Consider the following 288,358-nt stretch of genomic DNA (forward strand, 5'->3'; position numbering starts at 1 on the left):
TAGAACAATTTATAGTTCTTGGGGTCTATGTCCAGTAATGGATTGCTGGGTCAAATGGAATTTCTATTTCTAGATCCTTTAGAAATTGCCACACTGTCTTCCACAATGGTTGAACTAATTTACACTCCCACCAACAGTGTAAAAGTGTTCCTGTTTCTCCACATCCTCTCCAGCATCTGTTGTCTCCAGATTTTTTAATGATCACCATTCTAACTGACGTGAGATGATATCTCAGTGTGGTTTTGATTTGCATTTCTCTAATGGCCAGTGATGATGAGCATGTTTTCATATGTTTGTTGGCCTCATATATGTCTTCTTTTGTAGAATATCTGTTCATATCCTTCACCCACTTTTGAATGGGGTTGTTTTTTTCCTGTATATCTGTTTTAGTTCCTTGTAGATTCTGGATATTAGCCCTTTGTCAGATGGGTAGATTGCAAAAATTTTTTCCCATTCTATTGGTTGCCAGTTCACTCTAATGATGGTTTATTTTGCTGTATAGAAGCTCTGGAGTTTAATTAGATCCCATTCGTCTATATTGGCTTTTATTGCCATTGCTTTTGGTGTTTTAGTCATGAAGTCCTTGCCTATGCCTATGTCTTGGATGGTTTTGCCTACATTTTCTTCTAGTGTTTTTATGGTGTTAGGTTTTATGTTTGAATCTTTGATCCATCTGGAGTTAATTTTAGTGGAAGGTGTCAGGTAGGGGTCCAGTTTCTGCTTTCTGCACATGGCTAGCCAGTTTTCCCGACACCATTTATTAAACATGGAGTCCTTTCCCCATTGCTTGTTTCTGCCAGGTTTGTCAAAGATCAGATGGTTGTAGATGTGTGGTGTTTCTTCTGGGGTCTCTGTTCTATTCCATTGGTCTATGTCTCTGTTTTGGTACCAGTACCATGCTGTTTTGATTACTGTAGCCTTGTAGTATAGTTTGAAGTCTGGCAGTGTAATGCCTCTAGCTTTGTTCTTTTTGCTTAGGATTGTCTTGGCTATGCAAGGTCTTTTGTGATTCCTGAAGTTTAAAGTGGTTTTGTCCAGTTCTGTGAAGAAGGTCATTGGTAGCCTTATGGTGATAGCGTTTAATCTATAGATTACTTTGGGCAGTATGGCCATTTTCACAATATTGATTCTACCTAACCATGAGCATGGAATGTTTTTCCATCTGTTTCTGCCCTCTCTTATTTTGTTGAGCAGTGGTTTGTAGTTCTCCTTGAAGAGGTCCTTTACATCCTTTGTTAGTTGTATTCCTAGTATTTTATTCTCTTTGTAGTAATTGTGAATGGGAGTTCTCTCTTGATTTGGCTCTCTGTTTGTCTGTTATTGCTCTATAGGAATGCTTGTGATTTCTGCACATTGCTTTTGTATCCTGAGACTTTGCTGAAGTTGCTTATCAGTTTGAGAAGATTTTGGGCTGAGACAATGGGGTCTTCTAGATACACAATCATGTCATCTGCAAATAGAGACAGTTTGACTTTCTCCTTTCCTAATTGAATACACTTTATTTCTTTTTCTTGCCTGATTACTCTGGCTAGAACTTCCAATACTATGTTGAATAGGAGTGGTGAGAGAGGGCATTCTTGTCTAGTGCCTGATTTCAAAGGGAATTCTTCCAGCTTTTGCCCATTCAGTATGATATTGGCTGTAGGTTTGTCATATATAGGTTTTATCATTTTATGGTATGTTCCATCAATACCTAATTTATTGAGAGTTTTTAGCATGAAGGGCTGTTGAATTTTGTCAAAGGCCTTCTCTGCATCTATTGATATAATCGTGGTTTTTGTCTTTGGTTCCGTTTATGTGATGGATTATATTTATGGATTTGCATATGTTGAACCAGCCTTGCATCCCTGGGATGAAGCCTACTTGGTCATGGTGAATAAGCTTCTTAATGTGCTGTTGCAGTCTATTTGCCGGTATTTTATTGAAGCTTTTTGTGTCGATGTTCATCATGGATATTGGCCTGAAGTTTTCTTTTTTAGTTGTCTCTGTCTGGTTTTGGTATCAGGATGATGTTGGTCTCATAAAATGAGTCAGGGAGGATTCCCTCCTTTTGTATTGTTGATACACTTTCAGAAGCAATGGAACTAGCTCTTTGTACGTCTGGTAAAATTCGGCTGTGAACCCATCTGGACCTGGACTTTTTTTGGTTGGTAGGCTATTGATTGCTGCCTCTACTTCAGCCCTTGTTTTTGGTCTATTCAGGTGTTGTTCTTAAATAATTTTGTTATACTCAAGAATTTTGATATATTGAACTTTTAGTTTATTTCAACCTTACATATTTTGTGGTATCTTCCTGATTTCCGCTTTAGCTTATGAATTATTTAAAATTGACTTTTTAGCTTTTGAATGTTATATTTTTGCAAACTTTTTGTTTGGAATTGTAATCCCACTGAATTGTGGGCAGTGAACATGGACTCTATGATAGTTTTTTTTTTTTTGAGAAAGATTATTGAGATTTTGATTGTGGTCTAATAAATGTATAGTGAGTATTTTATATCATTCCTGTTTCTTTTTATTAATGTTATTTGTTTCTCTGAGTTCCCATCAATAACTTTTTCTTTGAATTATATTTTGTCCAATGCAACTGGCTTTTATTTACTATTTGTGCAATATAATTCATTTCAGTCTTTATTCTCATTAGCTCTATATTATTTAATTTTAGTTTCATTACTTGTCACTTTAAAGTTGTATTTAAGCAATGTAATCTAATAATTTTCTAGTAACTAAGAGATTTATAATATGTATGATTTGGCAAAATATTAACATTCTCTATATTTCACATTTCCCTGAACAAGATGAAAAGATTTGTCTTAGTATTAGTGAATTTACACCTGGAGATGAGGTCAGAAATGATCTTGTTTCCTTTATAAAAGAGGATAATGTGATGGAAAGAGAGAAAACAACAGGAAAAAGAGGAAAGAAAATTCTAGAGAGTACCAACATCCTGAACTGGACTTCCCGTTAGGAGGGGGAAATGGAGTACTGTGTCCACTGATTACCATGATTACTAGATTACTATGCATATTGGTGGGAAGTAAATTCATGTGATAGGCATTCAGTTAGGGAACTCTCTGTTCAATATTCCTGTGAGACATTGTAATTACATATCTCTACACAAGGAATGTAAACATTTATTACTGGAATCAAAAGACTAAATATATGTGTTGAAGACACTTTAAAGGGATAACTGTATAAAACAAGAGAAAAGTTTGGTGTCTCTAAAATAGTCTTTCGGAACAAGAGACTCCTGGTCCCTAAACTGATGGCAAAGGAATGAAAATACTTGGTAAGGATAATGGCAGAGGCTTTTTATTAAGTGTGGCTCTGGATCTCCTTAATCAAAGAAATCTTAATGGATTCAGATGAGTCAGAATCCTTTGGGATCCTGAACACATTAAAGAGAGAGTCTGAAAATATGCCACTTTACATCCTCCATTTCATTTTGCAAATACTGCTTAGAAAGCAAAAATAGCATCTGAGTTACTTTCTGTTTTCAATGCAGTAATCTGAAAGAATCATCTACTTTCCAGGAAAATGAGATGCCGCTTCCCCATTTCCCCTTAGTTTCCTAGGAAAACGAAGAGAAAGGCAGAAATCAGGAAAAATAGGCAGGTAATTTTAGCCTTGTATGGTCTTCTTTAAAAAAAAAACATTGGAGAGGGAGTGGTAGGAAAGGAGTATGTATGCAGCAAGATGAATAGCTGAGAAAATGTATCTCCATTGGAGGAAAAAATTTCAGTGATAGCGCCAGGGTCTATAATTTACCATGTCCAGATTTTCTACACTCTGATCTCTGTCACTGGTTCTTCTCTATTTTGTGTTTCTCCACAGACTGTGATATATCTACTGTGTCTGAAACTTTAGACTCTAATTTATTTGTTTTTAAATTTTCTTAGAGGCCTATTTGTGCTGTCATTTATACTTAAGGAGTGCTGGCAAATTAGCGATGCAAGTACTGAATGTCTTCATGGAATAAGGTGTGTTCAGGATTCACATTCTGCTATAGCTTGAGTCTGCTAATATAGCTATCTAGAGATGTTAAGAGGAATATGTGCCTTTATCTTTGGTTACATGAGGATGTGTTAGACTAGTAAATATTATTATTTATTTTTTCCAGAAACAATAGTCAACTTTGTGCAAGTTGACATATAGAAGGAAAAAATGAGAGAGTCTTGCTAGTATTTATTTCCTACTATGAAATCTATTTTAAGATTTTTTCCTCCAAGACAATTCTATAAAATGTATACATTAGGGACTCTTCTTCAATCCTCAATTGAATGGATCACACACAAAGACCAATGGATGACACACACAAAATAGAAATGTAATATATTTTAACTTTCACAGAGATTTTGGTTTAGTAACAAATAACAAACTTTTACAAAAATAAAGAAAATAATTTAAATCACACTCACAATTAGTGCATCTAGCCAATTCAAGATTCCACAACTGTACTTCTGTACCACAACTTAGGTATAGAGGTTTAATGTTCTCCTCTGGGAGAGAAGACATAAACAAAGTAAAGTGTAAATAAAGATTTGCTCTGAGTTCAAAATAGTATAGGATATTTTCTTGATCATATGTGTGTTTTCAAACATTTTATTGTCTTACCCATTGTCAAAATTTTATGCAGCAGTTATAATTTATGAAAAGTTGTCAGTGAAATTTGTATTCATTTATTTTCTAAATTAAAGTTCAGGATAATTACTATTTTTTTAAATTAGCCAATCAGTAAGGATGATTTAATGAATGTAGCCATTTTAAATTCACAAAAAAAAAAAACTCCCAAAACTCCAATTTAAACAAAAGAAAAACATCAAACAAATTACCATAGAGAAGCATTCTTCAAAATACCTAGCCAGCACTCATCAAAACTGTTAAGGATATAAAAACAGATATGAAGTTAATACTCCCAATATATAAAGACATTTTAATAATTGTGAGGAAGAAAAAAATTTTATAGAAAAATGGGCAGATGGCATGAAGAGACTTATATGCATCTGTAGACACACAGAATGTTAAAATATTTAAATATATGAACGATGTTCAACTTCACTCGTAAGATAACTGAAATACTGGACAAAATTCAAAAGCTTGACAGTGTATTTTGCTAGGGAAAGGTTGGTGAAACTCTCAGGAAATAGTCCATCTCAGATGTTGTTGGTGAGAGTAAACGATACAACTGCTATAGAGAGAAATTTGGCAAAGCTTAAAATTCTACATATGTATTTATCCTTTGACTCACCAATCTACATTTTGGGAATTAACTCTGAACATACACACCTCCAACCATACAAACATACTTTGTCTCAATGTTATTCATTAAAAATTATTTGTAATTACAAAATTTTAAATGTTCAAATACAGAGAAATGATTAAATTAGGTGTGGTGCACACAACTAAATAGATACTGTTCAGCTGTGACAAAAATGAAAACGACATCTATAAACTGATTGAATTTATTTACAAAAGTATTGTGATATATTTTATAATATGTAATATATTAGAAAAGTAAAGTATTTTTCCATTGTGTAAGAAGGGTGAAGGAATAAGAAAACCTACATGAATTTGCTTCTTTTTGTTAGAGAAGAACACAGGATGGATAACTAGAATCCTGTGAAATTGATGAGTTATGGTGTCAGGCTAGAGGAAAAGGAGTGAGATGGGGGATAGCATAACACTTCTCTGAGTATGCAATTTTTTTATTAGTTTGGAAGCACATTCATATTCTAATCATTCAAAATTAAATAAAGATAAAAAGAATTTTAAAATGAACTACAAACAGAATGAAAAGAACCCAACTATTATTGTAAATTAATAACAACCACAATGAACCAGTAAAGAAAATAACTAATTTAAATAACTACTAGACAATAAAACTTTGACTAATTAGGGAAATATTAGGGAAACAATTTGACTCAAGTTAGGGAAATTAAACTAAAATTCTGTACCTATATCTTATCTCTGTCCACTAAACGACCTAAAAGTGATGATAATCTAGTAGCAGTAAGTATGCCTAGCTCCTGGAATTTTGGTTTATAAATACCATTTCCCACTATAAGGGACTAGAGCTCCTTGGAAAAATGGCTCATTCTATTGCCTGGGGCAGAAAAGGTCCAAGATGAGCTTAGAATTTATTGTTATGCCAAAAAATAAGTAGTGTTAAAAAAAAAACTGAAGGGGACACAGGAGAAAAATTACCGAGATACCCAGTGACCAGTTTTCGTTCACTTTGAATATCAAATGAAATTCTAACTTTTTGAATAAAATAGGAGGTTATTAGATACATAGATTAGATAAGTATCTCTTATAGAAGAAAGGAGATCGATAAATATACAGGGAGTAACAGAGTTGGAGAATTATTATTTTCCAATTAGCATTTTAAACATTTCAAGAATTGTGAATCATTATTAAATCTAGGGAAGCAAAATTTGATCGAGATTAGGATATCTGCATAATTTCAGTGTCTACCCATAGAATGCCTCTTAGTTGCAAAGCAAAAAGTAGTAGCTATTCAGCAAAGAAACTAGAGAAAATTCTGACCTTGTGATCAAAATTAACATTACCAATAAAGGGTATGCAGATGCCATGTTCCTCCAAATGGGATATCCTCCAAAGATCAGAATACCTTTTACATAGTATACCTAGAGGTGGGAATATATAACTTGAATCTGATGATGAAGAGACATCAGGCAAAACCAAACAGGAATATCCTATAAAATAATTACCCAGTATCTTTTAAGCTGGTAATGTTATGAAATACAAAGAAAGGCAAAGGCCTTCCAGATTACAGGAGATTAAAAAAACAGGACTAAATGCAACATGCAGTCCTAAACTAGATACTGTCCTATAGGGAAAAGTGCCATAAAATAAATTATTGTGATAAATAATAAAATTAGAATATAAACTGTAAATTAAATCATTTTAACAATCTTAATTTTTCTGAATTTGCAACATTACTGTTGCTATAAAAATACTCTTATTTGTAGCTTTCTTTGCTCTCTTCCTTATGTTATAGGTTTATGTATTTATCTACATACACAGAAAATCACAGTAAAAAAGGTGTAAATTTTCATTTTAGTTGTCATACATATTTTTAAAACATAAAATGAAAAAATATTTTAAAAAGTTTTACCCACATATTTACTATATATCTTTTATTTTTGAAGTTTAAAGTTTACTTCTAGTTTTTTTTCTTTTCTTTTCTTTCTTTCTTTTTCTTTTTTTTTTTTTTTTGAGACTGACTCTCACTCTGTCATCCAGGCTGAAGTGCAGTGGTGTGATCTCAGTTCACTGCAACCTCTGCCTCCCAGGTTCAAGCAATTCTCATGCTTCAACCTCCCAAGTAGCTGGAATTACAGATGAGTGCCACCACACCTGGCTAATTTTTGTATTTTTAGCAGAGACAGGGTTTCACCATGTTGGCTAGGCTGATCTCAAACTCCTAACCTCAGGTGATCTGCCTGCCTTGGCCTCCCAAAGTGCTGGGATTACAATTCTGAGCCACTGTGCCTGGCCTCTAGTTTCATTTTCCTTCAGCCTGAAGAAGAACTTTCTTTAGCAGTGTTTTAGAGCAGGACTACTGGCAACCAGTTCCCTTAGTTTTCCTTAATCTAAATGTATACAGACACACACACACACACACACACACACACACACACACACACACACACGTACTTCATTACTGCAAAATGTTTTGCTGAATGAAGAATTCTGGGTAGTTTTAAAGATGTTTCACACATGATCTACTAGCCTCCACAGTTGTCCCACTGATATTCCATTTTCTTTTATATATATTGAATTAAGATTTTTTTCTGTAGCTTTTATTTTCAGTTGTTTAATTTATGATATACCTGGACATAGTTTTCATGGAGTTTATTTTATTTTGATTTGATGAATTTCTCAAATCACTTTATATCTTTCACCAAACTTGGAAAGATTTCAATTTTCTTAAAAAAAGGGTTGTTTTTTTTTTTTGTTTATTCTGTTGATAGTTTGCTGTGCAGAAGCACTTTAGTTTAATTAGATTTTATTTGTCAATTTTTGCTGTTGTTTCCATTGCTTTTGGTGTCCTTGTCATTAAATCTTTTCCCATTCCTATATTCTGAATGATATTGCCCACTTTGATTTCTAGTTTCTATGATACAGGCAGGAGGCTGACAGGGGCACATCCTTGGTGAAACCCTACCTTCAGGCTGAAAAGCCTGAAACCCACAGCCCAAAGTGAGACTTCTATTTTGCTTGCCCACTGTCTCCTGATTGGTTCTTTCTGAATAATGTCTTTTTGCTAGTCGAATGTTGCCTTTTCCAAAACTACCTATTGCCAGCCTTGCTCCCCCATCCTGTGCCTATAAAGACCCCAGGCTCAGTCAGTAGAGGAGAGAGAAGCAGCTTAACTGAAGAGAGGCACCTTGACTTTAGAGAGACGGCTGTACTTTGGATGGAAAGGGTAACTTGACTTCAGAGAGATGGCTTGACTTCAGGGAAGAGCTGGCAGGACTTCGGGGGAAGACTACCTGCCCATGCTGTCCCCTCTTCAGCTTCCCTCTCTACTGAGGGCCATTTCCATTGCTAAATAAAATTCTCTGCCTTCATCATCCTTCAAGTGTCCACACGACCTCATTCTTCTTGGATGTCAGACAAGAGCTTGGACCCACTAGCTATGGGTACCCAAAAAAGGATGCCACTCTGGCCCTTTGCCCTTGCTGGTAGAAAATAGCTTCCTCACACAATGAGTCTAGGAGCCAAGTGACATGTTCTCTGGGGCTTCAGGGTCACAGGCACCTCTACTGGGGCACTGCCACAGGCCCTGCATAAAGCTTCCTTCTTCTGGCAGCAAGCTGGATTCCTTACTCACTTGCTCATGTGCTTTCTCCTGTAAGGGGTTGAGTATGGAGTGCCAAGTAAACAGGGCACCATTTTACAAGTCTGATGAAGAGTCTGAGGAAAATCCTGCATCATTTACACTTTTGGGTTTTTACATTTAAGTCTTCAATCCATCTTGAGTTTTTTTTTTGTATATGGTATAAGGAAGGGGTCTAGTTTCAATCTTCTACATGTGGCAAGCAAATTATCCCAGCACCATTAATTGAATGGGGTATCCTTTCCCCATTGATTGTTTTGTCAGGTTTGTTGTAGATCAGATAGTTGTAGGTGTGTGGTCTAATTTCTGGGTTCTCTATTCTGTTCCATTGGTCTATGTGTCTGCTATTGTACCAGTATCATGCTGTTTTGGTTACTATAGCCAAGAAGTATAGTTTGAAGTCAGATAGCATGATACCTCCAGCTATGTTCCTTTTGCTTAGAATTGCAGTGTCTTGGCCATATGAGTTTTTAAATAATTTTATTTCTAGTTCTGTGAAGAATGTCAATGGTAGTTTAATGGGAATACCATTGAATGTATAAATTACTTTGGGTAGTAAGGCCATTTTAATGATATTAATTCTTCATATCCATGAGCATGAAATGTTTTTCCATTTGTATGTGCATCTCTGCTTTCTTTGAGCAATGGTTTATAGTTCTCCTTGTAAAGATCTTTTGCCTTCCTAGTTAGCTGTGTTTCTAGGTATTTTATTCTTTTTGTGGCAATTGTGAACAGGTGTTCATTCATGATACGGTCCTCGGCTTGCCTGTTGTTGGTATATAGGAATGCTAGCCATTTTTGCACATTGATTTTATATCCTGAGACTTTGCTGAAGGTTGCTTATCAGCTTAGGAAGCTTTGGAGCTGAGATGATGGGGTTTTCTGATACAAAATAATCTCATCTGCAAACAAAGATAGTTTGACTTTCTCTCTTCCTATTTAAATACGTTTTATTTCCTTCTCTTGCCTGATTGTCTTGGCCAGAACTTCCAATACTATATTGAATAGACATGATAAGGGAGGGCATCCTCATCTTGTGCCAATTTTCAAGTGGAATGCTTCCAGCTTTTGCCAATTCAGTATGATGTTGGCTATACATTTGGCTCTCAATATTTTGAGGTATGTTTCATTAACACGTAGTTTACTGAGAGTTTTTATTGTGAAGGAACGTTGAAATCCTTTTCTGCATCTTTTTTTTTGGGGGGGGTTCACTCCTCTTTTTTTACAATTTTTTTTTTATACTTTAAGTTCTAGGGTACATGTACAGAATGTGCAGGTTTGTTACATAGGTATATACGTGCCATGATGGTTTGTTGCACCCATCAACCCGTCATCTATATTAGGTATTTCTCTTACTGTTATCCCTCCCCTAGCCTCCCACCCCCCAAACAGGCCCCAGTGTATGCTATTCCCCTCCTTGTATCCATGCTTTCTCATTGTTCAGCTCCCATTTATGAGTGAGAACATGTGATGTTTGGTTTTCTGTTCCTGTGTTAGTTTGCTGAGAATGATGGTTTCCAGCTTCATCCATGTCCCTGCAAAGGACATGAACTCATTCTTTTTTATGGCTACCATAGTATTCCATGGTGTATATGTGCCACATTTTCTTTATCCAGTCTATCATTGATGGGCATTTGGGTTGGCTCCAAGTCTTTGTTATTGTGAACAGTGTCATAATAAACATACATGTACATGCATCTTTACAGTAGAATGATTTATAATCCTTTGGGTATATACCCAGTAATAGGATTGCTGGGTCAAAGCCTACTTTTTGATAGGTTTGTTTATTTTTTTTCTTTTAAATTTGTTTAAGTTCTTTGTAGATTTTGGATATTAGCCCTTTGTCAGATGGATAGATTGCAAAGATTTTCTACCATTCTGTAGGTTTACTCTCATGATAGTCTCTTTTGCTGTGCAAAAGCTCTTTAGTTTAATTAGATCCCATTTCTCTATTTTTGCTTTTGTTGCCATTGCTTTTGCTGTTTTAGTGATGAAGTCTTTGTCCATGCCTATGTACTGAATGGTATTGCCTAGTTTTATTCTAGGGTTTTTATGGTTTTAGGTTTTACATTTAAGTCTTTAATCTATCTTGAGTTAATTTTGGTATAAGGTGTAAGGAAGGGTTCCAGCTTCAGCTTTCTGCATATGGCAAGCGAGTTTTCCCGACACCATTTATTAAAGAGGGAATCCTTTTCCCATTGCTTGTTGTTGTCAGGTTTGTCAAAGATCAAATGGTTGTAGATGTGTGGTGTTATTTCTGAGGGCTCTGTTCTGTTCCATTGGTCTATATATCTGTTTTGGTACCAGTACTATACTTTTTTTGTTACAAGGCAAAGTTGTGAGAGAAAAGAGAGAAAAAAAATTAGAAATTTCAGCCATGTACTCTTTAGACAGCAGTCACTCCTTTTCTTCGTTCATCCAGACAAAGACACAGGTTTTACATTGAAATTTTATATACCTGTGACTCCACCTCTGCTATCGTATCCTCATTCATCTCTGCAACAGGGTTTGCTTTGCAGCAGGGCTGGAAGCCACTCCCCGCCATCAAAGAAAAAAAGGAAAAAAAAATTCACCCCATCGTCCACACTTTTCCTGGCCTCAGGGCTAGAAAATTATTTACGTCAATGCTTTTTGCTGTCAGCATTCAGTGCATAGTTTCATAACCTGAGCTACTAGGTCTTTCTTGGGCAAAGGCTTAGAAATAAATAGAGAAAACAAAACAAAATGAAAGCAAAACAAACAACTTAGGAAATATGCTGGTGCTAGTCATTCTTCAAGTTTTAAATTCACCCTTTACCTTTCGGTTGTCGTTTACCTTTTCAGAGTCCTCCGGTAGTTGACCTGTTTATTCATTTCAGAATTTATAGTTGTGAACAGGCTCTTGTTATCTTATTCCACTTTGACTGGTACTGCAAATTCCCATTCTTGTTGTTGGAAAAATTCCTTAAGTATTAAATGGTAAATCGACATAGTGAATGCAAGTAAATACTTAAATAGTCCATAAAGAGTTATTATATATACATAGATCTAAGTATAGAGACAGATATATAGAGAATGTTAATATATAACAAGATGTTAATAATTCATAAATCTGTGTAAAATATATAAAGTTATGTTTTATTACATCTTTTCATTAAATTTTCAATTATTTTAAGAAACACTTTTTTTAAAAGAAAAAAGAAAAATAACTGAAACATCTTCAATTCAACACTAATTATTTACATAAAGTTGTCTAATGCACTGCATTTGCCAATACTGGTTTGAAAGATCTTGGCATCTTCATTATGACATGTACTTTCCTGGGCAACTTGGAATGACAGATTTAACACAATAAATCTTCATTTTATAAAAGAATCTGTTTCTGGTGCAATTATTAAAATTTATTTTGCACAATAAACTTAGAAGCCACTGTTCTGCTGTAAATTAATATGATGAGATGCTAAAAATTGATGGAAATACTTGAGGGCACCTTTGTTATGTATGTGTCAAGTGTTTTGAAATTATTTTATTTTCATTGTATTCACTTGTATAAAAACCATATAAAAATAAGCAAAAAAGAGATGAACACAATGACTGTTCTCTGTTGTAGTGGAACTATAATATCCTGCTGAATCATTAAAATGTCACCACATCTTATTATTTAAATACATTCATCACTTATTCCAGGTGATTTGGATTAGATAATGCTGAGAACTACATTATTTTTTGTAGCATTAGCTCATAAAAACACCTCTTTCAATGTCAGTGGTATAAAACTTGCAAGATGTTTTGTCTGTCTATCATGTTTTTTCCTTTCCTCAAAATAAGCAACACTGTAATATTACAGTATCTATAGAGTTTTGTGGCAAAATTTCACTCTAGAAAGTATTAAGTAGTTTGTTTTACTCTAAAATATAAATGTTTATGTATTATCCTAGTTTTTATGTTCAAATGACTTTGGATGGAAGTATTTAGTGATTTATACCTTAATTTAGTATCACTAATTGACAGTTGAAAAACATTTGGTTCATGGATACAGTATTAGTCTGTTTTCGTGCTGCTAATAAACACATACTTGAGACTAGGTAATTTATACAGAAAAAGAGTTTAATGGACTTACATTTCCACATGGCTGGGGAGGCCTCACAAGTATGGCAGAAGGCAAGGAGGAACAAGTCACATTTTACATGATGGCAGCAGGCAAATAAATAGAACTTGTGCAGGGAAACTTTTATTTTCTTCTTTGCTTATTAAATGGAATGCCTTTAACAACACTCAATTCACATCTTGAATGCTTTGTTGCTTAGAAATTTCTTCTGCCAGATATTGTAAATTATCTCCCTCAAGTTCAAAGTTCCAAAAATTTCTAGGAAAGGGCCAAAATGCCACCAGTCTCTTTGCTAAAACATAACAAGAGTCACTTTTATTCCAGATAACAAGTTCCATCTGAGACCATCCCAGACCGGACCTTATTGCTCATGTCACTATCAGCATTTTTGTCAAAGCCATTCAACAAGTCTCTAGGAAGTTCCAAACTTTCCCACATTTGTCTATCTTCTTCTGAGCCCTCCAAACTGTTCCAACCTCTGCCTGTTACCCAGTTCCAAAGTCGCTTCCACATTTTTGTGTATCTTTTTAGCACCCACTCTTGATACCAATTTACTGTATTAGTCTGTTTTCATGCTGTTAATAAAGATACACCAAGACTGGATAATTTATACAGAAAAAGGGTTTAATGGATTTACAGTTCCTTATGGTTGGGGAGGCCTCACAGTCATGGTGGAAGGCAAGGAGGAGCAAGTCACCCCTTACATGGATGGCAGCAGATAAAGAGAGCTTGTGCAGGAAAACTCCCTTTTTTTTTTTTTTTTAAACCATCAGATCTCATGAAACATATTCATCATTATGAGAACAGCTTGGGAAAGACCAACCCCATGATTCAGTTATCTCCTACCAGGTTCCTCCCATAACTTGTGGAAGTTACACTTCAAGATGAGATTTGGGTGGGGATATAGCCAAACCATGTCAGATACTATATGTGCATCAGTTCATTGTTTATCTTGCCTTCGTGGAATACAGATTTAATGAAAGAAACATAATAATGATTGACAGATAAATGTGGTTGATTTCAAATGGTGATAAATAGTGTTTTAGATAGTATAAGTTTTAGAAGACCAAATAATGGGAATATTTCAGGGAGAGAAAACTCTCAAAAATGTAAGAAGAGGAACTACTTAGTATTCTTGAGAAATTAACAGAAGGTCAGTGAGGTTGGAGATTGGTGAATGAAGGGGAGAGTGGCAAGACCTCACTGTAAATAAATCTATCATTTACTCCAGGTGTTAACTGGAATATCATGTGGGACTGGGAAAATCATGTGGGATGCTGAAAGTCATAATAAACCATTGATGATTTATTCTAAATGCTAAGTAAGACATTAAAGTTTTTGTTTTAAGTGTGAGATTTGCAAGAAGACATACATATTTTGCTGATTGCCAAGTGGATAATGCATTGGGTACAAGAAGTATTGAAAGTAGAGAAACAAATTGTGAAATATTTGCTACATTTAAGAAGAGGTCATAATAACTTGGACCAAGCTCGAGGCTATGATGATGAATAGATGTGGATGCATGGAGACATGTTTTTGATATAGATTCAGCAAGAAATTTTAATATATTTGATTTTTATGTTTTGAGAGAAAAAGAGACATTCTAAAGATTATGGCTTGAATAGTTTGGGTAATTATGCAGTTTATTTTAATGGTGAAGAATGGCGGGGTGGGGGGCAGATATTTGTGAATAATTTAACTAGGAATTTGATTTTGGTCGTGTTAAGTCTGAGATTGCCTAAGCAGTGTCAAATAGAGATGGCAAGTAGAGTGGTGGAATATACTTCCTAGCCTGAACTTCAGAAGACAAGGCTGAATTAAAGACATTAGAAATCACTAACAAGAAGAAGATAAAAGCATGAGACAGTATGAGGAGAAAAAGAGGAGAGACATAGGATCTAGTTCTAATTAAAAGCTCCATTTAGTGGTTGTGTAGAAAAAGAGTCAATAAAAAAAAAGGTGACAGTGAGGTAGAAAAAAAATCATGAGACAGTGTTGTTACAACAGCTGAGAAAGATAAATGTTTCAAGTAGAAAGAGGTAATCAACTGTCATGAATATTGCAGAAAAGTGTAGTAATATTAGTAAAACGTCCATTTTCCTATGGTAATGTAGAGGTTCTTTGAGATAAGTGACATTAACTTTACATAAGCTTTGGTGAAGTGGGGGCAGTGCCAGATGGCAGTAGATTGAAGAGTAAAATGTACAGGAGGAAGAAGAGAAAATGTACATAAGACAGATGGGTCTTTTGAGGTTTAGCTAGAAAGTAAGTGGGTGGTAGCTGGAATATTTTATACATATATTTTTAAGATTAAATGGAAAAGAATACAGTCTTACATTAATGCAAACAACTTAGTAAAGAAGGAGAACCTAATAATGTAAATGAAAATAATAACAGAAGGGAAATAGTTCCTGAAAAGACAGAAAAAAAATGATATCCAGAGCAAAAATGGAGGAGGTTTAGCTCTTAAAAAGAGGACTCATTCTTCAGTCTAAGATGGGGATGAAAGATGAAAATTATGATAGCTTTTTTTGTTTGCTATTAATGAGATGAGGGATATACTTTGAATGGTTTTTAATTCCTCAGTAGCACACAAAATAAGATAACTAGCTGAGAGAGATAAATCAAGGTAGAGAGACAAAGACAGAGAAACAGGAGACAGAGGTAAAGGTAGAGGTAGAGATGAGAGAGAGATAAAGTATTACACAGGTTTAAGGCAGAGTTTCCGAGTTTGCTATCAACTGATATTTGGACATCAGTGGGATTAATGTGAAAGAGCCCAGAAAGGAAGAAACTTAATACATGTTTAAGAAATAGTATTGCAGAACGATTAATCTGGCAAAGTTATAAGAAATAAATTGAAGAGAATGGAAGAAAAATAAAACAAGAAATTAAATTACTAAAATAATTTAGAACACGTGGGGCCATGGACTGAAATCAGGGGGATAATTTGGGTAATAGAAGGTTGAGATAGATTTGAAAGGTCTTAGTGTGAAGATATGGTAGTATGCTGGTGCCATTGAAAGAATTTTAAAAGTGTAATGTAAGTTTTGTAGGGAGAAGATGAGTTAAATTTTGAATATGTTTTATTTGAGGACTAATAGTGAAACTTGAGAGTGGTCACATAGGGAGATGAAAGAGTGAAAGACTTCTCACTGAAAATAATATGGAAGGTATAAAATACTCTCAAGTCTCCTCCATCTCAAAATAATACCAATAGCAATGAAAACTAAACATACCTGTACCTGCATTCTACTCAAGGTAACAAATAATTTCTTTGTTTTTTTCTTTCTTAATTCATTTATTTAATATTTCTTGATTTCCTTATATGTTCATTATATGTTCAAAATCCTATGATCTGCTTTTGTGAATGGTAAGAAAAAGGGTGGAGGATAGTGAGAAGGTATGACCCCTGCTCACTGTCACATAGCATATAGGTATCAGTATGGAGATAGATTAAACAAATGGTTACATAATTAGATAATTACATTTATAATAAGAGATAATGAACAGAAGTTTATAATAATATGAGAGGGCATAATGGGGGTACCTTTGTACTGTGAATATTTGGAAGAAACAAAGTTAGAACAAAAAAGGTGAGAAGGAATTGGCTAGGTTAAGAGACAGCAGAGAGTTCTGTGCAGAGACAACAGTATGACACAGTCAAATAAGAAAGAGGTTGATGTTCTTTAGATGGAGAAAACAAGGAGAAAGGTCATGAGGTCTGTGAAAGAAGAAATAAGGGGCTCAAATCGATACTTTTTTTAACTTCATATTTACATTTACAATGGCATAATGCATATCTCCATTTAGATTTTTTATTGGTATCTGAAGTACTCAGTGCATCCAGGTGAATTAATTAATTTCCCTTTTTTTCTGTGATACATTGATTAAAGGCATTAAAATCTGTTGGCCATTCACACACACTCTAAACCCTGTTTATCTTTAATTTCTTCTCCTTTATCCTTCACACTCAATGGCTCACAAAGGAGGATGAGTCTACTAATGAAATTGTTTTTTCCTGTTAAATTTGTCTTTTATCAGAGAAAAGTAAATGTATCCTTTAGTTAAGTTTCTGTAACTTTTCATTTCCTATCTTCTAAGCATCTGTACTTCTAACCTCTATCACCCAATTATCCATTGGGCTATGAGCCATATTTCATCTTGATACTCTAAGTACCTAGCACATAGCGTATATCTATTAGTACCTACCAAATGATGAATAAATATATATATTGCATGAATGAAGTATAGAATGAGAATTGTAGGAATATTATCAATAGAAAACAAAGATTTGAAGACAAAGCAGAATGTAAAATTTTTGGATAAGAGGTTCCCTAAATAATTACATATTAAAATTGCTCAGGGGAGCTGTTAAAGTAATTAAAAAAAATCAGTTCTCAGCAGTTACGAAAACAAACCCAAATGATAACACACCCAAATTTTGTCACAAGGAATTTTGATTTAGCTGGTCTTTGAGGCATGGGAACAATAAATTATTATTATTTTCTTTATTGAAACTCTAATCACTTCTTAGCTCAATAACTCTTTCTTGGTTTTATTTGTCCCATCCCAAACTCATCTCTCCTAATTGATAGATGGGATAGGACAAATAAAACCAATAGTTATTGACTCAGGATAAAAACACTCCCTGAGTGAATTTAATATGTAATTCTTTTAGGGAACCACTTACCTAACAATTTTACATTCTGCTTTTCCTTCAAATCTTTCTGTCTTCTATTGATAATATTCCTGCAATTCTCATTCTACACTTCTTCCATTCATGCAGTATACATATTTATTTATCATTTCCAATCTTGTCATAAGTAATTCTGATTTAACTGGCCTTGGTAAGGCATAGGAACAGTTATATTAAAAAATATCCTCAAGTGGGTATGTTTTACAGTCTTTGGTAAGAATCATTAGATAGATGATTTTGGGATGGGACAAATAAAACCAAAAGAGTTATTGAGCTAAGAAGTGATTAGAGTTTCAATGAAGAACAAGTAACTTTTTGATATACCTAAAACACCTTATACTCTGGCCAACATACAGTTCTACCCAGAGAGCAACAATAATTTATATATTTAAGAAATCTGTCGACATTTATGTTTAAAAAGTCATCATTGAACTTTAAAGCAGCAATTTTACTTGTGCAGAGAGAAACAGATTACAGGGAAGTGGTAAAACAAGTGAGTCCTGGGAGAGTGAAGGGTTAATAAAGTATGTTTAAGAAGTTTAAGTAATTGGAGAGAAACTGGTTGTTAGCATGAAGAAGCAATCATCAAAAGATTTAAAATTTTTTTTTCTTGTAGTACAGATCTAATATATTTGAAAATACAGTGAGAACTCTTAAAGAAAAAGATGCGTAACTTAGGATCAAGTATCTCAGAGGAAGTGGCAGAGTATAGTATTTAGGGCAGATGTACAAGTTAATCTTGGGAAATAGAAGAGAATTTGTCCTTTTTTCTCTTAGGGAAGTGGACAAAGGAGTGACTCAGAATTTAAAAAGAGAGAAGTATATTTTGTGTAACAATTATGAAAATTTTGCTAAATAATTGCATTATTCAGGGTTATTCAGAGGAACGCAACCAATGGGAGCTATATCTACACACACACACATACACACACACGTATATGTGTGTGTATGTGTGTGTGTGTGTATGTTTATGAGGAAATTTACTATGGAAACCTATTCACAAAATTATGGAGGCAAAGATGTCCCACAATATGCTGTCTTCAAGCTAGAGAACTAAGAGAGTCGGTGATATAATTTAGACTGAGGCCAAAAGCCTGAGAACCCAGTGGGTAAAAGGACTGGTAGTATAAGTCCCTGATACCAAAGGCCCCAGAACCTGGAGTCCTGATACTCTCTTATACAGGAAAAGATGGATGCATTAGCTCAAGAAGAGAGAAAGAGAATTTGCCCTTTCTTCACCTTTTGTTCTATTCTGGCCAAGTTGTCACAGATTAGATGATGCCCATCCAGAATTGTGATAGTGGATGGATCTTCTTTACTCAGTCTACTGACTCAAATTGTAATGTCTTACAGAAATACCCTTGCAGACACACTCAGAACTAATGTTTTCATCAACTATCTGGATATTCCTCAGCACAATCAAGTTGACACATAAACTTAGCCACCACACACTCTTAAACTTAAGGAGTCCTTTCTGGAATGTAACTCTGCATACTTGAGATTTTAATGAATGTTATAATCTTCTGGTACTGGGCTGAAGAATAACTTATTATGAAAAAGTATGATGACATTCTACAACAAAAATTACCTAACTTTATTCGGATAATTTTAAAAAGGCTTTGCCTTCTATGTTATGAGCAACATTTACACTCAAAACTGTTTAAAATTTCTGTAACTTGGGATGATTTATTTTTCTCAGCTAAGAATGTTTAAATTTCTTTCTTTTAGAGCTGTGAAAGTGAGATAAGCTTAGGGGCTGGGCTCCAAGATAGGAGTGTGTTGAAAACAAATGAATAGAATCTGAGATGATTTTGTAACTACTGAGAGTACATAGGTGTCATGAGTGTGTTGTTTAAAATGTAGAGTTATAACAGATATTACCTCTCCTTGATCTTCTTGATCCTCAGACCACTAAGTTTAGCTGATTGTCTTAGTTTTGGTGTTTTTATAAAGGAATACCTGAGGCTGGGTAATTTACAAAGAAAAGAGGTTAACTTGCCTCATGGTTCTGCAGGCTGCACAAGAAGCATGGTGTCAGCATCTGCTTCTGGTGAGGTCCTCAGGGTGCTTCTACTCATGGCAGAAGGGGAAAGAAAGCCAGCATATGCAGAGATTACATGGTCAGAAAGGAAGTAGGAGAGAGGACAGAGAGATATTGAGCTCTTTATAACTTTAGTTTCCAAGGAAACTGATAGGACAACTCACTCACTCTTAAGGGAGGGCATTAATCTAATATTTATGATGGATCTGACCTCATGACCAAACACCTCCAGTTAGGCCCTGCCTCAAACACTGTGGATCAAATTTTGGTATGAAGTTTGGAGGGTCAAACATCCATTCTACAGCACTAATTAAAGACTTAGAGTCAGGCCTTGGGATGCTCTTGCCATAAGATTATTTCTCCTTGGATGACTTTACTGGCTTTTACCAATTTCGTGGAATCAATATTGGTTGCCATTCAAATGCTGCATTGACTGGGTAGAGCAGCCGCTTGTTTAAGAATGTAAAGTTGGATCTGAAAGGTTGATATGGAGAAAATAATGGGAGTCCCTAGAAAAACTGAAAGTAATAAAAGAGGGAGTGAATTTGCATCATTTTGGTAAATAATGGTACAATTTAGTGGAGTTGATTGCTAATTATCACAAATAGAACCAAGAATAAGTCTTTCAATTTTGGCATAGCTACCTGGTAATAATGTGCTTAGATAACATTTCTTTTATTTATTTATTTATTTGAAAGGTGAATTTTATGGTGGGTAAATTATACCTCCATAAAGCTTTTATTAGTTTTTTATATATATATATTATTGTGTTTTAAGTTTGGGGGTGCATGTGAAGAATGTGCAAGATTGTTGCATAGGTACATACATGGCAATGTGGTTTGCTGCCTTCCTCCCCATCACCTATATCTGGCATTTCTCCCCATGTTATCCCTCCCCACCTCCCCACTCCACCACTGTCCTTCCCCTATTTCTCCCCCACAGACCCCAGTGTGTGATGCTCCCCTCCCTGTGTCCATGTGTTCTCAATGTTCACCACCCGCCTATGAGTGAGAACATGTGTGTTTGATTTTCTGTTCTTATGTCAGTTTGCTGAGAATGATGGAGTCCAGTTTCATCCATGTCCCTACAAAGGACACGAACTCATCATTTTTTATATGTGCCACATTTTCCCTGTCCAGTCTATCATCGATGGGCATTTGGGTTGGTTCCAAGTCTTTGCTATTTTAAACAGTAATGCAATGAACATTTGTGTGCATGTGTCCTTATAATAGAACGATTTATGATCCTTTGGATATAAACCCAGTAATGGGATGGCTGGGTCAAATGGTATTTCAATTTCTAGGTCCTTGAGGAATCACCACACTGTCTTCCACAATGGTTGAACTAACTAATACTCCCACCAACAGTGTAAAAGTGTTCCTATTTCTCTACTTCCTCTCCAGCGTCTGTTGTCTCCAGATTTTTAAATTATTGCCATTCTAACTGGTGTGAGATGGTATCTCAATGTAGTTTTGATTTGCATTTCTCTAATGACCAGTGATGATGAGCATTTTTTCATATGTTTGTTAGTCTTATATATGTCTTCTTTTGAAAAGTGTCTGTTCATATCCTTCACCCACTTTTGAATGGACTTGTTTTTTTCTTGTAAATCTGTTTCAGTTCTTTATACATTCTCGATATTAGCCCTTTGTCAGATGGGTAGATTGCAAAAATTTTTTACGATTCTATTGGTTGCTGATTCACTCTAATGATTGTTTCTTTTGCTATGCAGAAGCTCTGGAGTTTAATTAGGTCCCATTTATCTATTCTGGCTTTTGTTGCCAATGCTTTTGATGTTTTAGTCATGAAGTCCTTGCCTATGCCTATGTCCTGAATGGTTTTCCTAGGTCTTCTTCTAGGGTTTTTATGGTGTTAGGTCTTATGTTTAAGTCTTTAATCCATCTGGAGTTAATTTTAGTGTAAGGTGTCAGGAAGGGGTCCAGTTTCTGCTTTCTGCACATGGCTAGCCAGTTTTCCTAACACTATTTATTAAACAGGGAATCCTTTCCCCATTGCTTGTTTTTGTGAGGTTTGCCAGAGATCAGATGGTTGTAGATGTGTGTCGTTGCCTCCGAGGCCTCTGATCTGTTCCATTGGTCTGTATCTCTGTTTTGGTACCAGTACCATGCTGTTTTGATTACTGTAGCCTTGTAGTATAGTTTGAAGTCAGGTAGTTTGATGCCTCCCGCTTTGTTCTTTTTGCTTAGAATTGGCTTGGCTATGAGGGCTCTCTTTTGGTTCCATATGAAGTTTAAGGTGGTTTTTTCCAGTTCTGAGAAGAAGGTCATTTGTAGCTTGATGGGGATAGCATTGAATCTGTAAATTACTTTGGGCATTATGGCCATTTTCATGATACTGATTCTTCCTAAACATGAGCATGGAATGTTTCTCCATCTGTTTTTGTCCTCTCTTTTTTCATTGAGCAGTGGTTTGTAGTTATCCTTGAAGAGGTCCTTTATATTCTTCGTTAGTTGTATTCCTAGGTATTTTATTCTCTTTGTAGCAATTGTGAATGGCAGTTCATTCTTGATTTGTCTCTCTTTAAGCCTGTTATTGGTGTATAGGAATGCTTGTGATTTTTGCACATTGATTTTATATCCTGAGACTTTGTTGGAGTTGCTTATCAGTTTCAGGAGATTTTGGGCTGAGACGATGGGGTCTTCTAGATATACAATCATGTCGTCTGCAAATAGAGACAATTTGACTTCCTCCTTTCCTAAAGGAATACCCTTTATTTATTTTTCTTGCCTGATTGCTCTGGCTGGAACTTCCAATACTATATTGAATAGGAGTGGTGAGAGAGGGCATCCTTGTCTAGTGCTAGATTTCAAAGGGAATGCTTCCAGTTTTTGCCCATTCAGTATGATATTGGCTGTGGGTTTGTCATAAATAGCTTTTATTATTTTGAGATAAATTCCATCAATACTTAGTTTATTGAGAGTTTTTAGCATAAAGGGCTGTTGAATTTTGTCAAAGGCCTTCCCTGCGTCTATTTAGATAATCATGTGGTTTTTGTCTTCGGTTTTGTTTATGTGGTGAATTACGTTTATAGACTTACATATGTTGAACCAGCCTTGCATCCCCAGGATGAAGACTACTTTATCTTGATGGTAAGCTTTTGATGTGCCGTTGCAATCAGTTTGCCAATATTTTATTGAAGATTTTTGCATGAATGTTCATCATGGATATTAGCCTCAAGTTATCTTCTCTTGTTGAGTTTCTTCAGGGTTTTAGTATCATTTTAGTTGGTCTCCTAAAATGATTTGGGAAGGATTCCCTCTTTTTGGATTGTTTTGAATAGTTTCAGAAGGAATGGTACCAGCTCCTCTTTGTATGTCTGGTAGAATTCCAGATGTGAACCCATCTGGACCTGGGCTTTTTTTGGTTGGTAGGCTATTAATTGCTGCTTCAACTTCAGCCTTTGTTATTGGTCTATTCAGGGTTTCGACTTCTTCCTGGTTTAGGCTTGGGAGGATGCAAGTGTCCAGGAATTTATCCATTTCTTCCAGGTTTACTGGTTTATGTGCATAGAGTTGTTTGTAGTAATGTCTGATGGTGGTTTGTATTTCTATGGAATCTGTAGTGATATCCCCTTTATCGTTTTTTATTGCATGTATTTGATTCTTCTCTCTTTTCTATTAATCTGGCTAGTGGTCTATTTTGTTGATCTTTTCAAAAAACCATCTCCTGGATTTACTGATTTTTTAAAGGATTTTTTTGTGTCTCTTTCTCCTTCAGTTCTGCTCAGATCTTAGTTATTTCTTGTCCTCTGCTTGGTTTTCAGTTTTTTTTTATCTTGCTCCTCTAGCTCTTTCAATTTTGATGATGGGGTGTCGATTTTAGATCTTTCCTTGCTTCTCATGTGGGCATTTATTGCTATATATTTTCATCTAGACACTGCTTTATTATATATGCCCCAGAGATTCTGGTATGTTGTGTCTTCATTCTCGTTGGTTTTGAAGAACATCTTTATTTCTGCCTTCATTTCATTGTTTATCCAGTCAACATTCAAGAGCCAGTTGTTCAGTTTCCATTAACTTGTGCAGTTCTGAGTTTCTGAATTCTGAGTTCTGTCTTGAATGCACTGTGGTCTGAGAGACTGGAATGTTTCTCAGAACACAAAATAACTGTTTGTTATGATTTGTGTTCTTTTGCATTTGCTGAGGAGTGATTTACTTCCAATTATGTGGTCAATTTTAGAGTAGGTGTGATGTGGTGCTGAGAAGAATGTATATTCTGTAGATTTGGGGTGGAGATTTCTGTAAATGTGTTAGGTTTGTTTGGTCCAGGTCTGAGTTCAAGTCCTGGATATCCTTGTTAATTTTCTGTCTCGTTGTTCTGTCTAATATTGACAGTGGAGTGTTAAAGTCTACCACTCTATGAGGAATCCTATGACAAGATCTGTCCCTATATGCCTTGTAGTGCTATTTAGTATGTTGAAAGGTGACCTCAGATACTGCTAATACAGGCCTTTGGCTGGGATTTTCTTTTTTTAAGTTTCAGGCATAGAGGGAACATAAAGTTACCCTTTGAAGCTGGGTTTTTGGTAAAGTATGATAGAATATCCCATACCAATTCTGCTGTAGTATGTCGATCAACCATTTTTCTCTTGTCATATGTACCAGACACCAATATGTACCAGTGAAATGACTGGGAAAACACAATTGATATGTTCTATGTAGCCTTTGAGTGGAAGTGTAATATAATAGTTAATGACATATACTTTGGAACAAAATCACTTAGCTTTAAATTTTGTCTCTGTCACATACCAGCTGAATGATCTTGGCAACATTATTTTATTACTTTGGGTATCAATTTTCTCATTTTAAAATGAAGATGATACTATATCTACCATACAGGGTTGTTGGTGAAATTAATACATGTAAATATTCATGTTCAGTGTATTACGGTGCTAAGCCCTGTCTGTGGGACAGCAAGCACAAAGGAATGTTTTACTGTCGTGCTGATGAGAGAATAGGGGGCAAGAATAAGCTTTTAGGTTTTAAACAGTGCTTCCTTGAATCATAACTCTAGAAATTTTTGCAACAGCTCCTGCATATCATCCTTTTTGTTCTTAATCATTTATGCTTTGATATAAGTTACATTTAATTTCCAGCCTGTATCTCAGGTTTTTTTTTTTATTATCTCAGTCTGTTGCCACTGGCACCAGAATTTGCCTTTCACTTCTGTGATTCTTTTAATTCCTGGTATGGTCTGAATATTAGTGCCTCTCCATCCCCAATTTGTACACCAAAACCTAATCCTAAGTATGATAGGATCCTCAGTGTGTATTGGAAGGCAGGGCATTTGGGCAGTGGTCAGTCATTAAGTCAGTTCCTTCATGAATAGGATTAGTGCCTTTATAAAAGAGACCCAAAAGAGCTATTTAGCCTTTCCACCATGTGAGAACACAGTAAGAGGCACCTAATACAAGGGCCCTCACCAGACCCCAGATCTGCTGGTGCCATGATCTGGACTTCCAAGCTTCTACAACTGTGAAAAATAAATATTTGTTTATAAGCTACCAAGTTTCTGGTATTTTTGTTATAGCATCCTAAACAGACTAAGACAATTCCTCATCAAGTACTTTTATTGGATTTGCCTCATATCTTCTAAATTGTCCTCACTTAGCAATATATCCACTTCAGATGCCTGGGAGACCTGGTACTTAGCTGACCCAATAGGCAGAACATTAATGAAAACAGATGAGGATCAAAGATTATTTCCACTTTGAGGCCAAGTGTCCTGATGAGAACTGGAATTCCTTATTCCCTTTCTAAATAAGAACATAGGGTTCTGGTAAAGAGGGTTGTTGGTTTAATGAACTTTTACTGCAGTACCTTTGGCTCCACTAGTGCATACACTCCACTAGCAGGGATGTAGTCTCATGTCACTCACTAGTAAGTAGGCAGGCATAGTCATAGTCTTGATATGCAGGCAACATAGTGATTAAGCAGTCAGTCTCCATAATCAGATGGCTTAGATGCTAATACTGGCTCTTTCACAGCCATGCTCAGTGACCTCAGATAGGGTATCTGAGCAATCAAATTATATCCTCATTTTCTAATATAAAAGGGAGGATAATTATATTTTCCACTGAAGGTATTCTGAGGATAAAATGAATTCATGCATGGGAAATAGGGCTTTACATATGGGTTACTCACTGTTACTATTAAAGAGATACTTGATATTCTTAGTATAATTAACTTGTTAGCCCTGCTCTGTGTTTAGGGTGTATGTTGGAAGGGTCATGGCAACCCACAGGATTTGTGTGCAGTGAACACATCACCACCTTAGGTGCTGAAGGAAATGGTGGGATGGTGGCACCAATGCTAGTGAATCCTTGAAGAAAAACAATGGGTACCCAGTTGACCTTTATGGCAAGGCTGCAGCAGGAGGCAGCACCTGCCATGCCTATCTCAATAAACACCTGCTTTCATTTTACTACAGATGTGTGACAGTTCCAAAGTTTGGCTGTAAAAATTATCTTGAATCCTTAATGCATGATATAGAGGCAATCTTGACTGTCTACCAATGGAAGTCAAAACATGGATTTGTTGAGAATAGTTGACATCTGGAACCAAATCTTCATAGCCCCTGGAAAAGTGTGACACTCCTCATGGTGGGGTTGACACCCTAGGATACCCATACACAGAGTGGCCTGTTTCACTGTCACCACTTAGCATAGAAATATGCTCAGCCCCTATCCCTTCTGCCAGGAGGTTATGAACACTTTCACTCCCTGACATTCTGTAACCATTAAAATGTTTTCGAAGATGGTATGACAATATGAGAAATTTATGTTATAGACTGAGTGAGAGAAAGTATGAAGTTTTCTAAAACAGTATTATTTATTCTTTTTTACTCCACTCTGGAAACATAAAATCACCTTTCTTGTATGTGCCTATTTTCATCACTATACAGATAAGTACATTTTAAGTCACATATTGCTTTTTAAAAAATGATTTGTTTGCAATTGCATTTAAAATTAGAAATGAATTCCTAAAGGCAGATATAAAGTCTCACTTATTTTTCTGCCACAATTCCTAATACAATGCCTAACATGTAGCGGTTATCCACTGAAAGTTTACCGAGTGAATAAATAAATGAGCAAAAATGTTTGCCATCAAGATGTGGAAGTAACCCGAGTGTCCATCAACAAAAGAATGGATAAAGTAATGTAGTATATATACACAGTGGAATACTATTCAGCCACAGGAAAGAAGAAAATCTTGTCATTTTCATCAACATTAATAAACCTGGAAAACATTACGTTAAGTGAAAAATATTAGTCACAGACAAATGCTACACCATCTCACTCATGTGTGGAATCTAAGAGTTGATCTCATAGAACTAGAGAGTAGAATGGTGGTTACCAGAGGCTGGGGTGGTTATCAGGAAGGGGAGAGTCTGGAGAAGTTGCAATGGATACATAATTACAGTAAATAGGAGGATTGAATTTTGAGAGATCTATTGTACAGCAAGGTGGTAATAGTTAATGATAGCATATTCTCAAAAAATATAAAAATAGGAAATGTTAAGTGCTCTTATCATAAAAATGGTAACTATGTGAGACAATGCATTTGTTTATTAGCTAGATTTAACCATTCTCTAATGTATATACACATACTCCAAAACATGATGCACACAATAAAAATATACAATATTATCTGTCAAATTAAATTTAAAAAATAAAGTGCAATTTTATTTTTATGTATTTTGAATATCATTCTTAGAAAAGTGGAAATAACCTCTTCGTTTTTTTGTCCTAAGTCTTGGTGGTCAGTTTGTTTTTATAAACCCATATAAATTACACTAAATAACATCTTTCTTTCCGTGGAGAAATGGTATTACTGTTCAGACTCATGGGCCTCATTGTCATTACATCACCAATCTGCACACATTTAACTCCTAAAGCCTAACTTGGAAATTGATGTTTCCGTTCCCGAGTCATTTCTGTTGCCTGTCTATCACACTCTTGATGAGGCTGTATTACCTCAGACACTGTTATCTGATGCAGTCTCCCCAGAGTTTTGTAGAAAAAGGCTATTACTTTCCCATCCTAGGATCAAATGTCTCTTTATATGCAGCCTTGAAAATCACTGCCTGTCTGGGTACTGTATTACATTGTGTGTGCAATTCTAATTTGTCCCCGGTTTTCAGCCATTTGTCTCCTTCGGTAATATTGATTTCTAGAGCAATTCTGCTCTTTGATTTCAGACTATTTTCCTGAGGTCTATTCTTGTTTGTTCTCTTCAGCATTTATGGAGAACTTTAGAAGTTAGCATTCACATTCTTCTTATATACACTCACTTTAGGATAAGTCTCACATCTCTGAAATATTAATAGCTCTTTTCATTTCACAGATAGATGTGAACCAGTCACAGAAATGTAAAACAAACCTCTCTAAGATGAATGAATTTTCTGTGCAAACTAAATTAGGAAAATGCACCAGGGAAGCTGGGGTGGAGATGATGATTACAAAAATCTCTTTGGCTTCTTTAGATGCCCTTGGACAAGTCAACTGACTTTATAAAATCTCACTTGCAAATTCATATAGAAGGTAAAGAAAATGCTTCCTAAAATTCTTATCCACCACCTATATTATATACTTGTTATAAAGATCAATTGAAATATTGGCTATAAATGTTTTACAAAGACTTCACAAAGGTGAGCTTAGTTTAGGATAAAGAAGCAGTGATCATGTTCAATATAATTTAAGTTAAATGTTAAGAAGAGTTAACAATGAAATAAATGAAATGATCACTAATGCTGACTGCTGGTTGAAGTTTTTTGTTTGTTGTTTATAGTTTTCCAGTTGTGCCTGTATCTGAATCACCTGCATGTTCACTAAAAGGGGATGAGATTCACTGAGGTTGCTCTTAGATGTGTCCTGCCTCCTAAAAATTAAATACATCTATGAGGATTTAAAAATACTCAATCAGGCCAGGCTTGATGGCTCACACCTGTAATCCCAGCACTTTGGCAGTCCAAGGTGGGTGGATCACTTGATGTCAGGAGTTCAAGACCAGCCTGGCCAACATGGTGAAACCCCATCTCTACAAAAATGCAAAAAATAGCCAGACATGTTAGTGGTTGCCTGTAGTCCCAGCTACTTGGGTGGCTGAGGTGAGAGAACTGCTTGAACCTGGGAGGCGGAGGTTGCAGTGAGCTGAGATTGCGCCATTACACTCCAGCCTAGGCAACAAAGTGAGACTCTGTCTCAAAAAAATTAATGAATTAACTAAAAAAAATAAAAGTACTCAATCAGATAGACCTGGTTTGAATCTCAGATCCACTGTTTAGTAGCTACATGCGATTGGAAGAGTCATTTAATTTCCATTGTCAGTTTCCTCAACTGTAACATGAGCACAGTGTGTTATCATCTGGGTGAAGATTGAAGGAGAATGCAGGCCAACCCATGAAAACAATGTCTGGCACATATTTAGTCTCGATAAATATGTGCTATTACAATTATCCTTTTAGATACATTTGACTATGAGCATTCCTTGACTTATCCATCTATATCACTGGAAAAGTATCTGCTTATTCCTTTCTTTCTTCATGTGCCAGGTATGTATGTTAGATGCTGGTGGTATAGAGAGGAATCAAATTGAATCTGTGCACCCACTAGCTAGGACTTGAACTTGTTGATTGGCATCCCTCACTGACTGACACTGCATCTGGTGCATAGGTTTTAATCAGTAGTTTTTTTTTTTTAATTAAATGACTTAATGTCTCATAGTTCTTGCAGCTGAGCAGTGGAGATGATTATGTAAACAATTTTGCGAAGTGCACTGCAATAAGTGCTATATCTTATGTGTCTTTTTCTCAATTTAAGTTTATTTCTTTATGGTATTCTGTTATTGTTCATCTAAATTTTATTTTATTCCTTTTTAATTTTCCCTATTATGGCATCATTGTTATTGGTTCTTAGGCTTTTCCAGCATTTGCAGTGGCTCCTTATTTTGTAGCATGTAAAAATTTCATTAACTTGGTGTTTATTTCCTCTGTCTGATGTTGAATTAAAATAATTTCATACAACAGTTACTAACACCCACCTTCATTTTACAACTGCCCTTCCTGGCCTGTTGGACACTACATTTTATTATTTGCTTTGATCTCTGGCCTTTGAGCAAGTTTGAATTTTCACGATTATAATTTTGTCACAGGCAATTTTTAAAGCATATTTTCCAGGAACATTTTTAGGGAGAAATTTATAAGACCTACCACTGTGTGTGTGTGTGTGTGTGTGTGTGTGTGTGTGTGTGTGTGTATGTGTATGTATATATATATGAGTATGTAGATGTATATGCATATGTAAGTGTATGTGTGTGTGTGCCTGTGTGTGTGAGAGAAAGAGGGTCATGTAAATCTGAATTGCATTGAATGTTATAGGTTTAATACTAATTATGTGATAAAATTATCTCAAGGTAAACTTTTCAAAAACAGAATATACATTAGATTATGAATGAGAATGTTAGGCCTTATGTAAAATAATAGTAGCTAATTTTTTTAATACTACAGATTGTCAGGTATTGTTTAGGTGACTTTATAAATTAAATAAACATTTTTATGAGTTAATTTGAGAATTTTCTTTCACTTACAGATAAAGAATTTGGGGTACAAATCAGTTAAAGAGGTTATACAATGTCACAGAGCTGGTGGACACATGGCAGAGCTGGGATTCCCATTCCCATATATGGTGTGCTGGGCTCATTTTCTTCTCTTCTGGAATTTTTAGTTTTTGTAATTTTGGCTATCCAGAGTTCACCCTTTCTGTTCCTGTTAAGAGCAGCATGATTTAGTTTTGGGCACCACCTGGACCCATCGATGAAAGACTCAGTGGATCTATCCACCAAGCTTCCTGACCTCTCTTTACAAAGAGATTTGTGTGTGACCCAAGAGAAATCACACTCTTTCTTTCAAAATCATTTATCTAGATTGGAGAAACAAGACTAAAAATGATTGGAGTTGATTCACCATGAGGGCAACACCTGAAGAGACTCTTCACTAGTTCCTGCTTTTTAAGTCTCTAGAGCATCTTTGAGTTTTGAACTTCCAAAGTATGGTTTTTATCATTTTCTTCAGTTCTGTGAGGTTCTGGAGTAAGCCCGTGGATTATGACCATATGGGTTATGCACTGTCCAACTGCAGAGGGTACAAGCCTCAGGCAAAGGTAGCCTTGTCCCTCACATCCTATCAGCATACTCATTTTAGGTTAAATTAGTTGCAGTCAGTATCTGCTGCTTGCAATTAGTGAACCCTAATTAATCTTCCAGGATACAGTGGTTTTTATAGACTAAAGTATATATTAGAGCCTTGCAGAATTGGTCTTTAGGAAGGTAATAAAGGTTAAATGCGGTCATGAGGGTGGGGCTCCAATCCAATAGGACTCCTGTCCTTATAAGAAGAGGAAGAGACACCAGAAATCTCTCTCTTTCTCTGTATTTTGTACACACTCAGAGGAAAGGCCATATGAGGACACAGCAAGAAGGTGGTTATATACAAGTCCGGAAAAGAGGCTTCAACAGAAACCCACCCTGACCAAGCACTTTGAACTGGACTTCATAATTGTAAGAAAACAAATTTCCTCTGTTTAAACCACCTAGTCTATGATATTTGTTATGGTAGTCCCAGAAACCCATGAATGTTGGCATGCCACCACAAAGTGTGGTACTACTGTAATGTCTAAAAATATGGAGTGAATTTGGAACTAGGTGATGGGTACAGGCTGAAAAAGCCTATGGTGTTCTGAAGGGACTGTTGGTAGAAATATAAATGCTAAGGGTGATTCTAGTGGGGTCTCAGATGCAAGTGAAGAACATGTTATTAGAAGCTGAAGGAAAGACATTCTTTTCATAAAGTGGCAAAGAACTTGGATGAACTTTTTAAAAAATATATATATTTTATTGCGTTTTAGGTTTTGGGGTGCATGTGAAGAATGTGCAAGATTGTTGCATAGGTACATACATGGCAATGTGGTTTGCTGCCTTCCTCCTCATCACCTATATCTGGCATTTCTCCCCATGTTATCCCTCCCCAACTCCCCACCCCACACTGTCCCTCCCCTATTTCCCCCCTACAGACCCCAGTGTGTGATGCTCCCCTCCCTGTGTCCATGTGTTCTTATGGTTCAACATCCGCCTATGAGTGAGAACATGTGGTGTTTGATTTTCTGTTCTTGTGTCAGTTTGCTGAGAATGATGGTTTCCAGGTTCATCCATGTCCCTACAAAGGACATGAATTCATCATTTTTTATGGCTGCATAGTATTCCATGGTGTATACATGCCACATTTTCCCTGTCCAGTCTATCATCGATGGGCATTGGGTTGGTTCCAAGCCTTCGCTATTTTAAAAGTGCTGCAATGAACATTCATGTGCATGTGTCCTTATAACAGAATGATTTATAATCCTTTGGATATAAACCCGGTAATGGGATTGCTGGGTCAAATGGTATTTCAATTTCTAGGTCCTTGAGAAATCACCACACTGTCTTCCACAATGGTTGAACTAATTTACGCTCCCACCAACAGTGTAAAAGTGTTCCTATTTCTCCACATCCCCTCCAGTATCTGTTGTCTCCAGATTTTTAAATTATTGCCATTCTAACTGGTGTGAGATAGTATCTCAATGTGGTTTTGATTTGCATTTCTCTAATGACGAGTGATGATGAGCATTTTTTCATACGTTTGTTGGCCTCATATATGTCTTCTTTTGAAAAGTGTCTGTTCATATCCTTTGCCCACTTTTGAATGGGCTTGTTTTTTTCTTGTAAATCTGTTTTAGTTTTTTGTGGATTCTGGATATTAGCCCTTTGTCAGGTGGGTAGATTGCAAAAAAATTTTTCCCATTCTGTTGGTTGCCAATTCATTCTAATGATTGTTTCTTTTCCTGTGGAGAAGCTCTGGAGTTTAATTGGGTCCCATTTGTCTATTTTGGCTTTTGTTGCCACCAATGCTTTTGGTGTTTTAGTCATGAAGTCCTTGCCTATGCCTATGTCCTGAATGGTTTTGCCTAGATTTTCTTCTAGGGTTTTTATGGTGTTAGGTCTTATGTTTAAGTCTTTAATCCATCTGGAGTTAATTTTAGTGTAAGGTGTCAGGAAGGGGTCCAGTTTCTGCTTTCTGTACATGGCTAGCCAGTTTTCCCAATACCATTTATTAAATAGGGAATCCTTTCCCCATTGCTTGTTTTTGTGAGGTTTGTCAGAGATCAGATGGTTGTAGATGTGTAGCGTTGCTACCCAGGCCTCTGTTCTGCTCCATTGGTCTACATTTCTGTTTTGGTACCAGTACGATGCTGTTTTGATTACTGTAGGCTTGTAGTATAGTTTGAAGTCAGGTAGTGTGATGCCTCCAGCTTTGTTCTTTTTGCTTAGAATTGACTTGGCTATACGGGCTCTCTTTTGGTTCCATATGAATTTTAAGGTGTTTTTTTCCAGTTCTGTGAGGAAGGTCATTGGTGGCTTGATGGGGATAGCGTTGAATCTGTAAATTACTTTGGGCAGTATGGCCATTTTCACGATATTGATTCTTCCTAACCATGAGCATGGAATGTTTCTCCATCTGTTTGTGTCCTCTCTTATTTCGTTGAGCAGTGATTTGTAGTTCTCCTTGAAGAGGTCCTTTACGTTCCCTGTTAGTTGTATTCCTAGGTATTTTATTCTCTTTGTAGCAATTGTGAATGGCAGTTCATTCTTGATTTGTCTCTCTTTAAGTCTGTTATTGGTGTATGGGAATGCTTGTGATTTTTGCACATTGATTTTGTATCTTGAGACTTTGCTGAAGTTGCTTATCAGTTTCAGGAGATTTTGGGCTGAGACGATGGGGTCTTGTAGATATACAATCATGTCGTCTGCAAATAGAGACAGTTTGACTTCCTTCTTTCCTAAACGAATACCCTTTATTTATTTTTCTTGCCTGATTGCTCTGACTAGAACTTCCAGTACTATATTGAATAGGAGTGGTGAGAGAGGGCATCCTTGTCTAGTGCTGGATTTCAAAGAGAATGCTTTTAGTTTTTGCCTATTCAGTATGATATTGGCTGTGGGTTTGTCATAAATAACTTTTATTATTTTGAGATATGTTCCATTAATGCCTAGTTTATTGAGAGTTTTTAGCATAAAGTGTTGTTGAATTTTGTCAAAGGCCTTCTCTGCATCTATTGAGATAATCATGTGGTTTTTGTTTTTCGTTCTGTTTATATGGTGAATTACGTTTATAGACTTGCGTATGTTGAACCAGCCTTGCATCCCCAGGATGAAGCGTACTTGATCGTGATGGTAAACTTTCGATGTGCTGTTGCAATCGGTTTGCCATTATTTTACTGAAGATTTTTGCATTTGTGTTTATCATGGAGATTGGCCTGAAGTTTTCTTTTTTTGTTGAGTCTCTGCCGGGTTTTGGTTTCAGGATGTTGGTCTCATAAAATGATTTGGGAAAGATTCCCTCTTTTTTTTTTTTTTTTAATTTATTTTTTATTGCATTTTAGGTTTTGGGGTACATGTGAAAAACATGCAACGTTGTTGCATAGGTGCATTCATGGCAGTGTGATTTGCTGCCTCCCTCCCCCTCACCCATATCTGGCATTTCTCCCCATGCTATCCCTCCCCAACTCCCCACCCCCTCTGTCCCCCCTCTCCCCCAACAGACCCCCGTGTATAGTGTTCCCCTCACTGTGTCCATGTGTTCTCCTTGTTCAACACCCTCCTATGAGTGAGAACATGTGGTGTTTGGTTTTGTGTTCTTATGTCAGTTTGCTGAGAATGATGGTTTCCAGGTTCATCCATGTCCCTACAAAGGACGCGAACTCCTCATTTTTAATGGCTGCATAATATTCCATGGTGTATATGTGCCACATTTTTCCTGTCCAGTCTATCATCGATGGGCATTTGGGTTGGTTCCAGGTCTTTGCTATTGTAAACTGTGCTGCAATGAACATTTGTGTGCATGTGTCCTTATAGTAGAACGATTTATAATCCTTTGGATATATGCCCAGTAATGGGATTGCTGGGTCAAATGGAATTTCTATTTCTAGGTCCTTGAGGAATCGCCACACTGTTTTCCACAGTGGTTGAACTAATTTACACTCCCACCAACAGTGTAAAAGTGTTCCTATTTCTCCACATCCTCTCCAGCATCTATTTTCTCCAGATTTTTTAATGATCGCCATTCTAACTGGCGTGAGATGGTATCTCAATGTAGTTTTGATTTGCATTTCTCTAATGACCAGTGATGATGAGCATTTTTTCATATGTTTGTTGGCCTCTTGTATGTCTTCTTTTGTAAAGTATCTGTTCATATCCTTCGCCCATTTTTGAATGGGCTTGTTTGTTTTTTTCTTGTAAATCCCTCTTTTTGGATTGTTTGGAATAGTTTCAGAAGGAGTGTTACCAGCTTCTCTTTGTATGTCTGGTAGAATTTGGCTGTGAACCCATTTGGACCTGGGTTTTTTCGGTTGGTAGGTTCTTAATTGCTGCCTCAACTTCAGCCCTTGTTATTGGTCTATTCAGGGTTTCGACTTCTTACTGGTGCAGGCTTGGGAGGATGCAAGTGTCCAGGAATTTATCCATTTCTTCCAGGTTTACTGGTTTATGTGCATAGAGTTGTTGTAGTAACGTCTGATGGTGGTTTGTATATCTGTGGAATCTGTGGTGATATATCCCCTTTATTGCATGTATTTGATTCTTCTCTCTTTTCTTTTTTATTAATCTGGCTAGTGGTCTATTTTGTTGATCTTTTCAAAAAACCAGCTCCTGGGGTGGGGAGGGGGGTTCGCTAAAAAGAATAAAAACAAAAACAAAAACGAACTTCTGGATTTAATGATTTTTTCAAGAGTTTTTTGTGTCTCTATCTCCTTTAGTTCTGTTCTGATCTTAGTTATTTCTTGTCTTCTGCTTGGTTTTCAGTGTTTTTGGTCTTGCTCCTCTAGCTCTTTCAATTTGGATGATAGGGTGTTGATTTTAGATCTTTCCTTGCTTTTCATGTGGGCATTTATTGCTATATATTTTCCTCTAGACACTGCTTTAAATGTGTCCCAGAGATTCTTGTGTGTTGTGTCTTCATTCTCGTTGGTTTTGAAGAAGATCTTTATTTCTGCCTTCATTTCATTGTTTATCTAGTCAACATTCAAGAGCCAGTTGTTCAGTTTCCGTGAAGCTGTGCGGTTCTGAGTTATTCTGAATTCTGAGTTCTAATTTGATTGCACTGTGGTCTGAGAGATTGTTTGTTATGATTTGTGTTCTTTTGCATTTGCTGAGGAGTGATTTACTTCCAATTATGTGGTCAATTTTAGAGTAGGTGTAATGTGGTACTGAGAAGAATGTATATTCTGTGGATTTGGGGTGGAGAGTTCTGTAAATGTCTATTAGGTTTGCTTGGTCCAGGTCTGAGTTCAAGTCCTGGATATCCTTGTTAATTTTCTGTCTTGTTGTTCTGTCTAATATTGACAGTGGAGTGTTAAAATCTCCCTTTATTATTTTGTGGGACTCTAGGTCTCTTTGTAAGTCATTAAGAACTTTCTTTATGTATCTGTGCTCCTGTATTGGGTGCGTATATATTTAGTATCGTTAGCTCTTCTTGTTTCATTGATCCTTTTACTATTATGTAATGTCCTTCTTTGTCTCTTTTGATCTTTGTTGGTTTAAAGTCTATTTTATCAGAGACTAGGATTGCAGCTCCTACCTTTTTTTTTTTTTTTTTTTGCTCTCCATTTGCTTGGTAAATCTTCCTCCATCCCTTTATTTTGATCCTTTGTGTATCCTTGCATGTGAGATGAGTTTACTGGATACAGCACACTGATGGATTTTGGCTTTTTATCCAATTTGCCAGTCTGTGTCTTTTGATTGGGGCATTTAGCCCGTGTACATTTAGGGGGTTAGTATTGTTATGTGGAATTTGATCCTGCCATTTTGATGCTAGCTGGCTGTTTTGCCCATTAGTTGATGCAGTTTCTTCATTGTATTGATGCTCCTTACCATTTGGTATGTTTTTGGAGTGGCTGGTATTTGTTGTTCCTTTCTATGTTTAGTGCTTCTTTCAGGAGCTCTTGTAAGGCCGGTCTGGTGGTGATGAAATCTCTGAGTAATTTCTTGTTCATAAAGGATTTTATTTCTCCTTCACTTATGAAGCTTAGTTTGGTTGGATATGAAATTCTAGGTTGAAAGTTCTTTTCTTTAAGGATGTTGAATATTGGCCTCCACTCTCTTCTAGCTTATAGGGTTTCTGCTGAGAGATTTGCTGTGAGTCTGATGGGCTTCCCTTTGTGGGTAACTCGGCCTTTCTCTCTGGCTGGCCTTAGCATTTTCTCCTTCATTTCAACCCTGGTGAATCTGACGATTATGTGCCTTGGGGTTGCTCTTCTCTTTAGTGCTTTAGAGTAAAATGCAAAAGGAGAGAGATAAATTCAAAAAATTTTTGGCTGGGTGTGGTGGCTGACTCATATAACCTCAGGACTTTGGGAGGCCAAGCAAGAAGATCGTTTGGGTTCAGGAGTTTGAGATCAGCCCTATCTCTACAAAAAAAATAGAAAAAAAAAATATATCCAGGCCTGGTGGTAGAATGTACCTGTGGTCCTAGCTACTTGTGAGGCTAAGACAGGAGGATCACTTGAGCCCAGGAGGTTGAGACTGCAGTGAGCTGAGCCACTGCACTCTAGCCTGGGTGACAAAGCAAGATCCTATCTCAATGAAGGAAGGAAGCAAGAAAAGGAAGGAAGGAGGGAGGGAGGGAAGGAGAAAAAAGAGAAAGAAAGAGGAAAAGAAAGATGTTAAGCTTTATTTTTCAAGAAAAGGGAATCCCTGGAGGTTATTGGAGCTACCACTTTCACTACACACTGGGAGGGCAAGCCTATTTCTTTCTTGGTTTCACAGGGTGGACCCCCCTACTTGGTTTTAGCAGGCCAAGACATATCTGCCCAGTTTGGAAACATAATACATGTGTGGTTTAAAAGTTTATAGATAGAAACTGTAATTTTGCCTCAGGATGAATGATACCTAAAGTCTCACCCATACCTGATTTAGATAATATTTAGATGAGACTTTGAACTTGGAATTGATGCATGAGTTTATTAAGACTTTTGGGACTGTTGGTATGAGGTGAATGTCTTTTGCATGTGGGAAGGACCTGAATTAGGGTAGGAAGCAGAGAAGTATGCTGTGGAGTGAGTTGTACCTTGTCCCCATTCATATATTAAAGCCTGAACCCTCAATGTGACTGTATTTGGAGGTAAGGCCTTTAAGAAGGTAATTAAGATGAAATGAGGTAATGAGAGTAGCACCCTAATCCTATAGGACTGGTATCTTTTATTATTATTATTATTATTATACTTTAAGTTCTGGGATACATGTGCAAAACATGCAGGTTTGTTACATAGGTATACACATGCTATGGTGGTTTGCTACACACATCACCCCATCATCTACATTAGGTATTTCTTCTAATACTATCCTTCCCCTAGCCCCTCACCCCCTGACAGGACCTGGTGTGTGATGTTCCCCTACCTGTGTCCATGTGTTCTTATTGTTCAATTCCCACTTATGAGTGAGAACATGTGGTGTTTGGTTTTCTGTTCCTGTGTTAGTTTGCTGAGAATGATGGTTTCCAGCTTCATCCATGTCCCTGAGAAGGACATGAACTCATCCTTTTGGATGGCTACATAGCATTCCATGGTGTAGATGTGCCACATTTTCTTTATCCAGTCTATCATTGTTGGGCATTTGAGTTAGTTCCAAGTTTTTGCTATTGTGAACAATGCTGCAATAAACATACATGTGTGTGTGTCTTTATAGTAGAATGATTTTAAATCCTTTGGGTGTATACCCAGTAATGGGATTGCTGGGTCAAATGGTATTTCTCATTCTAGATCCTTGAGGAATCACCACACTGTCTGCCACAGTGGTTGAATTAATTTACACTCCCACCAACAGTGTAAAAGAATTTCTGTTTCTCCACATCCTCTCCAGCATCTGTTGCTTCCAACTTTTTAATGATCACCATTCTAACTGGCATGAGATGGTATCTTATTGTGGTTTCAATTTGCATTTCTCTAATGACCAATGATGATAGCTTTATTTCATATGTTTGTTGGCCACATAAATATCTTCTTTTGAGAAGTGTCTCTTCATATCCTTCACTTACTTTTTGATGGGGTTGTTTTCTTCTTGTAAATTTGTTTAAGTTCTTTGTAGATTCTGGTTATTAGTCCTTTGTCAGATGGATAGATTGCAAAACTTTTCTCCCATTCTGTAGGTTACCTGTTCACTCTGATAATAGTTTATTTTGCTGTGAAGAAGATCTTTAGTTTAATTGGATCCCGTTTGTCGATTTTGGCATTTGTTGCCATTGCTTTTGATGTTTTAGTCGTGAAGACTTTGCCCATGCCTATGTCCTGAATGGTATTACCTAAGTTTTCTTCTAAGGTTTTTATGGTTTTAGGTCTTACATTGAATTCTTTAATCCATCTTGAGTTAATTTTTGTATAAGGTGTAAGGAAGGGGTCCAGTTTCAGAGTTCTGCATATGGCTTGCAGTTTTTCCAACACCATTTATTAAATAGGGATTCCTTTCTTCATTGCTTGTTTTTGTGAAGTTTGTCAAAGAACAGATAGTTGTAGATTTGTGGCATTAATTTCTAAAGCCTCTGTTCTCTCCATTGGTCTGTGTATCTGTTTTGGTACCAGTACCATGCTGTTTTGGTTACTGTAACCTTGTAGTTTAGTTTGAAGTCAGGTAGCGTGATGCCTCCAGTTTTGTTCTTTTTGCTTATGATTGTCTTGGCTATATGGGCTCTTTTTTGGTTCCATATGAAATTTAAAGTAGTTTTTTTCTAATTCTGTGAAGAAAGTCAATGGTAGCTTGATGGGGATAGCATTGAATCTATAAATTACATTGTGCAGTATGGACATTTTCACAATATTATTTCTACCCATGCATATGGAATGTTTTTTCATTTGTTTGTGTCTTCTCTTATTTCCTTGAGCAGTGGTTTGTAGTTCTCCTTGAAGAGGTTCTTCACATTCCTTGTAAGTTGTTTTCCTAGATATTTTATTCTCTTTGTAGCAATTGTAAATGGGATTTCACTCATGATTTGGCTCCTGTGTGTCTTACTGGTGTATAGGAATGTTTGTGATTTTTGCACATTGATTTTGTATCCTAAGACTTTGCTGAAGTTGCTTATCAGCTTAAGGAGATTTTAGGCTGAGATGATGGGGTTTTCTAAGTATACAATCATGTTGTCTTCAAACAGAGACAATTTGACTTCCTCTTTTCCTACTTGAATACCCTTTATTTCTTCTTCTTGTCTGATTGCCCTGGCCATAACTTCCAATACTCTGTTGAATTGGAGTGGTGAGAGAGGGCATCCTTGTCCTGTGCCGCTTTTCAAAGGAAATGCTTTCAGCTTTTCCCCATTCAGTATGATATTGGCTGTGGGTTTGTCATAAATAGTTCTTATTATTTTGAGATACGTTTTATCAATACCTAGTTTATTAAGAGTTTTTAGCATGAAGTGTTGTTGAATTTTATTGAAGGCCTTTTCTGCATCTATCGAGATAATTATGTGGTTTTTGTCATTGGTTCTGTTTATGTGATGGATTAGGTTATGTTTATTGATTAGCCTATTTTGAACTAGCCTTGAATCCCAGGGATGAAGCTGACTTGATCATAGTGGACAAACTTTTTGATGTGCTGCTGGATTTGGTTTGCCTGTGTTTTACTGATAATTTTCTCATTTATGCTCATTAAGGATATTGGTGTCTTTTCAAAAAGAGAAAAAAGAGACTCTCTCTCTCTCTGGCCACATACACACAGAGGAAAGGCCATATGAGAACACAGCAAGAAGGTGGCTATGTACCAGTCAGGACAGGCTTCACAATAAACCAGCCTTGATGTTACCTGAAACTTGAACTTGTAGTCTCCATAACTATGAGAAAATAAATTTCTTTTGTTCAAGTCACCCATTCTATGGTATTTATTAGTTACTACCATTAGTTTATTGTTATGGCAGCCCTAGAAAACTAATACAGTTGTCTTGAACTCTTTCAGGGTTTGAAGGTATATAGCTGTGTCTCCTGTTCTGTCTGTACAGAAGCCAATATCTAAAATATAAGGCCATTTTAGTTATCCCTCCCAGAGTTCATTATTGTGTGTTAAGCAGTATGCAAAGCAATGAGGAGTCAATGGTGAAAACATAGACCCAATTCTTGCCCTCATAGAGGTGAGTTAATATATATTAAATTAATTTTATGCTCAGCTGCTTTACTTCTTTAAAATTTATGCTAAATTGTTAATTCATCAGAGGTCTTCTCTGACCACCTACCCAAAGAAACAATCCTCTAAGTATGAGCTCTCCCAATCCTGTTTTGGTTTCTTTCTTCTGTAACATTTATCACTTGACATGTTATATATTCATTTTCTAATCTGCTCATCCTGTGTTTCCCAACAAGAATGTAATCTTGAGTCCATGGTCCTGGTTTTTTCGCCGCTGCCTCTCTTTCAGTTAATGCCAGACTTCTGAAGATATTTGACATATTTTTATTAATTTGCATGAATTAGAGCATAAATAATAAAAAGTACATAGCAAAGTAAAACTGAATTAATGTCAACTCAAAATTTCTTTTGAAATTCACACAGTGCTTTCCCACTGTGTGAATTGCTTCTTTCTTCCTTAGTATGTTTCTTTTCAGCACCACTTTTTTCCTCTGCTTTTTAACTCTGTCCTTACCACTGGCTCTCTTTTTTTCTGTCTTCAAACCTGCCTCTTCTGCTCACTTTCCCACTCTTTTATCTTCATTTTTAGTTACCATCTTCATAACGTATCGTAAGGTACATTTTATAGTATATATTCAGTACTTAAGTGGTATATGTATTCTTGTTACTTACAAAGTGGATGAAGTTATTTAGTTTAAATTATATCTAAAAATAAATGTGTAGGTAAAGTTATAGTTGATCTACATCATAATCAAATTGACTTGTGAACAATGAATTTAAAAAATAATGTTTCTCAGTCCTATCACAACTCCAGTACTTCATTCTGAAGCCACAATATTCCCACAAATATGGATATCTTTTTAAAATTAGATTCAGTTATCAACATAAAAATTGCTTAATGCCATAATTTTAAATATCTGAAAACGTATTTCTGGCTCTTCTTAGGAAGTCATATATGGAAGAGGTCCCTCTTGATGGCTTATTATCAGCTCCCCTGTGTACTCTAGAGATTTTTCTTCTTTCCCCTCATTGTTCCCTTTCAGATTCCCTTTATCTGGCTGCATTTGCCCCTTTGCATCTCATGGTTGACCCTTTGATGTATGTGACAGCATAACACTGATCTATACAAAAAAATATTTTTTATAGAATATATTAGGTCTACTTAAATAAAGCTACTAATATTACCAGTAATATTATAGGGATATTATTTTAATTATGATTGATCCCCTTTAGGTTTACTAAATTATTTGGTTGGGATTTAATTTTATTTGATTTAGGATACAGTCAATTGTGTCGTTTAAAAATAATATTTACTTAGGGTTTAATATACAACAGTCACTGTGCTAGGGCCATAGTGAGAAATACACAAGGCAGACAAATTTTATGATAAAAAATATTTATTTCAGAACCGTCCTACCTATTTAATATTCTGTAGCCTGAATGTCACAATCTCCACTACCAACTATTTTTCCTCTGCAAAACTGTTTTGCAGTAAGTGCATTGGTCATAATCACTCACATTAATTAACATGATGCAGTCACATGATCATAGCTCACTGTGGTCTCGAACTTATGGGTTCAAGTGATCCTCCTGCCTCAGACTCTCAAGTAGCTGGGAATACAGGCAATCTCAGCAATCCCTCCAAGGATACTATATTGTATTTCACGTATTATTTTTTTTAGGTAGAGGCAGCTCTAATGGCTTCCATTTGGCCTTTCCACCATAATCGCCCTCACTTTACCATTCATAGAGCCAATGTGGGGGTTGTGCCATCTGTTAAGTATGTCTATGCCAATTATGCATTCTGGCACTGGGGAAATGACCACAGGATGAGTACCAGGACTCACTGGACCCACTGTACATCAGATGTAAATTAAAACTCCATTACTTACTTGAACTCCACAAATTTCTTAAATTTCTCATCATTTTCTTTTCCTCAATGCACAGTTACCCTGGTAGAAGGCTGGAGGTCTCCTTGGGGAAAGATAGGAGAAAGATTAACAACATAAGTTGTTGGTAGTGAAGTGGGATTCTTTCTTAAGGGGACCCGGCCTCCCCTTCACTTAATGGGATCTGGGTTTGTAGACTTGCCCATGTCTGGAAATTGATTCTCTGTTTTTATAATTCGAATTGGTCTTTTCTCCATTCTTCATAGTTTGGGTCACTTAATAAATGGGCTAGAGTAACATACTCATATGAGGACAGTGATTGAGGGGCTTTGATTCTCTGTTTTTATAATTCAAATTAGTCTTCTGTCCATTCAACTTTGAATTTTTCTGCTTATATAAATTAAGTAGGAATGCAGTAGACTTCCTATCAATTTCACTTCTAGGAACACCATGATTAATGAGCCAGTGCCAGAATTCTACATGAGTCAGATTATTCTGATTGCCACTTTGCCTCTGCTGTCTGTTATGGTAGCTCTGCCCACTTTGCCTTTGATGGTTGAGTGCTTCCACTTGGCCCCTGCTACCTCAGGATCCAGTTATTCCCATTGTATTTAAATTTTGTAGTTGAGTGACTATGGTTTCCATTGTTAGATCTGATATACAGAGAAGAATAATTACAGGGTTTTTCAAAGAGGCAGGTGCTGCTTTCACAAATATATTTCACAAAGCATTGGTCAAGGATATCTTTTCTGGACCCTCCTAGCTGAGGATGAGTAGATCTAAAGTGTCTAATCCACTCCATCATCCCAATCTTCCAAAGCCTTTGGATCCTTTCCTCTACATTAAACCAAAGAAGATCAGACATTTCCAACTCTCTCACAGTGGGTCATATTTTAATCTATATTTCAGAAAACCAAGGAAATAAACTACTAGAACTTTCTTTAACTGCCCTAGCTGCAACATTAAATGCAGAATCCCTACTTAGTGGGCCCAAATCAGTAAATTCAGCCTGATCCAACTCTATGTTCCTTCTACCATTATCCCACACTCTTAATAGCAATTTCCATGCCAGTTCTCCAGATTTCTGCTTGTATAAATTAGAAAACTTAAGCAATTATTTTCTACTGTAGCACACCTCCTCATGGGTCACACTATGAACCTCACCTCTAGAGGCCCACCAGGACTTTAGTTATAGGTCTAGAAGCAAACAGGGTGTTGGGGGTGGCTCCTGAGGAGAATCAACATTTTCTTGCCTGGCAACTGCCTCAGGGAAGGCCATCATTGTTGCCTCAGGCAGCACAGGGTTTATCTCCTCAGTCAAAAATGGAAAGGCAGATGGCAGTGTGGGTCCTGGAGGGGATGTTGCCACTACTGGGGGTGAGGAAGCTGTTTCTTCTGGCTAAAAATGTTCATCACGTTTACAAGCTCAGTGTCTCCAGCTTCATCAGGGTCCTCCCAGAAATCCCCATTCCAAGTTACAGGGTCCCATTGCTTTCCAGTCAATGCCCTCACTTTAACAGTAGACACCTGGCAAAGCTGTGCATGCACCTTTTGTTGCAGGTCAGCCACTCACATCATAAGGGCTTCTGTGTGTTTTTCCACAGTTTCAGCTCTTTTCCTACAGAAGCTAAGACTCTTACTCAGGGTAATCTTAACAGATTTGAGGCTCTGTATCTGCTTCTGAAGCCAGGAGTTAGAATCCCTGAATTCATAATTTTCTTTCATCACTTTGTCCAATGAACTTAGGAGCAACCAACCAACTTCATTATGGTTCTTGTTTCTCCACATATAGTCAAAGATATTGTTATGTACAGAGTCACTAAACTCCTTTCCTCTCATGAGTGGCGCATCAGCAGTGTCAGATGTGTTTATTTTGCATAACTCTCTAAACAGTTCATGTATTTTTCATCAGTATCTCCATAATATTCTATCAGTATTCTCTGTAATACTAGAAGTAAAATCCTTAGAATTTTGGGTCTAATCATCTTAAGCAGCCAACTCCAGAAACCCCAAAACCAATGAAAGAACTCCATCCTTAATATTCTGTTCCTTTAGAACCACTCTTGGTACCAAAATCTGTATTAGTCAGAGTTCTCTAGAGGAACAGAACTAATAGAAGATATATATATATGTGTGTGTGTGTGTGTGTGTATACACACACATATATATATTACTTTATAAACTATGATTTTATTAAGTTTATATATAAACTCATACATATATTTATATAATTATATATAATATTTATATATTATTATATATTATAAATATATATAATATATATTATATATTATATATAATTATGTATAAATATATATAAACTTATATACATATATATATATATATATATGTATGAGTTTATAAAGTAGTATTAACTCACACAATCACAGGGTCCCACAATAAGCCATCTGCAAGTTGAGGGGCAAGAAAGGCAGTCCAAATTCCAAACTGAGGAATCTGGAGTCCAATGTTCGAGGGCAGGAAGCATCCAGCACAAGAGGAAGATGTAGGCTGGAACGCTAGATCAGTCTACTCTTTTCATGTTTTTCTGCCTGCTTTATATTCTGGCCATTCTGGCAGCTGATTAGATTGTATCCATCCAGATTAAGAGTGGGTCTGACTTTTCCAGCCCATTGACTCAAATGTTAATCTCCTTTGGCAGTACCCTCACAGACACACCCAGGATAAATAGTTTGCATCCTTCAATCCAGTCAAGTTGACACTCAGTATTTATCATCACACCTACTCTACTTTGGTGGATTCCTTATTGTTTAGTAAAACATGTGGATCTAGCATATTTTAAGCCTTAAGTATGGGATTATCCATCACTCCAAAGAATTCTTATTTCTTTTAGTAGGAAAGGATATTTGAAAAACTGAATCTACACATTAGAGATATTCATTCCTGTTAGATTATTACCATTTCCAGGCATCTTCAGTGAACCTAGGAAGGAAATTTGAATGTTTATTTTTCAAAGATAAAATACTAATGAATAAATATTAATAGTTTTCATTAAAATGTAGAATACAGAGTTCTTAATGTCTTAGTTCATTCATATTGCTATAACAAAATACTTAAGGGATTGGGAAATTTACAACAGATTTCATTGCTTATCAGTTCTGGAGTTTGGAAAGTCCAAGATCAAGGGGCCAGCAGATTAATTGTCTGGTAAGAACCCATTCCTTTTCTTCATAGATGGGTTCTTCTTGCTATGTCTTCTCAAAGTGGAAGAGCTAGTCCTTTAAGAGATGATAGGTCATGAGAATGATGGAAGAATCAGTTTCTGGGACAGCCTCCTGTTTTCTATTTCAAAGATGGCATCTTCTTGCTCTGTCTTCAAGTGGTGGTTGGGGCAAAAACTAAAAAGTTCCCTCAAGCCTCTTTTATAAGGGCATACATTTTATTCATGAGGGCTGCCCTCATGAATTGATCACCTCCCAAAGGCGACACCTCTTAGTACTGTCACATTGGGGATTCAATTTCAACATGTACATTTTGTGGGGACAGACATTCAGACCATACTTTCTTCTAATTTACATATGTCTCTTCTTTCTCCCACAATAATAATCCTGACAACCACTCTGTGAATGATAAAACCTGAAAATTACACACTTAATTACTTATTCCCATATAATATATGTGTATCCCCTAAAGATAATCATTAGAACATATGTTAGGGTTTGCCCTTTCTTGTTTTAATATTAGCATATATATACATATACCTCCATGTATGTATCTTAGTTACATATATAATGTGTATATTTGCATACACATGTGTGTATATTTGCATACACATGTGTGTATATTTACTTTTTTCTCTCCTTAGCTAAATATTATATCCGTAGGCTTTCCCTAGGTTTTCTACTTAATTTGCTCTTTATCTAGTTGTTTTGTTTAAAGAAAGATTGCATATTGATTTCAATGGTTATCTTTATGGTAGTGCCTTTATAATATTGGTGGTTTTCTCTTTATGGTTATATCTTTTGGTTCACTTTGATGATTAATATTAAATGTATCTAGTAGTTTCTTTTTTCCCACCTTTTGTCTCTCCTCCTGATCATAGTATCATTTGGTACGTGGTCATTTAATTTTTGGCTTTTTCTTTTAGTTGCTCTGTCTTTTTTTACTGAAAGATTCAGGTAGATCAAAGAAATATATAGCTTCTGTCTCTGTCTTTCTAGTTAGTACACTAATATAAAACTTACTTTTCTATTTCTATTGAAGTACATTATTGGGAATTTACCATAGGAGGAAAAGAGCTCAAATTTATTATTTAACTTTCTCTCTTACAATATTCCCAACACAAAGGAAAGTAATTTTTAAATATGTTATATTCAAAATAGAAAGTAAAGTAGTTTGTAGATTCTAAGTGTTCAAAAAGTGAATGTTCATCAGATTCAAACCTTAACATTACAAATTGCCAGGTAATTACTATTCTTCTAAATGTTAAAATGCTGTGAAAAGTTTTACACATTTGGTATTTGTCAAATGTAGTCCAGGTTACTTTGCCTTTGTTCATTTATTTTAAAAAGTTAATTTCATAATTAACAAAAAGCAATTACAAAGTACTCATAAGTACTCATTTCTAGAAGTCAAAAGAGTTATAGATGTACTCAATAATAACTGTGAACTCTGTATGCCTTTTATGATTTATAAAATTTTACAGTGGATAAAAAACAATGGATAGCTCCACTTTGATGCATTCAGTTACTGTGGATCAGGCTGAGGGGTCTCTGAGGAAGAAGTTATAAAACAAAGGAATTCACACTGATTGCAATGGGGGTACAGCTTGTGTATTTTCTCAACCAAGAAGTATAGTTTTTGCTCTGGGTAGCCCCCTCTCTGGATCCTTAAATTTTAGAATCATGATCTGTGCTGTGGAAGAGATTCATCCCAATGTCTCCCATGCTTCTGTTGAATTCTGGAATAGCATTTGTGCTCTGGCCTGAGTTACAGGTATTTATTTATTTATTTTTTAGCATGGAGATTTATTTAAGGCTACAAACTTTAAAAATTGGTCCCATTAAACAATGACTACAAGGCAGAAGTTTATCAAACGACATGAATCAAACACTTGCACATTTCAAAATAATACAGTTTACATTCATATCAAAATCTGAGATTAAGAAACTATTAGCTGGTTTCTAACTGCTTTCAATACTGATTTGATGTTTGAATAATTTTACTGTATAGACATTAAATATTTTCATTAAATATTAAACATTAAATATTTTCCTGACTATCCAGACAGAGAAAGCAGGAACAGGCAAAGAAGCAACAGTCCAGTTAATAGACTTGCGACTTCTATGCCATCCGTAACAAGGGGAGGGATTTCAGTAAGGGTTTCAAAAACACCTGGAAGGTGGTTTCTAAAAATTCACCTTTATGTAACATAAGCCGTTTTTTTCTACAAAAGGTATCTGATTCCTACAAAGGGGAAAGAAACCTAGAAAACAAAACTGGGATGATATCCTGTTGTGTGATGGAAGGGCATTATACCATTACACTAATTTAATAACTTTTAGTGGATACTATGTAGCAATAAAGAAATTGTTATTTTACTTTGCCCTATCAGTCCCTGCCACACAGAAGAGCTCTTCCTGAGAAACTAAAAATTTCAAACCTGGCTATCCTCAAAGGACACTGGAAGCCTAGTTTAGGTACTCAAGATGAAGCCTTCCTGCTAACAGGAAGCGATTCTCCATGATCTTTTAGGCTTACTGCACAATAGTCTAAGCACCAGTCAAATTGGCTATTTCAGGAAACCTCAATGTCACCTGCTCATATATTTTCAGCTAATCATTCACTGTTTTCTAAATTAATATTTAAAAACAACTTGCTGGCTGGGCACGGTGGCTCACGCCTGCTATCCCAGCATTTTGGGAAGCTGGAGTAGGCAGATCACCTGAGGTCAGGTGTTCGAGACCAGTCTGGCCAACATGGCGAAAGCCCGTCTCTACTAAAAATACAAAAATTAGTTGTTACAATTATTTGCAATAATTTACAATTACAATTATTTACTTCTAGCAGTGTGATTACATTGTTAGAAAAACTAAAAGGGGGAAAGCTGATTTCTGGTAGCAAATACACAATATAGATTTTCTTTCTAAAATGAGAGATTATTCTCCTCAAATTTTTTAGATCTACATAAATGGCAGGTAACAGGGAGTAAAAGATATCTGTGACTATAAAGAATATGTATATTTGTGTAGTTTTACTCTACCATGTATGCTGTTTGAAGGCTGTCTTGTGCTGTGTGTATGATGCACTGATTAGAGGAAATATCATGCAGTAAAGGTTTGTCTCTACCTCTGTCTCTGCCTTTGCCTCTGTATTGCAAATTTGGGAAGGAGATAAACCCATTTTGGAAGATATTTTCTGTAACATGTTATTGTTTGCACTGAAAATTTAGTTCCCACCTCTTCCCCAAATGGTACCAAAGAACCATTTTAGTTGATGAAGATCAAATGTAAGATTATTTACACCTTGAATATGAGTTCTGTAATCATTCATTTCTGAACAGAGTTTTGTGCTCTGGTTTGCCAGTGAAAAGGAGCTAGATTCTTTAGGACTGACTATTCCTGAGACTAAATCAGAATGGAGAGGGGTTAAAGCGCTGGGGTTTGGGTCTTTTCTGAGCTTAACAGTCAACAGAAAAGCAAAGGCTTTCTGCCTCATTCCTGCTGGCCCGGTGGATGGAGAAATATCCCAGATCCTGCACTCTGTACCTTTTGGTGCTAATTTATCTTTCATAAAGGCTGATATAATGACATTACCACCTACTTACAATGCAGTGATAATGAAAGCTATGTTTCTGGGGAAAACACACTTGCAGCTAGAAGTTCAGCAGAGGCAGAGAAAGGCAGTGCCAGCTTGGTGCAAGCTAGCAAACTGATAAAAAGCACTCAGACCTCAGTGACGTGCTCCTGGGTGTGCACTTGAGTAATTATTTCTCATCTTCTCTTACAACATTGCCATGCCCAGCCCCACAGTGCCCAGTTTCAGCTGATAGCCACAGCTTATTGCTCCAGATACAGTGGCTTTCATTTTTTTACTTCATCATGCCAAGCTCCCTTCCTGCATCAGGGTCTTCTCTGGCTCTCTTCTCTGCCTGGAATGCTTTGCCCCAGATCTGCTGTCAGATCTTCCCCTAGATGACTCATCTGGCCAGTCAATTTTTGCAGAAGTTTTTGTTTTCTCTCCAACTCTAATGTAGCTCTATTCACTCCCTAGCACACCACCTTACAGCATTTTATTTATATAATCTCATGTGATATTGCTTATTTATAGGTTTAATTATTTTGTAAACTGAGCCCTTGTATTAGTTATTCTCACACTGCCATAAAGATACTACCTGAGACTGGGTAATTTATAAAGCAAAGAGGTTTAAGTGACTCACAGTACCACATGGCTGGGGATGCCTCAGGAAACTTACTTACAATCATGATGGAATGTGAAGAGGCAGCAAGGAATATCTTACATGGTGGCAGAAGAGAGAGCAGTAAGAAGTATCATACTTGAAAAACCATCAGAACTTGTGATAACTCACTATCACAAGAACAGCATGGGGGCAATGGCCCACATGATCCAATCACCTTCTACTAGGTCCCTCCCATTGACACGTGGGGATTATAATTTGAAATGAGATTTGGATAGGGACACACAGCCAAACCATATCAGGCCTCTCCCTAACACACAAACTTTAGAACATATGCTTTATTAAAGAAAAGTCTTCATCTATTTTGTGTATTGTATCTCCAATGCCTAAATAAGTAAACACTCAGTAAATATTTTTTGAATAATCATTCATATGTCCTGCCTTTTTGTGAAGATAAATCTCTAGTCTGGGATAAAGTGTTTTAAAATCAAGCATTTGATTTTTCTTGAATATAGCTGTTATAGCAAGTACTAAATGGCTATCCAAAATGTGAATGCACTTCTGCAAAAGCTGAAAATTCTGATAAAGGCCTAAAGAGGCCGGGTGCCGTGGTTCACGCCTGTAATCCCAGCACTTTGGGAGGCTGAGGTTGTTAGATCATGAGGTCAGGAGTTCCAGACCAGCCTCACCAAGATGGTGAAACCCCATCTCTACTAAAAATACAAACATTAGCTGGGCGTGGTAGCACACACCTGTAATCTCAGCTACTCAGGAGGCTGAAGCAGGAGAATTGCTTGAACCCAGGAAGTGGAGGTTGCAGTGAGGTAAGATTGTACCATTGCACTCCAGCCTGGGAGACAGAGTGAGACTCCGTCTCAAAAAAAAAAAAAAAAAAAAAAAGGCCTAAAGTGTCATTAACGGTCTATGGAAGAATCCATGAATCCATACTGACAATGGTGGTTCACCCTTAAATGAATCATCAATTGGCTCAAATAACTTTGATAACATAGGTTCCACTTCCTCCATCACAAGCTAAAAGAGTATAACTGATTTAGTGTTGTTAGCAGATTTTTGCTGTTAAGTCAGATAATTTTAAGTATTGATATTACATATATATATATACACACACATATGTATAATATGCACACACATAGATATTTATGTCCTTTTATGTGTTTCAAAGTAAAAGGGAAAAGAGTAACACATTTACAGTTTGGTAAATACAAATTAAAAGACTTACTTGCCTTTATGTAGCTTTCAGTTTAGTAGAACCCTAGGGACATCTTGTTGTCTTTCTCAATGTAATTTATCCTATTTTGTGACTTTCTAGAATTAATTTTCACATTATTGGCTAAATTGGTAGAAGTGTCTAATGTCCCCTCATCATCTGTAAAGAATTTTATTATGTTGATATAAATGTTTGTCTGAATTTTGAATCAGCATAATTGAGTGATTGGTTGGGGCCATTTGGAAGAGCTATCCAACTAGCAGGTTTCACCAGAGTGACTGATACAGGCCACATTTGTACTCAGCCTTACAAAAAATGGGATATCTCAAGGCTCCTTTTCTGAGAGGCTCTATACAGAAGTCTTCATTTTGCAGCCATGCCCACTGCAGTTAGTGCTGGAATCCATGGTCAGGTTTGGCGACTAGAAGAAGGTGACTTAGTATCTATTGGAACTCTTGTTTGCTGAGATGAGCTCCTACATTCCTTTCTCTCCATTTGAGGGTGGTAACTATTGCATGAAAATGTGGGAGATGCCTTCCACTAGAGATTCACTCTCTCTTCCTTCTGAGCCAATGGTTTGGAGGACATGACATTTGCTTAAGAAAAATGAGGTCTTTTGCTTAAAAGTGTGTTTTGTCTCTTGCCATTTGAAACCTATGAAAGTTTTTTTTTTTTTTTTTTTTTTTTTTTTTAAGACTAGATACAAATGTGCTACTAGATCTGTGGCCTGGTCATAACTGTTACATATAATTACACCCTACATTTTCTTGCTTTTCATCTAAGTTATCTATGTGGATAACCCAATTAAATATTTTTTGTGAACAAAACAGACTATATAATAGGTTGGCCTTTAATTTTGGAATATATAAACTTTACCTTTTACATAGTAATTTTTTTTCATCTAAACATTTAGTGATTTCAATTATAGCAAACTATTTGTAAAGAATTGTGATCTGGCCATTAACACAGTACCTAAATTCTAAAGTTTACAGGCCATGAGATTTTTCAGCGTCTTATTAAAGATCATGATTTTTGAAGTCAGAAACTTTGTTTCCAGTTTTGGCAAGATATGCACTAGGTGTATGAATTTAGGCAAAATACTCAAACTAATCTTTTCTGCTTTTGCTTTTAGATGTTGATGATAGCTACATAAGTTTGTTAGCAGAGGAAAGTGGAAAAAATTATGCAAAGCTTCTCTCACAGAGCAATAAATAGAAGATATTTATATTAGAGATTTTAAATTAGGTTGAGTTACTGGATAGGAGATCTCTTGAAGTCAAAAAAATAATGAATGATGATTGTTTTTATGTTGTTGTTGAGTAAAATAACTTATTTAGATAGTAGTACGAATTTGCATTCTGACACAGAGAGAAACTAGAAGACCTCTAAGGATTTCCAGCTATACGTATTTGATCTATTTATGGAGAGATTATGTCTGTCTGTCTGTATAGATCTATATTATTTACCTATCTTATGGATTAGGTATCTTATAGATATATTGATTATATAGTCTTAGATATATTATATATTTAGTCTTATATATTTAATATATTTAGTCTTATATATTTAATATATAGTCTTAGATATATTTATTATATAGTCTTATCTAACTATCTTATAGATATATTTATTATATCGTCTTAAAGATTATATATTATATAATAAATATAAATCTTACAGATTAATAGGAAGACACACACAGACACATATATATACATACACACACACACACACATATCTACCTAACATGTTCTTATCTAGACAGGGCAATTAGAACCTTTGGATTTTCTCTGCATTTCGTCATTGAGAAATATAATAAACCATTGTCAGTCTAAGTAGAGTACTCCATTTGCCTTTGGGGGTTAGGATCAGGTAAGTTCCTGTGTCAAGAAATGTGCCTGGACTAACGGACTTTTATCATTTATACTCAGTACAGTACATTGATCCCATTAATGTGAGAAAAAATTATGATTTTTCTGGTTTATTATATTCCAGCAGAGAAGGGATGGAAAGGGAATAGAAAGCCTGAGGCACAGATTGATTAGGCCTATGGATAGGGAAAGTGAATTTCACTATGGAAGTGAAACTCAGTGAGAGCGCGTTTTGGAGTGGAATGACCTAGAAAGGCAGAGTTGTTGCTGATACAGGGTCACACAAACACTGTTTGCTTATTTCAAAAGTTAAGACTTGTGTTTTCTCTGAGGGTAATTTCTCACTCTCTTCTCAGATGTCAGTTCAGTCTGATTTGAAGTCTAAAGAAGTTATTAAGAGAACAAAGGAGGCTGATTTGTTTATACTTGATGACAGCTGACTCTCCGTGCCTAAAACAGTGCCAAACACTTGGTAGGCATTCAGTAAATATTTGTTGAACAAATTTATAAATAATTTATATTCTTAGAGCATGGTTTTATTGTCCTCCTGAGAGGCACATTTAACTTGAAAGTTTGCAAGATTTCTAAAAGTGTCATTTTTGGGCATGGGAAGGATAATTTAGGTGAAAAGATTCACCTAGCTTAAAACAAGTAATTTATTTTAGAGTAAGACGACCTCTGAAAAATATGTCATTAAGTAAACCTGTTGCTACTTTGGAAATTTACAAAAAAATGTCAGATTTAAGAAAAACCTTTAATCAAGAATGACTTATTTAAAACAGCCTGTATTCTTTGTGGCATTCAATATGGAACCAAATCTGACACCTTTTCTTGCCTCTATGATAAGATAGTATGCACATCACAAACCACAATTGAGTGAAAAAGCCACCTTTAAAACTGAGATAAATAAAAAAACATGGTACCCTGTGTACTTCTGATCTCCCAAATAAATTAGTTTTGATACTTTTCTATAAATTAATTACTGATCGACTTCATAAAAATCCACCAGTATTCCTGATTTGTATAGTGCCTATAGAATAAACTTTCCAAATATAATACATATCTGAAGAAAACAATTTTCTGCCATAAATTGACTAACTGTAAGATAACCTTTGTAATATGAATTTTTCTTTAATTTTATTTTTTTTCAATTTGGAGATCAACTTCTAAAGCCTGTATTCCCTTGCAAAACCTTTTTTCCAAAATCTTTTTACTTTCTAAATAATTTTATCTCTTTAATACTTCCCTCACAAGTATAAAGCAAATATAATAAGTATTATAATACAAATATATTAAAATGTTTTCTGAGAATTATGTATTATAGGCTGATATGGTTTGGCTGTGTCCCCACCCAAATCTCATCTTGAACTGTAGCTCCCATAATTCCTATGTTTTTGTGGGAGGGACCCAGTGGAAGATAATCAAATCATTGGGGCAGTTTCCCCCATACTGTTCTCATGGCCTTCTGCCATGATTATGAGGCCTCCACAGCTACTTGGAACTGTGAGTCCATTAAACCACTTTTTCTTTGTAAATTATACAGTCTTGAGTATGTCTTTAACAGCAGCATGAAAACGGAAGAATACATAGGCCAACATAGATATTAATGTGTCCTAGAGAAAACAGTTAGATGGTTCATTCTAATGTAGGACTTTAATGTGGTTTGGTTGTAGTATTCTTCTATACAAGTGGTAAATTAATAGTAAATATAGTAAAAGCAAGAGAGAATTTATAATTTTGAAAAACTTTATTAAAGAACATAAAATCACAGTAATTAGAGAGATATACTGGTATCATTTTGCTGTTGTTGTTTATTTGTTTGTTTTGAGAGATTCACTCTTGTTGCCCAGGCTGGAGTGCAATGGTGTGATCTCACCTCACTGCAATCTCTGCCTCCCAAGTTCAAGCAATTCTTCTGCCTCAGCCTCCCAAGTAGCTGGGATTACAGCTGTTTGCCACCACGTCTAATTTTTCTTTCTTTTTTTTTTTTTTTTTGTATTTTCAGTAGAGATGATGGGGTTTTGCCATGTTGGTCAGGCTGGTATCAAACTCCTGACCTCAAGTGATCCACCCACCTTGGCATCCCAAAGTGCTGGGATTATAGATGGGAGCCACTGCACCTGGCCTAATCATTGTTGAATTCACTCGAGTACAGAGATTTTCACTCTCTCCCAAAACTATTATGCAGTTCTAATAAAAATTCCAACTAGATGATTTCAGAACTAAATAATTTTGGACAAGCATATTCTAATAATATTCTAAAATTTATGTGGAAGAATAATGAATAACAAATAGGCAAATCAATTTGAAAAAAGAAAAGCCAAGTAAGAACTTACCCAACCATATTTTAAAAATCTACTTAAAATTTATGATTATAACATAGATGGAACTGATTTAGGAATAGGAAAATAGAACATTAGAGCAGAATAGTGATATCAGAAAGAAAACTACATAAATATAGAAAATTGGTGGTAAAACCAGTAAAAGAAAAAATAAACTAGGATTGAGAAGATGGCTCAAATATGAACAAATTCAAAGCAAGATACTTAGCTTATACCATATGTAAAAACTGCAAATTAAAAAGCAAAAATATAAGGCTAATAGAACAAAATTTATGAGAATATCTTTGTTACTTAAAAGTGGGTAGATTTTTTTTAAAAGGTCCAAAAACATAGATCATATGTCAAAAAATTGATTGATTTGTTTTATTATTAAGATAAAAGCTCTGAGGTCAATGAAGGATTACATGAACAAAATTAATAGGTAATAGATGACTGTTAAGGAAAAGATATTTGCATTTTTTTAAAGCACAAAAGAGATTTATATATTTACTATACAGTGAAATATTTCAAAACCAAGGAATGTACAGCAGGGTACCCAGTTAAAAAAGTGGCTCAAAGATAAGAAAGTTTTAATAGGCAATTCATAGATGAGGAAACTCACATATAGAACAAGTATATATAGAGATGCTAACACTCAGAAGCAAATATGAAAAATTCAAATCGAAAGGAAATAACGTGTATTCATCTGAATCATAAAAATTGAAAAAATAATAATAATTGATAATAAGTTTTGGGGTAAAAATTCTCATGTCAAAATTGTGCCACTATGAGCTGGTACAAGTCTAATGTTTTTCAAAAATTGACTTTTTAAAAATAAATATTGCAGTATTTAACAGCATTAAGAATGTATATCTTCAATGTCACTATAGGTAGCACTCCTGGATATATAAACCAATTAGTTCACAAACAGATTGTAAGAAACATAAACAAGAACAATTAATCTGGTTACGTTCCGGGTAGTAGAGAGCTAGAAGCAAACTACGTATATTTATTTGAGGGAAGGATAAGTAAAATGCAGCCACTGGATACCATAGCAGCTACAGTCAACACATAGACACTCTAAATGTGTACACAGTAACATGACTAGATCTCTAGTGCAGAGTGTGAGAAGAAACAGAATGCGATTTATAGCATAATACCATTTAAAACAAAACAGTGCACTTAAATGATAAAGACATATGCATATTTAAGTAATTACCAAGCTACCAGATGGGTTCTTATAGCTATAGAGGGAAGCAGGAATAAGGATTTGCAAACAGGGTGGGAAGCTGAAATAAAATAAAACACTAGAAGGGCTGTATGGACTGATGATAACATATTGTGAAATAAGGAGTATGATTATCACACCCGTCATCTCTGAATGCTACCCCTTTCCCTAGCTTTGACTCATACTGAGCATCAACTGTGTGTTAACTCAATTAGTTTAATGTGTTAATCACAGAATTGCACTTTCTTTCAATCTCTCTCTCTTTGCTTTCTCTCACCATGGAGAAAAAATAATTTTAAGTGTTGTCTTAAAAAAATATTGTATAGTCTCTCTTTTTCTACTCTCAAGAAATAATCAAGAAAGAGAATTTCCTATCACATGCCTGAGTTCTTGCAATTCAATTGAAGTGATATAAGAAGTCCCAGTTGAAGGAACCTCTGAAGTTTGCCCAATAGAGACACTAATTCTATCCCTGACTGGAATAATTTTATTGTTCATTTCCAATCCTGTGTTGAAGAGTGAGCCATTATATTGACCTCCTTTGACATTTATCTATGAGTATTATTATCTTTACATGACTTTAGGATGACAAAATCGGTATGGTTTTGTTTTGTTGATAACAAACCACGTTCTTTTGGGCATGGATCTACTGACTTCTACCCCTTCACAGTAAAAATGCAAGTCCTCCAACTCTGCCAACCATTAAAGATCCATATGAGCTTTTTGGAGTTCTTTGCTTATAAATTTGTTTAAGTTTCTTACATACTCTGGATATTATACCATTGTTGAATGCATAGTTTGCAAGTATTTTCTCCCATTCTGTAGGTTGTCTGTTTACTGATAGTTTCTTTAGCTGTGCAGAAGCTCCTTAGTTGGTAAGGTCTCATTTGTCAACTTTTGCTTTTGTTGCAGTTGCTGTTGGCATCTTCATTGTGAAATGTTTTCTAGGTCTTGTGTCCATAATTGTATTTCTTAGGTTTTCTTTCAGAGTTTTTATAATTTTAGGTTTTACATTTAAGTCATTAATCAATCTGGAGTTGATTTTTGTATAAGTATAAGGAAGGCATCCAATTTTACTCTTCTGCATATTGCTAGCCATTTATCTCATCACTATTTATTGAGTAGGGAGTCCTTTTCCTATTGTTTGTTATTGTTGGCTTTGTGAAAGAGCAAATGGTTGTAAGTGTGTGGCTTTATTTGGGGGTTCTCTAACCTGTTCTGTTGGTTTATGTCTCTGTTTTTGTACCTGTTCCATGCTGTTTTGGTTACTGTAGCCTGATAGTATAGTTTGAAATCAGTTAATGTCTCCAGCTTTGGTATTTTTGCTTAGGATTGGCTTGGCTATTAAGGCTTTTTAAAGAGTTTCTGTAATATGACAGAAGTATGAGGGAAATAAGAAAAAATCTTAACTAACAATAATTTTGGGGAGATTACACCTTAAATAAGAGAGTATTTTCAAATTTTGCTTTCTTTGGTAAGTCAATATTTAGGGAATATGTTCATATCATCTAGTCTCCATAAGTGGAGTCCTAGAAGACTCCATTCAGTTTCTTTTAATATTAGTTTCTGATTTTTACTGCTTGTGTAAGATTATACTATAATGATAATATCTCTGAACTTATGTCAACTTGCTTGTAAATAGTATCCTTTATGTCAGTAAGTTTTTTTAAAGAGCATAAAATTCTTTATCCTGAGCCTTGATTTTCTTTAAAACAACTACTATTTGGAAGTGAGATGTTTACTGATAAACTAGAAAAAATATTTGTATTATGCAAGAATAATGTATTAACATTGATAAATCATACTGCAGCATGTAAGCATTCAGAGCCAATACTTGCACATTTTCAAATATATATTGACACATGATTTTCAACAAAAACATGCAGAGAAATATTTACAATTAGGAAAACCTGCTCTTGAATTATATGCCAGTTAATTGTCATACTAATTATTCATGTAAGATGAGTAACACTAGGAAAGCTGCTTTGCTTCCTTGATATCAATGGGATATTTTCATATAATGAGCTTTCTAACAAGAAATTTATTGGTTGTTTTTAACTGACATGGTGAACCTTTACTTCTTTGGAATCGAAGTGTGTTGAATAAAGCCACTTTGTCTATATCATTTTTACTGGGTAATCTGTTAATAGGGTTGGAATTCCCAGAACTTGAGATTAGTTTCACTGTAATCTGTTCTGACAGAGGTCTAGGAATCACTTGTTAAAATGTAGATACCCCTAGTATTAACTAGTAAATATCGGTTATCTATTGCCATCATAGCAGTGGCCATTGTATTAACTGCATTCATCTGGCTGGGCTCTTCAGGAGACCATGTTGGGAAATAATTATCTATGGATTTCATGTTTATGCATGTCTTCCCAGTAAAGTCACTGACTGCCCTTTGTTCTGGACCATCTTTTCAAGTATTTTTGCATTGAAAACTTTCTTGGAAGATAGAAATGGTGTCTCTTTCCAGAGCAAAATAATGCTTTCTGCCCAGTATAATAAATTAATGTGTTCCACCAAAGCAAAGTTTAGGTAGGTTTGCTTGCAGCCCATTATAATAGACTTTTTCCTAAGCTTGAGATTCCTCAACAAAAACCCACTGTATGCAGCATCCATCTAGATTTCTACACATCATTTCCATGTGACTTGAGTGCCAAAAGGAATGAATGTAACCAGTAAACTCATGCTTCTTGCTGTGTTGTGAGTAATGAAGGCTTTTGTCTCTGAACAAGTGTTTCATATTTTCTACCAGCATCCATGAAACTGAAGCAGGGTAAGTCATTAGCTTACAAATATGATTCTAACACAAACCATTCAGCATTCTTGATAGTCCACAAAGGAGATAACACTACGTTGGGAAAGTGAAAAAAGGGATAGATCTAGAATGTGGGTTGTCTATGGAGAATAAGTACAGATGTGTCATTCTGGGTGCAGAAATATGTAGGAAGTGAGGGTTATTGGAATCTCAAGGAAAAATGTTTGTAGAAGAGAGGGTAATTTCAGAAAGGAATGAAGCTAGTTTGTAAGAGACAATGATCCATTTTACTTTCGAAAATTAACAGTCTAATGTCTTTTAATTCTTTAGCATGAGGAAGAGGTAGAGCTTATGTTCAGGCTCAATGACCCTAGAATATGAAAAGCGAAAGTCTGTTGTCAATTTGTGTCCCTGAGAGATGAAATAATCTGTTGTCAATTTGTGTCCCTGAGAGATGAAATAAATTGTTCTAAAATGAGAAAACACTCTTTTAAATAAAAGGAATATTGCAATCAAGCAAAACTGTCAAAGAAAATAATAAAGTATGCTTCTGTGCTGTAGTAACACATATTCGAATAAACAGTCATAAAAATACTCAGGTCTTCTAACTGTCCCCATTCCCCTTCTGCTTTCAGTCCATTTTCTATATAGCAGCTAGAGTGATTCCTCTATAATCCAAGCCAGATCCTATCAGTCTACTGCTCAAAATTCTTCCTGTGCTCTCCTCCAGTTTTCAGAAATAAACCCAAATTTACTCTCTATGACGTATAAAGCTCACCATGACTTGGTTGCCTGCTATTTCTCTGACTTCATCAGTGATCACTCTTCCACTCATTTTCTCCTCTCCAGCACTCTGGCCACCTTGCTATTCATCATACATGCCAAGATTTCCCTCATTTTTTAGTCTTGCACTTGCCCTGCCTGGGCCACTTCCACACTAGAGATCCTTCTGGCTTGCTTACTCATATCTTTCAGGGTTTTTTGTTGTTGTTAAATTGTGCTTTTTAAGAAAGACTTCCTGACCCCCATCTATAAAATGCACTTATTCCCCAACTGTCACTCTCTATTCTATTTTTTATTATTTTAAAAATTATACTTAATGTCACATGACAATATATGCACACATGTACACATAACATGTAAATGCACACACATGTACACAGCCGCTTCTAGGTTAATCTGCCATATATATGAACATCTAAAAATTTCCTTGTTTTGTGCATTTGATCAGCTGACATTCATCAAAAAGCATTTGATGATTATGTCCTCATTTATAGTTTTATGAAAATAAGTTTATCATTTCAAAAGGCATCTGATATTTGATAAACAGAGTGACCATAAAGTTTACTAGTCAAAGGATCCTAGAGAATAGCACCTTGTGAATGAAAGGTATAGTTGATAATTTCATTAGGTTACTGGCAATCTTAGATTCTCCTAGGCAAACCAGGAGGCATAGTTACCCTATTGATAAGTGATGTTGGTTGGGAATTTAGGCAAGAAGCTTCTTCGTGTGCCACGATTGCCCCACTCCACCAATGCTTTATGCTTCCCTTTATGCTTCAAGCCTCTCCTCCTCCTTCACTTCCTTTCTGAGGCCTTCGAGGATGTCATTATGCCCTTAAGGCTCAGAGGAGACGGTTACCATTTTCTTTTTCTCAGACTTTTTACAAATCTAAATTAAGTTGATGACCCCCCATGACCTACCAGTGCCTAACTCCCATTAAACACTCAATAAATCTAAATTGTATGAATTAATTAGTGACTTGAGGCTAAATCCTTACATAAATGGGCAGATCCATCTGTGAATGGAGCTTGGGTTGGATATCAGACCACAAAAACCACTAACAGGTTGATGGACAGAGTCAACAGTCTGTTGATGCAGTTCTCGGTCCTGACCCTATTATCTGAAATGGAAATTCTGACATTTATATCTGAGAGAGTGATGCTCTACACAATATTCCAAGGGAACACTCATTTTTTTTTCTAGATTGCTCCCCACCCCCCCTTTTTTTTTTTTTTGCCAACTTCACTTTCTAAAGGCAAGAGGCCAACTTGCCCGTCTTTCTAGCAGCCAATTGAGCTGCCTGCTTTACCCTCTTCTGGAGCCTGGTATTTAACCACTACTAGAAACCCTCTGGTCAGGACTCTAGGACATCTTTTAATACCAACTTTTTCTCTCAGGAAGTCTTCACAGTTCATTAACTGATATCAATTCTAGCATAATCTTCCTGTATGTTTTTCTTAAATCTGCAACATTTCAGCTTTTGGGAATTGGAAATTTATCACATAAGTTTATGTTGTTATTGTTTTTTTTCCTCATTTTTTCTTAATAAGAAAAATTATGGAAGAGTTATCTTTTGCTGGTAAAAAGAAAATCTCTCAGAAAATAAATCAGTAAACGGTAGTGTGTTATTATTATTTTTTGGTGCTTAATAAACATGGCAGGTTATTTTATTTCCAAGCATAGTAAAGGAGCCATGAGAATTACAAACCATGGTCTTATTATCTGTCTATCTTAGAACATAACTCCATGTTGATCTTGGCATTTAATAAACACAAAGAGATGAGATGTCTAATATGGTAATCACTAACTTAGGTGGCTAGTTCTAACTGAGATGTGTTATGTGTTAAATATACACTGATTCTAAGACACAATGTATAATGTAAAATATGAATACTTTTTATATTGATTACATATTAAAATAATGTTTTAAATATAATATGTTAAATAAAATACTTTATTTGAGATGCGGTCTGGCTGTGTTGCCCATGCTGGTCTTGAACTCTTGGCCTCAAGTGATCCTCCCTTTTCACCCTCCCAGTAGCTGGGATTACAGGGGTGTACCACTGCAAATGGCTAAAATACATTTTTAAAATATCACTTATTTTTATGCATTTAATGTGGCCAGTAGAGAAATTTACAATTACATATGCAATTCACATTCTATTTCTCTTGGAAAGCACTGACTTAGAGGATTGAAAACAATAAGCAATTAATAAAAATAGCTATGCTAAACATCTAACTCTTTCTGCCGAATGATTATTGTACCCATTGATGTCCCTCTTTTTGAAGGAGTATGAAGAGAGTATGCCTTTGTGTCATGCTCACTGTCTTGAGTTCTAATGGTACATTGATAATTTAGGCTTCTGTTTGTTGTCTTTGGCAAGTGGCTTAACCTCATGAGCTCTAATTTTCTCATTTGTAAATTCTTGCAGTATCAATAACCACCAGTAAGGGGGATTTTCAAAGTATTTGATTCATAGTAAATATTATAAATATTTTGTCTTGTTTCCTGTTATAGGAAGCTGTATTATTTTACTCTTCAATTATGTTTTGCATGTTTAAATATTTGACTAGACATTTTGGCTGAAAGGAAACTTGTCTAATATCTTTAAAAGGAGAAATATCTGATTAATTTCATCACCTGGTAGAAAAAGACTCTGAAAGGTAGATAGTCTGTAGAGAAGAAGGTAAAGAAAGTGGAGTGAGTATGCAAGAAACATACCAAAGCACATATGCCCAAATCTGTACTGTATGTGTCAAAGTAGTCTCTCTGTTTTTATTTTCATGTTTAGTATCAACCTGTGTAAGTATATTTTATGCAAATTTCCTTCAAGTACCAATTTTCAGATAATTTTGTTAAGTTGATGCATTCTCCTTTTCAAATTCTTCTATAAACACCATATATACTCGGGACCCACTTGCCCTGGATTCATGTTTAAATGTTTAATTAAGAGAAAATTTTATCTAACACCTTTTCTAAACACTCTGTGGTTTGCTTAGAGGTAATTACTATTCCTGGGAAGCCCCTTTGTTTAAAAGCCCTTTCACCTCACTTGGAACCAGGGATCTTTAATTCATTCTGGCCTGGCCTGCAAGCCTATAAGGCGCCCTTGCTTCTCAATTAAAGACATGCATTTATTTCTTCTGAAAATTTCTTGAAGGTCTTGGCCTATATATTAAGAGTAAACACATACGTCCAGGACTATCAAGCCCTGCCAAAGAACACACACAGTGTCTTAAAGGCAGACAGGCAAACTCTCAAATGTATCTCAGCTCAAGTGCCATTTCTGGTCTTCAACTGTGGGGTATCCATAGGCCTTAAATAGACTCTCTACCTTAGGCTCGCATATGGCTGAAAACATCCAAGATTTAACAAGGAAGAAGGGAAAATCAATACTCGTTTTTATCTCATTTTTCCCCCTTTTTTTTTCCCCAAATAAGTCTCGAGTCACCTCCATTGCAATCTCATTTCTTTCTTCACTTTATCCTCTTATGACCTCTTTTTAACATTTGTACTCTAGACTAAATCTCTAATATAGTCCTCAATTTGCTCATTGTTTGTTGCTTTTAAAACATTTCTTTTGAGACTGTTTTTAAAGTCAGTTGTCTTTCATATTAAGTAGTCATTTATTATCAATCTTGAAATGTACATCAGTAGTTCCCACACTTGAGCCTGCATCAGAATTACCTGGAGGTTTGTCAAAACACAGAGTTTCTGATTTAGTAGGTCTGGGGTGGGATGTGAGCATTTGCATTTCTAACAAGTTCCCAGGTGATGCTGAAGCTCTTTTAGAACTCCTGACTTAAGCTATGCTGTTTGAGGCCATCATCATGACAACTAGTTTGATGTAATATAACTATCATCATTGATTTCTATTTAGGTTTTAGGCAATTGCATTGAAAGCAAGATCCCCAGCTTTGGAAGTTTGAAGGCTTGAGGAGTCTGGGAGTATAGTGCTGAGTCAGTGCTCCATTTGGTCTATACGCAATGGAGTGAGGACTAGTGGATTTGATGGGGATTATTTTTTTTAAAAGCTCTGAAGTGAGAAATAGTTGGGTACTGCAAAAGATTATTCTTCTATCTTTTTTTTCCAGGTGCCTGCTGTGTGCATGTTAATTAAATTTGAGTATCTATAATACACTGCTTAGAACAGCAGGGATTTGTCATATTTGGACCAAAACAGAACAAGTTTTTAAAAGTCTAGATAGCCTGTCTTTTTTGCCATCCTTTTATTTAACTTAAAGAAAAGAAGTAGGATAAATACTAGGCTGTGTCATTTTTCACAAATTCAGCTCTTAAAGAACACCATTCCTCTCTGGTTAAAAGCCTGTGGACTCAGTACCATGGCCCTCATGATCTTATTTCTCCATTCTCTCTCTTATTTTCTCCTCTCTGCTAAATTTATATTTCTATTATGACTCAGTTTTTAGTTACTTAGTGTTTTACTATTACTTCAGCAGAAACATGAAGGAGGCTTTTGAATTAGGCCTTCCAGCCTCTAAATTGTTATATCCCATAAAGGACATTAGTGCCCATAAACCACAAATTAACCAATGAAAACTGAACTGCTTGTTGCATTTATAATACAGAAGGAAATATATGAAAATATATGAAAAATCATGGAGGAATATATTTTCCTAATATGTTCTGAAATTGTGTGTTGTAGGATGTTTTTCTTTTCTTTTTAAATAATTTAATTTGGAATGGATTCTACTAGATGATAGCTTGATTAATTTTACTGACTGGGGGCAGTAGGGTAAAATGAATTCTAGTCGTTTATTTCTGAAAATCAGTGTCTTCCAGTATGTTAGGAACTCAGTGCATTATGGTAAAAAGGATGTGCTAACTAAAGCCATGTTTGATTAGTGTTTGGTTTCCTTGTCAGTTGTTTTGGTGAATCCAAGTTAGCATTATCTTTCTGAATGGATATAGGGCTTATCTATACACTTCCAATTTAGAAGGTCAAAATGGTCTCAGTCAATGAGTATATGCTTCACCTTGCCAGTTTGCTTAGTTTCATCCATCTTTGGAAGGAGCTGCCTAAATTCCAAGTACTCAAATTATCCTTTCATTTTTAAATGACTCATGTTTTCAAGGTTTAAAAGATGACAGCACAACCACCATTTGTCCCAAACTGTGATAATTAAATATAGCAACTTATGTACTCAGATGACTAGGGCAGAGAGAAAAAGAGGGAGACAGTGAAATGAAATTAGAAATGTTAGGAATTTTATCCATTACTCATATCTTTTTTAAACCCTTGTTCTTATTACTCTATTAGTTCTATTAGTTCTTTATGTGGCTATTTTTTGAAGACAAAGAATAACGAAGGTTGAACCCAGCATCTTGCTATTAAGGAAAAGTGAGTTCTTTTCCTTTTATCATAAATTAAATTAGGCCACATAAATAGTTGTATTTCCCTTGTTTACCTATTTTTTGTTCATCTTACATATATAGCAAGTCTAGGGCTACAAATCAAATACGTCATAAAATTGTCTTGATTACCAACTATTTTAATGTTTACAATTATGGCTGTCACATGGAAGTTCAGCTTGAAATTATTTATTACTATTTTGAGACTGAGTCTCACTCTGTCACAGAGGCTGGAGCACAGTGGAGCAATCATCTTGGCTCACTGCAACCTCTATCTCCCGGGTTCAAGCAATTCTTCTGCCTCAGCTTCCTGACTAGCTGGTATTACATGTACGTGCCACCACACCCAGCTAACTTTTGTATTTTTAGTAGAGATGGAGTTTCACTATGTCGGTCAGGCTGGTCTCAAACTCCTGACCTTGTGATCTGCCCACCTCGGCCTCTCAAAGTGCTGGGATTACAGGTGTGAGCCACCATGCCTGGCCAAAATTATTTTTTACTCCAAACTGCCACCATTCTACTGCTGTGTGGTCAGGGTTTGGGGTCTATATAAAGAGTACCATAGTTATTATCTCCTTCCTTAGGCTGGGCATAGGTACTATAAGTTTGTTTTCATGGTTAGTTATAATGTATACTCTTCTAAGGTAATGATAAGCATAGAAGTACAAATTTGCTTCAAACAAACAAACAAAATGCCTATTTTAAAGTGAAAACTGTACAAAGAATGTATATTTTAGGTCCACAAGAAAACTAAAAGGTTTTAACCAATCACAAGACAATGATTTTATGCCTTTATTAAAGAAAATGGAAGGTGAAATGGAACTTTGCTTTTTTCTACAATATCCATTAACTGCTCTTTTTTAAAAGAAATCCCAAAATTTATAAATTCATAGTAATAAATTGATTTGAGATAGAAATATACACATAAAATTTTTACTGCTGAAAAATCTAAAGACTCCACCAAAAACTATTAGAACTGGTAAACAAATTCAGTAAAACTGCAGGATACAAAATCAGCATACAAAAATCAGTAGCATTTTTATGTGCCACCAGCCAACAATCCAAAAGGGAATTAAGAAAGTAACTCCATTTACAAAGTTAAAAAATATATGCCTAGCAATGAACTAAACCAAAGGAGGGAAAGTTATTTACCATGAAAACTATAAAGTTGATACCAGAAATTGAAGCAGACAAAAAAAAAAAAAAAGGGAAAAATATCCCATGTTTGTGGAAGAATCAACATTGGTAAAATGTTTACATTACCCAAAGCAATCTACAGATTCAATGCAATCCCTACCAAATATCAGTGACATTTTTCACACACTTAGAAAAAAAAGTCCTAAAATTTAAGTGGAACTACAAGACTCAGAATATCCAGAGCCATTCTTAGCAAAAGGAACAAAACTGGAGTAATCACATTACCTGACTTCCAATTATAATACAAACTGTAGTAACTAAAATATCATTGTACTGGCATATAAAATAAATAGACCAATGGAACAGAACAGAAAACCCAAAAACAAATCCATATATCTGTAGTGAACTCATTTTCAACAAAGGTGCCAATAACACATATTAAGGAAAGGATAGTCTCTTCAATAAATAGTTCTGGAAAAATTGTATATCCATACATAGAAGAAAGAAACTAGATCCGTATCTCTTACCATGTACAAAAATCAAATTCAAATTGATTAGAGACTTACATCTAAAATCTCATACTGTGAAACTACCAAAAGAACACATTGATAAACATTAGTTTATCAAATTAGTTGGACATTAGTTTGGGCAAAGATTTCTTGAGTAATTCTCCGCAAACACAGGCAACCACAGCAAAAATGGACAAATGGAATCATATCAAGTGAAAAAGCTTTCACACAGCAAAGGAAACAATCAACAAAGTGAAGAGGCAACCCACAAAATGGGAGACAATATTTGAAAGCTAGCAATCTGGTAAGAAATTAGTAACCAGAATATATAAGGGATTCAAACAACTTTATAGGAAAAAGTCTAATCATCTGATTTTAAAAAGGGCAAATATTTGAATAGATATTTCTAAAAATAAGGCATACAAATGGCAAACAGATGTGTTAAAAGGTGCACAACATCTATGATGTTCAGAGAAATGCAAATCAAAACTACAAAGAGATATTATCTCACCCTGGTAAAAATGACTTTTATCTAAAAGACAGTTGAAAATGAATGCTAGTAGGGAGATAGAGAAAAGGGAACCCTCCTACATTGTTGGAGGGAATGAGAATTATTACAACCACTAAGGAGAACAGGATGGAGGTTGCTCAAAAAACTAAAAATAGAGCTATCATATGATCCCACAATCCCACGGCTGGGAATATACCCAAAGGAAGGAAATCAGTATATTGCAAGGATCTCTGCATTCCCATGTTTATTGAAGCACTATTCACAATAGTCAAGATTTGGAAAAAACTTAGGTGTTGTCAACAGACAAATGCATAAAGAAAATGTGGTACATATACAAAATCGAGAACTAATTAGCCATACAAAAAGAATGAGATCCTGTCATTTGCTTCAACATGGATGGAACTGGAGGACATTATGTTAAATGAGATAAGCCAGGTACAGGAAAACAAACTTAGCATGTTCTTACTTATTTGTGGGAGCTAAAACTAAAAACAATTGAACTCATGGAGACAGAGAGTAGAGTGATGGTTACCAGAAGGCTGGAAAGGTAGTGGATTGCAGGGGCAATGGGGATCATTAATGAGTACAGAAATATTGTTAGATAAAAAAATATGATCTATTATTTGATAGCACAACAGGGTGACTACAATCATCATTAATTTGTTGTACATTTAAAAATAACTAGGAGTATAATTGGAATGTTTGTAACATTCAACAAAGAATGAAAAATGCATGAGGTGATGAATAGCCCATTTACCTTGATGTGATTACTATATATTTTCTACCTGTATAAAAATATCTTCTGTACCCAATAAATAAATATATATATTATGTACCCATAAAATTAAAAATAGTTATTTTTAAAATGAAATTATATATAGTTTTATCTGCAAACTAAGAACAGTTATGAGATTTTTGTTTTACTGTGGTTTTCATCATTATTCTTTAAAATACCTTGTCCCTCCTTCTAGTGATATTTCAACTTTAGATTGAATGAGTTGTTATAAGTAGAGGTCTAATTCAATTAACTAAAAATATTGTAGTCTAGCCTATTGTATTAACCACATAAAATGTGTGAGCAAAAGAAAATGTACACTATTTGAAATATAATACATTTCTGGGAGGCTAAATTGGGGCTGAAATGGTCATTCTGCCACATTATTATTCCTGGAAAAGAATACTCTCCCTCAAAAAGATGAATATTTGCCATCCAAGGGACATATATCACCACAGTAGAAGAGAAAATCTTTAATTATCTTTACCAAGGACACTGCTAGATTCGCTCTTTCCTGGTGTTCTGATATACTTATCAAGCAACCTTAAGATTTTATTTTAATCTCCATGTAGCTGTTCCACAGGGAAAAAATAATCTAACTATTAAATGTAGATTAGACATTCAGTCTACTTGGAAGTATTTTTTTATATAAATGAATAAATTTTGATTTCGGTTTTTTGCATTAGCCCCTTGAGATTGGTTAGCTTGAATCTATGACTGATTAATTCTCAGTGCATTGATAAAATAGAATTTCTCATCACTCAAAACTGACAATGAGATATTGGAAATAGTGACAAAACTGAGGTGCTTTTTTAGACAGAGCTTCCCAGATATTAGAAGACTGAATTCAATTTGTAAATCAACGAGGTGGCAAATAATGTGTAGTATTAAAAAAAATACTTGGGAAGCAAAATCACCACTTTAATGTAATTGATGGGGAAATGCATATGTGTATGATACTCTGTAATGGTGGGAGTAAAAGTTAACAAATCAATAAAACAGCCCTATCTTTTGTCAATGCAATGCTGTCCAACCCTTCTTGCAGGTGGGTAGGTGTCATATTCTGTTAGGGATGCTATAATAAAATAGCATAAACTGAGTAGCTCATAAAGAAACAGACATCAGTTGTGGAGGCTGTGAAGTACAAGATCAAAGCACTAACAGATCCAAGTGAGTTCCTACTTCCTGGTTCACAGAACAGTGCCTTCTTGCTGTGTCCTCATATGGAGGAGGAGGCAAACAATCTCCCTCGGGCACCTTTTTGAAGGGCATAAATTCCATTCATGAGTTTGAAGCCCTCATGATCTAATTATTTTCCAAACCCCCCACCTCACTGAAAATGACAATTGATAAAAGAGAGATTAGAATTGAAACAACCAGGCAAGATTAAAATGATGAGGGAAAGACACTGTAATCCAGTGAACTGGGAAGTACTCATGATATTCATACTCTAGATTTTCTCATTACCCTTAAGTAGAAACTATAACCTTCCAGTCTGTTCAGTTTAGTCCAGTTTTGTCCTGACTACTTGGGGCATCAGATATGTAATAATTAATTTTATATCTCAAATTAACTGGGCCACAGAATAGCCATGCATTTGGTCAGAGATTATTCTTAGTGTGTCTCTGAGTTGTTTCTGGATGATATTAATATTTGATGAGGTAGACAGTACAAAGCAGATTGTCCTTTCTAATATGAGTTGGCTTAATACTAGTCAATGGGAAACACAAGTAGAACCAAAAGTCTGAGTAAGGAGGAACTTCTGCCTGACTGCTTGAGTAGGAACATTGGTCTTCCTAGCTTTCAGACTATGACTGGAGCAACACATTGGCTTTCCTGGGTCTCCAGTTTGCCAACTGCAGATAATGAGATGTCTCAGCCTCCAAAATCATGTGAGCCAATTTCTTATAATAAATCAGTAAATCTCTTTTTCTGTATAGATGGATTGATTAATATAGATATAAATATAGATCATTAGATATAGATACAGATTTTCTGAATCTTTTCTTGGTTCTGTTTCTTGGGAGAACTCTAATGCAGTTTTTGATACTAAGAAGTGGGGTGCTGCTGTAAAAATTGCCTAAACATAGGAGGTGGCTTTAGAACTAGGTGATGGATAGAGGATGAAAAAGTTTTGAGGTACATAGAAATAGGGATGTTAAGAGTAATTTTGGTGAGTCTCAGATGAAAATGAAGAACATATTACTGAAAACTGGAGAAAAGGAAATCCTTATACAGTGGCAAATTACTTGGCTGAACTGTGCTCTAGTGTTTTGTAGATAGTAGAACTTGTGAGTAATAAGACTGGATATTTAGCTGAGGAAATTTCTAAGCAATGTTATTGAAGAAGCAGCTTGGATCCTCCTGTTTATATTAAAATGTGAAAGGAGAAAGTAAAATTTAAGGATTTGTTAAAAAGAAAAAAGAAACCAGAACTTGAGATTTGGATAATTTATAACTTATTCATATTCAAAATAATTAGAAAACAGTGTTCTAAAGAGAACACCACAGGTGTGGCTAGACTATTAATTGAAAGAGTTAATAGGATTATGAAAGTAGAAACACTGTCAGTTCAAACTGAAGAGGATTAAGATGGGACAAAAGGAACATTGTCACACTTCTTGAATATGACAGGACAAGACAATAGAGATATTTGGCTGCAAATGTATGCTCTTCTTAAAGAAGACAGAAAAATGACCCTGAATGAGATTCAGATTATCAGGGCCACTGGCTAAGTTTCAGCAGCCAGATGGCCTCAACCTGGGATGATTTTGCCACTTCCATGGAGCTGGATGACAGGACATTGAGCCAAAGAGGATGATTCTTGAGCCTTAAGATCTATAATGGCAATTGCTTTGCTAAAATTTGGATTCATTGGGACCCATCACCCTTTCTTTATTTCAATTTATCCCTTTTGGAATGAAAATGTCTACCTTATGTCTGCTCCATCATTGTATTTTGGAAGCCAGACATAAGTTGTCTGGTTTCACAGGTTCACAACATGAGAGGAGTTTTGCCTTAGGATGAATCATTCCTTGAGTCTTATCCATTTTTGATTTAGATGATGTTTTGATTAGACTTTGCACTTTAGACTTTAGAGTTCATGCTAATATTATTAGACTTTATAGTTCAAGTTATTAGACTTTATAGTTCATGCAAATATTAGACTTTAGAGTTCAAGGTAATATTATTAGAACTAATGGATGGAATGAATGCATTTTGCATGTGATAAGGACATGGATTTTGGAAGGCCAGGGATAGAGTGCTATATGTTGTAGCCCTAACCCCAAACATGATGGTATTTAGGATGAAGGCTTTGAAAAATAATTGCATATATAAAGAGACAACAGAGAGCTTGCTGTGTCTCTCTCTGCCATGTGAGAAACCAGCAAGATAGCAGCTATCAGTAAGCTAAGAAGAGAGCCCTCACCAGAATCCAAACATGCTGACATCTTGATCTTGGTCTTCCTGATTCCAGATCTGTGAGAAATTTAATTTGTTGTTTAATCTACCTAGTCTAGGGTATTTTGTATGGCAGCCCAAGTTGACTTAAGAAAAAGAGACATTGTCAGAGACTGGACATACAATACTGAAATCAGAAGAGAGGACTGAGTGAAAGAGTTTATTCAAAAGAAATTAGGGAGGAATGAGAATCATAATCACGTATCAATGCTCATCTAGTCAGAAAACGGACATGAGAGATGCGCAGGTGGGGGAGTAAAATATGGTTCAAGGGAAAGTTTGAAGTCAGGAATAAGCTTAAGATGTGCTTGAAAATAGTAACTTCAAAAGTTAGCTAAAAGGGAGAATTTTTGAAGGAAGACATAAAGGTTCAAAGTCCATTTTGGGCCATAGGGTGATGAATCATGTTTTAAGATGATGCATGCATTTCTGAGACACTATGCATTGTCTGGTTTGGTGACTGTAGAGATAAATTTACACTGTTCTTTCCATATTCTTTTCTACACTACTTCTTGAAAGTAATACAGTAGGACAATTGAAGTCCTTTCAAATCTCAAGGTACTCTGATCCTATTGCACATTTTATGCATGACTGAGAGGAAGGACATAGTCTGTATTTATAAAAAGATATTAACTGGCAGTAAGAACTATCAAAGCTATGACCTTGAATTTGTTGGCAACACTATTTAGTATAGTGATTATCAAATTGGGTCTACAAACTCTTCAGGAGTATACAATGTGATCTATGATGCCACTGTCAGAAAAAAAAATTGGCATATCTACTTATGTTCTTATATTTTGGGAAATATTTTAAAATATGCATAACACAGCAAGTATATGCTATGAAGCCATTATATATTTATAAAGGTGTATTTAAACATTTACAAATTCAATTGTGCAACATAGGATTTTAAAGATCATTGCTTTAGTCACCCGTATTATTCAGTGGGTGAAAGATGACTGGTAGGGATATTAGATGGTATTCCTGAGAAGTTGAAGATCAGCTGAAGGAATTTAAATATGGAAATTATAAAGTCAGATTGTTTTTCAGAGAGTTCATTCTGAAGATTCACTGGAAGACAGGTTTGGGGTGACACCAAAAAGCAGAATAAGCAGTTAAGACCTTCTCTTCAGATAGTGAGGATTTGATCTAGAAGGAATGATAATGTAGACTGAGAGGAAAGGACTGAACAGATAAATAATGATCAGGTAAAATAAGCATGCTTCACAGTTTTTAATGTAAATGACCATTTAAACATTAATTGCAATAGACAATAAAACTAGGGAAGTTTTGTGCATAATATATGATCAGTATAGTTGTAACCATGTTGAGTTTGAGATACTCAATGCCCTTTTTAGGTGAAAATAAACAGAAAAGCGCTGGAATATGAGGCTCAGAGGAGAGGTGTGGATAGACATATTGATTTGAGAATCAGAACAGGTTTAAGCGGAAGTGCTATGAAAGCATAAAGAGTAACAGTATAAGATAACACATGCAGGACCAAGCATCCCCAAAAATATTCAGAATATTCATGTGCCAGGAAAACAAATACAAAACACTTTACTTTATTTGATAAAAACTTTCTAATGTGATTTTTCAAGGGAATTGGTAAAGTGAAATGGTGATTCATAGATACTGATATCAAATGGTGGTATTTTTCAATTTTTTGAAAGCATTTGCTATTCAAGATGGTATCATGAGGTGTGAAAAAAACTTTCATTCTGAAGAAATGGTGGAGTGGTAATTTTTTTCTATATTACAAAAAATAATGACCTTAGAATAAATGTTGGAATTAAAATAGCTAAATACATGTGAATTTACATATTTCATTTTGCAAAATATTGGTCAAAATTTGTTCAGATTAATTAAAAATAACTATCTAAATAAATATTTCACTTTATCATACCCTCAGGAAAATAGGTATGAAAAAAGTAGAAAATTTATATCTCAGATAATAAAAACAGGCCATTCTTTTACTTTTTTGAGCCTTTTATATATTGTTTATTAATGTTATAATATCAACTTTTATTTTAGATCCAAGGGGTATACATACAGATTTGTTAGCTAGATGTACTGCATGATGCTGAAGTTTAGGGTATGACTGATCCTGTCACTGCAGTATTGAGTATAGTACTCAATGATAAGTTTCTCAACCCTTACATCCTTCTCTCTCACCCACCCCTCTAGTAGGCCCCTGTTTTTATTGTTGTCACCTTTATGTCCACCAGTACCCATTATTTAGCACCTTCCTATAAGTGAGTATGTATAGTATTTGTTTTTCTGTTCTCCTGTTAATTTACTTAGTATAATGACCTCCAGATGCATCCATATTGTTGCAAAAGACATGATTTTATTCTTTTTTAGGTCTATGTAGTATTTAACAATGCATATGTATAACATTTTCTTTATATAATCCATCATTGATGTGTACCTAGGTGAATTCCATGTCTTTGCTATTGTGAATAGTGCTTTGAAGAATGTATGTGTGCATGTGTGTTTTTGGCAGAAAGACTTATGTCTTTTGGATATATACCCAGTAAGGGGGTTGCTGGGTCAAATGATAGTTTGGTTTTAAGCTTTTTGAAAAATCTTGAAACCTCTGTCTACAGTGGCTCAATTAATTTACATTTCCATCAATAGTATATAAGTGGTTCATTTTCTCCAGAGGCCCGCCAGCATTGTTTTTTGACTTAATAACAAGCCATTCTGATGGGTGTGAGATAGTATCTCATTGTAGTTTTGATTTGTTGTTCTCTGACGATTAGTGATTCTGAACACTTTTTTCATGTTTGTTGGTCATGTGCATATCTTCTTTTGAGAAGCATCTATTCATGACTTTCCCATTTTTAATGAGGCTATTTGTTTTTTGCTTATTGAAATGTTTAAGTTCCTTCCAGATTCTAGACCTTAGACCTTTCTTAAGTGAACAGTTTGTGAATATTTTCTTTAATTCTGTAGCTTGTATGTTTATTGATAGTTTCTTTTGCTGTGCAGAAGCTCTTTAATTAGGTCTATTGTCAATTTTTTGTTTTCATTGCAATTGCTTTTGAGAACTTAGCTATACATTCTTACCCAAGGCCACTGTACAGAATGGTGTTTCCTAGGTTTTCTTCTAGGATTCTTATAGTTTGAGGTCTTATATTTTAATCTCTAATAATTCATCTTGAGCTAATTTTATATATAGAAATAGGTAAGATTCTGGTTTCATTATTCTGCACATGGCTAGCCAGCTATTCTAGCACCACTTATTAAATAAAAAATTATTTCCCTGTTGCATAATTTTGTCAACTTTGTTGAAGATCAGATGGCTTTAGGCATGTGGCCTTTTCTTTTCCATTGCCTATGTGTCTGCTTTTGTACCAGGGACCATGATGTTTTTGTTACTATAGCTGTATTCATCCATTTTCACACTACTTGATAAAGTCATACTGGAAAGAAGAAGAGGTTTAATGGACTTACAGTTCCATGTGGCTGAGGAGGCCTAACAATCATGGCAGAAGGCAAGGAGAGGCAAGTCCTGTCTTACATGGATAATGGCATTAGAGAGCTTGTACAGGGAAACTCCTGTTTTTAAACCATCAGATCTAATAATGAGACTTATTCAATGTCACAAGAACAGCACAAGAAAGACTTGCCCCCATAATTCAGTCACCTCCCACTGGGTTCCTCTCATGACATGGGAAATGTGGGAGTTATAATTCAAGATGAGATTTGGGTGTGGACACAGTCAAACCATACCATTCTGCCCATGGCTTCTCCCCAAACTCACGTCCTCACATTTCAAAACCAATCATGGCTTTCCAACAGTCCTCCCCAAAGTCTTAACTCATTTCAGCATTAACTGAGAAGTCCACAGTCTAATGTCTCATTTAAGACAAGGCAAGTCCCTTCTTGTTATGAGCCTGTAAAATCAAAAGCAAGTTATTTACTTCCTAGATACAATGAAGGTACAGACATTGGGTAAATGCAGCCATTCCAAATGGGAGAAATTTGCAAAAACAAAGGGACTGGCAGGCCCCATGCATGTCTGAAATCCAGCAGGGGAGTCAAATCTTAAAGCTCCAAAATGATCTCCTTTGATTCCATGCCTTGGATCCAGGTAATGCTGATGCAAGAGGTGGATTTCTATGGTCTTGGGCAGCTTAAACCCTGGTACAGCCTCCTTTTTGGCAGCTTTCACCAGCTGGCATTGAGTGTCTGTCTGTGGTTTTTCCAAGCACACAGTGCAAGCTGTCTGTGAATCTGAAGTTCAGATTCTGGGGTCTGGAGGGTGGTGGTCCTCTTCACACATCTACACTAAGTGATGCCCAGTAGGGACTCTGTGTGGGGGCTCCAACCCCGCATTTCCCTTCTGCAGTGCCCTAGCAAAGGTTCTCCATAAGGGCCCTGCCTTTGCAGCAAACATCTGTCTGGACATCCAGGTGTTTCCATTTTGAAATCTAGGTGGAGGTTACCAAATCTCAATTGTTGATTTCTGTGCATCCATAGGCTCAATGCAACATGGAACCTGCCAAGTCTTGAAGCTGACACCCTCTGAAGCCATGACCCAAACTGCACCTTGACCCTTTTTAGTCATGGCTGGAGCTGCTAGGACACAGGGCACCAAGTCCATAGACTGCACATAGCATGAGGACCCTGAGTCTGGACCATGAAATCATTTTTTTCCTCTCAGGCATGGGAGAGACTGCCCTGAAAACCTCTGCCATGCCCTGGAGATATATTCCCCATTGTCTTGGGGATTAACATTCAGCTCGTCATTACTTATGCAAATTTCTGCAGCCAGCTTGAATTTTTCTCAGGAAATAGGATTTTCTTTTCTATCATATTATCTAGCTGCAAAGATTCCAAATTTTTATGCTCTGCTTCTCTTGTAAAACTATATACCTTTAATAGCACCAATGTCATCTCTTGTGTGCTTTGCTGCTTAGAAATTTATTTTACCAGATAACCTAAACCATGTCTCTCAAGTTCAAAGTTCCACAAATTTCTAGGCAGGGGCAAAATGCCACCAGTCTCTGCTAAAACATAAAAGAGTCACCTTTGCTCCAGTTCCCAACAAGTTTCTCATTCCCATCTGAGACCACCTCAGCCTGTGCTTTATTGTTCATATTGCTATCAGCATTTTGAGCCAGGCTATTCAACAAGTCCCTAGGGAGTTCCAAACTTTCCCACATTTTCCTGTCTTTTTCTAAGCCCTCCAAACTGTTCCAACCTCTGCCTGTTACCCAGTTTTGAAGTTGTGTCTATGTTTTTGAGTATCTTTTCAGCAATGCCCCACTCCTGGTACCAATTTACTGTACTGGTCTATTTTCATGCTGCTGATAAAGACATACCCAAGAATGGGAAGAATAATAGGTTTGATGGACTTACAGTTCCACATTGGTGGGGAGGCCCCACAATGATGGCAGAAGGCAACCAGGAAAAAGTCACATCTTACATGGATAGTGGACAGGCAAAGAGAAGGCTCATGCAGGGAAACTCCCATTTTTAAAGCCATCAAGATCTCATGGGACTCATTCACTATCATGAAAACAACACAGAAAATACATGCACTCATAATTCAATCACCTCCTACTAGGTTCCTCCCACGACATGTGGGAATGGTGAGAGTTATAATTCAAGATGAGACTTGGGTGTGGACACAGCCAAACCGTATCAGTAGCCTCATAGTATAGTTTTTGAAGTTGGATAATGTGATGCCTCTGGCTTTGTTCTTTTTCCTTAGGATTTCTTTGGCTATTCAGCCTTATTATTTTTTTGTTCTATATGAATTTTAGAATAATTTTGTCTAGTTCTGTGAAAATGACACTGATAATGTAATAGAAGAGTGTTAAATATGTGGATTGTTTTGGACAGTGTGGCTTTTTTAATGATGTTCACTCTTCCAATCCAGGAACATGGTATGCTTTTCCATTTGTTTGTGTTGATATTTCTGACTTCCTTCAGCAGTGTTTTGTAGTTATACTTATAGAGAACTTTCACTTTCTTGGTTAGATGTATTTTTAGGTATTTTTTGTTTGTTTGCATTTTGAGGTTACTGTAAATGTTATTGAATTCTTGATCTGGCTCTCAGCTTGAATGTGATTGGTGTAGAAATGCTACTAACTTTTGTACATAATTTTGTATTCTGAAAGTTTATTGAAGTCATTTTTCAGTTCCAGAAGCCTTTTGACCAAGCTTTTGGGATTTTCTATTTGTTGAATTATATCATCAATGAAGAGAGTTTGACTTTTTTGGTTCCTATTTGGATCTATTTAAATTCTTTCTCTTGATTGTTCTGGCAAAGATTCCATTATTATATTGAATAGGAGGTGAAAGTGGAGATATTTGTCTTATTTCAGTTCTCAAGGAGAATGCTTCTAGTTTTTCTCCATTCTGTATGATTTTGGCTATGTGTTTGTCATAGATTGTTCCTATTATTTTTAGGTATGTTTCTTTGATGCCTAGTTTCTGCAGAATACTCCACCCATCAAATACAGAATATACATTTTCACATATACAGATAGAACATACTCTAAGATTGATCGCATGCTTGACCTTTAAGCCAGGCTTAATAAATTTAAAAAAAAATCAAAGTAATACCAACCAACCTTTCAGTGGAAAAAAACAGCAATCAATATCAAGAGTATCTCTCAAAACCACAAATTACCTGGAAATTAAACAACTTGCTCATGAATGACTTTTAGGTAAACAATGAAATTAAAGTATAAATTTAAAAATAATTTGAAATAAATGTAAACAGAAATTCAACATACCAAAATCTCTGGGGTGCAGCAAAAGCAGTTTTAAGGTGAAATTTTAGAGTGGTAAATGCCTATCTCTAAAAGTTAGAAAGATCTCAAATTAAAGATACAACATCACACCTATAGGAGCTAGAAAAACAAATAATGAAGTAACTCTAAAGCTAGCAGAATGAAAGAAATAACTGAAATCAGAGAAATGCTGAATGAAATTGAGACACAAAAGTTTATAAAAATACCAACAAAACCAAAAATTGTTTAATTGAAAGAATAAGATTGAAAGACTGACTAGATTAATAAAAAAGAGTGAAGATCAAAATAAGCACAGTCAGAAATAAAAAGAGTGACATTATAACTGATCCCATAGAAATACAAAAGATCCTCAGAGACTATTATGAACACTTCTGTTTGCATACAAACTAGACAATCCAGAGGAAACTGATAAATTTCTGAAAACACACAACCTCCAAAGATTGAATCAGGAAGAAATTTAAACCCTGAATAGACCAATATCAAGTTCCTAAATTGAGTCAGTAATAATAATAAAAAAAAAATCAACCAGTAAAAGCCTCAGACTCAGTGAATTCACAGCAGAATGCTAGCAGATATACAAAGAACAGTTGGTACGAATCCTGCTGAAATTTTCCAAAAAATCGAGGAGGAAGGAATCCTCCCTAACACATTCCAAAACCTGATAAAGACACAATGAAACAACAAAAACACAGGCCAATTGCTATGATGAACCTAGAGACAAAACATACTCATCCAAATACTAGGAAATTGAATCCTCAATGTATCACAATGTTAATCCACTGTGATCAAGTAGGCTTCATTCCTAGACTGTGAGGCTCATTCAACATGTGCAAACCAGTAAATGTGATTCACAACATAAATAGAATTAAAAACAGTAACCACATGATAATCTCAATCGATATGGAAAAAGCTTTTCATAAAATCCAACATTCTATCATTACAGAAACCCTTATGAATAATCCTTTTTTCACTTTAAATTTTCTTCCTTCATATTTCATACTAGTGTACTGCTATTTTAATTAAATTCAATACCCAATTCATAGGTAATATGCTCAGAAAGACTCATGTGACTTCCCATCCTACAGGGTTTTTTTAACCTAATTTATTATATTTCATTATAATCATTATTCTCTTTCATTGTAGATTGCATTTATTTATTTAATAGAACATAGTTGTTGTATTTTTTCTTATTGACTCTCAGGTATATTGAGTTAATTATGTTACAAAGAGTTATTAGTTCTTGATACACCATCATTATTTTCCCATTTGCATTCTTCTCTCCCATCCATAGGTAACATTTTCATGTATCTATTATTTTTTATTGTTATATGTAGATGTATATATACTATATAGATATGTGGTATCGATATATGTTGTGTGTGTATATCTACTTATATATATTCATATATATGCTATATATAAGTATATATATCCATATATGGTATACATATGCATATACACACTATATAGTATATAGACCTATATATCTTATCCACATATATTCATATATATACCATATAGTATATATATCTATATATATATCCACAGATAGTATATCTCTATGAATATATATATATATAATATACTATATATACACTACATAGTCTATATATCTATATATCCATAGATAGTCTATCTCTATGGATATATATATAAAATAAACATTGATATATATATCCATAGATACCGATCTTATGTATATATCTATATAGTATATATAGACATCTAGGTTGTACTGCATATTTTAATCTGTTGCTTTTAAGAACTTCATAGCATCCCCTGCTGTGCTTTCTCTACATTTTACATCAACTTGGAGTTAACACAATACTTCTGCATTATATATTCTTGAATATATTCACATAGTGTCATAATTACACAGTTTTCAGCTGTTGAATTAGTGGGTCCTGGAATAGATGTGATTTTAATGTAAATAACTATCTGGTTATTCCCAAGAGTAACAACAGAAACAGGAGAGCTCTTCTATCATCATATCTGTAACAATACTTGGCAACATCTAGCATTTTAACTTTGCAAACATTTGAGTGTAAACGGATACTCATCTTAGTTTTACATTTCTAATTATTAATAAATTTGGAGATCCCTTCAGAAACTGGTTGGACATTTGAAGCACCTTGTATAATTTGCCTGATTATAGTTTTTGTTAATTTATCATGAAATTCTGTTTCTCTTTCAGATTTGCAAGCATTTGGATATACTTTAGATATTTTATTTCTATCACTTTCAGATACTACAGGCATCTTTTTTCAGTCTGTCAGTGATCTGTTAACTTTTCTCATAGTGTCCTTAATTGAAGGGCATATCCAAGTACTAGTAAATTCCCTTGCCCCAGTGTTATATTTTGAACTTTGTATCTTTAGCACATAGGACAGCTAAGTTGTTTACTGTTGTTTTCCCATGATTTTAGTAAAAAATTATTTTTCTGTTGAATGATAATGAAAGCTACTTTTGGGGAAATTTTTATGTTTTATTCTACTTGTAAACACTATTTATAAAGGACCCTCTTTTTTGGGTTAGAGCAGTTGCAATTTCTCAAGGCCGCATTTCCGTTTTGTAACGTCTCTTATGAGAGTGTCTCCACTGAATAGAGGCACTTCATTAGATAATGTTAGAGATAGCTTAATACATTTTGCTAGCTACAGGAAAGCAATCACACTCCAGGCTCTGAATTTCATCCCTTAGTGAATCAAGATCAAGTTTCCTATGGAAAGATAGGTGAGCTTTTGTTGTTTAAGGAAAGTTAAAGTACAGGATCAAAGATGAATTATATTGTTATGTCTGCAAAGCCATTTAGAGTTGTGCTGACATGTTTTGCTTACAGATGAATTCACCAAGAGAGATGAAGAATGTTTCAGGTGCTACTAGCAAGTGAATATAGAAATAATGACTAGGCCTGTGTAGATCCACCATTAATAGGAGAATAATTGAGTCCTTGTGAAATTTTGTGGTCAAAGGAAAGAAAAGATGTAAGATATAAGAACTGGACATACACAAGTCTTCTACTGTTAGTTTAATCACAGCATGATTCACAACAGCAAAGACATGGAATAAACCCAGATGCCCATCAATGTTAAGACATCTTTTATTTTAGTTTGTGAACTCCATGCCTAAGGGCACCAGATTTGTTCTACTGTATATGTGAATACCTCTGCTTTTCTTTTGCCTCTGTCTTCCTGCCTTGGGCCCTTGTCCTTGTACAATCTTAACAGAGAAAAAAAAAAAAAAGAAATTCACTGCACTTACTGAGTAGGCACGTCTTCCCGTCTGCTAAAGGTATTGTGCCATAATGCATAGGATTGAAGTATATTTTGCAAAATGCTGAATTGCAGAATTCCATTATGAATAGGAAAACATTTCCTACATTTTATGTTATGCTTTATTTTCTAGGATAAAACTCAGAATTTTCAAATAACTTGATTATAAAGATCATATATGCTCTTACGCTGGAGCTGCAGGAGCTGTATATTTAATGTTTGTATTATATATGATTTTTCTCTATGTTAATCAATGAATTCTAATTGCCTGGAATTTTGTGAGTCATGGACAGTTTTCGACAGCAAAGTGCTTTAATAAAGGGGACAAAGAATAGCAATAGTATTCTACCAAAGGCATAGAAATGCACAGCTGCAGTCTCTATCTTCCAGACACTTTCTATCCCAGACACACACAAATAGAGCTTTTATTCAGTAGCCAGTTGTTCAGTTTCCATGAAGTTGTGCAGTTCTGAGTTAGTTTCTTAATTCTGAGTTCTAATTTGATTGCCCTGTGGTCTGAGAGACTGTTATGATTTCCATTCTTTTGCATTTGCTGAGGATTTACTTCCAATTATATGGTCAGTTTTAGAGTAGGTACAGTGCGGTGCTGAGAAAATGTATATTCTGTGGATTTTGGGTGGAGATTTCTGCAGATGTCTATTAGGTCCACTTGGTCCAGATCTGAGTTCAAGTCCTGGATATCCTTGTTAATTTCCTGTCTCATTGGTCTGTCTAATATTGACAGTAGAGTGTTAAAGCCTCCCGCTATTACTGTGTGGGAGTCTAAGTCTCTTTGTAGGTCGTTAAGAACTTGCTTTATGTACCTAGGTGCTCTTGTATTGGGTGCATATATATTTATTCTTGATGCATTGATCCTTTTACCATTATGTAATGCCCTTACTTGTCTTATCTTTTTGTTGGTTTAAAGTCCATTTTATCAGGGACTAAGATTGCAACTCCTGCTTTTTTTGCTCTCCATTTGCTTAATAAATCTTCTTTCATCCTTTTATTTTTAGCCTATGTGTGTCCTTGCACATGAGATGGGTTTGCTGAATACAGCACACTGATGGGTCTTAACTTTTTATCCAATTTGCCAGTCTGTGTCTTTTGATTGGGGCATTTAGCCTGTGTACATTTAGGGGGTTAATACTGTTATGTGTGAATTTGATCCTGCCATTTTGATGCTAGCTGGGTGTTTTGCCTGTTAGTTGACGCATTTTCTTCATTGTGTCGAATGTCAACCAGATAAACAATGAAATGAAGGCAGAAATAAAGATGTTCTTTGAAACCAATGAGAATGAAGACACAACATACCATAATCTCTGGTACACATTTAAAGCAGTGTCTAGAGGGAAATTTATAGCAATAAATGCCCACATGAGAAGCAAGGAAAGATCTAAAATCGACACCCTATTGTCAAAATTGAAACAGCTAGAGGAGCAAGATCAGAAAACTCAAAAGCTAGCAGAAAACAAGAAATAACTAAGATCAGAGCAGAAATGAAGGATATAGAGACATTAAAAACCCTTCAAAAAATCGATAAATCCAGGAGCTGGTTTTTTGAAAAGATCAACAAAATAGACCACTAGCCAGATTAATAAAAAAGAAAAGGGAGAAGAATCAAATAGATGCAATAAAAAACAATAAAGTGGATATCACCACTGGTTCCACAGAAATACAAACTACAATCAGAGATTACTGCAAACAACTCTATGCACATAAACCAGTAAACCTGGAAGAAATGGATAAATTCCTTTACACTTGCACCCTCCCAAGCCTAAACCAGGAAGAAGTTGAAACCTTGAACAGACCAATAACAAGGTCTGAAGTTGAGGCAGCAATTAATAGCTTACCAACCAACCAAAAGACGTGTAGGTCCAGACTGGTTCACAGCCAAATTCTACCAGACATACAAAGAAGAGCTGGTTCCATTCCTTCTGAAACTATACCAAACAATACAAAAACAGGGAATCCTCTCTGACTCATTTTATGAGACCAACATCATCCTGATACCAAAACAAGGCAGAGACTCAAATAAAATAGAAAACTTCAGGCCAATATTCATGATGAACATAGATGCAAAAATATTCAATAAAATACTGGCAAACCAACTGCAACAGCACATCAAAAAGCTTATCCATCATGATCAAGTAGGCTTCATCCTGGGGATGCAAGGCTGGTTCAACATACGCAAGTCTATAAACGTAATCCACCACATAAACAGAACCAAAGACAAAAACAACATGATTATCTCAATAGATGCAGAGAAGGCCTTTGACAAAATTCAGCAGCCCTTTATGCTAAAAACTCTCAATAAACTAGGTATGGAAGGAACATATCTCAAAATCATAAAAGCTATTTATAAGAAACCCACAGCCAATATCATACTGAATGGGCAAAAACTGGAAGCATTCCCTTTGAAATTCAGCACTAGACAAGGATGCCCTCTCTCACCACTCCTATTCAATATAGTATTGGAAGTTCTAGCCAGAGCAATCAGGCAAGAAAAAAAAAAATAAAGGATATTCAGTTAGGAAAGGAGGAAGTCAAATTATCTCTATTTGCAGATGACATGATTGTTTATTTAGAAGACCCCATCGTCTCAGCCCAAAATCTCCTGAAACTGATAAGTAACTTCAGCAAAGTATCAAGATATAAAATCAATATGCAAAAATCACAAGCATTTCTATACACCAATAACAAACTAACAGAGAGCCAAATCATGAGCAAACACACATCCACAATTGCTACAAAGATAATAAAATACCTAGGAATACAATTAACAAAGGTTGTGAAGGACCTCTTAAAGGAGAACTACAAACCTGCTCAAGGAAATAAGAGAGGACACAAACAGATGGAGAAATATTCCATGCTCATGGTTAGGTAGAATCAATATTGTGAAAATGGCCATACTGCTCAAAGTAATGTATAGATTCAACGCTATCCCCATCAATCTACCAATGACCTTCTTCACAGAACTGGAAAAAGCCACCTTAAACTTCATATGGAACCAAAAGAGAGCCCACATAGCCAAGACAATCCTAAGCAAAAAGAACAAAGCTGGAGGCATCACATTACCTGATTTCAAACTATACTACAAGGCTACAGTAATCAAAATGGTACTGGTAACAAAACAGACATAGACCAGTGGAACAGAACAGAGGCCTCGGAGGCAATGCCACACATCTACAACCATCTGATCTTTGACAAACCTTACAAAAATAAGCAATGGGGAAAGGATTCCCTGTTTAATAAATGGTGCTGGGAAAACTGGCTACCCATGTGCAGAAAGCAGAAACTGGATCCCTTCGTGACACCTTACACTAAAATTAATTCCAGGTGGATTAAAGACTTAAATATAAGACCTAACACCATAAAAACCCTAGAAGAAGACCTAGGCAAAACCATTCAGGACATAGGAATAGGCAAGAACATCATGACTAAAACACCAAAAGCATTGGCAACAAAAGACAAAATAGACAAATGGGACCTAATTAAACTCCAGAGCTTCTGTACAGCAAAAGAAACAACCATTAGAGTGAACCAGCAACCAGTTAGAATGGCGATCATTAAAAAAATCTGGAGACAACAGATGCTGGAGAGGATGTGGAGAAATATGAACACTTTGACACTGTTGGTGGGAGTCTAAATTAGTTCAACCATTGTGGAAGACAGTATGGCGCTTCTTCCAGGATCTAGAAATAGAAGTTCCATTTGACCCAGCAATCCCATTCCTGGGTATATATCCAAAGGATTATAAATCATTCTATTATAAAGACACATGCACATGTGTATTCATTGTGGCACTGTTTAACAAAGACCTGGAACCAACCCAAATACCCATCAATGGTAGACTGGACAAGGAAAATGTGGCACATATACACCATGGAATGCTGTGCAGTCATAAAAAAAGGATGAGTTCATGTCCTTTGTAGGGACATGGATGAACCTGGAAACCATCATTCTCAGCAAACTGACACAAGAACAGAAAATCAAACACCGCATGTTCTCACTCATAGGTGGGTATTGAACAATGAGCACATAGGGAGGGGAGCATTACACACTGGGGTCTGTTGGGGTAGGCAAAGGAAGGACAGCAGGGGGCGGGTGGGGAGGTCAGGGAGGGATAACATGGGGAGAAATGCCAGATGTAGGTGACAGGGGGATGGAGGCAGCAAACCATATTGCCGTGTATGTACCTATGCAATAATCCTGCATGATCTCCACATTTACCCAGAACCTAAAGTATAATTAAAAAAAAAAGAGCTTTTATTTTTATTGTATAGATTCTTCTGATTAACACCTGTATTAGCAAATTGTGTAGGCTAGCCACAATGTTTTATAAGATTATTTAAATTATACTTAATATTAAAATATGTCTGTAGAGTGATGCTATAAATCAATTAGGTTGCAGTTAATATTTTTGATCCTCAAAGGAAGCTATATTTAAAAACAGCACTTCCACTAAGAATTTATGTTCTAGAAAAACATTTACTTTTCAGTCCACAATTGGGGTAATGTTACCTGACTTTATTTCATTAATTTTGGCATAGAAATTATTAAGAAAGAACATATAAATACATACAAAGAGAAAAATAATGACAAATAATGAAAAGATGTAGCAATCTAAAACAATTTTCGAGAGTTGGGTACCTCCTAAGCTCGGAGATCCTTCTGCCTCCCCCTCCCAAGTGGTTGGGACTACAGCACCTGCTACCATGCTCAGCTAATTTTTAAGTTTTTTGTAGGGATGGAGTCTTGCTATGTTGCCCAGTCTGGTCACAAATTCCTGGATTCAAGTGATTTTCCCCTGCTTTGGCCTCTCTAAGTGCTAGGATTACAGGCATAAGCCACAGCACCTGGCCTTTTTCTTTTCTTTTTTCTTTTTCTTTCTTTCTTTTGTTTAACATAAACAATTTATGGTTTTCCTTTTAGAAAAAACAAACATCTTTATGGGACCTATAGTACTTCAGAACTATTCCAGCTATCCAAGAACCTGGTTGAATTTAAATCAAACGTTTAAAAATTAAAAATAATACTCTCATAACTTGAAAAAATAAAGAACTGTATAACTCTACTTTTATTACTACTTTAATTCATTCAACACATAAAAACTGGGCACTTACTACATGCTAAAGCATTGTTGATATCCTTTATGATAAGGGAGATACTGGTATACTGGTTTTGTATAGTTAAATAAATTTATTTACTACTAGAATAATAATTCTCTGCTTAGAAAAATTTTTAATCCAAAGATTATAATATATATGTCTATAGATCATTTATCTTACCTGGAGAAAATGCTTAATCATGAAAATTGCAATAAATAATAATGGGTTTAAAACAGAAACCATATCAGTCACCACATGTTGACTGACACTTTTCAGCTCTAGATCTTCAGACTTGTGAGAAAATTTCTGTGATGTTCACACTTATCTAGGGAGTTTTAACTATCATTCAGAGAGAGTTATAGAGAAATAATTTATGAATTAGATAGAATAATAGGTAAGATTAGCTGAAGTCTCTGGCATTTTTTCAGGCATTTTCTATTTGCAACTCAGGTATATGGTTACTCCCAGCAATTCCACTTTTTGGTATATGCCCATGAGAATTGAAACACAAAAACTTCCATGCAAATGTTCATATCAGCATTATTTATAATAGGCAAAAAAGTATAAATAAGCCAAATATACATAATTAATGAAAAGATAAACAAAATATGGTATATTCATGTAATTTACCATAAAAAGGAATAAAGCACTGATACTTCATACAACTTAGATAAACCTTGAAAACGTTAAGCTATATGAAAGAGGCCAGACCAAAAAATAAATAAAGCCATATATTTTTTGATTCTATTTATATGAAATGTCCAGAGCAGACAAATCCATACAGACAGAAAGCAAATTAGTGTTTGCCACGGGCAAGGAAGGAAATAATGGGAAGTAACTGCTAATGGATTTAGGATTTTTTGGGAGGCTGATGAAAATATTCTGGAATTTGAAAGTGATGATGATTGTACCACTTTGTGGATATTAGTAAAACCACTGATTTGTATATTTTAAGGGTAAACTTTATGGCATGTAAATTGTATCTCAATAAAGTAATAAAGAATATGGCAAAAAAAGAAAGGTAAATGGTTTCTACAAAGATTCAAATTAATAGAATTTTTTCTAAATGTGGTAAAATTTATAATTTACTATGCATGTATATACATTTCTGTTTAAACTTTTTTGTGATTATAAAAATTGTTCTCTCTATAAAATTTCTGAAAAACTTATCAGCATGTTCAAAGAAAAAACACCTAGTCTCTCACTATTATTCAAACCCTGGATCCTGTTTGGCATATTTACTTTGTGGCCATTTTCTCTATTTGTAAACATAGTTGAGGTAATTTTGTTTATATGTATTTTAATTATTTTTATTTGATTTTGTATCATTTTACTCAGTATCAAATCACCTCTGTTATTAAAACTTATTAACTAGTGGTTTTTCATCTTACTGGCCATGAAATAAATGATCCTGGCTTATCATGGGACTTTATTTCCTTCCACTCTGTTCTCACTCACTTCACATCAGCCAGCCACTTGTTCTTCCTTAACCATGCCAAGAACACCTCTTTCCTTTGGGGTCTTTGTCTTTGCCATCCCCTCTGGCCACAGTGCCCTTTTCCTTAGTGTATATAAATGGCTTGCTTTGTCTCTTAATTCAAGTGTCTTTTCTAATAACACCTCATAAGAAAGCCTATCCTTTAGGAAGCTGTATCTAAATAAAGGTTCTTATTTCATCACTCTGTATCTTTCTAGTCTACTTGTTTTTCTTCATATTACCTGTGATAAGTATTTCTTTTCCTATAATCCTTTTTCCCTGATTTTAGACACACACACACACACACCCAAAAGACTCTTGTAGAGTCTTGCTTTATTCACTACTCAAGAGAACCAAGACCAATGTCTGATGCATAGTACATAATCAATAAATAATCATTGAATAAATAAGTTTATTGGCTTCAAGTATTCAATTTCATAGATATGTCTTATTTTATTTAACTGTATGGTTGGGCAATGCTCCATTAAATAGTAAAATACTTAGCATATTTAAAATAAGTCTTTCAGACTATACCACAGGGCTACAGTAACCAACACAGGATGATGGTATGGGTACAAAAACAGACATATAGACCAATGGAAAAGAATAGAGAACCCAGAAATAAGGCCTAACACTATCAGATCATATACAAAAATCTGTTCTTCCATGAACCTGACTAAAACAAGCAATGGGGAAAGGATTTCCTATTCAATAAATGATGCTGGGATAACTGGCTAGCCATATGCAAAAGATTGAAACTGGACCCCTTCCTTACATCATATATAAAGAATAACTTAAAATGGATTAATGACTTAAATGTAAAACCTAAAACTATAAAAACCCTGGAAGACAACCTAGGCATTATCATTCTTGACGTAGGAACAGGCAAAAAAATTCATGACAAAGACACCAAAAGCAATTGGAACAAAAGAAAACATTGATAAATGGAATCTAATTAAACTCAAGAGCTTCTGCAGAGCAAAGGAGACTATCAACAGAGTAAACAGACAACCTGAAGAATGGAAGAAAATTTTGCAAACTATGAATCCCCTAAAGGTTTAATATCCACCATCTATAAGGAACTAAAACAAATTTACAAGAAAAAACAACCCCATTATAACATGGGCAAAATAAAATATGGTACATACACACTATGGAAAACTATGCAGACATAAACAAACAAGATTCTATCCTTTGCAGAGACATGGATGTAGCTGGAGGCCATTATCCTTAGCAAACTAATGCAGAAACAGAAAACCAAACGCTGCATGTTCTCACTTGTAAGTAGGAGCTAAATGATGAGAGCACATCAACACATAGAGGGAATAACCCATAGAGAGCTTATCAGAAGATGGAGGAGGGAGAGGATCAGGAGTAATAACTAATAGATACTAGGCTTCATACGTGGGTAATGAATTAATCTGTACAACAAACTGCCATGACACAAGTTTACCCATGTAACAAACCTGCATATGTTCCTGTGAACTTAAAGTTTAAAAAAGTGGGCAATGGACAAGAACATATGTTTTTCAAAAGAGATGCATGCAGCCAACAAGCACATAAGAAAAGCTCAACTTGCTGTTCATGCAGCCATGGCTTGGCAGCCTGAACCAATACAGTCAGCCTCTCTCTTCGGCCTTTGAAGTATGGGTCAGATGCTTTTGTTCCTTAACTCTATGAGAACTATGTCGTACTCTTTTAGTGGTCATCTTGCAGCCTCTGTCTCTGGGCATAATGTTGAAAGGAAGCACTCCTCATATTCCCCATAGAGAACACCAAAAATTATTCTTAAATTCCCTTTCATTCTTGAAGTATGGTCTATGGAGCTGTAGTATGGCCTGAGAAATTGTTGATATTATATAATCTCAGGTCTCACTTCAGACCTAATGCATTTTAACAATATCCCCAAGTGATTTCTACACAAATTAAAGTTTAAGAGCACTGTTTTTTTCACCTCTACTATTTTATAACTTTAATATGGAAGATGGATTAATATTGGCTGAAATGCATTTTGTAATCTCAGAATATCCTGCGTAAGTAGTCCAGCACTTGGAAAGGGATTTTGGTCTTTGAGACCTCAGCTATCACTGAGACAGAATTAGAAAACCACTCAATATATACATTATTTGAATACTTATGAAAATGCAAAATTTAAGAAAATAAGTAGAAAAATTTTATGATACTAGTCAAAGCAGTTATTGTGAATATTTCTACTTTTGTCTATGCCAAATTACATGTTTGATATTTACTTAGAAATAACAATGTAATAAGAATGTGCAATGTTAGTATATTCATAAAGCAGAAATGATGTCTTTTATTTTTAATACTTATTATTCATGAACATATGTACTTATAAAATCAAACTACCAAGGAATTTAGTTAAAAACCTATAATTCCCTTTCATTCCTCTACTCACCATCTCATAACTAATCCCCTGTTAATCAGTTTTGCTTTATTATTTGGTAAGTACTGTTGAAGACTTTTTTTCTATATATTTACATATTAGAAAATGTTTAACATAAATTGGTATGTGATAGAAATCTGTATTGCAACATGATTTTTATAGCCTATAATGCCACAGTGATCCTTGTGTGTTTAGATCTAAATCATCTTTTTAATTACCAAACTGTGTCCTAATTATGCATATGCCAAACCTTAAGCCACTCCCCTACTGGTGTGTATTTAGACTGTTTTCAAGTTTCACTGTTCTAACATAGCTGCTGTGAACCAAGCATCAGTTCTACTCCGGCATCACTTCTCATTTTATCAGTGCACTGGAGTTCCTTTAAATTTTCTTTCTTAGAGAGTATTTGGTCTATACCTCTCTTTAAAGTACAGATTTCTCACTCATGCTCTACACTGTTGAAGATCCACAAGACTCACTGTGAGTCAACAGTCTTGCTCAAGAAATTTGGCAAGACTTTCCTACAAAATCTCATTCTCTGGCTGCTCACTGCCCACAGCCTAATTCTTGGATATTTTTCTTTCCATTTTTAGATTACCATGTCTACTTTTGGTCTCATGAGTTTAAACTGCCTTCTCTTCCTTTTTGGAAACAGATTCCAACTGAGCCCCTGGCACTGCCCACCCACCTAGGTTCAGCACTCTCTCCAGCTTTGGGTGTGAAAATTCTCAGACCAGCTCCCAAAAGTTTTACCCAGCATTAAGCATATAAATGCAAATTAAAACCATGATGTGACAATTTTTTTGTGACTTAAAAAGAAAGAGAAAAATTACAAAACACAGTGTTGATGAAGATGTGAGGAAGTCAGTACTCCCTTTTACTGCTTCTAGTAGAATTTATATCACAAGCTTTAAAACTGTGCTTCCCTACTGACCCAGCCATTAAACGTCACGAAAAAGTGTTCTGAGAATATATTCATGAAACTTGCAAATCTTTATCTTTAGTGACTTCAGATCCAGAATGGTTTATAATTGTAATACATTTGAAGCAACCGTTTATCCTAAAAAGGAGTAGTAAAATGTGTTTCATATTGAAGATGGTGGGTGGTAAAATCATTAAAAATAATTATGTGAAAAATTAACTCTTAACATACAAACTTTTCCTTATATTGTTAAATGAGCCAAAGCAAGTTATAAGTTATGAGAGACTACTCTTTAAGATGCTGTATACCAATATTCTGTCTAGTTTTCTAAATTAAACCTTACAATAGGTAAAATAATGTCTCACAAGCAGACAGAATAGTCAGGATACCACATGCTGGCAGCCTAATGACAATGCCCTTGATGTCGGTAAGTTTTAGTAGCCTGACAAAATATAATGTGATTTGTTTTATATTTTGATTAAAATCATTGTTTACTTAGAGTAATTTCTTTTGAGCATGAAACCTCTAGTCTTTTGCTAATTTGAATTGAAATCATTTTTGTAAGAATTAGTGAGAAATGCTAATGTCAGTCTTTCTGCCATATTTGACACATTAGAGTTATCTTCTTGTTTAAATCTCTCTATGTATTGAGAGATTAATACATAATCTTTATAGCCTGGCTTTCTCCCTCCCTGACAGTACTATTCTCTGGTTTGCTTTCTTCTTGTTTCTCCATTATTATAAATATTCCCCAAAATTCTACTTTGAGCTATGCCCTCATTTCTCATTTCGAATGGCAATAGAAATTCATTCATTCACTCATTCATAAATACATTTTTTCAACACATACTTATTATGTTCCCCACACTGGGATAAATGATGTAATACAATTTCAGTAGGTCAGACTTACTTAAATTAAACAAGACATTTAAAGTTTAGTGAGGTTGGTATATAAATAATAATAGCCAACATTATTATGTGTTTTTAATGAGTAAGGTACTGGTATATTACATTAAATTCTCACAAAACCAAATGAAGTGGACATTAATTTCATTTAGAATTTAGAGAAGAGTCTTATCATCATAGGTATGTTTTCTATGTTGTATTTATACGAGCAGGTGAGACTTTTTTCGATAGTTCGGCTCTCTTCACCTGCCTAGTAGGGGAGAACTAAGCAGTGAGTAGTGATTACCTGGGAATCCCTTTATAATCACCTGGGGGAGCTTTTGAAACTTTCAATTCCCAGTTCACATTTTAAAACAACTAAATCAGAAACTCCTGGGAAGGCAGCGAGGCATCAATGTTATTTAAAACTCCCAGGATAATTTCAGTGTACTGAAGTTGAAAATCACTGCTTAAACTTTGTCTGCATATCAGGATTATCCAAAGGGCTTCAAAACCTGATGCTAGACATTCCTAACAATTTTGATGTACTTATCGTGAGGTCGAGACCAGGCATTAATATTTTTGAAAATCCATAGATAAATTTTAGATAGATAGGATTAAGAATATCTGTAATGGGACCCCCATTTACTTAGTTATAATTATTAGATATGTTAAATTATCTTAAATGGTTATTTAGCCCTACCTTAAACCTTTTTCCCTCAAAGAAAATAGATTGTCTTTTAGAGTTTATGTAGTCTTTTTGCAAAGAAGTTGATTCTATAATCATAGTTGGCCTTATTCCATTTGTTAAAAACAATACCCTTAACAAGGAATTGCTCACTCATTTATTTGTTTTAGTTTTAAAATATTGTTTTTCCTTGCCAAATTGTTTAATATTAAACCCAGACAAAATAATTCAACTAATTAAATAATTCAATGGGTGTTTATTTACTAATAATTAAGCAAAATACCATACTATGGTATTTTCTGCCAACTTAATACAATACATGAAAATAAAATAATCATTGAAGTAGTCATTCTGAATATCACATTAAGCAAAGTTAATTCTAAAATGTGTAGTTTAACATCAACTTAGATAGAATTGGTGAGAAAGCACACCAATATCACACTACTATACTGTGAAATAATTGAATCTATTTAAATTTTTATATTTTAATATTATACTTGTCTAACCATATATTGTCCAATATATTTTTAAAAATCTGTAATCCATTCTTGTAGTTTTAATTAAAACAGAGCTTTGTGGATCCATGGACAAGATGGCTGAATAGACACAACTGTGGTGCACAACACCCAGCAAGAGAGACATGGAAACTGAGAGATCTCCTAGCTCCAACCAGGGTACCAGGTGCATTTCAACGGGTCTGGTTGGACAGTGAGCAAAGCCTAGACAGAGAAGACCGAGGCATGGAGAAGTGCTGCTTTACCCAAAAAGTGCATCTGACTCAGGTGAATCAGAGGCTCCCCCTCTGGCACCCTGGTCCAGATACAGCATCTCAACAATACACAGAACAGGGGATCTTTGCTAGTCAAGCTCCAGGAATTACAAGCACAGAGTTGAATAATAATGCAGTGTGGTGTCCCGGATTGTTGCAGAGATCTAAGCAAATGCATAAACCCATAAGCCAGCTGAGAGAGCCTGCGGACAGAGCTATCACCTCTTCCCTGTGCCCAGAAAGAGAGGGAGCTGAAAGCGGGGAGACAGACAGTGCAGCTGGGTGGGTCCCTACCCTCTCCCACAAACCCCAGAGGGCTGAAGCACTCATTCTAGCAGGTTACGCAGCCAGTGCCTCAGTCTCGGCTGAACCCTGAATGATCCAGCTCCATGGAGGAAAGGTGCAACCCACCATTAAAGAGGCTGGACTAGGCTTCATGTTTTAACAAAAAACAGGAAGCCTATGTAGCAATGGGACAGTGTTCTTGCCCAGCCAGCAGCACCTCCAGGTCAGCAAAAGAGGTGGAACTACCCTCCCAGTGTAAATGAAAAAGACACAGGAAGCCTACCTAGCAACCTGAAGGAGTCCCTGGAAATCCAGTAGCACCTCGACAGGCAGACAAGTGACCTCATCAAGCAGCTCCCTAAGATCAGAGCTAAATAAATCCATGAAGATGGGAAAAAAACAGAGCAAGAAAGATGAAGCCATCAAAGACCAGAACACCTCTTCTCCTTCAAGGGATCACAGCTTCTCATCAACATGAGAACACAACAGGATGGAGAAAGAATGTGATGAATTGACAGATACAGGCTTCAGAAGGTGGATAATAACAAATTTTTCTAAGCTAAAGGAACACGTTCTAACCCAATGCAAAGAAACTAAAAACCTTGACAAAAGGTTAGACGAAATGCTAACTAGAATAACCAGCTTAGAGAAGAACATGAATGACGATGAAGCTGAAAAACACAGCACAAGAACTACATGAAGCAAACACAAGTTTAATAGCTGAATTGATCAAGCAGAAGAAAGGATATCAGAGATTGACCATCAACTCAATGAAATAAAGAGAAAGAAAGACAGGAGAAAAAAGAGAAAGGAAATGAACAAAGCCTCCAAGAAAGATGGGATTATGTGAAAAGACCTAATCTATGCTTGATTGGTGTACCTGAATATGATGGGGAGAATGAATTCAACCTGGAAAACACTCTTCAGGATACTATCCAGGAGAAGTTCCCCAGCCTAGCAAGGCAGTCCAACAGTCAAATCCAAGAAATACAGAGAACTCCACAAAGATATTCCTGAAGAAGAGCAACTCCAAGGCACATAACCGTCAGATTCACCAGGGTTGAAATGAAGGAAAAAATGCTAAGGGCAGCCAGAGAGAAAGATCAGGTCACCCACAAAGGAAAGACCATCAGACTCACAGCAGATCTCTCAGCAGAAACCCTACAAACCAGAAGAGAGTGGGGGCCAATATTCAACATCCTTAAAGAAAAGAACTTTAAACTGAGAATCTCATATTCAGCCAAACTAAGCTTCATAAGTGAAGGAGAAATAAAATCCTTTATAGACAAGCAATTACTGAGAGATTTCACCACCACCAGACCTGCTTTACAAGAGCTCATGAAAGAAACACTAAACACGGAAAGGAACAAGTAGCAGCCACTGCAAAGGCACGCCAAATGGCAAAGACCAAAAATGCAATGAAGAAACTGAGTCAACTAATGGGCAAGAAAACCAGCCAGTAACAAAATGGCAGGATCAAATTCATGAATAACAATATTTACATTCAATGTAAATGGCCTAAAAGCCCCAATCAAAAGACACAGACTGACAAACTGGATAAAAAGTCAAGACCCTTCGGTGTGCTGTATTCAGGAAACCCATCTCACGTACAAAGACACACATAGACTCAAAATAAAGGATAGAAGAAGATTTACCAAGCAAAAAGAGAACAAAAAAAAGCAGAGTTTACTCTCCTAGTCTCTGATAAAACAGACTTCAAACCAACAAAGATCAAAAGAGACAAAGAAAGGCATTACATGTTAAAAGGATCAACCCAACAAGAGCTAACTATCCTAAATATTTACGCACCCAACACAGGAGCACCCAGATACATTAAGCAAGTTCTTAATGACCGAAAACGAGATCTCCCACACAATAACAGTGGGAGACTTCAACACTCCACTGTCAATATTAGACAGATCAACGAGACAGAAAATTAACAAGGACATCCAGGACTTGAATGCAGAGCTGGACCAAGTGGACCTAATAGACATCTACAGAACTCTCCACCCCAAATCCACAGAATATACATTCTTCTCAGCACCACATTGCACTTACTCTAAAATTGACCACATAATTGGAAGCAAATCACTCCTCAGCAAATGCAAAAGAACAGAAATCATAACAAATAGTCTGTTAGACCACAGCACAATCAGATTAGAACTCAGGATTAAGAAACTCACTGAAATCGACAGAACTACTTGGAAACTGAACAACTTGCTTCTGAGTATCAACTGGATAAACAATGAAATTAAGGCAGAAATAAAGATGTTCTTCAAAACCAACCAGAATGAAGACACAACTTACCAGAATCTCTGGGACACATTTAATGCAGTGTCAAGAGGGAAATTTATAGCAATAAATGCCCACTTGAGAAACAAGGAAAAATCCAAAATCGACACCCTATCATCAAAATTGAAAGAGCTAGAGGAGCAAGATCAAAAAACCTCAAAAGCTAGCAGAAGACAAGAAATAACTAAGATCAGAGCAGAACTGAAGGAGATAGAGATACAAAAAAACCTTCAAAAAATCAACAAATCCAGGAGCTGGTTTTTTGAAAAGATCAACAAAATAGCCAGACTAATAGAAAAGAGAGAAGAATCGAAGAGATGCAATAAAAAAACGATAAACTGATTCCATAGAAATATAAACTACCATCAGAGATTACTGCAAACAGCTCTATGCACATAAACCAGTAAACCTGGAAGAAATGGATAAATTCCTGGACACTTAAACTCTCCCAAGACTCAACCAGGAAGAAGTTGAAACCCTGAATAGACCAATAAAAAAGGGCTAAAGTTGAGGCAGCAATCAATAGCCTATCAACCAAAAAAAGTCCAGGTCCAGATGGGTTCACAGCCGAAATTTTACCAGACGTACAAAGAGGAGCTGGTTCCATTCCTTCTGAAATGTATCAAACAGTACAAAAGGAGAGAATCCTCCCTGACTCATTTTATGAGACCAACATCATCCTGATACCAAAACCAGGCAGAGACTCAACTAAAAAAGAAAACTTCAGGCCAATACTCAAAAACCTTCAATAAAATACTGGCAAACTAAATGCAACAGCACATCAAAAAGCTTATTCATCACAATCAAGTAGGCTTCATCCCCAGGATGCAAGGCTGCTTCAACATACCCAAGTCCATAAAGGTAATTATCACATAAACAGTACCAAAGACAAAAACCACATGATTATCTCAATTGATGCAGAGAAGGCCTTTGACAAAATTCAACAGCGCTTCATGCTAAAAACTCTCAATAAACTAGGTATCAATGGAATGTATCATAAAATAATAAAAGGTATTTATGACAAATATACAGCCAATATTATACTGAACAAGCAAAGCTGGAAGCATTCCCTTTGAAATGAGGCACTAGACAAGGATGCCCTCTCTCACCACTCAGATTCAATGTCATATTGGAAGTTCTAGCCAGAGCAATTAGGCAAGAAAAAATAAATAAATAAAGGGCATTCAATTAGGAAAGGAGGAAGTCAAACTGTCTCTATTTGCAGATGACATGATTGTATATTTAGAAGACCCCCATTGTCTCAGCTCAAGCTCTCCTGAAACTGATAAGCAACTTCAGCAAAGCCTCAGGATACAAAATCAATGTGAGAAAATCACAAGCATTCCTATACACCAATAACAGACTTAAAGAGAACCAAGTCAAGAACAAACTGCCATTCACAGTTGCTACAAAGAGAATAAAATACCTAGGAATACAACTAACAAAGGATGTAAAGGACTTCTTTAAGGAGAACTACAAACCACTGCTCAAAGAAACAAGATAGGACACAAACAGATGGAAAAACATTCCATGCTCATGGTTAGGAAGAATCAATATTGTGAAAATGGCCATACTGCCCAAAGTAATTTATAGATTCAATGCTATCTCCATCAAGCTACCAATGACCTTCACAGAACTGGAAAAACCATTTCAGACTTCATATGGAACCACAAGACAGCCCCCAGAGCCAAGACAATCCTAAGGAAAAAGAACAATGCCAGAGGCATCACACTGCCAGACTTCAAACCATACTACAAGGCTACAGTAATAAAAACAGCATGGTATTGGTACCAAAACAGACATAGACAAGTGGAACCAAATAGAGGCCTCAGAAGCAACACTACACATCTATAATCATCTGATCTTTGACAAACCTGACAAAAACAAGCAATGGGGAAAGGACTCCATGTTTAATAAATGGTGTTGGGACAACTGGCTAGCCGTGTGCAGAAAGCAGAAACTGGACCCATTCCTGTCACCTTACACTAAAATTAACTCCAGATGGATTCAAGATTAAACATAAAACCTAACACCATAAAAAGTCTAGAAGAAAAGAAGGCAAAACCATCCAGGACATAAGCATAGGTAAGGACTTAATGACTAAAACACCAAAAGCAATGGTAACAAAAGCCAAGATAGACAAATGGGATCTTATTAAACTTCAGAGCTTGTGTACCACAAAAGAAACAATCATTAGAGCAAACCAGCAACCAACAGAATGGGAAAAAATTTTTGCAATCTACCCATCTGACAAAGGGCTAATATCCAGAATCTACACAGAACTAAAATAAATTTACAAGAAACAAACAAACCCATTCAAAAAGTGGGTGAAGGATATGAACAGATACTTTTCAAAAGAAGACATCTATGAGGCCAAGAAACATATGAAAAAATGCTCATCATCACTGGTCATTAGAGGAATGCAAATCAAAACCACATTGATGTATCATCTCACATCAGTTAGAATGGTGATCATTAAACAATCTAGAGACAACAAATGCTGGAGAGGATGTAGAGAAAAAGGAACACTCTTACACAGCTGATGGGAGTGTAAATTAGTGCAACCATTGTGGAAGACAGTGTGGCAATTTCTCTAGAATCTAGAAATAGAAATTCCATTTGACCCAGCAATCCCATTACTGGGTATATACCCAACAGACTATAAATTGTTCTGTTATAAAGACACATGCACGAGTATGTTCACTGTAGCCCTGTGTACAATAGCAGAGACCTGGAACCAACCTAAATGCCCATCAATGAGACTGGACAAAGAAATGTGGCACATATACACCATAGAATACTATGCAGCCTTAAAAAATGATGAGTTTGTGTCCTTTGTAGGGACTTCGATGAGTCTGGAAACCATCATTCTCAGTAAACTGACACAAGAACAGAAAACCAAACACTGCATGCTCTCACTTATAGGCGGGTGTTTAACAATGAGAACACATGGACTCAGGGAAAGGAGCATCACACACTGGGGGCAGTTGGCAGGGGTCTAGGGGAGGGACAGTGGGGGGTGGGGAGGGACAGTGGGTGGTGGGGAAGGACAGCAGGGTGTGGGGAGGGTGAGGAGGGATAACATGGGGAGAAATGCCAGATATAAATGACGGGGGAATAGAAGCAGCAAACCATCTGGTTATGTATGCACCTGTGCAACAACCCTGCATGACCTGCACATGTACCCCAGAACCTAAAGTAAAAAAATAAAAAATAAACCAGAGCTTTGCTCTAACTGAAAAATGATTTTAATAAGGTTTATATTATAATGCATATTTATATAAAACTTACCATATATAACATAATACATATAATATTATAATATAATGCAAATTAGGCATGACAACTTGTGGCCACATATTTGCAGCATTCTTTAAGAAGAATTGTTGGTGCTATTTGTAAACATACCCTTAATATAATTATTTATCATACTTCTACTATCAAAACTCTAATCCAGTTCTCCATAGTCTTTCACTTGGACTATGTGATACCATACTATCTAGTTTCTCTACTTAATTGGCTTTCCTTATCATCTATCCACTCCACAGTAGCTAAAGCAATATTTTAGGAATACAAATCAGGTGATATACCTTTCTTGTTTACAACTCTCCAATGGTTTCTTTCAGAATTAGAGAGGCTGGGAACAGTGGCTCACACCTGTAATCCCAGCATTTTTGGAGGCTGAGGCAGGTGGATCACCTGAGGTCAGGAGTTCCAGACCAGCCTGGCTAACATGATGAAACCCCATCTCTACTAAAAATACAAAATTAACCAGGTGTGGTGTTGCCTGCCTGTAATCCCAGCTACTCAGGAGGCTGAGGCAGAAGAATCGCTTGAACCTGAGATGTGGAAGTTGCAGTGAGCCAAGATAGAGCCACTGCACTCCAGTCTGGACAACAAAGTGAGATTCCATCTCAAAAAAAAAAAAGAAAAAAAAATTAAATTTTTATCACAATTAAAATAGAAGTTTCTACCTCTCTTTCCTCTCCCCATGTCATTATGTCCTAGTGGCATTAATATTTTATCTTTGTTCTTTTAATATTCCAGAGCATTTGCAACAGCTCTAGCAGCCTCTACTTGGAATGTTCTTCCTGTAGATCTTTGTGGGTTCCCTTTAGTACCATGAGGAGCTAAATGATCAAAGATTACTCTCATAAACCATAGCGCTTACCAGTACAAGGTTGACATATAGCATAGAAGGAAAAAGCAAGCAAATAAACCATAATTCAACATTGTTTCCAGGATGGCCAGTGGAAATCATAGACGTGTGATTCATTTGTTACACGAGATAGATTCGAATACCTGAATGGCTATATGACTGTTAGGGAAATTGAATTTGTAGTTACAACTTCCTGAAAAATAAATTTCCAGACTCAGATGACTCCACTATAAATTCTACCAAACATTTAATGGATAAATCACACCAAATCTACACAATCTCTGCCAAAAAAATAGAAGAGATTACACTTCTTAACTCATGTTATAAAGTCAGGATTATCCTTATACCAAAATTATACAGATAATAGAAAAGAAAATACAGACCTGTTTCCATCATGAATATAGATGCAAAAATTCTTAACAATATGTTAGCAAATAATGCCCATGAACATATTAAAACATACTAAAACACTAGTATACCATGACCAAGTGGGAGATCCCAGGAAAGAGAAGGTGAGCAAGAGGCCTTTGTGACCATTTGGCTGAGAATTGTGGGTGAAACCCCAGTATGGGAGAAGGACAGAGGGTTTACCTCTGTATCCACCTTTCAACCGACCTATTATACAATTAGGCCATGAAAGAGCACCTTGTCTCTCCCAAGTGCTGGATCTAACTGGAGGAGAGGCTGAGTGACTGAAAAGGAAAGGCACTAGAAAATACTTCAGGCATTTTACCAGGAGGCTGCCATTCTATATACCAAGCCAGGTAATGTTTGGCAAACTGGCAGCAGTGGCCACTGTGGACATTTATGTCTTCGGCTGAAGATTGAAGCACTTGGTTTGGAGTATGGGAAGGGTCCCTATCAGGAGAACTTAGAGGCAAATGTGGAATGTGCTCCAGCTTCCAGGCACTGGAATTAGGCTTTCTCCCTCATGGGACTGGAGCAGGAGGAGATTTTGCTGGAGCCACAGTTTTGCCTGGGTGGCAAGATTTGCAGACAGCAGTAGCTTTCTACCCAGGGACCAGTCTGTGTGTGACATTGCAGGGTACCTCATCTTGCTGTCTTAGAGAAGAGAGTGAACTCTGCTGATTCTGAGGTATGGGAGGGAGGCTGATCCCAATCCTGCTTAACTGGATTGAAAGCTTGGGCCACCCCTCCCTTCCTGTGCAGATAATTTGGTGCATCAGTGATTTCTCAGCTCCTTTCCTGGGCATATCTCTGAGCATTTGGTGACTGCCCCTTGGACTCCCACTGAAGCTGGTGCTTACACCAGCCATTAGGGGACCTGTGTGTCATCTTGTCCAGTCCAGCTCTGCCCAGCTTCATTCCCCAACTCTGGAGCTAAGTGCTAAACCCAGGTCATCGTACATTCCATAGCCCAGGCCATTGCCTGAGGCACTGGAGAATTTCTGGTAAACAGAGATCAAGCAGAAGGCCTACTGTTACTTCCACAGCTAGCTTTTGCCTGCTAGCACCACCTACTGGCCTAGAGGTAGGCCTGAACAACCCAGTACACAATCTGCTACCACAAGTGTATGACACTTGGGAAAAATATCCAGTTCTTGAAAATCCTGCCACCTCAGCTTCACAGGAGGCTGTGAGATGACTCACATGCACAGACTGCTCACATGCACAGTGCACCACTGCTGGGAATACTCTGAACCCCTCTGACTGAGCAACCCAAAGCTTCTGGAAGAACTGGCAAAACCCAAGCTATCTGAAATAACAAGAAGAAATTGTTGTTGATTTTTAACCTGTAAATTCTCTTAGAATTTTGTTTCCCTGAAATGAGTTATTTGCTTTGTGATGTTTGTTAGTTACTGTATCGATTATGTTTGAGAAAATGAAGGACAATGTGAAATGCTGAGATGTGACTTACAACTTTGGCTCTGCTGAGCTGCAACTTGTAACTCTGGCTCTGCTGAACTATTCTGGTAAAAGCAGGAACTCTGTGAAAGGGACTAACCACATAGCTTGACTATTGGAGAGAGATGACAGCGAATAATAGGCTTCTCGTTGCAGGGAGCCTATAAATGGACGTGCAATGGAGAGGCTTATTACCTCGATTTCTTTTTCAGGAAAGGCATATTGATTAGGACCCTGGAAAGGGAATGCAACCCTTATGGAGAGCCTATAAATGGACACATGAGGGGCGTCTGTCTCTGTGGTTGAGCTAAGGATGGAAAAGTCTTCTCCCACTGCTCCTCCAGGCCTGCATGGAGGCCCCTCCCTCTTGCAGTTTTTGTGGTCAGGCTGGTTGTCCTGTGTCAGATCCTGTTCCCCCTGTAGCTGCTGTGAGCCCAATATGTTCTTTCTGATGATCATAAGTTTATGTTTAACCTATACTCTTGCTAAGGTGTATGATTTCTATGCTGACAAATCGAAAGTTATCTTTACATTCTTCTGCTTTTATAATACCACGTTGTGATTTTTGTGCACCAGTTTTTGCAGATGTATTCTTTTTGTGTAATTATCACTGAAACTTTGCGTAACCTCCCACTCCCCAATTGAAAGAGCACAATGAAAAACTGTCAGACATTCATGGAGCAGCATTATGTGTTGTCTCCCCTGGGCCCAGCTTTAAGGAAAACTTTTTCCTTATCTCTCTTTCTTTTTCACCGACCACTCGATCACTTTGAGAGATCTTAAACCCACGTTGATATATTGAGAGCTGGTCTCGCCAATACACCACTTCTACAACCAGCATTTGAGCCACCACAATAAGGCTATCTGTAACCAAGGAATTCTTACAGAGCTTCACCACTGAAAACATACAGAAGCAAAGCCAAATAATCCTACTCAACATACTTTATAGTCACATCCTCAAGGAAAACAAAGTCCTATCTCAATGAAAATAAACTCAGAGAGTGGATGGAAGAAAGATACTGAAGCTGGGATGAAGGGAGAGAAAGTTGGGAACGCAGCATGGCTATAATGCACCAGGATTCATTTTTAACCACAATAGTTCCAGGGCAATGAGTGAGTTGAACTGGCAAGGAGCAACTCATTCTCGCTGTGATCTCTGAAACCCCACCAGGAGAGGACCCCTCAACACTTGAGATGACAAGGAGAGTTGCTTAAAGAAGTGGCAGAGTGAGCGCGGAGGGGAGGCAGCAAGTCAGCTGATACGGAGCCCAGAGGGTTTGGTGCCAGAGCACCTGTAGTGGAGCAAGGCCAGGGACAGCCATCCCTCTAGGCTCAACTTTCTCCCATAAGATACTTTAGCACAGAGGGCGCTGTTCCACTTGATCTTTGCAGGATAGTCTTGCACATTAGACGGTGCTGGTCAGACCTGAGCAACCCTTGGTTTGCTGGCCTCTCCCAGGGGCCCAGCCTGACCACAGTTGCTTACAGGGCAGTCTTGGGTACCCCAGGGGCCCACGCCATAGCTTCTATGCCTGATAACTGGAGAGCTCCAGTAAGGTGATCCCTATGGCCACTCACCAGCCTGCATGGTCTCTCCCCATACCGCAGCATCCATGTTGATGGGCCTGGCATGTGTCTGCATGGGTGGACTTTGCTTTACTTGCACCACCAGCAAATGGGAGTGCAGTCTGTTCCCTCTCTCCCTGCTTGCCACCTTTGCAGAGCAAGCCTTGGCGAGCACAGAGCCAGCCAGCCCCATCCCTCCAGTACCCCAACCTTGCACTTACACTGTGTAGAGAATAGTGGATCCTCTCATACCCTGAACAATCACTCCTGCTTGTGAGGCAAACCAGATCCACTAGTGCATCAAAAAGTTTGTCCACCACAGTCAAGTAAGCTTTATCCCTGGGATGCAAAGTTAGTTCAACATACACAAATCATTAAATGTAATTCACCACATAAACAGGACTAAAGACAAAAACAACATCATTATCTCAATAGACTCAGAAAGATCTTTCAACAAATTTCAACATCCCTTCATCTTAAAAACCCTGAATAAAATTGGTACTGAAAGAACATACCTCAAAATAATAAGATGCATGAAAGAAAAGCACACAGCCAACATCATACTAAATGGGCAAAAACTGGAAACATTCCCTTTGAAAACCAGTACAAGAGAAGGATGCCTTCTCTCACCACTCCTATTCAACAGAGTATTGGAATTTCTGGCCAGGATAGTCAGGCAAGAAAAAGAAATAAAGGTCATCCAAATAAAGAGGAAGTCAAACTATCCCTTTCTGCACATGACATGATTCTATATCTAGAAAATCCCATAGTCTTAGCCCAAAAGATTCTTTAGCTGATAACTTCAGCAAAATCCGAGGATACTAAATCAATGTGAATAAAATTACTAGCATTCCTATATACCAACAACAGTCAAGGGGAGAGCCAAATGCGGAACATACTTCTATTCACAACTGCCATTAAAGGAATAAAATACCTAGGAATATACTAACTAGGGAAGTGAAAGAGTCCTATAAGGAGACCTACAAAACACTGCCCAAAGAAATCCAAGACAGCACAATGAAATGTTAAAATATTTCACGCTTATGGGATAGGAAGAATCAATATAATTAAAATGTCATACTGCTTAAAACAGCTTATAGATTCAAAGTTATTCCTATTAATCCACTCTGAGATTCTTCACAGAACTAGAGAAAAAAATACTATTTTGAAATTCATATGGAACCAAAAAAGAGCCCGAATAGTCAGAGAAATCCTAAGCAAAAAGAACATAGCTCGAGGCATTATGCTACCAGACTTAAAACTATACTACAGATCTAGAGTGACCAAAACACCATGGCACTGGTACAAAAACAGACACATAGATCAGTTGAATAGAATAGAGAATCCAGACATAAGGCTGTATACCAACAAGTATCTCATCTTCATGGAATCTGACAAAAGCAATGGGGAAAGAATTCCTTATTCAATAAATGGTGCAGGGATAAGTGGCTAGCCACATGCAGAAGATTGAAGCTGATTCATTTTGTATACCACATAAAAAAATTAACTCAAGATAGATTAAAGACTTGAATGTAAAACTCAAACTTTAAAAACCCTGGAGGGCAACTTAAGCAAAAACGTTCTGGACATACAAACAAACAAAAAATGTATGACAAAAACACCAAAAGCAATTACATAAAAAGCAAAAATTGACAAATGGGATCTAATTAACCTCAAGAGCTTCTGCACAGCCAACTATCAACAGAGTAATCAGGCAGTTTATAAAATGGGGAAAAAATTTTGCAAACTATGCATCTGGCAATGGTCTAACATCCAGCATATATAAGGAACTTAAGCAAATTCATTTTAAAAAAACATTAAAAATTGGGCAGAGGACATAAACACTTCCTAAGAAGACATATACGACCAATAATCATATGAAAAAAAATCAACGTCACTGATCATCAGAGAAACGCAAAGAAAAACCACAATGAGATACCATCTCAAACCAGTCAGAGTGGCTATTACTAAAAAGTCAAAAAATAACAGATGCTGGTAAGGTTGTGGAGGAAAAGATATGCTTATACGCTGTCCGTGGGTGTGTCTATTCATTCAACCATTGTGGAAGATAGTGTGGCAATTCCTCAAAGACCTACATATAGAAATACCATTTGACCCAGCAATTTCATTACTGTGTTCATACCCAAAGGAATATAAATATACAAATTTTTCTGTTATAAAGACACTTGTTGGCCAGGTGAGGTGGCACACGCCTGTAATCCCACCATTTTGGGAGGCTGAGGTGGGTGAATCACTTAAGGTGAGGAGTTTGAGATCAGCCTGGTCAACATGCCAAAACCCTGTTGGTAGTAAAAATAAAAAATAAAAAATAAATAGCTGAACATTGTGGCACATGCCTGTAATCCCAGCTACTTGGGAAGGTGAGGCAGGAGAATTGCTTGAACCCAGAAGATGGAGGTTGAAGTGAGCCAAGATAGTGCCAGTGCATTTTAGCCTGGGCAACAGAGCAAAACTCCATTTACAAAAAGAAAAAAAAAAAAGACACATGAATGTGTATGTTCATTGCTGCACTATTCAGAAAAGCAAAGACATAGAATAGAATTAATCTAAATGTCCATCAGTGATAGAATGGATAAAGAAAATGTAGTAAATATGCATCATGGAATACTATGCAGCTATAAAAAAGAATGAGATGATTAAGTCCTTTGCAGGGACACGGATAAAGCTGGAGACTATTACCTTCTAACAAACGAATGAAGGAACAGAAAACCAAATACTGTATGCTCTCATTTATACATGGAAACTAAATAATAAGAACCCATGGACATACAGAGGGAAACACCACACACTGGGGCTTATAAGAGGGTGGAGGGAGATGATCAGAAAAAATAAATAATGGGCACTAGGCTTAATACCTGGGTGATTAAATAATCTGTACAACAAACCCCCATGAAACAAGTTTATGTAACAAACCTGCACATGTACCTCTGAACTTAAACGAAAAGTTAAAAGTAATGTTTTCAAAAAGTATACTCAAGAATAAGAAGCGACAATAACTCCAGATGAAAAGAAACCAACATAACAATTCCAGAAGTATTTTTAAAAAATAAGACAAACAACAGTTTTATGAAACTCCCAAAGGATCACATTAACTTTCCAGCAATGGGTCCTTACCAAAATGGAGTTATTGGAATGCCAGATATAAAATTCAAAATATTGATTTTAAAGAAGCTCAATTAGAATAAAGAGCAATCTGAAAATGGTTACAAATAAATAAGAAAATCAATCTGGAACATGAATGACAAATTTAACAGATAAACAGATTTTTAAAACATCAAAAAGAACTTCTGAAAATGAAAATCGATTGAAGAAATTATAAAAACTAGATAAGTCTTCAGCAACAGACTAATTTAAAGAGAGCAAAATAAATCTCAGAACCTGAAGAAATGTCTTTGGGAATTAATCCAGTATGACAAAAAAAAAAATTTTTAATTAAAAATGATGAAAAATCATTATAAAATATTGCGAAACATATAAATCAAGCAAAAAGTTTGGAAAACATTTAGGAAAATAATTTGAGTAAAAATTCCTTAGTCTAGCAGAGATTTAAGTATCCAGATACAAAAGTCTCAATAAATTACAGAAAAATATATTGCAGGTAAAACCTCATCATGAAATACAGTCATCAGACTTTCTAAGGCCAATGCAAAGGAAAACATATTAAAACCAGGAGGAGAAAAGCATCTGTCACCTATAAAGGGAACCTATATAGACTAACAGCAAACTTCTTGGCAGAAGCATTACAAGCCAGTAAAAATTGGGTTTGTAATTTCAAAGTACCTAAAGAAAAAAAAAAAGTCAATCCTAATTTTTGTATCCTACTAGAATAAGTTTTATAAATGAAGAAATAAAGTATTTCCCTGACAAGGGACTTTATCACCACTAGACCAGACCTCCAAGCAATTTCAGTAAAGTTGTAACATGGAAACAAAAGGTTGATACTCACCATCATAAAATCATACAAAACTGTAAATCTCACAGTATAAGAAACAATTTTACAAATGAAGAAGAGAAAGAAATCAAATATCAGTATGATGTAATTCAAGCAAACTACAAAGATAAAGAAAGAAAAAAAAACAATCTACACAGCAACTAGACAACAATTAACATCATGACAGGAACAAAAAACTCAAATTAATCTTGAACATACATGAATTAAATGCTCCACTTAGAAACAGATTGCATGTTCTCACTCATAGGTGGGTGTTGAACAATGAGAACACATGGACACAGGGAGGGGAGCATCACACACTGGGGTCTGTTGGGGGGAAATAGGGGAGGAACAGCGGGGGGTGGGGAGTTGGGGAGAGATAGCATGGGGAGAAATGCCAGATATAAGTGAAGGGGAGGAAGGCAGCAAATCACACTGCCACGTATGCACCTATGCAACAATCTTGCATGTTCTTCACATGTACCCCAAAACCTAAAATGCAATAAAAAAAAAAAATGCAAAAAAAAAAAAAAAAAAGAAATAGATTGGTGTGGTAGATTAAAAATACGAACCAACTAGATGTTATTTATAAAAAGAACTTCAACATACTGGTAAGACAGTTGTAGTCCAAAGGCAAATGGGTGGAAAAGGATATTTTATGAAAATGGAAAAAAGAAAGCAAGCAGGAGTAGCTACCATTATATCAAATAAAACATACTTTAAATCAACAACAGTAAAAAAAAAAAAAAAAAAGACAGAGTCAGTGTATCATTGTAAAGGGACCAATATACAAGAAGATATGAAAATTCCAAATATATATGCACCCAACACTGGAGCAGTCAGATTCACGAAACAAATATTAGCAGACCTAAAAAAGAGACAGACAACAATATAATAATAGTGGTGGACTGCAACACCCCATTGACAGCACTACACAGATCATTGAGACAGAAAATCAAGAAAGAAACAGTAGACTTAAATCAAACCATAGACCAAATAAACCTATTTTATAGAACATTTTGCCCAAGAACTGCAGAATACACATTCTTCTCATTAGTACATGAAATACTCTCCAAGATGGGCAATATGTTATACTATAAAACAAGTCTCAATTAATGTAAAAAATGTATAAATCATGCCAAACATTTTGTCAGACCACAGGGCAATAAAACTAAAATTTAAAGACAAACACTTGAAATTATACAAATATAAAAAAAAATTAAACAACATACTCCTGAACAATATTTGGGTCAACAACAAAATTAAGATATATTTTGAAAATGTTATTGAAATAAATAAAAAGGGAAACACAACATACAAATAACTCTGAGATAAAGCAAAGCAGTGCAAGAGGTAATTTTACAGTATTAAATGCCTAGATCAAAATATCACAGATTAGCAACCAAACATCTCATTCACCTCAAGTAAGAAGAAAAACAAGAACAAACCCAAAGCTAACAAAAGAAAGGAGAACCCAAAGCTAACAAAGATCAGAGAAGAACTAAATGAAATTCAAAATGAAAAAATTATACAAAGGGTCAACAAAACAAAAAGTTTGTTCTTTTCATTCTTCGAAAAGATACAAAAAATTTGATAGAACACTAGCTATGTTAACCAAGATAAGAAAGATCCAAGCATACATAATCAAAAATTCAAAAAGAAACATTGCAACTGACATGACAGAAATACAAAAAATTATCAGGCTACTCTGGACAACTGTATGTATATGAACAGGAGGAAATGAATAAATTCCTGGAAACACACAACCTCCCAAGATTGAACCAGCAAGAACTAGAAATTCTGAACAGACCAGTAACAAGTAGTGAGAATGAATCAATAATATCTCCCCAGTACCCTTAGAAAAAGTTCAGGACCAAATGAATTCATAGTCAAACTCTACCTAATGTACAAGAAAGAACTAGTATCAATCCTCCTAAAATGCTTTGAAAAAATCAAGGCAGAAGCTTTCTAACTCACCTTACAAAGCCAGTATTACCCTGATATCAAAGCCAGACAAGAGCACAAAGGAAAAAGAAAACTGAAGATCAATATTTCTAATAAACATAGATGTAAAATCCTCAACAAAACATGAGGAAACCAAATCCAATAGCAAATCACAAAGATAATGCACTGTGATCAAGTGGGTTTTATTCTAGGGGAGGAAGGATGGCTAAAATACACAAATCAATAAATGTGATTTATCACATAAACAATGGAAAACGTCTTATCCTCTCAATATATAAAGAAAAAACATTTGCTAAATGTTAGAATCCCTTCATGATGAAAACCTTCAACAAACTAGGCATCAAAGGCACATTCCTTAAAATAATTAAAGCCATCTATGGCCAGGTGTGATGGCTCACACATGTAATCCCAGCACTTTGAGAGGAAGGAGAATTGCTTGAGCCAAGGAGTTTTAAACCAGCCTTAAACCAGCCTTAGTGAGACCTCATCTCTAGAGAAAATACAAAAATTATCTGAGTGTGGTGGCACACACCTATACTCCCATCTACTCAGGAGGCTGGGTAGGAGAATCACTTGAGCCTTGGAAGTCAAGGCTGCAGTGAGCCATGATTGCACCACTGCATTCCAGCCTGGGAAACAAAATGAGACCCTGTCTAAAAAAACTTAAAAGTGATTTATGGCAAATCCATAGTAAATATTATACAGAACAAGGAAAAACTGAAAGCACTTTTCCTAAGATCTTGAACAAGACAAAGATACCCACTTTCACTATTCGTATTTGACATAGCACTAGAAGTCCTAGCCAGAGCAATCAAGAATGAGAAAGAAATAAAATGCATCTGAATTTGAAAAAAAGTTAGTAAAATTATTTCTGTTTGCTGATGATATGTTCTTACATCTACAAAACCTTAAAGGTGCCTCCAAATGATTCCTAGATTTTATAAAGCAATTTAGTAAAGTTATAAGATACAAAATAAATGTACAAAAATTAGTCGCATTTCTAAAAACCAATAATGGTCAGACTAAGAACCAAATCAGGTAGTCAATCCTATTTACGATTTTTTTTTTAAATTCCTAGAAATATGTTTAACCAAAGAAGTAAAACATTTCTACAAGGAAAATAACAAAAGATATCATAGATGACAGAAACAAATGGAAAAGCATTTCATGTTCATGGACTGAAAGAAGCAACATCATTAAAATGATCAAACTGCCCAAAGAAATCTACAGAATCATTGAAATTTCTATGAAAATACCAAAGTAATTTTTCATAGAATTAGAAAAAAAATCTAAAATTCAAATTTATATGAAACTAAGAAAATAGGCCAAATAGCCAAAGCAATTCTAAGCCGAAACAACTACTACAAAAAAAAAACTGTAGGCATTATAATACCTGAATCCAAATTAGGCTACAAGGCTATAGTAACGAAAGTATCATGGTACTAGTACAAAAACAGATACATAGATTAATGGAACAGAATAGAGAATGAATAAAGCCACATAATTATAGCCAACTGATCTTTGACAAAGTTGACAAAAACATAAACTGGGGAAAGAACTCCCTCTTCAGGATATGGTGCTTGGAAAACTGGATTGCCATATATAAAAGAATAAAGCTGTACCCTCTCTCTCACCATAAACAAAGCCTTAAATGTAAGACTAAAAACTATAAAAATCCTAGAAAATAGTGTAGGAAAAACTCTTTTGGACATTGGCTTGGGGATATAATTCATGACAAAGATCTCAAAAGGCAAATGTAACAAAAATAACAATAGACAAATGGGACTTAATTAAACTAAAAAGCTTCTTCACAGCAAAAGAAATAATAGTGAAAAAAAAAGACATACAGAATATAAGAAAATACTTTCAAAATATGCATCCAATGAGATAAATTGCCAGAATCTACAAGGAATTCAAACAACTCAACAAGAAAAGAAACAACCCCATTAAAAAGTAGGCAAAGGACATGAACAGACATTTTGAAAAAAAAAAAAAAAAAAAAAAAAGACATAAAAATATCCAAGAAGCATATTAAAAAATGCTCAATATCACTAATCATTAGAGAAATGCAAATTAAAACCACAATGAGATACCATCTTATACAAGTCAGAATGGGTGTTATTAAAAAGCCAAAAAATATGCAGAGAAAAGGAAATGCTTATACAATTTTTGGTGAGAATGTAAATTTGTACAACCTCTATGTAAAACATTATAAAGATTTCTCTGAAAACTGAAAATAGTACTACTATTTCATCCAGCAATCCCACTACTGGGTATCTACTGAAGGAAAATAAATCATTATATTAAAAAGATACCTGCACTCATATGTTTATGACAGCAGTGCTCACAATAGCAGAGATATGGCATCAAGTGTCCATCAGTGCATGACTGAATAAAGAAAATGAGGTATATATAAATAGAGCTTACCATGAATGGAGCTTGCAGAAATGGGAACTGCTCTCGGTGAGTCAATGAGTGAGTGGCAAATGAATGTGAAGGCCTAGGACTTTAATGTACACTACTGTAGAATTTATAAACACTATACACTTAGGCTACACTAAATTTACAAAATAAAATATTAATATTGAATTAATTTTAGCTTTCTCTTAACTTTTTTACTTTATAAACCTCATTTTTTAACTTTTTGACTCTTTGTAATAACTCAGTAATTCATAACTCTTTGTAGTAATACTTCAACTTTGTACAGCTATACAAAAATATTCTTATGTCCTTATTATATAACCTTTTTTTCTATTTTTACATTTTTTCTTTATTTTTCTTTTTTTTTACTTTTTAAATGTCTTTGTTAAAAGCTAAGACGCAAACACAACCATTATCCTAGACCTATATAGGTTAAGGATCAATATCACTGCCTTCCACCTCCACATCTTGTCTCACAAGAAGGTCTTTGACCTGCCTGGAGCAGTCATCTCCTATGATAACAATACCTTCTTCTGGAATACCTCCTGAAGTACCTGCCTGAAGCTTTTTGAAAGTTTACCTTTTTGTCCAAAATGACAAAAAGTATAGTAAATACATAAACCAATAACATGGTAATTTAGTATCATTATCAAGTATTATGTATGTTACATAATTGTATTGCTATACTTTTATACAACTGGTAGCTCAGAAGGTTTGTTTACACCAGCATTCCACAAACATGTGAGAGTAATTCATTATTATGATGTTAGGAAGGCTATAATGTACCTAAGTAATAGTAATGTTTTAGCTCTGTTATGTTATAACTTATAGAATGATTTTCAGAGATGTGGCTCATTATTGACCAAAAGATTGCTAAGTTGCATATGACTGTATCAGTGTTGAACAAACTCAATACAATCTAAAATTCCTCCAAAAAATGAAAGTTATATACTTTAAAAATTCCTGATATCCATAAATTAAAAATTATAAAATACAGATGAAAAATTTAAGTAGGCCTAAATAAATAGACATATATTTATGAATTAGAAGAGTCAACATAGTAAAGATATTATCCCTAAATTGATGTATAATTTTAATGAAATGTTATCAAAATTTCAATAGCTATGTTTTTCAGATATAGACAAGCTAATTCTAAAATTTACATGAAAGACAGAGGAAGTAGAATAGCTAAATGTAATATTGAAAAAGAAGACTAAAGTTGAAGGAATTGTATTTCCCAATTTTAAGATTATATAACAACAGTAACTAAGTTGGTGTGGTGTTGGAGGAGAGACAGACATGTAAATCAATGGAGCAGAATAGAAAAGATAAAAATAGACTCAAAATGATAGCAGAAGGAATTCATGAAGAAAAAGTAGCCTTTTCAATACATTATTTGAAACAAGTGTACCTTTATAGGCAAAAAATATGAATCTAACCTGAACTTCACATCACACATAAATTTACTTAAATTGGATAATAGATAAAAATCTTGCAGATTGAACTATAAATATTTTTGAGAAAAATCTTTGTTAAGGTTTTAGTGTTCTTATAACACCAAAAAGGTGATCCAGTAAAAAAAAAAAAAAAAAAAAAAAAAGATAAAAGGATAAATTGAAACTTCATCAAAATTCGCATTTTTCTGTGAAACACCCTGTGATGAGGATAAAAAGTTAAGTCACAGACTGGGAGATAACATTTGCAAAGCATATAAGAAAGCAAAGTCAAATTCCTTCTGTAATATATAGAGAAGAGATTTTTCACCAAAAAGTACATGCAGATGTCAACTAAATACATAAAAAATGTTCAACATCATAAGCCATATTAGAGAACAAATTAGAGCCATAATGGGATACCTGTACCACACATACCAATGAGAATAACTAAAATAAAAAAAGAATACTGATAATATCTAGTGCCAGCAACAATGCAGAGCAACTAGATCTCTCTGACTTTGCTACTAAAAGTGTAAAATGGTGTAGCCACTTCGAAGAGGTGTTTGTCAACTCTTTGTCAGTTTCTTATGAAGTGAAACATGTACTTACTATATGATCTAGTGATCACTTCTGTGTATATATTTATATTCGAGAAATAAAAATTATGTCTATGCAAAAACCTGTACATAAAAGTTCAGAGCAGCTTTATTTGTAATAGATAAAAACTGAAAACAAGTAAAATGTTATTGAATAGGTGAATTTATGAACAGGCTATGGTACATACATACACACTGAAATACTGCCTACCTATATAAAGAAATAAACTATATTTATGCATGCACCCACGAAAGGGTATAATGCTGAGTGAAAGAAAAAGACTGTCTCAAAAGGTTACATATTATATGATTTCATTTATATAACACTTCCAAAATGACAAAAATAAATTGATGGAGCATAAATATCTAGGCTTTCGGGATAGAGTAGATTCTGCCTATGAAGAGCAAGCAAGAGAAAGTTTCTTTCTGGCAACGGAGCATATTTGTATAACGTTTGCAGTGGTGGTTAAACAAATCTACACATGTGATAAAATTTTGTCACACTGTACCCTAAAAAGAAGAACACAAGTGTGTGTAAAATTTGGTAAAATTTTAATAAATTTATAGTTTAATAGTATTTATACCAATGCCAGTCTTCTAGTTTCAGAAATGTACTATGGCTACGTAAGATGGCTGTCGTTGGGAAAAGATGAGTGAAGGTTACATCAAAACTACTATTTTTGCAACTTCTTATGAGTTTTATCTCCAAATAAAAAGTTAAAAACAAAAATGGAGCACCCACTATGACCAAGACTACATCTCTTTGCTAGAGATATAGGGGTATCTTACGTCTCTTTGCTAGAGATACAAGGGTATCTTTGCCTCCAAGTAGCTCACAATAAAGCAATGCTGGGCCTTTAACTTAAATGGAAAACATGAGAGGCAAGTTAGAAAGTGAAATTTTGGAGATGTCTGTAGAAATCTACATGCCAAGTACAAGAGAGGGTTGTATACAATCATAGTTTAGAAAAAAGGACAGCTGTGTAGGTTTGAGAGTCATCAGCATAGGGTGAGATTATCAGCATAGAGTGGGATATGTTAATAAAAGAGGACCTCGAAAGGCACTCTAGTAATTGCTGGACATACCCGCTTAAGCTGCACACCTACACTAGTTTGAGGTGGTGCCTTCTCTCACTCCATAAACATATTGGTACTCTGATGAAAGTCACAAACACAAATGCTTTTCAAAAAGTAGCTTAAATACATAATTTGAGCCTGGTTTAAACAAGACAGAAAATCAAAAGGGCCACTGGAAAATGAGAAGAAGCATTTAAACACTTGTTTAAAGTCATTAAAATTGAAGCATTATGCAAACACCCTTTTGTTAGCCAAACAAAACAAGATTGCAGCCAGATTCTGCTAAGAGCAGCTGGTTTGCAACCTGTGTTCTGGTATATGAATTGACTTGTTTTCTAATCTTTATATTAAACAATGACACATTAATGGCTTAATATGTTACCTTTTTAGGGTATATACATTTTGGAAAAGGATTTTATAAGATGCAATATTTTTAGCCCATGGAAATTTCACACAAAGAAATCCTGTAAGATATTATACGAGATTTATTTAAGCAATGCCTTCTAAATTACACTACAAAAAACAAGTCATGTGAAAAACTGACCATTATTTAAAAGGTATGTCCCAAAGAAAGAAATCACAAAACAACCAGAATACAAAGATGTTAGGAAGGATGTACCTAATATCTTTGTATTCTGGCAGGAGTAAGTCATTACTTATCAAAAATAGCACTGAATGTAAATAGATTACCTTCTCCAATCAAAAGGTATAGAATGGCTGGATGAATAAAAAAGCAAGAGCCATTAATCCATTGCCTGTTAAACACACATAGATTGAAAATAAGGGGATAGAAAAGCACAGTCCATGCCAATGGAAACCGAAAAAGAGCAGGAGTTGCTGTACTTATATGAGACAAAATAGATTCACAAAAATTTAGGAAGAGACAAAGAAGGTCACTATATAATGATAAAGAGGTTAATTCAGCAAGAGGACACAACTATATATATGCACATATATGCACCCAACACTGGGGCACCCAGATATATAAAGTAAATATTATTAGAGCTAAAGAGAGAGATAAACTCCATTAAAATAAGATAGAGATTTCAGCACCCACTTTCAGCATTGGACAGATCTTTCAGAAAGAAAATCAACAAACATCCAACTTAATCTGCACTAGAGAACAAAGGGATCTAATAGATATTTACAGAACATTTCATCAGAGACCTGCAAAATACACATTGTTTTTTTCCTCAGCACATGGACCATTCTCAAGGATAGATCATTCATTGGGTCACAAAACAAGTCTGAAAGAATTTTTAAAAAATGAAATAAAATCAAGCATCTTTCTGACGACAACAAAATAAAATTAGAAATCAATGATGAGAAATTTGGAAACCATAAAGATATATGGAAATTAAACAATATGCTGCTGAATGACCAGTGGTTCAATGAAGAAATTAAGAAGAAAATTGAAAATTTCTTGAAACAAATGATAATGGAAACACAACACACTAAAACCTATGGGATACAGGGAAAGCAGTAGTATTAAGAGGGAATTTTATAGCTATAAGTGCTCACATTAAAAAAGAAGAAAAACTTCAAATACACCACCTAGTGATGCATCTTGAGGAACTAGAAAAGCAAGGGTAAATCAAACCCAAAATTAGTAGAAGAAAAAAAATGAAGATTAGAGCAGATATAAATAAAATTAAAAAATGCAGAAGATCAATGAAATAAAAATCTGGTTTTATTAAAACATTCAACAAATTTGGCAAACTTTTAGCAAGACTGACTAAGAAAAAACAAGACCCAAATAAATAAAATCAGAGATGAAAAAAGATACATTATAGTTGATATTTCAGAAATTCAACGAATCATTAAAGGCTGTGATGAGCAACTATATGCCAGTAAATTGGAAAATCTAAAAGAAATGGAAAAATTCTCAGACACTTACAACCTACCCAGATTGAGCCATAATAAAAAGTTTCCTAGTAAAAAAAAAAAAAAAAAAAAAAGGCCAGAACTCAATGCCTTTGTTGCTGATTTCCACCAAATATTTAATGAACTAAAACAAACACAACTCGAACTATTCTTAAAAGTGGAGTTGGACGGAATACTTCCAAACTCGTTCTTTGAGACCAGTATTACCCTAATACCAAAACCAGACAAAGACACCTCAAAAAAAGAAAACGACTGGTAAATAACTCTGATGGATATTGATGCAAAAATACTCAACAATAGCAAATAAAATTCAAAAATACATTAGAAAGATTATTCATCTTGACCAAGTAGGGTTTATCTCAGGAATGCAAGTATGGTTTAACATATGCAAATTAATCAATGTGATACATCCTATCAACAGAATGAAAGACAATAACCACATAATCATTTCAATTGATGCCTAAAAAGCATTTGATAAAGTTTAACATTTCTTCACAATAAAAACCATAGAAAAACTGGTTATAGAAGAATAACAGCATAATAAAATCCATACGACAGACCCACACCTAATATCCTACAGAATAAAGGAAAACTGAAAGCCTTTTCTCTAAGACCTGGAACATGCTCACTGTGACCACTGTTATTCAACATCATACTGGAATTCCTAGTTGGAGCAATCAGACAAGAGAAAGAAATAAAGGAATCAAAATTGGAAAGGAAGAAATCAAGTGATCCTTGTTTGTAGATGATACGATCTTATATTCAGAAATACCTAAAGAGTTCACAAGAAAACTTGGTTTCTAATAAACCATTGCCATTTTTATGTGTGATTGACAAATTTATTAACATTGCAGGACACAAAATCGACATACAAAATTTAGCAGCATTTCTATATGCCAACAGTGAGAAATCTGAAAAAAAGTCTAAAAAGTAATCCCATTTACAATAGCCAAAAATAATTAAATACCTGGGAATTAACTAAAGCTAAAAAGTTAAGGATCTCTGTAATGAAAATTATAAAACATTGATGAAAGAAGTTGACGAGAACACCAAAATGTGGAAAAATATTTCATGTTTATGGATTGGAAAACGAAATATTGGTAAAATACCCATGCTACCCAAAATAATCTACAGGTTCAATGCAATCTCTATCAAAATACTAATGACATTCCTCACAGAAATAGAGAAACAATCTTAAAACTAATAGGACACTACAGAAGGCCCAGAATAGCCAAAGCTATCCTAAAGGGAAAAAAAAAAAAAATCCTAAAGGAATCACAATATCTGACTTAAAATTATACTGCAGAGCTATAGTAACAAAAACAGCATAGTACTGGCAAAAAACCAACCAACCTACCAAATGAACATACGAACAACAACCAAAACAACCCAGACACATAGGCCAATGAAATAGGATAGAGAACTCGGAAACAAATCCACAGTGAACCCATTTTGAACTACAGTGAACTCATTTTTGACCAAAGTTACCAAGAGCATACACTGAGAAAAAGACAATCTCTTCAATAAATAGTGCTGAGAATATCTATATGCAAAAGAATGAAACTAGATTCCTATCTCTTGCCATACACAAAAATCAAAACAAAATAGATTAAAAACTTAAATCTAAGACCTCAAACTGTGAAATTACTGCAAGAAAACAGTAGGGAAAATCTCCAGGAAACCGGTCTGGGCAAAAAATTCTTGAGGAATACCCCACAAGCACATGCAATCAAAGCAAAAATTCACAATTGGGATCACATCAAGTTAAAAAGTTTCTGCACAGCAAAGAAAACAATGAAGAAAGTGAAGAAAAAAAACCCCATAGAGTGAGAGAAAATACTTACAAACTATCCATACATCTGACAACAGATTAAAAACCAGACTATAAAAGGTGTTCACACAATTCTATAGGAAAAAATCTAATAATCTGATTCAAAAATGGGCAAAAGATATGAGTAGACATTTCTCAAGATAAGACATAAAATGGCAAACAAATGTATGAAAAGGTGCTCAACATCGTTGTTCATCAGAGAAATACAAAGCAAAACTACAATGACATACCATCTCACCTTAGTTAAAATGGTTTATATCCAAAAACCAGGCAAAACAAATGCTGGTGAGGATGTGGAGAAAAGGGAAGCCTCGTACAATGCTTGTGGGAAGATAAATTAGTATAGTCACTATAAAAAACAGTTTAGAGGTTCTTGAAAAAGGTAAATTAGAGCTACCACATGACCCAATCATCCCACATGACCTAGTCATCCCAATGTTGGTATATACCAAAAAGAAAGGAAATCAGTATATCAAAGAGATATCTGCACTCCTATATGTGTTATAGCATTGTTCAAAATAGCCAAGATTTGAAAGCAACTTAAGTGTCCATCTACAGATGAGTAGATAAAGAAACTGTGGTACATATTCACAGTGGAGAGCTATTCAACCATAAAAAGGAATGAGAGCCTGTTATTTGCATCAATCTGAAGGTAACTAGAGATCATTATGTTAAGTGAAATAAGCCAGACAAATAAAGGCAAATATCACATGTTCTCACTTATTTGTGGGATATAAATATCAAAACAATGAAACTCATGGACATACAGAGTAGAATGATGGTTACCAGAGGCTGAGAAGGGTATGGGAGATGATGAATTGAGGTGGGGATGGTTAATGGGTACAAAAAATTAAAAAGAATGAATAAGGCATACTATTTGAGAGCATAAATATGAATGTAGTCAAAAATAATTTAATTATACACTTTGAAATAACCAAAATAATATAATTGAAATGTTTGTAACACAAAGGATAAATGCTTGAAGGGATGAATATCTCATTCTCTATATGATTATTACGCATTGCATGCCTCTGTCAAAACATCTAATGTACCCCATAAATATATACAGCCACTATGTACTCACAAAAGTAAAAATTAAACAGATATGTTACTATAAAACAAAGTGAAAGTGACATTTGGAAATTCTCTGTTTATTCAGTCAAAACAATTTAGCCTGTCCTTGTTGACTGACTTTTGAGAAATGCTATATAAATAAAATCACACCTTCTTGTTTGTACTTGTTAGTTTTTAATATAAAAAGTTTCACGCAGAAAATAAATCAACTAGCAAGGATTTTGAGATATGGAACATGGATCATTCATTTTTACAATTATGATTGGAATCAGACACTTCACATATTATGCTAATATAATGATTCAGGTGACTGAGTAATTTGAAATAAATTATTTATGCAAAGAGTCATCCTAACATTGATAACAAACAGAGGTTAGGTTTCTTAAATTATTCTTAAATAATTATTAAATAAATTAATTTTAAGAATCTTAGATTGCAGCAAATGTCTAAGGAGCACAATAATATATACTATATCTAGAAATTTGGAAGCTATGTGAGACTACCTGAACATAAGTGTTACTAATCAATAAATTCCTTACTCTGGTTTACAAGGTACTATATGATTTGGTCCATGTCTACACCTCCATGTATCTACTATTTTCTAGCTCTATGGTTTTGTTTTTCATTTGTTACAAGGGCTCTGATGTCATGAGTGGATTAATACCATTATCATGGGAGTGGGTTAGTTATTCCAGGTATGGGTTTGTTATCAAAATAATACATCTTTTTTTAAAACTAGTTAGGCCCTCTCTTGCTCTTGTTTGCTTTCTTGTCTTTCTGTCTTCTGCTAGGATGACACAGCAAGAAGGCCCTCATCAGTGGCTGACCAGATGCCAGAAACCAGATGCCATTGGAGTGCCCAACTTTCAGAACAATGAGCCAAACAAATTTCTGTTCATTATAAATTACCCAGTCTCAGGTATGCTGTAATAGCAGCACAAAGCAGGCTAAGACACCAGTCATCTTTTAATATTGTAAGATGACACTAATTCATTTTTTCAAATATATAATATTGTTTCTTATATATATTTTTTTTCCCTGGGGAAATGAGTAAGAAGTTTCTAATGGGTCTTCCCTACTATAATACTTCTTACCACACGAACTAACAAATCAGTGTTGGGATTCTTCCAATTACCAAGTCTCTAAATTCAGGTTATATTTAGAAATCAGGAACATGCCCAGTGGGAAGTTCATAGACTCATTAGATCCACAGTGAACCAGACATGTTCCAGAACTTCATTAATAACGCCACTCTAACAAGAGGAAAATGGTGGTGCTTTGGGTCCACAGATATCAATGCCGATTCAGATCCATATCCAATAATCCTCAAAAGGTGTTCCTATGTCCTTGTCCTTCATGTGTGGTTATTTAGTATATAATTGTTAGTTCTTTTCAGAAAGAATACGAGGAATTACTCTTTAATATACTTGTGGTGTTGCCTGATCCTTCCTCACAGTGGTTCATAGTCCAATCAATGGATTCTGAATCTGAGAACTGTACTCAGGTCTTAAGACTGGGAAAGGGAAAACAGTATTTTATTAGTATAGTTGCCTTGAGTATCCTAATTATCCGTTCTTTTTTTTTTTTTTTTTTTTGAGACGGAGTTTCGCTCTTGTTACCCAGGCTGGAGTGCAATGGCGCGATCTCGGCTCACCGCAACCTCCGCCTCCTGGGTTCAGGCAATTCTCCTGCCTCAGCCTCCTGAGTAGCTGGGATTACAGGCACGCGCCACCATGCCCAGCTAATTTTTTGTATTTTTAGTAGAGATGGGGTTTTACCATGTTGACCAGGACGGTCTCGATCTCTTGACCTCGTGATCCACTCGCCTTGGCCTCCCAAAGATCCGTTCTTTATTTATCTTAATTATAGAAATTAAGCAACATATTTTCTGGCTTCTCATCTAAGTTGTCTTTGGAAATATTGTGTTATATTAATTATATGCGTAATGATATATCTATATAATCATCTATCTATCTATAATCATATACATATATTATAAATATGTATATAAAACACCTCTGCAGTTCATACCTCCTCTGCCTGCCACTTCAGCTTTGGTACTCAGGGTGATAAATGTGTTCATCTTGTTTTGACAGTTAAGAGCCACTATCTGGCTTCTTTTTATTTCAGAATACTCTCATATCTATTTCTTTCAGGGAGGCCAGTCCTGTTACAGTATTCCCTAGCCTACAGAGGAGAACCATACTGAGCTGAGAAATGACAGTGCCTTTTTCTCCAGTGTAATCCTTACTGCTTTTGTGAATTAGCTGTGCTTCTAATATTTCTTGGAATATAGTTTGCTGGTGATTTTTCTGATCTTACATAGTATATCACTATAGCATGCACATTTAATGCCTTCATCTTCTATCTGTCACATAATTCTGGCACTTCTGCTACATTTACATGGGCCATTACTTTTTCAGAGTTTCTTAGTGCCATCCTACTGATGTATTATCACAGTTTTCTGGTGTCCTTGCCAGTGTGTTAAATTACATATCATGAGAGAGTGCTCCATGTTGATAAAGTATCTCATATCCAACTCTATGTTCTATGCCCCTTTTTATGTCACCTTCAGGATCCAGTTTCATTCATATTCTCCTGGCTCCCACAGTACCTATTAGACAGCTCCTACAGTTCCTTTACATATAGTCTCTTTCTTCCCTTAGCTAGTTCAGCACTTTTCTCATTGGAATGTGCTGGTATTTAGCTCTTATTATTGGAATGTTTGCCTGGAAAGAAATCAGGATAACTCCTTGGTGTGTGGGGTCTTAGATGGAGCACCTAAGTCATTTGAATTTTCTGTATGATCTCAAAGCAATGTTTTCTTTAAAAGAAGACCATTATCTTGTATCAAGGAATTAGAAGGTACTTCCACCAAATAAGAGCATTCAGGGGAAAACAGAACTTCAAGGTTTTCAGCTCTGTCTTAACAATTATCTTAATTCCAAATCTAAGGGGAATATTTCTTTCTTGTTAGTCTCCTGACATTGGCTTATGAAATCTGCTGAGGCTAAGAATCCAACCTTTTCTGACGATCCACTAGTTGTGTTAATAACTTTCAAATTTAGTTATCTACTGACTGCTCACCAGTGGCAGATGATTAGAGTCTCTTTAGATTCTGCGAAGAGTCCCTCTGGCTTTCACATTTTACCTTGGAATGATAATTAATTAATCATCTGAACTAATCATTATCAACTCTTCAATTATAATAAAATGATTCTCAGTAAAGCCTATTTTCTTTGTAATCCTTATACTCATTATTTTCTATGTGAGATTAAGTTCCAGAAGTAATCACATAGCCAGTGTGTCTTCTTCCAACAGTACTACATCTGAGTTCTGAGTTCGCTACTTGCAACAATTTTAGCAACTGTGAAATGTGAAGTCTACTCATCCTCTGCTTACCACCAGCAATGGAGTCCTCATTGCCAGATGGCCTGAACATTTTGATCCAGCTATGGAATATTGTTCTACAGTTTGTTTTCTGGGACCCCTTCTAGTAACAACAGAATCATATGAAGTTCCTAGATACAGTCTCTAAGATGGAGAATTTCATGCAGAGAGGGTTTATTGGGTAATGCTCTTGAGAGATGTATCTGTGATGAACCAACAAAAGCAGGACTGAGCAGAAAGAGAAGTCAACCCATAACACAGTTTCAATAAAGATTTAGAACTGGAATGGCTCTTCAGAGTTTTTCTAACATGAAATATAATGTCTAGGCCTTTGTATCATTGCATGATCCAGTGATGGAGTATGGTGTCTCCCTAGTAGGAGAATAGAGTTATCTGTGGCTAAGGGCAATTTCAAGGGAGGAAGTCACCTGTGAGCTATCAGCCTCAGACATCCTCAGTATCTGGGGTATAAAAGGTTTACCAGAGCACCAATTATCTATTATAGTGTACACACGGAAAAATTTACAAGTGCATATGTACACCAATATTTCATAAATTATTATATAGAAAACATACCCATAGAGCCACTATGCAGTTCAAGATTCGTAACAGCTTAAAACTGGAGAGACCTTTATGGGCCCTACTTAATTATTAACCCCATTTCCACAATAAAAATAAATTTCCTAACTTTTAGCACCATAGCTTAGTTTAGCTTGTTTTCAAACTGTACATAAATTGAATCAAAGCAGTGGGTTTTTTCTGTCTAACGTTCTTCTCTCAATATTATGATTTTGAAATTCATCGAAGTGACTGTGTACATCAGTTGTTCATTAAAGATACTTTTATATGAAAATATTACAATGATTTATACTAAGTTCGATTGACATTTTAGTTGTTTCTGATTTTTTACTGTTATCAATAATACAGCTATTAACATGTCTACACATATATTTTGGTGAAAATAGGTATATATGTGATTCTGTTGTAGTTATATGAAAGAGTAAAACTTGTAACAGATTCAAAAGTTACTGGTAAACAGGGTTTCAGCTACAGGTTAGATCAATACAAACTCCCACTAGAAGAAAACTGGTGCTCCAGTTGGCCTGCATCTTCTCCCACATTACACTTAGAATAGTCAGGTTTCTTTTTAATTTATTCTTTTATTTTAGTCAGTGTGGAATATTATCTCTGTGTAGTTTAACTTACCCAAGTTAGAGTAGTCAGTTTTCTTTTTAATTTATCCTTTTATTTTAGTTGGTATGGAATACTGTCTCTTTGTAGTTTAATTCACCCAAGATATAATACCTTAGAAATGTGTATTGATATTTTTGTGTAAAATTCAAGACTACAGAACTTTGATGTTTTTGTTTTCTCTTGATTCCAAAGAGGAGGATAAAATTTGGATATTCAATAATTTATCGTGTCTTATACATTACTCTTAAAATAACAGTACCAGTATTAGCACTTAAATGACTATTGATCTCTTTACTTTTTATCTTTCTCCATTGTTTACCATAATCCCTTCAAAAACAAATTTTCAGAATGTACAGTCGTTACACACTGTCTTCCTCTTAGCTCTCATGTCATCTTAATTCTATGGGCAACCATGTTTAATGCTCACTATTGGTCCTTATGTCTGGGTCTCTGTAGTCATTGCAGTTATCTGTATGTTATTCTGTAGTAGATTTCTGAGAAAATGTTCATGGGAACATTATTTTTTGAGTGCTTTCATGTTGTTAACAGCTTATCTGTGCCCTTTGTCAGTTGTATCGGACATAAAATCTTTGGTTCATACAATTTTCTCTTGAATCCATTATATATTTTTCTCAATTTTTTCTTTCTTAAAGTGTGGCTCTTGAAATTATTATGATAATTTACTATGCTTTCCAATATACACCAAATGCTGCATTTTCTAGGTGCACAAATATTTTTTCCTTTTTGAATAATTTTATTGGAATGTGTAATAGTGTTGGTGACTCTGGGTCAACACTCTCAGATTTATGGTTTGCTATTTCAGTATACAGTTTCACATTTTTAATTATTATTTCAGGGAAGTTATTTTATTATCTTGCTTTGGTTTTCAGTTCCAGAACTTCTGTTAAATAATTTAAGCCTTTTCTGCCTATCTTTGTCATTTTTTTCAAATTATTTACATCTTTCTTCACATTTTAATATTGCTTTTAAAATGTATTCTTTTATACCTTCTATTTCTCCTAAGGGATTATCTATATTTATTCATTATTATTTTCTTTTTAGTTTAGTATTATTTTCTAAGTAATTTTTATTTTTATTTCCTGAGGACTGACATATTATTTCTGAATTTTTAAAAAATTTATTTATGTTATACTGTTCTTTTATGTCTTGTATCATTTTCTTAATGTCATTTATCTTATTTTGTGGGTGTATCTTTATGGTATGCTTTCATCATAGGGGTATTATTATCTTTTTCTTGTAGTAATTTTATAGGGTACATTTTTATGTAAAATTAGGTTCCATACACTTTTAGGATGAAGGGACATTTCAAGAAAGCTTTGATAACTTCACATGGCTCCCCTCTGCTGTTCTCTGTAATGATCAAATATATGACAGCTTACCTTCTGAGATATTCTGGATCTAGACTCCTTACCCGCTTTAGTTTAGATCTTTTTTTATTTGTCGCTACTGCCCTGTCCTCCTCAATTTTGATTCTTTACTCAGTAGTTTTTCTTTAATCTGAGGCCTTGTCCCTAAATGGACAGTTGGTGGGCCAATTTTTTAAGTTCATAGGGGCCAGACTGTTCCAGAAGTTAATTTTTTTTTTAAACTTTGACACATTTTATTATTTTTTGAGAGATACTGGGAAGTGGGTTGCCACATTAAATAGTAAGAAAGTTAAAATTTTCAAATATATTGATATATAATCCCAAACTTTTTTCAAGATATTTTATGCCAATTTATATCTTTATCAGAATGCAATCACAAGCCCCATCTTATCATATACATCCAGGTCTTGAATATTGTTTTGTGTGCTTGACAATTTAATAGATGAAAGGTGGTTTATCATTGCTAATTTAATTTGCATCTCAATTTACACAAACAAATATGCTTATATGCCTCAGTAATATGATGTCCATGAGTTAAGTAGTATGTTTGGTTTGCAGACTGAAGTAACTGAAGCAACTATTGGACATTAGATGAGGCATCAAAATCCAGATTGATTTTAAGTGGCTTTCTTTCATTATTCATGTCAGAATTAAAGGATTCGTCCGGACTCTTGTCATCACGCTCTTCTTGCTGCTGCCCTGCTAGTCTCTTCTCTTCTGATGATGCTCCTTATTCCTCAATAGTTTTAATACAAAGTTTCTCATTTATACCACATATTTTCATGCTAATTGCTGCTCATCCACCACAATGCTTAAACTCCAACACACAGTGCTTAAACTCCAACACACACACACACATACACTCTCTCTCTCTCTCTCTTCTTTCAAGAAATTTTATGCCAATTTATATTCTTACAGAAAGGAATCACAAGCCATTTTGTGATTCCATATACAGTCACAGATGCCTTATTTTCTCACAAAAATCATCTTTTTCCTTCAAATCTGGGTATACTAAAATTCTAGTAGAGAAGCTGGAATTTCACAAGCACTCCTCGGATTCTAAGGTTTCATTTTGTAGGCTAGAAAAGATATCTCACAGGCATAAGAAGCTTTCAAATATTCGTGGTGAGACAATTCCCAAGTGAGCAGATTTAGAATCTAAACGCTTTTCTTTTTAAAAATGCATTAAAACATACAAGTATTTAGCATATATGGACTTTGAATATTATTAAAATTACCTATTGTGGTGCATTTTAAGCTATATATGAAAAATTAGAGTGATTCATAAGTATAATAACAACTTGATATTTCTAAAATCTGATTAGAGTAGATCGTACCAGGCTTTTATTCGAATACCTTCTGTTCATGAGTCCATGAGTGTTTACTGTGAAGGGGCAGAGGAGGGTTGATGAGTGGGTATGTGTCAGGGTAGGCTGCCTGCATCTTCTGCAAACTTTGGTTCTTTTCCAGAGGTTTGGTTAACTTTTATGCCCTGTCTGCTTCTAAACTACACCTAGACAGATTAACATGACATTTTGATGGGGAATTGCATAAGATTTGCTAATTTTGCCATTAAGAGATGATTTTCTCTTCTTAACCCACTCCTCCATTCTGCAACACAAAGGCCTTACTTAATATGATAATTTAACTAACTTCAGTGTACAGTATTAAGAGAAAGGAGGAAGAATTTTTCATGAAAGATTTTCTTGCTTATCACCAAAGTAAATACTTCTAGAAATGTTATTTTATAATGTTAAGCTTATTTTAAGTTTGCTTAAGCTTTATTGATTCCATTTCATAAAGAACAATTCCATAATAATGAAAGAAATTACCAATGTTGATATACCATTTTAAAACCATGACAATAAACAAATGCTGTCTTGCATTTAATTTTTTCTCTATATTTTTTTTGTATCTGAGTTAGGTTACAGAATGCTCTACCTCTATTTTTAAAAATGAATTTTAAAGAATTTAAAAATAATCATTTTTCTAAATATATACTACCATTTACTAAGAAATTAACTCTTTTACTCTAGCATTGTGACTAATATGTCATAATTTTGTTCATTCAGCATTCTGATGAGAAAAGTAATAAAAAATACAAAACAAAATTAAAACTTTCAATTAGATATATTACCATAACTTGGCTTTGCCCTTTCAAGTAATTTTATTGATTTTCCTAAATCTTTATATGTATTATAATTAAATCAAATTAACTAGAAATTATCCTTCTTTCTAAAGCCAAAATGTCATCTGAAATTTGCCAAGAAGTTGTTAATCAGACCAAATGGGGGTCCACCTGTTCGTTCTCACAGTCCAATAACAATATACAAACAGACTGGGAAAGAAGGGAGTTTATTTCTGTAACTGGTTACAGGGAGAAGATCGGAATAACTCACCAGACCAACTCAAAGTTACAAGTGTTCTCTAGTGAGTGTATACATTTGATGCACCTGAAACCAAAAACCAAACTGTTTTACTCTATCTAATCTTTGACTAGGGTGCTGGGTCTAGACAATTACTTTAGAGCCTTGGAAAAATTACTTAACTAAAGTGGGTCTTGGTACAAGGTGTGCAAGAACTTATCCATTACTTTAATTAAACTCTAAGGTCTGAGAAAACATAGGCGGAGTCTTAATGGACTTGTGTTTACATTCTAGCCTTTGTACTAAGATACTAGTTTCTCCTGTTTTTAATATTTAACTTACACATTCATCAGAGTTACAGTAAGGCGTTGGTAAAGGCTGACTGCTCTGGTTGCTAATGGAAACACGGCCTGCCACATTTTGAGAGTTTTAATACCCAGCCAATGTTACTTGTAGTTGAAAATTTTGTTTTGATTTTCTCAAACTTGTCCCTTACATAAAATCTCTTTCGGTTTTGGCCTTTGCATAACTTTCTTTCCAATGAAAATTTTAATTTCATGTATATGTAACAGAAGTCACTTAAATACCATCTTGTGGTTCTCTTTTTAGTAGCTCTTATCTCAAATGAGAAAAATATAATAATGTATAAGCATTTTAATAATATATTTTTCAAAAAAATAATATTTTAAAATGTTTACTTAAAATAATTTAAAATAATTGTATAATGATGAGGTGTTAATATATAAATGTGTATGTATGTATTTATATATTCTTCAAAAGAAAGGAGAAATAATATTTACTTTCTGTGTCCTTATATCAAATATTTTAGATGCTGCCAGATTTCTGGTATGTTGATTATTAGATACTGGGACCTTTAAAATATTTTAAATAAATAAGTGAATGAATGGAAAACTTCATGAGAAGCACATTTTATAATCTCTGAAGACAATGAAGCTAAAAGAGATTGAAAAAGTTAGAATGAGCCTAACTTTTAGATATCTCAGTCTGCCTTACAAAAAACCTATGGTCTTCCCACCAAACCAATTTGTGTAACAATATGATAGGCTGGGGTTCCTGCATTTGGTAACTTAAGCACAAGGAAGGCATTTACAAAGACAAAATAACTCAGGAAAATTTTGTCCTAATTATATACAGCATAGCTAACTCATTCTGCATTATAACTTTAAAATAATAACACCATTAATCCTATTTTCATTGAATTATAAAATCCTTTATGATCAGAAGATTTGAGGTATGACTTAAAATAGTAATAACTAAAGAAAAGATAAATAAGTTTGGATTTTTTACTTTTTGGAAATTTTTGCTATCTGGAAAAATTAATTGTAAGGGTTATTTAGATGCACTATTGCTAATATACAATTCCTGTGGGAGAAAGATAATACTGTGTGAAATAAGAGCTACTACAAAGAGAGGCATTAGATGGTCTTAAATGACTCATATAATCTATGTGGGAAAACATTATTTAAATATTCATATCTACATATATTTTAATTTTTAAGGAAAACATCACTCTGTGAGGAACACATGATAAAATAACTAAGGATCTATGACAGAAAACAAAATATGTCAATATTTTTAAATGAAATGAGGTTAACAGGCTTATCCCAGTTTCAGCTTTATTCTATGACAAGGTTATCTTGATATCTTATCTATCCTGCCTGGACCTCAGAATGCTGACAGCAGTGTTTTGTAGGGTTTTGTTTTGATATCATTTCTTAAAGATATTTGAAGGAACTCTTACAGTATTTGATATTACACTATGTGAATTCCATTCACTTTATAAAATAAACAATATACAGTTTCCTACATTCATTCATTAATTCAACACATATTTCTAGAGTATCTGTTATAGGGCTGGTATTTTACTGGACTTCATAGATACTAAATGAGCCCAACTAGTCACATCCTCTGCATCTAGAATATATCTCAATCATATTGTCTAATAAAAATGTATTGCTAAATACATTTTTTAAATTCATGCTTGCCCTTTCCCAACATTGAATTTACTAGTAAATCTTAGTGACTTTGCCTCCAACGCATATGCAGATCCCAAATACTTCTCATCGTCTCCATTTCTATCTGGCCTTAGCTCCCATCTTTGAGCTCCAGAATTATTCTAACTATTCTCTTGGCCTCCTTCTTTCTGTCCTTTGGTCTGCCTTCTCTCTTGATGCCTATTCTCAACACAGTAGCTACAGTGACACTTTCAAAATATGTTAGATCATGTTACTTCTCTGCTTAAAATCTTCCGGTGACATAATGTCTCACCCAGCATTCAAATTCAAAGTCCTCACCTTGACTCTACATCTGAAATAGGCTTTTCCTGTCACCCTCTCTGATCTCTTCTACCAACCATCCCCTTAAACCTCTTTGAATTTCTTGCTTTTTCTCAAATGCCAAACACATCCAAGCCTCACTGTCCCTGCCCTTGCTCTTTTTTTTCTGTCTGCAGTGTTTGTCCCATGTATTCACTTGGATCACTTTCTCACTCCCTATAGGTATTAACTCAAGTGAAACTTTAGTGAGGTCTCTTATTCCTTATATAGAAAAGTTACTCTAATCCTACCCCTTTTTTCCTTGACCTGCTTTATTATTCTTCATTGTATTCTCTGCTATTGGACACCATTTGCTACCTGATAATTCTCGTATGACTTAAAACACTATCTGATATCTTGCAAGGATTCATTAAGAATTTGCTTTTGAATAAATATAGTTAAATAGTATGCTGTTATTTACAATATGTTGCTATATGTCATTCTATATAGAGGTGTCTAGTGATGTAGAAAGTTTGTAAAGCATTTTAAGCTAAATGACAGACAGGTCAAATCAAAATGTTATCTTTGTGTGGGCTTTGTTATGGGTGATTTTTTGTGTGTAATTTCCTATTTACTTCTATTTTTATGATGCAAAATATCAGTAAAAGGCAAAAAATAGTTTTAAATAAATTAAGAAAACAATTCAGAGAAGAGTGTTCAATTATATAACAATAAAATTGGGAATTATGTCCTGGGATAACTTCAGCAGAATCTATTTTACTACTAATCAGTCATTTCCTAGTATGGATTACTTGAAGGCTGAAGCCTTTTACAGTTAGGAGAAAGTAGAATTGTGGTCCTGTTCACAAACTTGATAATCTTTTGTCATCATGTTTCTGTGGCTCTGATTTCCATTCTCCTTTTCACCATCACATTGCTGTGACCTATTACTAATATCAGAAATTTCTGCTCATGAAAGAATTATTAGTTTCTTTACCTTAGAGACCATCTGTTCTGTTTCTAAAAGAGCTTAACAATTCTATTTCTATTGGTCTTGCAAGTTCTGTTTTAGTTTGTAATTTTACTTACGTAAAACCTTGCTACATCATACATTCCAGGAAGGGAAATCTTCTTGTATAATTCCTTTGGAAAGTAGATGTATGCTGGCCTGAATTATTGCCTATGACTATATATAAAAAGTGCATTGTGAAATATTCTATTTTATATATTGGACACTTCCCATAAAGTTCTTCTGTACTATTCTTCAAATGCTCATCCTTAGCTGATAATAATTTTTTTCATCACAGACATTTTCACCATATTCTATCCTGAGACTCAATTTAATTGAGTCCCCTGGGGCTTTGCTTTTTCACTGATTGGTAGAAAATCATACCAGGGTTTGGGTTGACTTGAGTTCAATTATCTACTAAAATCATAGAAGTAAAAGAACTCTAAAATAATTTACTGGAAATTCTTAGTGGTTTTGAATATTAGCACTTGAAATTGAGTTGGGATTGGCCCGGGAAGGGGGAAGGGGTTTTCATGAAATTTGACAACATTCTTTTGGTATAGCAACTTTGTTTCTTCTTTTCCAGAAACTTCAAATTATTTGGCCATCTTTTCAGTGTTGACTTAGTTTTATTTTAGGGCAATTAGATAGTGACCTAAAATATCCATTACTTTTTAAATATATTGACAAGTGTAAGACATATTTTCAAAGATGATATTCCATTATCATAAGACTATAATGAACACTTGTGTGTGTGTGCACGTGTGTGTGTGTATGTGTATACCTCATATTTATATATGCTACATATATAGGTATGGCGTAAGTATTACTATATAAGTAGTATATGTGACACACAAATATGTATATGTGTATACAAAAATTATTTATATATATTAGATGTTTTAACTATTGGAAATCTTTAAAATCTGTGATTATTTTTGTTTATTTGATCTGATAAATTCCTTTTTTTTTTTTTTAAGATAGAGTCTCACTCTGTCCCCCAGGCTGGATTGCAGTGCGGTGATCTTGGCTCACTGCAACCTCCACCTCCTGGGTTCAACCAATTCCCATGCCTCAGCCTCTCAAGTAGCTGGTATTACAGGTGCACCACCACGCCTAGCTAATTTTTGTATTTTTAGTAGAGACAGGGTTTCACCATGTTGGCCAGTCTGGTCTTGAACTCCTGACCTCAAGTGATCTGCCCAACTTGGCCTCCCAGAGTGCTGGGATTCCAGGCATGAGCCACTGTGCCCAGCCTGATAAATTCTTATAGATAAGTGTTTCAGTCACATGAATTTTTCATTACATTTATAGTAGTTCTTTCCTTTATGTGTTTCTCTACTGTGCTATTTCATCTACTTCAGTAGACAATGACTTTGTCAGTGGTTTTTTCCTTGAAGTCCAGTTTAGATGATATTATTGTCATCTTGGAAATCATGTTACTCATTATGTTTTATAATTTTTAAATGATGATGTTCATTTTGTTCTAATTTTATATTTTGTAACTAAGATACTCGTATATCCTTGAACAGCCTCATTTTACATCTGCTGTATCAGCGCAGTTAGTGACCAACTACACAAACCCACCATTCTATTAAGATTCTTTTCATAATTTTATTAACTATGATATCTTTTATTATTTTTCTTCCTGGAAAAACATTACTTGTATGTTAGTGCTTTTGAATCTTCCCTTAAATTCATTAGTATGTTTTCTTATTGTTTATATTTTTTGTTGTTGTTAAGTATTACGGGAATTTTTTTTTAGTTTGTGAAGCCCACTACTTAATAAACCCTAGAAGAAAACCTAGGTAATACCATTCAGTACATAGGCATGGGCAAAGACTTCATAACTAAAACACCAAAAGCAATAGCAACAAAAGCCCAAATTCACAAATGGGACCTAGTTAAACTAAAGAGCTTCTGCCAACAAAAGAAACTATCATCAGAGTGAACAGGCAACCTACAGAATAGGAGAAAATTTTTGCAATCTATCCATCTGACAAAAGGCTAATATCCAGAATCTACAAATAAACTAAATAATTTTACAAGAAAAAAACAAACAACTCCATCAAAAAGTGGGCAAAGGGTATGAACAGACACTTCTCAAAAGAAGACATTTATGGAGCCAACAAACATATGAATAAAAGCTCGTCATCACTACTCATTAGAGAAATGCAAAGCAAAACCACAATGAGATACCGTCTCACACCAGTTAGAATGGTGATCATTAAAAAATCTGGAGACAACAGATACTGGAAAGGATGTGGAGAAATAGGAATACTTTTACACTATTGGTGGGAGTGTAAATTAGTTCAACCTTTGTGGAAGACAGTGTGGCAATTCCTCAAGGGTCTAGAACTAGAAATACCATTTGACTCAGCAATCCCATTACTGGGTATATACCCAAAGGATTATAAATCACTCTACTATAAAGATACAGGCACACTTATGTTTTTTGCAGCATTGTTCACAATAACAAAGACTCCAACCCAAATGCCCATCCAAGATAGACTGGATAAAGCAAATATGGCACATAGACACCATGGAATACTTTGCAGCCATAAAAAAGGATGAGTTCATGTCCTTTTCAGGGACATAAATGAAGCTGGAAACCATCATTCTCAGCAAACTAACTCAAGAACAGAAAACCAAACACTCATAAGTGGGAGTCGAACAATGAGAACACATGAACACAGGGAGGGGAACGTCACACACCAGGGCCTGTCAGTGGGTGGGGGACTAGGGGAGAGATAGCATTAGGAGAAATACCTAATGTAGATGATATGTTGATGAGTGTAGCAAATCACAATGGCACATGTATAGATACGTAAGTAACAATCCTGCACATTCTGCACATGTACCCCAGAACTTAAAGTATAATTTAAAAAAGAACATGTGTATCAGATTTTTTTCCCATTTATCTATTGAATACTTACATTTAGATATTATGATCTTAGTTCTTTACATTGTTCTTGTGTCTTAAGTTTTTCTATTTAAGAGATTTTAATATCACTCCTAAATGTTTTCTACTGCTTCCGTAGAAGCTAACAATTTTAATATTGAGCTTTCCTCCACTCCCTTACATCCTCAATTCCTTGTAAATAAGGATATTTACTTTTATCTTCATGGATATTGTTTCCCAGGTACGGAAATTGTTAACTGGCAGCAAGTGATAAACCAGTTGCAGAACATGAACTTACTTTTGCAGTGGATCGCTGGTTGAGGGACATGGGGAGAGTGGATGGCTTCTCTGCTTCCAGGTTTCTTCATGTACAGGGGAGGATTGTGTGATTCTGCAAGACATAATGAAGCAATTAAAGTTCCATCATCAACTCAGAGTCCACCAGCAGAATATGTATATGACAGACAGCTTGTCAGACCATCAAAGCAATGCTCTGACACCTGCAACAGTCATGTATTCTGTGGGTATTTCCCCAAATTCTACTATTAATTTAGAAGCCCTGGTCTCACTCAGGCATCCCAGACAATCTTCTCTGAAAGTTGTAAAATCTGTAATGCACTGAGATTTCTCCCATCCATTCATCCATCATATTTATTTTATTTTGTGAGTACTTTTTTTGGCAGGAGTTAGAAGAGAGGGGTATTAAAAATGTATGTTTCCAACATCATCTTCACCATTTCTTTGTATCCCACTTTATTTTACATATTATAAACCATTTAAGTTAGTATATGGGAAACTAAAAAGGAATGGGTTATTGTCTTTAAACAGGCAAAATGGAAATAATGATCATGACGATGGTGATGATAAAGACACCTTGTTGTCAAATGATACAAAAAAAAGATAAATACACAAAAGTGCTAGTAGAGAATAGACCCGGTAATCACATTTATTCATATATTCATTTACTAAGCCAACGATTATTTTACAGTATTCACTTTATGTTAGGCACTCTTTTTTTTGCTGAGAATACAAAGATGAGTAAGAAACAATTTCTCCTCTTGAGGGGCTCAAAGTCTGAAATTTTTCATGGCATTAACTGCAGCAATAGCATAGCACTAATAATCAGCGTTAATTTTATGCCAAGAATAGTCTATGTTCACTACTAAGTGCTCTGCCTGTGTTTTCTCATTTACAGGCATTCAAAATGTTTCTATGAATAGGATATTGTTATTCATAGATATATGATTATATATTCATATAGATATATGAATATATGAATATTATATATTCATAGATATATAAATTATTATCCTCATTTTGCAAGTTAGGAAACAAAGGCATTTGGAGACTAGGCAACTTGTCCAAGATCGTGCAACTAGTATTGAATTCAAATGGAAGTAGTCCAACTCTAGGATCACCTTTCTTGTTTCAATGATGTCTTGTCAAGCATATATAATTTAGAAAGCCATTTAGTAAATAGTGATGATACTAATAATAAAAAAAGAGAGACTTAACAGTCATCTAAGCAACAACAAGTAGGCCTCTTTTTCTGGTTACATATGAATTGTAGAAGAGACTTTTATAATTCCATTAAAAAATGACATTGGTAGTTTGATAGGAATAACATTGAATCTGTAGATTGCTTTGGGCAGTATGACCATTTTAACAATAATGATTCTTTCAACCGTGGCCATGGAATGTTTTTCCATTTATTTTGCTATCTCTTATTTCAGCAGTGTTTTGTAGTTCTCCATTTAGAAATCTTTCTCCTCCTTGATTAGATGGATTAATAGATATTTTATTTCTCCTGTGGCTATTCTCAATGGGATTGAGTTCTTGATTTGGCTCTCAGCTTCAGTATTATTAGTATATAGAAATGCTACTGATTCTTGTACATTGACCTTGTATTTTGAAGCTCCACTGAAGCTGTTTGTCAATTCCAGGAGACTTTTGGCAGAATCTTTATGGTATTTGATCTATAGAATCATATTGTCAGCAAAGAGAAATAGTTTGACTTCATCTTTTCTTATTTGGATGCCTTCATTACCCTCTTTTGTCTAATAACTTAGTTGGGGCTTCCAGTACTATGTTGAATAGGAATGCTGAGAGTAAGCTTACTTGTCTTGTTCCAACTCTCAACAGAAATATTTCCAGTTTTTGACCACTCAGTGTGATGTTGGCTGTAGGTTTTTCAGAGATAGCTCTACTTTTCTGAGGTATGTTCCTTCAATCACTAATTTGTTGAGAGCTTTATCATAAAGGGATGTAGGATTTCAATGAAGACTTTCTCTACATCTGTTGAAATGATCATATGGTTTTTGTTTTTCATTCTCCTTATGTGGTGAAACTCATTCATTCATATGCATATGCATATGTTGACCCAACCTTGCATCTCTGGGCTCAAGCTTACTTGATCATGGTGAATTAACTCTTTGATGTCCTGCTAAGTTTGGTTTGATGGTATTTTGTTGAGGATTTTTGTGTCTACAGTCATCAGGGTTATTGGCCTATAGTTGTTTTATTGTTATTATTCATATCGTGTTTGCCAGGTTTTGGTTCCACGGCAATGCTGGCTTCATAGAGTGAGCTATGGAGAGTCCCTCCTCTTCAATTTTTTGGAATAGTTTCAGTAGAATTGGTACCAGCTCTTACTTGTACATCTCCTAGAATTCTGCCATGAATTCATGTGGTCTAGGGATTTTTTTGGTTGGTAGGTTTTTTTATTAATGATTCAATTTAGGAACTTGTTATTTGTCTGTTCAGGGTTTGAATTTCTTCCTGATTCCATCTTGGGAGGTTATGTGTTTCCAGGAATTTATGCAATTCCTCTAGAGTTTCTGATTTGTAAGCATAGAAGTGTTCATAATAGTGTCTGAGGATCTTTTGTATTTCTGTGGGATCAGTTATAATGTCTCTTTTGACATTTCTGATTGTGCTTATTTGGATCTTTTTTCCCCCATTATTAATCTAGATAGTGGTCTATTAATCTTTTTAATCCTTTCAATAAACTAACTTCGCTTTCATTGATTGTATGGATTTTTTGCATCTCAGTTTGGTTCAGTTTTGCTCTGATTTTAATTATTTGTGTTTGTGCTAGCTTTAAGGTTAGATTATGCTTGTTTTTCTAGTCTCCCTAGATTTGATGGTAGATTGTTAACACAGCTTTTGCTGTGTTCTGAGATTTTGGTACGTTATGTCTGTTTCATCTATTTCAAATAATTTTTGGATTTCTGCCTTAATTTTGTTGTCTATCCAAATGTCAATTAGGAAGATGTTGTTAATTGTAAGTATGCAGTTTTGGGAGATCTTCTTGGTATTGATTCCTATTTTTATTCCACTGTGATCCAGTAATATAGTTTGTATGATTTCATTTTTTAAAAATGATTGAGACTTGATTAATGGCTGAACATGTGGTTGATCTTGAGTATGTTCTGTGGGCAGATAAGAAAAATGCATATTCCGAGGTTGATGGGTAGAGTGTTCTGTAGATGTCTATTAACTCCAATTGGTCAAGTGTCAAATTTAAGTCCACAATTTATTTGTTAGTTTTCTGCCCTGATGATCTGACACTGGCAGTAGGGTATGGAAGTCCCCCAGTATTACTGCCTGGCTGTCTAAGTCTTTCCATAGATCTGGAAGTCATTGTTTTATAAATTTGGGTGCTCGAAGGTTGAGTGTGTATACATTTAGAATAGTTAAATATCTTTGTTAAATTGAACATTTTATCATTATGTAATGCATTCCTTGTCCTTTTCTGTTGGTGATAAAGTCTACTTTATCTGATAGAAGAGTAGCAACTTCTGCTTTTTTTTTTCATTTTAGTGATAGATCTTTCTTCAGTTCATTATTTGAGCCTATAAGTGTTGTTATGTGTGAGGTGAATTTTTTGAAGCCAGCAGATGGATGAATCTTATTTATCTAACTGGCAACTCTGTGCCTTTCACATGGAACATTTAAACTATTTACATTCAAGGTTAATATTTCATATGTACAGTTTTGATCCTATTGTGATGTTTTTAGTTGGTTGCTTTGTAGTTTCCACTATATGGTTGCTTTATAGGGGCTGTTGGCTATGTACTTAAGTGCGGTTTTATGGTAGCCAGTATCGTTCTTTCATTCCCGTATTTAGAACCTTGTATCTCTTGTAAGGCTGGTCTCATGGTAACAAATTTTCTTTGTGCTTGTTTGCCCAGAAAAGATTTTATTTCTTTTTTCACATATAAAGCTTAGTTTGGCAGGATATAAAATTCTCACTTGGAATTTCTTCTGTTTAAAAATACTGAAAATAGACCCATATTTCCAAGCTTCTAAAGTTTCTGCTGAGAAATCTGCTGTTAGCCTGGTGGGGTTTCCTTTGTATGTGATCTGAATTTTTCTGTATCTGCCTTAAGGATTTTTTTCTTTAGTGTCAACCTTGGACAGTCTGATGACTATATGAGTTGGTGATGTTCATTTTATATATTGTCTTTCAGATGTTTTCTGAATTTCTTGTATCTGAATGTCTATCTCTCTTGCAAGATTAGAGAAATTTTTTACTAATTTACTCAAATATGTTTTCCTATTTGTTTACCTTTTTTCCCTTCTCAGGAATTTCAATAATACATAGGTTTGGTCACTTTATAGAATTTCAAATTTCTCGATTATGTTTGTTTAAAAATGTTCTTTATTCTTGTCTGACTGAAAGATTGATCTTCAAGTTCTAAAATTTTTCTGCTTTGTTTAGACTAATGATAAATCTTTCAATTGTATTTTGAAATTACCTATTTTTTTTTTTCCAATTCTAGAAGCTCTGCTTTGCTCCTTTTAGGATTTTTATCTCTTTCTTCATTTTCTGGATTGGGGTAGAAGTTTATTTGTGTTGATTTTCTACCCTGTTTTAGATGTCATTGAGCTTCCTTGCAGTCCTAGGTTTGAATTCTTTATTTATTTCCGAGTTTCCATTTTGGTTAGGAATCATTACTGGAGAGCTGGTGAGAGTCTTTGGTGAATCCTATCTACATTCAGATTTTTCCTGACGCCAGAATTCTTGTGCTTGTTTCTTCTCATCTAAGGACACTGGCACGTATTTTTGTAATTATTTTCATGCAAGAAGGACTTTTTCCCTTCTTTCCCTATAATATTATTGTTTCCTTTAACTTTCCTTTTTTTTCCTTTTCCCTAGGTGGTGTGACTGTAGAGAAAGCTGAGTACGATATATTTATTGGCTTTGCTTCTATAACCCTATGCACTTCTTTCAACAGATTTTGTATTGGGCGGTGCAGCTTGACTTACAGCCAGTAGAGAGTGCTTATGGATAGCAGCTATCTGCAGCCAACATAGCTGAGTGTATCTTTGTTTACTGGGTCTCAGAAGCTCTCTGTTATGTCAGGCAATGAGCTGATTCATGGAGTGCACAGTGGTCTGAGCTCCCTGCTCCACCCTGGGAGATTTGAAAACCAAGATCAATATGGCCAGATTAGGCAGGACAACCTACAAGTCCTCCAAAGGCAGGCACAATCACCAGTGCTGAGTGAGAATCCAGAGGGCAGACACTAAGCAACCAGAGGCCAGCCTAGACATGGAGCTGTGAAACCTCCTGAGCCCCAAGTTCTCTTTACAGCAAGTGGGGCAGACTGAATTCTTAATCCATGATAGTGAGTGTTCCAGATATCTGGATATCTGTCTGGGCATACATACATACACACACACACATACACGGATCTCTGCACAGGAAGAGTGGGGTGGGTCTGGTGGTGGTTCAGGCAAGCATGTGCTCTGAATGCCTGGAGATCTGCTTAGGGGTGGGGCAGAGGATCCCACTGCACCATAATCTATGTCCATGAAGGTTGGAGTAGCTTAAGCTGCTGGTTCAGGCAAGTGGGTGCTCCAAATTCCTGTAATTCTGCCTGGTGATAGAGCAGAGAGGGCTCCACTGCACCATGCTCTCAGCAGAGTAGCCTGAGGTACCTAGCAATGACACATGCAGAGTGGTTCCAGGTCATCAAGTTGGGCTTGTCTTCAAGTCTTCTCACTCAGAAGAAACCACAGCAGTAGCAGGTCTCCTACCACCTCAGGTATGTGAGAGGGAAGAGCACAATTCCAGAGTTTACTACTCAGGGGCTTTTCACAGTTCTCGCTGTTGAGGCCCCTCACTCACTCCAGAACAAGTGCTCCAAACTCTTGCCCCAGACAGAAATGTCTGTACAGCCACACTGCTGGGTTGCCAAAGAATGGATAGTTTTGTATGATCTGGGATGAAAAATGGCATCTTGCTGTCAGTCCCAGATCTGGAAAAATGCCTGCAGCCTCTCCTGGTGTCATTCCTTCTCAGTGCCTCCAAGCTGCTCCGCAAGTTAGCTCCAGCACTTGGGAGAAAGTATTCTCCCTCAGTCTGGGTTGTCTGACTCTTTGATGGAAAAGTGAGTCATAGAAGGTGGCTCTCCGTCTCTTTCACATACTGGGGTTTCACTCACTTTTATCAGTTAGGCGCTTCATGGGGGCTGTTCACCCATGTTCTCCTCCCTGGGAACTGGAGTCTCCATAATTCCAGTGTGTTCCCATTTTCCTTTTAAACATCAAGCTTACAGAGTTGATGTTTATGCACTGTCTTGCTATTTCCAAGTAGCTGAGGCAGACTAAAAACCTCTAATCCACCATCTTGTGGGGAAAAGAAAACACAAACACTAAAATAGTTTAAAATTTACAGAAAAGTTGCAATTATAGTACAAAGATTTCCCATATGGACCATATCCAGTTCTCCCTATAGTTTCCCTTTTTTTTTATTACTATGGTATATTTTTCACAAATAATGAATAAGTCATAATACATTAGGATTAACAAAAGTTTATACATTATTCAAATTTTCTCAGTTACCTAATGTTCTCTTTTCCTCTAGGATCTCATCCAGATACCATGTTATATTTAGTTGTCTTAGTTCCTTAGGCTCCTCTAGACCGTGAGTTTCTCAGACCTATCTTGCTTTTTTTATGACCTTGACAGTTTTGAGGAGTACTGGTCAGGTATTTTGTGAAAAGTTCATCCGTTGGAGTTTGTCCGATGTTTTTTCTCAGAAGTAGATTGGGGTCATGGGTTTTAGAGAAAAAGAACACAGAGGTAAACTGACATTCTCTTCTCCTTGATTTTAAGCTGCATTCAAGAGTACAACCACAAGCAGATGGCCAGACATTCAGAGCACATGCTTGCCCAAACCAGCAGCCTGACCCATCCCACTCTTCCTGGGCAGAAATCCTGGCTGACATATTGTTTTTACAATATCTCATCATCAGATTTCTGTAGAGTTACCTCTTTTCTTAAGTTCCTCTTTTTTAACTGTAAAGTTATTTTTTAATATTTTCTCTTTTTCATACTGCACCTTTGGGAGAAGATCACTATATGTAGCCTAAAATTAAGGAGTGGTGAGTTGTGTTGCACCATAAATGCATGTACATAAATTACTTGGGATCCTTCTGTATGTGGTATTTATTTATTCTACCCATTTATTTATTTAATCATTTAGTTATATTAATGTGAACTTATGGCTATTTGTTTTGTACTTTGTGTTATAAACCAGTATTCCTTTACTTATTACTACATTTTTCCAGCTTTGGCCATTGAGAGCGTTTTCAGTTGACTCCTGTGTCCCACTGACATACCCCCGTTAATGTGTGTGTGTGTGTGTGTGCGCGCGTGCGCGCGCACATGCATGTACGGGGGTGTTTGAAACACTTTCTCCCTTTCTGGCACTATAAGATGTTCTACAGGCATCTTACATTTCCTCCTTCAGTCATAGAATCAATCATGTCTCCAAGAAGCCCTGGTTCACTTTATTGGAGAATGATGTTGCAAAGAAACATCTGGGCACTTAGAGTGTTCATTGCCACTGAGAAACCCTTGCTTCTAGGTCCTCTCAGCTAACAGAGCAATATACATGTATATAATAAGTTTTATATATACCTATATCTGTAAATATTTATATATCTATTCTTCTGTGTTTCTTCTGTATTTGTATTATACTGATTACACTGACATCTCCAATCTAATTCACTACTTCATGAATCATAGAAGATTTCTCCCCTTACTTACTGAGCTTTTATAAAAATAATTATAGAAGTGTATGATCATATCTATGGAACTATTTTTTAGACTTCAATAAAGGGTGGTTGAAAGGGAAGTTTATGAGGATTTCTTTAAAAATCTACCATTTAACAAATATGAAAATGGAGGCATAGAATATAGTCTGCATTCGAAAGAAAATGATTAGAAAATTTCATTTTATATATACTCAAAATGGCCTATAAACAGAGCTTTTCTAAGAATAAGTTGAACATAGTCTACTCTCACCTAGGATAATGACTCTTGTCCTTGACTTTTCCCTATGTTAAGTAAATGAGAATCATTTTTACCTAGTTTCCACTGTTATCCTCCACTCCTTTGGAGCCTCTGAAAAGTCTACATGTCCCAGCGCATTTCAGTCAGGCAGGGAGTGAGAGTGATACTTCACTTGTAGGCTGACGGTGGTGAGTAAAATCACAGGTGACCTTGCAGCAATCTCTTACCCTAAGGGGAAGCAAAAGTATAAATGTTATGTCTTGCTTTTGTTTATTTAATAAACAATAAATGGCAATTTCTGTTAGCTTTCAGCCACTTTGAAATGTACAATTTCAATTTTAGCTTAAAAAATCACACATTTTACATAACCTTTTATTACTATAGCTATTAAATTAAATGACATAGTTGAGTGGTTGTAATTCTGGGTGTATTGAGTGATTCTGGAAATAAATGATAAATTTTGTAATGAAAATTAAATGGTATTGAAAGAGAAAATACCTGCTAGTAGAAACAGGGATTTTTCTGTTGAGATATTTTTTGTTGTTTTTAGCACTTAGATTTAGCACTCTGAAAGGGTAGAGTCTATTTGTCAATTCAGAAGAATTTCAAGGGAATAATTTAATTCTAGTGGAAGACTTTCAGATGCACTTGAAAATGGAAATGGCTAAACTAAAGCTTATAAACTGGTGACAATAATTTTGAAGTGGATACATTTAGGCAAAATAAAAAGATTTTACACACACACACACACCACGCTGCCATCATTATGTACATAGCTAGGACATTTTATATTTAGATTACCTCATAGAAATAGTTGCTCATAAAAGTTCACCTATCGATACCCCTGGAGAATGTGTAATTGCTTTAAATTACCTTAAATTGTATTTGATAAAGTCTCAGTGGAAACTTAAATGTTTTGCTCAAACAATATTTTCTATTAAATAGAGTTTCACATTTTCATTGCCATAAAGAGACTCTCACTCAAGTCACTCTGAGGTTTGACATTGAAAAGCTGAAATAATACATATATTGATTCCTACTAGACAGCTGGAATCTGCAAGTTCCTGAAGAATAAATAAAAATGACAAGAACTGAGCTTGGAACAAAGGAACGAAATGGTATTTATTCTAACACAATCCTTTCAAACTATATCAGAATCTCCAAAAATAAATAAATTCTTCTCTGGAATGTTTCTGAAAATCAGAAAAAAATTTTCGAATACTTTTAGTTTAAGTTATAAAGATACTAAAAGTAAAAAATGAAACAAAATCAGTTCAAAACAAACCTTTTTGGACACTGAGTACTCAGAGATGGAAAACACCTGGACATCATATTTGAGGAATGCCCACAGGGAGAGAACAGAAAGACCAAGTGTAACGAGCACTATAATAGAGCCTGGTGTTCAGTACTAGGAATACAGAGACGTGGGAGTGAACAGGTCTGATTACAAGGTGGCATGAGGGGAAGAAGAGAGGAACAGATAAAACAGCAAGGCTTGATATTCTCAGTTCATTTTCCAACAATTTAATACCCAATTGTTAGACTCTCATTGCACTAATCACTAAAATGAAAATGAAATGAGAACAATAAAGAACAAAAATGATTGTTGCTCTAGCACAGTCTTCCAGTGAGGACGTGACCTTGTAGACACCTCGCAGTAAAATAGGATCTTAAAATTCAGGGCCCTCTAAGAGTCTACTTTTTGGAATAGAGGATTTCTTCTTGAGAAATTATATCACATTGTATATTTGACCGAAATAAGAAATGTAAATAAAAGATACAATAGAAAACTAGAGACTTATTTAGAGAGAAAGATTGGGGCTTGAATTTGTTTTACTTAAGAAAACACAAAATGTCTCCATAACCCATCCAGATGAAGACATAAGCTGTTCACCTATCACAATGATTTTATTTATATATCTGAAATATTACTAGAATTAATAAAATATAAGAAAAAGAGGGCTGCAGCCTAAGAATGTGGCAATGAAAGAAAGTATATTTTTCCTTAAAAGGTAAAATAAGTCTACAAGATGAGAAGAAATCATGAACATTACCAAAAGGGAAAATGTATTTTGATGCTTGAGGACAATTGAACGGATGAAAAGTATATGAAGTCCAATAAGTGGAAAAGTAGGAGAGACAATGTTCAACAAGAACAGTCCAGGGAGCAACCAAAGAATTTTTAAGTGTGTTGTGCATGTCTGCCCCCATCACAGAGAGCAGAGCTTTAAGAGACAAATGCCACTAAACATTTAAAATATGCAAGTGATATTAAACGTTTAATGGCATTATGTTCTTGTTCCATGCTTATTAGAATACTTCTTTTAATTTGAACTCCCATGAGCTGCCTTTAAAAAAATAGTCTCAGCCAAGTCACTATGAAATAGTTATGTTTCTGAAAAGTTATTTATCTCATTATAAAGTATTAATTGAAGGAATCTTTTTGGTTTTTGTTCTATTCTTCGGAAATATTTCATATTTCGTGCAATGCTAACTTCAAGAGAGCTACAGGTCAATGATAGACATATATAAATAATTATAATTTATGTTTCTTGAAAGAATAACTTTTTGAAGTCTTTGAGCAAAAGGCCACAAAAATGGCAAGTTGAACACCACCTTAAAGAAACCACAACTGATTTGGGTACCACTTGTGTTAACTATAGAGATGAGGAGAAAATGTTCTAGTAGTAAAGAGGCACTACACCTAGGAAAGAGTAAACATAGGACATAAAAGCTATGGAGTCTTACTTTGATGTCTATTCCAGAAGATGTTTGTAAAGTAAAAGTATTAGAACACTGAAATTCCTCTCAGTATTCCCATTAGAACTGTATTCAAGGTTTATTTCAAGTTCTGATATACAAATAAAGCCCTTGGATCCTCTGTGATCACGGAGAGAGTGGGAGATGGGGGTTGTGGGAAAGCTTCCCAGCAGCTGAGCATGGGCTGGGCTATTTCTTTTTTCTCCCTGCATTTAGCTTGCCCTTACAAGGCCAGTCTGCTATGCACCGAGATGTACTACGTGGAGCTGTACTTCTATGAGACTATTACTTTCTTCTAAACTAAGGGCTCTGCAGTCTTCAGAGAAACTGCTTTAGCTAGGGCTCTTAGAAATACAGTAGGAAGTATAATGTGGAATGGAATGCTTAGGAAGTTCTCTGGGCTGCTGTTGCTATTCTCAGTGGAATTAGGCAGGACGGCAATTTCCGGAAGTCTGAGCATGGCCTGAAGTGGTAAACCACTCTCTGAGCTTGACTTAACCACTAGTCATTCTCTGGTTTATGTTAATTTACAACTATGTTGAATTTGCTTTGTTTGATTAGACTGAAAAAGAGAGGGACAATATAAAATTAACGGTAAAAATAATTATTTTAAATGATTTGAAAGAATTAAGTTCTAGATAATTGTAAAGCTGATAGTCGTAAACTGAAAATTACCCAGTACCTTATAACTTCAGAGCTGGAAGGGCCTTTTGAGAGCTATTTAGTTCAAATATCTTATTTCCAAATGAGAAATTGGATCTCCAGTTGCTGAGGCTTGCAAGAGAAGATACCGGAAAACACAGTTCATTCATTATTGAACATATTAAATTTGAGTTTCTAGTAAGATGTCTGTGGAAATATTAATTAGGCATTAGGAAATTTGATCACAGAATGAGGATTCTTTCTCTTTCTATAGAGTATTTATTTTGGAACAATTTTTTTCCAAAATATTATGGCTCTGATAAGTATCACACGTTTGTTCCACCAAGAAGGGTTATATTTCCTATTGGTAACAAAGAGGTTAAACTAACATCACTCCAAAATTTTCCACCAGGTCCTCTCTCCCTAGGATTTTGTTTATGAATCTGTGGCAATTCTAGCTCTCCATGGACCCTCCTTTACTCTGTGAGGGTTACTCTCTAGAACTTCTAAACACAGTTCTTTTTGTAGGAGCCACACCCTCTATGTGAGTGCCTATAGTCTGTGAATGCAGAACATGCTGTGGGCCTCCAACTCCAAAACACAAACCTGCACAGATGTTTCCATATTCATGGCTTGGGTGACAAAAGTCAATCACAGCATAGAAGGAAGGTTAAAATCACATATCTGTCTCTTTCTCCATTGTTCAAGTAAGAAAAATGTATCGTAAAATGACACACACTTGAAGCATTCTTTTACAGAAATTTCATGGCATCAAGTCCTATTTTGTTGGGAAAGTGTCATTATTTTAAAACCTACTGATCATGAGTTCTGGTTTTCCATTAGAGTCGCTGAAGTTGTTTGTTTGACTGTTTTGTTAAATACAAATGTCTGGCTTGTCATCAGACAAATGAAATTAGTATCTGAGGAGGTAGACTAAGTAAATGTAGTTTAAAAAAAAAATACAAAAAACAGATCCCAAAATGACCGAATAAGACACATCTCCAGAAAGCAGCTCCCAGTGAGAGAGACGCAGAAGCCGAGTGGTCTCCACAATTCCAAACAAGGTACCAGGTTCATTTAGTGGATCTGGTTTGCAGTGGGTATAAACCAAATAGGGTAAGTAGAGGCAAGGCAGGGCAATGCCCCAGCCAGGAGGTGCGTGCAACTGACCAGAGGACTGGAGGATCTCCCCCTCTGGGACTTCGGTTCTGATACAGCGCTCCACCCAAGCCCTCTACAACCCAAAGAACAGGAGATCTTCGCCAGGCTGAAAAGCCTCAGTAAGCTGCCTGAACAGGGCAGAACAGCAACTTCGGCCAACACCAGGGCACTCAGCATAGATTTAGGCGGAAGCACGCACTGACGCAAAAGCCAGAAAGCCTGCTGGACAGAGCCACCCACCCCCTAGAAACTGAAAACAGGGAATCAGCCCATATGGCAGAACAGGTCCCCACCACCCCCCTCACAAAGCCCAGCAGGCTAAAAAACTCTCACTCCAGAGTTTTGCACAGAGAACATCAGTTAGAGAATGACCAGGAACTCTTGAGCTTGGCGGGGGGGAAGGGAAGCCGCCATTGCAGAAGCCTAATTTTGCTGAGTAAATAAAAGAAGAAACAGCTCCACTGAATCTGTAACAGCCCAGCAGTGCATCTGCAGGCAGAAAAACTAAAGGCCACCTCCCCAAGAAGCTACCTGAGATCGAAACTACATAAATCCAGTGAGATGGGAAGAAACCAACACAAGAAGAATGAAACCATCAAAAACCAGAACGCCTCTCCCGTACCACAAGATCACAACTCTTCACCAGCAAGGGAACAAAGCTGAACGGAGAATGAATTTGACGAACTGACAGAAGCAGGCTTCAGAAGGTGGGTAATAACAAACTTCTCTGAGGTAAAAGAACATGTTCTATGCCAATGCAAAGAAACTAAAAACCTTGAAAAAAGGTTAGAAGAAATGCTAACTAGAATAACCAGCTTAGAGAAGAACATAAATGACATGATGGAGTTGAAAACCACAGCACAGGCCGGGTGCAGTGGCTCACGCCTGTAATCCCAGCACTTTGGGAGGCTGAGGTGGGTGGATCACGAGGTCAAGAGATCGAGACCATCCTGGTCAACATGGTGAAACCCCGTCTCTACTAATAAAAAATACAAAAAATTAGCTGGGCATGGTGGCGCATGCCTGTAATCCCAGCTACTCAGGAGGCTGAGGCAGGAGAATTGCCTGAACCCAGGAGGCGGAGGTTGTGGTGAGCCAAGATCGTGCCATTGCACTCCAGCCTGGGTAACAATAGCGAAACTCCGTCTCAAAAAAAAAAAAAAAAAAAAAGAAAAAAGAAAAAAAGAAAACCACAGCGCAAGAACTTCGTGGAGCATACACAAGTTTCAATAGCTGAATAGATCAAGCAGAAGGAAGGATATCAGAGCTTGAAGATCAACTCAATGAAATAAAATGAGAAGGCAAGAAAAGAGAACTAAGAGTGAAAAGAAATGAACTAAGCCTTCAAGAAATATGGGATTATGTGAAAAGACCTAATCTATGCTTGATTGGTGTACCAGAAGAGGACAGGAGAATGAATCCAAGATGGAAAACACTCTTCAGGATATTATCCAGGAGAACTTCCCCAACCTAGCAAGGCAGGCCAACATTCAAATTCAGGAAATACCGAGAACACCACAAAGATATTCCTCAAGAAGAGCAACCCCAAGGCACATAATGATCAGATTCACCAGGGTTAAAATGAAGGACAAAATACTAAGGGCAGCCAGAGAGAAAGGTCAAGTCACCCACAAAGGGAAGCACATCAGACTCACACCAGATCTCTCGGCAGAAACCTTACAAGTCAGAATAGGGTGGGGACCAATATTCAACATCCTTAAAGAAAAGAACTTTCAACCCAGAATTTCATATCCAGCCAAACTAAGATTCATACGTGATGGAGAAATAAAATATTTTATGGACAAGCAATTGCTGAGAGATTTTGTCACTACCAGACCTGCCCTACAAGAGCTCTAGAAGGAAGCACTAAACACAGAAAGGAAAGACCAGTACCAGTCACTGCAAAAAAGAACCAAATGGTAAAGACCAATGACGCAGTGAAAATGTCACCAACCAAAGAGCAAAACAACCAACGAGTAATAAAATGGCAGGATCAAATTCTCACATAACAATATTAACCTTAAATGTCAATTGGCTAAATGCCCCAATCAAAAGACACAGACTGGCAAACTGGATAAAAAGCCTAGAACCATCACCGTGCTGTATTCAGGAGACCCATCTCACATACAAAGACACACATGGATTCAAAATAAAGGGATGGAGGAAGATTTACAAAGCAAATGGAGAGCACAAAAAAGCAAAGGTGGCAATTCTAGTATCTGATTAAAGGGACTTTAAACCAACAAAAATCAAGAGACGAAGAACGGCAATACATAATGGTAAAAGGATCAATACAACAAGAAGAGCTAATTATTTTGAATATATATGCATCCAATACAGGAGCACCCAGATACATAAAGCAAGTCCTTAACGACCTACAAAGAGACTTAGACTCCCTCGCCATAATAGTGAGAGACTTTAACACTCCACTGTCAATATTAGACTGATCAACGAGACAGAAAATCAACAAGGATCAGGACTTGAATGCACATCGGGACCAAGCAAACTTAATAGACATTTACAGAACTCTCAAACCCAAATCTACAGAATATACATTCTTCTCAGCACCACATTGCACTTACTCTAAAATTGATCACGTAATTGGAAGTAAATCACTCCTCAGCAAATGCAAAAGAACAGAAATCATAACAGTCTCTCAGACTACAGTGCAATCAAATTAGAACTCAGGATTGAAAACTAACTCAAAACCACACAACTTCATGGAAAATGAACAACTGGCTCCTGAATGTCAACTAGATAAACAATGAAATGAAGGCAGAAATAAAGATGTTCTTCTAAACCAACGAGAATGAAGACAACATACCAGAATCTCTGAGACACATTTAAAGAAGTGTCCAGAGGAAATTCATAGTAATAAATGCCCACGTTAGGAGCAAGGAAGGTCTAAAATCAACACGCTCTCATCAAAATTGAAAGTGTTAGAGGAGCAAGATCAAAAAAACTCAAAAGCTAGCAGAAGACAAGAAATAACTAAGATTAGAGCAGAACTCAAGGAGACAGAGACACAAAAAACCCTTCAAAAAATAAACAAATCCAGGAGCTGGTTTTTTGAAAACATCAGCAAAAAAGATAGACTGGTAACCAGACTAATAAAAAAGAAAAGAGAGAAGAATCAAACGGATGCAATAAAAAATGATAAAGGGGACATCACCACCAATTCCACAGAAATACAAACTACCATAGAGATTACTACAAACAACTCTATGCACATAAACCAGTAAATCTGGAAGAAATGGATAAGTTCCTGGACACTTGCACTCTCCCAAGACTAAACCAGGAAGAAGTTGAAACCCTGAATAAACCAATAATGAGGGCTGAAGTTGAGGCAGCAATTAGTAGCCTACCAACTAAAGAAAGCCCAGGTCCAGATGGTTTCACAGCCAAGTTCTACCAGAGGCACAAAGAGGAGCTGGTACAATTCCTTCTGAAACTAATCCAAACAATACAAAAGAGGAAATCCTCCCTAGCTCATTTTATGAGACCAACATCTTCCTAATACCAAAACCAGGCAAAGACACAATGAAAAAAGAAAACTTCAGGCCAATATCCAGGATGAACATCGAAGCAAAAATCTTCAATAAAATACTGGCAAACAGAATGCACCAGTAAGTTAAAAAGCTTACACCTCATGATCAAGTAGACGTCATCCCGGGGATGCAAGGCTGGTTCAACATACATAAGTCTATAAACATAATCCATCACATAAATAGAACCAAAGACAAAATCCGCATGATTATCTCAACAGATATAGAGAAGGCCTTTGAAAAAATTCAACAGCCCTTTATGCTAAAAACCCTCAATAAACTAGATATCGATGGAATGTATCTCAAAATAATAAAAGCTATTTATGACAAACCCACAGCCAATATACTGAATGGGCCAAAACTGGAAGCATTCCCTTTGAAATCTGGCACAAAGACAAGGATGCCCTCTCTCACCACTCCTATTCAATGTAATATTGGAAGTTGTAGCCAGAGCAATCAGGCAAGAAAAAGAAATAAAGGATATTCAAGTAGAAAAAGAGGAAGCCAAATTGTCTCTATTTGCAGACGACACAATTGTGTATTTAGAAGACCCCATTGTCTCAGCCCAAAATCTCCTCACACTGATAAGCAATTTCAATAAAGTCTCAGGATACAAAATCAATGTGGAGAAATCACAAGCATTTCTATACACCAATAACAGACAATCAGAGAGCCAAATCAAAAGTGAACTCCCATTCACAATTGCTACAAAGAGAATAAAATACTTAGGAATACAATTAACAAACAATGTAAAGGACTTCTTCAAGGAGAACTACAAACCACTGTTCAATGAAATAAGAGAGGACACAAACAGATGGAAAAACATTCCATGCTCATGGTTGGGAAGAACCAACATTGTGAAAATGGACCTACTGCCCAAAGTAATTTATAGATTCAATGCTATCCCATCAAGCTACCAATGACCTTCTTCACAAAACTGGAAAAAACCACTTCGAACTTCATATGGAACTGAAAGAGAGCCCAAATAGCCAAAAGAATCCTAAGCAAAAAGAACAAAGTTGGAGGCATCATGCTGCCTGACTTCAGACTATACTACAAGGCCACAGTAATCAAAACAGCATGGTACTGGTACCAAAACAGAGAGGTTGCATTATCATGTTCATTTACTCTTTATTGTTTGCTTGTTCTTTTTTTTTTTTTTTTTTCTGGAAATATTTTTAAGTGTTTTTCAGGTGTTGCTCTGGAAATTATTGGGCTCCAAGTATCCCCTTTAATGTAGCACTACCTATGATTCCTCAAAAATCACTGTGTCAAAGCAGGGACACACGTCAACAAGAAAAGTTATTTTTACAAATTCATTTGTTCATTCAAAAATTTTATTGAGATTCTACTCTGTGCATGTATTATTCAGGAAACTTGGGGCAGAACAAAGAACAGAGCAGACATAATTCTCTGCCCTCATTGGGTTTCAATTCTAATGAATATAATTCTTTTCAAGTATAGTTAAATATTGATAAATACTAACCAATTAGTGTAGGTGACAAAACATTGATAAACATTTTGCAAGTGCTTAGTTGAATATCTTCTATTAATTTCACTGTTATAGTTTTCCTTTAGCATTTTAAATCACATATATATATATAAGTATGTATATGCATATACACATCCACATACACATAATATATTTATATAAATATATTTTATATTAATAAAACATGTGAGTATATTTTTTCCTATTTTTACCTTTTTTAAGCCCATGACAAGCTCAAGTTTCTTGGCCCTTGTTCTAGTTCATAAAAATGGTATAACTGTTCTTGTCTAAGTTCAATGTACTGAATTAGAGAAATGTTCATTGGCTCAAGGCTAAAAATAGTACACAAAGCATAATGAATAAAAAATGCTAAATAAAACCTGTGATATGCAAACCTTCAGTACCCAAATAGTGCAGAATACATAGAGATAATTTGCATTAAGATTTCCATCAAAGATCAAGGCTTTTAAACTTTCAAGACATTTGAGGTCAATGAAGTTGTGATATTAGCATATTACTATTTTTAGGAAACCCTCACTAGAACTTCATTCTTTAGCCACCTGTTAAATTGATATAATGAATACAACAGATGTCATATTTTCCACTGTAACAAAGCATGTCTTCTTTAAATCTAAGAATGGTGAATAATTGTTTGAAATTTATTTTATTCTTCACTTCTGTTCTTTTCCAAGACCTGCAGAAGACATATCAGTAACTTTTTGTCAAGGCATTAGTGTCCTGCAACCATTATAGGAGTGGATCATGACAACCACAGCTTCATTTCTTGTTGCTTAAAGCAACAACAAACTATATAGATATGTTCCAGGGCCAAGGGTTTCCACAGAATGACAGTGTGCCTGTGATTGACATTTCTACTACCAGATGTAATCTATTACTTCAGGTAAGTATTGTAGTATTAAGGTGTTTTTGTACAAAACTTTGAGAACTTTTTCAATAATCAATCTCTCCTTAGATTTCCTCTTTTATGATAACAAGATATTTGGGGCAACTTTATTTTTTTCAAAAATCAACTCAGAGTTAACAATGGCCTTGAATTATGTATTGTTTCTTTTTCCTGAAGGTTTAAAAGATCATATGCATCCTCACAGTGTAAATGACCCTAGAGTAATAGCCCCCATGAATACAGGCTTATGTTCAAACTTATATTCAACATGAAGGCATTAGAAATTCTATGAATTTTTAGTCAGTGTTCTGCATCATCACATCCAAAGAAAGATACTATCAGGAAAATATCTTAATTTTACATTATTCTCATCAGACTAATGCTAATAGTTTATCTATAATATGAAACACTGTTTTTACTTGGAAATCAATTCCATATTTTGTTTTCTCATTTTAAGAATTAGTCATACATATAATAGAAATTATACAGAAATAGCAGCAACCACATCAAAAAATCACCCATAGTTCTGCACTAGAGTGACACCCAATATAAATACATTATATTCCACTATTTTCATATAATATGTTTGAGCTTTTTTAAGAGCTATAAGCACACTATAGCTAAGATTTTGTAGTCTGCATTTAGTAAATTATTGTTTTATCTTTAAAATTTTCTCCAGGACTGACTTGTAAATACTGTTGTGTTTTTAGATTTTGCCTCATATCTGAGGGAGAGAGTGAGACAGAGTAACAGATACACAGAACAAGGATGATCTTGTGAAAGAAAAATCAAAGGAACAGTGTAACAGAGAGACAGTAATGCTGATGCTCCAACTGCTGGAGCTGTTCCTGTCTATCCTGTCAACAGCAGCTGTGTTATTCCTCGTCACTCCATCAAAACATAAAATAAATAAAACAAAAACTTATGTGCGTTTAATTAACAGACTCTAAAAGGACCTTCAATTATACTCACCTTTTTGTATTTATATTCTTGGGTATTCCCCTTCCTCTGAGCATGAGTCGGACCTGTAACTTGCTTCTAACCAGTGGGATGTGGCAAAAGTAATAAAATGTCACTTATACAAGTACATTATATAAGAAATAATAACTGTCTTGTAAAGAGATTCCCTCCCTTGCTGGCCTGGATAAAGCAGATTGCAATGTTGAAGAGTTCCACATGGCAAGATACTAAGAGTAGCCTGCAGGTGACAGGCAGAAAGAAACTGAGGCCCTCAATCTCACAGTCTTTGAGGAACTAAATACTGCCAACAACCACATGAACTTAGAAGTAGATCTTTCCGGAGAAGAGTTCCAAGATGGACGGTTAGATCCAGTTCAGGATTGCAGCTCCGAGTCAAAGTGCAGAGGGTGAGTGGATGCTGCATTTCCAGATGGATTTTTATTGCCCACAGACCAGGAGATTCACAGGTGGAGGAGCCACACGGGTCGCCAGCGTGGCTGTTTTTTCTGGCGCAGCTGTTTTGCCTGCGCCCCAGCACAGCTGCTCCCTGTGCAGAGTAAACGGGACTGTGTTCCCACTTAGCCAGCAAGGGGAGCTGAAACAGGGAGTCAGGCCAGGAGATTCCCAGGCAAAAAAAAAACGCCACGAGTCTCAGAGTCGCGGTTTCAGCGGCGCAGTGGGTCGCCGCATGGGAAATCACACAGGTCCCAGCGCCTATTCAACAGGCGACCAGGTCACCTGGTAGAGAGCCGAGCGTTCAATGAAAAAATAAAAGGCTCTGAGGCAGGGAGCCAGGAGATCAGTCCCGGCTGGTCCCAACCCCACAAAAACAAAAAAACAGCAATTGGAAACGCTCTAAGTTGAGAGTTTCACAGCAAACACAACTGAAACCGGGATGGTCCAGCTCTGTGGGGGAGGGGCGTCCGCCATTACTGAGGCAGCTTGCCATTGATGTGGCAACCAGCCATTACAGAGAAAGTCCCCGATTACAGAGATGGGCCAATATTGTGGAAGCAGCTCTAACTACATCCATATAAACAGAACTGCAGGGAAGTTCACACGGCAGCTGGGTGGAGCCCACAGCAGCTCAGCGAAGCCTCTGCAGGCTGAGAGTGACGAGGCTGCCTCCTAGTGGGCAGGGAAAACAACAGCAGCACAGCGGAAATTCATAAAGCCCTAACTCCCTGGGACAGAACACCTGGGGAAAAAAGAAAGGGTTTATGAGTTCTGCTGCTGCAGACTTAAACTTACCAAAATCAGAAAGACAGCAACTACAAAGTTGACAGGTGGATAAATCCACAAAGATGGGAAGAAACCAGTGCAAACAGGAGGAAAACACCCCAAACCAGAACACCTCTCCTCCTACAAGGGATCACAACCCCTCACCAGCAAGGGAACAAGACTGGACGGAGAATGAGTGTGATGAAATGACAGAATCAGCCTTCAGAAAGTGGATAATAAGAAACTTCCATGAGCTAAAAGAACATGTTCTAACCCAATGCAAAGAAACTAAGAACCTTGAAAAAAGACTTGATGAAATGCTAACAAGAATGGACAACTTAGAGAGGAATATGAGTGAATTGATGGAGCTGAAAAACACAACACGAGAACTTCACGAAGCATGCACAAGTTTCAACACCGCATTGACCAAGCAGAAGAAAGGATATCAGAGGTCGAAGATCAACTCAATGAAATAAAACGAGAAGGCAAGATTAGAGAAAACAGGGTAAAAAGGAATGAACAGAGTCAACAAGAAATATGGGACTATGTCAAAAGACCTAATCTACATTTGATAAGTGTACCTGAATGTGATGAAGACAATGCATCCAAGCTGGAAAATACTCTTCAGGATATTATCCAGGAAAACTTCCCCAACCTGGCAAGGCAGGCCAATATTCAAGTCAAGGAAATACAGAGAACACCACAAAGATATTCCTCTAGAAGAGCAACCCCAAGGCACATAATCGTCAGAATCACCAGGGTTGAAATGAAGGAGAAAATACTAAGGGCAGCCAGAGAGAAAGGTCGGGTTACCCACAAAGGGAAGCCCATCAGAATCACAGCAGATCTCTCAGCAGAAATGCTACAAGCCAGAAGAGAGTAGGGGCTGAAATTCAACATCCTTAAAGAAAAGAACTTTCAACCCAGAATTTCATATCCAGCCAAACTAAGCTTCATAAGTGAAGGAAAAATAAAATCCTTTGTGAACAAGCAAGTACTCACAGATTTCATCACCACCAGACCGGCTTTACAAGAGCTCCTGAAAGAGGCACTACACATAGAAAAGAACAACCAGTACCAGCCACTCCAAAAACACACCAAATGGTAAAGAGCATCGACACAATGAAGAATCTGCATCAACCAATGGGCAAAACAGATGGCTAGCATCAAAAGGGCAGGATCAAATTCACACATAACAATATTAACCCTAAATGTAAATGGACTAAATGCCCCAATCAAAAGACACAGACTGGCAAATTGGATAAAAAGCCAAAACCCATCAGTGTGCTGTATCCAGGAAACCCATCTCACATGCAAGAATACACAAAGGCTCAAAATAAAGGGATGGAGGAAGATTTACCAAGCAAATGGAGAGCAAAAAAAAGCAGGAGTTGAAATTCTCATCTCTGATAAAATAGACTTTAAAGCAACAATGATCAAAAGAGACAAAGAAGGACATTACATAATGGTAAAAGGATCAATGCAGCAAGAAATGATCCTAAATATATATGCACCTAATACAGGAACACCCAGATACATAAGGCAAGTTCTTAATGACTTACAAAGAGACTTAGACTCCCACACAATAATAGTGGGAGACTTCAACACACCATTGTCAATATTAGACAGATCAACGAGACAGAAAATTAACAAGGATATCCAGGACTTGAACTCAGACCTGGAACAAGCAAACCTAATAGACATTTACAGAACTCTCCAGCCCAAATCCACAGAATATACATTCTTCTCAGCACCACATCACACCTACTCTAAAATTGACCACATAATTGGAAGTAAATCACTCCTCAGCAAATGCAAAAGAATGGAAACCATAACAAACAGTCTCTCAGACCACAGTGAAATCAAGTTAGAACTCCAGAATACAGAAACCAACCCAGAACCGCACAGCTTCATGGAAAATGAACAACTTTCTCCTGAATGTTGACTGGATAAACATGAAATGAAGGCAGAAATAAAGATGTTCTTCGAAACCAATGAGAATGAAGACACAACATACCAGAATCTATGGGACACATTTAAAGCAGTCTCTAGAAGAAAATATATAGCAATAAGTGCCCACATGAGAAGCAAGGAGAGATCTAAAATTGACACCCTATTGTCAAAATTGAAAGAGCTAGAGGAACAAGATCAAAAAAACTCAAAACCTAGCAGAAGATGAGAAATAACTAAGATCAAAGCAGAATTGAAGGAGATAGAGACACGAAAAACCCTACAAAAAAATCAATAAATCCAGGAGCTGGTTTTTTGAAAAGATCAACAAAATAGACGGGCCACTAGCCAGATTAATAAAAAAGAAAAGAGAAGGGGGGAGGATCCAAGATGGCAGTTTAGGAGGAAGTCGGGATTGCAGCTCCGAGAGAAGGCGCAGAGGGTGAGTGGACGCCACATTTCCAGACAGATTTTTACTGCCCACAGACCAGGAGATCCACAGGAGGACAAGCCCCACGGGTCGCCAGCACCGCTGGTTTGAGTGGCGTGGCCGCTCAGCCTACGCCCTGGGACGGGGGGGCAGTGGCTTCTTATGCAGAGCGAGAGAGACAGAGTTCCCTCTGAGCCAGCAAGGGGAGCTGAAGCAGGGAGCCAAGCCAGGAGACCCCGGGCAAGGGAGTGCCACGAATCTCAGAGCCGCTGCTTCAGCTGACACAGCGGCACACAGGGCAGCGGATTTTAACTGCCCACAGACCAGGAGATTCACAGGTGGAGAAGCTCCACGGGTTCCCAGCGCCGCTGGTTGGACCAGAGCAGCCGCTCGGCCTGCACCGGGGGTGGGGAGCAGTGGCTCCTTGAGCAAAGTGAACGAGACTGTGTCCCCTCTGGGCCAGCAAGGGGAGCTGTGGCAAGGAGGCAAGCCAAGAGATACCGGGCACAGAGGGCCCCTCTGGAAACACGGCTGAACCCAGGATGGTCCAGCTCTGTGGGGGAGGGGCGTCCTCCATCGGGAAACACCCTGCAGTTCCCGGGGCAATTTTCCGTAACCAAGACAACCCGCCACTACAGAGACTCCGTCACTACAGGGGCGGGCCAGCATAGCGGAAGCAGTTCTAACTACACCCACAGGACTGCTGGGAAGCTCACACGGAAGCTGGGCGGAGCCCACAGCAGCTCAGCGAAGCCTCTGCAGGCTGAGTGTGACTAGACTGCCACCTTGTGGGCAGGGAAAATGGTAGCAACACAGCTGAAAAACATAAAGTGCTAAACCCCTGGGCCAGAACACCTGGGGAGAAGAAAAGGGGGTTTATGAGTTCAGCTGCTGCAGACTTAAAATTACCAAAATCAGAAAGACAGAAACTACAAAGTCAATAGGCGGATAAATCCACAAAGATGGGAAGAAACCAGCGCAAAAAGGATGAAAACACCCAAAACCAGAACACCTCTCCCCCATAAGGCAGCATAACTCCTCACCAGCATGGGAACAAGACTGGACGGAGAATGAGTGTGATGAAATGACAGAATCAGCTTTCAGAAAATGGATAATAAGAAACTTCTGTGAGCTAAAAGAACATGTTCTAACCCAATGCAAAGAAACTAAGAACCTTGAAAAAAGACTTGACGATATGCTAACAAGAATGGACAACTTAGAGAGGAATATGAATGAATTGATGGAGCTGAAAAACACAACACGAGAACTTCGCGAAGCATGTACAAGTTTCAACAGCAGAATTGACCAAGCAGAAGAAAGGATATCAGAAGTTGAAGACCAACTCAATGAAATAAAACGAGAAGGGAAGATTAGAGAAAACAAGGTAAAAAGGAATGAACAGAGTCAACAAGAAATATGGGACTACGTGAAAAGACCTAATCTACGTTTGATAGGTGTACCTGAATGTGATGAAGAGAATGCATCCAAGCTGGAAAATACTCTTCAGGATATTATCCAGGAAAACTTCCCCAACCTAGCAAGGCAGGCCAAGATTCAAGTCCAAGAAATACAGAGAACACCACAAAGATATTCCTCTAGAAGAGCAACCCCAAGGCACATAATCATCAGATTCACCAGGGTTGAAATGAAGGAGAAAATACTAAGGGCAGCCAGAGAGAAAGGTCGGGTTACCCACAAAGGGAAACCCATCAGACTCACAGCAAATCTCTCAGCAGAAACCCTACAGGCCAGAAGAGAGTGGGGGCCGATATTCAACATCCTTAAAGAAAAGAAGTTTCAACCCAGAATTTCATATCCAGCCAAACTAAGCTTCATAAGTGAAGGAAAAATAAAATCCTTTGTGAACAAGCAAGTACTCACAGATTTCATCACCACCAGACCAGCTTTACAAGAGCTCCTGAAGGAGACACTACACATAGAAAAAAACAACCAGCACCAGCCACTCCAAAAACGCACGAAATGGTAAAGAGCAGCAACACAATGAAGAATCTCCATCAACCAATGGGCAAAACAGCCAGCTAGCATCAAAATGACAGGACCAAACTCACACATAACAATATTAACCCTAAATGTAAATGGACTAAATGCCCCAATCAAAAGACACAGACTGGCAAATTGGATAAAAAGCCAAAACCCATCAGTGTGCTGTATCCAGGAAACCCACCTCACATGCAAGGATACACAAAGGCTCAAAATAAAGGGATGGAGGAAGATTTACCAAGCAAATGGAGAGCAAAAAAAAGCAGGAGTTGCAATTCTCATCTCTGATAAAATAGACTTTAAAGCAACAAAGATCAAAAGAGACAAAGAAGGACATTACATAATGGTAAAAGGATCAATACAACAAGAAGAGCTAACGATCCTAAATATATATGCACCTAATACAGGAGCACCCAGATACATAAGGCAAGTTCTTAAAGACTTACAAAGAGACATAGACTCCCACACATTAATACTGGGAGACTTCAACACACCATTGTCAATATTAGACAGATCAACGAGACAGAAAATTAATAAGGATATCCAGGACTTGAACTCAGACCTGGAACAAGCAAACCTAATAGATATTTATAGAACTCTCCAGCCCAAATCCAGAGAATATATATTCTTCTCAGCACCACATCACACCTACTCTAAAATTGACCACATAATTGGAAGTAAATCACTCCTCAGCAAATGCAAAAGAACAGAAACCATAACAAACAGTCTCTCAGACCACAGTGCAATCAAGTTAGAACTCAGAATTCAGAAGCCCACCCAGAACCGCACATCCTCATGGAAATTGAACAACTTTCTCCTGAATGTTGACTGGATAAACACTGAAATGAAGGCAGAAATAAAGATGTTCTTCGAAACCAACGAGAATGAAGACACCACATACCAGAATCTCTGGGACACATTTAAAGCAGTCTCTAGAGGAAAATATATAGCAATAAGTGCCCACATGAGAAGAAAGGAGAGAACTAAAATTGACACCCTATCATCAAAATTGAAAGAGCTAGAGGAGCAAGATCAAAAAAAATTAAACCTAGCAGAAGACAAGAAATAACTAAGATCAAAGCAGAAATGAAGGAGATAGAGACACGAAAAACCCTACAAAAAATCAATAAATCCAGGAGCTGGTTTTTTGAAAAGATCAACAAAAAAGACAGACCACTAGCCAAACTAATAAAAAAGAAAAGAGAGAATAACCAAATAGATGCAATAAAAAATGATAAAGGGGATATCACCACAGATGCCACAGAAATTCAAACCATCATCAGAGATTATTACAAACAACTCTATGCACATAAATTAGAAAACCTGGAAGAAATGGATAAATTCCTGGACAGTAGTCTCCTCCCATGCCTAAACCAGGAAGAAGTTGAAACCCTGAATAGACCAATAACAAGGTCTGAAGTCGAGGCAGCAATTAAGAGCCTACCACCCAAAAAAAGCCCAGGTCCAGATGGTCTCACAGCCGAATTCTACCAGACATACAAAGAGGAACTGGTACCATTCCTACTGAAACTATTCCAAATAATACAAAAAGAGGGAATCCTTCCCAAATCATTTTATGAGACCAACATCATCCTAATACCAAAACCCGGCAGAGACTCAACAAGAAAAGAAAACTACAGGCCAATATCCATGATGAACATAGATGCAAAAATCTTCAATAAAATACTGGCAAGCCGATTACAACAGCACATCAAAAAGCTTATCCACCATGATCAAGTAGGATTCATCCCGGGGATGCAAGGCTGGTTCAATATACGCAAGTCTATAAATGTAATTCACCACATAAACAAAACCAAAGACAAAAACCACATGATTATCTCAATTGATGCAGAGAAGGCCTTCGACAAAATTCAACAGCCCTTTATGCTAAAAACCCTCAATAAACTAGGTATCGATGGAACGTATCTCAAAATAATAAAAGCTATTTATGACAAACTGACAGCCAATATCATACTGAATGGGCAAAAACTGGAAGCATTCCCTTTGAAATCCGGCACTAGACAAGGATGCCCTCTCTCACCACTCCTATTCAATATAGTACTGGAAGTTCTAGCCAGAGCAATCAGGCAAGAAAAAGAAATAAAGGGTATTCAATTAGGAAAGGAGGAAGTCAAATTGTCTCTATTTGCAGACGACATGATTGTATATCTAGAAGACCCTATCACCTCAGCCCAAAATCTCCTGAAACTGATAAGCAACTTCAGCAAAGTCTCAGGATACAAAATCAATGTGCAAAAATCACAAGCATTCCTATACACCAATAACAGACTTAAAGAGAGCCAAATCAAGAACGAACTGCCATTCACAATTGCTACAAAGAGAATAAAATACCTAGGAATACAACTAACAAGGAACGTAAAGGACCTCTTCAAGGAGAACTACAAATCACTGCTCAACGAAATAAGAGAGGACACAAACAGATGGAGAAACATTCCATGTTCATGGTTAGGAAGAATTAATATCATGAAAATGGCCATACTGCCCAAAGTAATTTACAATTTCAACACTATCCCCATCAAGTTACCAATGACCTTCCTCACAGAACTGGAAAAAACCACCTTAAACTACATATGGAACCAAAAGAGAGCCCGCATAGCCAAGTGAATTCTAAGCAAAAAGAATAACGCGGGAGGCATCACACTACCAGACATCAAACTCTACTACAAGGCTACAGTAATCAAAACAGCATGGTACTGATACCAAAACAGAGATATAGACCAATGGAACAGAACAGAGGCATCGGAGGCGACACAACATATCTACAACCACCTGATCTTTGACAAACCTGAAAAAAACAAGCAATGGGGAAAGGAGTCCCTGTTCAATAAGTGGTGTTGGGAAAACTGGCTAGCCATATGCAGAAAGCAGAAACTGGACCCCTTCCTGACACCTTACACTAAAATTAACTCCAGATGGATTAAAGACTTAAACATAAGACGTAACACCATAAAAACACTAGAAGGAAACCTAGGCAAAACCATTCAGGACATAGGCATAGGCAAGGACTTTATGACCAAAACACCAAAAGCATTGGCAACAAAAGCCAAAATAGACAAATGGGACCTAATCAAACTCCACAGCTTTTGCACGGCAAAAGAAACAGTCAATAGAGTGAATTGGCAACCAACAGAATGGGAAAAAATTTTTGCAGCCTACCCGTCTGACAAAGGGCTGATATCCAGAATTTACAATGAACTAAAAAAGATTTACAAGAAAAAAACAAACAAGCCCATTCAAAAATGGGCGAAGGATATGAACAGATACTTTACAAAAGAAGACATACATGAGGCCAACAAACATATGAAAAAATGCTCATCATCACTGGTCATTAGAGAAATGCAAATCAAAACTACATTGAGATACCATCTCACGCCAGTTAGAATGGCGATCATTAAAAAATCTGGAGAAAACAGATGCTGGAGAGGATGTGGAGAAATAGGAACACTTTTACACTGTTGGTGGGAGTGTAAATTAGTTCAACCACTGTGGAAAACAGTGTGGCGATTCCTCAAGGGCCTAGAAATAGAAATTCCATTTGACCCAGCAATCCCATTACTGGGCATATATCCAAAGGATTATAAATCATTCTACTATAAGGACACATGCACACGAATGTTCATTGCAGCACAGTTTACAATAGCAAAGACCTGGAACCAGCCCAAATGCCCATCGATGATAGACTGGACAGGAAAAATGTGGCACATATACACCATGGAATATTATGCAGCCATTAAAAACGAGGAGTTCACATCCTTCGTAGGCACATGGATGAACCTAGAAAACATAAGTCTCAGCAAACTGACACAAGAACACAAAATCAAACACCACATGTTCTCACTCATAGGTGGGTGTTGAACAAGGAGAACACATGGACACAGGGAGGGGAGCACTATACACGGGGGGTCTGTTGGGGGGAGGGGGGATACCGGGGGTGGTGGGGAGTTGGGGAGGGATAGCATGGGGAGAAATGCCAGATATAGGTGAAGGGGAGGGAGGCAGCAAATCATACTGCCACATATGCACCTATGCAACAACCTTGCATGTTTTTCACATGTACCCCAAAACCTAAAATGCAATTAAAAAAAAATAATAATAATAATAAAAAAGAAAAGAGAGAATAATCAAATAGACGCAATAAAAAATGATAAAGGGGATATCACCAGATTCCACAGAAATTCAAACCATCATCAGAGATTATTACAAACAACTCTATACACATAAACTAGAAAACCTGGAAGAAATGGATAAATTCCTGGACAGTTGCCTCCTCCCAAGCCTAAACCAGGAAGAAGTCAAAACCCTGAATAGACCAATAACAAGGTCTGAAGTCGAGGCAGCAATTAAGAGCCTACCACCCAAAAAAAGCCTAGGTCCAGATGGATTCACAGCCGAATTCTACCAGACATACAAAGAGGAACTGGTACCATTCCTTCTGAAACTATTCCAAATAATCCAAAAAGAGGGACTCCTTCCCAAATCATTTTATGAGACCAACATCATCCTGATACCAAAACCCAGCAGAGACTCAACAAGAAAAGAAAACTACAGGCCAATATCCATGATGAACATAGATGCAAAAATCTTCAATAAAATACTGGCAAGCCGATTACAACAGCACATCAAAAAGATTATCCACCATGATCAAGTAGGATTCATCCCAGGGATGCAAGGCTGGTTCAACATACACAAGTCTATAAATGTAATTGACCACATAAGCAGAACCAAAGACAAAAACCACGATTATCTCAATTGATGCAGAGAAGGCCTTCGACAAAATTCAACAGCCCTTTATGCTAAAAACCCCCAATAAACTAGGTATCGATGGAACGTATCTCAAAATAATAAAAGCTATTTATGACAAACCCACAGCCAATATCATACTGAATGGGCAAAAACTGGAAGCATTCCCTTTGAAATCGGGCACTAGACAAGGATGCCCTCTCTCACCACTCCTATTCAATATAGTACTGGAAGTTCTAGCCAGAGCAATCAGGCAAGAAAAAGAAATAAAGGGTATTCGATTAGGAAAGGAGGAAGTCAAATTGTCTCTATTTGCAGACGACATGATTGTATATCTAGAAGACCCCATCATCTCAGCCCACAATCTCCTCAAACTGATAAGCAACTTCAGCAAAGTCTCAGGATACAAAATCAATGTGCAAAAATCACAAGCATTCCCATACACCAATAACAGACTTAAAGAGAGACAAATGAAGAACGAACTGTCATTCACAATTGCTACAAAGAGAATAAAATACCTAGGAATACAACTAACAAGGAACGTAAAAGACCTCTTCAAGGAGAACTACAAACCACTGCTCAACGAAATAAGAGAGGACACAAACAGATGGAGAAACATTCCATGTTCATGGTTAGGAAGAATCAATATCGTAAGAATGGCCATATTGCCCAAAGTAATTTACAGGTTCAACGCTATCCCCATCAAGCTACTAATGACCTTCACAGAACTGGATAAAAACACCTTAAACTTCATATGGAACCAAAAGAGAGCCCGCATAGCCAAGTCAATTCTAAGCAAAAAGAACAAAGTGGGAGGCATCACACTACTGGACATCAAACTCTACTACAAGGCTACAGTAATCAAAACAGCATGGTACTGGTACCAAAACAGAGATATAGACCAATGGAACAGAGCAGAGGCCTCAGAGGCAACACAACATATCTACAACCATCTGATCTTTGACAAACCTGATAAAAACAAGCAATGGGGAAAGGATTCCCTGTTTAATAAGTGGTGTTGGGAAAACTGGCTAGCCATATGCAGAAAGCAGAAACTGGACCCCTTCCTGACACCTTACACTAAAATTAACTCCAGATGGATTAAAGACTTAAACATAAGACCTAACACCATAAAAACCCTAGAAGAAAGCCTAGGCAAAACTATTCAGGACATAGGCGGAGGCAAGGACTTCATGACCAAAACACCAAAAGCATTGGCAACAAAAGCCAAAATAGACAAATGGGACCTAATCAAACTCCACAGCTTCTGCACGGCGAAAGAAACAGTCAATAGAGTGAATCAGCAAGCAACAGAATGGGAAAAGATATTTGCAGCCTACCCATCTGACAAAGGGCTGATATCCAGAATTTACAACAAACTAAAACAGATTTACAAGAAAAAAAAAAACAAGCCCATTCAAAAATGGGCAAAGGATATGAACAGGTACTTTACAAAAGAAGACATACATGAGGCCAACAAGCATATGAAAAAATGCTCATCATCACTGGTCATTAGAGAAATGCAAATCAAAACTACATTGAGATACCATCTCACTCCAGTTAGAACGGCGATCATTAAAAAATCTGGAGACAACAGATGCTGGAGAGGATGTGGAGAAATAGGAACAGTTTTACACTGTTCGTGGGAGTGTAAATTTGTTCAACCATTGTGGAAGACAGTGTGGTGATTCCTCAAGGACCTAGAAATAGAAATTCCATATGACCTAGCAATCCCATTACTGGGTATATATCCAAAGGATTATAAATCATTCTACTATAAGGACACATGCACACGAATGTTCATTGCAGCACAGTTTACAATAGCAAAGACCTGGAACCAACCCAAATGCCCATCGATGATAGACTGGACAGGAAAAATGTGGCACATATACACCATGGAATATTATGCAGCCATCAAAAACGATGAGTTCGCGTCCTTTGTAGGGACATGGATGAACCTGGAAACCATCATTCTCAGCAAACTGACATAGGAACACAAAATCAAACATCGCATGTTCTCACTCATAGACGGGTGTTGAACAATGGGAACACATGGACACAGGGAGGGGAGAACTATACACTGGGGTCTGTTGGGGGGGGAGTGGGGGGAAAGAGGGGGGTGGGGATTTGGGGAGAGATAGCAAGGGGAGAAATGCCACATATAGGTGAAGGGGAGGAAGGCAGCAAATCACACTGCAACGTATGCACCTATGCAATAGTCTTGCATGTTTTTCACATGTACCCCAAAACCTAAAATGCAATAAAAATAAATAAAAATAAAAGAAACTCCCCCCTCCAAAAAAAAAAAAAAAAAAGAAGTAGATCTTTCCCCATTCAGATCTTCCGAAGAGAACTCAGTCCTTTTTAATCCCTGTGATGGTAACCTTGGAGAGGACCCAGCTAAGTATGCCTGGGCTCCTATTCCACAGAAACTGTGAGTTAATAAATGCGGATTGTTTTAAACTGTTAAATGTCTGGCAATACTGTTGCACAGTAATAGAGAATGAATGTGGTGTTATTAACTATGTTTTGACACTGTGCTAAAGGTGTAGAAAATATTCTATAATTTAAGGGATTTCCCACTTCTTTGATAAGCAAGTCATTTAAAACAATATAAGTTATAAAGTTTAGTTGGTGCAAAGATCTGTTGACGAAAATAAAAAAAAAACAGGAAAGATTTTTTTTTCCCCCCAGAAATCAGGGATGCCTTCAAAGAGAAGATAGATCTTGAGGAATAAATAAAGATCGAATGGAAAAAGAAGGGTGAGAAGGAACTTTGGGGTTTAAGCCACATGAAAATGGACTAAAGTAAGATTAGTTTCTCTTATGTATGGAAAAGAAAACCAATCAATAAGCAAGGTGGTATTTATGGAAGGACACTTGTGGCAGCAGGGAATGATAAACCATACCTCATGAAGAGTAACATTTCATAAAATCAGCAGCAGGCACATTTTCTTTCATTTTATTCTCTCTTAGCTATCCTGTACAACTCCCATCCAGCAAACACTGGCATGTATTTGAGTACATGTACTTACATATGTGTTATTTACAATTCGAATAGTCATAACTGAGATGTTTCCTAGTTCTCCTTCAAGTAGAAACAAAATGTTTTCATGTTGAAAAATTAATTTTTCAGAAACTAAATGGAAAACTCAATGTATATTCCTAATACTATTGACAGAAGATAGATAGATTAGATAGATAGATAGATAGATAGATAGATAGATAGATAGATAGATAGATAGATAGTGTGAACTCCCAAAATCTGAGACAGGTCTCAATTTAGGAAGGTTATTTTGCCAAAGTTAAGGATGCATGCCTGTGACACAGCCTTAGGAGGTCCGGATGACATGTGCCTAAGGTGGCTGGAGCACAGCTCGGTTCTAATTTTCGGGAGACATGAGACACATCAGCATATATCAATCAGCATATGTAAGATGAACATTGGTTTGGTCCTTAGAGGTGGGGGCAACTGGATGCAAAGGTGGGACAACTCGCAGTAGGGAAGAGCTTCCAGATCATAGGTGTTTAAGAGAAAAATGGTTCACTCTTTTGAGTTTCTGATTAGCCTTTTGCGAAGGAGGCAATCAGATCTCTATTTATCACACTGAACAGAGGAATGACTTTGATTAGAATGGGAGGCAGGTTTGCCCCAAGCAGTTACCAACTTGACTTTTCCCTTTAACTTAGTGATTTTGGGGCCCCAAAATTTATTAGATAGATAGATTGATTTGAGACATGGCTGTGGGATCATATCCTCATTTTTGGTTGAGTCCCATAATATTTTATTGCAAGCATATTTTGGTCAGAAGGGAGACTCAGTAATGAGAAAAATATTTATCTTTCAGAAGTTTAATGTAGCAGAGAATATATACACCTGAAGAGAAATCTTTGTCATTAATTTTTTAAATGAAATTGTAATTGTAATTTTGTAATTTGGGTTAACACATAGTACTAGTTAACTAGTTCTTATGAATGGAGTCAGGTTGCCATAGGGAGAGTCTTAAAAGGAGATTTATCAGGGCTACCGCCATGCTCTAAATTATTAAGAGGAGCATTTAGTGTATTTCTATGCCTCAGAAATATTTTGAGAATAAATGAAATAATATATATGAAGGTTCTACATTGGAAAAAGGCATTGCTGTATGTGTTTGTAAGTAGGTGAGATATCTAGAATTCAGTTTCAGGGACTGCTTTTCACAGGCTTAACCAGGATTAGTATTAACTATAGACATAATTTTGTATTCTATTGCCGGGCTATGAAAACTAACAAATAAGCAAAATTGATGTCACAGTTGGAAATGATTTATACTTGTAATTGACATGCTTTTGATAAACTGCAATTTGAAGAGGGAAAACAACTTATTCATAAACCTGTGGGTAGTATAATTTTATAATAGGCCAAATGCTTTATAATGGAAGTGAAAAAATTCTAAATTTTAAAAGTTATAATTCAAAAGAATTCACAATGCCTATGAACAATAGTATTTTCTGTATAACACCCACTTTGTCCTCAGCATCATACTGAATGTGATACAGAAAAAACAAAACAAACAAACAAAAAAAAACCAGTCTGCTTTCTCCTTTAGGGCATTTTCACCTGAGTGAGGCACAACCATTACAAAAATCCCTCTCTTCTTTTGCAAAACGAGTTGGATAAAACTGATAAATAGTTTTGCTCTTCTATATATTGACTCACTTGTTTGGTGGCATAAGATAATGTTCAGAGTTACACCCATCTCACGTGAGTTAGGCACATGAATGTATGAGAGAGAGTGGAATTGGCTTCAAGCATGTGAAGAAAGGCCAAAATAAAAAGAAGTGAAGAATGAACCATATAGAAGGTCCAAGAAGGAGCGTAGGAGGGAGTAAATGTAGCCATGAGCAAATCTTATTAGTGAAGTATAAACAGGAATGTAGGCATATTATGGAATATCTGCATATCGTGGCAACAAGGCTGATTAATTAAGGCTCTACAGTCTAGAAATAATCAAATTTGCTAGGGAGTTTGGGAGTTTTGTGAAGAGAAATTTTCTGTGCAAAGGAAGCAATAAGTAAAAGCATTATGAAAGTATCTTGAGAATTTTCTTTCCATTTTAAAGAATTAAGCCCCAAGGTATTCACTGACTTAGGAAAGAAGGAGAAAGTGAGAAGTCCAAAACTGTACCAAAGGAGTTTAAATATGTCCTGTGGGAAGAAAGAAAAAGCAGGAGATTCAAGGAAAAAATAAAATGGCCTAGAACAACTACATAAAGGGAAAAGAGGGGGGTGACAATTTCTATAATTACAAAGAAGAAACAAGAAAAGATGAGTAATAATTAGGGAATAAAACTTGGGTGATGGAAAAGACAATATTCATTCTATCTCAGCAAGAGGTATTACCTCTGGGCTCCCAGAAAACATCGAACAAGGGTGAGGGGAGGTCATTCATTCAAACCCAACTAAGAGGGTGGCAGAAACTATTTCTAGATTGTGTGACTCAAAGCAGCCAAGGCCTAGCCACTGAAATTCTACCTCCTGAACTGAAAGGATCTGCACCTCCCTTGTAACTAGGTCTGAACTAGGTGTTATGTTTTGTTTTGCTTTAGTTCTAGGTTATATTCTGCCAGTGGTAATATAAAAAAGGGAAATATTTCATTGGTTGGTTTAAACACAGACACACTGGTACTAATTGCCATGAATTATATGATGAAATTAGCTCTGTTCTCTAACAAAGTGTAATTTTTCCCTCCGAGTAAAATAATAAAATAAAGTAAGATAAAAGGAGCCAGAGAAGGAAACATAAAAGTTGCATGACCAATGGGAAAGGGAGGAAGGAGGAATTAGTGGAAATAAAAAGAATTGTCTATCTCACAGATTCTAGGGCCTCTGTGAATATGTGTGGTACATTCACAAACAACATCTTCGAGGTGGATTTACTAAACATGTTTTGTAGATGAGGAAGTAAGCAAAGTAAAAAACAATTTGCCTACATTCATATACCTGGTGGCTTTATGCTCCTGACTTTTCATACATTTCCTCTCCAATAAATGGCTCTATTCTTTCTATCTGGTAAAATCATATTCATAAAACCATGCTTGGCCCTAATTTTCTCTGTGCAGCTTTCACCAACATTGATCTAACGAGATACCTTTAATTTCCCTTCAGCTTGCCTAAACTTCAGAGAGGGTTTTTCCTGACCCTAGTCCCTTTACTTCCCTTTTCTTAGAGCTACTTTAGAAAACTTGTAATTGAATTCTTTTTCTCTGCCTCTTTTGTAATGTATGCAACTCTTCCAGCCTCTTGTTAATTTTAGAACCCAGGAGTCTTTCTCAAGGACCTGGGAGTCATCTTGTTCAAATGTAATCACGAGGGCAAATACGCTTCTATCACCTAGTCTCTGTGGAAGGGTATGAACCTAACTTCAATGGACATGAATTAGCAAACACAGATGGTTTAATTACAGAACGAAACATTCACAAACTCAGAAATAACTTCATATACTCCACATATCCTATTGAACAACCTCACGACATCCCATATACTCCAGCACTTTTCCACTAGCTCACTCCAAAGCTTAAAAGGCCTTCTGACTTTTGTTTCAGTGGAGTTGTATTTAACCTCCCTCCTCTATTGTAATGTTGTAATAGTGTTGAATAAGTCTTTCTTGTCTAACTTTGTCCAGTGCAATTTTTCTTCGACACTGAAAGTAACATAGAGGAGGGTAATCATATTCTCCTAGGTTATCATTGAAGAGGGACTTATTATTTGAGCACCTATTATGTACAAAGAGCGATACTAAATACTTTTATTCATAATCTCATTTAGCTATTATACTACTTAATCCTAACAGAAGATATAGTCACCTTATTTTTTTCCAAATGAGAAATGAGATGAAGAGAAATTAAGTAATTTATTAGGTAGATAGGCACAGATATAGATCAATACGCAGGAGAGTTAGGATTCAAATTCTGGTTTCTTCCCCTAAAACATGTTCTTTTCTACATTTTTGCATCATATTTTCCAAAATATTTTTGTATATCTTAACTATATATTCCTTTTAAAAATCTTGTAAAATGGATTTTATCACCCTCATTACCTAGAAAAATATATTGGAGATAAACTGGTAAATAATGTGTGCATGATTACATAGTGATATCAAAACAAAGTCATAAGCTATATTTAAAAATTTTATATCTTGGGGATAAATGAGAATGAAACAAGTTACATGTCTCAGTCATTAGTGAAAAGTGAAAGAACTTGACACAGGAGGTGGAGAGCAGATATGGAGCAGGAGTTCAAAGTCTTTTACTCCTGTCCCTCAGTAGCCACACTCATCCTTTGCCCCGATCAAAAATTCAGGGGTATGCAAGGCCTTATCAGCTACAATGTCATAATGAGGCCGATAAAAAAAAAAAATAATCACACCTAAAACCTAAGACAATGAACAAAAATGACGAAGGAACTAACACAATTCATAGTTGCTATAGTTCCCACTTCCATAGGTTGTAAAAATGCTTTCTTTAACAAGCACAGCTTCACTCTTCCACACCCATTTCATGTTCTCTTTATGTTGTTTGCTAGTATCATAGTTGGACAAGCTAGGGAGACCAAATATTTTATTTCTATATGATCTGAGTCCTTGCTGCTCTCTCTTTATTGGGTCACTGCAGCGCTCCACTAACAAAAAGAATTCTAAGAAAGTCATTCAAGTTAATTTCCATGGCCAGTGACCCTCTCTCTGCCTGTTAGTTCAGTGGCAGGAACACCCTACTCACAAATTACCAAGAGAAATCATCAAATTCCAAATTAATACAATAGGTATGATTCCTGGTGGAAAGGATTTCTTCCTTGTACACCCTCCAAACAAACCAAACCCCAAATTTCAGGAATGGGAAGTTTCAAAAATGAATCTCTTAAATGACATCTACTCCTATCCATACGGGAGGCTGCTACTTTAAGAAATACATCATTTTCTATAGGACAGTGCCCCAACTGTACAGGGTGCTCTATCCCATCTAGTTCTTTAAGTGAACACACACTGTTATTCCACCAGTCTGTCTGGCAATTTCTTTTGGGCAATGGCACGCATGTAACTCTATTTTACAGGTGGGAACCCTCTAAACACTTTATTTGTCATAAAATGAGTTCTCTGTTCAGGGACGATTTTGTATTGGTCTAAAACTTTTCCATGGAAATATAAAAGAATGTTGTAAGTTGTATTAGTCAGGGTTCATATATATATATATTTATATATATACACTTATTAATCAGGAGTTTTATATATACACACACACACACATACACACACACACATATATATATATACACACACTCTTATATAGGGGAGTTTATTAAGTATTAACTTACACAATCACAAGGTCCCACAATTGGCTATCTGCAAGCTGAGGACCAGGAAGAGCCAGCCTGAGTCCCAAAACTAAGAACTTGGAGTCTGATGTTCAAAGGCAGGAATTATCCAGCATGGGATAAAGATGTAGGCTGGGAGGCTAGGCAAGTCTCCCCTTTTCACATTTTTCTGCCTGCTTTATATTTGCTGGCAGATGATTTGATTGTGCCCACCAGATTAAGGGTGCATCTGCCTTCCCCCGCCCAGTGACTCAAATGTTGATCTTTTTTGGCGGCACACTCATAGACACACCTATCAATACTTTGTATCCTTCAATCAAGTTGACATTCAGTATTAACCATCACATAAGTCAATACATTCTGACATTAGCAAAAGTGTTGTGAGCAGTGAAGATAAGTCAGCATCTACTTCCTTAGTTCCTTTAGCTCATAAGCTATCTGCTTCTGGGTCATGCCTTGTACCTCTACATCTGCCCTATATTGAACTCTTCCCAATTCTCTCTATAGGCCTAGAAGCAATGAATTCCTAAGGAGAAACACCATCTTATTTTGAGGCAATTGAGAAATCACTGAAAGGTTTTCATCTCATAAAAAACATGTTCTCTCAGCTTAGGGCAGCAGGAAAAGGACTTCACTCACATTAAGAAAGAATTTTGGAGTACATTCTTAACTTTTCTTGGGTATATTCATCTATCCCTGTCTCACACTTCAGGCTTCCATTTCTTTCCCACTAGTGTCCTTACCTTATTATAAAAGACTGGGCATTGTTATTCATTTGATAGTTGCTGAAATTTTACCTTTACAATCAGACCCTAAGCTTCAACCTCAACTACATCTATCTTCGGGCTATAGCGCATAAACCATTTCTTCCAATATAACAGAGATATTTTGCAATTCTACCCATGTTCTGAGTTGGGCATTCAAGTTACTAGTTTGTCATTTTTTTCTTTGTGTAATTTCTAGAGCCATCAAAAGCAGCAATCCAGTCCAATAATTTGTTTTAGTCACCACTATTGCAATGGTGACTAAGAATCACAGTTACTTGCTCTATCAATTTCTGGCCCTCCACTTGTACATCATATAAAACTACTGCCTGTGATAATCCATAACCTGATATCTCACTTTATGCTACGTATTAACATTTTCTTACTTTCCCTTGGCAAGAGACTTATCCATGTACTTCTCAAATGTGTGAACAATCAAATCTGGGCTTCCAATCTTTGGCAAAGGAAAGCCTTGCCAGTGCCAACCCAAGACATGGAAGGAAGGAACTTTTGTCTCTTTCTTTTTCTGAACATGCTCTTTTCCTGACTTCCAAATCTATGCTTGTAATTTTAATGGCCCAGATTCAAATTGAAGTTGTGTGACAAGAAGCCTGTTGATACAGTTCATATGTCTGGAACACATAGCAAATTGAGGTCAAGTAGAGCAGCTATAAGGACTAAGCAAACAGAATATTCAGTATGTTTGCAGAATACTTGAAAACACAATGCAGAATCTTCATTAGAAATGCTGGTTATAGGAATTAAACTCAGTTTGTTTGACTATGTCAATGTTTTTCTCATTGCCTATGTTGTAAATATCTATTTTGAAATCTTTACCTCATTCTCAAATCTCACTGAAGACCTTTAAAATGAAATAATTAAATAACCAGTAAGGAGGACAAGATAAGCTAGAAGTCAGCAATATCGTAGCTTTCTCTATTCTCAGCATGCACTACCAAATCCATCTTATATATTTTGCATACCATATTTAACTCAGGAATACAAATGGAGATAAAAATAAAAGACAGTGTGAGTAGCTTCTTAAAAAGGAGATGGCATAGGAAAGTAGATAGACTTCTATTCTCATTAGCACTTTTCTGATCCTGTGAGATCTGAGAATTATCATCCATTTGAAGCTACTAGAATTGTCAAGTAATACCTTGCTAAATAAATAACTCGGTGTTTTTCTCTCCAACCCCCTGGAATGCCCAATGCATCTAACTCCCCTGAGAAGCCCGAGTTGGCATCCAGGCCACCAGGTGTGATTTGGCGGCCTTGATGAAACAGGGTGTCGGCAGAATTGAATCTTTGAACATGTTAACTGTTTATGTTCATCTCATTTGTCCCTTCACAATGGAGATTTGAGAAATGGTGATCCACCATTTCTCCATGTGTCCCACTTCTGTGTTCTTCACTCTTCCTTTGTTATCATTAGACAGATGTTTTTATTTGCTCAGCATTTAAACTTTGATGAACTTCTCTGAAATGCTACTTTAGGGATATATACTGAATATATTATTATTATTATATTATATATATACTATATAAAATGAAAAAACTCTACATTCTCTATTGCTGTTATTAAGAACCACAAAACCACATGAGTTCTTTGCAAATAAAGTCTTCAGCAAAATAATTCTGTAGCTCTTCATGAACTTACAATGTTAAATTATTAGAAGCCTTTTTGAGGCTTTTGTACTTGAATTCACTAATAAAAAAGGCTTGCGAGAGTCACAGCACTATTTTCTGCTTTAGCTAATATACACAAACACTTATGTGTATGTATATATACATATACATCATATGTATATATATTTAAAATAAAGTCTATTTTACCTCTTGAAGATTTCTTTTTCTACTTAGTATGGGAATTGACCAAGAACCTTCTCATTGACCCATGTCAACCCTACAAAGCCTATATACTGATTTCATGCTCACTCCCAGCCGTGTGGCAGTGCTATTATTTCTGTTTTCCTCTCCTGCCTGCACATTTAGATTGTACTCATCCTTGTCTTTGTAAATCAAAATATTCCATTTGTTTGAAAATACCTCAAAGCCTTGACCATGAAATTTTTCCAAGGGCTTCATGTCCTTTTGAAGTGGATGTTTTTATATTATTGTTGCAGAACTTTCTCCTTAGTTCAGGTAAAACTGGGCTTTTGTCACACAACCAGGCAAGATTAGGCTCACAGACACCAGAATGGTGAGGAAAATAGAAGTTACTGGGCGTAAAGGAAATGGAAAAAATAACTCTCAGCAAAGGGAGAGGGAATTCTGCTAGCTGGTTTCTGGCTCACAGATTGAATCCCAAGTCATCATGCAGGAACAGGAGAGGCCTGGTTTCTCCCCGCTACAAACATCATGAACTTCCCAAGCTCCACCCTGTCCTCCCAGTGCACAGGTGGGCATTTTTCAGAAAGAATCACCCAGGAAAGAGTAGGCTTCATCTGGGCCAGAAATCCAGTTTTCAGCCTTCAGGCTGTTTTAGGCTTGAAGGCAGGGTTTTGCCAGTGACCCTTAGCTGTCTCCTGTTCCTATCATTCCCCATTCTAAAAAAAGTAGTAAGGAAAAGGATTAAGACTGATCTTAACTGGCTTTTGCTGACAGGGGGTGCTGTTTTGGGAAAAGAGCAGTCAGATTTCCCTCAGAGGCCTATGTAAGGGTTCCCAGCAAAAGGAACCATTGTCCAAGGCTCCGGTTGCATGGCCATTTGGAGTTTAATGGCCAGAAGGCAAGAAGAGGCAAACTGGGTTATTAGAAAACAAGTCATAAAACAAAACAAGGTGGGGTGGAGGTTAAGGACAGCTCTGAAATACCAAGGAATTTCACCAGTTTGTACGGGGAAAGGGAGTCCAAAAGTCTGGTTGGAAAAAAACACCAAAAAAACAAAGATCTTTTGCTGTTCTTTCGGCATGTCAGTCTTCTGATTTCCCATCCCCTCAGCCCAATCCTAAGCCAACCAGTATAAGGTTTGACAAATTAGCTCTTTCCAGTTTGGAGGATGCATCCTAGGGGAGTGTGCTGTAGAATGAAGACACAGTTACCTACTTGTGAAGAGAGGACAGAGGAGGAAAAGTAGGGACAGGCATTTTGTTTTTCAAAGGAGTCCCAGGGGTGCAGGATGCGTTAAAAAGGAGTAGGCCTCCCTGGTTCCCTTCTTTCCCTAGCAAATACCCAGGGTACATGAGGGAGAAAAAGCAAGGCATTCCTCTTTGCCCTTGTATCCTGGAGTCCTGGTGACTGTGACAAGGTGCCACCCATGGGTGTAAAAACAGCTTTCACCCATGTTAACGGGGGAGTTTAGGGGTTGGGAAATTTTACTTATATATGCCCTATCTCCCCTGCTGTCAGTAGCCTTTCATTCCCTAAATGGCTTATTTATGCCATGGATACTAGTGTGACCTTTATCCATGAAATGGGAAGCTTGGATTAATTGTCAGAAATCGGTCATACTAACCTGTGCTGTATCTTTTAATTTTCATTATCATCTGCCTCTGAATCCCTCAGTTCCAGTTTTCTTTCCTAGGGCTTTGACTCAAAGCTTCGAATTCAGTTTGAGATAAAAATTGTGTCTCAGGGATTGCAAGAACTCCTTAACATAAACCAAATGCTAAGGTGAAGCTGTGGATTTGAGTCCTCCTCAAACAGGAAAGAGAAAAGAATGTCTTGCGACACACTGAGATAACTGGTGGCTACAGTTATGCTTGCTAAGATTTTGGTGCATGGGGCTCGATTTTGTTAGCTCCCTTGGTCTTACTTTCCCAAAAAGATAACCGCCAGGTGATGAGTATCCTATTTATTCCCATTACCCAGCAGGATTTGCAGGAATAGTTGCTCAGAACTAGAATAACTGATTCAGAGTTTTATGTCACCCATTCCTCTTGTTCCTTCTAAGCTGCAGCTAGAGATTGCTGGTTGGTTCAAAAGAACAAGGAGGGTTAGTCCAATGTAGACAAAAGCTTAAAAATAGCTAATGAGTCTAGAATCAAATGACAAATGTAGAATACATTTTAAAACATAATTTCTCTCTCTCCAGCCCTGATTTTTGGTAAACAAATCATAATAAAACTGAGTGTTTGCAAAATAGACTTTAGCCTTATACTTGGCCTGATCATTTGCATAAAGTGCAGCAGGAATCATTGTTTATACACAGGCCTTTTAGATTGGCTTTGATGAAACTCAGTTCCACAAAAAACAGACCATTTAAAACCAAGCCCAGCCATGGGTTTGTAGCCTCAAATACCTGTGAGTTGCATAATCCTCTCCTCTTAAGGTCCCAAAATAAACTAGGAGCTTCTGGGCCTGTCAGAAAGTGACATTCTTTACTAAGCATAGGTCAGGAGCCCTGTACAGGGACTGCATAGACAAGAATATGAGGCTACTTTTCTCAAGGAGCTTTTATCGGCTCTGCAAGTCGAGCTTGACACCTTAAAGGAATGCATACCCTTCCAGTCAAAGGCCTGGTAAAACAGTTTCTCCAATTGTGCCCTGTTGCAAAAGGAAATGGATTATTTCAATGATGCAAAAAACGATATTGCCAAAAGTTAAGAATACTCATAACTAGTTTCCAAATTCTGGAAAAGCCTGGCAGAGAAAGAGAGAGAGAGAGAGAGAAATATCCTCCAAATTTTGTTCACAGTATACCTTACTTAATAAAAGCCATAAAAAGTTAAAAATAAGTTTTCTTGACTCTAAAAAACAAGAATCAGGAATATTCCAAACAAAAGTCAAAATATTGCTTCATTTTTCTGTGAGTTCAGTCCATTTAGTTAACTCTTGTTTACCTCGATATTTGTGAACATTTAAGGTCTTCATGAGTCTTTGAGACATTGATCACCACCTGCGGAGGTCTGTCCAGCAGATCCTGACTCAGGGACGGATGAATAAATACACGGAAACGCCAGAGTACAATGAATTTAGTGGGCTAGAGAGGTCGTCAGCTGCTCTCAGAGGGCGGCTGCAGCTAACTGACCTCTTGCTAGCTGGTCTTCCTCACATTTATTCGGTACAGATTTAATGACAGAGTGCTAAGTGAACACACTTGTGGATAATGAACATAGTGAAAACAGTGGTTTTACAAATGATAAAATTTTTGGTTCCAGGGCCCAGAACAAACGCCATTAATGAATAATTTCTTTTCCATCTCCTCCTGATGGAAGAGAGATTTTTAATTAAAAATTAATTTAATTAATTTTTGCAATCCTTCTACCACTAACCAAGTTTAGTGAGTTATTCAGATAAACTCCCATACATACCCTATTTGCTTTTCTCATTAACTAAATGTAAAGGGGGTTTTGACTGCCTTCAGCTGAAACGTCTACGGAAACTAATGCAAATCCCTCAACCTTCCACGGAGGTTTGTTACTATAACCTATAAATATCTTTTAATATTTTGCCACCATCCTGAGTGAATTCCCACAAGTCCTGTACATTTTTCATTTATTCCAATGTCCCAATCTCCAAAGTTATCAGAAACCTGTATTTGAGAGCACCTGTCAGAGTTCTATGGCTGATTATAAACCATCTTTTGAAAAGGATCAAAACAAGACAACAATTGCCTGTGAATAACAAAATGTCCAGGGTAGTTACAGTTAAAAACACAATTGACAAAGAAGTTTGGTTATCACTGTGTTTTACAATAACTTAGCATAACAACCTTAATTATGATTAATACACTTTAGACATTACAATTTTAGAAATCTCATACAGTTTTGGAACCTCATACAATTTTGGAACATATATTAATATTATTCACCAAAATATAACCTAAAGAATATTGAACACCACTTTGGCAAGTATATGTAACTAAACATGTCAAATAATCCTGTTTACCTCTTGTGAATACTAAAGGTGAACACTACTCTGTAGCATCCAAAAGCTAGGCATCAGGAAAGACCATTTTGAAACTGAAGTTTGATTTTTGGGAAGCCTATTAAATGTGTTACAAGGATAAATCACTTGGTGTTATTAAATAAAATTCCAGATTACTGTAAGTTATTTGTTTTGTCAAAGTGATGACTCAGAAATTTAAAAAAGCAAAAACCTTTTATAACTCCTTACAAGTTTTGCTAAAAAGCAGATTAGTGTTTTAAGAAAACCTTGTGCTTTAATTTCAATGTTCAATGTGCAGAAACACCCTATTGAATGTAGTCAATATGTTCATACATTGAATTTATTTTGCAAGATTTTTTACAATCCTTCTACCACTTGTTGGAATTTTTAGCTTTATCTTATCTAATTTAAAACAATTCTTTAACCCTAAGCAAGAATTTATGTTTTCATGCCTTTTTATAACCTTTTATTGAAAATACATTTTACTGTTTTTATATACCTTGCATGTAAATGTATTTCCAGTACTTTAAATTACCTGTTATAGTGGTAACTCCTAGCAATTTTTAACTTTAAGTAAAACCTGGTAATTTGTTTTAATTTTTTGTGTGCTATGTGCAGCCAAGTTTTGAAGGTTTGACTCCTTTCAGCGTAATTAAGGGTGTGATTAGTTCCATATGTTCCCACGCCTTACTAATTGTTAGGCAGAAAGTCAAACAGTTCTCAAAGCCCAAAAAGGCAGTTTATAACCTCAAAATATTTAGCAAACCTAGTACCTGACCTTCATAATTTAGTTCACCTATTTATATTTCGATGACCTCTGCTTTTTACTAATAATTTTTAAGGCAGTTTTTATTTTTCAAAGATTAATGTCACATGAACTAAAAAGCATCACAACTTTTATCTTTTCTTAAAGAAGTATTTGATCCAAGCAACTGTTTTTATTTAGGCCAATTAATTAGAGCTCTTTTTTAAATAGACATCACACATAACCCATATATAACTACATAGACAGCACATAAAACTCATATATAACTACATAGGCAGAAGAAAATCCAGTGGCCATAATATTTTTCATTTGCTAATCTCTTAATTGGATTATGGCCACTTATGCATGTATTAAAAGTGGCAAGACAAGACAGGGAAAAAGAATTGAGTCAACTGAAAAAGAATCAGTCAATAGGAAAAACCTTTTCCAGCAAAACAAGATCCCAGAAGAGAAAAAACATATAGGCCTTTTAAATATACCTATAACTTGGATATTTACTTGTAATTAAGCTGAGTTCTCTATATGAAAATTCTCTTAACTCCCTTACTACCCCCAACTGTAGCTGCACCAGACAGCAAATATTAAAACCAACAAGCCTCAATTAAGGTTATGATTTAACTGTGAGTATATGAGGTATTTTCAAAGGGCATAAGCAGTTATAACAAAATTTAGAACCTTTAAAGGTAACCCAGAGAAAGGAAGACTTAAGAAAAAGGCTAGAAGTTGTTTATAGAGGGGAAGAGAAAAGCCAATAGGAAAAGTCATATAGATATCAACCTAAAGTAGTCACTCTCTAAGCCAGAATTGAACCCAGCTGTCATTGTAAAGCGGCGGAGGCTAGAACAAAACATTGCCATGTAGTTACAGATCATGGGAAAACAAGATGGAGGCCTGCAGCAAAGTTTGCTACTGAACTACATAAAGTTATGCAAAGCACACTGGATTCACTACAGCTTAAGACCAACCCCACAAATTCTTTCTTTTTCATAATTAAAATTTTACATAGAATATAAAGTGATAGTTGGGGTCCTGTCTAGTAAAATATTTTCTAAAAAAAAGAAAAGCCTCTAACATAAAAGTTAACTGCTGACAGATGGAGAAAAGGAAAAAAAGTTACAAAGTGGAGGGTTGGAAAGATGCCGGGGGAAGAATCTCTAGTTCTTATGCCAGTGGGTTCCTAAACTTAACAGCGGAGCTGGGGAGCCACCAGTTCACCAGTTCGTCCTGAAAAGAGAAAAGGCCAACATGCCTGATGACCAGAAGTGATGTGGTCGGGTGATGCATAATTTTCTCTACTCTCAGAAGTCTGAGGAAAAAAGGCTTAGAAGTGGAAGAAAAAAAAAAGATATTTTGGCTTGTATGTTACCCATCCATCCTCAAGCCCAATGAGTGGATGCCAAAAGTGTTGGAGAACTTTCTCCTTAGTTCACTAAAACAGGGCTCTTGTCCCACGACCAGGAAAAGTTAGGCTCACAGACACATAGAAAGGTAAGAAAAATGGAATTCATTGGGTGAAAAGGGAAAAGAAAAAATAACTCTCAGCAAACTGCGAGAGAGTCTTGTTAGAAGGTTTCCTGCCTCACAGATTGAATCCTGGGTCACCACATAGGAACAAGAGGGGCCAGGCTCACCCCTCAGCACCCCTTGCAAATGGTGCAGACTTTCTGAACTCCACCCCATCCTCCTAGTGTGCAGGTGGGTATTATTCAGAAAGAATCAATTGGAAAAGGCTGGGCTTCATTTACCACCAGCAGTCTGGTTTTTCAGCCTTAAGTCTGTTTTAGGCTTGAAGGCAGGGTTTTACCAAGGACCCTTGGCTGTCTGCTGCCTCTATCATTATCATTAGTATTTCATTGTACATTGGACATTTTGCTGTGATTTAATTATCTGAGCCACACAATGTATTATTTTATTAAATAATAATTCAAAGTAATTTCGTAAAATTTAGCAATTTTAAAAATCAGACTACAATTTAATGTTTAATTTAGTGTTTCCTAGCCTGGGAGGCCTTGAAAAGGAAAAGAAAAATAAAGTTGGAGATATTATTACATCTATTACATGATTCTGACTACATGGATGACAGCACATTACAGAGAACATCTCTGAAATACACAAACTTTCTAAAGCATCTAAATTATCAATATAGAGCTCTGAAGAAATAAGTAGAATAACTGAAAAATGACCCTGGAAACTTATTCAAGTTTTCTGGACAAGATAGCTTGGACTGTAAGGTCCAATTTTCTTCAGAGGCAGGATCTGGCCCCAGGCTCAGGCTTTCATCAAACTAATGACTCTATCCTATGGAAGGGGCTTGCAGTATTCCACAGGTTTTCAGGTCTCTGGATGCTGGACAGCCTGTATTGCAGATAATGCCTGTAAAGAGCTGGTGCACGAATCGAGGCTCTCTTGCTTTGACAGCCTCTAATCTCTTCATTGGTGAGGTGACCTTTATAAAGGGGGGAAAAACTGGGAGGAGGAAATAGGTGTTCACACTGCAGGCCCTGCAGCAACCTGGCCACATCACACACCTCTGTGGGACAATGAGGGAAATAATATCGTGTAACTGTATCATCTCTACACTTGCTGATCCTTGGCTTTTGTAAAATTTCCATATGAAGTCTACTCCTAAACCTTGCTATGTGACTTTGTGGCATTTGTCTAGAATTTCATTTCATGACAGGAAATCTAGAGAGAATCCATCATTTAGGACAGAAAATAAAAAATAATTTTAAATATAGACTTTATATTGTAAAACCTGGTAAAAGCATTACTCTGAGAGGAGCATCCTACAAATACCTTGTGTTTGTATCATGGAAAGTTCTAGAAAGAAACTGATTCTCCAAGCAAATTTATGGGAAGTAGAGTAGATGATCATCTTTTTCCCATCCTGAGCGGTATAATCTGTTTGGTGTTGCTGGACCTATCCAGACCCCTAGATAGGGTTCTTTGATATTGCACAGGAAGGAATTCAAGGCAAGTCACAGAGTTCAGTGAGAAGAGATAGTTTATTGAGAGCTAATCAGCAACAGAATAGGGTGTTCCCTGAAAGCAAGAGGAGGAACACATCATCTTTGTTTTAAACTCTTCTTACATAGGGGCTTCATCTTAAAAGCAAGGCTAAGTTATGTCTACTTGTGGGTAAGGTGACAACATGACAAAATTTAGTACTTTGTTGATTTAAAGAAAGTTATGTTTGGCATTTTAGTGCCTAAGTACATCAAACATGACTATAACTATCTTAAAAGCATGTGTTGTTATGCAATATCGGGAAATCTGAACATTCCCACCATCATAGGAGTTTGTTCTTGGGGGAAAGCATTACTAAACTGCTCCGTAACTGTAAACATCTAATGACCATTGCTCATGAGTGACAAGGAATCTGCTTTGCTAGTTTTAAGATAAAGTTGATTTTAAAATGATGTTGCCTTGGCTCTCCTATGTTCCTGTTTCCCTAACAAAAGCATATGCATGCTCAGGTCACCACACTGTTAAAACCCTGTAAACTTCACTCCTGCCAGAGCAAAATAAGTCCAAGTTTCTTAGCTTACACATGAGAGTTTCCATGATGTAGTCTTTGCCTATCACGTAAAAGATCCATGACACCCACGGTTTCCAAAACTTGCCATACTCTTCCACATTACCACACCTTTCCAGAGACTGATTCTGCAGCCTTAGCTAAGTTCCTTTCCAATGCCCTGACACTAGTTAAAGAATGCCAATTTCTTAGTGACAACTCAAGGTACCCCCGGAAAATTTTTTCTGCTGTCAACTCTATAAGTATTTACCTCTCTGTTACATTTGTATTTTGGTCATCTTTTTTTTCACCATTTTATGTTGTCTTTGTAAAAGCTATGTTTATTTCCCCCTGCTAGATTGCCACAAACATTGGAGTTTGTTGTTTTATGTACCTGCCATGTAGCATAAGGCCTGAACCATTGTGAATTCTCAGTAATGAATATTAAATCTTATTAAATTGTATTATTATTATTTTTCCTTGGAAGGATGACATAGAAACTCTGCTGAACCAATATCCTAGCTGATAAAAGTCATAGTTGTTACTTGAATTTGCCTTTTTACCTTAGCTCAAAATTCTTTCTACCATAATGATAATATGAATAGTAATAAATGTAGTCTTTAAAATGTTACTTTTAAAAGATGGAATTAGAACAAACAAATAATTAGAAAAGTGTTTCCTTTTTTACTTGAGTCAGTCAGTTTAACAGGTTTAACACTGAACATCTTATCAAAATGCAGTTTGGTGTCTGATGGTTAGTTTAACCTTCCATTTTTTTGTGTGACAAAGGGTAGTATTACTGACATGTGATGTACTTACGTACCCTTCCTGATATTGTAAATAAATTTTTCTTAGAACTCTGATATTTTTATTAACCATTTAATCAGGAATTTAAAAAAAAACTAAATGTATTTTTAAAAAGAAATATTTATATTACTGGTCCTTTAAGATATAATTTTCTAAATTATTTTTTCATATTAGTCTAAAATACTCTCCAGTTTAAATAATTCTGGAAATTATACTATATCACCTTTTATAGATTCATCAAGCATATGGATAAAACAAAACAAAACAGAAATCTGAGATAAAACCATTAATTTGACTTAAGCCAGCATTTCTCAAACATGCCTACTATGGCATTATGTCTATTAAAATCCTATTTGTATTTTTGAAAACAATTTTTTGACTGCTCAGGGAGTTTGTGACTTAAAAAAATAGCAACAGCAAATGGTGAATTGCTGATTAATCAGAATGAAATATTTCTGCCAATTGCTATTCAAGAGAGTGATTCTAAAATTCTAATGGGAAATAGAATCAGTCTATGTTACAAATAAGGTGAAAAATTCCTGTCAAGAAATCCTAAAAGAAGAAACTTAAAATTAAATTGAGCTAAATTGAAAGAAATTATATCTCAGAGAAGAATCCTGAGGGAGTAAAGTCTAGAGGATTCCAATGAGGTGAGGAGTGGAATGTGGGGAAGGAAACCCTGAAACCTCAAACCTAGTCTCCTAATTGTTGAAAGAGTGGGGATAAAGAAGATGATGATGAGAGATGGGAAGAGAACAATCAATACCAAACTGTATTGACTTGACTGAAATCTATCAATTGCTCTGATGATTGTTCAGTTGGTCACTCTGATTTCCCATAAGAGAAGTAACCACTTAGGACCCATTTTACAGCTGTGAAAAAGTGTTTGTGCAGTTCTATGGAGTTTGCTATACTATACTTTACTGTAAAAGCCTAGTTGGGCTGCAGTGACTAGATAAACATATTTAGTGTAGAAGTTTTTCCTGATGAGCTTCAAATCTAAGGCAACCTAAATTTAAGTCTGTAAGAGAAGTAACCATAAACTTGAACTGTTTTTCATGTTTCATGTAATTATAAACCTGTATTCAGTGACACTATCCTACAATGCTAAGGTTTGTTCAGAAAGCACCCACTGATAAGAGCCCATCTATTGCTATACAGAATGAAAATGTTGTCTCATAGAATAAAAACTATCTGATCCTCTTCATTTTTGTTAATACTTAATTTTTTCACTAACATTACCTTGTAAAGCTTCTAGAACTCCTGAAAACAACCAGAACAAGTTTGTTTCATTTACTTTGTCAGATAAAATATTTTGGCATCTTTAAAAAATTTCCCCTCTCAGTCAAGAGGATTTTTGAACAAATACACAAAGCAATGATATATTTTCAGCACCTACAGAATTCCTAAGTGTTTTTTCTTTTTCTGATTCTTAGAGACTATTTTGAAAGTGCTGTTATCACAGCAGTGAATCAATATACTCAGTTATGAGAATCTCATTGTACATGTCCTCACAAGAATGCTTTGAAATAGAAATGAATTTGTTGGGTGGAAAACTGGTGTTTTTTTAATGAAGAAGAAAATCATTGGCTTCTCAATGGTATTATAAGGAACAATTCCACTTGGGGTGCTATTTTTCAAAGGGAATGCTTCCCTGTTATAGCCAAATGGTGTAGCAGATCAGTGGGTATGGTTAGGTTTATCTGGTTGACAGCTATCTAAAAATGCTTCAAGTATGCTCTTGGATCTCTGTAAAAAAATTCCTTTAGGGATCCAAGATTGTAAAAGAAAAAGTAACTACAGCATAATAAGGAGGATGTTATCTAAAGGATGTTGTCATTTTAAATAGGATGGTAAGGGTAAAACTTATTGAAAAGATGACATTTGAATAAAGATTGGAAGAAGGTACAGGAGGTAACCACATTGACTCTAGGGGAAAAAGATTCCGGGCAGAGGAAACAGCTCTTATAAAGTCCCCAATGAAAGAGCATGGCTCAGGTATTAAGAAATAGCAAAGATGACTGGAACAGAATGAGCAAAGCTGAGAGTAATTGGAGATGGGGCTGGATAGCAAAGAGATTAGAGATGGAGATCAAGTCAGTCCTTATAAGTCTCATAAGAACCTTGACTTTTATCCTGAGTGAAATTGAATGCCAATGGAGGATTCTGAACTGAGAAGCAAATGAGTTTTAAAAGGATCAGTTGAATCCTCTTTGAAGAACAGTAGGTAAGGGCAAGAATGGAAGCAAAAGACCAGTTAGGAGGCTATTGAAACATTCAAGTGAGAAATAATGGTGGCTTAAAACAGAGTGGTAGCTGTGAAGATGGTGCAAAATGGCCAGATTCTGGATATATTTTGAAGGTAGAGTCAAAAGGATTTTCTGAGAAATTGAACAAAGGGTGTTAGAGAAAGAGAATTGTCAATGATAATTCCAAGGTCTGTGGCCTGAGAAACTGAAATACTATTTGCATGGTGGGCTTTCATATTCCTGAATTCCAAGTTAATGTGATATACAATTAAGGAGGTTGTGCTTTAGTGACAACTAGCATGAACTACTTTAATCCAATTTTGTAACAGTTTAGAAAACTTGATTCTAGTTGTATAATCTTTTGGTTAGAATTTACCCAAAGACCCAAAGCCAGAAATGACCCACTAACATCCTAATGTGACACCTGTAACTATAATGTAGGGTTGCATATTTGCCGGAATCCCTCTGCACTAACAATGAGCTGAAGACACCATCCGGGAATGGCTACAGGAGCATCTTGCTCTGACTGGTATGCAGAGGCAGATAATTCTAACAGCCAAACACTTTGGAATGAGGCCCAGCTAAATTTAAATTTTAGTTCTGGCCCTTTTAAACTTAGCTTGAGGCTTTCATCTAGAAGATGAGGAATATAATATTACTTCCCTTTTTAAAAAAATTATTATTCAATGAAATACACATATACTCTAATAACTGCTGGTTCTCATTCTCTCCTCATCTTTCTTCTAACTTCTGATACCTGATCATGTGCTAGTACTGGTAGTCTGGATAGCATTTGTACCATGTTTCACTGTCTACCAAAAATCTCATTAAAGCCTGCATTCCTTTGTATTCCACTTGAACTGTCCTGTCTTGAATACCTTTTGTGAAGTACAAAAAGTCTTCTTACCTAGACTTAGTAAAAATACTATTTCTAAAAATAGGCTTTCTACTTATGTTACCCAAGCTTTTCATTTTTGATTTTACTACCTTTATGTTTATGTAGTTGTTCCTATATGGCTCATGGCAAGAACTTACTAAACATTATCTATTTTTAATAATAGTAACATTATTATACAGGTGGTGGATAAACAATGGAAATCAAAGTCTATGGTGCGGCTCCCTTTAAAAGCTTATGGCTGCCATTGAGTTTATGAGAACTGTTTTTTCATAAAAAGAGGAAGTGGCTTATAGATTTTTATGATATTATGTTGTAAATACAAATTGAATCACGCCCAAGCTGAAGACATCTCCTTATGAATGCCTCCGTTCCCATTGTTGTTTTCTGTTGTCAATAGGAAATACTCCTGCTGCCTGTCTCAAGTCTAAGTCAACCCAGCTTGGGGTTTCCTGCTTACATACTTAGTGTTCATCCTCATGGGCTCCACAGAGATGTGGATCTGAGAATTGTTCAGGTTAATAAAATAAAATTGACAAGGATCTGGTAAAGATAACATGAGAAGAGACTAAGTATGGGAATGGAATTCAGGTTCTGTGTAAAAGCAGCAGTTAAAGGATGTACACTAAAAAAGGTCAGTTCAGATTTTGTAACTTTTCTTCTCTCAAGGACTAATTTGCTGAGGAAAATATTTTATTTAGATAGGTGAAGTCAGCCTTGTTCACACTAAACTCACTAAGTAGATTATAAATTAAATGCTAATTTCAAAAGCATTAATCTTTTGATTAAACCCTTTTGCCCTAAAGAGAAAAAAAAAATGTTTTGTTTCCATAAAAATGTTTCTTTCGTGCCTTTTTCATAACTGATTGAACAATCTTTAATACTCATCACTGTCTATATTCACACAAAGCTTCTGTGAATTTCAGCAAGTAACTGTTTTTTTTTTTTAATTAATTAGTATATTATATATATATATACCTTCTGGGTACAGGTGATAATTTAATACAGTTTTTTACATTATAAAGATCAAGTTAGTATAATTTGGATTCTATGACTTAAATATTTGCCGTTTATTTATGCTAAACATATTTAAATTATTCTCCTCTATCTCTTTTGAAATATACAAGAGATTATTGTAAAGAGTAGCAACCTTACTGATCTATCAAATTCTAGGTCTTATTTCTTCAGTCAAACTGCATATTTACACCCATTAATCAACCTCTCCTCATCATCCTTCTCTCTTGCCCTTCACAGCCTCTGGTAATCACCACTACTCTCTGTCTTTATGAGATAACTTTTTAAACTTTCGCATGTGAGTGAGAACATGCGGTATTTGCCTTGATGTGTTTGGCCTATTTTACTTAATGACCTCAATTTCTATCCATGTTGCTGCAAATGACAGAATTTCATTCTTTCTTATGGCTAAAAAATATTCCATTGTGTATATATACCATATTTCCTTAATCCATTCATACATTCATGGACACATAAGTTGATTTCATATGTTGGCCATTGTGAATATTGCTGAAATAAACATGGGAGAGCAGGTATTCTTGATATATGGAGTTCTCCCTTTTTTTTTTTTTTTTTGGATATACACCAAGTAGTGGAATTGCTGGATCATATGAGAGTTCTACTTTTAGTTTTTTGAGGAAAGTTCATATTATTTTCCTTAGTGACTGTACTAATTTACATTTCCATCAACAGTTTACAAGTTCTCCTTTCTCCCCATCCTCACCAGCATCTGTTATTACTTGTCTTTTTTTTAAAGCCATTTTAACCAATATGAAATGATATTTTATTGTAATTATTTCTCTGATGATTAGTGATATTGAACTTTTTTTCATATATTTGATGGTCACTTCTGTGTCTTCTATTGAGAACTGTCTACCCAGATTCTTAGCCCAATTTTAGCTGGATTATTATTTTTTTTTTCCAAATAGAGTTGTTTCTGCTCCTTATGTATTCTGGTTATTAATCCTTTATCAGATGAATAATTTGCAAATATTTTCTCCCATTTTGTGGGTTATCTCTTTTCTTTGTTGACTGTTTTCTTTGCTGCAAAGAACATTGTTAACTTGATATCATATTATTTATCTTTTTTGCTTTGGTGGCCTATGCTTTTAAGGTCTTACACAAAATTTTCTTGCACAGACCAATCTCATAAGCATTTCCTGTGTTTTATTCTAGAAGTTAAATAGATTTGGGTCATAGATTTAAAAGTTTTTAATTAATCTTGATTCAATTTTTTTATATGGTGAGAGATAGGAGTTTAGTTTCATTCTTCTGTATATGGTTACTCAGTTTTCCCAGCAACATTTATTGAATGAATTGTCTTTATGCCAGTGTTTGTTTTTGGTACTTTCATGAAAAAATAAGTTGGCCATAAATGCATAGGTTTATATCTGGGCTCTCTGTTCTTTCCCATTGCTTATTTATCTGTTGTTAGATACCTGCTTGTACCATGCTTATTTAGTTACCATAGCTGTAGTATATTTTGAAGTCAGGTAGTATGATGTCTACAGCTTTTTCTTTTTGCTCAGAGTTGTATATATGGCTCTTTTTTGTAGTTCTATATAACTTTTAGAATTGTTTTTACATTTCTGTGAAGAAGGACATTGGTATTTTGATAGAGATTGTATTGAATCTACAAATTCTTTGGGCGGTATTTTCATTTTAACAATATTAATTCTTTCAATCCAGGGGCATGGAATATTTTTTCAATTTTTTTTTGTGTCCTCTTCAATGTCTTCCATCAGTGTTTTATTGTTTTCTTATATAGCCGTTTCACTTCTTTGATTAAATTGATACATAAATATTTTATATTCTTAGTAGCTATTGCAAATGGGATTGCTTTTCTTATTTCATTTTCAGATTGTTTGCTGCTGATGTATATAAATGCTACTGCCTTCTGGAGGTTCATTTTGTATCCTGTAACTTTACTAAATTTATTTATCGTATTTAACAGTTTTTTTTTTGGTGAAGGTATTTCTAAGTATTACAATTTGTTATCTGAGTACAAGGCTAATTGTACTCTTTCCTTTCTAATTTGCATGCCCTTTATTTCTTTCACTTGTCTAATTGCTCTGGCCAAGGCTTCCAGTGTCATGTTTAATAAAAGTGGTGAGAGTGGGCATCCTTGTCTTGTTCCTGATCTTAGAGGAAAGACTTTCCTTTTTTCCCTGTTCACTACAAAGTTCATTGTGGGTTTGTCATATATAGCCTGTATTATTTTTAGGTATTCTCCTTCTATAACAAGTTTGTCGAAGGGTTTAAATCATAAAAGAATGTTGAATTTTACTGAATGCTTTTTCAGCATCTATTGATATGATAGTATGATTTTTGTTCTTGCTTCTATTAACACAATGTATCATGTTTATTGATTTGCACGTGTTGCTTTCATCATTTGCTTTCCTGGGATGAATCCCACTGGTTCATGGTGAATGATCTTTTTAATGTGTTAAGTCATATTTAGTCATACTTTGGTTGAGGATTTTGGAACTATATTCATTAATGATATTGGCCTGTAGTTTTCTTTTTTGGTTATGTCTTTGTCTGGTTTTAGATAAGACTTTGCGTAACAAGATTGAAAGCATTTTCTTCTCTTAATTTTTTGAAGAGTTTGAGTAGAATTGTTATTAATTCTCCTTTAAATATTTGGTAGAATTCAACAGTGAAGCCATCATGTCTTGGGTTTTTCTTTGATGAGATACTTTTTATTACAGCTTTAATCTTGTTACAAATTATTTATTTGTTGAGGTTTTCTATTTTGTCATAGTTCAATTTTGGTAGGTTGTACGTGTACGTCAATTTACTCATCTCTTCAGGTTTTCCAATTTGTTGACAAGTAGATGTTCATAACGGTCTCTACTGATCTTTGTGTTCTGTGGTCCGAATTGTCTTCTTCTTCATTATTGATTTTATTTATTTGGATTGTCCTTTTTTCTTTAGTCTAACTAAAGGTTTGTTGGTTTATGCACTTGATGGGGGGCATTTTCAGGGTGGGGGCATCATAAATATGGAAGTTTGATTCTCTTTCCATGGGCTTTGAGTCTTTTCACTTCCCTTTGGTTCTGGAAACCGTTTTATCCTCTTATTTGAGTTCTGGGATATTGCTGGTGATAATCTCAGCACTATGTATTTGTTTTTGGTTTTCTATGGAGGAGATTTAAGCCAGCTTGCTTCTTTGTCACTATTTCTGAACCAGAAGTCTTTCCAACAAGTAACTGTTGGATGTCTTTTTTATATGCCTATCAAGTTCTGATTTGAGTTAAATGTGGGATATGCAGTAAATACATAGTTTTCTAGAGAAAGTAAGTTAATTTATAACTTCAAATGGAGAATAAGAATGCTCAATTCAGTGTTATTGCCAAATGTGTTCATATTCTGTCCATATATTTCTCAGTGAATAAAGATAATGTAGTTCTGAGGCCTGAAAAAATCTTACTTACAATCTCTTACCAAGTCTTTGATCTATCTTGGTATTCCATTGGTTTCCTTGCTGCTAAGAGAAAGATGTTACTATACACCTCGAAGAGATGCTATAAGAATCTGTCTCTAATAATTATTTAAACACTTAGAAAACATGCCCATTTGTTGTTCTACAAGAGACAAGTAAGATGATACATGCTGTGTGTTATATAAACTCTGTCTAAAACTGAGGTTCATGAATACCTTGAATACATATCTAAGAAACTGCGTTAGGACAGTGGTGATTCATGCAATACTAAGGAAAATTTTATTCATTGATTTTAACTTTTGGAATAATTTACAGCAGAATGTGATCCATACTTAGAATTACTTAGGAATATTTCTCAAAACTGTGAATGAATATTTGCATACATAATTAGAAGTGAGAAAATTACTAATGATTTCTGTATTACTCTAGACAATGAGGGAGGATGTAGATAGCTATTAATACTTTTGTGACTCAAAGTAAATTAATTACAAATCTATTTTTGAGTACCTGAAGATACAGTTAAATTTCAGTGACTAGCCAGTTGGTTCTTTTGGTAATTCTGCTCTTCATTATGATCTTTTAAATGTATATTTTCTACACAGTTTCTTTAACATGGGGAAAGTAAAAGAAAGCTCCTCCATAATAAATACACTTTCACTTCCCTAAAGTAAACAGTAGCTTTCATCAAAATGCTTGAGAGAGGACTGTGCAAACATTTTCCACTGAATATTTAAGCAAAAGACAATAGACTTGTCATTATCAGTATTGGATTAGTCCGTTTTCATGCTGCTGATAAAGACATACCTGAAACTGGGAACCAAAAAAGGCTTAATTGGACTTACAGTTCCACATGGCTAGGAGGCTTCAGAATTATGGCGGGAGATAAAAGACTATTCTTACATGGTAACAGCAAGAGAAAATGACAGAGAAGTAAAAGCAGAAAAGCAGACACGCCTGATAAATCCATCAGATCTTGTGAGACTTATTCACTATCACAAGAATAGCATGGGAAAGACTGGCCTCCATGATTTAATTACCCCCGGGGTCCCTCCCACAACACGTGGGAATTATGGGAGGTACAATTCAAGTTGATATTTCAGTGGGGACACAACCAAATCATATTAAATATCATCATATGTTTTTGGCCATAGTCATCTTTTCATAGCTTTTGTGCTTATTTCACTATCATTATTTTTTCCAACTGAGTTTGAGAAAATGAGAAAAGAAGAAAAAAGCTCTGGTCACTTAACTTTAGGTTAATATAATTTGGTAACTTACTAGTAGTTAACCTTCATGCAGTCTGTGAAGATTATTCGATGTGAAGATATAAATGGCATGCTGGTAAGAGTGCTTGTAAAATAAAGTGAACAAGATCTACCCATGCATCAACCCTGAAGAAGTGAGTATATCTAGGAAACATGAATCCACCTTGAAAGTGAAAAATGTATTTACTGATTGTGACCAAATAAATTTGTCACACTTTTCCTCTTTTTAGCATCCCATTTAGCATAAAAATTTAAGGCCATTTAACTGATGGGTTTCACTAAAAATATAAATCATTTTTGGTTTAAAATATTGGACTTGGAATGCTACTGGTGTCCAGGTATTCTGATTTTTCAGCTTTCAAGGTCTCCCAGTTGTGAGTGATTACCTAATCAGTGACTTTCATAAAGCCTAAAATTCTCATGTCATAAAGTCTGAAATGCTCACAAAACAGGAAAAGAACCTAGGATTCCCTCTTTGCTGCCTTAGCTGGCACTCAGTTCCTCCATTTCTTAACAATGGCTCCACATTGATTCATTTTATAAACTGAAATTCTTATGAAGTTTCATTTGAAAAAGTAATTCTGCTGATTCCAATATATTGAAAACTACAGTTATAAACTACTGGGAGATTACTTACTCAGCAGTTTTGATGTTCTCCCAAAATCCAAAGGCCAGAACCTGCAGACCTTGTTGACAGGTGTGACTACCAGGTCAGAACAGAAGGGGATCAGGAACTCACATAGGAAATTGTTTGCTACAGAGAAGGCAGGCATAAAATGTTAGAGCAGAATAAAGTCCTACTTTCTAGGCAGGGAGGTAAAGTTCCATCAGTTGGAGCACTAGGAAATGGAATTGACTTTGTTCTTATGTTCCAGTTAGATTGGCCCCAGGTTGTGGGTTTTTTTATTTTATAAACACAAGTTGATTAAGGTCTGTTCCTGGTTGCAGAGCTGATGAGAATGTGCTCTTATTTGACAAACAAGTTCTCCTAATGTTCTGTGCCATTTTGTTAAGTATTTAAACATATTATGGGTTACAGCGTATGGTTTAGATTGGTGGTACTCCAACTGTTGTGTACATTGGAATCAGCTAGAGGACTTGTTAAAAGGCAGACTTGCTGGGTTCCACCTCCAGTTTCTGATTCAGAAACTGGAGTCTGGAGTATGGTCCAAGATTGCATTTCTGAGTTACCAGTGATGCTTCTGCTGCTCTTCTAGGAATCACACTTTAAGAATGCATCACTGGTTTAGAAATGACAGGAATTCACTTTTTAGTTAAATGATTTCTATATACCAGGGTGAAATATTTTTCTTTCCTAAATGACTTTTTTTTCTGCCTTAATCCCTATTCCCCCATCCTTTTTGTGGAAACTTTTAACACAATGATGTGAAATTTGTGCCAAGATCAAAATGTAATCTTATAAAAAGGTATCTATAAAAATACTACAACTAATAATGATGAAAAAAGTGAAATCTTTTTTTCTAAAATCAGGACTAAGGCAAGTGTGCCACTGTCATCACTCCTATTTACATTATATTGAAAGTCTTAGCCATCAAAATAAGCTCTGAAAAATAAAAATGAAGGATGAAGATTGGGGAATAAAATCAACATACTGTCTCTTTTTTGCAGGAAACATGACTGTATAAGTAAAAACTTTGAAGAATTCACTGTAAGTAACAAATATGTTTAGAAAAGTTATAGACTACAATATCTAATTTAAAAGTCCTTTGTATTTCTACAAACTAGTAATAAATAATTAGAATTTAAATTATATTAAAAAGTACTATTATAATAGTATTCTCTAAAATGAAATACTTCAGTGTAATCCAACAAACATTTGAATGATCTATCTAATGAGAAGTAAAAAATATTTATTAAAAAATGAAAGTCATATATAAAAGGAGATATTATTAAATTCTAGAATTACTCAATATTGTCAGTTTTCAAAAGAATCCATAGATTTAATGCAATCAATCAAATTTCTAGAATTATTTTGGTAGATATTAATAAACTATTCCTAATACATATGTATACCTAGAGAGAGCAAGGGGATGAGATAAATGAAAAGGAATGAGAGTAGACAAAATAATTTTTAGGAAAAAAACCCACAGAATTGGGGGACTCACACCACCCAATTTCATGACTTATCATAAAAATATAGTAATCATGGCAGTAGGTATGGTTAAAGCACGTATACATTGAGCCAAATGTGATGGCTTGCAAATATAATCCCAGCTACTCAGGATGCTGAGATGAAAGAATCAGTTGAGCCCAGGAGTTTGAGACTGGCCTGGACAACATAGCAAGATCCCATATCAAAAAATAGTAAATAAATACTAAAAAGAATAGGCACATCAGTTAGTGGTACTAAATAGAGAAAGAAAAACCTTCTGTATACAAATACAGCCAGCTGAACATGAACAAACATGCAAAGGCAATTCAATGAAGAAAAAATGAATAATTCATAATGCCAATGCCAATAAAGAGAATCTGAGCCTATACTTCTCATCTTAGACTAACAAAGACTTAAAATAGATTTTAAAACTAAATGTAAAACCTAAAACTATAAAAATTCTAGAAAAAAAGAGAAATATATCTGTATGACTTTGGTTAGGCAAAGAGTTTTAGATATGACACCAAAAGCATGATGAATAAAAGAAAAAAATTGATTGGACTTCATTAAAATTACAAATTTGGCATAGTGAAAGATAACTGTTTAGAGAAAGAAAAAGGCATACCACACTCTGAGAAGATTATTTGGAGATTATAGTTGATATGGTCAGGCTTTGTGTTCCCACCCAAATCCCATCTTGAATTGTTATTCCTGGGCATTGAAGGAGCGACTTGGTGGGAGGTGACTGGATCATGGGAGTGGTTTTTCCCAAGCCGTTTGCATAATAGTGAGTGAGTTCTCATGAGATCTAATAGTTTTATAAGTGGCATTTTTTCTCCCTTACTCTCACTCCTTCCTGTGGCCTTGTGAAGAAAGTGCCTGCTTCCCCCTCTTCTGCTATGATTCTAATTTTCTTGAGGCCTCTCCAGCCATTCAGAACTGGGAATTAATTAAACCTCTTTCCTTTATAAATTACCCAGTCTCAGGTATTTCTTTATAGCAGTGCAAAAACTAATTAATACATTAAATTGGTACTACTGAGAGTGGAGTATTGTTATAAAGATACATAAAAATGTGAAAGCAACTTTGGTTCTGGGTAATGGGCAGAGGTTGAAACGGGTTGGGAGGCTCAGAAGACAAGAAAATGTGAGAAAGTTTGGAACTTCCTAGAGACTTGTTTAATGGTTTTGACCAAAATGCTGACAGTAATATGTACAATGGAAGTCTGGGCTGAGGTGGTCTCAGATGGAGATGAGGAACTTATTGGAAACTAGAGCAAAGGATAGTCTTTTTATGCTTCAGCAAGGATACTAGTGACATTTTGCCCCTAGCCTAGCCCATTACATTTTGAGAGAAATAATTTAGGGTATCTGGCAGAAGAAATACCTAAGTGGCAAAGCATTCAAAAGGAAGCAGAGCATAAAAGTTTGGAAAATACACAGCCTGATCATGAGGTAGGAAAGAAAAAAACCCACTTTCTGGGGAGAAATTCAAGTTGGCTACAGAAATGTGCATAAGTAACAAAAAGCCAAACGTTAATTGCCAAGGCAATGTGAAAATTGTCTCCAAAGCAATAAAGCTGCTCCAAATTCTGACACTTAGGAATTCATTGAGTGAAATACAAAATATACTTAAAAGCTTCGACAATAGACTAGATCAAGCAGAATAAAGAATCTCAGAACTTGAAGACCAAGCCTTTTGAACGAAGAAGCCAAAAATTGCCCATGAAGGTATAGCAAGATGAAAAAGCAAGTCAGTGGAACTTTGAAAAATGGCTTCTTCATCAAATTGTGCTAGAGCAATTAGACATTCATAAGCAACAACACTAACAACAAAAATTAAACTTGACCTACATCTGACACCTTGTATAAAATTAATGCAAAAGGAATTGAACAATTAAATTCAAACTAAAAATCTTTTAGAAGAAAGTAGAACACCTTCAGAATCTAGGATTAAGCGAAGAATTCTTAAGACTTGATATCAAAAAAAAATTCACAAAAGAAAAAACTGATTAATTGAACTTCATCAAAATTAAAAATTTTGTTCTGTGAAAGATCTTGTTAAGAGAATGAAACCACAAGCTACCGACTTGGAGAGAATATTTGTAAACCAGATATATGAAGAACTAGTGTCTATCTCTCTATCATTTTTCAATCAGTCAATCTATCTATCTATCCATCTATCTTTTAATCTATCTAGTAAGCACATAAAATGATAAAATGATGGGGCAATACTATTAGTTATTAGAGAAATCCAAACTAAAACCATAATGAGATATCATTGTACACCTCTCAGAATGGCTAAAGCAAAAAATAGTGGCAATGCCAAGTGCTAGTGGAGATGAAGGGAAAGTGAATCATGTATACATTGCAGTGAGGAAGTCAAATGGTACATCCATCCTGGAAACAATTTGGCAAATTCAAATTCTAAAGAAAAACGTGCAATTATCCTGTGATACAGTGATTAAATTCCTAAGCTTAATCTAGAAAAACAAAGATTGCATTTGTTCAAAAACCTGTAATAGTCAAAAACTAAAAATGAATAAAAAATGCTTACACAAATTATAGTACATCTATAACATGAAATACAATTCAGCAACAAAAAGGAAGAAGCTATTGATAAGCACAACAAATAGGTTGAATCTCCAGAGAATTATGATGAATGATAAAAGTCAGTAACAAAAAGTTATGTATTGTCCCATTCAATTTATAGAATATTTTTGAAATTAAAAATTATGAAAATGATTGGGGCTTTAAGATGGCTGACTAAATGTATCTAGTACTTGCTTCTTCCACAGAGAGGAACCAAAACAGTGAATAGATAATTACACTTTAAATAGATCATCTAAGAGAGAACACCAGAATTCAACAGAGAAGTGATAGGAAGCACCAAAAACAAGGAAAGAAAGGGAAAAGAGGAAGCCCGTTTGGCCAGGATTGGCTGGAAACTCTGGACAGGCTCCCTAATGCAGGAAAAGGGTAAGTGAAAGATATCTAATGATCCGAATTCCAACTATGAATCCTACAATCCTAGCCATGAGATAACCCCTCGACGCTTGTGGGACCCGAGACTAAGGAAGCTGCCTGGAGACCAAAAGAGGTATTGCTGTAGAGGTAGCACATACTGGTTCCCACAAACTCCCAAGTCCTAAGCAGTGTGGTGCCATTTTGAGAGCCCAACCTGCATTAGACCGCATCCTGCCCTGGGGTGCAATAGCCTCCGCATCTCTATATCCCTAGAGCCACATTGACACTCCCTCACCACAGTTGCCACCAACAGGGCCAACTGGCAGTGAGCTAGCCCACCTACGGCATAAGGGCAGCCATGCATTTTCAAATGCCTAGAGGACAAATTCTACTGCCTGTAACCTCCACTGCTACAGACTTCTGTGGAGCTGAAGCATGAATGAAGCATGTACCCCATTGGCATCTGCTGACGGCTGCTCCCACTGCAAGCAACTCTGCTTTCTTCAGTAACAGAACCACAGAACAGTGGCTGCTGTCCCCAGCTGAGCACTCTACTGGGATCCTGGAATTACCCTGTTTCTGCCTATAAAAAGCAGTGCCTACATGTATCAGTAAAAAGATTTAGGGTAAGTCTGTTCAGCTCAGCTCCACCCCCACCAGGTACCTAAACATGCCAACTAAGGACCTGGGGATCGCCTACCCCAGCCTACAATTTGCACCTGAGCATTCCTTTTAGCATCTGAGGTCAGATCCACTCAACCTGTCACTACCACCACAGCTTACAAACCACTCACATGCAACACCTGTGGGCCTGAGGACTGGTGCACCGAGCCTTCTTCAGACACCACCACTACTAGTGCAGACTGCCTGGGTCTCAGAGGGTTTTCTTATCACTGTCACTACTGTTGTCCTGCTGACCAGGAGCTGGAGAACAAGAATTAGCCTGGCTGGACCCACTAAAACCAGTGCCATCATATGCTAACCTGGTTCCAAGGACAGGCACCCTCAGCTTACTGTTGACACCACTGGAGCCTGACTGTCCACCAGGCATCAAAGTTTCCAGCAAAACTTCAACACAGCCTCTAGTAACAACTGTACCCTAAGCCACTGAGGAAATTACAGACACCACTGATTCTATTTACAGGTGAAGAAATCATACAAAGACTCAATCAAAGCCAAAGTGCCTTACTTAATCAAACCCATACATACATCTTCAAGAAAACATCTTTCTCTACAAAAGCAAATTCAGAAAATTGGCAAAAGTGACCATTATACCAGATACACATATGTTAACATAAGCACACAAGAAACATTAATAATCAAGGAAATATGACACTGCCATAGGAACACAATAATTCTTGAGAAATAGATCTCAGAAAAAGAATTTAAAACATTGATTTTAAAGAAGCTCAGTGAGATAGAAAAGAATACTGAGAAAGTACAAAGAAAACATAAAAACAATTCAGTTATGAATGATAAATTTGCCAAAGAGATAGATATATAAAAAACAAACAGAAATTCTGAAGCTGAAGAATTCATTGAATGAAATAAAAAATATATTTAAAAGCTTCAACAATAGACTAGATCAGGGACAGTAAAGAATCTCAGAACTTGAAAATTAAGCCTTTTGAAATAACCCAATCAGAAAAAAATTAAGAAGGAACAAAAATAAAAAAGAATGAGCAAGTTTCTGTAATATATGAGACACTATAAAATCATCAAGTATTAAAATTTTTAGTATCCCAGAAGGCAAAAAGTAAATAAAATTATTAGAAGAATTATTTAACAAAATAATATGCTAACCTGTGACCAAGTACTGGCACAAAACACTTTCAAGTGGGGGGGGGGGGGTGGGGGGGCTAGGGGGAGGGATAGCAGGGGGTGGGGAGATTTGGGAGGGATAACATTAGGAGAAATACCTAATGTAGGTGACGGGGGGGGGGGGGAAATGTAGGCAGCAAACAACCATGGCATGTATATACTTGTGTAACAATCCTGAAAGATCTGTACATGTACCCCAGAACTTAAAGTATAATGTGTATCTCTCTCTCTATATATATCTATATATATATATATAATTTAAACATCCAAATATAGCTTCAAAGATCTCTAACAAGATACAATTCAAAAAAATCTTGTTAACAGCACATTTTAGTTGAACTGTCAGAAGTTAAAGACAAAGAGATAATTCTAAGCACAGCAAGGAAGATGCATATAGTCACTTATAAAAAATCCAATTGGATTAACTCTGAATTTCTCAGCAGAAACCCTACAGGCCAGGGAGGAACTGAATGACATATTCAAATATTGAAAGAAAACAACTGCCTGTCAAGAACATTAAAAATTATCCTTCATAAATGGAGGGGATATAAAAGATTTCCCTCACAAGCAAAAACTGAGGGAGTTTATTACTAGACTGACCCTATCAGAAATGCTAAGAGAACCCTACAACCAGAAATGATAAAACAGTAACTACCATCATATAAAAAACAACATGAAAATATAAAGCCAGTGGTTAGTCAAACACACAAACAAGAAAGAAAAAAAAATTTATGTTACCACTATAGTCTAACACAAAACCACAATGATAAGAAATGAGAGAGAAAGAAAAGAACAAATGACAAGCAAAACAACCAGAAATCAATTTTAATGTCAGAAGTAAGCCCTCACATACTAATAATAACCTTGAATGTAAATTGTTTTGAATTTTCACTTAAAAGATACAGACTAATATAATAGATTTTTAAAAAGTTCCCAGCCATATGCCATCAACAAGAAACTCGTCTCATCTGTAAAGACAAATACAGACTGAAAGTAAAGGGATGGAAAAAGATATTCTATGCAAATGGAAATCAAAAGTGAGCAGGAGTAGCTATATTTATAACAGATAAAACAGACTTTAAGACAAAAACAGTAAAAGGATGGAACAATGTCACTATATAATGATAAAGGCATCAATTCAGTAAGAGGATATAGCAATTCTAAACGTATGTGCATCCAACATCAGAGCATTCCTATATATAAAGCAAATGTAACTATTTCTAAAGGGAGAAATATACTGCAATAAAAAAGCAGTTGAGGAGCTCAACATCCCCACTCATAGCATTACCCAGATTATCTAGATAGAAAGTTAACAAAGAAAAAGTGGATTTAAACTGTACATTAGACCAAATGGAAAATGGACCTAAAATATACTTATAGAACATTTAATCTAACAGATACAGAACTCACATTCACATTCTTCTCATCAGCACATATAAATATCATCCAGGATAAATCATATGTTACATTACAAAACAAATCTCACAAATTTTTATATTTAATATTTTTAACTTTTATTTTAAGTTTAAAGGTACATGTGTAGGTTTGTTACATAGGTAAACTTGTGCTATGAGGATTTGTATACAGATTTTTTTTGACCCAGGTATTAAACCTAGTAACTATTGGCTATTCTTCCTGATCCTCTCCCCTCCTCCCACCCTCTACCTTCCACCCTCCGATAGGCCCTAGTGTTTGTTGTTTCCCTCTATGTGTCCATGTGTTCTCATCATTTAGTTCCAATTTACAGCTGAGAGCATGTGGTATTTGGTTTTCTGTTTCTGCATTTGGTTTGCTAAAAATAGTGTCCTCTAGCCCTATCCATGTTCATGTAAAGGACATAATATCATTCTTTTTTATGGCTGCATAGAATTCACATGTCTTTATCCAGTCTGTCATTGATGGGCATTTATGTTGATTCCATGCCTTTGCTATTGCGAATCATGCTGCAATGAACATATATGTGCATATGTCTTTATGGTAGAACAATTCATATTCTTTTGGGTATATACCCAGTAATGGGAAAACTGGGTCGAATGGTAGTTCTACTTTTAAGTCGAGAAACACCACACTGTTTTCCACAGTGACTGAACTAATTTACATTGCCATCAACAGTGTATAAGGTTTCCTTTTTCTCTGCAGCCTCACCAGCACATATTACTTTTGGACTTTTTAGTAATAGCTATTTTAACTGATGTGAGATGGTATCTCATTATGGCTTTGATTCACATTTCTCTAATGATCAGTAATGTTAAACTTTTTTGCATATGCTTATTGACTGCATGTATGTCTTACTTTCATCCAGCATCTATAAGCAACATAAACCAATTTACAAGATAAAAACAGCTTCATATAAAAGTGAGCAAGGGACATGGACAAATATTTCAAAATTGAAATTATATTAAATATATTCTCAAACTACAATGAAATAAAGCTATAAATCAATAACAAGAACTTGGCAAACTGTACAAGTACATGGAAATAAACAACATGCTTTTGAATGGCCATTAGGTCAAGGAAAAAATGAAGAAGTAAATAAAAAAATTTCTTGAAACAAACTAAAATAAAAACATAGCATACAAAAAACCTATGGGATATTGCAAAAGCTGTGCTGAGAGGGAAGTTTATAGCAATAAACACCTACATCAAAAAAGAAAGATTTCAAATAAACAATTTAATGATGCACCTCTAGGAACTAGGAAAGCAAGAACAGATCAAAGCTAAAATTAGTAGAAGAAAGGAAATAATAAAAATCAGAGTAGAACTAAACAAAATACAGACAAAACACAGGACAAAGGATCAATGAAATTAAAAGTTGGTGTTTGAAAAGATAAACAAATGTATAAACCATTTGCTAAACTAACAAAAAAGAGAGAATACCCAAATAAATTCAGAAATGAAGTAGGAGGTGTTACAACTGATAACACAGACTGATACATCTGAAACTATGATGAACAACTATATACTTAACAAACTGGAAACCTAGAATAAATGTATAAATTCCTGGACATATACAACCTACTAAAATTGAAAAAGAAAGAAACAGAAAACCTGAACAGACCAATAATGAGTAATGGGATTGGATCAGTAAGTAAAAGTCTTCCAACAAATCAAAGTCCAGGATCAGAGAGCTCCACTGCTGATTTGTACCAAAGTTTCGATGACAGACTAACAACAAATCTCCTCAAATTGTTCCAAAAAATTAAATAGGAGAGAATTATCCCTAACTCATTTTATGAGGCCAGAATTAACTTAACACCAAAACCAAATGACATAATAAAAAAGAGAACTGAAGGCCAATATCCCTAATGACTGTAGATACAAAACTCTCAACAAAATATGAGAAAAATGAATCCAATAGCACACTCAACATAACACCCCATGATCAAGTAGGATTTGTTCAAGTTTCATACTCTAATCAATAAATATGATACATAATATCAACAGAATGAAGAAAAAAGCGAGCCTCTCAGTAGACATATAAAAAGCAGTTGATAAAATTTAACATGTTTTCATTATGAAACTCTCAACAAACTAAGCACAGAAATAACATAGCTCAACATAATAAAGGCTATATAGGACAAATCCACTGTTAACATGATACCGAATGAGGACGAGCTGAAAGCCTTTATCTGAGAATGAAACAAAACAGGATACCCATTTTCAGTACTTTAATTCTACAAAGTACTAGAAGTCCTAGCCAAAGCAATCGGGCAAAAGAAAAAAATAAATGGCATTCAAATTAGAAAAGTCAAAATTTCCCTTTTTACTGATAATATGGTCTTACATCTGCAAAATCGTAATGACTCAGTAAAGTTTCAGGATGCAAAGTCAACACACAAAAATTGTTACTGTAGAGGGTAAAGAGACACCTGAGGCAGGTAAGGGTATGTGGGGGTGAGGGTATGAAGGGAGGCCTTTCGATAGGTACAAACATACAGTTAGATAGAAAACAAATGTTTTAATGTTTGATAGCAGAGTAGAATGACTATAGTTAGCAACAATGCTAGAAAAGAGAAGTTGAATGCTCTGAAAAAATAAAAATGAAAAGTACTTAAGGTGATGCATAGCCCAAATACCCCAACTTGATCATTCCAATTCTAAGTATGTAACAAAAATCATATGTACCACATAAATGTGTAAAATATTATGAATTTTAAAAATCTTCCTAAAAGTTACAGCAATAGAAAATAGTTAGTAGTTGCTAGTGGCTAAGGAGGAAGAGAAGGGAAGTAGATGTGGCTAAAATTGGGCAACATGAATTACCTTTTGGTGATGAAACTCTTCTGTACCTTTACTGTATCAGTGTATGTTGATGATGATATTATAGTATAATTTGCAAGATGAAACCATTTGGGAAACTGGGAAGATGGAGCAAAATGACTCTCTGTACTACATCTTATAATCACATGTGAATATGGAGTTATCTCAAAATGAAATGGTTAATTGAAGATAGCAGTTGTATTTCTATAAACAATTAACAATTCCAGAACAATACAGAATACAACTTAATTCACAACAGCAAGAAGAAATATGTAGTAACAAAATTAACAAAAAGTACAAGAGAATGTATTGCTTATACACTGAAAGTGACAGAATACTGTTGAGGTAAATAAAAGAATACTTACATAAATGAAGGAATATTTTGTATTCACGGGTTGTAGCACTCAATATTGTCAATATGGCAATTGTCCCCAAATTTATCTGTAAATTCAACATAATACCTATCAAAATTCTGGCAGACATTTTTATAGAAATTATAAGCTGATCCAAGTACTTATATGAAAATATAAAATATCTAGAATAACCAATTTTTTTAAAGTTGGAAGACTTCCACTCCACATTCAAGTCTTTAAAGTTGTAGTTATCAAGTTAGTATGGTACTAGCATAAGACTAGACATGTAGATCAAGATATCTATACTGATTAAAGTGAGAATCCAAAAAGAAATCATTATATTTATGGTCTATTGATTTTCAACAAAGGATACAATTCAACTCACTGGGAAATCATACACTTTTCAAATAAAGATGCTGGAAAAATTGGATATTCAGGAACAAATAATAAATGGTATACAACAACTGTGTAATTCACAGTCTTTTCAATCACACAGACAAGGTTTAAAATTTGATTTTGTATTTAATAATAAAGTCAATACATTTCAATAGCTTTGTATCATAACTATATTATTTGGCTATAACGTAATTGAAATAGACAAAATTTCTGTTTGTTTACATGTTAAGAAACAATATTTCCAAATAATCTCTGAATAAATTGGAAAAGGAAAATGATCAAAAAAGAATTATTAAAATGCTACTTATAGAAAATTGGATACAGTTAAATTAGTATCGAGTGAGAGCCTGGGGACTTAAAAATCTTATATAAAAAAAATCAATGGATGAATTATCTATTTGACTCAGAAAAAGACCAAAAGAAAACATGGATAAAATAGAAGGAATAAAATGATTAAAACTGAAAAGATTAATTACATATATTACAAATATATAAGAGTGAAAATAAAAAAAGCAACAGTAGGTTCTTTAAAAAGCTTCATAAATTGTCAATCTTGTAAAAATTGACTAAGAATAGAAAAAAGAGAGCTGGAGATGAAATAGAATTAAAAATTATGCATGATACAGATGTGGCAAATGTTAAGATAGTAAGAAGAAAATTTGCTTCCATATATTTGAACATTTATGTAAAATTAACAAATAAAACATATAATTAACATATATAATAAAGAACCACCATAAGAAAACAAAATATGGATAGACATAGTTATTGAAGAAATTAAATTATTTAAACTCTTTCCACAAGGAGAACTCTAGGCACAAAGGGTATTGTTAAACAATTGTTAGTATATTTATTCAGGCAAATTATTCTACTTTCACAAAACCACTCTTGAATGTAGAAAAGGAATGAAAACTTATTAACTCATTTTTTTTAAACTTGCTTAACATTGATTCCAAAAACCTGATGAGGAGAATTCTAAAAGGAAATTTACTGGGAAATCTCACCTATGGATATAGACACAAATATACTGAACAAAATTTTAATCAACTGAATGCAACAATATATAACAAACATAACTTACCATTATCAATATATTAATAGTTTAACTTATGAATGAATGTTGTTTAATGATAAATTAACTGAGTAAAACAATTTATCTTATTAGCTTCGGTGAAAGCAATTAAGTTCTATATCCTCTTATAATAAAATCTGTAGCAAAATATTAATAAAATAGTAACAAAAAGAACATCATTAACCTATTTAAAGGTATCCACAAAAACCTATAGCAAATGTGTTGTTTAAAGATTAAATGTTAAAAAATAGTTCTGAAATCAGAAATGAATCAAAGCTGCCTCCTTTAACCACTTTCCTCTGTATTTATACTGAAGGTCCTAGGCAACTTTGTGGGGCAAGACAAAGGAAAAAAACTCATGGCTTACAGATTCTTATTTCAAAATAATTGTAAAACATGCTGTAAAGTATTCAAGCATATGTTAATATACTGATAATATTAACAAAACAATGAAAATTAAAAGTAACCTTTAAGATAGATTAATGTACCAGACCCACCATGTATTCGTATGGCGGTAGAATCAGACCATCGTTGATTTCAGACCCAGCTTTAATACTCACTGGCTCTACAGGCTCTCTTTCTTATTGTTCCCTTCCTCAGCTATAAATTATAGATAACATGTTTGCCTTGAAAAGTTGTTTCAATGATAAAATAATTTAATGCACACCATGCACCTTATTCACAATATATAATTATCTATTTGACTAATATTATTAGTATTAATTGCAGGTTTTTCTTGGTTTCCTTTGCCACAATTCAACCACCTGGGTAAAATATTTCATTTAAATGTAAATGTCCATACTGCAATTTCCACGTTTGTAAATCTCAGAAATAAAACAAATTTTTTTTTTTTTTTTTTTTTTGAGACGGAGTTTCGCTCTTGATACCCAGGCTGGAGCGCAATGGCGCGATCTCGGCTCACCGCAATCTCCGCCTCCTGGGTTCAGGCAATTCTCCTGCCTCAGCCTCCTGAGTAGCTGGGATTACAGGCACGCGCCACCGTGCCCAGCTAATTTTTTGTATTAGTAGAGACGGGGTTTCACCATGTTGACCAGGATGGTCTCGATCTCTTGACCTCGTGATCCACCCGCCTCGGCCTCCCAAAGTGCTGGGATTACAGGCTTGAGCCACCGCGCCCGGCCAAATAAAACAACTTTTAAAGTAAAATAAATATTTGTTTTCCTTTACCTATGAATATAATTCAGCAAATTATGATTGATTTTTACCATTTTTCAGAAAACATATAACTGGTGACAAAAATGCTAATTTTTATATTTGCTTCAATATTGGGTAGAACGTGCAACTGTAAATGTAAAAGGATAGATGACTTATTTCCTAGTCTGTCTGCCTTTCCTCCTGACTACTCAAGAGATTGGTCTAGTTTCAGTCTGCTAGTGCAGCTGTTCAGCTGGCCAAATTCCTTAGTATACAGATGGGCATGTGGAACCTAATCCAGGCATCCCTTAAATTGCCACCAGTACATATTTTTCTTTTGCAGCCAAGTTTCTAAACAGCTCAACTCACACCCCCTCTTTCATGCTCATCTGTCTTGGTCATTGCATTTGCTATAATACTCCTGCTGTATCATCTTTTAACCTCCATATTGCTCATAGCTGATTATCTTCGCTTTCACTCCATCATAGTTATATACTCCTGTTCTATGGCCATAACCTCCAACCATATGGGATCTTTTCTGCCTCCTTCTGTAGGAGATACTCTCACTTGGCTTTATAATCCAAGGTAATACTGGAGAAATAAAATCAATTTGGAAAAATTTGCAGTGAGCTAAATCATAAAAATGTCTTGTTTTGGGGCATAAATGTAGGTTATGTATGGCCCTAAATCAAATGTATGCACAGGTCGGTGCATCCCAGAATCAGCAACACTAAAAGTCTAACAAAATTTCCCCTTCCAATCATAGTCATCGTAGTCTGTAACTGACTTTGACATCTTCTCCCTTACCCTACCCTTTAGAGAAAGGGAGGTAAGATAAAAAAATAAAGATGGCCAATTAAATGACCCATTCATTCTAAAGCCTATACTCCTACACTACTTTGGGAGACGGTTGCATGTGCAGTGCTACATCTTTCTATTTTTGAAGAGAAATCTGCTATTATATGTGAAATATCCTAATGTTTTAATATTTATAAGTTATTAAGAGTCTTTGAGTCTTACTGCAAGCCCAATAAAAAGACACACAAGGACTAAGTCTGATCAGTGGACAACCAATTTGAAGCCTCTATTTCAGGAATTGACCTAAGGACAAAGTCTGTTTTCTACCCTCCCATCTCAAGGGACATTTAAGCTTCCATGATTGAGTTCTGTTTTTATTTTAAGTGCAAAAATATAAACATGTAACAGTGTTATCTCCATATTTCCTTTAAAAGGTTTCAGGATGGGTGAGATTACTTTTGTTTAGGCTAGTGATGACTTTAGACTCCTTAAGGTTTATCATCAGTTTATGCTAAAAATCCTTGGAATGCTGTTTGCAGCATTAATGTTTTATGTAAGTTTGAAAAATGATCCATTTCTGGTTGCTAGGTTTTAATACTAGTACTGTTGTTTTCTGGTATACCTCAGTTTGTTCCTGAAACATAATTCCTTTTGTTAAGCACTTGAAGATGTGACAGCAGTACAAATTATATCATTATCATGCTTTAAGGCAATCCAAACCTGTGCAATGAGAAAAATGCCCTGGCAAGAAGGAACAAATACAAATGAAGCAGTGTATATTCACTGGTTTCACAGATTCATAGATGTTCCTCACTGCACAAAAGAAGGGCTCATGACTTCTAAATTCAAATATATTCTAAATTAAACTGTTATACCTAAGGCAAAATAGCAACCACTGACATAATTCAAGGAAAAGTCTTTGAGGAAATTCATTGAGTGGCAGGTGTAAGAACTTTTGATGGGTCTCCCACTTCATTTAGTTCAAAAAGGAAGGATCTCAAAGTGACTGAATAAAAACCTAATATTAGTCAATCATGGGATGTTTGAAATATGCAGTGCATTAGAATAAGCCAAGTCTGACAGGCCACTTTTATTATTATTTTTTTTAAATTTAAGAAAGATTTTATTCTTTAGAATAGAATAACCTAAATAAAATATTAGATGAAGATGTTAACTTTATGGTTAATGTGTTTGGGGAGTTTTTATGCTACTTCCTTATGACCACCATTCATGTAGACTTACAATTTTAAAAGCTTATTATCATCTCTACCTCTAAGACTTTGACTAGTAAAAAACCATCTTAGCAATTCTTCTCCCAAAGCGTCTTACTGAAACATTCACTTTTGAAATTTCAGAGGATTCTGAGTTCAGTGTAAGTCTCCCATTTCTTCATTTTGAATAATTATGCTGAAGACCTGGAATAAATGTCAATTGTTGTCCTTAGATTAAGAATGTGAGCTATATGTAAACACTTAAATCCCACAAAATAAGTCCAGTTCACCAACAGCTTCCATACATGTATAACAATAATAAATTAAAATGTACCCCCTTCTTTACTTCCAAAATACACATATTGGATAACAGACTAAATTAAAATGAACACAATGGAGTTTTAATGCTATAGATATATGTCAATCTCATGTTCAGTTAGTACGTTCAAGACAACATCATGTTGGGTTCAATGTTCTACTCAGTCTAGGAATGGTTCTATAATTCAGAAAATGAACTGACAAAGTAAAATGTGTTGCCCAAGGTGAAGAAGGATACAGAAAGCATGTTCTTTGGTGGAAGGTTCCAGCAGTAGTGATTGGGAGGAGAGAGGGTTTCCCTCTTCAGAACATTACAGCTGTCTTGAAATACTGATGCGATGCTAGCGATGGGATACACCTGATGATTCTGAATTGCTCTAGCAAGCAGAATTAGTACCAAAGAATACCTGGATACATATCTTGACTTCTATAAGGAAAAAATTCCTAATCATTAGAAGTGGTTAGCCACAAAATGGACCACTTTGTGATATACGCAATTTCATATTTCAAAATGTTCTGCAACTGGACAACTATCTGGATTGCAGCTATGATTCCATCAAAAGATAAAACGTACAGCACCTTCCTCCTCTAGCTTACTGTGAAATTATTCTTCTAAAGTCATGCTTACTAGTATCTAGTCTGTCTTCTTTTCTGAGAGACATATCCTTTGTCCATGGCCATATCCTTCCAAGTTGGTCTCCATCACTAATAAATTTCAGTGCAAACTGGGTACAACCGTAATTCCATGGGGTCCATTATGCTAATATACTTACTCCCTGAGGTTACCAACATCTTATTACTTTACAGAACACATATTCCTTAAACCAGAATGATCCAAAACTTGGCTGGGCACAGTGGCTCACTCCTATAATACCAGCACTTTGGGAGACCGAGGCGGGCTGATCACTTGAGGTCAGGAGTTCGAGACCATCCTGGCCAACATGGTGAAACCTCATCTATACCAAAAAATACAAACAAACAAAAATAGCCTGGGGTGGTGGTGTGTGCCTGTAGTTCTAGCTACTTGGGAGGCTGAAGCAGGAGAATTGCTTGAACCTGGGAGGTGGAGGTTGCAATGAGCCAAGATTGCACTACTGCACCCCACCCTACATGACAGAGCAAGCAAGACTCTGTCACACACACACACGCACACACACACACACACACATATTCATTGAATATCTATTTAAGTGCCTTTAAAAGCTTAGTTATTGAATGTTTACAATTTGCCAGGCACCAGGCTGAATGTCTTGATAAGCAGGATTAACATGACCTTCACAGACCGTTAAAGAGGTGTTAAGTGACCTCTGATCCCCTCTAAAGTATACAAACTCCAAAGTGACTGATTTCATTATATTAATTGTCTAGGCAAATATTTAGCTTCAATGTATTTAATTGTACTTTGTATAGGTTTCTACAGATTAATACTTAAATTCTAAGCATCCCTAAATTTTGGGATTTTGAGTAGTTGCCACAAGTGTACTTCATTCAAGTAAAGTTGATAAAAGTCACAGATAAATTATATTAATTCTTATAATTAGCTTTTATAACTGTAAAGGCAACATTATTCTTATTTGTAATAGATTCCCAATCTCTATAACCACCTCCTTAGAGTAATAGTACTGTTCAGCTTTTTTGAGAAACTTTATCTATTTTTTTTAATGGAGGAGTGGTTATTTTTCTATATTTCTGAGGCCATTCTTGGTTGTTTGGAGAGGTACCTGGCAATCCCGTTCATGTGTATTTCTGCTGGACTGGTTCAGAAAGGTACAAACAATGAATCCATTTGGATTAGGTTATTAGTGCATTTTACCATGGTATTATTCATACCTCTGCCTCTTATTAACATAGGGCTTCTGCAAGTCATTATAACACATTCCTGAACTTGTTCATTTGCCAGGTTGAAGCAGAAGCCAATGCGAGGTGTTGCTAGACTCTGACAGTCTCTCCTGAGACCAAATTTCAAATATGTGTAAATATATTGAACGATTATTTATCAATATAAATTGATTGATTATTTATCAATCAATTGAACGATTATTTATCAATATATCATCTTTTATGTATTTTGGAATCTTATTTAATTATTTCAAATTTCAAATATGTGTAAAACCCAATTCCTATAAATTGAATGATTATTTATCAATATATCATCTTTTATGTATTTTGGAATCTTATTTAATTATTTCAATCTATATGTATTAAGTTCTGACAGATTATAGCAAACACATTATTGCCATGTAAAAGTAAATGATGCTGGCTATAAGCGGTGGCTCATGCCTACAGTCCCAGCATTTGGGGAGGCCAATGTGGGCAAATCACTCGAGCCCAGGAGTTCAAGACCAGCCTAAGCAAAATAGTGAAACCCCTGTCTCTACAAAAAAGAGAAAAAAATAGTTTGGTGTGGTGGCGTGTACCTGCAGTAACTGAAAAGTCAAGCTGCAGTGAGCCATAATCACGCCACTGCACTCCAGGCTGGGAGACAGAGCAAGATCCCATCTCAAAAAATAAATAAATAAAAAGAAAAAGAAAAGAAAAGAAAGTAAATACTGCTAATGTTTCAGACAATCGTTGTATCAAGTGTAGCAGATGTGACGGGCACTCAGTGGATTTTTTTCAGTTTTCAAATTATATCCTTTTCTAAAATACTCATCCACTCACAAACACATTCTAACCACAACATAAAAAGCCAGTGTCAGGTCAGAATGACTCCTGTTTCTCAGTTGGTATGAATTTATCTTTTCTTAAAATATGAAGATATTCCTCAAGGTGCCCATATTGTTCTGATGCCAGGGTATCTGTACTGAGAATAGTTATTTCTTTTAGAGCATTTATTAGTATTACAACTGTAATTAACCTCTTCATTTACAAATGTTCAGTATTTGCATGTACCATTTTAATGATATGAAAGTACCATATATTAAAAATTTTCACAAGTCTCCCTGCCTTACTACTTTATCCGATTGTGACACATGAACTGACAATATCAGCATCACCTGGGAGCTTGTTAGACATGCAGAATATCAAGGCCCATCCCAGATCTCCACCAGTCAAGGTCTAGTCAGGAAGAAAAAGATAAAACTGTCATTTGTAGATAGAACATAATATTAAGAATTAAGTAGAATTAATTAAAGATGCTACATAGAAAAATTTTTATAGGCAAAAAGAAAGCACTAAGCCATTACAGATGTAACAACTGTAAGAAGTGGCTCCACTCCAAGGGCTAAATTATTAAATCTTAGGAGTATGAAGAGACTCCATGGAGGTAACAGAAGAGGGATGCTGGCAGCTGATACTGGTGATGTTGAACTTGAAGGAGGGGTTCCACTGGGCTGGGACCCTTCATAAGAGGCAACCGGCACTGGCATCTCAGCTCAAAGAAGCAGCCTGCATGAATCTGATCCTCAGGTCTCTGAGTGGGGAACTCTTATGGACTAGTGCTGGTTTTCTATGATGAAGCGAGAATGCAATGAGACCAGTTCCACAAGTGTTCGAAAATAAAAACTAAATTCAAGTGTTGCTACAGGAAGGAACTGTACTGTCAGTCTGAAACACTATTGTTAAAATGACATTCAAAGGAGCATGAAGCAGGCAGGAAGCCCAGAGAAAACAAACAGGAAGGAACAGATTTCCTCTTTCTTCATCCTTGCAGTCTTCATCTAGTGCTCAGCTGTTAGAGTCTAACACAGACCAACTTGGCAAAACAGAAATGTGAATTAATTGAAGAGCCCTAGCTTCATCATCAAAACACAAACTATAGAAGGGAGGCTATGGAGACAGGAGTGATGCCATCTTTGATACTAAACTGCTATTTGGACTTCTGATTAACCCCAGTCACCTGAATGCCTCCTGATTCCTATTTTATTTACTCTCTTTAGTGTAAGAACATGTACTTATTATAAATCCTGCCTTTAGATAAAAGCAATCTTAATGTTATCACAGAAAATATAGGCTATGAAGTGCATTCTTGCCTGTTCTGGAGGGTTGCCTTCAATTGTTTCACATAGTCTCTGTAGAGCCCATGCACTTATGGTATATAGGCCTTGGGTCTAGAGAGTAACGGTGCTGAGATCTACCTGTGTTGCTGCTGCCCAAGACCATGGTTCTGTCTGTAAATTCCCCCAATGAATTACCCTTTGTCAACAAACAGTTTTTCTGACTCATTCTTTGGTTCCTAGGCTTCTTCTATGTTTGGGGGTCACTTTGCGTATTATGGCACTTCCACAAAACAGTGGCTTTGGAGCTCACAGTCTGTAGCTCACTCACAGAAAATAAAAGTCTTAAATTTAATGACATTCTTTCCTTTATGTTCCATATCCCACAATTCCCAAGCACATTCAAATATTAGCAGGTCTCATTCAGTTTTTTTTTGTAAGTTATGGAATATCTTATTTGAAATGTTTAGTTGAAATTTTAAAAAATGATTAGCATTTATTTTAACCTAATGCTGTTGGTCTTTGCTTACATATCTTAAGCAACATCAGTTTTTAGTAAATATTAACCTTTGTTTCCATTTTTTGAAACAATACAGCTGATAGAATATTATCTATCTATGATATCACATAGCAAATTCATGGGGATCTGGTTGGTTTGTACAGATAGCCTGATAATTCTATAATAAGAAGGGTTGTTGGCTTATAATCTCTGAATCTTTGAAGAATTCAAGCAGAATTTCATTGAGTACTTGCAGCTTCTGTTGTAAGAAACAGGCATATTTTGTAGGTGCATTTGAAGTTGTGTTTGTGGTTTCATCACTACCTTTATTATCCTTTTTGCGGTGTCCTTTAACTTGTGCCACCACATAAATGGAAATGTAACTTATGAGCTCTGTTCCTCAAAATTGTGTAAATATCTGTTGGGCTTTCAAGTTATGCGCCTCAGGAGAAATAATACATGTATGAACGTGAAGTACAGGTATAAAGAAGTAGTATTTGTTTGGGGCAAAAATTCCAGAATTTACCTACTAATTTCAAAATTGTCACCCTGGAGGGCTATAATATTTGGATATTCCTAACTAGAATGTCTTCCTGGGATTATACTTACAGAATTAGATTTAGTTGTAGAGACAAATATTTCTGAATATTCTGAGTTGTAGCACATAATCCTTTTGAATGGCATTTATTTTAGAAATACACTCTTTGAATACTTTCATTAGCCCATCCCACTAAGGAAAAAAAATCTCTATCTTGATTTTTATAATTCTAGTGCTAAATTTGGCCATGGCATGTAGAAGACTGCATCAAGGTTTGTTGAATAAGAGGAGAAATGAATGGCTAAGTAAAAGAATTCAGGCAAATAATATAATTTAACTTTTTGCCAAGCTGTAGCTGTAAAATTATCATAAATACAGCTAGAAAATAGATATAAAAAGTTTTTATCAAAAGGAAAATTCAAAAAGTATATTAAGCAATGAAATAAGTGTAGAATTGCAAATGAAAGAGAGAGTATAGACCTTGCAAGATAAAATCTGTTAGGCTTAAACTACTCTCATTATAATAATACACATATTTTATAATATGCTTTTATATTTACAAGGATGATGATTAAAGGTTATTTTTATTATATTTGCAAGTGTATTTCTTTCTGAATTATTTTCCAAAGTTGCCTCAGTGCTGACAATCAACTCAGATACACTAAATCCTCAGTGGTAATATTAGCCTTTTTAGTGTAAATTGCTAATATTTGTGTAAAGGCGGGATTGATGAAGTCAATAACTGAGTTTCTGATCTCAGCAGCTGAGAATTCTGTTTAACTGCAGTGAACCACGAAATGTCATGCCACTCCAGGATGCAATGGCTCTCGAGATCTTTGCAGCTGCAGACTGACCTATTCAGGAAAGATGACATTTGGCTGGCTAAGACTGTATATCTGGAAATGGTTTAGGTTGGAAGAAAGGCCTACCGTTAGACTGAAATATTGAAGCATTCTTCTTGGAAAGTCTAGAGAGTAGTACTAGATCCACATGCCAAAGACAGAGCAGTGGCTGGAAGCTCTGGAGCCAGGGCCCTTACTTGTACGTATTTTATCCACACAAGGCCTAGAATACCAATAAGATTATTTTGACACTAAACGATCAAAACATGATGCAATTTGCTGAGAGAACACAAAGATAAACAAATCTGAAATGTAGAAATTGTAATATAAAGACCCTTATCTGGTGACTTAAAAAATGTATTATGCATTAGTGTTCATTTGACAGATGCCCTGAGCCTCTTGTCACCAGACTTATGAACAATTATTATGTGACAAAACATTTCCCATTTTGATGAAATATATAATAGAGCAGCAAGAATTTTAACATAACTGTCACAATTGTTATCATAATTATTATCATCTTTCAGGGAAAAAGCATTCTTTTCAGGTTGGCCTTAGGCAATACTGTGAAATGAGCTTACCCTTCCCTCTCCTTTTCCCTGTCTTCAAAGAATAAATTCAATGGCACAAAGTCGTGTGAATGATGACAGAATAACTATGGAGCACTTTCACTGAACATAGCACTCTACTTTCAGTGTACTACACCTTTAATTCTCAATCAACCCTGAGTGACACATTCTATCTTTTCTATAGTTTACAGATGAAGTACTCAGAAACAAGTTAAACAACTTGCCCAAATGCCCTAGAGCCCAAAATAATGACTCCAGAGTCAACGTGAACAAGCACTAGTATTTATAGGACAATCTCCTTGCATAAAAGCATTTGCATTTGAGAGATTTCGTTCAAAGAAATCTCTTATTAAATAGCCTAAGAGATTTTGTCAGTGGAGTTCATGAACTGAGTCTGAACTGAGTCACGGACTGTATTCACTGAGAAAGGGCTTGTTAATGTTCTTAGAACAGACACTCATGGGGAGCTAACCCCCTCTGACTAATTTAGGTTTTGCCAAATTTGGGACCATAGAAAGGGAATCAGGGACGCAGGCCATGAATCTGACAAAAATCTAATCTTCTATTCCCATGTAGTCTGTTAAACTTCTTCTTTAGTGGACCTTGGCGTGTCCTTGACTCAGGACAGATGTTTGCTCTTGCTGTAGCATGCCAGGACTTTCTCCTCTACCTTCTAGAAGAGTTAATTGCTCTTTCTCTGACTCCCCAAGACATTTTCCCTCATTGTATCCAGCACTCCCTATGTTGTATTAAAGCCGTGTTTGGTCCCTTTTTCTCATTAGAGGTGAATGAGTTCCTGCAAAACAGGGACTGTGTCACTCTTCCCTAGATTCTCAGCCCCTAACACAGTCCTGTAAATGCCAGGTTTTAGGACTCAAGATCTTTATGATGCTGGTGTTTGCCAACAAAATTTAAACAAAACATGCTTCTTATTTGAGGTATGAAATACAACTGAGTTCACAAGTGGGATCAAGCTTAGAGGAGAAGAATAGCATTAGCGGGGGACTTTAAGAAGCCATATGTAAGGTTGATAATGAAGGTGAAGACTGAAGAAGTTACAGGAAGAAATTATAATAAATAATGGCATGCTTCCTTTTGAGCTTTAAGTCTATACTACATAAGTATCCCCTGGAGGCTATAATTTTTATTTCTGTTATTGTCTTTTAAAAGGAAATATAATGCTCTTTAAACAGTAGATGTCAAATGAAATTCTTAGACTTTACATTTTTCCACACTAAAATTGTACAAAATCTAGTATAGAATGTCACATAGTCTCTCCTATCTAAAGCACTCATACATTTGTAAAGTTAGGCCTTTTTGTGGTGCTGATATTTCGTGTTTCTGGTTCCTTCACCTATGGCAAGGCTACATATCTTGTCTCTCAAACATATAAGAGCATTTTATACCCATATTTAAATATTATCACTCACAAGTCACCCAAATAGGTAATAATAAAAGTTAACATTTATTGCAAGCTAATTACTTATTGCAGGCCATAAGCCTAGCACTATATGACAACTAACTCTATCCTCACAAGAATCCTGTAAAGCAGTTTTACAAATAGGGAAACAGAGATGAGATAACTTGCCTGAAGCTGCTCATTTAATAAATGGTAGAGCCAGCATTTATTCTTGGAAACTCTGAACTCAAGGAAGTTACAGTATACATCTTTATTATAAACTGATGAGGACATCCAGAAAGGGCAATCTCATATACTGGGAAAACATTTAGCTATGATTAAAACATATAAACTCACATGAATAATGTTCAGAAAGCAGGACTGTGCCACAACGCTTCCTCTCTTCTGCTGATTCCAAAGCAGATAGCCCAGTGGCTAGCTACATGATGTCAATCGGGATCAAGTCTAAGGTGACACATGGGAAGTGGTGTGAAGCCAGATTTAAGGCTATGTGTTCCATTTTCCTGAGTCTCATTTTGAAGTCCAGTATGTTACCATCAGAAAGCTGTGATAAAAGAACTAGCCCATCCTCCAAGTTCTAATTGGGCTTATAACTTTAAGTATGGAGAACTAGCCCATCCTCCAAGTTCTGATTGGGCTTATAACTTTAAGTATGAAGAAACTTTAAGTATTGAAAACAGTATTTTAATATCTCACATAATTCATGGAACTTGGCCTATTCTAATTTGACACTCCACAAGAGTCTGTGGAGTGTCAAATTCCTCTGTATCCAGTCACAAAATTCTACAAACTCAAACTGAAGCATCCAAATTCACACTGTCTGCTCAAATTGATGCTCATGTCAACCCAGCCCTAAACAAAGGTCTATCAGCCGCATATGCTAGTGTTTATAAACTTCTGAGCCGCTCAGCCCAATGGAAGTTAGTTTACTTAGGCTTTAGCCACAGAGAAGTGCAGACTAAGAAGACCTGCAATACGTCATGAAAAAAAAAAAGTGTATTAAATCTGAATATTACTCACCTTACTTACATAAATATATCAAGACCCAAAAATAATGAATGGATTGTCTAAAGCCTCATAGCCCAAAAAGTGCAAAATAACAAACTTTTCCTCCATTCCTATTTCACTTCTGTATTCATATCCTTACTTGGGATCAAAAGATACATTCAATCACTTTCAACAGGAATTTTTTCTCTCTGTGAAATCCAAACACTTTTCTCATCATACATTTTCTTTCTTGCTCGGAATTTTTTTTCTTTTAGGATATGACTCCACTCAGCTGTTTCAAGTGGCTACCATTGCTATGGTTCTTGGTTATGAAGTGTGGATCTAAACAAGAAAGGAAGTACTGAATTTGCATTGGACATAAAAAGCATAGTGACATAATTGGGTTTAAAAATGCATGGTATTGCAAATCCATACAGTATGTAACAAAAGGAGGTCATATTTCCATCATGTTGGAATGCTCTTTGAAACACTGCTATAACAAATTTGCTATTGTTATGTCCATAGGGATCCTTTTCCTAATTTATCTTCCAAGCACTTCTCAACTGATACAGCATTTAAAATCCACCAGTCCACCAATGAAAGCACCAAATAAACATAATTGAGCTTGCCAGCAACATTAAGGGCCATCTTACCTAGTTTCTCAAAACCATAGGCAACACTTGCATCCTACTCATATACACGTAAAATCAGTAAAGTTGGCTAAATATGATGCTAGAAATGGTTGATGGATATCAGATTTGTAGTCAAAGGGAAACTATAAAAGTAGTTCTGTGAACAGTCACAAAAGCCAGCTGATCTTGGCAGTAATATCAGTAAGAATGTTTTCAGCTGCCAAGTGGTTGAAACAGTAAAGACATTTACTAGAAGACATTACTGGGAATTGGTTGACATTTGGGCTGGTTGATTCTTTTGTTTAGCAATAACATTGCATTTTCAAGCTTTGCATATCTATCTTCAAATAACCATGTTGGTTTTGTTATTTGGCTTGTGGCTAAAGAAGTTCCATATACCATATCCAGAAAAAAAATCTATATTAAAAAATCCCTCTCTTACTTTATTACCAAAGTAAACTGTCAAATGAAAGTCTTTTATTATTAATTTCCTTCACTTCTAATGCTTGAAAAAATGAATTACTCTCCCAAGATGGGATGACTACTGAATGTGGGAGTAAGTTCCCTGCACATTGACTACAGCAATACTTTAGATGGACAGATCCATGGAGCCTACCATGGGAAATTCCTTAGATAGATGAGAAGTGTGAACACATCCATTCCTCCACTATACTTGAATGCTACATGATACACATTTCCAACTTCTATTGCTCTTTCTAATGTAAGTATTAAATGTTTAATATTGGAATGTTTCTAAGTTACTTTCTGATATATTTTAGTAAATTTGGAATGTATCCATCTAATTTGGCCCTCATAAAAAATCATATATTGTGATAGTATATTAGTTTTCTCTGGTCCTTGTAATACTGCCACAAAAATTAATGGCTCAGAGCAATATAAATTTATTATGATACAGTTCTGAAGGTCAGACGTCTCACGACAATTTCAATGAGCTAAAATCAAGGTGCCATTGTATTAGTCTATTCTTGCATCACTATGAAGAAGTGCCTGACACTGAGTAATTTACAAAGAAAAGAGTTTTAATTGGCTCACAGTTATGCAGGCTTTACAGAAAGTGTATTAATCTGTTCTGAAATTGTCATAAAGAATTACCTGAAGCTGTGTAATTTATAAAGAAAAGAGGTTTAATTGACTCACAGTTCCACAGGCTATACAGGAAGCATGGGTGGGAGGCCTCAGGAGACTTACAACAAAGGGAAAGCAAGCATGTCTTCACTTGGCAATGAGAGAGAGTGTGTGTGAAGGAGGAGATGCTATACACCTTCAAACAACCAGATCTTATGGGTATTCTATCACAAGAGCAGCAAGAAGGAAGTCTGCCACTCACCCACCCCCAGCCATGTTTCAATCACCTTCTACCAGGGCCCTCCTCTAACACTGGGAATAACAAAGCAACATGAGATTTAAGTGGGTACACAAAGCTAAACCATATCATCTTGTCTCTGGTCCCACCCAAATCTCATGTCCTCACATTTCAAAACACAAATTTATCCCAACAGTCTACAAAAGTCTTAAGTCATTTCAGTATTAGCTTGAAAGATCAAGTCCAAAGTCTCACCTGAGAAAAGGCAAGTCCCTTCCACCTATAATCCTGTAAAATCAAAAACAAGTTAGTTACTTACAAGATACAATGGGGGTACAGGCATTGGATAAATGCTCCCATTCCAAATGGGAGAAATTGCTAAAACAAAGGGGTGACAGACCCCATGCAAGTCCAAAACCCAGCAGGGCAATTATTAAATCTCAAAGCTCCAAAATAATTTCTTTTGACTCCATATCTTATATCCAGGCCACATTAATGCAAGGGGTGGACTCCCAAGGCCTTGGGCATCTCTGCCCCTGTGTCTCTGTAGAATACAGCCTCATCTACTGCTTTCATAGGCTAGCATTGAGGCCTATGACTTTTCCAGGTGCATAGTGCAAGCTGTTTTCCATTGTGGGATCTGGAGCATTGTGGCCCACTTCTCATAGCTCCACTAGGCAGTGCCCAAGTGGGGACTCCATGTGGGGGCTCCAACTGCATATTTCCCATCCAGACTTCCCTGGAAGTTCTTCATGAGAGCTCTGCCCCCACAGCAGACTTCTGCCTTGACATTTACGCATTTCTATATATCTTCTGAAATGTAGGTGGAGGCTCGCAAGGCTTAACTCCTGCCCTCTGCATATATGCACAGGCCCAACATCACATGGAAGGCTTCTTTTAGCTTACATCTTCTGTAGCAGTGGCCTGAGATGTTTCTGTGGACCTTTTAACCATGACTAGAACCTGAGTGGCTGAGATGCAGGGTGCCATGTCCTGAGGCTGCACAGAGCAGTGGGACCCTGGGCCTGGCCCATGAAACCATTTTTTTTACTCCTAGGTCTCCAGGTCTGTGATGGGAGAAGCTGCCACAGAGGTCTCTGAAATGCCCTGGACCCATTTTCCCCATCATCTTGGCTATTAACATTTGGCTCTTCTTTGCTTATGCTAAGTTCTGCAGCCCTAAATTCCTCCCCAGAAAATGTGTTTTTCTTTTTTACCACGTGGTCAGGGCGCAAATTTTCCAAACTTTTATGTTCTGCTTCCCTTTTAAATATAAATTCTAGTTTCAGGTCATTTATTTGCCTTTATAAATGAGAACAGTCTTTTAGAAGGAGCCAGGCCACCTCTTGAATGCTTTTCTGCTTAGAAATTTCTTCTACCAGATACCTAAATTATCATTCTCAAATTCAAATTTCTACAGATGACTAGAGCAGGGGCACAATGTTGCCAGTCTCTTTGCTAAAGCATAGCAAGAGTGACATTTACTCCAATTCCAAATAAGTTCCTCATCTCCATCTGAGACCACCTCAGCATGGACTTCACTGTCCATATCACTATCAGCATTTTGATTAAAACCATTCTCCAAATCTCTAGGAGTTCCAAACTTTTCCACACCTTCCTGTCTTCTTTTGAGCCCTTCACACTGTTCCAAACTCTTCCTGTTACCCACTTCCAAAGTCAATTCCACATTTTCAGTTATCTTTACAGTAATGTCTTACCTCTCTGGTACCAATTTTCTGTATTAGTCCATTCTCAAACTGCTGTAAAGAATACCTGAGATTGTATAAGTTGTGAAGAAAAGAGGTTTAATTGACTCAGATTTCTGCAGGCTTAACAGCAAGCATGATTGGGCAAGCCTCAGGAAATTTACCATCATGGCGGAAGGGAAAAGGGGAAGCAAGCACCTTCTTCACATGGCATAATGGGAATGAGAAAGAGTGAAAGGGGAAGTGCTACTCACTTTTAAACAACCAGATCTCATAAGAACTCACTCAAGTCATGAGAATAGCAAAGGGGAAATCCCCTCTCAAGATCCAATCACTTCCCACCAGGTCCCTCCCACAACATTGGGAATTAAAATTCAACATGAAATTTGGTTGGGGTCACAGAGCGAAACCATATCACTGGATAATTTATGAAGAAAAGGCTTTAATTGACTCTCAGTTCCATGGTCTGTACAGGAAGCATGGCTGGGAGGCCTCAGGAAACTTACTGGGAGGCCTCAGGAAACTTACAATCATGGCCAAAAGAGTGAAGTGGAAACAAGCATGTATTCACATGGTGGCAGGAAAGAGGGAGAGAGAGAGAGAGAGTTAGAGAGAAGGGGGAGGTGCTGCATTTTTTAAATAACCAGATTTCTTGAGAACTCTATAATGAAAACAGCAAAGAGGAAGTCTGTGCATTACCCCCATGTTTCAAGCACTTTCCTCCAGGCTCCTCCTTCAACACTGGGAATTACAATTCAATTTTAGATTTGAGTGGGGACAAAGAGCCAGACCATATTAGGAAGTATGGTAGCATTTGCTTCTGGAAAGACCTCAGGGAGCATTCAGTCATGGCAGAAGGCACGGGGGAAGCAGGCATTTCACATGGCAAATGCAGGAACAGGAGAGATTGTGGCAGGAAGTGCTACACACTTTTAAACAACCAGATCTCATGAGAACTCACTCACTATCATGAGAACAGCACCAAGGGGATGGTGCTAAACCATTCATGAGAAATCCTCTGTTACAATCCGATTACCTCCTACTAGGCCCTACCTCCAACACTGGGGATTACAATTAAACACGAGATTTGGGCAGGGACATGAATCCAACCTATTTCAGTCAATAAGGCTATTTCTCTTTTGAAGGCCAAGATAGTAACCTATCCCTTTACCTTATCTAGTTCCTAGAGTCTGCTGGCATTCCTTGGGTCATGGTTCACTTCCATTTTCAAAGCCAGGAATGGTGAGGTGAATCATCATATTGCTTCACTTCAATCTTGTGCCATTGTCACATCTTTTTTTCTCTCTCTTGATAGAGCCAGACCCTGTGCCTGTTAGAGACAGGGTCTAGGTCTGTCATCCAGGCTGGAGGGTAGTAGTGCTATTAAAGCTCACTTCAGCCTCGAACTCTCAGTCTCGAGTGACCCTCTCCCTTCAGCCTCCCTGGTAGCTGGGACTACAGGCACATGTCACCATGCCTGGCTAGTAGAAATGGAGTCTTGCTGTGATGCCCAGGCTGGTCTCAATCTCCTGGGTTCAAGCAATCTCCCCACCTCAGCCTCCCAAAGTGCTGCAATTACAGTTATAAAACATTGCACCAGGCCCTTCCACTTTTAAGGAACCTGTGAACATTGAGCTCACGTGAACAATCTAAGATAGTCTTTCTATTTTAAGGCTGATCAATTCGCAACCTTAATTCCATCTAAAACCTTAATTTCTCCTTGCCATATAAAATAACATATTCTCAGATTCCAGGAATTAGGACATGGACAACTTTGGGGAGCACTGTTCTGCTGACCTCCAATAGGTATTATTTTATATCCCCTTTTCACAGATAAAGAAACAGAGACAGAGAATTTAAAAATTTGCACAGAGTCACATAAGTAATAATTGACAGAGTTAAGAATTTGACTCATTTACTCAGACCCCAAACTCAGTGGATTATTTTTAGAAGACAGAAAAGTTGCTTTCAAATAGCTTTCCAAAGAATACTTTATTTTCATTGTTTAAGGTAACAAATTTACCTCACATTCAAATATGAAATAGAACATTCTGAAACTGTAGTGGGAAAATTATCTTTTTGCTGGATACATAGATATTAATTTGATCATAAGCTTCTTTGAATGAATATAAAGAAAAATAATTTCTTGTTATCAGGTCCCCAACTCAAAGCTATCTTATGAGGCTGTCCATGAGCCCCAGTTTAAACAGTAGCCCACCCTCACCTCCATGCTGTTCCTTTGTCACATTATCCTTTATTTTCCTTGGTACTAACCACTGTATGAAATAATCACATCAAGATATTTTTTAAACTCTCTCCTCTGACAAACACACAGTCATTTATGTTTTTTTGAGAATAGTGAATATATCTCTTTTGATCACCACACTTAAAGTAGAATCTGGTTTTTATTAGAAAATTGATAAATAGCTACTCAAAGAATGGCTGACAGAATCATCTAGGCCAAAGAGGGCTAGATCAGGATGGGGTAGGAGAGGGTCTTTGACCAATTCTGATTCTCTACTAATTCTTCAAAGATAATGAAGATAATGAAGAAGCAACAACATCTTTGTGTAACAAAATTTATCTCATCATCCACTTATGATTTGATTTTCAATTAATACATTGTTCTTCTTTTTTTCTGTTAAAACTAACAGTGTGATTAACATCATTTTACAAGATTATTTTTCTTTGTCTTGATTTTATCATTGGATTAAACTCATATAATTACTGAATAGAAGTGTCAATGTATTTTTAAAGTTCTTGATAAATATTGTCTTTTTTCTAGAAAATTTGTATCAAATTATATTCAACCAGCATGTGTCCAAGTTCTGTTTGATCATATCTTTGGAAATAATGAGTATTGACTACTAAAACATTTGCTAATTTGAGAAGCAAAATGAAGAAAATCTCATTGCTTTTTTGTGGGGCCTGTTTTACTTTACTAACAAGCTGCACAATTTTCATTCTCACTATGTTTTATAAATCTATTTATTATTTCACATGCTACAAAAATGTTTATAACTTTGGCCCCTTTTAAAATTATTCTAATTTTTAAAATTTATCAGCATTTTAAATAAGTTAATTATATTAAATCCTGTTACATTTGTGGTATTTCTACTTTGTCATTTATATTTTTATTTTCTTTGACAGATAATTCTGTTTTGTTTTTTTTTTCAGATGACCACACATATGTTGTCTAAAACCCTAAGTTTATTACAGGTTGTCTTTATCAAGCTATAAAATTTCCTCTTTTTCTTCCTTAATATGTATTTGGTATGCATAGCTTAAAACATACAGTATTTTATTTCACATACGTGTTTTATTTAAAATGTTATTTTTATTAATTTTGATTCTATCTTGATTTTGAAATCTATTTATGATGTCATGTACAAATAGGTAATGACAGTGTAATACTAAATCATGTTTTAATCACAGTAGCAGATGTTGTTCATGTTCTGCCCAACCCCTCAGACTTTCTTGCTATTTCTGTGTTTATCAAATTGATTTCCAACGACTAGTACTTGAGGTCTGTCAGTGGTTTGCCCTTGACCTTCAGGAATTCACTTTGCTGAAGTGCAAAACATTCCAGAGTGCTTGGAAATTCACATCCACTGGCAGCTCTTCACAATTGCTGCTGGGTGGGAGTGTTTAAATACCTTTGCTCCCTCTCCATTGCCTAAGATTATTCTGAGATGTGTGTTTTTCACAATTTTCCACAGTCTATCTGCCGATTATGTTTCAGTTGACCACTGTAGTAGCTGGCTTAAGAATGAAGCTCTTATTGGCTGCTTTTCCTTGCCATTTTTCCTCCCCACTTCCCTGAGGAAGTTTGGGAATACTTGCCCTTCTAGACATTATAAAGCAGAATTGATTAAAACTGTGTTGACACCCTTTTGGTGTCCTCAGTCCTTGTCTCACAATCTGCCTCTGGAGAAAACCCTAGTAAGCAGCCGTAGTAAGGCAGCCACTCTTTTCTTATCTATATTCTTTGTTACCATTAAAAAACACATTGTGATAAACATAACTACATTTTCTCATGAACTTATGAAGGAAGTTTTGTCAGTTATATTACCCATGAGTCAATTATAGAGATAATATGCGTATTATCCAAGGCCATGTAGTATAGAAATATGTAATTTCACTTTGTGCTTCAGATTACTTTTGAGAATTGCTTCCCAGTTAAAATATATTCTCTTTTCCCACCACATCCTCACCAGGAATTCATATCATGCAAGTTTCCAGTTTTTGCCATACTCTGGGTACTAAGTGGTTTTTCATTGCTATTTGATTTGTGTACATCTAATTACTAGTAAAGTTAGCTATATTTTTTCCTACTCCTCTTAGCTGAATGGGTTTCTATTATGTGAAATGTGTGTTTTTACCCTTAATCCCATTTTTCCTCTGAGTTTCCTATTTTTCTTGCTGATTTACAAAAAGTCCTATGTATTCTAGGTGATAATTATTTCTTTCTTTATTTTTTTTTGATATTGCAATCATGTCTTCTTATGGGTCACCATTTTATTGATGTCATGTGTAGTGTCATCCATGGAACAAACACCTTTGACTTTGATGCAGTGAAATCTACCAATCTTTCTCATTGTAGCTTATGCTTTTGTGGTCTTAAGAAAGTCTCTCCTACACGAAGGCCACAATGATATTCTCCTATATTTTGTTTTTTCTAGTACTATTGCATTTATATTTACAATTTTAATACATGTAAAGGTTATTTCTATCTATTGTGTGATGTAGAAATCCAACTTTCATCTTTCTTCAGATCATGATCTGATTTTCCTTACACCTTCAGACATATCACCGTTTTATACTGCACTGATTTGTGATGCTATTCTATACTTTTCTAGTCTTACTACTTTGTTGAACAGATCCATTTGTAAGCACATGTGTTAATACAACACGCTTTTAATCAATTCTGCTTCAAAATGTCTAGAAGGGCAAGCATTCCCAAACTTTACCTCTTCATTTCAAAACTGTCTTAGATCTTAACAGATTGTATTTTCCACATTTTTAAAATCAGTCTGCTAAAGTTCTCAAGAAAACTTCTTCTGAGCAATTGATCAAATTGCATTAAATTTAGAGGATAATTAGTAATAAATTTACTTCATGGAAATTCTGCTTACACTATATTTTCCTATCCTCAGAACAGAATTAAGTATGGGAATTAAGTATATTCACATATACTTAGGCATGTGAATAAAGCATATTCACATATAATTAATTTTTTAGTTAAGTTTATTTTTATACATTTAAATCAATCAATACATCTGAAATTCATATTTTAGGTTATAGGGGTAAAGGTTTGATTATGTTTTTGTAATGAGTTAATTAGTCTTTGTCTAACTTCACTGATTTGGGATACAAATCCTATTTCAACTTCTTACAGAGATGGAGTATTTTTTTTCTGCTATCTGTTCTGTGGCAAAGTTTGTTGACTACATTTTATAATTATAAGAGGTTTAATATATGTAATTCTTGGAAGGGTAATAGCCCCACTAATTATTCTTATTTCTCAACATTTTGCGAGGCCCTTCTTGTTTATTCTTGGATATGAACAATTGGAATACCTTATCAATTTTAATAAAGTATCACATTGGAATTTTTTGTAATTGTATTGAACTTCATATTATTGTGTGAAATTACATACTCATAACATTACATATATTTAATATGTGGTCTTATTCATCCAAGTCTTCTTCTACATATCACTCATGTGTCTTTCATATACAACTTGCCTTAGAGATCATCTTCCTAAGTAGTCTCAGGTCCTTCTTATGGTGGCAGGGACTGATAAGATTGGGAATTTTTTTGGAAATATTTTGTCAAATTAAATACATTATAGAAGAATATCTGTAATGTTAGGATTGACACAGAGCTGTGCATCTCCTGAGCTCAATTGTGATGTGTAACAAAGAAATACCACAATATCCAAAATCAACAGATAAATATTCCATATATTAACTAAGAAAGGGCTGTATACAAAGGTTATAGAATTGAATGAGTGAATGCTGTAATTCTATCTTTAATGTAATTTTTCTAAATACTTTATACTTGGATAATTTAATGATTTAACAGGACTGGGCTATCACAGTTTAAAATGGGTCCTGTCATATCAATTCAAATAGTCATACTTCTGGTTGAACTAATTAAAGCTTTGCAAACCACACATTGTTTGCATTCATTTTTGATTTATCTGCAGCTTCAGAAATTTTGCACACTGCAAATATTTTCTACACATGACTTCACTAATCATTACTGAGCTGGGAAAGAAGCCAAAACACTTGACACTCATGCCGCTTTTTGTTGAAAATCTGCATTTGCAGTGTGCCCCTTTGTTTTTGCTGGTATTTATTTAATGATTTTAATTGCATTGTGGCAGAGGGCTGTATGGATTGAGTCAGGAAAATAAGATTAAGGATATCCCTGAGGATCAACTCTCCAGGCAACTTATTAATTTTTACCTACACCAGCTCATGTTGTAGTGGTGATTCCAATCACAGACTGGTGCAAAACCTAATGTAAAGTTCAGAGTAGTAACAAAGTTATCAGGTGGACCATTCATATGCCTGTATCCTGACAGCAGCACTCATTCTCAGCTGTGGGAGAGCAATATTCCCTTTCATTTTCAACTACTGAAGTCCCAGAAGATTCAGCATAGAATTCCTTGAGTAGCCATTGACAATGGTGGAGAAGTTATTGCAATACACAATAACAAATTCAAGTTCAGGTTATTAAAACTACAGAGCTACAGATAGCTATGACTTTTTCAGTACCAGACCTATAGGTGCCTGAAGTGAATGGAAACACTTGCTAAATTCCAAATCATAACTCCATTCTGAGGCTTGATTCATAAAGCCTCACTTCTTAGCCTTGAATTCAGCTTTAACATTCACCGTAGTATCTACAAATGTACCCCAAATATATTGCTCACATTCATCACCTACCACTATTATTTGTTTCCACATAGCTACTAGGTTCTTACTTATAACAAAGGTATTGCATCACTTCCATATTCAAATTGTCTAATGGCAAAATAAAATCCATTCTCCATCGTCACCCAAAAGGTGTTGCATAATCTCACCTCTGACTTCTTTTTTGAAGTCATTTCTTGTCTCTTTCCTTTTGACTCTCTCCATTCCAACCACACTAGCCTATGCGCTGATCTATGGACTCACCAAGCTAATTCCTGCCTCGATGCTTTGCACAATCTGTTCCCTTTGCCTAATGCGATCTTTCCCAATGTTATCACAAGTTACTTTACTTAATACAAGTCTCTGTTTAGGTGAAACATCACCTAGAATCCTTTCCTAAACATTCTCTATAGAACATCAGTCATCATTTTCTTGACCTGCCTATTTTTACCTTTATCTTCATAGTTTGTTTTCTATAGTAAAATTTCAGCCACACAAAGCAAAAATTATATGATGTTTCTCATTGTGTACTCTATTCTATGTTTCATAAATATTTGTTCATGAGCACCAAAAATATGTGAGAACCAAACTCATGATGGTTGCAACTTATCTGATCCCAGTTGTGGAAGAGTTTGAAACAATATAACTTCTAGACTTATTTAATTATGAAGATATTTGATCTTCAGTTGTTCAATGGTAAACAAATACCAATTGAGTCCTTGCTATGAGTTGGGCACTGAGAATACAGTAGTGAAAAAAACAAATGTGGTGTCTGATGTCCAGGGCTTACATCTTAGTGATGGTGTTCATGTTGCAATTATGTCAAGTTTTGACTCATTAGGTGAATCTGTGATAATCTTGGAGCTCAATAAGAAGTGCTTCCTGCTTAAAAGACTAAGCTTTCTTATTTCAAGAGTGGCTGAAGAGTGTAGGAACAGAAAAATCACCCAATATCATGTCCAGTGACAGAACAGTTTCAGCAGCCAGTAAATATTTTTATCAGCTAATTCCAGAGGAATTAGAGATCTGTAGAAGATATTCAGTAGCATTTATTTCAAAGGGAATGACCACTTCCTTAAAAATTCTCTTAAGAAAGACTGTATTTAAAGTGAAGTTTAAGGAATTACAGGTGCATAGACTAATACTTTTACACAAAAGTTAACTATGTATAGGATGTTATAGAAGGGAAGTGGAAGTAGCTCTAAGTCAGCTCACTGAATGTTTCTCCAAGTTTAAAATTCGTTTCCATCCAAATGGACTTCTTGATTCTATATCTAATAATCCGAAAAACATAAACTGGATAATTCAGTCTGAATCACACACACAATCTCAATGGAAAATGTTATCAGTTTCAGAACTTTGTTGTTCTACTATTTTATTTCCCTTACGTACCAAATAGGAAATACCTAAACCTTAAATATCAAGACTTCAGATTTACACATAGTGTGAGGTCTAGTATTGCTGACTTTACCAACATGATTAGTTAAACTTTCCATCCCAGAGCACATTGCTATTCTAAGTACACTGGATCAAATCCCTTTTTTTCTTTAGTGAAAGCCTGCACTTCCAATGTGAAGGGCTAATAGTGTCCTTTGTCACAAGTTCTACCCATAAAATTTCTGAGGGTTAACAGGGAGCTTTGCCTAATTTCCCTATTAATGAATTAACCTGATTAATTAACCCCTTAAATGTGCTCTCAATGTGCAGGCTTTATAAGTTAATTTTAAATTGTGTATCTCCTTTATGCATGGATGTTTGTCCATGAGTCTGACTTTCCAGTGAGTTTCAAGACATAGAGTATGTCTCATTCTTCTTTCCCCTCCCCATGCCTTGCCTAATTTCTAATACACACATAAAAAGTGCTCAATACAAACAAAACAAAATAAAAACTCACACTGCTAAATGAATGAGGTAATTCTCTGGAATCAGGAAACAGAAATATTTGCTTGTAAGGGAGTGATATTGTAAAATATTACCATAGTTCAGAAGATAAATGTTTTTGGAAAATTATTTATAATTTTGTTTTCTGTTTACTTAATATACAGTCATATATTTTATCATCAAGAAGTAAGTGTTTAACTTTAAGATTTTTTAAATGTCTACCTCCACAACTTTTCTTGGAATTCCTTTCATTAACTAAGCTTTTATATAGGGCACTACTTTCTGAAGCAATCAGATCAGTGATAGGACTTTGAGAAGTAGTACTTCTTAAAAAAAAAATTATCTCAGTTTGCAGAGAAGCCAAGTTTCTTTCCTGGCCACTGAGCCATCTAGGTTTGAGATGCCAGCTGGTATGACCATGACTGTCACCAGTTTTGCACCTTGCTTCCTAAGAAGAAAAAATTGCCTTCGGAAATATCATCTACCTTGGGTAAGTGGGATCAAAAAAGGGAGAGTAAAAATGAGACACAGAACCAGGAAGCTTCATTTATGTGACCCAGGGTGTGAAAAGCACTGGAAGCAAAATTGAATTCGATTGAGCAGAAGATAATAAAATCTGTGAGTTTCCAGATGAGAAGGGATTTGCTCTGGCCTTTCATTTATAACTGCAATTATGGAAGCATTATCACAAACAAAAGGAAATGATTTTCAGTAATCAGACCTTCTGTAGAAAAGTATCAGAACTGGCTAGCCAGAGTTCAGGAAGTACAGAGGCAGTTGCAATAGGATGTTACCAACACAGGATAACAGACCCGTGCACATTGCTTGAATATAACAAAATTGAAATAAGTGTTTGGGTGATTTAAAAAACTGCAAAAGTGAAACGAACTATTTCTGATAACAGGGAAAATTCAAGGTAAAATAAAGCATTCAAACATATATTACCATTTAAGAACTAATAAATTCTGAACAATATTCAGTGGCACATGTTGCAACTTCTGAAGTAAAGATGGTAGAACAGCTCTTCAAAGAAGTAATGGGGGATGAGACATGACATCTGGTATAGTGACACAAACTGAGCCTCTGAGATTTTTATTATAGATACAGTACCAAATTCCTCCATTGGCTCAGTCTATGTGCTTTGTAAAAGAACACATGTTGAGGATCTCTCCCTGGTGATTATTAAATGCTTCCACATTTAAGACAGAGGGCACACCAGCCTTTCCTAGACTAAGTTTGGGTTTGCCCCCACTCTGTCCTCCTCACATTAGCACACTTGAAATAATCTAAAAGTGGACTTACACAGAGAGACATTCTGGCTCAAGGAAATAATAAACCAACACAGCTGTGACTCTGTTTTTTCCTCTTCATTCTACTGTGATATTCACATATGCTCAGCATATGTGACTTGACTTGACCTTATTTTCTGCAAGAGATCTTAACTGCAAGAAATACCTAGAAGAGTAATCCATTTTAAAGGGTGTATATAAAGAACAATGTATATATTGCTGGTCCTAGTTCATATTTAAAGACGGGCCAAAAGCCAATGTTACTGCAAAATATTCTTTCTCAGAAAGAACTGTCCTTCCTACTATTTACCAAATTGTGGTCATATTTAATGTTACTTTTATTATCCTTATTAATAAACTAAAAATGTTGCTAAACCATTGGTCTTTCCTTATGTATATTTTAATTAATAGTTAACCACCACTAAATATTGAAACTGTCCTAATTTATGTAACTCCATAATGAAACTTACCAAGTAACTGAACGCTCTGATGCATGATGATCAGAGAAGCCCAAGAAGCCCAGCCAGTGCAAAAGAGAGGATGCAACAGAAGAAGATCCAAGACGTTAAGACTAATATATAAAATGAAAGAGACACAAAATATAAATGAAATCTACATTTTGTTGGAGATTTATCTGTTAGCTGCACCCTCTCAATTAGCAGAGGAGAAGTTCAGGCCAGGCGGTTATGGGACTCACCCAAGCAAGAGAGTCTGCTTTGGTCAAAGCCAGACTAGAAATGTAATCTACCTCCTAAAATAACATTAATTATCTTCCAGTATGCTGCTTCATTCAGTGATTATTTGGTTAAATTTGCTCATTTTGTAGTGAGGAAGCCAAAGTCACAGATTTGTGAAACTAAGCTGTGAGAAAAGCAAATCTGAATGCTGCCCTTGGGAAAAAGAAGGTGGGAACTATGAGAAATAACGAAAATCCCTGCCCACAATAAAAAGAGGAGACCGGAAGCAATAGTGAAGGAGGAGCCACTCTGAAGGAAAAGCATCAGCAGCAAGCTCCAGTCTGGCACAGTAGACTGGCCTGAGAAGTAGAGTGCAGATTCTGGACAGAACCACTGGTACAGGGTGAGTCTCCTCTTGACCATTCCTCAACCCAAATCTACTCCCCATGCTGCTTACCAATATCTGAACTCTATTGAAAGAGGGTGGCTTAGGGACAAAAGAGGGAATTCTGTCCAAAAAGCTCCCAACGATCTTGAAGACCCTAGAAAAAAGATAGGTAGTCATGAGATTGAGATTATTTCTTTAACCACCTGAACAGGAAGAAAAGCAAACCTCTCAATGGATCAGAGGAAGCAGAAAGCAGTACAAACAGAAGACAGAATGTATTCAATAACATATGAAGAGCATACTGATAATAGCCAGTGGAGCAGGATTATAGAAAGACAGATAGCATCTCTGATTACTTTCAAGAAAATTTTTCTCCCCTAGGAAGTCCTAAATAACTGAAGACTCACAAACTGCTTGAGGAAAAGGGGCTAGAAATAATCTGGTAAGGGAGATAAGCAACCCTAAGGGCTAATAGGACTATCAAAGAAAGAATTCTGGAAGAATATGGGGCTTCCTCTAGGCAGAGGGTAAGGATTCCAAACAAAACTACTTCGAGTGTTTATATAAGTGTGATACATTTATATTCACAGACTGCAAAATTTTGTTCATTTGGTTATACCTACACATGATGACTGACAAGGACAGAAGACGCAAGAAACAATAAGAATCAATAAAATACGCTTTAAAGGAAAGGGCAGTCTGATGTCATTTAGAAGAGGCAAGAAACTCCATAGACTTGATTAATCTGGCCTATCACCTGACACAAGAAATACATTCCCATTCCAGCAATTGTTCTTAATATAAAATGGTTTGAATGACCATTCATCAACAGAGCTCTGTATTTTAAAATTGTTTATTTCTTTATGTTTGTGATTAATCAAGGAGAAAATGTTGATGGACCTTAGCATTTCTTTATCTCCCTTTTTATAAGGAAAGTTCAAAACACTTGGAATGCTTTGTAGTAACTAGAGAAAAGTCATAAAGAGGTAGAGAATGGAAGCAATACAAGTAAAAGAAGAAAAAAACCCAAAAACTATGAGGCTCAATTATATTACACTGCTCTTATTAGAGTTGACAAGTAAGCGCTCCTCTCTGTGACTTTCTTCAGTATTGTGTCACTAGTCAGGAATTAGTATGCATATGAGATATAAAATTGGGAGATGGGGGATATAGAGGCCTTGCCTCAGACTCTGACATAAATCATATACTTCAATGCAGATTCCTGTAGATAAGTGCATGTGGATGTGATGTGCTGGCTTGGTATAGCTTAAAATAAAATGTTTCACATTTCCCCAGGAGCTAAATTTACTTCTGCATATATCATTTACACTTCATTCTAAGGAATAGCAATTGACAAAATAGGATTTGGTTATTCCTTGGTTCCAAATGGTAATACCATTTATTATAGATTGAATTATGACCCCTCAAAAAATATGTTGAAGTCTCATCCCTCAGTGACTCATAATATGATCTTATTTTAAAATAGGGTCATTGTGGATATAATTCATAAATATAAGGTCATACCAGATTGCATGAGCCCTTAATCCAATGTGATCAATATTTTTGTAAGATGGGCAAAACTTAAGACACAGGGACACTGAGAAAATAGCCATGTCTTTGTGATGGAGGCAAAGATTCGTGTGATACATCTGTGAACTAAAGAATTCTAAGGATTCCTAGAAAACACCAGAAGCTAGGAAGAGGCAAAGAAAGATTTTCTTCTAGAAAAAGAGCTGTCAGAAAAAGTACAGCCCTTTCAATTCCTTTATTTTGGACATAGAGCCACCAAAACTCCAGGAGAATAAATTTCTGTTGTTTTAAGCCTGAAAATTTTTAGGACTTTTTTTCCATATCCCTGGGAAAAAAATACATCATTGAATACCAAAAATAACTGTTTTCCCTTTACAGCTAACACTTTAATTATGAAATATCAACTAAATTAGGAACAAACCAATTTTCTAAGCCAATAGTCAGCAAAATACAGCCTGCAGGCCAAATATGGCCCACTGCCTGTTTTCATAAATAAAGTTTTATTGTAATAGAGCTATACTCATTGTTTATGAATTATCTGTGACTGCTTTTGGAAAACAACACAACAGCAGAGTTGAGTAGTTGCAACATAATTATATAGCCCGCAAAGCTAAAACTATTCACTATCTGAGTTTTACAGGAAAAAAAATTGCCAATTCCTACTCTAAGCCAAACTATATTTTGATTTTTTTCATCATTATATTAGATAGAAATATTAGGACACAAAAAGAAACAACTAACAGAATTTCACGAAATCTTTCTTTTGTTGGCACAATGTCTCCCAAAAAACTTAGATATTACTCCTTCCTGAAGGTAGAAAATAAAAGAAATCCAGGCAGTCGTGAGTCTCTGAGTTACCTTGCTCTGGTTAAGGACAGACAGATGGGATTGGTGCGCACAGTTTAAGGCTGAACTCTTTGGGGAAGTACCAGATCCTAAGAATCTGACAACTGGACAAAGTGCCGTAACAGCCTAATTTTGAGACTGAGGGGATAGACATTGTGGTTTAAAGACCAGATTTGTTAGCAGTCTCCTGAGATTTAATCCCATTACTTCTTGCTGGGAAAATGCTTGCTCAGGGTATATTACAGCAACAGCAGCAACGAAAGAAAAACATTATCCTAAGTAGAGAACAGTAAATGGAGAGGCAGGAGTCCTGAGAAAGTATGGCATTTGAAAATGTGCTTGATATGTTCTTAACACAAACATGCAAACATGTTTCTCCTTTGCATGTTTTTAGGGTATTTCATGTCATCTTTTTAGAATACCCAAAAGACAGAAGATAGGATCAGCCAGCGAGTTTGTCTAAGCTGGAGAAAGGAAAATGCCTATGATATTGCTCACATAATATTCATTGTATTACTTTTCTTGGAAACAAAACCACAATTTTATTCAGGTTGGCAATATATGTAGCTCAAACACAACTTTTCCCAGATTCCTTTGCAGCTAAACTCGACTATATGACTGTGTCCAGGACAGGAGCTAAAAGAAAAGATTAATAGATAGGACTCTGAGGAAAATTCCTTAGTGGGAAGACAAGATACCTGGTAAGCACCTTTTTAGCCCTTCCTCCCTTACTGTAATTCTTGCTTTAAAAGTAAATGTCATAGCTATATTTCTAGAAATTAGCTTGGACCATTAGGTACCTTTTAGTGGGAGTTCAATAATAATATTTTAAGGTTAACAAACCGGATATATAGAAGAAACCTGAATTCCCATGGGTACCCTGGTGTTGCCATATTTTATGTTATTTGAGAGAAAAGTAACTCTCTAAACCTTATTTAGGCCATTGTTATTTGTGTTTCATCTTTTATGCAGTCCCCCAATCATATTCTGAATATTAGAAATAAAAAAGAGAATTCCTGACAATAACTCCTACCAATCTCTTTCAAAAGAGTATGACTAGCAAATTTATCTCAGCAAGAAATACACACACACAGAGATACATGCATACACATTTGTCTACCTAGGAACACAAAAAAACATGAAAAAGTAATAAAAATCATTAAATACAAACAATAAGTATTTATTGTAAATAAACAAGTATTTATTGTAAAATAAATGTGGATGAAGATGTAATGGTTGTATAGAGAAGTAGTGGGTGACAATAGGAATAGATATTACTATTTTTAGGCTTTAATATTTAAAAAATATAAGTTTAAAGGAACCACTAGAAAAATTCAAAGAAAATTTGAGTCTTTCACACATTTTTAAACTCTTATTTTACAAGTCTACATAACAATACTATTTTGAATGTATAAAAATATTAATATGTGAATTAAAACATAAAACATGCCCTAATATCTAAAATATATATTGATTTAACTTTTCTTATCATTCATACATTTGGTTGATATGCTACTATGTTATAAGCACAATCACATAGCAGAAAATAAAATTTTCACATGTAATAAATAAAAACTTTTTTCCCAAATGAGAAGTGTCAACCATATGAGAAAATGAAGTAGTGCTTTTAAGCATTTTATCAAATTTAATGTTCTGATTGGATTGATCTTAAATTTGAGATAAGCCAAATAAGACAGAACTGAGCATTTAGAATGCTCAGAAAAATTATAGGAAATAGTTTATGTTTAAGCTCAGTGACTTATTGTTTTTACTATAAAAGAGATACTTTTGAAAGAATATGCTTCTCCTCAGTATTATGTTCTTACCATGTGGTACAGTTTATGTAGGAAACACAAGATAAAGCTTGCTACTTTTCCTTTATTTACCAAATTTTTAAAAGAATTGATTTCTTATCATCTTCAAAAGGTAAGAAGTGTGTATACGTATGTAAATATAAATATTCACACACACTACATATATACACATAAATATATACACACATACTACATATATATATGTGTGTGTGTGTGTGTGTGTGTGTGTGTATATATATATAGTCATTTATTTAAACATATTTAGTGAGTTCCAACCCAAACTAAATCAGTCTATATGTGGCCACTGGGCCCTCTTCAAATTGGCTAGACTTGGTATCCCTTTTGTTTTCGTATGGCTATAGTAGTTTTCAATAGCTTCCTTGTCATTCGGGATAGATCTTCTAGGTTCATCTTTTATATTTCCTGCCACAGACTAGGCTCAGACAATTCTCAAAAATGCCCTTATATTTTTATATCTTCTTTTGAGAAATATCTAGTCAGGTTATTTGCCCAGTTTTAAAAATTAGGTTATTTGCTTTCTTACTATTGAGTTGTTTGAGTTCCTTACATAGTTTGGACTCCTTATCACGTGTATGTTTGTAAAATTTTCTCCCATTTTGTAAATTTTCTGTCCTCTCTGTCGATTGTTTCCTTTGCTGTACAGAAGCTTTTTATTTTTATGTAATACCATTTGCCTATTTTTGCGTGTGTTGCCTGTGCTTTTGGGATCATATCCAAAAAATTATTGGCCCTAAAAATGTCATGGAGTTTTTTTCCCTATGTTTACTTGTAGTAATTTTTATAGTTTCAGATCTTACATTTAAGTATGTAATCCATTTTGAATTATAATCTAATTTAGAACACTTCCATCATTCCAGAAAGTTTTCTTATGCATGCATAAATTCTACATAAAATAAATATGTTAAATGAACAGTATCTACAACAATAATCTTTTCCTAAAGATCACCATCTAGTTAGCTGTTTTCAATCTCCAATGAATTGAAGATCTGTCTAATAAATCATGTTATAGCTCTGCCTAATGATAGAAATGCTTAGAGCAGTGTTGACTATAGCATATGAAGTTTGGCAAAGGTGCTGAGTTTTTATTAAGTCTTAAGAAAATGTTTCTTTTGTTCACTTTCTGGTTTTAGCTATAATCTTAATAAAGTTACTGGAGAAGAAACTTCCTGCAAAGTGAGATATTACCATATTTATTTCATGAGTTTCAATCATATCATTCCCCAAACCACCAAATACTGTTTTTAACACCCAATCAGTTTTCCATAAATATCTGTTAAGAGATGGGAAATGTTGTCTCTTAAAGTTGTAATTTTGGGGCTTTTAAGTTCAAAGGAATATAAGAGGTATGTTTTTTATCACCATGTATACTCTCCATCAAACCAGTAGGCTGGGTGCAGTAGCTGTCCAGAAAGAATCACTTAGCTGGGCACCATGGCTCACCCCTGTAATCCCAGCACTTTGGGAGGCCAAGGCGGGAGGATCACGAAGTCAGGAGTTCAAGACCAGTCTGACCAACGGTGAAACCCCGTCTCCACTAAAAATACAAAAATTAGCTGGGCTTGGTGGCATGTGCCTGTAATCCCAGCTACTCAACGAGGCTGAGGCAGGAGAATCACTTGAACCCAGGAGATTGAGGTTGCAGTAAGCCAAGATTGCACCACTGCACTCCAGCCTGGGAGACAGAACTTCATCTCAAAACAACAACAGCAGCAAAGAAGAATCACTTAAGTAGGAATATGAATGTTTACTTTAGGTTATAGATACATAGTTGATATTTTATAGGATATCTTCTTGAACATTTTCTGTTAACTTAAAAAGGATTTCAAAATCTGATATATTGCAACCACTGTGCTCAATTTCATATTGCAAAAAAATTTTCTGAAAAGAAATTGGTTTTGACATATGTCAAAGAGCAATTCTGAAGATTAGTTTGGACTATAAAAATGTCTAAGGTGTCTTTCAACTTCCTTGGTGTTCATATAGGAAATGCACTTAAGCCATATGACTCTGCTCATTTCCTTGTGTGTATTCATTTATCTATGCAAGGTGTTAAAAAAGTGGACAGATGAACATGAATAAGAGATGCTAGATGCATTGTTTTCAAATACTATTGCTTGTTTAAAGTTACATACTTTAAAAAGTGAATCTAATTACCAGAAAAAATGTATTTAATTTGTCCTAGATTACAGTACTCAAATTATTTAACACTTTTCATAGGTAATCAGAAAGTAAAACCTTATTCATTCACCTCCCTCTTAAACTCTTAAATTCCCCTCCTTCTTAAACTTACAAGTAGTTACTTTTAAGGCCAGTTTTATTTTTCATTCAAAAATTGTCCTGGTAAAAGGAAAATCAAGCTCTTTCCATTGTAACATGACCTGAGCCAACAATATGTTTTATCCATGTTATATATTCTACAATAATTTGTCATCTTGAACTTCACAAGTAATAGTATAAGTAAATTTTTCTATTTTTATCTCAGACCTTATTTGTGGTGATAGTTCAGCCTCTATTTTAACTCCTACCCTTTCTAGTCAGGTACCGGATGGCAGCAAATCTTTCAAGGCAGTGTCACAGCTTCCCTTCTGTCATCTTTCTATATATTATTTCGGGATAATGGCTTACAAATAAAATAATTAGCTGAAAAACAGTAAGTGGGTAGCAATTCCCACTAAATACATTATATTTTAATAAGAACAATGACATTCATCAGAAAAATGCAGGTTAACCAGTTGCTTTTAATATATTTCTTTGTAGTCATGATCTTCAAATTTTAATGTTGAAGATAAGGTTATTATAAAGTTTATACATTCTTAGTTTCAAATATTGGAGTCAAATCAATGTCATAAATTCTGAGCATATTTTGCTTTTTTGTTTGGGTTTGTTTTTGACTCTTGACTCAACCAAATTGAAAAAAAATTACCTAATGATATCTACAGAAGAAAATTGTGAATAGTATTACAGATTTTAGCAGCTTTTTAATTAACCAGGATGAACATTTCAATAATAAATGTATAACAGTTAAGTTAAAATGCCTGAACAAGAGCAAAACATTTTAGTAAACAACAATATCAATTAGTGTGTATTTGTGACAGTAGATGATACCAACTAGTTGGATTAAGTATTGGAAATTTCACATTTCCATTCTGGAAATGCCTACATTTCAAAGGCATTTTATAAAATAGAAGATGATAAGTAGTAGATTTAGTTAATAAATTTTTAAATATTTATTTTAGTGCACTTTGCACGTAGATCTATTAAATTATGTAACCAAAATATTGCATCACATCTTAAAAACATATTTTCCACAACTCGAAATTTGAGAATTTAATGGCATGATCGACTTTAGACAGGAAGTTGTGGTACTTTAAAAGATAACCATTATAAAACAAAGTAGCAACATATAAATTCTCCTGTGTTATCTGTCATAAATTATGAATAGATACTATAGCTGTCATCTTTTTGTTTATATGTACAAATTACCCAGTGTCTACTCTTGCCAGAAATTGTCAATCCTAAATACTAAGACTTCAATCTTGATATGAAGATTTCTTCATCTTTCTAATTTTTTTTCCAGATACCTGAGATTTTCTCAGTTATTTATGATAATTTTCTTTATTCATATTATCCTATATTTCATACTTAAATCTATTTGTTTCTCAAAATAATTTGGATTTTTCTTTTTTTTTTTTTTGGATTCTTCTTTTAAAGTGATACTCTACAGATCTTTGGATGGACTATGCCCCATATCTATGTTTTGAATGCTGCTTATGTTCTTTTATATTTCCAGCTTTAATTTGATTGTCTTACATTTTAAAAAAGTTCGATAATCTTGCATAAAATATAATTTGTATTTTTATTCATATTCTATAAATCCCCAAATAATTAACTAAAATATATTTCTTCTTTCAATAATAATATTAAACTTCACATTTCTTTCTTTTTTTTTTTTTTTGAGACAGAGTCTCACTCCATCACCAGGCGCCAGGCTGGAGTGCAGTGGTGCAATCTCGGCTCATTGCAATCTCCGCCTCCTGGGTTCAAGCAATTCTCCTGCCTCAGCCTCCCGAGTAACTGGGACTATAGGCACGCGCCACCACGCCCAGCTAATTTTTTTGTATGTTTTAGTGGAGACGGGGTTTCACCATATTGGCCAGGATGGCCACGATCTCTTTACTTCGTGATCCGCCCGCCTTGGCCTCCCAAAGTACTGGGATTACAGGCGTGAGCCAACCACACCTGGGGCTAAACTTCACATTTCTAAAGAATTTTTCAATTTTTATAATAGCCTATTGTTTATTTATTAGGTGTAAATTTTTCTATAGTACGGCTCAAATCATTAATAAGTTGCCAGTGATAGAAAGTCTACTTAGAAAACCTTTCAAAATGGTTTTTTCCGAGTAAAATCATAAAATTGCTATTTTTCTATGTACTAATTTTTTGCCAAGACAAAACCTAAGAAGAAATAAAATGTTAGTGAAATCAAATTCAGAAATTGCCAAAACAGATATTGCTCAATCAATGACGGATTGCTAAACAACATTAAATGACACATTGTACTGGCTTAATAGCGTACATAGCTACCAAATTTATAGTCTAATATTTAGGAGAAACATTAACATTTCTTTATATAACTCTTACTTTGAAGTATGAAGAGGATAGGGTAATGCAATTAACTGTGATATGTAGCATTTTGTCGTGTTGTGTTTTGTTTTGTTTGAAGCCAATATGTACCACAAGAATATCTAATATCTCCCCTTCATTTTATAGTAGCAATATTGATGCAGATCTGTTTGAATATTATCTAGGAAAAGTTGAATTCCCAATCTCTACAACACATCAGTCACTGGTTTACTCAACCCCTGGGATGCTGTGATTCTCCAGGGACATATCTTCTGCCTCATTGCCTACCCATCACTAAAGTTTTAATAAACATTATGGGGTCTTTTATAATAGTCATGGAAAAAACAAGCCACACGTATTGCAGTCTTCAAGCAATCCTTACGCACTAGGTAATTAAATGGGATACCTGACAGATTTCTTGGAGCTGATCTCTCCAGCAGGAGTTCATGTAGTTTATGACCTCTATGCCCTTCTCAAATGTTGACCAAAGTTCAGGACCTAAAATTAGAGAACTCAATCTCATGGCATTGCCAAATGCTATTGCTATTTTTTGCTTTTCTCTTGGGTACCCTCTTTTTTTTTCTCTGACCTGTACACATTACCCAATCCATGTGCCTGAAGCCTGACAATGCCATTTTAGCCAACTAACCTGGCTGCTCCTCAAGCAAGCTATTTTGGCATATTAATAGAATCACAAAGATTTCTGCAATGTGTAGTTTATTTGCCATAAGAAAATACCAAAAGAATCCCAACACTTTGGGAGGCCGAGGCGCGTGGATCACGAGGTCAAGAGATGGAGACCATCCTGGTCAACATGGTGAAACTCCGTCTCTACTAAAAATACAAAAAATTAGCTGGGCATTGTGGCGCGTGCCTGTAATCCCAGGACTCGGGAGGCTGAGGCAGGAGAATTGCCTGAACCCAGGAGGCAGAGATTGTGGTGAGCTGAGATCGTGCCATTGCACTCCAGCCTGGGTAACAAGAGCGAAACTCCGTCTCCAAAAAAAAAAAAAAAAAAGAAAAGAAAAGAAAATACCAAAAGAATTGAAGAGAATAAAGAGATGCTTCTTCCATCTTCCTAACAGAGAAACTTCAACTTTGTAAAGCTTCCAAGCAGAGGTAGCCTATGGTAGAAAACACCCCTGAATATCCCTTGTCCTATTTTATTCTGTTGTTATGAGCATTTCTCTAACAATGGTTCCACTTAAAGTAGGCACTAAAACTCATTATTACATAAATCAAATTCACTCTAGCTTCTTGGCCCCTTCTCTTGATGTTTCCTCTGCCTACCTCATGCTATCCCAAAATATTCACAGGAGAGGTCTCTTCTCATCTTTCAGCTTAGTTCACAGCTCATTCTCTCCATCAAGCTCTCCCTATCCATCCTAGAGCACACTCCATCTCTTACTATCATCTTTTTCATTGTCCCATTAAAATAATTATCAATTCATGCCATTAGACTTATATTATATATTTATTTTCATTTTCATTGCCAGTTTCTCTTCACCAGAATGGAAGCTTTATTAGGGCAGTGGATGTGTCTGTCTGAATATGTCAGAAGGTTCTCTGCCAAATTGCCAGATATCAATAAATATTTATTGAATCAATGAAATCAAATTGCAATGAAAGTATAAAGCTATGAAAATAAATGCTCTGTTGAAAATAAATGTCACACTTAAAAATATTTTTGTTCCATTGTCTGCACTTCTAAAGAACATCCTCTTTCATTGTTATAGCCCTGTTCATATTGAATTTAATTGCTCATGAATTTATCATTTCCCTTAAAATGACAGATTTACAAGTGTCGTGGCTTTGCATCAACTGTGGCACCCTGTCACGGTTCCTGGAAACAAAGAGAAATTGAGTCTACTTGTTGAATTATTAAATAGGTAGATTAATTCATTTAGTATTTATGAGAAAGTGTTACAAGTTTGCTATTGACTACTCTAAATATCTGTGTCATATTCACAAAAATAAGCATTAGTAGATTCTGGTTTGAATAAAATATATCTCCAAGTAAATGTTTTAAATGTCTCAGAACATTATTACTTAATACCTAGTACAAGATTCATGTCTGTGTATCTTCAATTCTGTAGGAGAGTGCATAAAATGAACAAATATTAAGAATTGGTCATGGCTATGCAGGCTCTCTTTTGGTTCCTTACGAAGTTTAAGGTGGTTTTTTCCAGTTGTGTGAAGAGGCTCATAGGTAGCTTGATGGGGATAGCATTGAATCTATAAATTACTTTGGGCAATAAGGCCATTTTCACAATATTGATTCTTCCTAACCATGAGCATGGAATGTTTTTCCATCTGTTTATGTCCTCTCTTATTTCATTGAACAGTGGTTTATAATTCTCCTTGAAGAGGTCCTTTACATGCATTGTTGGTTGTATTCCTAAGTATTTTATTTTCTTGGTAGCAATGGTGAATGGCAGGATTCGTTCTTGATTTGGCTCTCTTTAAGTCTGTTATTGGTGTATAGGAATGCTTGTAATTTCTGCGCAATGATTTTGTATCCTGAGACTTTGCCGAAGTTGCTTATCAATTTCAGGAGATTTTGGGCTGAGATGATGGGGTCTTCTAAATATACAATCATGTCAACTGCAAATAGAGACAATTTGACTTCCTCCTTTCCTAATTGAATATCCTTTATTTCTTTTTCTTGCATGCTTGCTCTGGCTAGAACTACCAATACTATATTGAACAGGAGTGTGAGAGAGGGCATCCTTGTCTACTGCCAGATTTCAAAAGGGAATGCTTCCAGTTTTTGCCCATTCAGTATGACATTGGTTGTGGGTTTGTCATAAATAGCTTTTATTATTTTGAGATAAGTTCCATAGATATCTAGTTTATTGAAAGTTTTTAGCATAAAGGGCTGTTGAATTTTGTTGAAGGACTTCTCTGCATCTATTGAAATAATCATGTGTTTTTTGTCTTTGGTTCTGTTTATGTGGTGGATTATGTTTATAGACTTGCGTATGTTGAACCAGCCTTGCACCCCCAGGATGAAGCCTACTTGATCATGATGGATAAGTTTTTTGATGTGTTATTGCAATTAGCCGACATTGACCATTGATGATAGACTGAACAAGGAAAATGTGGTACATATACACCATGGAATACTATGCAGCCATAAAAAGCTATGAGTTTGTGTCCTCTATAGAGACATGGATGAATCTGGAAACCATCATTCTCAGCAAACTGACAAAAGAACAGAAAATCAAACACCACATGTTCTCACTCACAGGTGAGTGTTGAACAATGAGAACACATGGACACAGGGAGTGGAGCATCACACACTGGGGTCTGTTGTGGGGGCTAGGGGAGGGTCAGCAGAGGGTGAGGAGGTTGGGGAGGGATAACATGGGGAGAAATGCCAGACATAGGTGACAGGGGGATGGAGGCAGCAAACCACCTTGCTATGTATGTACCTATGCAACAATCCTGCATGTTCTGCACATGTACCCCAGAACCTAAAGTGCAATCATATGTATATTTTATATATAAAGAAAGAATTGGTCAATTTATTGCATAGCCAAATTCGTCACCAAATGTCTGTCACTTAGTTTAGAAAATGATCTAAGATCTTCAAGATCTTCATCAGATTCTAGGGTTCCCTCAACCAAGGTAATGTTCTTGGGTTTTTGAAGGCCATCTCATGCCTTATCTTATGGAACCTGGTTCATCCTGCCTATCATCAAACAACTATACTCCTGAGTCCTTTTACTTGGCTTAAGACCCTTCCGGCCTGATGCAGTGGCTCACACCTGTAATCCTAGCACTTTGGGAGGCTGAAGCAGGTGGATCATGAGGTCAGGAGATCAAGACCATCCTGGCCAACAAGATGAAACCACGTTTTTACTAAAAATACAAAAATTCGCTGAGTGTAGTAGCATGCCTGTAGTCCCAGCTACTCGGGAGGCTGAGGCAGGAAAATTTCTTGGACTCAAATGAGCCAAGATTGTACCACTGCATTCCAGCCTGGAGACAGAGCTAGACTCTGTCTCAAAGGGAAAAAAAAAGTCCTCACAAAGTAATCATTTTTCCTCTCAGGCACTCTGTTCAATGATGGCCTTCCTGCTATAAGCATCATTCTTGTACACAATGTGTACTTAGTAACTATTCCATGAGGATGATGGTTGAATCACAGGATGTGCATTCAGATGACAACTATTGTCATTATCTTCACACTGTCAAATAGAATTAGCTTTTCACTTCTTGATGTGCTGCCTTTTCTTAGGTCAACATATTTCTTCTGTTTTCATTATTTTCTCATCATTCTCTGATAATTTTGTAGACAGATTATTATTTTTTCTTAATTCTGAAAGTTAATACACATTCCTAGGTTAATTAATAATAAACCTGTTATGATTATTATTTTCTTTTTTGAGAATAAAACTCTAAATAAGCCATTTTTCCTACATGAACGGCTTCCCTCAATTGAGCTATTAGATGAAGATCATCTTTCCCTGACATTACGAATGCAGTGCTAAGGACACTGGAAATGGGAACACTTATTTCTAAAAGCCTTTGGAATATACAGCTTCCAGATTAGGATCTTTCCTCTTCAAATCCACTTTCGGACATGGGAGAAAGTAGAACTAGGAAAGTTAAACTACAGGGAGATTTCTGCTGGTGAATCATACAACTGCCACCAGTCCAAGCTCTTTCAGAAGGCTCTGTTTATAACCAGGTCAAACTGAAGAAACTGGAAGCTACAAAAGAACAGACTGACTATGTAAAAATTGGTAGGTTTAAACAAATAATAAGTGGCTGTTAAAAGAAATCAGTTTTCATGAATGGGCTAAAAGGGGTGACTATGGAAACAAATAATTAGAATGGCAATTCTAATCAGCTGCTTCCAGCAGGTCTTTAAAATAATTACATTTTAATATTTTGACTGCCAGAGAAAATCCACATGCTCCAGATGACTAATGAAGTTTAATACTTTTGAAATAAGTCTTTTCTTATTTTCTTCTTTCCTTTCTTCCTTCCTCACCACCCCCCCGCCAACCCCTTTCTCTATCTTTCTTTCTTTGGGACAAAATAAGGCTGTAGAAAAAAAAAAAACAAAAAAAAAAAACACAAATCCAAAGCAGGAAAGTGAGTAAAATCTCTTTTACTGGGCATGAGATTGTACCTCAAATTAGAGTGTAGTTATAATATAAAATCTTGAATGACACTTTCTAAGTAATGAGTAGCTGTTATTATTTTTAATTGCTCTTTGTGAATGTGATTTAATAAATATGCCTTTTACATTCCCATGGCTGCAATCCCTAGTTTTACTTGCTTTGATAGAAGTGTATCCTCTCTAATTATAGTGTTTCATTGGGCTTTGGAAAACATCTGGGTGATATTTCATATTTGTCTGCCAAAATAATTACTTTTGGCAATTGTAATATGAACATTTCATTCTAACAAATTAGCTTTGAATAAGGCTTTTTGTTTTCTTTTCTTCTCTCTCCCCAACCAGCTGAAGGAGTTATTAACCAATGTTTTCTAGAATTTTTCTTTCACTAATCTGTTAATCCAACCAGCCACCATTTATCGGGTTTGACAAAAACTTTGTCCTTGGTGTAACTTTAGTCAAACTCCGCTGAGCTCTCTTCTCAATGAGGCCTCGGCCTCAGCCTTAGCCTTTATCTTGCCTTTGGCCTACCCAGCTCAGTTTAAGCAAAGAATCCTGCTAAGTCAGTTTGGTTAGAACCATTCAATCCTTGATATTTGATTACTCTTAATATCTGATCAGGCACTTTATTGTCCACATTTGATGTCTAAGTCCTTGGCCTGTCTTTAGCAAAAGTCCATTTAAGATGCTTGATGTCTCCTCTTAGTAATTTTCCACACCCTGTTCATTGGATAGAAGTGTTCAATTGCACAATTACTGTACTGTCCTTGTATTCAGAAAGGAATCCAATTGCTCCCTTACTGCAGTATCTCTATTGCAATAATCTTGAAAAAACATTTCCTTATGATTTTAAGAAGTTTCAGGATAATTTTTTCTTTAACAGCATGGTGCCCATGCAGAATCAGGTTCATTATTGGCCCCTGGACTTCTCACCAAAGACTGCAAGTGCACATCTTTGAAGCCTTTGTCTTCACTCATTATTGATTGATTAGGGATCTGTTGGTGGGTCTTGCTATTGATCCAGTCCAGTGCTCTGGATAATATTTTGTTGAAGCACAGTGATAACAGATTTAGAGTTTCTGAGCACACACTTTTGAGACTGGTTTAGAGTCTCGAGCTTCTTTGTTTGGGACACATCATTAGTTAAAAACATGGGAGGATCTCAGTGGACCAACATCACCCTTTTCTAACCTCTGCTGACCATACATCTACCACTGTGGCATACCCTGTCCACCCCCTTTCTTGTTGGCATGATTTTACTAATGATAATATGGAATATCATTGCCTTCTTGGGAAACTTGAAATCATCCCAAACTAGCTTATCTAAATTCCCACACTTAAATTATTTACCTCCATATCTTCTTCCTCCTTTCAACCACTTTCAGTCCTTCCCTCAGTTCCCTTCAATACATTGATCTATCTCTCTTCAAGCCTTTTCCTCTTCCATCCCTCTATTTACCCCAATAAAGCTTTCTTTTTCCATTGTGGACCCTAAACTTCCTACAAGATAACAGGGCAAATAAAAATTCTAAAAGTCTCATCCACAAATAAAGTCTTATTTGAATTTCATCAAAAAAACTACAGTACATATATGACATTATAATTATTTGTTGGGCTATATGCTTATAATCTGTACACTTTTCTCTTTTCAGAAAACTGATAGCAAATTTTGCTATGATCCGCAAAATAGTCAATTGACTTTTTAGTTGGCATATTTGCAATTCTTGAAATGTGGTACCTTCCATGGCAAATGGCAATTTAAACCTAGATAGCTAAGAATCTTGAGATAGGGAAATTATTCTGAATTACTCCTATCTCAACAGATATGAAATATCCCTTAAGATATGGGCCTACTGTGTCACAAAGACATGGACCTACTATAATCACAGATCTTTATAACCAAAAAAGGGAGGCGGGGAATTTAGAGAGGATGTGATGATGGAAGCAGAATCATACTATGTGAGTGTGCACACACAGTAATATCACATGAGAAAGATTAAACCAGTTTACGTAACTATGGAGGTTAGCAATTCCAAAATCTGTGGGACTGGCCAGCAGGCTAATGACCCTGGAACACCAATGTTGCAGCCCAAGTATGAAGGCTGGCAGGCTGGGGACCCAGGAGAACTAATGTTCCAGTTTGAGTCTGAAGGCAGTTTTCTATAGAACCAGTATAGGCCTATGTTGCAGATGATGTCCGAAGGAAGTATGCTAGATAATTCTCTCTTCCTCAGGGGAGGCTGGTCCTTTTGTTTTACTCAGGTCTTCAACTGTTTGAATGAGGCCCATGCACATTATGGAGGGCAATGTACTTTATTCAAAGTCCAGTAAATTTAAATGTTCCTCTCATCCAAAACACCCTCACAAAGGCAACCAAAATAAGATTTGGTCACACATGGGGACAACCCGTGACCCAGCCAAGTTGACACATAAAATTAACTATCACAACATCCAAACTCCTATTTTCATAATTTTCTTAGATTGAATTAAAATTATTTAATATGTGTCTGTCTTTCTTCACACATAATGAGCCCCTTATAATAAATTTCCTCAGCTTTGGCACTGTTGTCATTTTACACTAGATAATTATTGTGAGAGGCTGTTCTGTTCGTTGTAGCAGGTTGACAGTATCCTATTCTTTACCTACTCCATGCCAGTAGCATCTTCTGTCCTTCAGTTATAGCGATAAAAAATGTCCTCGGAAACTGTTCAAAAGGGCTCTTGGGCAAATTGATCCCATTAAGACCCACCACTTGAATAGAGGTTATGGGTTTTCATCTTGGAATGATAAGCCCTGAACAGATGAATGAAATGTTGAAATATTTGCTATAGTAATCAATATATCAGTAAATGAATGAATAAAATGTCAGAAATAAATAATGCCATTGAAGTTTAGTAGGATTTCTTTTTTGTTTTGTTTTGTTTTGTTTTGTGGAGTGTCTCACTCTGTGGCCCGGGCTGGAGTTCAGTGGTGCCATCTTGGCTCATTGCAACCTCCACCTCCTGGGTTCAACCAATTCTTGTGCCTCAGCCTCCTGATGTAGCTGGGAGTTGGGAGTACAGGAGTGTGCCACCTTACCTGACTAATTTTTGTAATTTTAGTAGATAATGGTCTTTACCATCCAGCCTGTTCTCAAACTCCTGGCCTCAAGCAATCTGCCCAACTCGGCTTCCCAAAGTGCCGGAATTATAGATGTGAGTCACAATGCCCAGCTGGAAAAAAATTATTAATGTTTCACTTTTACTCAACAACTGCCTCACTTAGTTCTAAAGAAAAACATTGCCTGGTCTCTCTTCAGACTGTTAGCACCCTGAGGGTAAGTAATTTTTAAAACAAGTGAACACATGCTAAATCCCAGCACATAAAAGGAACTTGATAAAAAACATTGTTGACTAAGTGAACAATAAACTCTTCTTAAAGTAAAGGCAAAATTATGGGCTTGGCTCTTGCTCTGCTGTGTGCTTTTCTTATCTGTGTTGATGTCTCTCCTAGCCTCCACAAGACTGTCTCTTAGAACCTTGTCATTCCAGTTGGCTTTACGTGTCACTCTACTGAAATTACCAAGGCATTCTGACACTAATGATAGTGATGGATTACAGAATGTACTGAATTTATACATCATTTTATTACTTGTAAGTAGTTTAGGGAGTGATAATTTTTTCTAAGTAGTATTCTTTTGGAGTAATGACACAAGCACAGATAATAAAAAGTTTTTGCTTTTTAAAGCCATTTTCTGTCTTTACTTATAAGACAGTTTATTTAACAGTGGCTTAAGTAAATCAATTTTATCTTTCTACTACAGAGAGCTTTTACTTTTAGCTACTGTAACATCTTATTATTACACATACTGCAATGAACTGAATGCTCATATTCCCACAAATTCATATGTTGAAATTCTAACCCCTAAGGTAATGATATTAGGAAAATAAATTAGGCCTTTGGGGGGTGATTAGATCATAAGGCAGAGCTCTCATAAATAGGATTAGTGCTCATGGAAAAGAAGCCCCAGAGAGATCCTTTACTTCTTCCACCACATCAGGTTATAGCAGAAAGATTGCAATCTATTAACTATCTGAGCCCTAACCAGACAATGAAATTGCTAGTGCCTTGATCTTGAACTCCCAGCCTACACAGTTGTGAGAAACAAATTTATGTTTATAAGTGACCTAGTTGATGGTATTTTGTTATAGCAGACTGAGCAGCCTAATACAACATACTATTTGCCACTTAAAAATTGATGCTGTTAATCTCTTCAATGTTTCACTTCTAGTTTAATTCTTATTCATTGGAGATACAAATTAATTTTATGCAAATACTCTTTCTCATTTAAAAATAATAATTTAAAACAAACTTTATTGAGGTATAATGTACAGATAACATTTACAAAGTTTAATTGTACAGTTGGGTGGGTTTGACAAATGAACTCACCTATGTAGCCCCATGCTAATTAAGATTATAGAATGAAAGCTGTCATTTCCCTTTAAAACTAATATCTCCCCACTTCCTAAGCTACGTGATCCAACATAAGTTTTACCTGTTCTGAAATTTTACATGAATAAATTCATACAGTATGCAATTCTTTTTCTTTCAGGTTTACTCATTCTGTTGGATATATTGGCAATGTAATCATTTTTTATTCGGATTAGTATTCCATTGTGTGAATCTACCACAATTTGCTTTCTAATACATCTGCTGATGGACATTTGAGATGTTTCCAGTTTTTTTTTTCTATTATTAATACAGCTTTTCTAAACAATGTGCATAACTTTTTGAAGACTTGTGTTTTCATTTCCCTAGGACAAGTAGCTAGAAATAGAATTATTGATGATTAGGGTAGGCATGTATTTAACTCTTATAAAACATTATCAAAGTGGCTGTACCATTTAACACTGGCTATAATAATGTGAGTTAACAGCTGCCCCACATCCTAGTTAGCATTTGGTATTGCCAATATTTTTACTGTTATTCATTCAAATGAGTGTGAAATTGAAACTCATTGTAGTTTTAATTTGCATTTTCTTGATGGCTACAGATGTTAAGTATCTTTCCATTTACTTATTGTCCATTCAAATGTCTTCTTTTCTTTTGTGTGAATTCAAGATTTTTGCACATTTTACAAATAGCTCTGTTTCTTTTATTGAGTTAAAAAGGCTTGTAGTCTGGATATAAGTCCTTTCTCAGATATGTATACTGGATATGTTTTTCCCAGTTTATGGAATACCATTTCATTCAAATAGTAGAATTTTTAAATTTTGACGAAGTTTAATTTATTACATTTTTCTATTTCCATATGAGTTAAGAAATCTTTGTCTAATCCAAGGTCATGATGATTTTTTCTAACTTTTTCTTAAAATTTTAACAGATTACAATGTATGCTATTAACCACTTAAAATTAATTTTTGTGTATGATGTTATTTTAGGGTTAAATATAGTTAATTAACCTTGTCTAGCTGAGTCAGTACCATTTGTTGAAAATATCTCTTTTCTTTGTAATAATTTTGGCTATTGGTATAAATAAAATGATTATCCATGTGTTTATTTACTGCTTGATTCTATAAACTGTTCCATTACTTTCTTTTTCTATCTTTATACCAGCATCACACAGTCTGGAGTATTATCAAATTATAAGATAACTTGAAATCAAATAATGTGAGTTTTCAAACTTATTTCTTTTAATTTTTTGCAACATTGATTTTGCTGTTTAAGGTCTCTTGAAATTCCCAATAATTTTAAAATCAGTTTGTCGAATTCTAGACAGTAAAACCATGCTGGGTGTTAGGTTTGTGATTATGTTAATTTATTTAACAATATTGGGAAAATTAGTATCTCTTAGTTCATAAATTTGTCATATTTCATTTATTTGACACATTTTAATTTATCTCAACAATGTTTTGTAGCTTTCAGCCTAGACTCCCTACACACCTTCTGACAAATTTATTCATAAACAGTTTGGTGTTATTTGATACTATTATAAATAAATTTTTTTAAAAGTTTTATTTACCAATTGTTTGTGTGAGTTATCAAAATAAAAATTATTTTTATATGAAGCTTATATTCTTCAACCTTGTTGCTTAACAAATTTAATGAGCTTTTATAGATTTCTTGATATTTTCTATGTAGAAAATATGTCATATATCAATAAAGTCAGTTTGGATTTCAGCTTTCCAATATTTTAAGCATTATCAAATAATTTACTGTATTTATTGAGTTAATCATATAATTTTTATCCCTAATTAGATTAATATGCTTGAATAACTTAATTGATTTTCAAATATTGAACCAGTGTTGCATTTTAAGGATGAATCTTACTTGGTCATAATATATTAAGCTTCTTACATATTGCTAAATTCAAATTTCTAATATTTTATGATGATAATTGTATCTATGTTTATTAGGATTATTGGCTTGTAATTAATTTTTTTGGTTATTAGAATTATTGGGTTGTAATTAATTACTTTTCAGATTTTATTATCAGGGTTATGCTAACCTCATAAGACAAGCTGAGAAGTATTTTCTCCTCTTCTTTATTGTGAAAGTATCTATAAAACTGCTAATTTTTAAAAATATTTGATAGAACTCATCTTGTAAAATGACTTGGGCATGGTGTTTTCTTTTTGACATTCATATCATAAATTCAATTTTTTTTAACAGCTATTGAACTAGTTACAAGTTATTTCTTCTTCAGTATTATTAAATTGCCTTTTAGAACAAATTACCATTTGTTCATAACTGGCCCTTATTATCCTTTCAATATCTGAGATTTTAACAAGATTTCTGTCTTTTATGGCCAATATTGGCAATTTGTGTTTCATCTTTTTTTTTCTCCATTCAATTTTGCTAAAGATTTAGACATTTAAGTTTAATTCAAAAGAGAATCTTTTGGCTTTGTTAAAGTTATTTATTGTTTGTTTGGTATTTCATTTACAATTGCTTATATGTTATATTCTTTCTCCTATTGTTTTGATTTAATTTGTTTTTCTTTTCAAACCTGAGAAAACTGATTTTAAACTTTTGTTTTTTTCTAGTACCATTTGATCATTCTACAGATTTTATATATAGTCTTTTCATTTTCATTGCTTTAGAATGTTTTCTAATTTTCGCTGTAATTTTTTGTGAATCTTTAAGATATTTAAGTGTGTGTTTAATTTCTATTTATGGACTTTTGATAATTATAATAAATATTTCTATTATTTATGGATATCTTATTAATACTGAATTTCATTTTCATTATGGTCAGAAAACATATTTTATAAAACTTCCATCTTTTGAAATTTATTGACATTTCTAGCAATCCAACATATAGCTCTTCTTGGTGAATCTTCCATGTGTACTTAAAAAAATCTGTGTATTTAATAATTGTTGGGCTTAATGTTTTGTAAATATTAATGTGAACAATTTGATTGATGGGGTTGTGTAAGTCCTCTATGTCCTTACTAATTTTTTCCTACTTATTACATTAATTTCCAAGACATGGTTGTTAAAATCTCCACTTATGATTGTGAATTTACCTATTTTTTTCTTATAGTTCTGTCAGTTTTTAATATGTGTATTTTTAAACTCTTTTATCAGGTACATTTTTATATCTTCCTAATAAATTTATCCTTATTATCACCATGCATTATACTGCTTTATCTCTAGTAATATATTTGGCTTGTAAGTCTACTTTTTCTGATATTAATATGACCACATCGCTTTCTTATTTTTAGTATTTGCAAGTCATGGCATGTATGATTTTCTATACTTTTAGTTTCAATTGGATTTTGTTTTTATAGTTAAAGTATAATTCTTACAAACATTCTATATGTGCTAAAAATGCTATTAAGATAATTACTGCATTTTATTATTTCATGTACAATATAAAATAATAGAAAAACATAATATTGTTTATTGCTTACTATGCACCACATGTGTGCTAAGCACTTTACTTACGTAATCTCATTAAAAACCCACAAAAATTCTGGAAAGTAACCTTATTACACAAGTAAGTATTTTGCCCAAGGCAATTTGGAACTATGGACAATGATGCTTCAAATCTAGATGGGTTTGGCTCCAAAGCACTTTCTCTAACCTTAAGCCACATTGCTGTAGAAAATAACAGTAGCCTTAAATCTCATTATTTCATCCATATTTTGAAGAAATACACACTCTACTTTGTGATGAGTCTACACATAATACAGTGCTGCCACACATTCCTTAAGTCTGGCTTGATTGTCTCAGAGCTGGGCCCTGAAGTCATTTTGTTGATCAGCTGTCCATTTTGTGTTTCTGTGCTTAAGTTGTACCAATCATAATCCAAGCTCTTAAAAGTCTTCTTAGATTCAGGGTTTTTATTTCTGTGTCTTGATACAGATTAACATTTGAAACACATCTGTTTGTTCTGTGACTATGAACCAGTACTTTGGAAAATGTGGCACATATACACCATGGAATATTATGCAGCCATAAAAAACTATGAGTTCATGTCCTTTGTAGGGACATGGATGAACCCGGAAACCATCATTCTCAGCAAACTGACACAGGAACAGAGAATCAAGCACTGCATGTTCTCACTCATAGGCGGGTGTTGAACAATGAGAACACATGGACACAAGGAGGGGAGCATCACACACTGAGGTCTGTTGGGGGTGACTAGGGGAGGCACAGTGGGGAGTAGGGAGTTGGGGAGGGGTAACATGGGGAGAAATGCCAGATATAGGTGATGGGGATGGAGGCAGCAAACCACATTGCCATGTATGTACCTATGCAACAATCCTGCATGTTCTTTCATGTATACCAGAACCTGAAATGCAATTAAAAAAAAAAATATATATATATATATATAAATTTAGGCATTTTGCAGTATCCATAGTTGCCTCCAGATCTCTACAATACCCTGTACTTTAAAAATAGGATTGGGACTTTCACTCTCTTTTTAATCCCTTATTGTTTCTTTCTACAAGTTATCTTTTGGCAAATATTTTGTTATTAATCAAGGCTTCTAAAACAATGTACTGTTTGTAAGCATGATCTATCTGATTACAGCTTCATTACATATAATTCTATTAATTCTTGCAAGGACTAAGATGAATTTAGACACCAATCTTCTGGAGCATGTAGTGAACCAAAATCTGTGATTGACAACCATCAGTTACTTTAATTCTTTTGACCAATTACTTTATTACAATTCAATAAGACTGAAATACCTTGAGCACATTCAAATTATGGGCATTGTTGCCACAGAGATCATCCTGTATTAAAAACAAATTTAAAGGATCAACAAATAAGCTGACTTATAAAATATTAGACAAGTGACCAGGCCCAGTGGCTCACACCTGTAATCCCAGCACTCTGGAAGGCCAAAGCAGGCAGATCACCTGAGGTCAGGAGTTTGAGACCTGGCCAACATGATGAAACCCCGTCTCTGCTAAATACACAAAAATTAGCCAGGCGTGTTGGTGAGTGCCTGTAGTTCCAACTACTCGGGAGGCTGAGGCAGAAGAATCACTCGAATTCAGGAGGTGGAGGATGCAGTAAGCCTAGATCATGCCACTGCACTCCAGCCTGAGCAACAGAGTGATACTCTGTTTTCTAACATATTAGCCAAGAAAGGAAGGAGGGAGTTGCAGAGTGGATACCTATATTATCCATACATATATTAGCCAAGAAAGGAAAATATAATTCACCTAAGGGGCTAATAATGCTTTTAATGTCATCCGAAAAAGAACTCTTGATTTCCATACATCACTAACTCTTGTGTTCTTCCAGTTTTTATTGTCTCAGCAAATGATATCATTATCCACCTAGCTGCTCAAGTCAAAAACCTAGACTTATGCTTGAATTTTCTCTTTTTACTACATCCACAATAAGAAGTTGTACAATACATCCACTCTGCAACTCCCTCCTTAGTCTCGGCAACATTATGACTTGCCAGAACTACTTTAATAGCTTCAAACTATTTATTCTCTCTAGTTTCACTTTTGTACCCTATTGCCAAACCTTCTTCCCAACATAAATCAAATTATGCTACATCCCTGATATACAACCTTTAATAATTAGACATTGCACTTAAAATCCAACACTAAGCATGGCCTACAAGAGACAACTTTATCTGGCCCCTGATCTCATATCCTGATCTCATTTTGTACCAATTTTCTTCATGTATGTTATGCTCCAGGTAAACTGATTTCTCTTTCTGGAATACAGTAAGTACAGTGCTCTCTTAGGACTCTGGCTCTTGGATGCCATTATTTTGCTGCTTCTTTTTCTTCATTCAGGTATCCGCTCAAATTAATTCCTTAGAGGGCTTTCTACAACACCCAAATTAAAATACTATCAAAGTCATTTTCTTTACATCAACCAGTGGGTATCTGATATCTTGTTATTTATGTATGTGCATATTTATTTTTTCATTTTCTTTCTCCATGACAATTGTTGCCAAGTCTTTCTTGCTTAGCACTACATCAATAAATATTTATTTGATACAAAGGATAAATCATTGAGGTGATGGATACCCTGATGTGATTATTATACATTGTATGCTCATATCAAAATATTCCATATACTCTATAAATACATACACGTGCTCCATACCCATAAAAATTAAAAATGTGATAACTGATTAATTTAAAAATCACTAATATATAAATATTAAGGCAAAGCCAAAATTTGTAGAATTTAAAATAAGGAAATAATCATAGGAATAATCTATGATTACAGTGCTAATGGCTTAAAAGGATTTTACAGAGGTTGTAGCAAAGAAGGAATTCTTGAATTTCCCAAGGCATCACATGAAAGAATGGGCAAAAGTTGAAGGTAAAAGCAATGAAGAAATCTGATCACCTGATTACTTCAGCGAATTTCTTCAGGTTTCCATCTCCTGCTATTCTCAGCTTTATGCCTAGAATCCAGTGTCTTAACATTGGATTTTCTCTCACTGACTACTTCTGTTAAGTTGAGAACTTGTTAAGAAAGTCTACCTTGCATCTAATTGAGTCTTCCCTTAAGACAAAATGTCATAACCTTCTCCTCATCTTCACATAGTGAAACCTTTACATGTGTTTTCCCTTTACCAAAACTGATACTGATTCTCCGGAAACCTCACCCTTGCCTTGGTTATGGCCCTGCTTATCTGAAAAAGGTATGTGGGAAAATTTCTCATGCATGTGAGAGGAAAGAAGGATAAAAAAATCTATTATTACCTGGTAAAAAGACTTAAACGTTTAATATCAAAAGCTTAATTCTGACGTATTTCTTAAAAAGGTAGTCTTCTAAAAAGAACATGTCTTTTAGTATTCAGGATTGGCATAGTGTAGGTTAAGTATGTCCTTGGCAATTTTATTAATAATGGTTTGATTAAATAATTTTTACAAATAGAAATTATTCAAGCAATCAAGATAGTTATATCAATTAATGGTCCAATGGCAATGCTCTAATCCTTTACCAGTGCTAGTAATCATGGAGGTGGTGATAATATTGCCATTTATCAAATGTTTATTTTATAGGAGAAAGAAAAGATACATATTTTTAAATTTAATTTTATAAACAACCATAAGAACTAGATACTTTATTTCTTATCTTCAGAAAAAAGAATTATCACAGTCCCTAATGCCAAACTGGTAAGTTGAGCCAAGGTTTGACTGTAAGTTTTGTTTAGTTCTATGTGTCCGCATTAATGTTAAAAAGCTAAAGGACCAGTTTATGCTACTAGGCTACTTAAAAAATAAAACTAGAATTTTGGAAAAATTGCTAAGAGGCTATGGAACAAAATTTGTGCACCTCTGTGTTTTGGTTTAAGTCTCCAAATAAGAGCCTGATCCAAAAAAGAATTTCAATAGAACTCTTTATTAAAAGATATGAAGGCTTTGCATGCACTGTCAGGACAGCCAAAGACTCTTCCTTATCAGCTGGGAACTGTCTTCTCTTTTAGGACTGTTCCTTAATGTCTAATGTGCTAAGTCTGGACAACATCAATTTAAGCAGCAAATTATCCAGACTGCCAAAGAAGGGGAGAGTTAGCAGCCTTCTCAAGATAATGGTTAAAAACTCATTTTTTAACAATTCTCAGAGACATTTAATTAACAGAGCCATTCATACAGGAAGCATTCTTTAATCTACTAAAAGTGGCCACCTTGTGTTGCTCCACATACTGCAATATATTAGACAGATATAAATATGCATTACATTCAGGCATCTGAGGACCCTAATCTAGGCCAAAGAGTCCCATTTTGTTTCATTCTAATTGCATTCCATCCCAAGCTGAAGGAGTCCCTGGAATCACTAAGATATATCCATCTAGATGCATCTAGAGTTCACGTCCCAGCTTGAACTTCAGAAATATCTGTTTAAACAAACTTGCTAGCTTGTAAACAAAGTCTGAATTCTCTCTTCCAACTCACATTTCTTAAGGATGTTTTGAGCTGCCAATTGTTTGGGGAGGGTGAGTAAAAAGATTTTAGATATGTGACTGGGTATCTACATGTATGTAAAAAAGGCAACCTGCAATTTATAGTAGTGTAAGAGGTAGGAGGGGAAGGAGATGGCCCACAGATGTATTACATATTAATAACAGGAGAGGTTGAGAGTATGTGCATGAATTAACAGGGGTAAATGCATATGTATATTTTAGGATGATTAATTAAAAAGATAAAACTATACTTCATGAAACTTCTACTTGATATATAATCCATATAATGTCTGTTGTTACTGATCCTCACATGCTTCACCTCAATGAGATCCTGAATTATATCAGTATTTTTGTATTGTAAAAATAACTTCCATGAAAAATCCGTAGTAGCTGGACTGCAATGATCATAAAAAACTATTTCTCAAATATAATCCTCAAATTTGCAACTCATAAATAACTTTAGAGAGGCCTCAAGTTTGTCATTCCTTGTCACTATTGAAAATGTGTATGATGAATCTAATTAGGATTACATCATTTTACATATTAATGTGAAAAAGATGGCAGGTCAAATAATGTGTGAAAAAAAGTATAATAATGCTGTGGATGCTCTTCTTAAATAAAGGATAAGGAATCCCTTTATGATGCCACAAAGAAGTTCAAGTGGTTTGATTATGACCACACTCTGTCAAAATAACAAAATCAATTTAGTTATTTCCCCTTCAACCAAAAGGGGAAAAGGTTGAAAACGTTATTGAATATTAATTGATTTGAGGGTAAATTGAAATTACCAGTCAATTCTTTCAAGAAAGCTGATGTAGTAGTTCTACATGAAATATTTATCTTCCTTCTTAATAGTGCCTTGTCCTTGTACATAAATATTTTAAAATTTCTATCAAAGCCTGTGTTTTATTGTAAGGGAACAAAAATAAATCTAAATAATACCTTTGTTTTATGGATCATTGAACACAAAATCTTATAATCTAAACAATTGTTGCTATTTTCCATTTCTCAGAGGATTGTGCTTAATTGCATATTTATTATTGTAGCTTTTCACATTTCCATAAACTTCTTAAGTTTTGGTTCAAAGAGGGGAAAAAATTATTAAATTTGTTTTTTAGTTTGATGATACAAAACCTAGCGCTGAGCTAAGCCATACCAGTTTAAATATTAAATAATAGAATATATCATTACAACTAAAAAGTACAATCAAAGCAAATCATCTTTTCTAACCCTCTTTGTCAAGTGAGATGTGTCACTAAAGAAATGGCTAATTATCAGATAAACCTCTGCTTAGAATGCCTACTGACAACAAATAAATTACCTCAAGAAGAAAAACAACATAGTTGGGAACCAAAAACAAAAATGTAGTAAAAAGGATTCAAATTGAACTTTATTAAAACAATTCATCTTCTTGAGGAAACCATATAAGTCCTAGAAAGGGCTTAAAAGAATTAAAAGAAGAGATGACACCTGACAAAACACTAGATCTTCAGAATGGCTTAGAAGGCACAAGGGAATTAATTAGTAATCTAACATTATTGGTGGATCAAATCATAAACTCATCAATTTGGGAAATTATTCTAGAAAGAATTTCAAAACTAAGTCTACAAGAATCATTCAAATTGGCTCTGAAGAGCTAGCCAATTTTGTAATGTAACTGACTTCCCTACACAGTACAACATGAACTAAAATGGTTGAAAATTCTCTGTTGGAAAAATTGGAGTTCTGGCATATTATTGAGGCATATCTCATTTGGTTTATTAGCTTAGGAAAATCTCTTAATTCTGGGCAGGATGTAGCAACATGGGACCAAGACAGGAACAGGCCATTAGGGTCAGGCAGGTGATGAGGATGCCCCAGGTTTTATGCCCTACCAGCAGGACCTCACAAAAGAAAGGCAAAATGATAGATATCAGGTGTCTGAAATAAGATAGCTTTCAAATGCTGTCAATCCAAAATGTTATGGTGGGACTTACATGTCAAGAAGTCCAGGCTTCTTTGTAATTGATGAAGGCAAACTCTGTGCATTTAAGGGACTATCCTAAATGTGTGGGTTGGTCCCACTCCTGGGGAATTCATTCACGGGTGAATCTCCAAAAACAAGAAAATTAACTGGGGGGAAAAAAACTAAGCACTGTCTTCAAATACATTTCTGTTTCACCTGGGGAGGTTTTTGAAAATATAGATCATGACCCCTACCCAAAATCTCCTGGACAAAAAAATTACTGGGGCAAAGACCATGAATCTGCATTTCAGATAAATAGCCAGGTCATTCTGATGTTGTGAAATGAAAATCAAACAGTGGAGGATCTGATAAACTTGATGGTTTAGTTGAATAAGACTTCATGATGAAGACCAAAGAGCAACTAAGTACTAGAATGAGAGATGTACAAGGCAGAAGTGGGATGAGATATAGGCATGAGAACTGTATGTGATAGTCTTATTGAAATGGGAAAAGTTATTTTATTCCCCTCGAAGGGTGTGCAACAGGGGTGTGACTTGCTTCCTCGGTGCCCCTCTGCTCAAACTTCTAGGGAGAGCCTGTAGTCAGGCATGTTGTGAGGAGTGTTTTGGGGTCCAGCCCCATGGCAGTGTCTAGAGTTGTGTTTACAGCTCCGGAAGCCCCAGTCGGCATGTGTTACTGTGCACTTTTTCGGTTTTGCCATCTGCAGGTGGCTTGTATTAATCAGCTAGTTAGATGTTCTTCCTTGTCACAAGGACAGAGGGCTTTCTGTATCCTGGGTTCTTGCACTAGTGTACCAGAAAAATTGAATCACACGTGGGCTTGGAAGAGCAGTGCAGGTTTTGTTGAGTGGAAGTAGCTCTCAGTGAGGTAGATGTGAAGGCAAGAAACGGGAGGAAGTGGGAAGGTGGACCTCCCTCAGGGTCAGCGGCCCAGCAGCCGTACTCTCCTCTGACCACCCCCTGGCTGATTTCCACATTTTCCCACTGTCGATTGACTGCCAGTGTCTGCTGGCATCTGTCAGTGTGCTCTTCTGCTCCTTTTGATGTCCAACCACTTGTGTGTGTGCCCACCAGGGTCTCAGGATTTTTATAGGCACAGAATGGGGCGGGGGGCATGGTGGGCCAGAGTGGTCTTGCAAAATGCAACATTTGGGGATGAAAAAAACAGGAGTGCCTGTCCTCAGGTTCATGGGCACACACCCGAGGGTGGAGCCCTTGCCAGGGACTCTGCCCTTCTCTATCCAACACTTCCCTGCTGCTCTCCTGTATCATTTCTCCCCTCTGAAGAAGCATATCTAACTCCTGTTAGAATACAGATGACAACCAGTCTCAGCTACTTCCTGCTGATGAGGGTCTTGTTTTGGGCAAAATGGCAGTCAGATTCCTCCCAGAGGTCTATCTAAGGGTTTTTGGTAAAGGGGAGCCATTGTCTGAGGCTCCAGTTGCCTGTCTGTTTGGAATTTGATGGCCTCTATAAGTGAGAGAAAAGAAACAAATTTTTATAAGGTTTAGTATTCATGGGTCAAACATGTGTTTTATACAAGGAAAGAATCTTGTGCCAAGGATTACAGTGATAAGAAGTGAAATATACTAACAACAACATTGTTCCCTGAGCTGTTTCACCCTGGTGAAAGAAATTAAACTTTGCATGTGAACAGTTAAGCTTTAGAAGAGAGATAACTGTTCTTGCTGTATCTTTAGCAATTAACAGGTGTACCCTGGGGTTTCTGGGGTTTGTGGGCTTGCAGGGTGTTTACTAAAGCTTCTGCCTCTTGTGTCTCCCTTTCTCTATTGTAAAAGACCAAGGTGGCCACTTTCAGGAAGTCCTCTAATTTACTATCTGGTCCCAAGGCCCATTTCTGCAACTTCCTTTTGATATCAGGAGTTGCCTGAGTAATAAATTTATTCTTTAGGATTAGCTGCCCCATGATTGAATCAGAAAAAGAATTATGGTTTACCAAGGTCTCTTTTAGCATTTTCAGGAATACAGTGGGATTTTCACCAAACCTCTGGTCAACTGTGGGCTACTCAGTGTAATTGAGAGACTCAGTCTAGTTCTACATAAGCCTTCCATTATGTACACTTGAAAGTGTCTCCTCTTCTGGTCTTCCATCTTGTCATTGGGATCTCATTTAGGGTCATTTACTACTTCTCTTCTAGTTGGATATTACTTGCCCCCTTCTCTGACACTATATATGATGCAAAGCTCATCCCCAAATCTCTCTGCTGCTTGCAGAGTGGCCTGTTTCTCAGTGTCCCTCAGGGTCTGATTCAAAAGTAACATAACGGCTCTCTGGGAGAGTTCAAATATTTGGGTGAAACTTTGGAAAGCCTCTATATATCTTTCAGGGCCATCTGAAAACTTGCCAAGATCCCCCGTAATTTGCTTTTAAGTCTTGTAGGGAGACGGGTACCTAGACCTTAATGAGCCCAAATACTGGACATCTGTTGGAGGGCAAGAGTGAGACTGGGACTTGTTTTGGATCAGGATTTCTAGGAGGGGCAAGTGAGAGGCTGAAGCTGGATAGTGAGGTCGGAGTTGGCCTGGGGGAGCAAGGCTTGAGGGGGCAGGCCTCTCTGCTGGGTATGCTTCTGGGATTCGTATCTTTAATTCCCTGGGCTTGCCCCTTGCAGGCTTCCCTGAGACAGCAAACAGGAGGGCTGGGTCAATTCTACATAGTTGCCAAAGGTCCGGATTGCCTTGCAAGGTATAGTATAGAAAGCCTGCACATATGGGGCCTCAGACCATCTGTCCTTACATCTGCAGAAAAGTTCCAACTTTTAGATGGCATTGAAAGGAATGGCTCCTTCCTGGGACCAAACCGGTCCTTGATAATTTGGTCACACCTTTGTGCAGAGGGCTGTGAGGCATTTTTCCTCCAGATTCTGAGGGTCAAAGCAGACCCCATGGTTTAGGATAGGCTCCAGAGGAGTACAAACTAGGGGTGGTGAAAAGAGGTGGTTTCCCATTCTGAAGGACAGAAAATAGAGGTGTCCCCCATTGCCCTTCTTTCTTTCTGTGAAAACTCAGGGTGTGACAGAGAAAGAAAGTGAGCAACTTCCTTTCCCTTCCACCTTTTTATCCCTGAGTCCCAGTGATCTTGGCAGGTGCCAGCCATAGGTACCAATGCAGTATGTGCCCACGAAGCAGGGAAAACCTAAAAATTAACCACCCTCACCTATGCCTCCACTTTCCCTGCTGTCCACAACCTTTGAGTTCCCTGGGCCTCTGTATGCCATGGAGCATGGTGTACTTCCGTGGAGTGGGGGGTTCAGTTGGCAGGAATTGGTCCTGTCCATTTACATTCTGCCTGTTGCCTAGCTTTGGATCCCTCAGACCTAGCTTTCCTTTCTAGGGCCTCAGCCTGAAGCTTGGAATCTGATTTGGGACTGAAAAGGTATTTCAGAGGCTGCTTGTATCCATCTAAAGTATTTCAAATGAGTCCTGTGAAATTTGCTGTTATCAGCCAGCAGGGGCCCATGCGTCTGTTAACTTCCCTATCAGAAACAGGGTGCTGGGAAGGGGAGCCCTCTAGAAAAGGAAAAAGCAGAAAACCAGTTTAAGGGGAAAAATGGGGAGGTCCTGGGGGAAGAACCCCTTGCTCAGTGCAAATGGATCACTTTAATCCTTGTATGCTTCCCTAGGTTTGGACGGGGTTGAATTTCTTGGTCAGGGGGGAAAAGTTCCACTGGCCTGGTGGGCGAGAAGCGCCCACCCATTGGCCCTGTGGGGTCCTGGCTAGAGCTGTGGTTTTCTCCTGCCCCCACCTTGTGGCTGTTGGACTTCACGTGCAGTGAATATACCCAGGTACTCAAGCTGGGAGAAGAGGGGGCAGGGGAGGTGCCCTGAGCAGCACAAGCATGGCACTATCCTTGTGGAGGCAGAGATGGTACCTCTAGGAAAATTTGGTCAGATTTTCACCTTTGGTGGTCTGTAGCAAAATTCCTAACATGATAAAGGAAGATATAAGAACTATTTCAAACAGTGAGAGAGAGAAAAAAATATGAGTCTGGGGATTTTGACCAGGCCAGTTGGGGCAGTTAAAACTTTATGAAGGAAAACAGAGCATTTTACCCACAGGAAAGAGAGAGAGATGGCAGGGTTTTGGAAAAGAGGCAGATCTAACAGTTTCACATTTGCACACACTGCCAGGGATTCTGGACGAGCCCCCAGTTGAAACAAGAAAAGTTCCCTTACCCTCTTTGCAGGTCCTGTGACGGGGTGTAACTGGCTTCTTTGGTGCCCCTTTGCTCAAACCCCATGCATTCAGGCAGGTTGTGAAAGTATTTTGGGCTCTGATCCCATGGCAGTATCTAGGCTTGAGTGTTTATAGCTCCTGAAGCCCCAGTGGGCATATGTTACAGTGCACTTTTTGAGTTTTGCCATCTTCAGGTGGCTTTTGTTAATTAGCCCAATTAGACCCTCTGCCTTATCACAAGGACAGAATGCTTTCTGTATCCTGGGTTCTTGCCTTCATGTACCAGAAAAATTGGATCACCCATGGGCTTTGAGGATGGGTGCAAGATTCTATTGAGTGGAGGTAGCTCTTAGCAAGATGGATGGGGAAGGGGATGGAGTAGGAATGTGGTGTTCCCCTGGAGTCAGCTGTCTAGTGGCCAGACTCTCCTCTGATCATCCCCTGCCAAATTCCAAGTCATCATCATCCTGCCAGCGCTTGCTGGTATCTGTCAGTGTGCCCTCCTGTTCCTCTCGACATCCAGCCACTTGTATGTGTGCCTGCTAGGGTCTCAGGATTTTTATAGGCACAGGATGGGGCACATGTTTGGCTAGAATGGTCTTAGAAAGTGCAACATTTGGGTGTAAAAACAGGAGTACTTGTCCACACTTAGGTCCATGGCACAGGCCTGAGAGTGGAATCTTCACTAGGGACCCCACCCTTCTCTACCCAGAAATTTTCTGCCCCACTCCTGTGTCATTATTAGTAAAATGAGGTTGATATAGCATATTGAGAAATCATGTAAATACAGAGTTTAGAAGATTAGAGTCTTCCTTGGAGACAAATTTTGCACAGAAAGATATCTGGGTACGAACAAAACATAGAGGTCAGAATAACAGAAAAATTGATCTTGATGCAAAAATCACCTAACAGAAAAACAACCCTAAAAAATAAACTCCTGGAAGTCTTAATGTTAGAGCAACAAAACCAAAGATAAAAACATTGACTGCAGAGTTAAAAAACATAAAAATAAAAGTAAAGTTAGATAACATAGGTCATTTTCCATAATGAACAACACCCAAATCTCAGCGGCTCACATTTATTATATATTATGATCTAATCATCTTGTGGAAAATCATTGTGTCTAGGATCCTGCCTCAATGCCAAACAAGCATCTGTATCTCTAGGTGACAGGCAGGAAAACTTTCTTGCCGAAGATGAGCCAACCACAGATTATAGGCGTGGTTTGCTTCAATGGATAGAGATGCAGAAAAGCTAAGGGAAAAAACAACAAACAAAACTAGAACCAGGACACAGTTGCTCTTAGTCTGAGGCTGGATCTAAACCACAGAGAAACTGCCTCCTTCAAAAGCCTAGCACCAAGTAACAAGCTAGAGTAGCCCACTGCTGGGAGAGGGGTAAGACCATGAAGCGGACTCCCCTTGTGGCACATGTTTGGGATAACCAGATTACAGACTCAACCCATAACAATGCCATACCAGAACAACAACAAAAATGAATATAATAATATAATGTATAGTAGATTATGATATAGTTTAACATGAGAATATGACAATAGGTATTCATTTGAAATTATGTATTGTTCTATATTTTTTCCTTTTCTGTTACATAAATACTATTGATTAATCAAAACCATTATAGGATTATCTCACAGTCACAATTAGTAATTAATAGTGAAACTAATAGAACAAATAATAAGTGTGAGAAACATATAATATTTTTATGATGTTTATATCCTCTGATACAGCAATTCATTTAAACTCTTTTGAAACTATGGACTATTATTATTACATAATAATATTGCAGACTATATTATTACGTAATAGCAATTTTGTAGGCACATGTCTAAGGCAACTATTTTCTTCCATTTCAAAACATAAAAAATTATAAAAGTGTTTTTAAAAAGAAGATAAATTACACAAATATTATTTATTTAATAAAAATAGCAATAATATGTTTCTTTTATCACATAATACAATAAGGTAATTTTATTCTTTTTTTCTTTTCTAATAATACTTTACCAAACAGCCTGTAGCCTTTAAAATTTTTTTTTCTTTTATGTAGTGGCAAAATTGAAATAATAATAAACTTTATTCTGACTTGCAGCTCTGTTTTGATCAAGTCTACATCATACTGTTTTATAAATCATACTGTTTTCTGATATGAAGTCCAATATGATGACATTAAATAAAATGCCCTCTCAACAAAAATATTTGAACATCAGACACTAAAAATTTTACTTAACTAACAACAGCAAACTTTTAGACACATAGGAATTAGTTTCCAGCTTTCCAAAAATGGTCACCCACTTTGCATCTACAAGGTTGTTTTGGTAAACCAGCTGTTTGTCAATTAGGTCTTTTGCATCTATAAACTCATTATATAAGTTGCTCATGTCAAAAATTTCTAGTAGTTTTAAAATACTCTGAAGCACATTGAATATTATCATAAGTTAAACCTCTCTCACTCAGGGAAATGGTTTTAAAACACAAAGGTAATTCTAAAATGTAAACGTTCCATTCTAAAAAAGTCACAGTTTTAGTAAAGAAGTGTGAAAGTTGTGCTTAATTTGGCTGCTCTTATCAGGTGACATGTTTTTGAGCGCTGAAGCAATCTTATTTCCATAAATGTTGTCTTTCTTTTTGTGTGTGAATTTATATTACAACCTAAACATAACATTAAACAACACAAATATAGTCAGTTCATCCTTTTCTTGGCAAGTTATGGCCTCCTTAAAATCATCTGCTTTGGAGAAACATAATGTAAATTTCTGTTTTTCTGTAATCATTTACTTGATTCTTATATTCATTACATTTTTAATTGGAAGACACTATTCTGTCCCACAGTTTAGAAATGTCATTTATGGCAGAACAATATTTTGACATATTTTCCATGGCAGAAAATAATCATTTTGTAAACACATATCTAATGAGACTATCTCTTTCCATTTTAATAAAGTTAAAAAAAGTATCATTAATGCTTCTGTGCATTTTGTGGAAACTGAAAGCTCAACAAAAAAATTTATGAAAACCTCAAAATCACAGGTAAACAAGTCATACTCTGTTTTGGAGTGTTGTGTACAAGGTGTACAGAACATTTAGTAGGTAAGACCTTTCAGGTTTCCTTGGTGAAGAGGTTTATAGACTTAATTACATTTGCCAAAATTTACATTTTTACTATTTGCCAAATATGCAGGTAGAGAAGAAAAGTATACTGTGTATTTGAACAAAAATATCCATAATCTTTAGTTTTGTATTTTCTTCCATTTCATTTAAATCTTTATCAAAATCAGAAAGGTGATTTGAGACTCTATCATTCAAATCAACATTCCTTCTAATAGTTTGAAAAGAATATTCTTGTTGCCATGATTCAAAAAAACTAATGCAGTAAAAGAAAACTAAATACCACATGTTCTCTCTTATAAGTAGGGACTAAATAATGAGAACACATGGACACATAGGAGGGAACAACACATACTGGGGCTTTTTGGAGGGTGGATGGTAGTGAGAGGAAGGAGAGGATCAGGAAAAATAACTAATAGGTACAAGGCTTAATACCTGGATGATGAAATACTCTGTAAAACAAATCCCCTTGGCACACATTTAACATTTGTTATTACACATTTGTAGTAACATATGCAGGTTACCCTGAACTGCATATGTTACCCTGAACTTTTTAAAATAAAAGTTTTTAAAAATCACTTTATGTACTCTGGAAAGCATAATCATTGCTAAGATTTTAAGGAACCTTCTCCACACTGAAGGGACCACTACATCTGTTATTAAAATTTTCTCTTCTGTACTTCCACAGAACATTTTAATTGCCAGTTTTGAATCAGGAAATGTATATTTTTTGAGTTTCATAGAGCAATCATAGTAACAGTACCTTAATATACGTTTGATCATGTAGTATGCTCAAACGAATTCAGTTGCCATTATTTTTGTCTGAGCATTGGTTTCTTTTGGGGAAGCTAAAAACATTTTCTTGGCTTGAAGTATTTACCGATTGCATATTGGACTTGAAAGCTTCCATCTTCCTGTGTGCCTTCACATCCTATTCTCCATTGTGCTTAAGCCCTAATTCTTTTGTACGTATTGGACATCATGCTCTGTTTTGATTATTTACCACCTTATTCCAGTTGTCTGTGTGTTTTTATTTGTTATTTAAATAGCCCAGTAATTTATCCTACTTTTTCAATGATGCCTTCTGCATGCTGGTTTTGATACTGCAATTTCTTCATAATCTTAACAGTTAGAAAACATGGTCACAATATTCACAATGTTAAAAACTAAAATTACAACTAAACATAACAGTCAATCCCTGGGCAAAATCAATCATGAACTGCTAACACTTATGATTATTAAATTGCACATTTAAGTCACGTCAATCAGTGTGAGGCCATAATGGATGACCCATTATCAGGAACTACAAATCATGATTTCCAACATTAGTGAAAAGGGAAAAACACAATGAAAGTAACTAGAGAAGGTGTATTATCTAGTATCCACTTGAAACTAAAATTATGGGTGCTTTCAGCCACTATTTTGGAAACTACAGCATGAGTTTTGTACATTTCCATCAATTTTTTGCCCCATCACCAAAAAACCAAGATTTTCTGCCTCCTGGGGAGGGTTTCTGGTAAGTAGGACTGTTCAAATTGCAACAGATCCAGGGAAGCTGGGACAGTTGATGACCGAATCAGGTGGGCAGGGATTACTGAAAACTGAGTATGGAGTAGAACACTGAGAAAAACCTCCAAAGTTAAATTAATCTTGAAATTTTCGGTATAAATCACCATTGTACATGGTATGGACTTTTTATATGTTTCCAGATTGTATTTGCTGATAATTTGTCAATAACTGTATTAAAGAGTTTTGAATATATGTTGATAGGGGATATTGGTCTATAATTTTCTTAAGATACTTTTGTCTGGTTTTTACATCTGGTTAATACTGTCTTCGTTATATGAATTGGGAAGTGAATGGACCTAAGACAACCAAAATGTCCTCTTCCTTTTCATTCAAATTTTGTCATCCTAATCTGGGTTTATTTCACCAGATTGGTCTTTTTCAACAATTCTAATTTACTGTTAGACATCTAGTCATCCCCCTTATCCAGTCCTACTTGAATACCACTGTCAATTCAATGTTTTAAATGCACAAATTTTTTATTGTTATTATTGTATTTCAAGGACTCCAGATTTCCTATGTAATAAAATATAAATTTTTTTAACATCACATCTAAAGTCCTTCATCATCTGTAATTTTCCTTTGGATCTTCAAATTCTTTATCCCAGCAGTTCTCAAACTGAGTTACCTATTAAAACCATTTGTGGAACATTTTAAAAATAGGTTACATCATGTGGGAAATTACGTTGTTGCAATTGTGGCCTCCAAGCATGCACCGAGCAAGCTATTTAAGAGGTCACAGAATGGAAAAGTTCACAGACCAAACCAAAATGCTTGAATGGGTTGGATATTAAGTCAATTTAAACATACAGTGAGAAGCAAAAAGAAAAAGATGTATGAGTTATCATATTCATAACATACAAGCAGGAAGGACTTACAACTGAATCCTGAAGTGTTCGGTGATCACGTGTTTTATCTCTCTCTGCTACATCAGGCTCCCCCACTGATGGTATGGCTGTATGGACCAGAATTATTTTAAGCAAGGGACTCCACATATGGAAGGTGACTTGGTCTTGCTTTTTTGGATAAATACAAGAGCGATTACTTCTGTCTGCAGCGGTAACTTGCCAATTTGCATGACAAGCTCCCTTGGATTTTATTAGTGTTTTTTAGGCAAAGAACACATGGGGCTGAAAAGTTCTCCAGATGGTTCCACTGTACATCCATGTCTGAGATTTCCTACTGTATTCCACTGAGGCTGGCTAAGAAACCACCCCACCAATATCCACCACACCAAGAGTCCTTACCTCCTCCACTTTATTACACCTCACACTCCTGGGATCTCCCTTTCCAGCTACATTTTATTTAAGTTCCATTTCCCAGTAAAACTTTCTGTAATCATTCATCTATGCTGCAAATCCAGCTTCTCGGAGGTTAACTTGCAATGAATTTAGAACGACATCTGCAATTCAAACTGTTTTCTGAATATCCACTATCATTTGCTACTTATTCCTCCATAGGCTGGACTATTACTCTTACAGTATTTCTGCTTATGTACTGTACTTGTTCTATTGTTACTGAACTCCTCATTTATGTATATTTACACCGTGCAATGATAAGAATTTGGGCAGCAGCTAAAGAAAGCATGAATATAAAACAACCTCAAGCAACCTCAGGGTGGTTAACCTTATGGAAATAATTATGATATAGCCCAACAGACTTGACCTATTGTTGCCTGGAGAGAGAGAGGGAGAGGGAGAAGAAATGACAGGGAGGTTTTAAATTTAAAATACAAAAATGCCTGTAAGTAAAACAGAATCTTCCCTGACCACCTCAGTAGATCCAAAGACATCATCGTCTAATGAAAAATGCATTCTTTGCACCTCATTTCAAATTATCCTACTTATCTAATTTACACACCATAGTTTGGCTAAACAATAATCCTGAAGACATATTTGTGTTGTTCTTTATGGCATATCCCATCTTTGTTCACACTCTCAGCAGTAAGTGGCACCTAATTTATATAGACAACATCACACACTAGAACAAACAATAAAAAGTCCAATGAATAAAAATATATTTTTGCTGACACCAAGTAAGCTAGTATTTAGAAAACCTGTATCTTCTGTTTTGTTTTCTAATAACCTTGTTTGTTTTCTTATAATTTATAAGACAATTTAGTAAGTTACCTGTACTTGGTATTGAAGAAAAATTTTCCTATATTATGCAAACTTAAAATCATCTATTTGATTTGATAATATAGTTGTTTTAATTAATTCAAAAATATTATCTTAAAATTTGATTTTGAACACACATCTGATTGAATTAATCCTGTTCATTAAAATAATATGAAATAAAACTTTAATCTAATGTCAGGTTTGTTATGTGTTTAAAAAAATACATTCCCAGTAGAATTACTGGGGGATAGAATTTTCTATTAGGTTGTTAGAATTATTGATTGAAACTACTGCTATTGCACGTGACAGAAATTGCCTAATCCATCAGTAAGCAGCTGGGAAATACCTGAAGGTATGCTGTGGCCTTGGTTAGATATTAGGTAAATTATTCATTTGTCTTGTCAACAGTCGCTATGTATTATAGATAGCTAGAATTAAAAGTGCCACTTTGATTACTAATATCTTTATGCAATTAATCTCATTTGATTTTTTAATGTCCTCAATTTCTGCAGCACGTGGAATACCTTAAAATCTCCTTCTATGCTTGAATTATTATTATTATATCATAAATGCTAATAAATATGAAATGTTATCAGGATTATAACTTCTTATATATTTGTCTTATTGTTTGTTTGGGCAAGACTGAATTACCAGGAAAAGTGAAAGGTTTTTAAAAGTTTAATGCCAAGATAAAGACAAATTATGTGTGTGCCTTAGTATATTCGTATTTCTGTAAAGGAATATCTGAGGCTGGGTAATTTATTTATTTTATTTATTATTATTTTATTATTATCATTTTTTAAATCATAATTTAAGCTCTGGGATACATGTGTAGAACGTGAAGGTTTGTAACAGGTATACACGTGCCATGGTGGTTGGCTGCACCCATCAACCCATCATCTACATTAAGTATTTCTCCAAATGGTATCCCTCCTCTAGTCCCTCACTCCCGACAGGTCCTGGTGTGTGATGTATCCCTTCCTGTGTTCATGTGTTCTCATTTTCAGCTCCCAAATTGACCACGTAACTGGAACTAAAGCACTCCTCAGAAAATGCAAAAGAATGGAAATCACAAAAAACAGTCTCTGAGAACATAGTACAATTAAATTAGAACTCAGGATTCAGAAACTCACTCAAAACTGCAAAACTAAATGGAAACTGAATGACCTGCTCTTGTATGACTACTGGGTAAATAATGACATTTAGACAGAAATACATAAGTTCTTTGAAACCAATGAGAACAAAGACACAATGTACCAGAATCTCTGGGACACAGCTAAACCAGTGTTGAGAGGGAAATTTATAGATCTAAATGTACACAGGAGAAAGCAGGAAAGATCTAAAATTGATACCCTAATATCACAATTAAAAGAAGTAGAGAAGCAAGGACAAATAAATTCAAAAGCTAGCAGAAGACAAGAAATAACTCAGAGCAGAACAGAACTGAAGGAGACAGAGATACAAAACACTCTTCAAAAAATCAATGAATCCAGGAGCTGGTTTTTTGAAAAGATCAGCAAAATTGACCACTAGCCAGACTAACACAGAAGAAAAGAGAGAAGAATAAAATAGACACAATAAAAAAATGATAAAGGAGCTATCACCACTGATCCCACAAAAATGCAAACTACTATCAGAGACTGCTATAAACATCTCTACACTAATAAACTAGAAAATCTAGAAGAAATGGATAAATTCCTGGACACATACATCCTCCCAAGACTAAACCAGGAAGAATTCGAATCCCTGAATAGTTCTTAAATTGAGGTGGTAATTAACAGCCTACCAACCCAAAGAAAGCCCACAATCAGACAGATTCACAGCTGAATTCTACCAGAGGTACAAAGAGGAGCTGGTACCATTCCTTCTGAAACTATTCCAAACAATAGAAAAAGAGGGAATCCTCCCTAACTTATTTTATGAGGCCAACATCATCCTGATACCAAAACCTGGCAGAGACACAATAAAAACAGAAAATTTCAGACCAATATCCCTGGTGAACATCAATGTGAAAATCCTCAATAAAACACTGGCAAACTGAATCCAGCAGCACATCGAAAAGCTTATCCACCACAATCAAGTCAGCTTCACTCCTGGGATGCAAGGCTAGTTCAACATACATAAATCAATAAACATAATCCATCACATGAACAGAACCAATAAGAAAAAACACGATTATCTCAATGCAGAAAAGGCCTTTGACGAAATTCAACATCCCTTCATACTAAAAACTCTCAATAAAATAGATATTAATGGAACATATCTCAAAATACTAAGAGCTATTTATCACAAACCCATAGCCAGTAGCATACTCAACGGACAAAAGCTGGAAGCATTCTCTCTGAAAACCAGCATAAGACAAGGTTACCCTCTCCCACCACTCCTATTCAACATAGTATTGGAAGTTCTGGCCAGGGAAGTCAGGCAAGAGAAAGAAATAAAGGGTATTCAAATAGGAAGAGAGGAAGTCAAATTGTCTCTGTTTGCAGTTGACATGATTGCATATTTAGATAACCCATTGTCTCAGCCCAAAAACTCCTTAAGCTGATAAGCAGCTTCAGCAAACTCTCTGGATACAAACTCACTGTGCAAAACTCACAAGCATTCCTATATACCAATAATAGACAAACAGAGAGCCAAATCATGAATGAACTCCCATTTACAAGTTTGGCAAAAATACAACATTTCAATTTTTTGACTGTTCAAATTAATTTATAGTAATGAAAATCATATTCATTTATTTATCATTTATAATAAAGCAATATATAGTATACTTACCTTTCATATAAAACATTTTAACAGGAACTTCTTGTGGAAAGTTAAAAACTTATCTTTTATGAAATGCTAGATTTCTTTATTTGAATATCATCTATTGTGATATAAGAACCTCCTTTGTAAAGATAATCTGAAAAAGTCAGTGTACACCACTTAAAATAAAAAGAAGATTGAAGACAGTAACTAACTCATACCCTTGTTTCTGCCCAGTCTGGGCCTTTTAATACAAGGTATTTTCTAAAGCTTTGTTTTATAGAATAGTGTTTCATATTACATTATCATGGAATCATATACAAGCTTATCATCCATTAGGGGAACAATATTTGACCTAAATCCTTATTATTGCAGTTTTTCAAAAGCTAGAAAAGCAAATGTAGTATTTTATATTCCTCTTAATGAATGCCAAATATTAATAGTTTAGATGTAGTATTAATAAGAATATAATTTTATCATTTTGGGTAAAAAATAAAATAAAAATATCTCCTCCTGAAGAAGGCATTCAGAATAAAAATTACTTTTTCAAATCTAATTATTTCTCTAACCATCTGACCTGCTAGCAATAGGTGTCTTAGTAAATGTTAAGAGCAAATACCAAGAGAATCTGTCTTGATCTGTATCCATCAAAGGGAACCATCAAGAAAGTAAAAAGACAACCCACACAACGTGAGAAAATACATGAAAGTCATATATCTTCATAGGGAACTTATACCTAGAACAGCTAAAGAACTTTTACAACTCAATCATAAAAATAGCTCAATTAAAAGTGGGCAAAATATTTCTTCAAAAATTTTACTGTGTATATTTGAAGCATATAACATGATATTATAAGAGTACGACATATATGCTGTAAAATGGTTGCTATTATGAAAAAATTAACATATCCATTACTTCACAAAGTTAACCATTTCCTTCACCATGGTAAGAGCAACTACAAGCTACTCATTTAACAAAAATTCTCAATGTAATATGCTGTTATTAACTATAGTCCTCATGTTGCACATTAAATCTTTTGACTTATTCATCCTACATATTTTCTTTTTTTATTTCAATAGTTTTAGGAGATGAATATTCCTCCAATATATTCAGCAAATACATGAAAAGGTGCTCAACATCGTTAGACGTTAGCAAAATGCAGATGAAGATTACAGTTGCATGCTACTCTACACCCACTTGGATAACTAAAATAAAAGAGACAGACAGAAACAAGTGCTGACAAGAATGCCAATAAATTAGAACCCACATACATCACTGGGGAGATTTAAAAAAAATGGGAAAACCACTTTGGAAAACATATTGGCAATTCTTCAAAATGTTAAACATAGAGTTACTATATAACCCTGAAATTTTATTCACAAATGTATATTCAAGAGAAATAAAAATTAATGCACATGTAAAACCTTGCACATGAGTGTTCCTAGCATCATGATTCCTAATGGCTCAAAAGTAGAAAACAGCAAAAGTGTCGATCAACCCATGACTGGATAAACAAAATGTGATATATTCATACTATGTAATACCATTCAGCCTTATAAAGAAACAAAGTACTAATGCATGCTACAACATGAGCGAACTTTGAAAATCTTCTTCTAAGTGAAGTCAACTAGACATGAAGGTAATATATTGTGTAATTCCATTTATGTGAAATTTCTAGAATAGTAGTAGGACTGGAATAGAGGAGAATGGGAAGTGACTGCTAATGGTTATGAGCTTTCTATTTTGGTGATAAAATGTTAAAAAAAATAGATAAAGGTGGTGGTTGCAAAATTATGTAAATACGTACTTTAAAATGATGAATTTATGGTGTATGAGTTATATCTCCAAAAAGCTGTTTTAAGAACAAACTTAAAGACTTAAAACATTTTATAAAGCTTACAGAATCTGTGTGCTTTTGGCCAGGTCTTACAAGAATGGCTCGTCTTTGTCTCATATTGTCTGGAGCCTCTGCTGGAAAGACTCAAAGGACTGCATGTGGTTCTATGGCTGGAGGCTAGAATCGTCTAGAAGCATCATCACTTTTGTGTCAATCAGTTGATGCTGATTGTTTTCTGAGACTTTCAGCTAGGACTGTTGGTAGCACTTACTCATCACCTCTTCATGTGCTCTGGGCTTTCTCACCACAGCATGGTGGCCACATAGTAATCTGACTTCTTATTCAGTGCTCCACAAGCAAGTGTTCCAGCAAGGAAGGCAAAATTGTATTATTTTCTCCACATAGCATCAGAATTTATGCATCACACTTCAGCCTCTTTCTATTGTTTTTGAGCCAGTCAGAGGCTCCTCTTGGATTCAAGAGGAGAAGATGCAGAGTCTGCTTCTAAAACAACGTCAAATAATTTACGCTTGTGTGTTTTGTTATAGTGGTAAAATACATGTAAAATTTACATCTTAACCATTTCTAAGTGCGCACTTCAGTAGCATTAAGTACATTCACACTGTTAATCTCCAGAATTCATATCATATTAAAAAACTAAAACTGTACTCATTAAATAACAACTTCACATTGCTTCCTTCCAGCATCTGACAAACATCATTCTACTTTATGTCTTTATGCATTTGACTACTTCTAGGTATCTCATGTAAGTAGAATAATACAGTATTCATCCTTTTATGACTAGATTGTTCTACATAGCATTATGACCTCAAGATCTGCCATGTTGTAGCACATGTCAGAATCTCCTTCTTTGTTAAGGCTGAATAATATTTCATTGCATGTATATACCATATTTTTATTCATTCATACATTGATGAACACAGTTTTCTTTTATCTTTTGGCCATTATAATGCTGCTATGAACACGGGTGTACAAATAACCTCTGTAAGACACTGTTTTCAATTCTTTTGGGTACATACCCCAAACTGGAATTGCTGGATCAAATAATAACTCTATTTTTAATATTTTGAAGAACTGTCATACCATTTTCTACAGTGACTATACAATTTCATATTCCTACACCAGTGTATAAAACTTAAAATTTCTCCACATCTTCACCAACACCTGTATTTTCTGTTTTCTTGTTTTGTTTTAGATAGTAGTCATCCTAATGAATGTAAGACGCCATAGCTCTGTGTTTAAAAACAAATAGGATGATAGACGCAAGAGGAAAATATCACCATTAAACTTCTCTCGTTTCATCAAAATGTTTTATTGTGTTAAATTAGAGATGGCCTTGTGACTGAGCTAATAGGATGGAAAAGAAATTGAATATTATGGAACTTCAGAGCATATTGTCAATAGGTGTTAAAGCTGTTTCTATTATTTTTTTAGAAATCTTCCCTAAAGTTGCCAAGTCAAAAACCACCACACTACTGTGCTATAGTATGAGAGTTCATGTGGAGGAGATTCAAGGTATCCCACCCTACAGTGAACACCAATTGCCAGACATGTGAGTGAGGTCGTCTTAGTCCATCCAAGCCCTTCTGAGATGTCAACTGACTATCCCCACATGAGTGAGTGATCCCAGAAAAAAAACAGCATAAGAACCACCCAGTGATGCCACCCAACAATCATAAGCAAAGAATTAGTTGTTTAAAGCTGGTAAGTTGGGGTAGTTCATTATGCCACAACAGAAAACTGGAACTGTCAAGTTTGTGGTGTATTGGATGCAGCTCCTAACAGATTAAAAAAAAAAAGTCGTGTGTGTACAACTCTTCTTAACTTCACATTTAGTGAACTCACATTGCAATTAATAGCATAAAGTTGTTCATGCTGGGAGTATTTACACATGGAAATTAGTAAACAAACAAACTATTTTGTTAGTTTTACAGAGTCACTTAAATATTTACAACACATCAGTAGATACAGCCATTTAGATGCTGAGAAGATAACACTTAGTTATCTGGTGGCAAAGAAACAAACTTGAAAAATCCTGTGAAAACTGCTGACAGAAGCAACTGTTGGGAACTAGTGGAGCTGCTGGCTCTGGCTGTAAAATTATTTAGAGCTCCTATTACTGTTTGAAGTTGTGCTGCCACTGTTATTGGCTTGGGTTGCTGGTTCTGCAGTTCATTGTGCGCTAACAGAGCTACTGCAACTAGAGAGAGGATGTGACAATATCCATCAGAATTGAAAGTTGCTAAATATGTCTGCAAAGAGACTAACTGCCCTGTACAGAGAAGGTAGATTACATGAGATATAGGACATAGGCTTAGCTTCTCTAACAGACATCTCAGATGTGGAATCTCGAATGGTATAGAAGTTTATTTCTCTTTCTCTCTCATCACAGACCAAAAGGATATGGATTGTGTGTAGGTGGCTTTGTTTCATGAGGTCTTCTAGGTACCCAAATTATTGCTAACTTGTTGCTCCTCCATCTCTCAGGGCGTGGCCCTTGTCTGCATGCCAAAGCTGCCTTGTCAGGTTTTTAGGTAATGAAAATAGAAAGAACATAATTTTTTTTTTCATGAAAGTGACTCAGAATTTGCACATATCACATTTGCTCATGTACCTTTTGTAAGCATTTATTCACATTATTAACCGGAGGACATGGGGAAATTTGTTTCTAACCAAGCAGCCATATGCCCAGCTGAAAGTCAGGGAGCAATGTCTATTAGTAAAGGAAGAGGGAGGAACGATGTTAAGGAATAATTAGCAGTCTTTGCCACATACAAAATCACTATTTATAGAATCAGCCACGGATCTAACAAACATAAATTGAATTATATCATGAGGCTGGTACTATTTTAGGTACTAGCCATAGAGAAGAAAAACTTAACAATTACCCTCAAAGTTATCACAGTATAAGATGGAGTGTAGTAACATATGAAGTTACAGGGGTACTGTGAACAAAATACCATGGAACCACTGAAAAAAGAACAGTTAATTCTGCCTTAGGATGTTAGGAAGGTTTTGTTGAGTGGAATGTAAATAGAATCTTGAAGAATAAATACATAGGCATTCAACAGACAGAAAAAGGTAGCCTTTATAAACATAACAAGTCCCTTGATATCCATAGGATGTCCTAGATTTGTTGAGCCTATGGTAAAACCCAAGGAAACTGGAAGCTCAGAAACACATAACTCATAATTGTGGAAGAAAATGTGGTTCGAAGAATAAAAAAGGGATATCATATAATTATAGATGAAACTACTTAGTGTAATATGCATAAATCTTGCATGTATTTATAAAGTTCATGTAAAAAATGCCTTTCCAAAGTTTAGCCCTAAAATGTAAATATTTAAATGCTAAAATGTAGGTGGGTGAGAGAATCAAGAGGATATCAAGAAAAGAAACCTGATGCATTTCTTTTCTTATTTTATTTTCTTCAACTTTTACATTAGTTTCAGGATGCATGTGCAGGTCTGCTACATGGGTAAACTGCATGTCACTAGGGATTGGTGTACAAATGATTTCATCACCCAGGTAATAAGCATTGTACCTGATAGGAAGTTTTCCAATATTTATCCTCCTCCCACTCTCCACCATCAAGTAGGCCCTGGTATTTATTATTCTCCTGTTTGTGTTCATGTACACTAAATGTTTAGCTCCCACTTATAAGTGACAACATGCAGTATTTGGTTTTCTTTTCCTGTATTAATTCACTTAAGATAACTGCCTCCAGTTGCATCCATGTTGCTGCAAAGGACATGACTTTATTATGGCTGCATACTAGTCTATGGTATCTATATACCACATTTTCTTTATCCAGTCCACCAGTGATGGACAATTCAGGTTGATTCATGTCTTTGCTATTGTGAATAGTGCTACAATAAATATACAAGTGCATGTGTCTTTTTAATGGAAGTATTTATATTTATTTGGGTATATACCCAGTAATCTCATTAAAAGGTAGCTCTGTTTTAAGTTCACTGAGAGATCTCCAAACTGCTTTTCACTGTAGCTGAACTAATTTCCATTCACACTAGCAGCATTTCCTTTTCTCTGCAATGTCACCAACACCTGTTATTCTCTGTCTTTTTAATAATAGACATTCTGACTGATATGAGATGATATTTTATTATTATTTTGATTTGCACTCCTGTGGTAATCAGTAATATTGAGCTTATTTCTATATGCTTGTTGGCTGCATGTGTGTCTTGAGAAATTCCCTTTCATGTCCTTTGCCCATTTGTGAATGGGGTTGTTTTTTTGTTTCTTGATTTAAGTTCCTTATAGATTCAGAATATTAGACCTTTGTCAGATTCATAGCTTGTAAATATTTTCTCTCATTCTGTAGGCTATCTGTTTACTCTGTTGATAGACAGATACATTTTTGGTGCAGAAGCTCTTTATTTTAATTAAGTCCAACTTCTCTATTTTTGTTTTTGTTGCAATTGCTCTTGGGGACCTTGTCATGAAATCTTTCCCAAGGCCAATGTCTGTAATGGCATATCCTAGGTTTTTGTCTGGGGTTTATATAGTTTTAAATCTTACATTTAAGTACTTAATCCATATTGAATTTGTTTTTGTGTATTTTGAAAGGGAGGAGTCAGTTTCAGTCTTCTGCACATGGCTAGCCAGTTATCCCAGCACTATTTATTAAGTAGAGAGTCCTTTCCCCATTGGTTGTTTTTGTTGACTTTGCCAAATATCAGATAGTTGTAGGTGTGCAGCTTTATTTCCAGATTCTCTATTCTGTTCCATTGGTCTGTATGTTTATGTTGTACCAGTACCATGCTTTTTGGTTACTGTAGCCTTGTAGTATAGTTTGAAGTCAAGTAATGTGACGCCTCCAGCTTTGTTCTTTTTACTTAGGATTGCTTTGCCCATTTGGGCTCTTTTTTGGTTCCATATGAACATTAGAATATTTTTTTTCTAATTCTATGAGGAATGTCATTGGTAGTTTGATAGGCATAGCATTGAAGATGTAAATTGCTTTGGGCAACATTGCAATTTAGACAACATCGATTCTTCCTATCCATGAGCATGAAATGTTTTCTTTGTTTTTTTAATCTCTGGTTTTTCAGCAGCGTTTTATAATTCCATTTGTAGAGAACTTTCACCTTTTGGTTAGTTGCATTTCTAAGTATTTTGTTTTTTGTGGCTATTGTGAATAAAATTGCATTCTTGATTTTGCTCTCATCTTGAATGTTGTAGGTGAATAGGAATGCTACTGATTTTTGTACACTGATTTTCCATCCTGAAACTTTGCTGATGTTTATCAGATCTAGAACCTTTGGGGCAGAAACTATGGGTTTTTCTATGTATAGAATCGTATCATCTGCAAACAGATATTTTGATAGGTAAATACATTTGTTAGTTCACTGTCTCAGTGATCTATGTCACACTGTCAGTGGGGTGTTGAAGTCTAGCAGTATTATTGTATGATTGTCTAGGTTTATTCATAGGTCTCTAAGAATTTGTTTTATGATATTCTCTCTTCCTGTTTGAATACCTTTAATTTATTTCTCTTGCCTGATTGCTCTGGCTGGGACTTCCAGTATTATGTTTCATAAGAGTATTATGCATTCCAGTATTATGTTCCACTTGTCAAAGGGAATGCTTCCAGCTTTTGCCAATTCATTATGATGTTGGCTGTGGGTTTGTCATAGATGGCTCTTACTATTTTGAGATATGTTGCTTTGATGTATAGTGTGTTGAGGGATTTTGATGTTAATGGGATATTTGATTTTATCAAAAACCCTTTCTTCATCTATTGAAGATGATCATGAAGTTTTTGTTTTTAGTTTTGTTCATGTGATGAATCATACCTATTGATTTGTTTATATTGGACCAACCTTGTATCTCAGGAGTGAAGTCTATTTGATCATGGTGAATTCACTTTTTAATCTGCTGGATTTTATTTGCTAGTATTTTGTTGAGGATTTTTACATCTATGTTAATCAGGAATACTCACCCAAAGTTTTCTTTTTTCATTGTGTCTCTGCCAAGTTTTGGTATCAGAATGATGCTGGCCTGATAAAATGAGTTAAAGAAGAGTCCCTCAGCCTTAATTTTTTGGAATAGTTTCAGTAGGATTAGTACCAGCTCTTTGTTGTACATCTGGTAAAATTTAGCTGTGAATCCATCTGGTCCAGGACTCTTTCTGGTTGATAGGTTTTTTAATATACTTATTATATTTAGGAACTCTTTCTTAATCTTTTTAGGGTTTCAGTTCCTTCCTTGTTCAATCGTGAGAGGTTGTACATTTTCAGGAATTCATCTTTTTCTTCTAGTTTATCTAGTTTCTGTACATAGGGCTGTTTGTACTATTCTTTGAGGGCTTTCTGTATTTCTGTGGTGTTGGTGGTAATGTTCCCTTTGCCATTTCTAACTATGTTTATTTGGATTGTCTCTCTTTTTTCTTTATTAACCTAGTTAGTGATCTATCATCTTGTTTATTATTTCAAATAATGAACTTTTGGTTTCATTTATCTTTTGTATGGACTTTTGGATCTCAGTTTTATTCCCTTCAGCTCTGATACTGGTTATGTCTTTTCTTATGGCACTAGGATTAGTTTGCTCCTGTTTTTTTTAGTTCTTGTAAGTATGACGTTAGATGTTAATTTGAGATCTTTCTAATTATTTGGTTTAGGCATTTAGTGTTACAAAACTTTCTCTCACTGCTCTAGTTGTGTCCCAGAGACAATGTTAGGTTATATTCTTGTTTTCATTTGTTTTAAAGACTGTTTTATTTTTATTTTAATTATTTATCCAAAAGTCATACAGTTCAATTTCTGTGTAATTGCATGGTTTTGAGAGAACTTCTTGCTATTAGTTTCTAGTTTTAATGTGCTGTGGTCTGAGGGTGTATTTGGTATGTGTATTAGGCCATTTTCATGCTGCCATTAAAGACATACCCAAGACTGGGCAATTTACAAAAGAAAGTAGTTTAATTAGACCCACAGTTCCACATGTCTAGAGAAGACTCACAATTATGGTGGAAGGCAAGGAGGAGCAAGTCACATCTTATGTAGATGGCAGCAGGCAAAATGAGAGCTTTTGAAGGGAAACTCCTCCTTTTTAAAAATCACCAGATCTCATGAGCGTTTTTCACTATCACTAGAAAAGCACGGGAAAGACCTGTTCCTCATGATTTAGTGACCTCTCACTGAGTTCCTCCCATAACATGTGAGAATTCAAGATGAGATTTGGGCAGGGACACAGCCAAAACATATCCTTCTGCCCCTGGCCCCTCCCAAATCTCATGTCCTCACATTTCAAGACCAATCACGCCTTCCCAACAGTCTCCCAAAGTCTTAACTCATTTTTGAGTTAACTCAAAAGTCCATAGTCCAAAGTCCAAATTCTCATCCAAGACAATGCAAGTCCCTTTTGCCTATGAGCCTGTAAAATCCAAAGCAAGATAGTTACCTCCTAGATACAATGGGGATACAGGCATTGGGTAAATACAACCACTCCAAATGGGAGAAATTTGCCTAAACATAGGGGCTACAGGCCCCATGCAAGTCCCAAATCCAGCAGGGCAGTCAAATCTTAAAGTTCCAAAATGATCTCCTTTGACTCCACGCCTCCCATCCAGTTTACACTGATATAAGAGGTGAGTTCCCATGGCTTGGGGCAGCTCCACCCCTGTAGCTTTACGGGCTACAGGCTCCCTCAGCACAGCCTTCACAGGCTAGTGTTGAGTATCTGGGGCTTTTCCAGGTGCATGGTGCTAGCTGTCAGGTGATCTATCATTCTGGGGTCTAGAGGACAATGGCTCTCTTCTCACAGCTCCACTAGGCAGTGCCCTCAAAGGGACTCTGTGTGGGGGCTCTGATGCCACATTTCCCTTCAGCACTGCCCTAGCAGAGATTCTCCATGACCCCGCCCCCGAAGCACACTTCTGCTTGGGCATCCAGGCATTTCCTTACATCTTCTGAAATATAGGTAGAGGTTTCCCAACCCCAAATCTTGACTTTTTTGCACTCGTAATCTCAAAACCATGTTAAAGCTGTCAAAACTTAGGGCTTATACCCACTGAAGCCATGGCCAGAGCTCTATGTTGGCTACTTTCAGCCATGGCTGCAGAGGCTGGGAAACAGGGCACCAAGTCCCTAGGCTGCACATAGCATGGATACCCTGGGCCCAGCCCATGAAACCACTTTTTCCTAGTAGGCATCCATGCCTATGATGGGAACAGCTGCTGTGCAGATCTACAACATGACCTGGAGACATTTTCCCCATTGCCTTGGGGATTAACATACGGCTCCATGTTACCTATAAAAATTTCTGTAGCCAGCTTAAATTTCTTCTCAGAAAATGGGATTTCCTTTCTATCACATTGTCAGGCTGCAAACTTTCTGAACCTTTATGTTCTGCTTTCTTTATAAAACTGAGTGCCTTTCACAGCACCCAAGTCACATCTTGAATGCTTTGCTGCTTAGAAATTTCTTCCAGTAAATACCCTAAATCATCTCTTCCAAGTTCAAAGTTCCTCAAATCTCTAGGGCAGGGGCGAAATGCCATCAGTCCTTTTGCTAAAACAAAACAAAAATCATCTTTCCTCCTGTTCCCAACAAGTTCCTCATCTACATCTGAGACCACCTGAGGCTGCACCTTATTCTTAATATTACCACCAGCATTTTTGTCAAAGCCATTCACAAGTCTCTAGTAAGTTCCAAACTTTTCTACATTTTTTTTGTCTTCTGATCCCTCCAATCTGTTCCAACCTCTGCCTGTTACCCAGTTCCAAAGTCATTTCCACATTTTGGGTATCTTTTCAGCAACACTTTACTCTACTGGTACAAATTTACTGAATTAGTCTGTTTTCACACTGCTGGTAAAGAAATATCTGAGACTGAGAAATACCTGAAAATACCTTTCAATTCACGAAAGAAAGAGGATTAATCGGACTCACAGTTCCACGTGGCTGGGGAAGACTCACAATCATGGCAGAAGGCAAGGAGTAGCAAGTCACATCTTATGTGATGATAGCAGGCAAAAAGAGTGCTTGTGCAGGGAAACTCCCCTTTTTTAAAACCACTAGATTTGATGAGGCTTACATACTATCATAAGAACAACACAGGAAAGACCTGTTCCCATGACTCAATTATTTCCCACCAGGTCCTGCCCCCAACACATGAGAATTCAAAATGAGATCTGGATGGGGATACAGCCAAATCATATTAGTATGATTTGTTTAAAAAGTTTGGTTTGAGAACTGCTTTATGGGTGAGTATGTGGTTGACCTTAGAGTATGTGTCTTGTGAAGAGGGGAAGAAAGTATATTATGCTGTTATTGAGCAAAGTATTCTGCAGATTTGTGTTAAGTTCATTTGGTCAAGTGTTAATTTACATCCTGAATATGTTTGCTAATTCTCTGCCTCAATTATCTGTTCAACACTGTCAATGGAATATTGAAGTCCAGCACTCTTATTGTGTGTGATTATCTAAGTTTATTTATAGGTTTCTAAGAATTTGTTTTATGAATCTGGGTGCTCCAGTGTTTGATGTAAATATGTTTAGGAGAGTTAAGTCTTCATGTTGAATTAAACTGTTTATCATCATGTAATGCCCTTCTTTGTTTTTTTGGATCATTGTTGGTTTAAAATCTGTTTTGTCTTAAATAAGCATGGATACCTCTGCTCTTTCTTTTTCTGTTTGCTTGGCCTTTTTCCATTCCATTACTTTAAGCTCATGGCTTCCATTGTATGTAAGATGGCATTCCTGAAAACAGCATTCAGTTGAGTCTTGCTTCTTTATTCAACATACTACTCTGTGTCTTTAAGTGGGCCATTTAGTCCATTTACATTCAAGGTTAATACTGAAATGTGAGAACTTCACCTTGTTATTGTGTTGTTAGCTGGTTATTATCTAGACTTAATCATATACTTGCTTTATAGTGTCAGTGTCCTATGTATTTAACTGTGGGTTTTTATGATGGTAATTATTGATCTTTTGTCTTTATGTTTAACACACCC

The sequence above is a fragment of the Aotus nancymaae genome, unplaced genomic scaffold (genome assembly GCF_030222135.1).
Source record: "Aotus nancymaae isolate 86718 unplaced genomic scaffold, 86718_ANA_hifiasm-v0.15.2.pri h1tg000040l, whole genome shotgun sequence".
Lineage (NCBI taxonomy): Eukaryota > Metazoa > Chordata > Mammalia > Primates > Aotidae > Aotus > Aotus nancymaae.